At 37.8% G+C, this 210016-nt stretch overlaps 7 protein-coding genes and 1 long non-coding RNA gene across 20 annotated transcripts; 4 read left to right on the top strand and 4 right to left on the bottom strand.

Annotated features, from left to right (window-relative positions):
* The first annotated feature begins 16467 nt into the window (after positions 1–16467).
* Positions 16468–53597, top strand: LOC110829429 (uncharacterized). Its single transcript, XM_022063131.2, has 2 exons — positions 16468–19055; positions 50957–53597. Exon 1 carries the CDS (start codon positions 16990–16992, stop codon positions 19036–19038), a length of 2049 nt encoding a protein of 682 aa, XP_021918823.1. The 5' UTR covers positions 16468–16989; the 3' UTR covers positions 19039–19055; positions 50957–53597.
* Positions 47291–107792, bottom strand: LOC110829430 (co-chaperone protein HGH1 homolog). 4 transcript variants are annotated; one of them, XM_087356624.1, is made up of 8 exons: positions 107612–107783; positions 107136–107329; positions 105713–105987; positions 105072–105193; positions 104713–104903; positions 103946–104079; positions 86984–87044; positions 47291–47431 (listed from the first exon to the last, which is right to left on the bottom strand). In XM_087356624.1, the coding sequence occupies exons 1-7, from the start codon at positions 107742–107744 to the stop codon at positions 87026–87028; spliced, it is 1068 nt and encodes a 355-aa protein (XP_087212750.1). In that variant the 5' UTR covers positions 107745–107783; the 3' UTR covers positions 47291–47431; positions 86984–87025. The 4 variants fall into 4 exon arrangements, with proteins under 4 accessions (XP_087212750.1, XP_021918826.1, XP_021918824.1 ...); XM_022063134.2 differs by lacking the exons at positions 47291–47431; positions 86984–87044 and adding an exon at positions 102004–102665 and having other exon boundaries at positions 107693–107792; XM_022063132.2 differs by lacking the exons at positions 47291–47431; positions 86984–87044 and adding an exon at positions 102004–102665 and having other exon boundaries at positions 107612–107776.
* LOC110829427 (uncharacterized) lies at positions 62883–101687 on the top strand. Of its 2 annotated transcripts, none has more exons than XM_022063127.2 (2): positions 62883–65082; positions 93579–101687. In XM_022063127.2, the coding sequence occupies exon 2, from the start codon at positions 93653–93655 to the stop codon at positions 97349–97351; it is 3699 nt and encodes a 1232-aa protein (XP_021918819.1). In that variant the 5' UTR covers positions 62883–65082; positions 93579–93652; the 3' UTR covers positions 97352–101687. The 2 variants fall into 2 exon arrangements, with proteins under 2 accessions (XP_021918819.1, XP_021918820.1); XM_022063128.2 differs by lacking the exon at positions 62883–65082 and adding an exon at positions 91883–92077.
* Positions 107793–108620: 828 nt separating the features above from the next.
* pasha (microprocessor complex subunit partner of drosha) lies at positions 108621–127332 on the bottom strand. Of its 3 annotated transcripts, none has more exons than XM_022063150.2 (13): positions 127174–127332; positions 124958–125379; positions 124112–124216; positions 122719–122861; positions 122129–122255; positions 121475–121613; positions 120771–120886; positions 119662–119805; positions 119020–119225; positions 118360–118460; positions 117345–117501; positions 116634–116828; positions 108621–115630 (listed from the first exon to the last, which is right to left on the bottom strand). In XM_022063150.2, the coding sequence occupies exons 2-13, from the start codon at positions 125355–125357 to the stop codon at positions 115538–115540; spliced, it is 1926 nt and encodes a 641-aa protein (XP_021918842.1). In that variant the 5' UTR covers positions 125358–125379; positions 127174–127332; the 3' UTR covers positions 108621–115537. The 3 variants fall into 3 exon arrangements, with proteins under 3 accessions (XP_021918842.1, XP_021918841.1, XP_021918843.1); XM_022063149.2 differs by having other exon boundaries at positions 127199–127332; XM_022063151.2 differs by lacking the exon at positions 127174–127332 and adding an exon at positions 126531–127122.
* Positions 127333–128479: 1147 nt separating this feature from the next.
* Positions 128480–145656, bottom strand: Rilpl (Rab interacting lysosomal protein like). Of its 4 annotated transcripts, XM_022063142.2 has the most exons (9): positions 145265–145656; positions 144902–145037; positions 143235–143362; positions 142169–142372; positions 140620–140792; positions 139518–139706; positions 138008–138106; positions 136174–136239; positions 128480–133976 (listed from the first exon to the last, which is right to left on the bottom strand). In XM_022063142.2, exons 1-8 carry the CDS (start codon positions 145562–145564, stop codon positions 136176–136178), a joined length of 1293 nt encoding a protein of 430 aa, XP_021918834.1. In that variant the 5' UTR covers positions 145565–145656; the 3' UTR covers positions 128480–133976; positions 136174–136175. The 4 variants fall into 4 exon arrangements, with proteins under 4 accessions (XP_021918834.1, XP_021918833.1, XP_021918836.1 ...); XM_022063141.2 differs by lacking the exon at positions 136174–136239; XM_022063144.2 differs by lacking the exon at positions 139518–139706.
* A 523-nt stretch (positions 145657–146179) lies between these two features.
* Positions 146180–147874, top strand: ATPsyngamma (ATP synthase, gamma subunit). Its single transcript, XM_022063145.2, has 2 exons — positions 146180–146276; positions 146394–147874. Exon 2 carries the CDS (start codon positions 146459–146461, stop codon positions 147332–147334), a length of 876 nt encoding a protein of 291 aa, XP_021918837.1. The 5' UTR covers positions 146180–146276; positions 146394–146458; the 3' UTR covers positions 147335–147874.
* Positions 147875–150064: 2190 nt separating this feature from the next.
* Positions 150065–204793, bottom strand: Rph (Rabphilin). Of its 4 annotated transcripts, none has more exons than XM_022063137.2 (17): positions 204246–204792; positions 174677–174826; positions 173878–174027; positions 166287–166416; positions 164781–164900; positions 164221–164428; positions 163081–163207; positions 158736–158887; positions 157692–157926; positions 157433–157596; positions 156424–156503; positions 156265–156339; positions 155465–155588; positions 154910–155019; positions 154403–154569; positions 153205–153380; positions 150065–152373 (listed from the first exon to the last, which is right to left on the bottom strand). In XM_022063137.2, the coding sequence occupies exons 2-17, from the start codon at positions 174748–174750 to the stop codon at positions 152249–152251; spliced, it is 2217 nt and encodes a 738-aa protein (XP_021918829.1). In that variant the 5' UTR covers positions 174751–174826; positions 204246–204792; the 3' UTR covers positions 150065–152248. The 4 variants fall into 4 exon arrangements, with proteins under 4 accessions (XP_021918829.1, XP_021918828.1, XP_021918831.1 ...); XM_022063136.2 differs by having other exon boundaries at positions 156424–156506; positions 204246–204791; XM_022063139.2 differs by lacking the exons at positions 173878–174027; positions 174677–174826; positions 204246–204792 and adding an exon at positions 168901–168989 and having other exon boundaries at positions 156424–156506.
* LOC147872465 (uncharacterized) lies at positions 172251–178027 on the top strand. The gene is made up of 2 exons (XR_015537298.1): positions 172251–172521; positions 177350–178027. It is a non-coding gene; the product is annotated as an uncharacterized LOC147872465 (long non-coding RNA).
* Positions 204794–210016: the final 5223 nt, after the last annotated feature.

Below are 210016 nucleotides of genomic sequence, written 5' to 3'. Positions count from 1 at the left end.
TGAGCAAAGCCAACACCGAGTTTTTGGGTAGATCGCTGCAGCCCTCAGAAACGGGGAGGGTAAACCGGGCATGAACCCCAGATCCTTGAAAATAAATGTGTCCGAAATTTGAGTTATTTTACATTCCCTCGTGCACAAGTTTAAAAAAGAATTCTCAGTGCTGGTGATTCCGGATTTTCTTTAACTTGCACATAAAACAAAAGCAGTGATTATTTTGTCATAAATAAACGTGTTTACACGTGTTAGCACACCACGCATGTCAAAGTGCCTATATCATATTAAACTGATAGACGTCCCACATCCTCCAAAGTAAGTCAATTGGTACATAAATAACCATGTATTTCTAACGCAACTGAAGTAGAGTTCTATAAGCCTGAAGAAAAGGCCAACAAGTTTCCAGAAGCCACGTTACCCGGTCCTTATTCCAAGAATGTAACGTCATCAAACATCTAACGCAGAGATCACTGTGGAATGTTCGTCATCTGATGCCAGCGCTATTATAAAAAAAAAGAGCACGCAACGCATATAACCCATTGTCTGATTAATGGCTCATTACAGGTTCAAGGTCTATTGCAATTTTACATTCAAAAAAGTGTACATCCGGTTACAAGACTATCTCTCACGATTTTTCAGCTCCTCCCAGCATCCGAAAGAGGTTGGAACTGCACTAAACAAATTATGGAATGATCAATACAGATTCCTATAAACTAGTTGGAGCATGTATCTCTATTGTCCGCAATTATCATACATGGAAACACCCATTATGATATGGAAAAAAGTTACCACCTAAATTAAACATGAAATAAAATTGTACATTTAGGAAAAACAGCAATATGCGAATACATTTGCTAAAGTAAATTAGTAGCATTTTTAATAAATTTCCATACAGCCAGTCTCTTAGTTTATTTAATAACTTTTCAAATTCGTTAAATAGCACGGAACAAGACGACGTGAATACTTCGTCTGTCTTAGTACAATCTTCCCATCCCTCTTCTGCATTCTACATCTCAATTGTAGACCTGGGTAGCGAGCTACTTTAATATCTAAACACTAACGGGTTTCGAAAATAAAATCTTTAAAAATGAAAAATTTGTGGGTAAAGGAGAGGCCGTCGACATTTTAAGTCAGGAGGAGGTGAGGGCCCAGAAAGTTACGAGGTACTGGAATAAAGATATGAAGCGTCGATGAGTTTAAACAATTAAACCTCAATTTTACAACGGATAACGTTGTATCTGAAGATAGATATAATTCTGATACGCACCAATCTTAAATTTTATGGTCACATAAAAGATGTAAGTATAGCTCCAAGATATATGTAAGGCTGAAATAGAAACGTCTGTCCATTCTTCTTCCATATCTATTGGACGATCTCATTATAAGGTGTGACTGAAGGAGAATGGTCCACTGGAATCAGCCCAAGTCCCTTGCGGAAAATACAGCATCCGCTTTGTAATGTTTCCTTTCTAATTTAAGAGTCATTAACATCGTAAAATTCTACGATGATGAAAGAAGATATCGTCTCTTGCCACGTTAACTTCAGCGTTCATATTTCGTAGTACGAAAAACTCGTACACCCATTTCATTAGTTCGCCTCTAAGAAGCACTGATCAACATTAATTCCACAAACTCGTTAACAGACCGATTAAATCTGTGTTGTAAATCTGACGGGATATTAAATTCATTCTCTGAAAGAGTGCGTATTTTGTGTTAATTAATTACAGTCTAACGACTTAAATATCTCGATTAATTCCGTTTAGTAATTATGGCATACACCTTTTGTTAAAGTAACGCTAAGACAATCCTAGTTGCTTATAATCCTTAAGGGATGACAAGCCTTAAATGATGATTATGATAACGAGTCGTAAGTTCCTTAGGTTACAATGTCTTCGAGTTTGTGAAAGCACTAGCCTAAACATGGACACAATATCCAAGGTGACAAAATTCTACCGCTTCTGTTTCCCCCCAAAGCATCCATTAGTCCAGCACGACAGAGTAATCAGTTGCTATTAACCTTGCACAACCTGCTCCAGATATTTCTACACTGTAAGCGAAAGGCTAAATATGTAATTTGTCGAAAATTAATCGAGTAGTCAGACAATGGCTACTACTACCTTCTATCCTATTCAGAGACGTATCAGTTCTTAAGTCCAAACGAAATCCCGAGCTACAGGAGAACAGGTTATAGTCTCTGTATTTAAAACGAAATAAGTTGTTGAAATATGTCGGTGTCTAAACAAGTGTAAGGTATGCTAGTCAACACAGATCCATGTAAAAGAAAATCAATTACTCACTTCACCGGAGAGACCCTGGTTCGCTCCGACATGGCACATTTCGGATTTCCAGTGGACGAAATGTAAATGGAACAGGCTCCTCTCCGAGTCCTTCGGCTTTCGCCCGTTGACATCACTTCGCCGACGCGCCGTATCCACTCACGTATCATCTGCGGGATAAAAAAAATGACTCCGTTAGCGGCCACAGTTCCATAGTGACAAACCATCACCACATCGTAACAATTAAAAGTATGTTTCTCAGTCCTTCTGCATATTTAGACGATCCAATCAACCACATTAAGCAGATCATACTCTTCACCCCAGCATCACCACTTCATCTCAGGTGATTATCTTGCCCTCAGTACAGAATAAAGTTTTATCTCACAGAGCGCCATTAGTCACATACATTTATACAAGCCCAATCTGTCAGCCTAAAAGTGTTTTAAGAAAATGTCAACTAAATCTCGAAACGAAAGTAGACCATGCATTAGAATGAAAAATAAACCACGACAAATAAAAACAACGCACAAACTGAACGCTTGTACCAAAGCGCGGGATAACACTAACAGATCCATCGAAAATTAATGTATCTGACGCAGTAACTATATTAAAATAAATTAACATACACTTTTATATCAAGAGATTGAATCTACAGTTATTCAGTTCCCTTATACTGGACGCGACTTATTTTCTACAGGCACTAATTAATTTCTAGCCTGTCTTAATTGCTTTAGTGCAATACGAAGATGAACCTCAACAATAGCTTTAAGCAAAGCTGAACGAGTTTAATTAAGAAACTAATAGGTAAAAAAGAGAGTTTTTACGAGCGACCGTATTAATTCCCATAGAATATCCAAAATGCAGTAGCATTTTATTTCATCCGTCAGACGCTATTCTTGTACGGTGCTACAAATTTGTTGAAATCATCTGAAATTTTAAACATTTTATTCAATTCGAAAATTTTCGGAAATTTTTAACTTAAGTATACAGACAATTTGGAAAAAGTTTCATTTTTTTTAATTTTCAAAACTTTTGAAAGTTTGAAAATTTTTTGGGTTTCTAACTTTTTCGAAAGTTAATTTTTCATAATTTTAGCCAATTTTATAAACTGTTAAAAAATTTCAAAATTGTTAAAATTCTGGACCCGACCCAACGTAACCTGACCTAATCTAACCCAACTCACCATAGCCTAACCCAGCCTAAACTAAACACGTAATTTGAAAACATCACGAAACATCTGTAATGTTTTATCTGCCCATCCATTCACACACCCATTAAACACATTCATCACATCCACACGTCCATTTATAGGTCAGATTTCAGATTCTGATGGCGGCGGGTATGTAGATGACTGTCTTTTGGGTCATCGTGCCTTGAAAACGTCGACGTCATGTAACACTGCCAACTGATACAGTGTGTGTAAACGAAGATAAACAAAGGAGTTGTGTCACTGCTGTGCTCAGCCCTATACCACCCACGTGTAACCTGCGCGCAGGCGGAAACATATAACAGTACAATGCACTTCTTTGCCAGCGAGCACTCCCGGTTCAAAAGAAAAAATGAAAAGTGACAGGAGCAATCTATCCGCGTCCAGTCTCCTGTCTCGTACTGTATTTCTGTCACTGTATTTTCACAAATATGGTACAACTGGGCGTTTACAAACACTCTTCACGATGATTTTTTATTTTTATTTTTAGCTGTTGGTTGGTTAATTTGTAGATCGAATGTCTAACTGTTTGGAGAGGCTGGTGAATTTCGACAGAGGCAGAAGTCAGAAGTACGGTAGGAAAAACTGGGTTATGTATTCAGTAAACAATACAACGGAAAACTACAAATCAAAACTGCGGACTCACTTTACCAAACTGGACAACAGCAGATTCCCAAGACCTGAAGAGGTTACAGACACAAAGAAGCAGCTGCAAAGATTAGTTATGAGTTAGGAACAGGCTTAAGCCTAATCTATGAAGGGCGAAACGCCACGGGGACCCATAAGCGACAGAAAAAGAAATTTTGTTTCTTTATAAGAATCAAAATTCCTGTTATTGTGTATTGCGTCAACTGTAGTTTGCAGGTGGTAATATTTTCACAGCCGCGAGAATCTCAGATCTCATAAGTGTACATTCTTGTTAGTATTCAATGAGACTTTCGGTTTAGATTTTGCTGCTACTCCGCAATTTAATGTTCCAGACCCGGAATAGGATCAGACAGCGATATTAGGATCTAAACACTTATTAGTATTCCACAGAGAATTTCTGCTATTCCTTACCAACGAATCACAAAGATGAGATTTTTGATAGCTTTATACTGGTCGTGTTACAAGAATGTATCCCACTGAGCAAGAGATAAAGAAGAGTGATATTAACAGAAAGAAATGAAGCAACACTTTTTTTCGTACTTGAGGCCAAGCAATTGCAATTTTGACTACGGACTTTATGTACGCCTAGCGACATGTTTCTCACAAGCACAGGATAGTTTATAGAGTTTACTACTTCGGTTTAGCGAAAATTTTATTCAAAAAGAATAAATTAAACTTCTCGTTCTTTTTTGGTAAAATAACTAAAACAGCGAACTAAAATTGGTTTCTTCCCCCCTTCATTACGCTACCTGCTGCAATGGCGGCGAATTCTTTGATGATGACAGAGAAAATGGAAAGAAAGTGTAGTGGGTATTTTATGACAACAGTCTCATTTGTCTCACTGGTTCAATCAGAGCCTGCCCGAAGATCGCTGTCTTCTGGGTTATTGCGCCGTGAAGTCTACTAGATTTTCACTAACGTTTCAGAGGTCATGCTGTCTCCGTCATCAGGGCGATGAATGGTGGAAATCTACCAGAAGACAGCCATCTTCAGATTTTCCGCCGTGAAAACCTCAAATCCTACAGAGCCTGCCTGTTCCCCGCACTGACTGGTTCTCGAACTCGCGTGCGGTGGGACTAAACGCTAACAAGGAGAAGGAGGGCACTGGGGAACGACGTGCCGGGTACATTTGCGATATGAAGTAGGGCCCATGTTTACGATGGGCTTATGCCAGACATGAAAGGGGAGGACGCAGTGTCTCGGCCTTCGTGACCGAAGTGGACACTACGTTTCTCCGAAACCTCACCACACAGCGAAAGACACTGCAACATCTGAGAATACCACCGCCCCACATCCACGTCGCCGTGAAACCTTGAAGCCCTAAAACCGATTTCTGTCATTACTGGGAGGTGGGACGAGCAATTATCACGGGACGCAGTGACGCTACGTGGCTTGGAGTCCCGGGAGGAAGTCCCTGTCGTAATGACCTATGATCCTGCTGTTGCTTCCCCTCCAAGATACCACGTGTGCTACAAAGAGATGGCATTGGCAGACCGACAATCGCCTGTTGCGCAAGTCCAGGATTATCAAGCACTCCAGCTACAAAAAATGGCCTCTCCCAACGACTCACGGGTATTTCTGTCGCTATGCAGACGTAAACATTAAGTACCTAGGCTCTGGGAACGACACTGCAGACAGGCCACAGTGAGGAATATTGTTTTCTGTCATGCGCAGGGCCCATGCGACATATTTTACAGCCGACGCCATGTCCAGGTTCTTTCTCCCTTCAGCCATTTGCCACAAACGTCATTCTAGCTTCTTCCTATCACAGCTCGTCTCGTCTCACACCTTCTGGGAAGAGCCGAATATTTTGTGTTCTTGTTTTAGAAGAGCTGGGATTTATTCGTCCAAGGATTCTGTTTAGTTTTGGCTACATGCCCAGCTCCGCCCCTCACAATGTGTGTGAAATACACGCCATTAAAAGCAGGCGAATTATGAACAAAGCAGTCGGGGCATATACCACGACTGGTGTATCTGTGTAGGCCTGTTTACACAGAATTAAGTGACGTTTACTTAACCTCTCTCTTAACTCACACCTGCAGAAACAATTGAAGTATGTGTCTGCGACTGTCTCACGCGTTGTACTATACTGGCCTAGGTGTTGGGAGGAACTACAAACCTGTGTGGCACAGCCAATGCAACGGGACGTTGTATTTTGTGGAATTAACGTGGGTTAGCACTGTAAATCGTCATTTGCTGAATAATCGGCATTTCCACACGTCGTCACAACCTTGAATACCATCACCGACATCTTCACCGTCATGAGAACTTCAAATCTGAGGAAATTTATTGACCACCTGGTTTTCAAAAGTTTTTTAAGGCGGATGCTGCACCATGAGACTGGTTAGTTTGTGTAAAATTAACAAGTTACCGGTATCCCCTTTTAGGTATTCGTAACGAAGTTTTGCAAAAGACGCTAAGAATAAGTAAACCGAACTCGTAATTTTCATCCACTTAACAACTCTTCAGTTGTGCCCACACAACTTTTTCTCGCTAGATTTTCCAACCCACAGACACTTGGGAAAAAAGGCCTAAGCATAAAATCGATTGTCCGCCGCTGTTATAGCTGGAGGTGTGCAAGAATTGTAAAAGCCGTGCAATTTTCATGTTACAATGCAACGTAAAAGGGCGTCGTAACACACACACACTTTACTCTGCCTACGGAGCGAAAGACTTAATGATGCGATTACACTGGGAAAAGAAAACGAAAGAAAGAGGACGGATAAGGTGGTAGATGGCCTCGTTTGTTACGAAACAATTACTGAATACAAGTAACCTTAAACCTTAGCAACCAACTTCATACTGGATTCAATTCACGAAGGCACAGTTTTCGGTATCAAGAACTATGGAAAGAAGCATTCGTTCTCTGGATTTAGTAATTTAAAATCGACACAATGGAAATTAACATTTCTAACAGCCTAATCACATATTATGGCTTCTTATAAATAAGTCTATGGTGTCTATAAGGCTAGAATATAGACTGCATGGACCAAGGAAAATGGACGTACCAGAAGGCTGGAGGGAACTCAGCACTTTATCGATGTCTTTTGGATGAACAAATGAAAGGATGAATGGATGCACGAATGAGAGAGACAAAAATTGGCACAACATTTAAGTAGGTAAATCTCAGGAGAAAACATCATTTTGAAAATGCAGGTGTGAATTTGAGGAGCATATTAAAACGTATCTTAAAGAAATACTGTGTGACGGCACAGATTGGAGGAATATAATTCAGGATAAGGTACAGTGGCGAGATCTCGTGCACACGTTAAAGAGATGTCACAGTTCCTGCCCCAAATGTGTGAAATGTGCGGCCCACATTGGAAGACACGAAACTTTTACCACAGGAAAGTTACACCAAAATCCATCGAGCAGACACCGGCAAACAGGAACTGCCTCCACATTAAGCTCGTATTTTGTGATCAAATGACACACATAAACTTGTAGAATAAGTTAGCGCCCTTTATCATTACACCACCGTACAATTGCTACAAATCCCTCTCAAAGAAATCCCACATTTAATTCTAGATGCGTGGCATCTGCTCTGATCCAGCCCCAAGCGGTCGTCTGTCCTCATATTTTTTTTTTAGTTGGCTTCTATCTACTTTTTGTTAGTAATTTCTTTCGCGGATATTGAGGGCTGATTCCAGGAAGGACCCCATTGACTTTTTTGTTCCGCTGTGGAATGTTGTTCGGGTGGAGGGTTGGAACGCGTCTACCTGTCCGCCGCACACCCTCGTCTATATAATTACCGGTTGTGTGCTTACACCCAGTTTCTGCCGTTATAGTGTACAGAACCCAACGAAATTAAGGTCACTCTTGCGTCTCTGCTCACTGAAGAAGCCGAAGTTCGAACAAATAGCAGCCCTTGTTTCATTTCTTGAAGGAGAAATCCATATTAAAATAAATCTTACAGGAATAATACCGCTTCGGCCATTTTAATTCTGTGATATATTAATGCGACATCACGGAATGTGACTTGTTACATTGACTACCATACATCTCGTCAAACTACAGAGGTTTTAAAAAAAGTTGTGCCCTGACACGACTTCTGAAGGTTACTGAACTTCAATAATAGTGACGTTTATCAACAGCATAACTAATAATTATGTGGTAACAACACGAGAGCTGCAGACTCGCCATACCACTGTTTGGGGGTGCAACTCAGCTGTAAACTCCGAATTGCAAACGGAATGAAGTAACAATTTAAACGTCACAGGAGACTGGAATCTGAGGTTTCTAGCGCCTGGTCTTCTGGGCTGTCTTGCAGGTAGCACCAACATTCAACCTTCAGGTGGAGTGATAAGTTACTCATGGAGTCACAACCCTGAAAACCACAAATCCTCGTGCCACAAGGAAAGTACTTGTTTGGTATGTTAACGATATTTCATTTTTCACAACCTGTCGGAATTACGAAGACCAGTGAGAATAAGACTAGTGAGCAGGAACAGAAGAAGGACGGAAGGAAGGCAGAGAAGGAGGCGACAAACAAAATAGGAGAAGGAAGAAAACGGGAAGTATGGACGAGATATAGCAGAAACATAACAAGTGTGGTGACGAAACACTGGAATTACGTCCAAGACAAATGAGAAGGGGACGGAAAGACAGGACGAGGAAATGTAAGACGAAGAAGGTAGAGGAGAATTTATAAAAAATGACAGAGCTGGAGTACGAAGAAAGATGTCAACGAATGAAGAGGAAGAAGACACGAGGATGAGGATAAGGAGGAAAGGCAGAAGCAGGAGGACAATGGTAAGACTCAGAAGGAACAGCAGATGAATCAGGAGGGGAAAGGGAAGAAAGGGTGATGAATACGACAAGAATAGAAATGTCAAAGAACTTAATTTGTGAAGTTTATTCCGTTCGGTAGTTAGACTACTTAGATTGAACTACAAAGTTTAGCCTGTACAGGCCAATAAGGCTGCAAGATGATTATGAATAGTGACTGGCGCAACATGCTACACTACACGGTGTCACATCCCAGACGACTACAGCAGATAAATGGGTGGATGGATTGGTTGGTGGCAGGGTAGGAGAGTGGATAGACAAAGCAGAAGATAAATAATGCTCATACTTTCACCAGTTAGAATTGATTAGCTATAGTGTGTTATAAGCTATCAGCCAACTTCTGCATGGCTGCGCCACCTTGCAGAGTGGCCACAACTTACAAGCAACCTGCTGGTGGTAAAACGCTTTCTACAGTTCTCTGCCATCTGCTAACGTACGAAAGAGACTTCTCGTTACCAACCGTCTACAGTTTCCCGCCATCTCTTGAGAAATTTAAGAAACTATCTGGATGAACCGTTATGAATTATTTACGCTTCAGACAATACATTCCCCTAAAACCCACAACATTTCGGGCAATCAAAAGAGACTGGGAGATGAAATCAGGAATGGGGATTATTTTATTTCAATCTGTTGGCAAAAGTGACAATTTCAAAATCTATCTACCTCGATAATTAATTTTATTAAAATTAAACTATTCAAAGATCAAGTTGTTCATGGCGTAATTTTTGTCCTGTGTTGGCGACGGTCTACTAAAAATGGCGTGAAACAAGAATTTTCTTGCAAGTCTTGTATTCCAGATTTGGTCCACTTCATGCGAGCATTCACAAAGGCATTCACTATCAGATACAAATATTCAATATTCCTTTCCGTGTTTCATTTGTAACCATCAGCACAAAACAGTAAGGCAGGTCTACGATAGGCGACGGCTCTCAGAACTTCAGTTAAGCCGAACGATAGATAAACACGAGAGGATAATATTAAAATGAATTCTGGAAAGAAAACTGTGACCGTGAGTCGGATTCATTTGGCACTGTATAGGGCCAAGCTGTAAGCTGCCGTGGACACAATAAGAAACGTTTCAGTATTATAGAAATCTTAGTATTTCTTGACCACTTGAGCAACTATCATCTTTTGAAGGATTCTACTCCATGAAGTTAGACATTGGGCCTGTAAAAGTGTATGAGAACGTGCTGCTAGTTGTTTGACCTTCCGCTCGCAAATATTTACGAATAACGTCAGAGCGAACGTTCAGCTGATGTCATATGATGCGCGTTTTGTTTCCATTAATAAAGTAAAGTAAAGTAAAGTTTGTCCCGCTATGCGCCATGTGGGCGTTTGGGGGGAGTGGAGGTATAGCTCCTCTCTTCCCTGACCTCGGCACTAGATGGGGTGAGTGGTCAGCATCACGCCCCGGCCGGCTTTACCCCCGGGAAAGGACCCCGGTACCCATTGTAGAGGAGGCTGGGTGGGCCCCAGAGGCTAGAGGAAAAATCCTCTACCCCCGTCGGGGATCGAACCCCGGTCGTCCAGCCCGTAGTTAGTCACTATACTGACTGAGCTATCCCGGCTCCTGTTTCCATTAATAACGACCTTTAAGTTGCAGCGACTGTAAACTTAATATAGTACTTAGTACATGATCACTCTGCGTCTAGCGACACTCGTGTCTCTGCTGGTTGATGCAAAAAAAAAAAAAATCATGTCTGTAAAGCATTCAACACCTGGAGGACAGTTAAAGTACTACTTTATTAAAAATCGAAGATCAATAGGTAATGTCCTGGGCCTACTGAAGATTCGGCTAACTCGTGCCGCGAATCCAGTAAGGGAACGCCGTTCTGTCCGCATCTCCCACGACAGCAAATTTTGAGTTACAAATAGCAAAGGAGACAGGAAGTCTTTCCTGTTCTATTTTTACTAATGCTAGGCGTATCAGATTTTATGGAATTCCGTCACCTCGCTTAAAACTTATTAATGAAGGGTCAGACATAGTGAATACTCGCCGATATGGTCACTTCCCTATTAATCTAGTAAAGCAGACTAAACATCAGATCACACTGCTTCAGCTTTCCAACCAGAGCTGAGAAGACAGACAACAGGAAAGGAGGCCGGAAGAAATCACTTTTTGTCTTCTTGTTCACTTCCTGGGAAAATTGATGATAGACGAATCACCATGCAGACACGACTAGAGACAAACAAGTCTGTTAATGACCCCTTTACCTCCTTTCGGCTGGTAATAGAAACTACAAATATCATAGTCAGCCCATACGAGACAAGAATCAGTGCAATAGCGACACATGACACGTGTCAAAGTAAACTAGAATGGTTTTATTTAATTTCATTTCGACCTCTCAGCAGACAGAGAGAACAAAGAACATATTAATACTCTCCGACAGTTTATTTAGCCCCTTCGATGTTCTCTCAGCAGCTTCTTGGCTTATAACAGCGTAGAACGGAAACACAATTGTGAATGATCAATTTCAAAGGATGTGAATGAAAACTGATCGTGTTCTACATTCAGAAACGATCTTTGTGTGTGAGCGGAGGGACTAGAAAAGACAACGAAAAATCCTGTCAGGTTAGCCGGCCTCCCCGAGAATCAAACCAAGGACTTAAACCACCAAGAAGCAGAAATGTTAACCTTTAAACTCCAACGTTGCACTGCACAGAAACAAGCAAAGAAGGAATGAAATGAGCTGAAAAAATGCCAATGCTACTAAAAGCAGATATTTCATAACCGAGTAACTGCAAGGAGCAGAAGCATTCTTGAGAGGGTAACAGTCGCTCAGCTGGTAAAGGAAATACTTGCGTTCTAGACAGCCCAAATGTTCATTACCGTGTGCATAAGAGCCTGCCGGTTCCTGTCCTAAGCCACACTGAGTCCAAATTGTCAAACTTTTCTTTTTTCTTGAAGACATTGTCGGGGATCTCCGAAACATTTCGTAACATGCTAGGCTTCAAGATGAAGTGCTGCCAGTCTCCATCACAACCCCTAAGTTAAAGGACCGCACCTTTTCGGCCATCCGCGACAACCCATTCAGTACATCCGCTTCACATCCGGATGCCGTCTCACGCATTTCTCGGCCACGCCAGGCCACAGTAAACCTGCTAGCTCACAGTAAATGCAAGGACTAATTTATTTCAATCATTTCTCGTCACATTCAAAGCTTCATTATACTTGATACAGCATCATTAAAATCTAAGGAGGCACATAAAATCGCTGTGTTCCTCCAGGGACAGGATATGATATCCCAGATGTGGGTTTGCTACTGAGCGATTTTTACAGTTCCTGCATTTCTCAAACCGCTGAAGACTGACGCATAGGAATGTGTTACTTGATTCCTTATTGGTCTCACGCGCAGCAGACTGTACCGTGACCTACAGGCCATATTCTTAGAACCCGTTGACAAGCACAAGAGTATGCAAATGAAAAGGCGCGGAATACACCAGCTGTTGGCTGCACAAGTAGAAAGCAGTTGGGCAATTTGTAGAGATTCAATAATGGAGTAAATAGCCTGAACGGTAAACATCTACCATACTACACTGCGCAACAATCCAGAAGACAGAAATCTTCAGCATGAATAGAGTCTCTTGCCTAAGACTTTACGTATTTCAGACAGCACTTTTAAAAATTAGCCGGTAAAATGTTGCTGCACAATAATACCATAAACGGAAAAAGGCATCTCTCACATTCAAGCAATAACACGTATTGAGTACTGAAGATAAGATTTGGATTGCAAGGCAGTTGGAAGGAACCGAAAACTAAAGCACTACACATTTTGTACTCCTAAAGATATATTATTGGTGCATTCAAAGCAAGGGGGTTGGGCGATCGTGCAGCATGCATGAAATAGGTGATAGATAAATGCGTACAAAATAATGGCTGGGAAACCTGAAGGTAAGGTGGAATCGTTGTGCTCCTCCGATACGTCAGCATACAACCTCCATCTTAACCTTGAAGATGGAGGCGATTATGTTTCTCCGAAACTAACTTCGAAATACACGGCGCAACAACCCACGAGACCACCATTTGCATCCATTTCGCAGAAAAAACCCTAAACTACCCTGCCGGGAATCGAAACCAGTCGTCTAGCCCGCAGCTTAATAAACTGAGCTGCCTCGGCTCTTAGCAATAGGACACGCTACGTGCCCTATGATAATGTAGAATTCAATGCATGGACAGAAATCTCGCTTACGTTTGTTTTATAAGGCTTCTAATCACCATCTTACGTAAAGTAGACCTATTAGCTGGTCGCTTGTTCCGGCTTATCCATTTCTTACACGTTTGTCCCGGATTTCTCCGCCAATTTCGGCAACAGTTCAGGGTTTCCCCCTGCAAATATCCCCATCTTACACATTTTGTAGTTCTACGCTTTTAATGATACTGTTATTATCTCTCAACTGTTCAGTTGAAACACGCAGAAATCCAAATATATGCATGCAGCTATAGATTCGTTTTTACTTAATAAATGCGCTTATCTACAGAGTTATTAATTATAAGTCAAACAAAAAAGCTTCCTGTTGAGAAAAGTCATTAAAACTAATTTTGCCTTTGTGTGGGCGGACACAGCCTTCAAGTATTCACATGGCCAAGATGCACATCACTTACGTAAGTCAAAACTGTGACGTCACTCCACCGTGTCTATCAGTGCTTATATCACTTTGAAGGTCTTTCACAAATCCCATAGTAACTCGGGTCTATTGGTTCTAACTGCATCGGACTGCATAAAACTTCTACTGTGACCTCAACGTTCGAAAATATCTGGCATTAGTAAGCCTAATCTCTACTAGAGCCCACTGCAATCAACGAGACACTACTGTCATAAAAGCAGTAATTTCCTTAAGAATACCTACTACGTACCGTATGCTTCAAACCTGGTTAGAACAGGAATACGTCATGTTAATTACAAATATTCATTTTAAATATTTCGGTTTCTTTCAGCTAACACTACATGTGTTGGCCTTGTTAAATTTTCGTGTTCAGTTCCCACCATACAAGACTGACTTGTAAAATATGTTTTTACAATGAAAACACGTCTTCTATTAGTACCTCTATATCTTACTCCATTTTCATTTTAACGTTTGTTACTGAATTAAAATCCTTATGTAACTTCATTCTTCTCAAAGAAATATTTGCGGTCACATTTTCCTGCCCCTTTGATACACGAAGACTATCAAAATGATATTTAAATTTTCATTTCCTAATCAGAGAAAATACAACGCGCCTCCATTACAAAGATCATTTGGTTAATGCTGTTTAGAAAAATTATCGTTTTTATTATTGGAGTCCCAAAAACATGAATACGCTCCGTGAGTAAAATGCAGAGTTACTGAATGTAGAACTAGTAGGTGGTACATACAGTCACAGCTGTCCTTTAAACGGTTAAGGCAACTTAACCTTTACTATTATTTCTTAACTTCTGTGTCAATATCTTAGGTGTCATGATTATTTCTTCATCGATCCTTCATACACACACACACACAAATATGCCGTCGACATTCGACGAGACCACAAACCTCGTGACACAGTGTGGGGCATAGAACCGCGACGGGAGCCATTATGGCTGTATTTACCGCTCCTTATGTCAGGAAATGGCAGCGACAGGCTTCTTCAATTTGCAGAGCTAATTCTGAGCATTGTCCGCATTCCAGTGGTTCCACGATCAAAGCAACAGAACTTTCTACGCCACCAAATCGACGTCCGGCATCTGTAGTGGTGCCGCTCCCACAGTGAGACCGCCGTCCGCCTTGCAGCGGGATCTTGGTGGCCTACGGGATGACGTGTTCGCTGACAACAAGAGCAGGCAGGCGTGCGGCAGCCTGGACTGGGACTCGCGTTTTCCAGGCCTTTCTGTGCGACTCTTTCGTACTACACTACAATACGTCCAACATGAAGGGTAGGGAAACTGACCAAGGCTGTTCAATTTTCAGATCTGTACCTTCACTTACAGCCCTTAGTCGCTGAATTTATGGAGTCTGTTATCAATAAGCGTCATGATCCACTGTGTGAGAGGAATGTTACGGGATGTGTCTGCGTAGTAGTAGTAGCAGTAGTAGTAGCAGTTTATTAAAATGAAATAAATAAACCGCAAGTTCGTTGCACAGTTTACTTCATATTACATTCTGCAAAGAGTACGAAGGTCGCGTGGTCAAAGGACAGCCTCCTTTCCGTTCCGCGCACATGAGCACATCAACCGCATTAAAACATAGCGACGACCTTACATGAAACTTAAAATCCTTCAGCTCCACTTCCTAAAAATATGACGAAATAAAACGAGAAAACGAAGAAAGGAGAGAATCAAGGACACAAAATAAAACAAGATGAAGACGAGATAAAGAAAAACCGAGAACACAAAGGGTAAATGTATAAACAGTAAGATAACATACAGAAGGGCATACAGAACGAAGAAGAAACTAGGACAGATAGAGGATTATAACTACGTCTACACAAACCAAGGAAAAATAACTATAAAGCAACTGACTGCTGATAGATAAAGCTGTCTATGATCATGGATTTTAATTAACCTATCAGCACGCCAAAAACGCAGAAGGTTTTGCCATTAACCCTTTGAAAAACAAGCTCGTCTAAATATAATTTAATAATTCAGTATAAGTAACCACCTGAAGGGGGTTAAGAAATTCACGAAAACCTCAAGTTTTGGTGCTTGTTGCCTGGAAGAATTTGAGATTATTCAGTAAAATAACGCAAATTGTAATAACGCGAGTAGGCATATAACTGTTAACGATGAGATAGACAGAATGTGGAAGGAATACGTCGTAGCCTATTTTAATTAACTGCCTGGTCGTACAGGGGGAAAACACTAAGGATTTCAGTCAGCGTTCGTCTTCGGCCCGAGATTCGAGCTCCGGGCTCCCTGAATACGAAATACGAGCATTAAACCACGTCAAATCATTTGGTTTTGTTCATGAATGAAATATATGTATTAACTGACTGCATTAGTCATTCTTAGAAAACTGAAATGCAAATTAACGAAACGACGACAGCTCTACAACTTTATTTCTTCGCAACTTGACACCTCAACTACTGACATACCCAAACACATGGTCGGTCATTGCCTTCGACTTGAAGTCTTATTTATATTAGGTGTACAAAGATTATTTTGCACAGCATCAAGACTTCATGTATCACCGCTATTTATTGGTTGAAGTATGAGAAAGGGCGTTTACCATTGGTCCACATAAATTGTCCTCCACCTTAGCCACGGGTTAGCGGAAGATGGAACCTTTTCAGCATTCAGCTCACATTCAGATACGTGGATAACTCTGTACAGTTCACACCATCCAAATGAGGAACATATTTTTAAATATTTTGTTTTCGTCACTCAGTAAATTCTCGTAAAATTACGCAAACTGCATTACATTTTTCTGTTTCGTGTCAAGTCGGCTGTCAGATGTAGATGGCCTTTTGTTATTTTCCAGTGGCTATAGTTGTGGTATTTGTGGCTGGTGTTGATGTTTCCAAAGTGCATATTGTACTCTCAGAGCACGGCGCATGCGTCGTTCAGGTAACAGGTGGAAATGGAGGGGAATGATCATGGGCATGTACACCGCAGGTCAGTCTGCGAGTGAATGGCAGTGAGTGAGGTGTGATTCACGTCTTTGTAAGAACTAAATTCTAATTAAAATGTGTTCCTTGTTCATTCTGTATTACTGACGTGGATGAAAGTGATATAGAAATAACTGGTGTTTATTATAATTGATGTTCGTTTTAAAACTCGAAAACGTTCAATAACGTGTGAATGGTTATGAAGTGATTGTTAACAGAATAACGGTACTAGATATGGAATTCGAATTGAAACAAAACTAGCATTTCGTAGAAACGAAATTACAGTTCAGTTAATTCTTATATTTTACAGTAATTATAAAAATAAAAACCTGGGAGAGCGTGTGTGTGAATATATGAGAAAGTAAAATGCGCGTGAAAGTGTGACGGTGACAAAAAAAATACATTTAATAAATACAAAGTTAAAACATAAATAGTAGGAAAATCAGACTATTGTCCTGCAGCTAGCGACGGAGAGATTAAATATATATATGTGCATATAGTCAGAGAGTATAAAAATGGCGTCTCCCCGAGGGGAACCCGATTCTACGCCGATCTGCCGGTGCCGTGTCTTGTATCTTGGTTCTGCCGTGCCCCACGTGACCAAAGATGGCCTCCAAGGTATTCAAGAACCTCTCCGTGAACTGTACCCCGAGCAAGGAGCCCTCGGCGCTAGAGGAATCGACTCCTGGCTTAGTGTATGGAGTAACGGCTTACTGCTTGAGAATGTCGACGAGAATCACAAGAAAGTAACACGATTCTTTCCAATAGACAGTCTGCACTACTGCGCAGCCGTCAGGTATGTCTTGGTGCCTGAGAAAACAACGTCGGGTACCTCCCAGCCCGCAACCCCAAGATTCCTTCCACTGGATTCGCCCTTCGCTCGAAGCCCCAACCCAAGCCACCCACCATTATTTGCAGCTATCTTGCGCCGGACAACGGGTATCAAGGTTTTGGAATGTCACGCCTTTATCTGCAAACGGGAAATGGCTGCAAACGCGCTCGTGAGATGCTGTTTCCATGCTTATGCTGATTCATCATATGCCCGTCATATTGATGGGGGCAGCACCAGTGTTTATGGCACCCTTAGGAGCCACAATGCAGAGTCACAGCCAATAATGGCTACGAGCAGTATTGAAAAAGTAGAGGGTTGGCGTCGGATGTCGCCGTCGGGAGGAGCTGCTACAAGCGGAAGCACCTTGACGCTAAACAGTCAAATTCAGCCAGGGCCATCAACACAGAACCAAAATGGAACCCTCACATCAAACGCGACGACGACGATGTCAGCTGGAGACGACATATCGATATACAACGGAGACGAAAACCACAAGGTGTGGGCCGGGTCGAGCACTGGCCCAGTGGCGGACCGGGAAGAAATTTATGGTAACTACAGTGGCAGCACCATGAGAAGTGCCCGTTCAGGCCGACCGAGGCAGATGGTCACCCCTGTGACATCTCCACCTCCACCCCCGCCTACAAAAGAAGACGGTAAAAGCAAGAAAGCAAATAAAGAACGCGCAAGAAGGAAGAAAATGATGGGCGGAAGTAGAGAGGAGTTGTACCCTTTAATGAATGGCTCTTTGGTTAGAGGCGCTGCTGCACATCCCATAGTCAATGGAGGAGGTATGAGGTCTTCCAGTTCTTTAAGCGGCACACTAATTAAAGGAGGCACAATGCCATATCAGCATCACTACTCAAACGGCTCCATGCTGAGACCATCGTCAGCTCAGCCCATTCCGATGAACGGTTACCACCCGCATCCGGGTCCGATTCTGGTAGTCCAACACCCAACTACCACTCTGCCACACCCTCGACACATGAAGAAGTCGGCCTCCACTTTCTCACATCGTCCAGTCAAGCCCGGCATCATAATCCCTGGACGATCCATAATCCAAGCACCTCTTTTACCTGCAGGGCCTCACCAAGGGCCTGTAATGCCAATCATGGCAGCGATTCCTCCAGCGGCCGGCAAGAAATCGAAACACCACCATCACCCTCCAGTTGCTATAGAGGAGCCCATCTACATGCCGTCCGCACGACCGCTAAGCCCAATCGCGTCATTCCAACCCGCGCATTTCCCCCACGAGGCGTATCTCATGCAACAGTACGCTAACACAACTATGGATACGAAACAGAAGAAGAAATCGGGCAAGCGTGATGGTAAATCGAGCAGTAAAAAGGTCGGGCCTCTTGTGAATGGTGACAGCGATGATTCTTCACCCCCGCCGCCAATAATAGTGGTTGAAGAATCGCCCTTCAACACCGGAATATACAGGAAAAAAGGGCACCTTAACGAAAGGGCGTTCTCATATTCGATTCGTCAAGAACACAGATCGAGATCATATGGATCACTGGCGAATCTGAAGTTTGCAACACCGATACCGAACGGTGGAGGACCACCGGAGACTGTCAACAAAGTAGATCTGAAGAAGGAACGTGAAATTATGCAGATGATGCACGATTTGGAGTTATCTGGGGACGAGGTGGAGCGGTCAGAAGTGCCTGCGGCTGTATATGAAAGCAGGAGAGCTGCAGCAATGGCGTCAACACCTGGACCCCGTCGGTAGACGGCGCCACGGATCAGGTATGTCACTCACTTAAAATGGCCGACCAACAGAGTTCCGCGTCGATGGTTCTTCGGTTATTTAACCCGTTGCTATACTCTGACAGCTGTAGGTCGCCCGCTTGTTCGTGTGGTGCCAACTACCTCGAAGGGCTACAAAATGCCACAGGATGAACGTAGACGTGCAACTTGCTTATACGGGTGTTTCGAGACGCTTATGCTTAAGCATCATGATCAGTCTGCTACAGGTTAAAACTGCTGTTTTATTTCAAATTTCAAAAGAAATTTCTGTTGTGTTTGCCGGCATAAATACCTTTCACTAGAGAGAGTACCTGACTACAATATTTCCAGGATCTCGTAATTTTTAACCGTGTAACTAGCTTATGGCCTCGAACGGTTGCATCATTCCACGCCTGCAGATGCTCCGGGCCTCGGATTTAATTCCTAGCATGGACAAGGATGTTTCTTTTCGCCACGACGTCTAACCCGACTCTGAGACTATGTTTCATGCTCCTGTTATTTCAGTACGTTGTTTCAACTGCGGAGGTTCATCGTTTAATAAGATAAAATGAGATGAAAGTATGAATGGCGAAATGTACGGATTTTGAAAGAGACACTCGTCACCCGTTTCAAATTAGTAGTTCGGGATTCACGTGGACAGTTTGAGGAAAATCATGAAAAATAAGAGGTCTTGAGAAGACATGCCCCCGGCCGCCCCCTATCCCAAATGAGATGAACGCAGTCAAAACTCCCGAGCTCTGTTTACCAAATATCTATTTTAATATGAAAATCTCCATCTACGCTTAGGTATTCTGAATTATTTCTTCCCTTCAGGCTTCCAGACTATTTTTTGTTAAGCGTGATTGGCGGACGTTCGAACCGAGTACTTCTTGAATACCCGTCTAGATTCTTGTAGGTACGTCGGTCGCGCGGCTCCTTTGTTGGGAAATATCATGTCGGCTCACTGTTACAAGCGACGGTCTTGGGTACGAACACTGAAAATCCAGAGCTGCAGTCTGAAATTCTACCGCAACTTAGTTGCGCTCTGCTTGACTTTTACAATGTCCACAAAAGTGACGAAAGTCAATGGTACTTATTTAATTTTTGATCTTACGGTTTCAATTCTGGTTACCTAGGTGATTATCTGCTAAATAAACTGTGCACAGTCAATTTACACACTTTCTCATATCCGTTACACGCGTAAAAAAGCTGAAGTTTCGTTTCACACTAATTACTGGCAATTTTGGAGGCAGAGTACCTCAGTTAATTGAAGCGCTTACAGCATTCGACTGTACATACTGAGGAAAATCACAAAAGAATTACAGTAAGGATAACCGGTAATCTGGGTAGGTTCGAACTGAGAACCTTCCGAAAACAAGTGAAAAGTGTTACTAGCATGCCCACATGATCGATGTGTTTAATGTCACGTATTCCCACTGTATTATCCTATCATCTAACAAAGTTGGAACTGTATGGTCTCACGATGATAATGTTACTGGCCACGCAAGATCAAATAAAAAGCTAAATACAGATTTTGGGCAGCCTCCATGTTGCTGTTTTACAGTCTACAAATTAATTATTTTAAAAAGTTGTATTATCAGGATATGCATGAAATTGCGCTAACGTCACTCCTAGAGGGGAATTCGCTTGACCGCCATATTGGTTAACTGTAGGAAATTAAAAGTACAGAGTACAAGAATGACATTATTTTTATTCAAGGTTTCATGGAAATTTCTGAATGCATTCTCGGGGGACGAACACAGAACCATGGCAATGCCATAGGTCTGTTGTTACTTTTAAAGTATAAAAAGTGGATTACAACTGTAAAAATAAACACAACCCTCCAGACACCCAGTTCATATTAATTTGTATGCTATTGCAGTGAAGTACTTATTTCCAGCCAGTCTTCGTTGCAATGCATTCAGTCGTCGTCAAAACCTTGTGTTGTATTGTCCATTTTGAACAGCGTATTCCCTCTTAACTCATACCTCTGAATGTTTGTTCATTGCCAAACTAGAACTCACCCTGTTTGCAGCCAATTGTCGTGCAAGTATCAACGATCCACTTTAATGTAACACATTTCTGACTCTAACAAATTTTTCTCCAACGTGATAATTGCGTTCCTTACACCTGCAGTACAAAATACGCGTTTACAAAAGAAGAAGCCTGTCAGAAAGTCCTTCCTCACGGATACGAGTCAGAAAAAGCTAACGGCATTTTGCTACGTCTGATTCTATTCTGTTTGAATGAGACACTCAGGTCATCATTAGCATAGCACAAATTCAATTAACTTAAAGTTTAAAACAAATAAAATGAATACATATAATACACGGTAGTGTGTCATATTTAATTGTGGATTGTTTGTTAGATAAATACTTTGTCTTAAAGCAAGTACGCCATAAACGAGTCAAAGAGACGTTAAATAAGCAGGGTCACTCAATGTTAGAAGCACAAAATTTTAGGAGGTCATAGGTAGCCCCGAAGGCTGTAAAATATCTTCAGACAGACACACATCTTGCTATGAAAGGAGCAGCTGTGCCAATAATCATGTCTGTGTGCCCTCAATTCACTACGTCACACATAGAAAACACACAATAACCAGTACAACGGGAAGCCCATTCAAACGTGAGTAGGAATCATCATTAGGAACCACTGCACTTGTACGGCTTGAATTCCAATCCATCGTATGCGATACGCACATCATGATTCCAGCAGCGCAACACATTTTGAAAGACAAAAAAAAAAAAACTAACGCTAAATTAGAACACAAGATTATTGCGCATGAACTGTCGTTACCACCGCCACAAGCAACTGAAAAATCAGAGAGAGAGAGAGAACTGCCGTACCTTAATTATTGTCATACCAGAGATCGAAAGCTGAATTACGTAACACTACATTCGTATTGGTATCAAGCGTTCCAGATGTTCTCAGACTGGCGGCACATGAATTTCTCTAGAGGGATCCACAAACTGCAGTGACTTAGTGATGGGAAAACTGGTCTCATTTTATCTGACGACGAACATGGAGCCTGGGTCCCAAACATTACCACCTGTTCTGTCCTGAACAGAAGATCATGTTTGTAAAAATACGTCACCGAACCACTCGGCTCAAATGTGACCCAACCAACAGATGAGATTTCGGCCATTTTATCCCGAGTGTCTCAGTTTAACCTGCTGTTCCGGGTGGGTGCGATACTTGGTCTCTCTCGCTGAAGAAAGGTGTTTTAGGGCATGGCGCCGAGCAGACCATTTCGGCCAAAGACAGAGGGCAGAGGGAGTAAAAAAAGATGCTGGAGAAAACTCTATGCTATAATGAAGAGCTCTGATCTTTATGTTGACTTCAGAGCATACAGTTCTCTGTCGGCTCCAGCTAGCTGCAGCTCCCCGTATCATATATTACGCAAGGTTTTGGCTTTTTTATTTTCTATCATCCATCCTTTGCAAATGTTCAGGCTGTACTTTCCGTCACAAAATATCAGGATATCAAATCAAGACGGATGAGATAAGAAATATCATTTTAGTCGAAAAACCTGAAGGGTAGAAATCACTTGTTAGACCTAGGCGTAAATGGGACTATGATACTAAAATGTAAAATACCGACTGGATCATGTCTTAGGATAGGACCAACGTACGGCTCTTGTAAACACGACAGTGAACATTGGGATCCATAAAATGAGGGCAAATGTTTAATTATTTGAACGACTATAAGCTTCTGAAAGACTCTGCAGCATGGAATTAGTATTAATTGCAGAGGTTGTGTATTATGAGAAGTAATGATGATTTAGCCCTAAGTACGATGAATTGGGAGAAGCTGCTGGCCTGTATAAAGAAGTAGCACTTTGGTAAATCTGAGAAAAACATAAATATACAAACATGAAAGCATCCTGGGCACAGGTTTAAATCCGGTCAACCTAGAAAGCAAGTCAACGCCTCAACATTAAACTAATCTGCCAGGCGCCATGTACAGAACAAACAGAGGAGTTTGTTGAAGTGCTAAGTGGAGGATTATGGAAGCACGTTTATTTTTCGTAAGTTTATACACACTATCACATGTTTACGTTAAGAGAAAATTCCAACATCGTCAGGCAGCAGAAGGGAAAAATAAATAAATAAAAATGTTTCAGAATTCACCTGAGTTACACAAAATGAATGAGAAAGGTTAGAAAATTTGTTTTTAAGTTACATTTGCAATTTTGGTAATGAGAAGTAACTAAACGACCAATCAACTAGGAATGTGTGTCACATTTCCACGCAGTAGGGATCGTCATTTATAGGCCTAATCGTGACATTAATCATTTATTTACAAATATTTTCTCACATCGCAGTCAATAGTACGAATCCCAATACTTCATGTTCTCTGCAGTAGGCTAGTAGATTGTACGAGAAAAACAAAACAAATACGACACCAAAGTTTATTAGAAATATTATCAAAAACATCACATTCTCTCTGCAATATGAACATTATAAGTGGACAAGTTTTCATTAGGGAAACTGAGCTTTGTTCAACTGATATTACGAATAGTCTACCTGTTTCATTACCCACGTCAGACTAGTGCCTACAGACTTATAAGGTTCTTGAGGTGAAAATGCTTAATTCGTTCAAACAGCAAAAAATTAGTTTGGTTTTAGAATAATTTTGTCAGTATGTTCTGTTATTCACTGATATAACGTTACTGCATATGATGTCTTGAGGTTTTCATGGCAATGCATATTCACTGCAGAGTTTTTTGGATCTTAGACCGACATTAAAGGTCGAGGCAGTACGTCCTCCAAAATACTGAAACTCTTCTATCCTGCCTTACGTACACTGTAGTTGAAAGTGACCGCTGATAGTCTGCAGTCTCCAAGTGCAAGGTATTTCACATAAACGTTACATACTGATTGTATTGTGGTATTGTTCTATGCATCTGTTTCACGTGCAACGAGATCTTCAAGAAAAAAATTACATTTGCATTTCACGACGTAGAACATATACGTAAACTCATTAGTATTTATTTTCTTTTTCCTTTTAAATCAGATGACTTGCAAAATTATAACTTCTGAAGCATAAATAAACAAGAAACACATTCCGCAATTGAAAATAAGTCGTTTTTGCAATCAGAGCAGAGCGGTATTCTGCAGATGTTAGTCTCTGACCATGAGGGCTGTCATCCCAAAATACAATGATCGTAAGGAAAACTCATTTCAATGGCCGATCAAGGCAATGTGAAAGGGTCCAGTGATCCCTTTGCTGCGATTACAGATACAGACAAACCGTTAATAACTTTGAGGCCTCAGGCAGTTATCAACTCCAATCAATTTAGGCAGCGTTAAGCAACCAGGTGGTAGTCGGCAGATACTTGCTACGTCTGTCTGTGCAATGTCGAACACTTAGAAAGCGTTTGGTTGTGGTAACTAACGAGATGATGTTCGTGTCCGACCACCATGCCGAAAAATTTACAATTAACGAGTCTGCGCGAATATTTATAAGTAATTTATTTAGATAGTTAAAATGTTTCAGCAACATATGGAGCCATTATCAGGTCTTCTTAAAATTATATTGTTAACTGATTATAATATTGGCATTTATGACTGTGAGCGTCCAAGTTCCGGGTCAGAGGCGAAGCCCCGAATAAGAACTGAGGTCGTGTGTGATAACGTGCTGTCACAGCATAAAGTCATCTCCGAAAAAAAGGGGGTAGTGTCTTAAAAAAAGTTACGATCGTTTCCTTACACAGCCTTTATAGTTCACCCACCACAAACAACCTATTCTAAACTATGTGAACTCAGCAGTTGAGGACGAGTGGGCCAAAATAAACCCAGAAACAGTATGATGACCTGCCGGCTGATTTGGCCTCTTGCACACCTCGCCTGCCTTGCGGCCCTTGGTGATTCAGAGCAGACTGTAGGCTCTAGTGATGATTTCGCTGCTGACTGTACACATAACTTGAAACGCAGAAGGTAATTTTATCTTAACGAAAGCACAGGATACACGGATGAATTCCGACTCATCAACTAATGGCGATTTCTTGTACATTCTTTCGACCACCTACAACAACCTTGTTCGAAAATTCCAGGTCACTGGGATAAAACATGTTATAGATAAACGATATGGTGTTTAAACAGAGAGGTTTTCGCTGTCTGACTAGGACACTTTTCGGGGAATTTCCTAACGACGTCTCTACCAATTATTATTATATCTGCACATATTTCTTCCCACACTTCAGTAAGTTCGGTAAAGCCGGTGATATACGTAGTTAAAATTTGCGTTAAACAGTTAAGTCAATAAAATTACATTTGGCTTAAGGCCTTCTTCGCAAGCACCAAATATATAACGTCTGATACATAACAGAATAATGAATTGGAAAGGACGAGGAAGGGATCAAACATGGCATATTCTAAGACACTGCCCCAAAATTTATGTAGTAACTAGGGAAAAACACAACAATTACAGTCAGGGTACCAGAGCTTTGCGAGCAGTTCTGAATACGCAGTGAGGATCCTAACCACTCACTTCCGACGCGTGCTGCTATGCAATTGGTTGGTTGTCTGTGCCTCTAGTTTGTAACAAAGATACACTTACAGCGATAGCCTCTATACTGTGGCACAAAATTTTATCTACCATCGGCTCCCGATGATGATAAATGTGGAGAAACCCATAATTGATAGGCAGGGAAAAACCAACGCACTCTGAGAAGAACTGGTTTCTATGTCGCTTTGTCCACAACAAATTCCTGTCGGAGTGTCGTGGGATTGAGCCCCGAAATCGTGCGAGGAGCTGACGACTGGCCGCCCAAAGGCACGGGCAAAGAGTTTTACTTGAAACAAATCAAATTAAAACATCCGAACACGCAGTGGAGCTTGCCAGTGCGAACAAAAAGTGCATCTGAAGACTGCAGTGCCAGGTTTACGTAACTCTCGACAGGCCGTGACTGTCCCTGATGGAATGAAATCACCGTCGGCGATGCCGATGACGAAGTACTAGAAGCACTGCCCGAGAACAATCACAGTCTCCAGAGCGGAAGTGTAAGCCTACAGAAAACGTGTAGCCTGAGGCGGGCGCATGGGTTACACTTTGTCCTTTCATCACGACTGTCCATTGTGTAGCCTGAACGGCGCACAACGGATTTTAAGTACATACTGAGCGACGGTGTGACTGGATTGAACTGGCTCAGGATAAGGTCCAGTGGCGGATTGTTGAGAACACAATAATAAATCTCAACGGTCTACAAAATGCGGACTGTACGTCTTTCAAGAACTGTGCTCCACAGAGTTAACTGGCGAGTTACATGACTGGTTGATTATTTGTAATCTTAACGTCGCACAAATGCAGAAAATTCTAGGCACCATATCGACCGGTCACCCAGGACATATACATCCCTGATCATACACATGTTTATTCTTTGCACAGTGTTTTGGTCTCACTGTCACAGATCGGAATTTTGCACTAATGAAGAACTTTACATATCCTGATTACTTGACACTACGTAATTATCTTAATTTTAATCACAGTCCATAGAAAATTGTGGGATGTAAAATTTAGAATCAGTCACTATAAAGCGGAAGACACGGCGTTCTACCGATAAATATGGACTATCCAATAACACACACACGAATTACCCTACTGCAATTAAAAACGTTTTCGTAAGTTCCTTTAAAACGTGACGCCTTGATTTACGTAATTATTCACCTTGAGGCATGTCTACTGAATGTCAAAAGTAATTTACGCTTATTATTCTTGTCAGCAGTCTTTAAAAACGTCAGTTAAATTAAACATCTGAACGAAACTAACCCTAAGATCTTAAGATTCATTCGTGTATGTAATTAGTATATTAGCAACTAAGACTGTGTTTCAAATGATAATATGCCTATAATTGATTTTAAATGTTCCTAGCACTCACATGACTCTGCTCACAACATATTTCCTAAACGTCTCTGCCAGCGCACAATAAAGCAGATTCAAAATTATGAAGTTATTATACATTACACCTTAATCGGAAAGTTTAACAAATTACAGTACTAGTGTACGTAACATTATTCCTTACACATACGAGATCGACAGGAACAGAAATAACAACGGATGTTTGGTGATTAAATTTCGTACAAGTCTGAATGCATGAAACAATCTTGTAAGTAACGCGCTTAAAACAGGTTTCTTAAGGGGACTAACCACGAAGTTATTTTTCGGCGGTAGACTTTGTGATTGAAAAGTCTTTTTGTTATGGTCGCTTGAAAGTAAAACAGTATGGCACACATTGTAATAACATAATTCTGTGATAGTCTCCATGATTTATTTCGTTGCATTAACTGTGAAACAAATCATACGAAGACAATTTCACGTACACGTTGCTAAGACTCCCTTGTCCATGGAGTAGGTTAGTGAAACAGCGTTTGCTGAACATTTTTTTCTTATTTTCGGGAAACTCACAGGCAGGTGGGATGACCAGAGACTAATCGAGAATCTAAGTGTTAGAGACTAACAGGAGGATTTCTACGACATCGAGTCAGGCCAATACAATACATACAGAAATTTACAAATAAGGAATTCGAACTCGCAACCCCAATGTCCGAAGGGCCCCAAGAACTTGAGTGCCTCAAACGGCGTGGCCAAAGTCATAGTTATTTTTAGCACTGATGTAGCTTACATAGAGTCTAGCAATCTGTACCACAAAGAATTTAAGCAGTTACGACTTTTCACACGTAAAAAAGCCAGTATTTATTGTACCTTTTGCAGCTTTGTAGTTTTTCTTCAGACTGGAAATATATAAAAAGAATGTTGTTGGACTGTTTCTAAACAGAAGACGTCCTGAAATTCTCGTTTTAAGACCATGATGTCATTTAGTGCATAAACCTAACATTCCAGATTTTGAAGGTCAAGAAACAAAGCTAGTTGGAATGCTGACGATTCTACCTGCTGCCTCCTAACTGAAATAAAGTGCCCAGGAACTACAGCACAAATTCCATCGAATTGCTGTGGCTTATAAGCAATCTTCTAAAGAATCTGGGAAACCTCAACACGTTCACATACCACCATAGCCTACATGGAGTTCACTCTACGGGTTTCTATAGTGTGTCCCAAAACTCATGCAGCCAGAGGTAAACGCAACATTTCATCATTGCAAAGATCAACTGGTTAACGCTGTTTACGGAGAGAATCATACGTAATATAAATACTCTGTGGACACAGAGCTAATGGTTACAGCTGGCGGTACATATACTAGTTACCATTGGCCTTTGAAGGGTTAAAGAACACTTAAGTGAAAGTACTGGCTGCTTTGTAACGAGAGAACCATGTACTTTGCGACAAAGAAGCCGCATTAACACTGCAGGGAACCCAGCAAGCTGCTTACGCCGACAAAGCAGAAAACAATGCATGACCAACCCCATCTTGTCTTGTCTCTCGTAAGAAAAGTGTCTGAGTGCTTTGCTTTGAACATGTTCGAAGCAAGGCAATTTGTAGCAAATGAAGCTGAAACTAACTTCCTGAGAATTACATTTTAGAAAATCATCCATTTTATATGAAACTTGCTGTTGCTTGGAAGTAAAACTTGGGTTTTAACAGCGACAGCGACACAGTCCGCTGAAATGAACTTTGTAAGAAGTGAGAACACGTGACTGAATCAGAATGTTAGACGAGAACGAACTCTGACAATGGACGGCAGATATTCATTTCCTCAGAGCGGCCGCAAGATACAGACTGAAGGCTTATAGAACGCAATGGTGATACTGAAGAACTGGGAGTAACATATCGATACGGCATTTGGAAAAGAGAAAGGATGTCTGAGAACGGAATCCGAAAGTTTTTTCCCCCCAATATATTCCAAGGCAGGCGATGTCAGGGAAGCCAGACAGAAAAAAATGTAATCTGAATAACCGAAGCAGCCGAACAGATTAACCCTTGCTGTTGATGAGACGAAATTAGTACACACAGAAGGAACACGACAGAGCAACTATTTCGGCGGCACAACGAACACTGCTGCAGCAGCACCCTTAAGCTAATCGCTAATGCCACAACCCGCCATCCCTTCCTGACACCTATCTCCCTAAGAGCCAATTTATAACTGCCCTCCCATATCCTAGGTTTTCTAAGTGGACGCTTTACAAGAGATCTCGCCACGAAAATTATATCTGCATTACTTGTCTCTTGGCCTATGTGTAACAAATTAAATCATAAACTGAGTAAGGGTGAAGACTTCATCACGTGAACCACACGAACCAGCAAGCTCAGAAAGAGAAATCCTTAACACACTTTTATTTCATCTACGGCAGAATTAACCGGACATCCTCTTTATTGCTGTATGAAAACATAATTATGGCAACAACTCTCTTGTTTTACTGCCCGGCTGACCAAAAACACACGAGGTGGGCGTCTCGCCATTGTACAATAAGAACAACGCGCGAAAAGGGACTACGTACGTATTCCAGAATGTTAGTTGAAAGATGCTGTGTGCTGAAGACGTGTTTCTTGACAATGACCAGTCATTAGAAAAAAGACTGTCAATTAGTTTTATACCGACATGCATTTTAATACGTCCATAACAGATACACATTTTTTGTGTGTTTAACAAGTTAATATAATATGCTCACTACTGTGAAAGAACACACTGTGACAAGCTGAATGCTCTCCATGCTTCCCACAAGTATTGTATTATGAGAGTAAGTCAGTCGGTGTCAAACGTGCGAGGTAGGAGAAGAAACGGGCTTTCCCCTGGGAGTGGGGGGAATTTGAGAGGAAATATACTAAGAGGCAAAATAGGAAATATTAAAAATACACGAATTTTCACATCAGCAAGCTGGAGAGACTGCACATTTCTCTTGCGCTGCCCATCCTCAACTTAACCAATAAAGTCTCTACTTTGAAGGTGAACCCACTCCCTGCCAGCATTAATTCCCTGCGCAACGGCTACAGTTGATGTATGAGTTAATTTGCGTTACGGTGTGATCCTGAAATCGCAATGAAGCACACATAGTGTTACCCATGAAAATTACTTTTTCCAAAATTCAAAAATCGTCTAGTAAAACTCAGTTTTTCAGTGTCACTTCTTTCATTTCTTATAGTAATATTAAATTGTTTATTTCTGAAAATCAAGCATTTTCTCCCCCCCCCCCATTTTTTCAATTTCTTTCCCGTTTCGCCCTTTCTTCAATGGTTTCAAAATTTCGGGAATTTGACACCGTTAGTCAATGTAAACTGTCTGTAGGTCACTTTTCTGAACGAAGACTATCCGTAAATAAGCCAGACGCATTGCCATAGAGACCGACAGCTCGTTTAGTTCCCTGAATAAACAGGAAGACGTAAGACAATATATTTTGAAATTGTCGGGACCTAAGAAGAGAACAATTTTTATTCATTGGTCTAATTGATTGGATCTCGTCATTATAGACTTCTGGCATCGAGGAATCTAGTATTTCCTATAAGTTCTCAGTTACCACAGCGACCTGGCGCCTAGTACCGGAGTACTTTATGCTTTGCATAACCCCCGAATCGACGAACATTTCACGGCTTCAGATTAAAACCTTCAGTTACCATAGTTACCACATTGATATGATCAGGACTTAGCCAGTTTTACCGTGAAGCACGGGACCTCCGCCACTCGGGGTATCCGACCCATCGTTCCGTAGATCCTCTCATGTCGTCACGCTGTCTATCCAATCAGAACTCAGAGAACCGTGCATTCATATGAAATATGTGATTTTCTCTTGGCGCACACAGCCGAGCTCTTTCAAGTTCATTTATACGAGGCTCCTCCAACTACAAATTCCTTTAATTTACATAATAACACTCACGAAACATGATCCTTGGGCTCCATTTCGATGTTAGGAAGCTGATGTTTTTTATATGCATATTGTTTTAAAAACTTCACATCTTATTTCTCTAAGATACATTTCAATATTTTCTTTTCATCTATCAGAGTGGCGTAGTATTTTACAAAGAAACTAAATTCAGACTGAAACTATCAAATAAAGAACAGGCAACCGATCGGATACTTCGAAGATCTATAAGAGTAGAAAGTAGTCACTATTAAGGAAAGCAGACACAAAGCTTGTATTCAGTCTTCCAAATAACATTCTCTTGCCATCTTTTTTTACCTTTTTTTTCCATCGTCTATGGTCAAGCTTGACCGTCGTAACCCCTTTTCGGGGTACTTGCCATCTAAGAATACGTAATAAAAATAACAATGACATCCATATCTAACTCAACGAAGCGTACCATTTCTTCACGAAACAGACGAAAAGCGGGGTGCAATGCACTGCACAGTGGCCGGATGGCAAACACAAGTGGGAAAACACTCACCCAGGCACATTTTGATGTATGGAATAATTTAAATAACTGAAATAACTACGCTGGAAAATAACCCTTTCGCGCTATTAAAGTAGAGATGTCCTGATGATGAAGGCAACATGGGCCTCCAAAACGTCGGTAAACTTCTACCAGATTACTGAGAGCAAAAACCCAGAAGACAAGTCATCTTCATGATAAACCTTGTTTTCTAGTAACAAAATGAGTCAACGATTACAAAATATCAGACGGTTAACAGATAAAAATGGTCGTGGGTTAGTAGCCCTGTTTATTACAGACACGAGGAACGACAACGAATGTCACATGTAAAGTTTCATGGTCATACCGAATCACCACGACTCAGGACAATCACGTAATCACATGGGCACGACGTGGAGGAATGGCAAGGAGGTACATTGTCAGCGTAAACCGGGTGCTTGGCGACGGCACAATTACCACGATTAATAAGGCCTCTGTTTCTGTGATCTGAATGAAGGCAAAGCCTTTTGTCACAGATCCACCCTGTCACTATAATCTTTGTACTAATACGACCTTCCCACATCGGAAGTTCTTTACTCTTTACGCATACTTCTGGAGGTCTTGGGCTCGATTCTCCGGACAGAAATCTTTTCGCAGCTTCCTACATCCCTTGGTCAAATGGCAGGACAGTAATTCATATCGTCTACGACCACTTCCTTCCACACCCTTCACAATTCAAATAGGCCTACCAAATGTCGAGAAGTCGGTTATCCTGATATTTATAATCTTCCCCGTTCGTACTACACGCCCTGCCATATCATCATCATTGATTAATCATCCTAATGATTAACATTAACCCCTCACTTTTAATTTCTCTCCAGACTCCTGTTACTTCATTCCTCAGGCCCAGATACCCTCAGCACATTGCATTCCCTCAATATGAGAGAAGCTCCACTTACGCACTTCAAATTTATTACTGTTCAATATAATAAATACGATGTACAGATCCTACACATGCGTGCCCGAATTTATAACGTGTTGGGCAAGGCCGTGGTCTAGGCAACACGGAGTTTTCCTCCGGGGGTTTCCCCGGTTTCTCCGTGGCATCCCAACAATTACTCCATTCACACACAGAAGAAGGCAATGGCAAACCACTTCTGGATCATCTGCCAAGAACGTATATGAACAGGTCCCAGTCCGAGAAAAGGATGGAAGGATCCTGTTCATATGGACCTGTCGTCAGACAGAACACTAAATAATAATAAGATGAGGTGGTCTAGCGGTTAGAACGCTGGCCTTGTAATCCTGGGGTCTGGGGTTCGATTCCCGGCGGTGCCCGAATTTATAACTTGTGTTGGGCAAGGCCGTGGTCTAGGCAACACGGAGTTTTCCTCCGGGGGTTTCCCCGGTTTCTCCGTGGCATCCCAACAATTACTCCATCACTCACAGAAGAAGGCAATGGCAAACCAATTCTGGATCATCTGCCAAGAACGTATATGAACAGGTCCCAGTCCGAGAAAAGGATGGAAGGATCCTGTTCATATGGACCTGTCGTCAGACAGAAAACTAACTAAATAATAAATAAAATATACATTAGCTATCTCACGCCACTGCTACTCTATTTGTTGACTGTAGTTAATGGGGAGTTCATTTTTACCCATGGAATGGTTTAGAAGGACGGCGTCCCTTACTAAAATCGATAAGTTTACGCAAATTACATAAATTTTTATTGCAAACAATCAGTGTTCCATAACACCATTCTGCCACGACAAACTACTGAGGAAAATGTTAAAACCAATTAAGTCTTAGCGGAAATAAAGTAATGAGCAAACCTTCAACCCTGCCAAAAATAAATTCTAATTAGGCAACGTACCTTTTCAATGATCTTGAGTATTATCTGACTGTAGATGAGATCCAGTTTTACAGTTCTAACAATTACAGCAGAAAAGCAAGGGCGTGATCTAGTCTAGATCAGAATGTGGGAGCTTGGTGGCAGAACTGTGGTAAGGTCAACGCACGCAAAATTGCTCTAATGTGGGAGGTTTTCAGTGTTGTCACTCAGGCATCTCCTACAGCGCGCCTGGATTAAACACGGCAAAAAAGAGGTCAGTCAGTACACCGATCCGTATATACTGCATAATGCTCATTCAGCTGTGTAATGAATTGGATCGAAGCTTATAATCGATAAGTGCATTAGCAAGAGTTTCGAAGGAATCCTAGTGGAATGTTTCAAGGCACTCTTCAGCCATTTCTTTGAAGAAATCCTGGAAATGCACTAATAACCTCTTCATTAAGAACATCGATTAATCCGACCGGAATTTGAACCGAGTTCGACTCCCAGCAGAACTCTCTTCGCCATCAGTTCAGGTGGGGCTCCAAGATTTACCCAGCCTCGTGATACAGCTTGTTCCGGGGGCAAAGTGGCCGAAACTTAAACGTGATCATTCACCTCCGTCTAATACCGAGGTTAACAATGCGGGCAGTCTTTGGTACGTCTTCATGGCTTCTTATTATTCTTAACAATACTGAACACGTTTGGTGAGCACCCTGTGAAAAATATTAAGTCAGCACGCACGCAGCCAACGAACGGGAAGTGAAGCACGACTTTTGAAACAAGAATGCCGATGGTTTCAAACAAGACGCAAAAGAACCGATGCTGTTATCTCAAAGCTTCCAGCTAGCCCCAGTTAAGTTCACAGCAGCAATTTCTCTTCCATCTCCGTTTGTCTGTCTCACTTAGTAAAGGGAAAGAAAATAAAGAAGGCTTCACAGAATCCCACCCAACTGTTATGAGAGTCTCAGTGTTCCAACTCCACTTTCACCCGGCATTTTTAGGGCCTAATCTCATGCACATTTTAAAAGTATTAACCACTCTTAGACATAGTGCACTATTGTTCCAAACGCAACAAGGCTTGATTCTCCGGTATGAATATTCTGAAATCTTTCGGCCATTCTGTTAAGCAATAAGCTGGTTAAGATATGGAGATCCAGAAGCAACCGGTAATCAAATGCGTATCAATAGTAAAGAGGTAAGCCTCCATGACTTGTGTTAACAATAGTAAAACATGTAATTTAATAACTGTATAACGAAAAGCTTCATGAATTGATTTCTCAGTCTAACATTATTGGGATGATTAAACCAAGAAAATGAGATGGGTGGAACATGCAAAAGAATGACGGAAATAAGAAACACGTAAAGGGAACGAAAATCACTACGGACTAGTGCGTAGACGAGTGGACAACGTCTTCACATTCAAGATGCACTATTTTTCACTCATTGCTCAATTATTGTCACAATTATTATTTACTGTATTTGGACGAAATGTAAAAAAACTGTCATTTTAAAAATGCAAAAATTGAGCGTAAAAAAACGTTTCGTCTCTGGTACTTAACTAAGCACGGCAAGGTGCAGATGTGTGGTGGAGTAAAGGTACAGCTCCACGCATTATAAACCTCTGGTCTAGAAAGAGGTGAGTGGTCAGCTTCAGGCCCCGGTCGCTTTAGCCCCGAGTACTAACAAGATTTAACGGGGAAAAAGGCTTATAACTCCATTCGTAGCTCATGGAGGTGAAGTAAGGGAAGGAAATCAAAATAGTTCTTTCCGGGAATTTTGTATGAGCGAGGGTTGGAAGGGAATAGCTCTAAACAGTGCCCCCCCCCCAAACTGCCTTGTCCCGTTGAAGTCACCGTTCAATAAGTATGTGTTTCCCGCGTTTTAAGTTTTATGTCCACAGAAATCTAATTTGTGGATAGGTACTTTCCTTCATTGCACTTACATTTACTTCAGTCCTGAAATTCTTTCCAATATACCAAGTTACGCCCTTCAGATACAATCCTTAAAAGTGCGAATCTATTGAATGTTTTTATCAAAATTCTAGTTCTTTTCGGATTACGGAAGTGTCGTAGTTAACGAGATTCCCGTACAAGATCGCAGTCACGTTCGTGGCATTACGGGGGAAACCCCGCCCTAGAGAAAATTGTTGAAGAAAGGCCAATTCCGTTGCTAGCAACTGTTAGTCATTGTTGTAACAACGCTAAGGGGGGAATCGTGACTTTGTGACGTCATCTGCATACATTGGTGAAATAAGCTGGAAATGTAGTCCTAGTAAATGCATTGACGTGGTATTTTATGGAATTCAAGATTAGCTCACCTCTTGAGCTACAAACACCCAGCGTTGTTTGAGAAGCTCTTTACTTTGTGATTTATAATCTGTCTCCATTTATTACCATCCCATTACATACCGGTTATGACATATTTCGTATTATACAGGTATTAATGGGAAAGAAAAGGTCCGCTGAAATTCAGTGGGGAATGATTCCTCCTATTTCTTCATTCCTCACCAACATTCTTTCTATCGCACAAGCAGCTGCTTTAGCAGCACGTACATGTACTTCTAAAAGCTGCCTAATGACATTACCACGGACCTACCTAAATGCAGAAAGGGAGAGAGCTTCGCGCCTAGCAACAAGGAAGGGCCAGATGTATTATGACTACCTTGGTGATGCAAGAGGAAACAAAACAAATGACTCATACGATAATATTGAAACTACTGACAGGTGTAGGCAGTAATTGTGTGGAATTACTGGGCTTATGAACCAGTCGTAGTTAAAAATGATAATTCTACATGAGGCAATGAAACGTCTTGGCCAGGTGATTCTATTAAATGCTCAAGGAAAATACATGCCGTTGCTATAAAGCTATAAGTAAATTTGTTAATTTTAAAACAATAACTAGAAAAATTCAGAATTAATTGTAACTAAGATAGCAAAAGTTCTTTTGAAAAACACGTGTTCTTCATGGACCGAAGTTTGAGAACACATGCCCCTGATACCTAACAAATAGCCATGTCCTAAACAGTTAACGTAGGGTATATATCGACTACGACACCGCCAACCTTCAAGCAAAACACTATTGTGGCAAACAAATGTACACACATGCAGTAAACTTGAGTGGGAGAGGTCGACCACTCACTGCCCAGTCGTCCTTGTTAATGTATAAACAGAACGCCTTATGACTTACGATGAGGAATGCGACCAACTTTAACCACGACACTACTTTATTTACAAACTACAAAGCAACATCGCGATTACTGTATATGGTATAGTAATTACGGTATCACTCGCTCTGTATCCAAGTCTGTTGCTGAAAATGTCATCCTGTGGGACACTTTTTATCTGCGACGAAGAAGTTTTTAATTGTTTGATTGGCAGAGGTGGAAAAACTTTCCGTAGTTCATAAATATGACTACATATACAACACACGGAATTATTTCGCGTCAAAGCTCTTGATCCCACTTGTTAAAACCCGCGTGTGCTACTATACAATGACGCGAGGAAGAGTTTGAACGATCAGTATCTTCTACTCCAATTCAGCTCTTCCCATCACACAGCTCTCAATTTTACGGCTGTATCGCTATTAGGGAGCATTTTCCATCTCGTGTTCACTAAATTCGGTATGGGCTCACGCCTTTCACAAGAACTCTGGAAGTTAACGGAGAAGTTTGCAATTTCAAGTTTGTCTATTTAGCAGTAGACCTCCGTTGAATCATCGGTCTCACGAACCTTCGTATATTGGCAGGCAATAATCATAAGTTGTGACAGAATGATCGGCTCGTGTCGCCGTTTGCAAAGTCCCCATGTCGGAAGACACTTTGCATGGGACGAGGTCATCACGGCACCGTTATCTCTCAGCTGGCGCTTATCCAACAGTCTGCAACCCGAGGGCGCGAGGCAGTATGGCCCGAAACACAGCAATTCTGCTGCAGCTACTGTGTCCGGATGTAAGCAATATTCACGTATCTGATCTCTCCGTACACATGAACTGGCCACTGTTTGATCTTCAAACCCTAGTAACGATATTCCACTAAAAACTTCCCTCGATCTCTTAGTTTTCATTTCTGTTCCACTTCTAAGTATACAATAATGTTCTCAATCCAACAGGAATGTAACCTCCGAAATGGACTAAAATTAAATTTTTCCGCCGAATAATAAACAAGACCTACCAGTTCTGCCCATAATGTGTAACAAGACTGGAAAAGTGAAGAACTTTATTGTAAAATCGGTACACAGCAACTGAAGAATCGGGACATGCCGAGGGTACTTGGCCAACAGACATTTCTTTGACAGCCGGTAACTATGAAACAGCGCAATTCATTTGTTAGCTATCATCATCACTATGGAAACTTGCTCCTTACTCACGACTTGTTATTTACTGAAGGATTGGTGTGATGTAGTCATTTGCTTCAGCAGGGGTCATAAAGGGTCCGCGAGTTGAGTATATTACAATTTTTCATCATATTATTTATCCCAAAATGCAGTAAAAGACATGACGAGGAAAAACTATACTTTCTATCTAAATTTTAGCTGATCTGTATTCTATTTGGTCACAATGCATGAGATAATTTTGAAGAAGTGGTCAGAGATTGAAAAAAACTGTTACAGCCGAAAAGAAATTCTTGCGAGAGACGCTGTGACATTGTGATTACAACTAAAATGAGTATTCGGAAATTCGGGGTTCGATCACCGAGACAAACCACCGTGAGGTATAGTTAAAAACTTCCGCAACGATTCATAAATGGCAACCGGACGGATCGTAACAAAGTAACACTTTAATTCATGTGTTGTTATTCGTCACTGGCCTCATTTCGAGATTTACGGTCATACGTACCGCAGACTCTAGTGAATTATTATTTCAATACCGGCATTTCGACCCCGTCTCGTCCCATTCCGTCCCTGGCATTCCGACGAGCTGTTATTCTGCTGTTTGTGTTTGTAAGGCTTCTATTTGAAAGTTTGAACACCTGCATTACTAAGTATTTACTCGAGAAATTTTCGCCTGTTCCTTCCTATACTGTAGCGTTAGACGTAGAGGGGAGGACATGAAGGGAAACAGCGTTCGCAAGTCGTCCCACCCAATCGTCATTTAAGAGGCTATGGTAATAGAAACCGAGGGTTCAACTGAGCTATTACCAAAGCCCTGAACCAATTCTATTCAAACCGCTGAACCTTCACGAGCTATTTGCGAAAATATCAGTCTTTGTGCTATCCACCCATCTCACCGTTGTCATGGTGTTTGCCTCATCCGATCCACAATGTCAGCCAGCCTCCTTAGTCTCGGCATCCTACTGGATGACTTGTACAAATCACCGGTTTCCTGCAATGGGATACCCTGAAGTGACAACTCATTTCATTCCTCTTATCACTCTGTTTTCGAACATTTGGAATTACGTTTCGCGCCACAATTAAGAGGCCACGTTCCACAAAACAACCGGAAATAATCACTATTTATACAGGTCGCCTGATTCGAGTTTGGACATTTGTCCTATTATGGAAAGTCACGATCGAACGGTTAGCCTGCATGGAGACCGGATATCATGACTGAAATTCATCGTGCCTCTCCTCAGCCCCTATAGGCAAATGCCTTAAATTACACCACGACCGCTTCCTTCCACGTGCTTTCCAATGCATTATTCATCAGTCATCCTATCGTCGGACACTGTACAGTGCCCGTTGCTGACAGTCGTGTGGTAAAGGGGGTATTAGTTGCTTCTAATATCAAAAGCAGGACGTAAGTGTACCACTGTGCAACATTTTCACGAATTAAAGGAGAAAAACAGCTTCCTGCCATACAAAAATCTGATCTGCTGGAAACGTGCACGTAGGGCGGATGGTGGAGACAAATACATATACAATTTTAGTTGGAAAATCTGAAGGGAAGAGACCACTCGAAAGACCTACGTTGATCGGGACCTTTTAAACACGGCAATGAACCTTCAGGTTATGTGAAAGTCGGGAAATTTCTTTACTAGCTTCTCAAGAATAATTATACTCTAAATAGTTAGTTTAATGAATTAATTACACGCGAAAATAAAAATCCAATGTAAAAGTAGCATGGCATACAAGATACTGTTCGCAATAACAAAAAACCTGTGTTGAAGTTACAAATTTGAGGTTCATGGGAATGAAAAAGCCGGATGCTTAATCGTTAACGATATAAAGTATTAATGTGTTGGTTAATTATCAAGCAAGTTTTTCAGGCTCCGTGAATTCTCGGAAGCAATCATAAATGAGACATTTCGCAGCAAACATTACAGTGTGTGCCGGTCTAGGTGTGGTTCCAAGCCGATTGTCCCACAAACTGGAACTGCTAACCGGATCTCCCTCGCTCGACTCTGACTCACACACTGACCACCAGATGGACGGGCATCACACACAACACAGATTCGATCCAGGGACCCAAGCTGTTTAACCTTTATCTCAAACACAAACAAGTAGCTCCCTTGTTCAGAAACATCACCGTTCTTATTCCTCTGGACAACGCGTATCTGTTCCTGACTGGTTCTAATTTATCAGCCGATGGTTAACGGAGATAGGAGTTGAAGGAGACTGGATTTTGTTGAGCCAGGACAGGGTCCGGTGGAGGATATTGGTGCATTTGGTGACGAACCTTCGGGTTCTGTAAGCGATCTAGTTAGTTAGTTTTTAACGGAGATTAAAAGTTCCTTATTACTTCAACCAAGTTCTGATTTAAATTGACATGAAACAGTAAATCACTTTATATCTACCCATTCTACCGCACTGTTTAGTGGTGCAGCCCATCTAGAAGAAGTTAATAAAGTTAAAGAAGAGTTGTCCAGTTCTTAGTAACAATGCCACGAAGAAGACAAGCGGGTAGAATTCACATAATCTTAACTGAATCGAACTACGAACCTGGACTGGCATATCAGGAAATTGTTTTATTCCCGAAATTAAAGTATTTATTTGAAGAACCAGTTCGTATTTTGTTTGTTTTAATATCATTTTATACTTTTGTAAGCGGAAGACCAGCTAAGCAGTGTAACGTCACAGCACAGAAAATTTGTATTTGTTGGCGCCGCAATCCGGTTTCTTAAGTGAAGACATGGTCAGTTCGTAGCAAGCCCCTTTCTGATAAAACTCTTCTGGTCTTTAAACCGTTGTTAAAAAGTGATATTTAAGGTTCTAAAAGCCGCATTGACGACCACAAATGCTTGTTCTTCCGGGATGTTGTTCATGACCACTCACATTCCTAAGACACTTTGAAAATACTGCACTCACGAAAGGGAGAGAGAGTTCTAGGGCCAGAACTCCAGCCAAGAAATGTCTCCAGCAACGGGACATATCAGACAGAAGTTACCTGCAGGGGTGTACAATGCAGACTCATTTTCACAGCAGATAATACTATACAAGCAATGGGGCCCATTTCCTTAAATGTGACGCCGTATGAACTTATAGATTTAGGCAGTATGTTCCTTCAAAACGTTGGCACCAAAAATTGACAGATCAGAGAAGTTTACTGTTGGGATTTACATTACAGTTTGTTAGCGAATTTAATTTTAATTCTAATCTCCCTAAAACCTCTATTTGTATGAAATTAAAGTAGATTTTCTTCAAAAAAATATGGGCTGGTCATATAAACATTTTAGAGCCTCAAGTTCCCTCGGCTACAAATGTGAATGTGCGGTCTCTGTTTAACAAATGAAGTCAGGAAGCGGTGATGTTAACTAGGGCACGTAGTCTCAACATCTCAACTTGGGAACGAACGAGTCAGCTAACCTAACTGTTCACCGTAGGCACAGGAACGCGTGGCACCTTACCGTGCCTACTCGCAGGGCACTGTCTTGGTCTACTTCACTTATCTCAATGTCTCACATACTACGGCCCTGTGATCGGCCTCCGATACAATCTTACAGTCGCTCAGCAGGTTAAGAAATTTCTCAGCTTGTGTGAAACCCCAAATGTTCACTACAGTATTCACAACAGTCGGCCACTGAACTCATCCAAGCCCCATGATCTGCATTTTTCGTTATTGTTAAGAGATTAAAGCAAGGGCTGTGACAGTCTAATTTATGTTAGAAATCTCGGACACTAACTAAAATCTTGTAGTCCGCCATATGACAGACAGACATTCAAGTAGTTAGGCAACTTTGCATCAGACAATTACACCGGTTATTCAAGTGACCTTGGTTACCCCCAGAAATGTGAAGAAAGGAGAGACGTTCTATTCAGCAGAAGCTGTGGCTCTATTGTTAAAGGCAGAACGTACCCCCCATTTCCGGCTGGGGGGGGGGGCGACAGCCTGAAAGCACGGGGAGGGAATTCAGGAGGATAAAGAGAATTCTGGTCCAAGAGAATACACGTAAACCTCTTTTTTACTGTCCATACAGTAATCTGTAGTCAGAATAAGAGCTAAGCGCACTGACAAATACAGGTAAAGAATCTTATTTGGGCGGAAAGCCCTTAAAGCAAGAAATCCGTCAGTGATCGTCTAACAACAGATGAAATACTAGGAGGCTGGATAAAATGAACACAGTAAAGAACCTTCTGGTTTCGTAAAGTGTTGGGAAATTCTTGAGTTCGGTTCACTTCTCTTACGGATTATCAAACCATAAATTATAAATCATTCTTAACGGTGTAAATATACACAGGCGAGTGGTGAGACAGACGCTTCGGCCGACTTTATCCCCGATATTCATTGTACAGGGGGGCTGGCAGGATCCCAGAACCGGTACGGAAGTGGTGACGTAGAGAAAAATCATGACCCTGCCAAGTGTAGAACTCCGGATGCCGAGTTCGTATCCAGTCGCTGTACTGACAGAGCGATTTGGGCTTTAATAAAAAAGATGCAGAACAGTAGTATAGTTCCTTGCGTTAGAATAGTACAATCTGCAGCCAACAAACAGTGTGATGAGGGCAGAAGACAATGCTTTAAGGACGATTCTCGTATGGCAATCAGGCTTTTCGTCATTACGAGAAAACTCGAAACCATTATACAGCAAATGTTTGTGAACGTTCTGGTTTAAAGTTGATTGTGGACTCACGTTTGTTCCGTTTGCATCCCGTGCTATTATGACAACTCGTGGCAACCCGAACGGAAAGCCTCGATGTGTTAATTACCAAACATTTCACGACTTGTCAACATGAAGGTCACTTAGTTGATCTAAAACAGGTGTCAGCGACAAAAACTCAGTACACACTCTTGCTGCAAAGCGTTCTGCTTGATGTACAAACAGAAAGGAGAAATGGGCACTGAGACCAAAATGCCACATCACTGTTCCGAACCGTAGAAGTTGGTATTCTGAACTTAAGAGGTGGATAACCGTTCGTATACTTTGCTAATTTGGGGACGAGTTCGAAGATGTAATAAGAAAATTGGTTTGAATTTATTACATCTAAATACTTCCTTTTGAATTTTCAGGATAATATACTATCTTTTCTGGCAACATACAAGTAACAAGATAAATTCTTAGTGATATGGAACATAAGTAATGTCTCACTTATAAATTATTTCATTTCGCTGCTTTAAGCTACAGAAGTCTAATAAGGTGGGAGAAGATAATTAACAGTGAGTGGGTATGTACTTGGAAGTAATAAATAGTTTATGTTTTATTGTATTGTGCTACCACAAAGAGAAAAACCACGAGGAACTCAAGATATATCGTAAAGTAGGCGAGGTTCTAAGTACCCCCAGTGCATAAGAGACAATCGTTACCTTATCCAGCTAGCTCCAAGATTCATGTGTACAGAACAGTACACATTCTAATGTACTAAGAATACGTCCTTCTTAAATGAATTTTCAGAACTCACACTGAGATAAATCACAAGCATGCTTCTAGCTCTTTACGAGTGTCTTACAACAGAAGTAACTCGCCACTGCGAAGCCTCACACGAAGAGGCCCTTCAAGGGTGATGAAAGTGCGGGAAGAATGTTATTAAAAAATCCATAATTGTACAGTTTAAATAGCATCATATGATGTGCGAGATGTTCATGATCGAAAGTCGGACGAGATTTGAAATGAAGTTGCCATGGACCCTTTGAAAACAGACCTGCTAATAAATTCAGTAACTGGGGAACATGAATTGGACAACAAAGCGGCCAGTAAAGTAATTATAGAAATTAAGAATGAAGCATACCCTACAAAGCATGATGATGTTCCCTGGTGTCGCCGATAAAACAGAGTGCTTTTCTACCATCGTCGATCAAGGATTGTTTTCCCCGGCGCCCCAACTAAGGCAGTATGTCTTCCTGGCGCCGTGCACAAAGCACCGTGTTATCCTGCACCCCCCAATAATAAAACGCCATTTCCTAGTGTCCTCAATAGCACAGCGTCTTTCTCAGCGCCCTTTTCTGGCATCCCCGATACTGCATGTGTTTCCTTCGCGGTGTCTACACTGCGATGTTCTGTGGTTCGTAAGACGTTCTGTGCATTCCTACGCGTTCTGTCTCCGTTTCTCTCCACTCCTCTTAACGCAAAGGTCACTCGACTGGACCGGTTCCTTGCAGTTCAGCACGCAGGGGATACGTAGCAATTTTTGTTTGCTGACAATTTCACGGTTAGAACATACCGCCATTTTAATTTTACTGTACAGACCAACCAGTAGGTCAAATATCCTCTTCGCAGCTAAAACAGGGCTATCAGTCACAGCTCAGAGAAAGATGTAGGAACATCTGCAATAAAGTTTCAAAATTTCTTACTTTCGTTATATGAAAGCTAAACTTTTGTTTTAATGTTATGTCATCATCATCATCGTCGTCGTCAGGGATTAGGCATTAATGCCTGTTCCGGCTTCAGATTGTTTATTTAACAACGCTGTCAGCAACAAAAAACCATATATCGTAGAATGACAGAATTTGCATCGAGTTGTTCACACAACGATCACACTCCGAATTTAGGAAAGACTGTCGCAGAACCCTGAGAGCAACAGTTGCTTAAGTGGGACACACATTCAAATGTTTGATACTTCTCGGCTTTCTAAACCAATTACAGCGTCATTACAACTATGTATTGCTATAAAAAGTTGCGCAATAGAGCAACTGGATGAAAAATGACATTTACTTTTATTTTATTCTCGTACTGATGACAAGAAAGTTATCAGAGACCATCCACTGGCTGTTTATCATTTACTTAAATGACTGCTTTAATAATTTGCTATGAAGCAATAACAAACTATTTGTATGGCAAAAAATCTCATTGTCATTCGTGAACATTCGATCACTATAAATTACATAATCCGTTATAACTGCATAGGCGTGTCTACTGCATAAAAGTGCAGGAAACAAACATATCTCGAGTTTGCAGTTTTCGCCACAACTTTGGTGGCAATTAGTGCATTTGAGTACATTCGTCTGTTTCAAGACGTTAAATGTGTATTTTGCCATCGCAACACGGCACACTCTCAAATCACCGAAAGCCGACAAAGGACCTCGTTAGGTTGAAAGAAGGGCTAAACCCGTAGCCGTAGAAAAAGTGCATGTTACGAAATGCTACATAAAATCTCACACTTGGACGGAATCGCCTCTATTAAAAACATGATAATGAGCCCCATCGACTTCCATAAAAGTCAATAAATTTCTTGACAATCTGATCGACTGGGATGTGGCTCTTGTGATTCCGTAAATGTGGACGGTTTCGCGAGCCCGTACTCAAGCAACGCGAACAACCGGGGGGGGCATGGCTTTGGCACTTAAACTGGAAACAACATATGGGTAGAATGCAAGAGGGCAGGGCAGAAATTAAGTTTCATATCCGTAGCTACACTGTTCATCGCCATCAGACCGCAAGCAAAGCGTGACAGCCAACGAATGGCTTCATAGACAAGCCCGCTATACAGAACTGTAGAAGAAGTTGCCGACGCAAGTGGCGTTACTACATTCAAAATTATGCAGGCACCCAAATTCGTTGTTAGCCTTTATTTACTTGTCATTTCATAATTATCTGAAGCCTGTTTGTATAAAGAACTTTGAGTTAAATGTTAGATGTAATTTTAATAGCAGTGCTCAGACACCAGGCGACTTTTCACTCTGTAGGCCCAGGTTTATTTCCAGGGCTGGCTTCAGGAATTAATTATTAACTTATTTCCTAACGTTTTGTCAACCGCATAGGTTTTACAGAAGGGAATAAGAAGTTGATAATAAATTATAGTTTAGCAAGGATATGTAAGGAACCGGCAGTTGTCCACATCTGTCTGCAGGAACAGAGGCTTTCCATGAATAACCTCGGACAGTGTCCGTGTGCAGATTTGAATAAAATGTCTCAGTATGAAACAGCTAAAACTAAAGCTCCATTCATTTTCAATCTTGACATTACATGGAAGTCCGATGCTATATAGTCTGAGCTACAGAGAGACCGCCGTTAAATAAACTATAAATAAATAGACGTGATTAATCAGCTTCACACTCCGGCCACTTTACCCCTTAAAAGAGCTCCGGTAACCATCCAGTAGGAGATTCGGTGCTTCCAAGAGGCAGTATGGAACTGGCGGTGAAGAATAATCATTTCTACCAGGAACAGTTCCCCGATCATGCACCCTGTAGCCAGCATGCAATGAATAAGCTGTTTTGGTTCGCAAATAAAAGACAACGACTTTAAAAAAAAATTATCTGTGACTAATTGCGTATGTTTTCGATGAGATCGAAATTAAAAATAATTTTCGATGGCGTACAAGAAAATTTGGATGACGTAAGAAGTGACTTTTGCAACCTTCGACCTAGGCACCTTTGGAAAGAATCCAAGATCTGTTTGAAGATTCTCTCTCACAGGTGGCTACGTCTTGAACTTTGGTCCCGACCACTCCCCAGCTCAGGACTGTTGGAATGTCAAGGTCCACAGATAAGCAAGGCGCAGTTGTACGTGGCAGAGAGTGTTATTGCTACGAATAAGGATGAGCAGAAATTGGTTCCAGATAGGCTACAGGCATGTCTTGAGACGCACAGCTCAAAATTTAAGTATGTGGGAACAATACTAAGGAATATGAATCGGATTCGTTATGAAATTAAGAGAAGATTAAATCACGGAAATTGTTATCATGTATTTCGTAAATTATCGCGTCGTATACTTCCTAAAAGAAGATCAGGAATTCAAAACAATAATTTTACCGTTTGTTTAAAGTGACTTGAATGCAGACCCCTTCTTTGAGAGAAGAACATAAACATCAAGTATTTGAAAATAAAGTTCTTACGAAAACACAAATATTTGGACCTAAGTAAGAGATAGGACAGCGATAAGATGATATGGTGGCAAGAAATGCATACAGAATTTTTATGAGGAAACCTGCTGGATAACTCCCGCTTCGAAGACCAAGAAGGATAATATTAAGATGGATAAGAGGGAACGAGTTGTGTGGTTGGCAGGCATATGGAAATGACCCAGGATCTGTTCAATGCCAGGCTTTATAAGCAAAGTCGAATCTTTCGGGTTCTCCTATCACAGATAGCTAGTCTAAGACGTGTCTGAGATGGCAACTCGGTTAATTATGTTTTTAAATGTGACCCACCGAATACCAGTCAACAGTTAATCTGCTTGATTTCTAACTCTTTCTTCCAATGTTTTATAAGACAGTGAATACCCTACGTATGACTTCCTCCAAGTCTATTTCAGACCTACATAATAACGATTCATACTTTGATATTTAACCGTTAAGTACACAGGTTAGACAAACAAACTTGGTATATAAATTCTGATATTAAAAAGCGTGTAATATCCAAATTGTTCTTTTGGTCTTTAGCAATAGTCTAAATCATAAAATAACAAAACTACAACTTTTCGAAAGCTGTATCTGCTTCGGTCTTCAGGTAAGAAACGAGGGAAAGAGGACAAAACCCTTATCGTCTGGGGCCCCTGGTTGAGCTAGCAGGCCCGAAAAGTCGCAGCTTTAGACGACGGACAAAGTAGAAAATAAAAACAATTGTACATATAAAACGCGCTATCGTCAAAAACCTTAAGTCTTCGATTAAACGGCTTCTGTAGTATGTAGGATCTGTGTTTCGATTTGAACTGAGCATGTTCAGAGTACGATGTAAATGGCCGTAACGGGAGCATATGGGCAGGCATACAAACAGGGTCGCCATCATGTTTCCAGTTACCACCACTGGCAATGACAACTTGCGGTACAAACATACTTTGAAAAGCGCACGTTTGTAGGTAAATGACCAGCTCATAAATCCGCCACATTAGAACGGCGTTAAAAATATTTTAAGGAAAAATCACTAAGTTCTTACTTACATTGTATGTAGTAACAGAGGAAACACTGGAGACAGTTGCATGACTGTCCTAGCGAAGGTGTGATTGTCGTGGAGGCAGATACGGGCTTTGTATGGAGGAATGTGAAGTTGGCAGTGAAAGTTGGCAAGTGCTCATAGAGCTCTGAAACAAAAGAACGTCAGACCAACATAATAGTATAATTTCACTCTCAGCAGCGTATCCTAGCAACCGAAGAAAGGCAAACATTCCCTATCTAATTAACAATTCAAGGAATATCCTTCCTGGCATCTAAAAAGAATTAACAACAGTTACATTTTAACAGTACATTTCAGGTTGTCATTTTCCCTTAAACACATCATCAACTACCAGACTTTCAGATTACTATTTCTATTCAAATGCATAATATGCGAGGCAAACGTGATAACAACTATAGAATTTATACGAGTTTCTTGATGGGCACATTAGTCTTACAGGCGTTACTTATAGGCAAGTCTAGTACGGACTTCCACGAGTTGAAGATACAATGGAAGAGAATTCCAACCACTTCAAAGCTGTCAAAAATTTAAAGGTATCTTAGCAACAACACAGATTGATATATATACACATATATGAATTATAATTTCGGGGGACTTATTTGCTATTTTGCATATACCATTAATTTTTGTGTATATTTATCGCAACTACAAATCTGCTGTTGAGATTACCCACACAACAATGTACGAAGTCAGAAAGACGTTTATACAAGACGAGCCATTTCCGATAAAATCGGTAAATTTGTTATGAGTTTCGCGTAAAATTAGTTTTAGGGCAGATACCATGAAAATTAAATTCGTTTCACGGTGTTGTTGTTTCCGTGCATCCGAGATGTAACACGCGAACAGATGAATGCTAACTCATCTGTAAATGCTACAATCCAGTCACGCATTCCCCCCATGCTCCACACAACTGTTGAGATCTACTTAGTTCTACAATAACAATGATGTCCCTCTCATGGTCTATATTACAGGTTATATGGGCAGTCTCAAACTTTAAAAAAAATGAAGTGTGGAGCACCCACAGACCGCGAAAAATATTGAAATAAATCTACGAGCACGACAATAAAGCATCTCGCACTGTAAGAAGAATAAAGATTTGTAATCTCTCACTTTCTGCTGTTATCATTTGTCCCACTCTAAGCCGACTTCATCACAACGGCTGGATCATTTCCACGACCTCATCTCCTCATGCATTAGCATTAAAATAAGCTACATATTACACAATGACGTGCCCTTCACGTCGCGCACTAATTGACAAACAAGACCTTTTTTTCTGAAGCCTAGTATTAACGTGCTCCAATTAGAACAAATCTGTTCATGCAATACGCAGAAAATAATTAATTCCATATTAAGATACCAGGAATTATGTTTCCTGTGCAGCGTTAAGTTCCTCTTACGAAACATGTTAAACTGCATTAACTATCGCGGCGTTTATTATCCCGATCCAAATCTCGACCCAGAAACAAGCTCCCCTGACTGAGGTTCTTCGTGATTTTCCTTGTTCCTTCCACATCTCTTCTAATTCATTACACATTAATCACTTGACGCTACACGTGCCTGAACAAGTGGCAGGTCGTTAAACCATAAATGAGTAAAATACAATAATAAACTCAACTTCAAAAGCAGTATAAGTTTACATACGAAACTATGTTAAAATCAGGACAATACAAAGAACATTCCAATGAAATTAATAAGGTTAATAATGTAACGATGTCCCTGTGCCTAATCACCTCGCCATGATGACGTGTTGGGGAGCGAGTGTTACGCTCTATGCATTCTTATCATCAGCATTAGAAGGAGGTGGGTGGTGAGCTTCACGCTCTGGCCGGGTTACCCCCGGTACCCACTGGATAGGACACTGGGTGGATACATCAGCCTGTCTCAGCGATGTACCAAAAAGAAAAAAAGTGCCTGCCGGTAATCGAACTATAGATGTTCAGGTAGCAACTTTACTGATTGACTAACAATAACGATATAATGATCCGGGAGCAACGCTCCATCTTGTACACGCTAGTGACGAGAAGCATCTTCAGGCTGTCAATTAATGGAAGTAATTGCCAAACACGAATGCCGTTCAACGACTCGAGGTTGTTGACATACGCTGTCTCGGAAGACATGACCCGAATGAAGAAGGGCCACTCGTCCGGTCGACTGACGTGCTGATTGTAGATAGGTGTTACCAGCGGTTGATTGCTCCTGGACTTTCGTAACAGAGGGTTTTCCGAAGAGGCTGATGGTGTCATAGCTTTCCTTCCTTCTTCATTTTATTTTCTGACTGCAGAGTTCTCATAACCGTCTTTCACGCGTCACAGTGAATAAAAATTATGTCCTGGGTAACATTTGCTTGATTTCAGGATTGATTACTGTGCCACTTAAAGACCTGTCATTAACAACAGACGTTGTACATGCCCAGTGAGAGTGAAATATGCTAACGAATGGTAAATAATTAATGATATTGTAAAGGGAAACATGGTCCATTTGGAAGTGTCGTCCTTGATTTAGCCGTAAGAGACTAAAGAATACACGAAAATGTCAGTCCGGACAGGTGATCATCTGAATCTGTTTAAACGCTTCGTCGGCAATTCGATTTGTGTGCACTGAGAAAGTGCAAGAAAAACCTTCAGCACAACAGACACCAACTGCACCTTTAAAATGTGAGACAAATCAACATCGACAAAGCAAAGTCTAGCTACAAGCCACGAAGAACACCAAGAACGCCTCTGGACAATATTATCACCCTAAACCTCAAAGTGTGCAGCAGAAATTCTAACCATTACTGCATGATGCTAGCAGCTTCAGACCCGAAATCGACACAATCCGTTTTAACCTTGTTCTCTTTTGACAGAGTGGTGTGAACACAAATTATTCTCAAGAGATGATTAGAATAATTAATAAAAATATCGTATCAACAGTCTGAGCGTTTGTATTATAATTGTTCTACACCCAACGGATATAAGTGTATATCAGGCAACACCTTATTACACCGGAAATTTATCATAAAATAACGCGGTGCGTGTAATATAAATAAACATTGCAGAAGATGCAGAATGATCAATTGAATAAAAATTTACTTGGATATTATCCATCGTCTAGTAAATATAAAACGTAAAACGACGTCCCACGGATGGATGGTGTGGTAATGCCTTTTTATTCCGGGACTTTCACTTTTTTACTTTGTCCGGAGATAGGGATTAGCTCTATCTAGTGGGCCCAACTGTGTAGGAACCTGAAGACGGAGATAGAGTCCCATCTCCGAAACGTCGTTTTACGTTTTATATTTACTAGACGATGGATAATATCCAAGTAAATTTTTATTCAATTGACTCTTCACCATCGTCAAGAAGTTTTAGACTTAATGCAGAATGATGTTGAGAAAGGTGCGAGTCGCGAACGGAGAGCAGACAGTGTAGTAAGTCAAAATCTCTATACAATTGCCTTGCAATTGGTGATCTGAAGTATACAAAAAAATTCGTAAATCATTTTATTTATCATTTTTATTATATCGAACAAATTATGTCCCCCACGAAACAGTACGAGTCTCCACAGTTAGTGTAATCCCACAACAGCTGTGGAGACGCCCACACAATTGGGCTGTTGACCCCTACTTGTACTGACAACAATTGTAACCCGGCTGTTTGGTGTCTGTTTCCAGGTTGGCTGTGCGTCTGTGGTCGGTTGGCTGAGTCATTCAAGAGAACTATAACTTAAGCTCTGAAAGAAGAATAACGGTGACCTGCAGTCGGTAGGTTGGCAACCCGTCATCCTCCACTGAACAAGCTAGGGGACAGACAATCCGTTGGAGGACACAGACTTCAACAAAACTCGAGCGGAAGAAAACATCAGAAGCTGGGTGGGACACGCCGCCACATCGAGACTGCGACGAGGGAATAAGAATCAAATTCAAAAGCCGTTTATAATAACTTCGGTTCATGAGGCTCCAGATTCAAAATTGCTATACTCATGTGTTAGACGGACATATCCTTGGTTCATTTATTAGCGCTGTTTCAACAGACCTAAAAGAGGTGTAAGGATTATCATAAATCTGAAAGGAAATGGCAGTGGCCATTTTTTCTTGGACATAATGAGAAAATGCACGAACACTCTTGATTACGAAAGTCTGTTTTCCGGTTATGATTCGAACAAGGTACGTCCTACATAAAATACGCGAAACAACTAGCGACGTTACTTTGGATAGATGACACTGGAGACATTTCTCTCCCGTAGAACCCGTAACTACCGATTAGATAAAAGTGTAATCATGAAAACTGAATGAACTATTAAAACAGTGTTAAACTCAAATTTTAAACCAGCCCTGCACTTTTAAAAAAAGTTTTATTAAATGTGTTTAAAAATGGGAATAACAAAAATTTAATAAACAAATCCGACGTCAGTCTTTCTCTAAAAGGCTTGTATAAGTGTTCGTACAATTTTAATGGCCGCAGAATTTTACTTTCGATAATCCAGACTTGTCGGCGTCATAGGCAACGATTCTAAAACAGACATTTCAACAAGTGTGGTGCACAGACAGATGTGGAATTTCATAGTCGAAGTATTGTTGAATCCTTCGGTATTACGTCTCTGCAGCCCTTGGGTTCATGCAGGCGGCTAAAGAACACTTTTTATGTAAATAAGTTAATTCAGTCTACCAACGAGAGATTCGAGTTTTCTGGTTTGCACATAAAGACTCTTGTGTCAGTATGTAAACATCTGAATTAATGCAAATTTTGTTAAAGGCATATTTAACATTTTTAGTGTAAAGATATAATGAAGTTACAGATAATATACTATTAATAAAAAAGTCGTAGTAGTTATACTTCGTTTGAAACAACCATGGAGTCGACTTTAACACATGCAGGCCAGTTAGCAACAAATTGCTTGCCCCTATTGGCAGCAAATCATGGGGGCTCCTGCTACCGTGTTGATGTCATGTGCAACATGCAGTCAGGAAATCGTTAAATTTAACTGAAGTGAATTTAAGTAAATAAATGTCACTGGGATAGTCACTGGTGGTTAAATATGAAAAATCCTCGCAAATCCTTTGTTATAACTGTTGGCTCATTATAAACTATGTTTTCCTCCTGTGCTTGTATTCACTCCACAGACAACACGAACGAAGTACAGCTATGTGCGTATCTAACAATGTAACTATGGTACTACAATAACCACAATTATTGCTAAATGTCATTATTTAAACAGTGTACATTTTAAGGCATAACATGAAGACTGCTGTGCTGATTATCTTTAAAGTTTTGTGCTTATAGTAAGTATAGAATGTTACAGCAGAAACTCTTCTGGTGTGTAATCATTCTGTTAAGACTACGTAATCACGATGTAATTTTAGCTGCATTACAAACATGTAGGTTATCACTATCTCAGTGCTAAGGCTCTTCACTACATAAAAATGTAATATGTATTTTGGATATTGCTCAAGTATATGACATCGTTCATAACAACATGGAGTTGTATATTTGGATGTTGATGAAGTTATTAATAGATTATTAACTTTCGTGTGGTTTAGTTCTGCCCTAAACTCAACTTATTAGTTGCAATACAGAATAAAAACATATAACCAATGAAGTGCCATTTGTCAAATAAAATTCAGAGTTTGTATAATAGGGCAGATCACAAGTCAGAGAATTAGTTAATAAATGTACATAAGTATATTATTTTTGTAAAGAATTTAGTTTTACATATAATTAATTTTTAAAATACTCTGTGCTACTTAATATGCATTTAACGACTATTTACAGCAATAATTTCCATTCATGAGAAACGATTTTAAATCAATGCTATACGTGAAATAGTCAAAGCATTTGTTATATCCGAAGAAAGCAGTATAATACTGAGTAATTATATGTTTCAGAGATATAATAAATGTATTCACTTATTAAATATCACAATTTTGAACTAGTGCAGTTACTTATAGTTAAACCACAAATTTTTATAGTATTTTAAACTTAACTCGGGTATAAGCAGATGAAGTCAACGGATGGTGTATCGAGACTTTACTGCACAAATTACGACATACTGTCACGAAAAGAAAATAGGAAATTACTTTAAATATGTAACAATCAGTACTAATCATAAAATTCTGTAATTAATATAATATACAATATGCGACTGCATTTTACTGTTATGACTCATGTTCATTATGTTAAATAATTAGCAGCTATTATAAAAAAAGATAGCAGCATGTTTGGGGAAATATGTATTTTTGTGTTATGTGCATTTTACAGAGAAGAGAACGAATGGACATGTGTAAATATGCTAAATAAATATCGATTATCATTAAATTTCTTTGTGTTGACTCTTTAAAGCAAGAAGCTGGTCTAGATTATAATTTATTAAAACATTCTGTTTCTGCTTCAAGTAAAACACTGCATGTTTCCCTCATAAATATGAAATGGTTAACACAGTTCAAGGGAGCAATCGCTAGGTTTTGTGAGGCACACTCTGTTATAAAGAGTCGAAGACCTATCACACTTTCTTACGCGTTTCCAGGGCAGCAGCTACCACAATCAGAGTATTCCTATATTACGAGAGACAACCGAAGTGCGGGCAGCTGGACATCGATGTCGTTACCATGACCACGAAGACAATTGAAAAGCAGCCTCAAGAATGGAATCGAGGTAGGGCACAACGTCTGCTTGTTATTCCGCAGACAGTAGAAGGAAAAACTGGACAACTTATGAGGAAATACCTGGGCACGTTATCAATTTACAATCTACAGTGGCAAACCAACAACAAGCTTCCCTAGAAGAAACACACAACAGATATAACATGAGAGTATCAGATTCGGCATCACGGGCTTAAATGACACCTAACATTGCAATAAGAACTGATGTGTGACGGCGTGATCAGCCTAACTGATCGGCGAACGTGAAATGGACTCAAATAGGCCGAGTAAAAGCAAAATTTAAAAATCGTACAGACAAACTCAAGTACTGAGTGTCACTGAAGAAGCTCATCAACCGCGACATTTTAGATTCGTCATTACAACCTTTGTCTTCCATTTATTGAACACGACAGCCGGAATAATTCAGTCGGCTACGGGCTGGACGTCCGCGGTTCAGTTCCCGACAGACGTAACTGTATCTTCAACTTCTGTTCACAAACCTTATAGTTTTAAAAATCCCTTCTTTTCACACAGGATTCAGACAAGCGTTCATCGTTACTCTTACTTCGACAGACAGGAGATATTGAAAATCCGCACGAAGATGAGATAGTCCATTATGGGGCACAGCCAAGACATCATGTGGCTTCGATTGGCCTTGGTATTTCATGCAGAGACATTTGAAACGGTAGTCGAATGTTCCATAAACTCGCCGAATAATAATTCTATGACGTTGGCGCTCTTGGGGTCAAGTTTTAATCCCATTGTAGTGTAAGACTAATTACGGAAAGATGCACTCAAGTGCCGAACACATGTTTACACTAGGAAATTTCCTGAGATTTAAAAAAACCGTAGTCACCTGAGAGTGTTGTTTGAATCTAGAGGCCCTGTGGTATGCCAATGACATAGAGTGGAAGGAGATGTCCAGGTTAGGCCAGGCAGACAGGTAGGGACCCCTAAGGGCGTACAAAATAACAAGATTCCAACACTGGTTCACCTTCGAGTCTACATCACTCTGCCCACCACCGGATTCCAACAACGCCAGGACGCCGTGGGGTTCGGCTAAGGAACGCGTTGGGCCTCAGACAGGCCTCACACACACACACACACCGCAGTGCGCTCAAACCAAACATAAATACCCCGTACACTTGACAACGGAGATATCATGTGTCATTTGAACATGTGACACCGAATCTGATATTGCCATGTTAGACCTATTGTGTGTTTGATCTGGGGACAGTTGTTGGTTTGCGAACGAAAATATACCAATTCCTTCAAACATACCTCACGACTTCAACTTCATTGATCGCAAAGAAAATAGCACTGCTGTAAAGGTAATAGTTTATTCTAGTTTCGTTAAATACATACCACAACGAAACATATTTCAAATAAAAGTTGCAATGCTTAATAAGTACTGTGTTATGTACACATTTTGTATACAATAAGGCCTTCTGAGAAAATCTGTAACGTTCGATTTGTACATCGTGTAGAGTGGTTACAGTGGAGTATGTGAGAGCGTCTGGTGATATCTCACACCGCCTTTCACCGTTCAGTAGTTTCAGGAAATAAGTAAGGGGACACAAACACGATCTCCCCAAAATGAGTTCATTTTATATTCTTCGAGCAAACTATTTACAATAAGCAGCCAACTAAGTAATGAGACTGCTAACGATCAGATACTAAAACATGTAACTACACCAAATAAGGCGATTATGTGAGAAAAACTTGTATTCGGGTAACCCCAAATTCGATTCTCTGCCTGGACCGAATATATTGTTGCTTCCCTCTGTCCGCCCGGGTAAATAAATCAATCCACTTTGAAAATACGCAACGACTACTTCCATCCACATCCTTCTAAATTCATTACTCAAAATAATCGTTCCATTTTTCGTACGTGATATAGAGTAGTTGAACGAACCAAGGAACAGCTAACCAACTATGTAGGACTGCGTTGCTTACTTAACGAACTAACCAAGCAATTGCACACGTGACTACTTTCTACAGTGCCACTTCATCCAACAAGAATCTCACTTCGAGTCATCTGGGAATGAACCCAGGTCACAACGGACAGAAGCCATCTTCTTGCCACCTGATGTACGGATTGGCCGACTAACTGAGTAAGTTATGAAGTTGTGGGTAGATTCTCACAAAACAAATACGGTTTCATTACTTAAGGTAGACCTACATATTCTTACTTGGTATCTTAATAAAACTTTATCATTCACGTATTGATGAGTTGGTTCAATCGTTTCAAATGCTCAAATTATCTAGCTTTGCATGAAATGAGAAAATTATCATACATGATAGGTAGCAAAGAACTTGAGGTATCCTGCTATTAGCCTCTACAAAATGTGGCAACAAAATAAACGTAATATACGACAACCAAAATCCCGATCGAGATTCGAACCGAACATCTCCCACTACCGCCACATTAACCTACTCAGTACCAAGATATCCCCATGAATAATGAGACATGTCGTACTGAACCCCAGCCTACGCGTTAGTTACGAGATTTCTGAGCGATATTTCACGTTCTCACGGCGGTCACTATGAAGACGACAGCCTTCTGGGATGTTGCGTCGTTCAGGTGGAGGAAGTACACAATTCTGAAACGTCGGACAACTGCACAGTGTAATACCCCGGAAGGCTGTCATCTTTACACATGATTTTTGAACGAGCTCTACGAGATGACGCAACAATACCGGCAGCCATGAGCTGTAGCAATGACAATGCAAACCTATCCTACTTGAAACGATGAACAGTAGATGGCACTCAATTACGTATGTTCAGGGTATAGTGACTTCTCAGTTATATCCATAGACAGCGCAGTTAATACAATTCCTACGTTAGAACGAAATTAATTCTAGACCCCGTTCACAGATGGCGCAAAAGCATAGATTTTCCTATTATTCTGATACTGAATTTTTATTTTATCTATAGGTAGCGTTATAATGTTTACCCGAGACCATCATAAATATATTTGCGGTTTCCCCCCAAATTTTATCAAAAAACCTTCAATTTCTGCCACTGCAATTGCTGCCACAGGGCAACTGCAAGGAAACATCATACAGACACTACGTGAAACGAGAATTCAGGTTCTCAAGACTGCGAGGATGAAGATGACCGTCTTCTCAGACATCCACCGTGCAGTCTGGAAGAAGCTTACCGACGTTTCAGAGGTGCTTACTGCCTCTATCATGTCACTCATCGCTCTGATGACAGAGAAAGGAAGCATATCCGAAACGTCGGTAAACGTCCACGGCAATTGTGCACAAGGGCAAGCTACACAGACAGGGGAAACTGTCTCCATCTACCTTTTAAAAGTCTGCATGTTAAGAATCCATGCCAGTTCATGGCCGCCATCAGATACAATTCAGTCAACCTTTTCAGCTATGACGTTGCGGTAAGCCACTTCAATCCAAGATGAACGTGCACAAGAGAATCTGTATGATCTCACCCTAAACCAGTTCAGTCCAGGTTCACATTCACAACCCTGTTAAGACAACATCCCAATTAAATTTCAACCAAGCTACGTCTTTACAACCTATTTTTCTCCGTCCATAACCTTAGACATTATAATCCAGAACGCTTTGATAGTTAAAATTAAATGCGATATTCTAAGACCGTTAATTCGAACACACACAAGCGACGGAACACATACTGTGAACAGCTGTTTGGGTGCACTCCTTAAACCAATTTGCGCACCGCTCAGTGATATCGAAGTGAAAAGTGGATTACAGTGGCATCAATTAGAAGACGTACTGTCGCGTTAACTCTATTGTTCTTGTTGAATGTAAAATACTGCAATGTTTATGGAGTAAAAATACACACGAAGAAAGCATTCTTCTCTGTGAAGGAATGTGTATTGAAATTCTAGAGCCGTTTGAGATGCAAGCCTTGGTCTTGCGAACGAGCTTAGACCGCTAATATAATCATTCATGATTTTTCTCTGTGGTTCGACGTTGTTCTGTGTATATGTACAGATCATGCGGTGCTTTGATCTCCGTGCAATGAGCAATGTTTGACTGGATCTATAAAGAGTCTCCTTATTTATAGATCCCTAGTGCATTCCCATCCCCAGGTTCGCAATTATCTTAACAGAATTTACTTTCTGTACCATCAGGAATATTTCATACGGTGTGTGGAAGAAATTGTATAAAATATAAGTACTTATAAGCAACATACATGACAAGAATTGAAAATTACAAATTTGAAGATGCCCTTCGATTTGAGGAACTTTTCAAGCGTCATTACTAAGCCGTCAGATGCTGTAGTACCACGCTATTTGCATGTTTCGCTTCAAACTCAACAGTAACACACTTTCCTTTATGTTTTCTCCCCCCGGAATTTTCCTGCAGGGACTGAGGAAAATCACGAAAGCCTCAGTCAGAAAAGCCTTCTCCAGGCCAAGACTTAAAAAACCGGGACCTCCCGAACACAAAGCAGGACACGTTCGCTCCATCTTCTGTTTTAATATCCTGTAAATGTACGGGCTGTGTCTCAGAAACGAGGCACATTGTTTCGCTGTAGCAGGCCTACAGATGGAACCGAAAGGTGACCAGTACGAGCAGTCACGAGAACCGGTTGTTTGCTTTTGGAACGCTGACATGCAGACAGAACTGTTCCTCCTGCAAGACGCTGCCTACCAGACCCCTTGCTGTTACGACGTCCAGCTGACGGCTCTGCTGATCCTCTGTATTACGGTACATTCGTCTCACAGAGGATCGCGAACCACGGACAACACATCATTTAATGATTATAGATGGTAGTCTTCTCACGTGGTCTCTGAAGATGGAACCCGTACATTTCTCCGAAACGTATGTATGCAGCCAAAATACCACACGGCACAACAACACATCTCCTTACGATCAATCACCATGCCATGAAGGTATGTAGTGAGCGTGGAGGTTAGCTCCGCGAATTCTTAACACTGACCCGAAATGGGCTGTAGATGAAGACAGTATGTTTCTCCGAATCGTTAGTTATCTACATATACGTCAGATTCCGTGCACATCGCATTCCTGTGTGAACTTGGCATGTTAGTAAAAATCCTGAGGTTATACATTAAATGCCACCTGCCGCTTTCAAACCACCATTAAAAGTTCCGGCCATGTGCCGGGTCAAAGATAAAACTAAGAAATTACGTACGAAATTTTAGTAACGATACAACACGTCAGGCTCCTAGCACAGAATCTTGAAACGGCATTCACAGACCCACGGAAATAAAGCAGAACCCAGATTTAGAAGCAGATATTCTGTGTTCTCTTCATTTTCCTTTACTTGCCTGTTTTTGTCAACAAAACTTCAATTATGAATTGCGGTAATACTGTTCTGACAGAAAAATGGCCAGGCAGCCGAAAACTAAACATTCACCAGGCAGTCTATTATAGTATGACGGTAAGACAGAATTTTACCTACAAGAAACAAGCTTTAATTTCCTCTGTTACATGCCCCTGAATATTTCAAGCATTAATAAGCGCCATTAGACATGAATCTCATCGTTGTAACCTCGTGCTCCTCATTTAAGAGTAACATCCATAATAGATGGTTCAACATGTTTCTGTTTGTTTACAAGAATGCATTCATTGATCGTATCAGCAACTTTCTCACATTACACATTCAGTAATTCTCAAGATCTCTCTTTGTAGTCTTCTCTGTTACGATCATTGTATCTCTTTCACAAAAGCCTAACTTGAAAACTCAATTCCACGATGAACACTTCGCCTTCATCAGCCCACATTTTCTCCTTTGCCGAACACCGCATCGCGAAGAAGCCGAGAAACGTGGTGGAGGGAGCCGGAAAAATTTCCCTCAGAACTCATCACGGAGGAGCGTCGTTGGGCCCCAGGGCCAAACTGAACAACTAGCGAACAAACAAATCGTTCATCCAACCGCGAACTAAGCTTCGATGGCTGTGTTATATGGGCTCATGCAAGTACTGCTGTCCTTGTGTCTTATCATATAGGCCTAAAGAAGAGTACAGGGGGGACAGAATTATCCTAGGAGTTCACACATTATAGACATCGGTTTTAGACAGAAGTGGGGAGTGGAAGCAACTAAGAAGGTTCGATAACTACCTTAAGTTTCCATTTACATACAAGTTTATTATAATAATTTTATTATGTGGCCATATGTTCGGACACTGTTAATGTCTCACCTTCAGGCCTTGACATTTGTTAACTTCAGTTGCTAATATATTCTATAACGTTCCAATAAAAAATTTATAGGTCTATAAAAATAAATTTGCAACAGCTGTAAACAACAGAATCATAGTTTGAACTTTAAATTTTAATGTTTTTGTAACATTTAGATTGATTGTTAACTTTAACACAAATACAAATTATATAATTAGTCAATACAAATAGACTAATAAGAATTGCAGATACTAAAAATGTAACAAATGGATACATTTGAAATCAGAATCTATGTGAGACTATGTAGAAACAAAATGGTCCCTTAGCGACTGAAGGGAAAAAATGTGGAAGCCAGACGATGATACATTATGAGTCGAAACATGTAGCCGTGTAATACAAGAAGTGTAGTTAGTATATCAGTAGACGAATACTAAGCTAGTTATTAATGTAAAGCAAAAAATTAGAAAAATCGATTAAAAGTTATTAAATACGTGTTTTTTTTCGAATTTTTAATCGCACCTGAAAGCCATTTTCCTTGAGTGACTTTCTGAAATTTGAGTGTATCCTTAGTCAGGACATGTCACAGGATCCAAGTGAGTTTGCTGATTTGGGTCCGGGCTCAAACCCCTGAACCTCAGTCAGTGTGTGGAACAATTATAGCAGCCCTGCAGTATTACTCAAGCTCTTATTACCAGCTGAGTGAAATACTGCCGGACTGGACTTTAAGCCAGGCAGCAGTGCGATATTTATACACGGTGAGGAGGTTCACTATCTATTGGCTACTGATACCCAGCACTGACCCAGTGGTACGTCCCCTCGACGCTTCCGGCAAGACAGACTTCTAGGTAGTGACGCCGCGTAGGTAGGTGGGTACCATAGTTGCGGAGGACCACAAATTAATGCCTGCACCTTCACGGCGTCCGTCCACGGCCGTACAAAGTCAAGCTCGAAGTTGCTCAAGAAATGCGACGCGGTTTGAACCCAGGCTTTTAAAGTCGCGAGGCCCAAACGTACCGGGAAATATTCAATACTCGACAAATGCCACTTTTGATAGCAACGTCTTTTAGAACCAGCTGACTTATTTCTCAAGGAAAACTTCCTGGATGGTGGGGAGAAACATGCAATTATGCTGATTACAGAACCTGTTTACGTAACTGACAACTTTTCGAGTGAGAAATATAGGTGACATGACACGAGTACATGGAAAAGCCAAAGCTTTAACTTGTGAAAGCAAAATTATTCAACCACGCTAAACGCTGCGTTGTTACAAAAATAAGCTGGCCAGTAAGTAGACTACTTTTATTTAAATTAAATTACGACTGGATAAGTTGTCTATGGCAGGCATTTCAAACTTGGGCTGGTTTATTTTTCAGTACGTGGCAGAAATAGTTCATGAACACAACGTAACCGAATTCTACTAAATGTGCCACCTTACAGCTGAACATTGTGCATTGTCGTCTGCGCATGCACGAAAATACTGATGAAAATACATAAGTCTTCCCTAGGGACGTCGATTTGGTCTTCTGGGACGTGATACAGAATGGATTTGAAAATTGATACAATCGTTTCGGAGAAACATAATATCGTCATCTTTAGGGATGGTTTAGTTAGTTATAACTTCAAACAATAAAACCAAATTGATAAAATTCTGCAGCAGCATTTTAAATTTCTCCAGAATTGCTGGTTTTTGGAACCAGCGGTGTTTGTAGCAACATTCTCTAGTTCATTTCCACTTTAACAAATGCACGATTAACAATACTTCAGACAGTTCTCCAGAACTCAGCACCGAAAGGATATTAATGACAGATGGATGCCACGTGATTTGACTACTGGCCGGACAGGACATCTAAAAACCATTACCGCAACAAAACAAGACCGCTATATTCACTTTTCGAGCATATGCGTGTATGTTTGAACTGAGTAGTGGCATTTTCTGTACTGCTGTTCTAGCAGTGCTCCTCTGAAGCATGAAGACGACCACTACCAGGCAGCAAACTCTCCCTTTTTCCGACCATGAGGCAACAACCCGTCAAAGCATTTTTTCAATTGTCCAATTATGCAAGGAGATACCACTTCACAGAAACTGGATGTGGTGTCTGAAAGATTGTTCGGAACGCACTAATCTATCTCACCACGTCCTTTCAAAACTGATTCTCAGTTCAGCTTGAGTTCAATAAGCTTGTCTGCCCGAGTCATAAGATTTAAATCTGGAAGTAGCCAATGAGACAAGGCTCGCTTTCGTTCTTCCCTCCTTCATGCACCCCTGGTCACCGTCACATTGCCCCCGCACGCACCAGACAATGAACATCTAATTTCATATCTCTTACGTACAAACACAATTACTAAAACATAACAAATTTCACCAAGTTTCTATGACTTTATATACACAGCACAAATAACAGAACTGCTCCTCTACAACATTTTATTTCATTTTTCTAGGGACCCTACTATTCTGGGTGAGCGATATACGACGTTCCGACGCCTGGCGTTGTCTCAAACTTCACATAAACGGAGCCTAGACAGTGTAGCCCGTTAAAGAAATCTATTCCTTGTCACTATACACTGAAACATATCATGGGTCTGTACTGGAATTGTAAAGCAATAACACAGAATACAACTATCACGTAGCAGTAAACTTGTTAAAAAGTCGGAATAGTACAATCATAATTCTTACTAAGCTACGGGTCGGACGATCCGATTCGATTACCGGCAGGTGTAAAAAGGTTTCTTTTCGTCGCCAAGTCCAAACCGACTCTGGTCCCAGAAATGGGCAGAGAGGACTGTTTCCCCCAGGGGAGTAAAGCGACTGGGGCCTAGTGTCGATGTTAAGAATGTGTGGAGCTATACCTCCATTCCACTTTTTTACTGGGCGTACTTTACTCTACTCAGCAGCTACATGGTACAGACGTTAAGGCTGCTGCTCACACTACTTGCTACTCTCTCTCACGAGGAATGAAGACAGCGAGCAGAGAGGGACGTCAGTCGGCAAGCAGCTGCTGTGGACAGCAGAGCGCCATCCTCTACAACTACCGCGGCACCACAACGCCATTCGTAAGGTCATGGGCAGGGAAAACACCCACAGAAGCAAGAAATATAAAAATCGCGAAACATTTCTATATAAACAACGTTGCACGTGCAGTGAATAAGGCAGCGTAGAAATAGAAATGTTATTTTCGTCGTGGAAAATATTTGTTTATTGTGTTTTAATACGATTTATTAAGAAATTATAAAATGTTGATCGAACAAATACTGAGTTGTGTCACACAGGAATGGAAACAAGAGTAATAAACCAATTCATGAATAAAAATTACAGTTTTTATTAGGAGCAAACGTAATATATTAGTTTTCCTTAACTGCATATTAATATTCTCAGATAAGAACAGTGACAGTTACCTAAGAAATAAATGACATGAAATGTTTCAGAAAAGATAAACAGTTAAATTAAAAAGTGTTGAACGTACTGCGAAAATGACCTAAGTAAGTAGCTGCTTGAGGATACTGTTTGCAAAGATCGCACAAACATTATCTAAATTTACGAGTGTAAACGACCTGAGTGACAATGTGAGGTGTGTTGCGTAATGTGGACTACAATTGTCGTAGTAAAGCAACACAAATAATCTGAATGTGCTCCCGATCTGACACGTAGACGGATTTGGTGACAACGTTTTTGCAAGAGGGGTAACGTACGTATCAAGTGGTGATGATTAGTGTTGGTGAACGAGAGTGATACATCAACCCACATCTCTCAACAACCGAATCAACGAGGATATCTTCGCCGCAACGCGAAAAGTTTCTTTTCACTCCGAATACAGTTCCTTGATAGAAGCGCGCCTCTGTCCGGAATGGCACTGCGAACTGCCTCAGTTCAATATAGACCAGAGTTTAGCAACGTATTCCGTTTCTCATACTCGTTCCATTTACTATTCTAGACCCATATTTTTAATTTGAGGACAACCACTCATTTGTGCCAACTTCAATTTCTTTCATTTTATTTCGTGAACTTCATTTCCATACTACAATTTTGAAGTCTGTAAAATACTATTTTTCTGCGTCCATTTAATTTCGTACAGTGACATAATTCGAAAGAACAAGCATGAAATATTTTGACCTATAACCACCTCATTCTTCTATAACTACACCATAAAGAAAGAACCGCGTATGTTTAATCAAAAGCACATAAACATTTTAATCTTCAATATAATACGCGATATTTTATCTTAACTGTAGCGTTTATAACACTATATTACTTCTTCTTCATTCACATCTCAGCATAAACTACGAAATTGTCACGTATCTTCTACATATACGAGGTAATACCACATCATCCAAATATTTAATTTCCAATATTTAAATTTTCTGAATATTTTAATACTTTCAGTTTATTGATACTTCTCAAATTTCAGCTCACTGATGTAGAATGTACTATTAAATAATGACATGTTTAATTACTACGTCTATAAATTCGCTAAATTGCTAAGGCACCACAAGCATACAAGTAAAAGCCATAAACGTTTACTGTACCCTTAAACCTGCCAGTAACTACTAATCATTTTCACATCCTTAAATACTACAAAATCAAACTTAGTTCCTCTAACCGAAACAAATTATCCACTGTGAGCTAATACATTCCGAGCAGGCATATAAAAATATAATCAAGGATACCAAAGCACTTAATTGATCGTGTCTGGCAGGATAACAATTCATGGAACTAACTTATTATTTAGACAGTTTACAAAACAAATAAGGCACGACAAAACAATTACTGTGTTTTACGACGAATAGATTTATACAGTGGTTCGTTCTCTGTACTTTAATTAGTGACATTTAGAACAATTTATTACTGGTCGCTAAGCATTAGACAAAACTCCTGCATTTATTACTGAAGAATCTTCAAGAACATTTGTACGATGTGAGTGACTTGTGCAGTGTTATTTGCGTTACTCGTAGTAGCTGAAGTGCCATCTTCGAATGGACAAAACTGGAGGAAAAAGCTGAAGGCAGAATAAGAAATGGACAGAGGATTATTAAAGGGTAAGTTTTTTTGAAACGAATGAGATATTGTTATATCACAATATATAATTCCTTCCGCGTTTTCGTCTTACCGCAGTTAATGCTTTTGAGCATGTGTACGAATAATTACAGACACACAATGTATGACGAAAACAAGACATGACTAGAAATGTTCAACGGGATGATTTTCAGAATAAGGCTTTTAAAACGAAAGCTTTCTGGACAGGGACGAGGGAAGAGTGTGCGTACAGACCTTTCATTTGTACTCAGATGTCATCGTCCACATCCACCCACGTTAATATTTCACAAACCAAAATGTCACTCCATAAACAGCAAGACAGAGGCACATTATGCCAAGAGTATAACAATGTTTTCTTTATTCATTTGACGACAGAGAGTTCTGAGGTAACATCTCTTTTATTCAGAGTTTCAGAGAACATTTTAAAACCCATATTTTAAGAAACTACAGAGGACTGAGACACAGATAATTATTTCTGCGAAGTGACGAGTTACTATTTTACATGAATTATTATTCTAGATCAAACATCAAAGAATATGCCAATTCAATTTGAATAAAATTTCATATAAAATATCTCCGGATCTGATTCTGAATGACAGTGCGTCCTAAATGAGAACATTTCTCAGGTTCAGTTCTCTGTGGAATATTTACGGAAATTCACAGCAACAGAATAATACTACTTTTTAAATGAAAAGTAACATGCTAATACAGCATTAGTTAACCAAAAAGTGTGCTAGTATTTTATAAAATATCATAATGCAGAAAGCACCCGCAATGTTTGCTGTAAGATCAAAGTATTAAAATAAGATACGCTCAATGAAAATCAAAACTGCAAATTTTTTGTACTCTGTATTCTGTAATCTTGTTTCAACGAAGTTTCTGCGAAAACAGATTACCACACAATTTGAGCATTCGAACAATATTTCAGCAGAAGTGAATGTAGCATTATAATTTACTTTGTTGGCATTCTGATAGCCTAAGTTATCCTGTATAATATATAATATTAGAACTGGAATTTTGGGTTTTAGGATCACATCACTAGTTAGAGCCGTTAACTGCTACTTACAGTGTGTAGACAATCACAAATAGGGTGCAACCGTTTGTATCATTACCAGATACGAAGGAAAAAGTTAGAAGTTATGGTCCGATGAAATACGTCGGAGGTTTAAGAATGCGAGACTCTGGAACCGTTAGCTGATTGCTCAATACATATACACTACGTAGCATCTTCATGGCTGAAGGCGATTCGTTCAGGCCTACACAAGATAGAAATGTGTCGTTATATAAATCTATAGGCCTAAAGCCCAACGCTTCCACTTTTTCATGGCACAATTTATTTAGTTGTATTTATTTATGCTTATCCTCACTCTTACTATTGACAGGGAGATGAAAAATGAGTACAAAACTTTGATTGAAATTCTTGAACGAAAGAGATCACTTTGAAGACCTAAGCCCAGACGAAAGGCGCAGTAGGGCGTAGACTGGGTTATTCTGTTTCAGGATAGGTTTGAGAGAGAGCGTTAGAAATAAACTACGACTTATGAAAAGGTTTTAGTGGAAAATACAAATAAAATAAGGTTTAAAGGAACGCACTGAAGATAGGGAACGACTTTCGAAGAGGTTTGAAGGAACGCATAGCGCCCCAAGGGAATATAAACCGATACGCTGTATTAAAATAGGACAAGCTACTTGGGCGTGTGACAATCAAACACCCAACAAAGAAACGTTAGTCTGAATGCCAGAATAGACAAGAAAAAATGGAGGTTCCGTTAAATGCGTATTGTTCATTCGAATGAACGTGCTTATACCCTACATTCCAGTGAGGCCTTGTCTTAATGGCACCTGTTTGTACAATGCGAGCTGTCTGCTTATGACTGATGCATGTGCATAACGAACTGCGAAGTAATCAAATTAAAAAAATTTCAATTTGTAGACATTCAGTCCTAACCAAATTAATAAATCGTGTCTAGTCGTAACCTAGGAACAATACGCAGTCACCATGACGGTTTAAACCGTAGGCTATCAACATGTAACCCACCGAAATCTTTTGTTCGGAAAACGTACTTTTTAAATATTGTATAATTTTTATAATAAAATTGAGTTACCGATTAAACTGAATATTTTAAATCTTAAATAAATGACTAATAGAAGGAAAATATTAAAAATTGTTAAAGGAAATTATTGAGTATTAAGTTACGTGAACCTGTTTGTGATAGTAAGTAGCATGTTTTAATAGGTTTCAGTCAAGTGTCCTCACTTATAGGCCGGTGGCCTGGGAGCCAATACAAAATGGCAAATGTCGCCCCAGGTCTCAGTAGATTGAGAACCGTGGTTAAGTGGCATATTGCCTGGCTGTTATTTGCTGTAGTTTTTTGTATTTTGAATCTCCTGTGAATCTGGTATGGAACAGATGTATAAACTGCTACCAAACATATCCCTTTTCAAAATTTGCTCTCTTCTTTTATGGTATCTAAAAATATACAGAATAAAACACGCACACTACAATTTTACCTGTTGTTTTGTATGGGTGTAAAAGTGGAAGGAACATAGACTAAGAATGTTTGAGAACAACGTGTTAAGGAAAATATTTGGATGGGAGAGGACATGACAGGAGACAGAGAATATTACTAAATGGCAAGCTTCATAGACATGTCGAGGACAATACAGGCGGGGCATTTATAAGGCACGGCGAAGACGAGACATTCGTAAAAAATGTTAGCTAGAAAACCTGAACGGAAAAGACCACTTAGGATTCCGAGCGCAAAGACGAAGGATAATATTAAAACTAACAGAAATGACATAAAGGGCTGAGCACGTGGACTCAATTTCACTGGTTGGGGACGGGGTACAGGCGGCTTGCAGGCACTTTTAAAACGCTTTTGGGTACAACATGGAAATAAGGAGTAACAACGGTTCAATGACTTGAGAAACTGTTTCTCACTTTGTCTCTGCTTATCTGCGTAATAAAACATGTATGGCACTATACTGGCTGCAAGTAACGGGACAGAAGAGATCATGACAGCGACTTGATGCTGTGGCGTTTGAATACAAGCAGACCTACATCGTACGGTGTGTAATTGCCATCTTAAATTTTCCTAACTTAACTAGATAATCTCACCAATACTGAGAAATCTAGGCCCACGTATCCCGACACACGTTATAATAACCCAAAGCTGCACTTCGGGCCGACTAAAGTAAAAACGTGGCTGTCTTCTGTACACAGACAGAACATTTTATATGCTGAACATTTCTAGCATTATTTCATCTGTAAATTTCTAAGGCAAATTATAATTTGTACTACACTGTTCACACAGTGCAACTGGATGACCTGACCTCTAAAAAGAACACAGTAATTTCTTGTAATTCATACATCACACATCACTGGATTCGGTGTGATTTATCACGTTCGTAGCACTGAAGGGTTTAAAATTTTCAAACCCTAAACGACCAATTATCCGGGATAGGACAATGAAGAAGGAAGATGAGGAACAACACGAAACAAAACAGGAAGAAGGAGAATAATAGAATAAGATGATGAGCAAGAAGGAAGATAATGATATAATGATGCAAAGAAAGAAAGGAAAGGGTGAAATAAGATTATCTAGAAGGACAGAAGTAAGACACGAAAACCGTATTGTTGGGTCCCATGTTAATGTGCTGATCCGAAATCAGTCACTCCACAAAACTGTCCTGCTTAAAATGACTTGCCTTTGAAAGGGCCATATATTTGTAAGCATCGTATATTCTTGTTTGATCTTCCTCTTGAAAATATGCTAATGTATGTCACAAGATACTTTGGCTTACAGGTTATTGACAACTAAGCCGTAAACGAGTTGGTCCAATCTGGCAAATTTCCAGACAGCATTTTGCAAAAGTACTCCTTTCAGCTTGCATTACAATTCGACGAAATATATGTTCTGAGAAGTTACCAGATGAAATCAGCCTCTTAATAAAGTAAATACCGGTTAAAATACGATAAAATTCTTAACTGTAATTCAAGCATCCACAAATTTATTGTCTTAGTATGAAACCCTGTTAAATGGAAGGCTGAAACTTTTTTCTTCAGCAGTTAACGTTAGAGCAATAAATTCCCAGCTTTTTAGGGAACCAGAACCTGATTCACTATGTCCACGGAAGCCCACGAATGAGCCAGATTAAACCAGACCACCGCTCACATCCCACTTCTTCAAAATCAGTTTTAAAATTGTCCCTGTGGTCTGCATCTAGGCGCCCCAAGTGGTCTAGTTCCCGCAGTTTTTTCAACTACAATTTTGTAAGCCCCAAACATTTCTCATTTCTGCGTAACAAATATTCGACTCATTTCTGTCCCTTGATATGACTATCCTAATTATATACAACGAAGAACACAAATTATGAAGCTCCTATCCCTGAAATTTTCTCCATTCTTGTCACTCATGTCTCTCTGGTACATTCTGTTGTGTAACATCCTCGTCCTATGTTCTTTCACCCAACATCGTGGCACAAAGGTCAGTCAGCACCTTTGTTTTGTATTCGGGGGCTATCTTGTCGGGTCTGTGGCTTTCCTAACACAGATAATCGAGATATTACTCAGTCTTTTCTGCAAAATTCTGGACTGGTCCTGTAAGAGTCCACTGTGGCTTCATTCCTATTTCATTATTTATAATAATTTCTCAGTCGGTACTAATTAACCAAAGCAGTTGAAACTCAGTCGTTAAATAAAAGCAAAAACTAACCAAAAACAAAAAGCATGTGGTGTGGAGATTTGAAACAGTTTCTGTATTGTAACTATATTAAGTTGTGGGTGACGTATGGAGAGACTCGGTTAATTCGTGGGTGGCCAAAACAATGGGTCTGTTGACCGCAATGCATGACGACAGAACTGTAATGTGGTCAGTAAAAACACGAAAGTAGCATCCACCAGTTGGCAATGCTTAACAGTTACAGCACAACAAACATTTCACTTGCCTAGATTAATAGAACATGAAATTAAACAACAAGTAAGTACCTCCCAAATCTCGTAGATCATGCAATATTTAAAGGTCCATGAGATCTACTAATTAGTTTGGCTTCTACATTCAAAATTGATAGTATTTGTTGCTCAGACTGTTTAATGGCGATGATGTGATAAATGAATGATGAATTGGAAAGGAAGTAGAAGAAAGCTGCCATGGACTACATTAAGGAAACATCCCAACATATGCGCACAGGGGCTGAGGAAAACCATGAAAACCCTCATTAATGATAGTCGTTCTCCAAGTCGAGATTGTACCAGATACCTCCCATTTAGAAAGCAATTTTATGCAGTCTCCTGTCATTTGATCACTTCACCCTGTTCCCAGACACCATCAATATATCTCCTTCCGTTGATGTAACAGCCCAAGTTTCACACTTACACAAAACAAGACGTAAAATTACAGTTTACGTGTATTTCAACTGTTACCTTTCCAGACGACACACGAGAAGACAAAAAAAATTGTACTGCATAGTAAAAAAACCCAGAATTTAATTGGCAGGTAATTTCTTGGCTCAAATACAATACTGATTGTATCTGAGCCTGTAAATCCGATATGAACGTGCTATAAAACGAAACTGAAACATCGAATATTTGCTATGCTTTCCAATTTCTTCTAGGTTTCCTGCCGTGAGATCGATTAAGCAATCAGTTCAATATCCGTACAATAAAATGCAGCTTAATGGCAAATTCTGATGTTAAATGTTTAGTGGCATGAATAAAAACGAAAGCGGTTTCGCGAAACTGCATAAATTACTTTCGGATAATATAATTCTACTGCAGCCACAAGAAGACCGTCATTACAAAGGAGGTTATAATTATTCTTTAACCTAACCGAGTGGGAGTCAGGACGTCCATTCACACGTTAGCACTTAAACACGTATTTAAACAATAAAGGATCCTGCGTTACAATTTTATACGTTCTTATGACTTAGTTCACAAAATGAATACTTAATGAAAAGTCATCCCTGCCTGTCTCCGTGTTTGATCTCTGAAATTATTTAAATAAATTAAATTATCGGTTTAATCTAAAACGGCCAAATACAGTTTCATCGTACATCATACAAAAAACAGCAGTCACATTACATCACATTTTAACTCGTTATAAACTACAAGTGTTGCCTGAAATAGTTTTCAATATTCTGTATTGGTTATTTCACCAAAAGAGCAAACTAATACATTCCTCTATCGTTTAATAGCTTTATCGGAAGGGTTCCATATTGTCATACGTTACTACGAGGTTTCGATGCTACATACACAGACTAGGTTAAGATGACTAAACCAAAAGGAAATCAGATCATGTCCACATTTTTCTTCCATTATTTTTCCTTCAACTTCCTGTTGAAATGTGTGAACGTATAAATTATTTTCAAATAATGACCGTGAAGTAAAAGTCGTGAGAAATTTTAACCTGTTTGATTAAAGGCTCGTAACATGCACTTCCACAAAATTGCATCGCTACTGCATTCATAGTAACAGTAACAAGGACTGCAAATGGCGTTTGATGTAATTAAAACAGATGAGTTCCTTTTAATGAAACAGTGTAGCAGACAAGGCAAGAATTAAAGCCTCTTTAATTAGCATTCCCGAGAAATCCAAGACTACAACCTCTAAAGAGATATTTATCTCATTAAAATAATGAACACATACCTAGGCATTGTGTTATAAAAAACAGAAAGGCATCTTTGCGAAAGAAGCAGATGTAACATATATTTTAATAAAAACAAGTAAACATACAGAGTGTGAAAATAACACAAGTTCAGAAACATGGACTACTTCGCTCTGATAAATTCATTTATATGCATGGATCCAACCTTTCACTTTCGGAAATGAATTACTGAACAAATTAACTAAGTGTGTGGTTTCAGAACCCAAACCATCAGCACTGCTAATACCAAGGTCCGCCACTGCACACTATCCTAAGACAGTTCCATCCACCTGTAATTTCACATCCTATCTCCTTACGACCCGCCTTATCGTTTTCCTTCCATCTCGTTCACGGTCTTTCAAGTACATGACGCCTATAAGGTTTCATCACCAAAATTTTGTACAGATTTATTACTTCCCCTTCTTACGCATACGCCCAGTACATCGTAGCTCCATATAATTCACTGTAACAACAATACTGTCACCACATCTAATGTGTGTACAAATCACGAAATTCTTTATTATGTAATGTTGCCCAGCCTGCCCACTGGCCAACTTCATCTTCGCAGGACAGAACACTTTTTCTGAACAATTTTCGTTCAAGTGCTTAAAATTCCTTACAGTAACAAACGTATTATACATCGTCATAATTTTAATTATATACGACGTTACGGAAAAGTTACATTACTGCATAAACGTTGTGTCTGACAGTCAATAATAAGTGGCAATAATTTTTGTCTACACGAACAATTATTTACCCTTTCTCTTTCCGAGTACATCTTATTATCATCAGGTATCATGACGAGGACTATAATTGTACGCTACAGAACGACATAGGATTATATAATCGGATTTGTGCGTATAATTGCATTTAAGAAAATTAACATTTCAAGAAAGTGTGTCTAATTAAAATCAAATCCTTAAACTTGATGAAGCGTGCGAACTCAATCAGTAAAGTGACTGGCCACAAGCTGAAAGGCCGGGGTTCGTTCCCGGCAGTGGCGTTACGACTTTCCGCTACGCAGACATGTCTGTATTAGCTACTGTCGAAATAAGGTATCATAATAATACCAATACACTGCCGTCGTTAAATTTTACAACAGCATGAACTAAACTTGTTCTTAATTTTAACATTAATATTTTGAAATGTTATTACCGCTCAAAGTACGAGAATTTTGCCTTGTACTGTATTACTGTGATGTCAGACAATGTTTACGTACGTCGCCAAACACCACGATGCACTTCAAACCTTTTATTTACTGCAGAAGTAAACGAAAAACGCTTGAAAGCATTCTGCAGACAACAGAAAAAAGTGCGTTCTTGTAATCAGACGCCAGAGTCACATCCAACTCTGAAGAATTCCTCTGCGTATCAACTGACGCGACGCACAGTCGATTCTGACAATATTTATCACGTAACAGCGTTCATGTTTCTTCATCCACAGAAGTGGGAGTTCGTCCAGCAGTCTAACAACAACTGAGCTTTCTTGAGCCTTGGATTCTTAATCAATTCAGGAATAGATTTCCTGCTGTTATGAAATCCGAAGTTTCACAATCACAAGAACGGAAGTCCGCCATTTTATTCTATCGTGAGTAACCCCGATCTATTTCATTTGCTCACATCTTATTTGTATAGTAGCCGTTTCATTTATTATGGTCTTATTTACTACTAAATTACCTTTTATTTCTTCCTATAAGGAGTTCCAACCAAAATTACGCGCGCATTTCCCCACGTTTGCTATATTATCACGCCCTGCTTCATAATTCAATCTTTCTAAGGAGACGAGTAGCAAGGAAAACACTATATAGAACTTTGGTACATAGGTCTACAGCATGACAACAAAGTAGATGAGAACAAAATAAAATGGTTAGAACACCTACAGCGAATGCAAGAAGATCGTCTACCAAGGAAAATGATAAAGTATAGATCAAAGGGATGGAAGAGTATACGGAGATGGAAGATGAGACTGGAGTCGCCACAGGCTAGTCCCACTGCTTGAAGAAGATCATTTAACAGCCTGAGAATTGTATTATACCGTCTTCTGTATTCAGATTCTCGGAAAAGTCTACGTCGCTTATGTCAATGTATGCACTATTATCTTTCATGTGGTTACTTCTCCGTTACATCGAGTGTTAATAACTGTATTGATGACCAACGGTGCTTACTTTGTAATTTTTGACTAATAAGCTTGCAAATAACAAAAGTTACTCGCAACAAGCCACGGAATATCAGCTTGTTGCAAAGTAAAGTTCGTTGACTACAAAATATGTGACCAGCTGTACAATGCGCCTGACGTCATGAGGGACTGAGGAGGTAACATTTCATAATCTAATTCAGGCTTTAGTGGCCATGAAACGTGATGTATTATGTGTCGATTATGTTGGTTTTTTTTACCGAAGTAACGGTTTCGGGACCCTTTCACGAATTACATCATTGATCGGTGTTTAAAAGACACGAACCAATCTCACATCATACAAAACCAATTTAAAAACAAACGTCAGTGAATGGCAACGAATTAAACATTTCTACACTGCATGTGACTTTGAATAAAGATGTGACATATTTTCTTGTAGGATTTTAGGTTATCATTGCGGTATGAAGATGGATGTCTTCCGGGTTGCAGCGCCGTATAATCTGGCACAAGTTTGCTAACGTTCCAGAGGTCCTTGCTGCCTCCATCATCAGGGAGATGAGTGAGACAGCAAGGACCTGTGAGACGTTGGCAGACATGTACGAGACTACATTACGTTACAGCCCAAAAGACAACCGCCTTCATATTTACGCGGTAAGTGACCACAGGCCTACAGGAAAGTCTGTAGAACTTCAGAGCCACATTGAGTTACGACGTCACGTCTCTTCGAACACACTCCAGTTCATCACTACATATCCAGTGCAGTTGATAAAGTGTCATTAAGGAGTTTTAATAGCTGATTTCATTACTGTGGTATTTAGTTAATAGATTATAATTGCATTTTTATAACCATCGTGATTGATATGCAAATTAAGAAACACTCTATGTTAGCTAGAGTCAGTCTAATCGCGGAAAAAATAAAATGAAACTCAACCAAGATTTCAAGATGAAGAGTTTAGTGGACTAGGAAGGTCTCCTACGAGTGCTAACAGTAAGTGCAAACAAGACAGAAGCGAGCAGAATACACACAAGGGTGCAACAGTGTCCTTCCCCGAACAGAATAACTGCATGTCATTCAGTGTCGCTTGATTTTCAAAAAGCGTTAAGTGAAAAGCTGCTGGAAAAACGACACTAACCGCAACAAATTACAATTGACCGTAAACACCCGCTTTCGTGTTACCAGTGCAGTCAACAGCCAAACCTGTGCCACAGGACAGAAACACTCCAGCATCTCTCACAAGCCGAAACTCGTCTCAGTATTAAGAATTCAGTCCATACCGCAAAGAAAACAAAACAAAGTCTATTTAGTTAAAGCGCTTTGGGGAAATAGTAGCTGTTTATTCTGTATCATATGAAGCCTCTCTCTCTCTCTCTCTCTTCTTTTTTTCTTTTTTTTTTGTGTGTTCTGTCTGAGGACAGGTCCATATGAACAGGATCCTTGCATCCTTTTCTCGGACTGGGACCTGTTCATATACGTTCTTGGCAGATGATCCAGAAGTGGTTTGCCATTGCCTTCTTCTGTGTGTGAATGGAGTAATTGTTGGGATGCCACGGAGAAACCGGGGAAAGCCCCCGGAGGAAAACTCCGTGTTGCCTAGACCACGGCCTTGCCCAACACAAGTTATAAATTCGGGCACCGCCGGGAATTGAACCCGAGACCCCAGGATTACAAGGCCAGCGTTCTAACCGCTAGACCACCGTCGCGGCTTATATGAAGCCTATAAATACAAAATACAGAGTTGCTGACTATTTCCATCTACTTCTGCTTCAAAAACACGGAATTAATCGTAAAGACTGCACACACATTTTGGTTTCCTATGACCCTCCGAATAAAAGTACATACGAGCTACTGGTCACAACGGTATATTCGGAGCAGTTATTAATCCGAAACGGTACTACCAACGCCACTTACTTGAGCCAATTTCGACACATGCAAGCTGTCTGAGTTTACAGCAGAAATTAGTGCGCTATGTTTTAATCGTCCTGTATAGGAAGTTCCATCAAACAGGTTTGAACTTAAAGAACTTGTCTTGTAAAAGTCAATGACAAATGACTATAGCTATTGCTCTAGCATACTAAACGTTCGGTTTACACCAAAGCAACAATTCTAGTTACAGTAGCAACCCCACAGGGTCATGCGAAAATGTGTTAATTTAATTAATGAGCTTCGTGGTTCAAATTTAAGCCTAGATAATCCGGAAATACTTTCTAATGTACAGCAGTAGAATATATTTTAAAAGAGAAAACAAGAGGATCTGGTGGCCTCAAGGTCAGACATTCTGTACAGGTATTCCAGGACATCCAGTGCGGCTACACACGAACACATACTAAGGAGTTCAGAATTTAGAAATCCACGTTCTCATATTTAAATTTCTTAAAGTAGCATACCTACATTTTCGATCCTCTGAAATAAGGCATGAATTGTTGCAATTTTTGCACAACGCATACAGCTTCAACTGTTAATAATGACAATTTTGCGTGACCTTCGTAAGTTGTACTGCTTACAATGGTTACAGTGCCTTCAGACACTAACTAACTCTCTCCCTGGTAATAGGACCAGCAGGTCCAACACCGACGACACCAAAACCCGCCATCGGCCACGATCCTGAGCCAACACCATCACTTTACCATACTCACAGGCCACCTTCCTAAGATCTATCTTAATATTATCCTCGCATCTCCGTCTTGGTCTGCCCAGTGGTCGTTTTCCAGAAGACACTGACTAGATCCTCATTATATAGATCTATAAAAATAATTAGTATTCGTCACGCGAGAGAAAGAAGCACCATAACGGCTTGCGCTACTTAAAAAATTCCAACATTTGAGAACGAAAACAATTTTAAATAACTTTTTCTTCTTTACGTGTTAACGTATTTTGCCAAATAACAGAGCTCTTCTACGACCATGCACTTATGGGACCCCTACATATAATATAAAAGACTCTAAAACAGAATTAAATAAATAGGACACAAAATATTCCAGACATCCTTGTTCTTTACCGAACGCGCTTGTACTTATTTTTCACTTATCTCCTTAAATAAAACATTAAGCTCGTGTATTAAAGCTTGTCTCATTTCATCCATCATAATAATTGAAGCGTGACCACTTTAAATACGATAACAGCCTCAGTGTTGATGGTCTACGTTCTGATTTATTTTTCATTGTTTCAGAATCATTAGACACTTGTCTCTGACATTGTTTTATTTTACCTTCATAAAAATTGATACACTTAACAGCAATCATCTTTACTATTCGACGATGTAATGAATATAATGTAAAAATAAGTAGACGGCTCATCTTACGGAGTAATGCTATAAACTGTCAGACTGAAAAAGTGGCAGAAAAACTTGTCTGATAAGACGAAAAGCGAGAAAATAAGATGAACAGCCTAATTATATACTGGAGTCAATGTTATCCTCACAGACTACATGAACGTAAATTCCGCAACAGAGCTAAGCCCTGATTGATTCTAATGGCCGTGCAATAAGATAAGTAATGAACTTAATCGCTCCGACAATTAATAAGACACGCTCGAATCTTGCATGTGCGCCCCTAACACTGTGTGTTGTCCTGTGGTGACCTAGCGTCACGTCGCTTCTACAAAATGTCCTAACACACAGATTTTAAACCCGCAGCCCGCGTATAGTATGTTTGTACTGTACAATACCGTACAATGGAAAAATAAGTTCTGCTTAAATTAATTGAAGTATTCGCATAATCTTAAGTTAATTCTTCAAATTACAAACAAATTTTGTTGAAAACAATTACTGAGTAATGCAAGCATATTAACCTGTTTCAGACTGTATCACTTCTAACAAATTGTCATTTGTAAGCCGGCGGTCCGAGAATCCCTCTCTCAGTGGCGAATCCTGGACCATAGTCAGGTAGTACGGAAATGCAATATCACTAAATACGCCCAAGAATCACACAACAATCCCAAGGCATTTTAATGTTAATACAACTTAACAATAACATCGTCAGATAACAATAATAATCCGCTGTTACCTTATAGGTCTATATAAAGATATCGATTTTATATTCCTCAGCTTTTAGTGGTCTAGCGGCGCACTATTAGTCAGAGCGGAGAATTAGCCTCTGCCGAATCTAACGGATTCATTTAATACGGACATCTGCAGTGACTCCGTACCTAATAAGAATGGGAAGCTGTAATACATCTTCCAGATGCGTGCTTTGTCGTTTTACATAGCTGTCCTATTGAGCGTCATGCTTATTTGTAGCAGACAAAGTCTGTTACTGTCGATACAAACGTGCTGATCCGAAACTAATCATATTATACAAATAGCATAATACAGTTACAGAACTACAATTAGTCGACACAAGCAGTTTCAAATAAAATTTGGGATTTTACACCATGTGGAATTTGGTTGAATAAATAATAAGGTTCGACTTCATGTCCATGTACAATAAATTGTTATATCTGGCCAATTGGAAACCGAATTAAATTAGATTTATTTGATAATAAACACCTCCCCGTCGAAGTCATAAACCCTAAATCCTGTCAGAACTAACTGTTAGGAATAGAACTTGACGGGACTACTTCGCTACTTATCTGAAAGCGTCATGCCGTAATTTCTGCCCCAAAACTGCGTCATATTTGTGGACATGATTTCTGCATTTTTCAGCAAGTTTCCTTCGTTTCGCAAGTGCGGTCGGACGCAGTCACTCGCGTGCCGAGCGCGTTGTCTAGAAATTTCCCGGGGTTTTTAATGGATCACCCGATATCATCAGAAGTAAATCACCTATTTTTGGGTCCGATCCAGCTGTTCAAACAACCCCCCCCATCACCACCGTCATTCAACAGTTTGTGCGGTTACACAAGAAAGAAACCTGTCAGAAACTTCTATTACACAGGTTTTATCATTCATACTTCCAATCATACAAATTCATTTCCCTTGTTTAATTAGCAATTCGAAGTACGTTTCGCAATAAAAATATTAAGGCCATTTCTTGATTGCGGTTTAAGTGGCCAGCGAAATAAGCGTCCCGGGAACTTGTCCATCCACAGGTACGCCCCTGAATGAAATTAAAGCGAAAACTGGCCAAGTCAAAAGTGAAACATGGCTCTAGTTTAAGAAGTGGTAGCAGCAGCACCTTTCCTAGCCTACATTTGTACAGCAATAAAACGTAGGAGTCCTAATGGAAAGCGGACAAATGTGTATGTAAGCTAAACGTAACGTCACATGCTACGTGTAATCAGCCAGACACGAGCGCGTGTGATATATGAGGCCACTGAAACCCGGTCTACTTTGTGCGATGCACAAGAAAGACCGCAGACCGGGAACTGGTCAGACCGCGTCTTCCTGTTTATTTTCATACTTCGGTATTTTACACTCGGGGTCATTTACTATCGGAGATAACAAGCCATTTTGCAGGAAAACTAACACTTAAACTTGATCTTTTGTAAAACCTATAGTACTTATGGAGTTTTCACAGCGATAAAAACATGGGTTTTAGTCTTGTGGGTTGTGACGCAGTACACTGGATGGTGTCGCTTTGTTCTCCAGCTACCGTAAAATCCTCCTAAACGCTAGCAACAACCTACAAACATTGACTCTCCTCTACTACTCGTCTGAAAAGGCTCCTCTGCTTCCTACCTACTGGCACAAAACAACAATTCTGTACTCCGCTCTGCTTTCTGGCTTCGTAATAGTAGCACAGAAATTGTAAGTTGTAGCCGGGTTTCACGCATTCCAAAAATTAACATAGAGCTAGTGAGTCCCACTTCTTCCGCGACAGGAAAGCGATCACTGGGCCGCGGAACGTCCTGTGCGATGCAAAGGCTCCGCCAACGCAAGTAGTTCAGAGATCGATTGTTCGTACACGTGAAATGGCATTAGTGTGGCCGAATTAGAGGAATATTAAGATCAATAAGAGATTCGTCCGTATCTATAAACATTCGTAACTCGAGCACTAGTGTAGGCCTACCCAATAAACTAGGCGTCACAGGCGACTTTTATGTTCAATATCGCAGTTCTTCGTCTATAAATTCATGAACCAAAGGTTTCGAAGTTATGCTGTCTCAAACATCGTTAAATGGTCTGAAAACAAGCAATGGGAGAAAAAAATGCTACAAAGCAAATAAATGTAAGTACTTTACATGAATTTCTAACATTTGACGCTGGACGAGAATTATGAGAGGCGGGAAAATACACGAAACAAGGCATTACGCATAAACAAAATAACAGTTATTTCAAATTCTACTTAAGACACGTTCTTCGGATGCGAAAGGACGGCTTGCCATACGAAATAAAATTGAGAGATCTGAGATGACCCCGTGTGAGATGTAGTTGGCGTAGTTTGTCACTAGACTTGCCTTGCAAAGGAAAAGCAGCAACAAAAATCTGTGCTACTCTGAATACGAACCAGTCTGGTATGAAATGAAATGAAATTCGCGTGTAGATGTACGAGACCTTTCCAGTGTCAAACGATATTGACCTATCATCCGAAAATGTGCATGACCTTGCAAATATGAGATGTACAAAAGATATATTTATTAAGAGGTCTCGTTCCTTATTAATTCACTACATGACGGTCTGGAGTAAGGTACATAGGTAAGATCTATGGAGATAGTACGCATTATTTATTACACATGAACATATGAGAAGTAGAATGTCAGATATATGATCTTGATTTCAAAAACCGGAACAGTAAAACGTTCTACAATTCCTGTAAAAACTCGGATTTTTTAAACCAGAAATTCTAGGCTAGACTTGTGTACTTGTTCTTCCTTCTTGTGACGACGGACTAGGACTCAGCCTGTTCCTACCTTACTGCCATCTTCTGAATGGTCGTCCTATCGTGTCTTATACTATTCTGGCGTGTACCGAAAAGCAGGAATAAACTATCTGTTCTTATCTAGACCCTGAAAGTGGATTAACCGTTTTACATTGGTCTACTATTTAACCTTCTGTCTATATACTTAGTTCTTCATTTTAATTAGCTCATACTCCTATTTCATAACGAAATGCTGGTTAACGGCGACATCTTGTCGGAGCGTCAGTGTGTCCGCCTGTCTATTAACATTTTAACCCGCGAACGGACTTTTGTGACACGAAATGAATACCATAATAGCATGGACACTGTAATTAAGTTATAACTAACTAACAATTTAAAATTAATATGTATAAATATTAATATTAACATCAAACTGTGTGCTCATAAGAACGTTACAGTACTGCTTCAGTCTTCGTAGTGGTGAGCTACTTCAAATGATTCAGTTCAATTGCATCGGCTCATTTTAACTGCGTTATATCAACTACGTTTAATACTCCTCCAGTTAATAACATATGAAAGGTCACAAAGAACCGAGAAAGCTTTTTTACAGTAAAGGTGGAAGGTAGCGACGTTAATCCCGGTAGGGACGTCGGGCCATTCCTTTCTGTCACCAGGACTAGAACGGTTCTAGGGTCAACTAGTCGCAGTGGATGACGGTAATTCATGCCACTTTGAATGTATTTATTCTACAGGAGCTCTTACTTCCTTCAGCAGGAAACTGTGTCCTTGCTCTGAGATGTTAGGAATTAAACGGCAGATTCCACTTGCAGACGAACATATCTCTGGGTGGTGGTGACGTCTACGTTTTACAGTGAATACAGTTATTTGATGGGAGTGACAGAACAAGTTTCGAGCTTCTCTTGCTTTCTTAAATGCGCGAAGGAATCTTTTACATGTCATCAAATGCCACGAGGCGGTTCTCGACTGTTTTAAAGCCATCGTAACTACGATTCTTTCTGTAAACAAACTTCGTTGTAACTGCAACGTATGGGTGGTGTAAATACACAGCCTGGTAAATAAAAATGAAGCAATTTTAGGCACTGTCACGTGCATACATTCTTATTCTGATCCATATTATTCAATCACGATGTATCAACCGCAGATTTTATTTGTTGTATAATTAGATGTCAACATTGTACAATGCAATGGAAAAAAAATCTTGTTAAGTCTTCTTATTTGTCCAGCAACAAGACGCGCTTAATTGCAATTCATACAGCGTTAATTAAGACGAGAATTTCACGGTGCCCACACATGGTAGATGCCACAACAGTCGGTTTGTAAATGCGCTCTAAAAAGTACGGGCATAAATAACATAGCAAGTTGCCATGAAAAAGAAACTAACAACACGCAGTCAATCGCCAAGACACGGATTTACCAGTTTCTGTTTCTTGACTCTGACTCAACGGAAAGAAATAAAGGAAGAAAAGAAAGGAAGGAAGAAAAAATAAAATTACGTGAAGCCCAAACAGAGGCCAAGATTCGATCAGTCGGTAGAGTGCATGACTAGAAGCTGGGTGACTGAGATCGACTCCCAACAGAAGCACGGCTCTGTAATGCCCCTCCCAGTCGGTCGAAATATGAAAATCAACACCCACATAAATTTAGTGCTGAATGTTACAGTGTGTGTAACTTTACTCCCTCGCCACATATACACCCTCATGGCATGATGCTTAGCCACAGGACAGTGATGATCTTCATCAGCGGTGAAGCTGACAATAAATGAAGTAAAATATCATCACAGACCCATTCACCGACTCTTCTGTTACCAACCAAAGCCGACTTAACAATCATTTACATTTCACAGACAAGTTCAATACTGACTCAAGACTGTTAAGAGTTTCTGCTTTTGTGGGTCAGTGTTGTTGCCTTGTATCCATGGCAACGTGTCAGATACTTCCGTGACCCACATTCACACGTAATTGGTCCACTTTCTACAAAATTCATTGCATTATACCAACAGTAAAAAAGAGTGTCACTTCACTTTCCAGCGATTTGTGTTAGCTGTACTACACGTAAAGCATGAGACATTAATCTCATTCAGTTTACTGGCTCATTTAGTAACGTTGTACTAACTAGTCAGTCGATTAAAATCTTTAATTGGTCCACAAAGAATGGAGACTCTGAGGAGGATGAGATTGGCGGAACATGAAGAAAATCCAAAAGGATTAGGATCGAATTCAATTACGGCTTTTTTGAGCACGATAATAAACCTTCGGGCTGAATAAAAGCGGAGAATTTCTTGATTAGCTGAGTATTACCTTTCTAAAAAGATCCTGAACCACGGAGTTATGGCCTGTAGCGTATCGCAGATTAAATTATCAAACGTCGCTCTTGAATGGTCTGCACCCCTACTTTGTATTCCGTATATCGTTAATAATTAATCAACATTTGTTACAAAAAATTATTGAAAAAATGCGGAAACATGTTTCACATGTGATATTTTTAATAAACTGTTACGACGTTTCAATAAATTGTCGTAATTAATAAACCGGCGGCCCGCAAGTCGATAAAAATCTTATTGTAGCCTCAGGTCATGCAAAGTAGAGAGCCCCTGCCGTACAGGAACAAACGCGAAGAACGTCTGTGTTCTTATTAAAGGTAGCACACTGAGTATTATTTAACTTGAAATTTCGTTAGAGTAGGCTAACGGTATTTTTTCAGTAATGCTCTGTCGTATATGTGCAAGAACATGATAACACCTTAATCTAAACTTCAAAACATCCTCTGCTTTCAAACAGTGAAAAATATTGCTACATCATAAAACGCCACACTGTTCTTATGAACCCAACACAGTGAGAATGACTTCACAAGAAAATGAGTTCCGACTTGGCTTGTAACGGTACATACACTAACAGACAGAAATGAAACAAAGACAAACAAGGAAAATATTCATTGGAAAAGAAATACATGTCTTTCAAAGTCACACCTCCCTTATTTACTGAATATAAAAGGGGCTATATTTTCACCATATTAGAGCACACGTTCAAATTTTACGAGAAATTAAGAGTCCGCCCGCGGGTTTTGGTGTTATAGTCCGATGTGTATGTACAGTGCGTCAGAGAACGTCCCGACGACACGCACATGAGTCACGGGTTCAAGATGGCACTACGGAGTAAGCGTTAAGATAAAACAAATCATGAATGTTTTAATGTTTGTAAGAGAATGTTTCTAGGCCGCTTGATTTCGATATCTGGAGACATCCCACGGATTCCGCAGTTATCTCTAGACCAAGACATTCGAAAATCGTCTTCATAAAATCGAAGTAAGGCCTGATGACGATTTATTGCAGAAAGTTATACATAATTTCTGGAAAGAGTTACGCCAGTGTTTACACCGAGACGGGTGACATACAGAGTGCGACATCACAACCCAGAAAACATCTTCATCGCCGTTGAGAACTTGGGAGCTAAGACAATTTAATATTGGTTTAATTTACACTACGTTCAAATCGAGATTTTACCAAACTAATATAGTATGACTCTTTGCACTTATCTGTATGGTAATTAACATCACAGAAATATACTTGTATCTGCAAAAAATGAGCTTGAAGAACATCGGGATAGGAAAAACTGAAAGAAACGCCTTTACTGAATACGTCTACTAGACTGGCTCAGAGCCTTCCTAGAGGGCTTAACCCCAATATTTATACAGCCGAACAAGAAATTCCATTTTGGTCAATACAGAGACGGCCTACAAACTATACTTTCGTGATTCTCTCCAGAACCCGCAAAATTTCGTTACTGAATGGATGATACGGAGTCTTCCATAAGGATGAAGAAGACCAGAGCTTGAAACACAGCACTACCGTCGCTATACTGCCCTGGCACATAACACAAATAATATAAACACAATCTGATTAAACAGTAAATCGCATGTCTTCGTCCAGTACTAATAAATCTAGCGCAACGAGTTATTCACTTTCTCAGTGAAAAATGTGGTACCGTCCAGTCGCAACATCCGGCAAAGCGCCTCATCATGCAAATAACTGTACTCTGAAAGCAGTTCCAACTTTCATTTAGTTTAATTTATTACGTCCGAAGTTTTCCAAGACATTTTCGATTTTATAGAACTGAAACCTCAGGATCATTATGAATTATGATCGAAGCTTTCACGGCGATTAAGTATAATGAATTCTTCTCGGGCTACCAGCCGTGTCAGTTGGTTGAAAGGTGAAAACAAAAACTTTTCGAGAACAGTGTTCGACGTCGTTCTCAGGGTACTGAAGTGGTTGGAGAAACCAACCAACCAAAAAGCTAACTAAGGGCGGAGTCCTGCGCAAGTGCAAGACATCATCCCTTGCTAGGTTACACATTTCATACGTAAGAAACGCATTACTGGAAATGGTAATCAGCACAATTAACAGAGTGCGAAAGCCATAATCGAAGACTGTGTATCATGAAGTAAATAGTTCGTCAGCTGGTTAACAGTTATTCAGTTAATTACTCAGTCAGTTATTTAGATAGCCTTTTAGTTAGTTAGCTCGTCAGTCAGTTAGCCTGTCACCTCATCAGTTTGTAAGACAGCGAAGTATTTCGTTACTCAGACAGGCAGCGACTTCATTAGCCTTACAGCTGGCTAATATGTGCGCTAGACAATTAACTACTTGGTCGGCCAGTAAGTCAGGATGACATGCATATAGCAATTTCGGCTTCCAAAATCTAGCAGGATCATTAATATACCAAAGCCGTACCACGTGCTTTATGTTCTTAAGTAGGTCTTAATGTCACGCTACCCTTCTTCATGGGAAGCAAAGAGAACACATCTCCTAGAGACACCGGTCACTAGTTAATTCGGCTGCGGTCACGCGTGGTACAGAAGGTGAAATCTGTATAACGATGACAACGCAGACAAATTTATTGCACACACTAACTTCGATAAAAAGAAAGTCTGCTCTTAGGTCTATCTTGTTCGCAGTTACACATGAGTCAGGTGTGAGCTGGACAAGTCTTCAACGAAATGCTGTAAGAGCCATTTCTTTAAAAAAGTGGTCAAGTTCATGCACTTGGAAACAACAGTAACACGTTGTTAAATTTTGATCTGTTGCGTATTCCTTGCACTAGATGCATTATGGGGAAAGTAGCGACTGTTTATCTGCATATCTTTATTACAAAATTACAAAAAGGTCTTCAAAGAACTCCGGCATTGGTCTACAGGACTACTAAGAAATTGTTTAGCGAACTTAATTTTGATTCTCATCAGCCCAAAATAATTTATATTTTACATAAACCCCAAATGGAAAGTTAGCGATGTTTCCAAAAATTGCAACGTGACACAAAACGTACAGATCTCACTACGGTCTATGACGTCTTGTCCAGGACACTGAAATCTATTAACTAGAACGGCGGACATAACCTAACCTATATAATAATAAAGTATAAAGCCTAATCTCAGTTTCTGATATTTGTTTCATATACTTTTAGTCATATCCGAAGCATAAAAGCAGCAAAATGGTATAACAGGGTCGAGATTACTGCTCTATTGTCTCTTCCCCTCTGGCGTTGGCCTTGCAGTTCTCAGAATTAATTACAACGCTATACATGTATCAATTCAACGCGCAGTGCCCTAGCCGCTTGCTGTTAAAGATCCATTGTAAGTTCAGGAGAAGATTGCATGCGGTCTGCATCTAAATTGGGCAGCTAAGAATCTAATTACCCCTCGAAGGCTGGGTTGTTCGCACTAACATAATCAATACCCAAATTAATAAATGAGAACATTAAACAGCATTCCTGAGGAAAAACCAGGAAGCAGCCTCCTTGAATGACCAAGAAAGTGTAGACGGATAACATTAAGATGAAGATGAGAAGTAAATGGAAGTAATTCAGGAACATGTTAAATTGAAGGGTTTGGTATTGGCGATGTTAAAACTTCAGGTCTGTTACCAGAGAGTTAGTTAGGTTACATATGGAGGGTACTGTTGGTCCACCCAAACTTGGCCGCCTGCAGCCGTGGCCACATTTTGCATGTCATCCACCACATGGCAACTGTTTAGCGAGACTGCCGCTATGAAGAAATGCGAACGTTAACATAACAGCCACTGTCTGAAATTTCACGACACGGATCTGATTCGCCTGTGCCAGGGTAAAGATGCAATAGGAAAGAACACGTATGTATTATTACATTATCTGTATCCGAGTAAAACTATCACTTCAGTCGTAAGTTCGTGTGTAAATTGTGTATAATAATATTTCTTGTTGGAAACATAAATAAACATGGATTTATGAGAACATTCAGATTTTTTTCGTTCTTAAATTGTTATCCATTTGCCCTGGCACCACAGATATGTTTAGGCCTACAGTTTGCTACCAAAGTTAGCTAACTTAACTACGTAGATACTTACTGGTGTTGTTAATCTGGATACGGTAGCTGGTCAGCCTAGCTGTTAGTCATCGCAGCAGTCACTATAAGGAAGAGAAGACAACCGTTAAGACACATGATCGGCTGGAGGGTACATTACCCTCACAAACCCAGTCAAGGAGTACATAATGCCACATTAGCTAAAAACCTGGGTACCAAGCCCTATATAATTAAGCAAGCCATATGTCACTGCATCCTTAAAAGCATAAATGTGTATACTTCATCATGAAAGGGTTTAGTTTTAGCACAGCTAATCTAATTCAATATGTTTTATTAATATATGTCAGAGACTCCCAGTTTGAGTACAAACAACAATGAAATTAAACTGTTCTCCGATAAAGAAATTTCGTATGCCGTTTGATTTGCTATAATGTACATCGGGAAGTGTCACATCGTTGTGGTTATATAACAGAGTAACTCTTTACCGACCACATTATTCTAAGCAGAACTCTTCCGATTATCAACCAGTATCTGGGGTGCAGTCATTGTGGCCTTGGTCTTCAAGAATCAACCATTAAAAAAGTGTAATTATTTTGGTTATGATACTGCGTGTGGTGGAAGTCGCTTGTTTTTTTAATATTTTCAAACACGTAATAATTCCAGTCTATTAGGACCAGTGACTTTTGGCCAGACATTTTGTAAAATGCATGATTAAGTGTTCTGAACAACTTATACTGACAAATTTTATAATTGTATATACACAGTGTTGTAATGAACAAGTGATATTGAACATGCGTACTTCTGGAAGTAAACCCTCGTTAATTGAGTTACCGTTACAAGAATGTGGCTTTATTGACACCGAATGGTGTAAAGAACGGCTCCCAATTAAAATACTCGACTTTGGGACTAGGCAATGTTAACGGACAGGGATACAGATACAAGTTTATGGACCCGAACAATTCCATAGCTCCGTTAGATCTACGACTATTTCCAAAACTGTTCCTCAATGTTTAACTGGGCCGGTACCAGTGGCAGGACAGGTAACAAACTCCCTGTGTAATACAATGACTCTCGGACAGTAACTATGGTATATAGACGTCCTCGAAAAGTAGAATTTACTTAGCTCGTCAATTCTGCTTTTACGTAACTCGAAGGTTCGTCACCGTGTTCACAAACGTGTGCCATGGAATTATCCTGAGCCAACTGAATCTGGACCATACCTTTACACACTATTTTTACGATTAATTTTAATATTATACTGGCGAATATGAAGAATTCTAAAAGGTTTTTCGTGATTTGTATCAGTACCTCCAGGTAAATACTGCAACAGTTGCATAAAATAAGACACGATAGATTGCTCCCATGTCCTCTACAACATGTCATCCACAATCATCCAATCGTAGTGTTGCTAAATAAATAATTACAAAATTATTCAACCAATCAATATCACCCGTCTACACCTAGGTCTCTTTTAAGTCACCTCTCACCTCGAGATATTTTCAGATAAAAACTCGAACAGTACCAATGTCACCCACCGGACAACCTGAACTAGGCAAATTCGGTTCATATCTTCCACACTAATTCTTTAAAATTTATGTTAATTTCAACCGATCGCATCCTCACTGCTGCAAATGGCATTTTCCGCAAGATAATTCTCCACGACAACTCTGCCTGCTTCCCTTATATGAGTTACATTCATTGCACATCGTAACCACCACCACTTGACTAATTCTTGCTGCTGTTATAGCGGTTCCATCCTGAATTATACCCAAACTAGGCAGTCAATTCTGAATTCACATGTCGTTACTTCCAAATCCGTTACTCAAGAGAAAGAACATGAAGTTTTCATGTTTAATAACATCCAATTTCACTGGCAATTTAATAAGAATGAATGTCCGTTATGTGGCATGATCGAAACAGAGATCCCATCATCACAGTGATGAACCATTGCCTTATTATTCATCATTATCAAAACATAATTATTTTAAGCGTTGCCAGTGTGAGACATAAGATGGTAAAAGCAATCTGAGTGCAGTACGATGTCATTACGTAAATTAAATTAATGATCTAACAGGACGGTCAATACTCTCCTGGGAATTACACGTCCAAAACACGACTGTCTGATGAGGGTTACGGAGCGATTCGCATTCGTAAGGTCGTAAGACAGAAACCGAGACGTGGCAAATACAGCTCGCGTCATCATCACACTCAGGCGAATGTTCGTAGGCTGATTCCTTCCCCAGATTTAAATACCATAATTCAAAATAGTTCGTCAATCAAATTAAAAAATATAACGCACTGTCTATACGTCACTTTAAGTTTGAGAGAAAAATGACTTAATAGTATGTTTAAACCGCATGGAAACCCTTTCCTAATTTAAAACTTCAAGACTTACTTCCTCACTCGTATTTGTAAGTATCTTCCTTAGAATCCTCCATCTATGTTGTTCTAGCAGCAGAATCATCGTGAGAACCTAATACTCACTCAACTTGTCTGTATTTTATGGAACTATAAGGTTTATTATCGTGTTCACAAAAGCCCGCCTTTGGTCCCTGTCATGAATCAAGTCCACAAACCTTGTGTTTGATCTATCTTAATAATACCTTTCCATCAACGTCATGATCCCCCAAGTTTTGTACGTACTTCTCACTTCTTACAAGCGTCATACATACATACCACACCCATCTCATCTTCCTGCATTTGATTAAATAAAGAGCAAGCATACAAATTATGGTGCTCCTCATTACGCAATTATCTCCAGCCTCTTGTTACTTCCTATCACTTAAGTGTAAACACTCTGAAAAACACTCAGATCTGAAAATCCACAATCTGTTCTTCCTTAACATGAGAGGCCACTTCACACCCCCATAAGGAAACATATTTCTTTCCCTTAGGATCGTTAAATATTCAATGAACACACATTATATAGGGTTTCATCTCACTACAAGTTTCCTGCTTGCTTTCAGAACTCGGCTTCATTCGAACCTGGTGCCCTTACACGAAACGCACACTCGAGTGTGTTCTGGGCAGAAAGATCAAGGGTATCGTCTACACGTGTATGCGCGCATGTGTTCATACTTCTACTGAGTATGTCTGTCGATACAAAGAAGTCAAACTGAAGAATTTCTTGACGAAGATTGTTCAACGTTGTATCGTTAAAATTTTATAACTTTGTCAGCTAACCTTCTTAATAAAATTTAAGGTACTGAACGTTCAGCAAACATTTACTATTTCGGAAGCTATTCAAACAACACGCTGACTTAGAACAGGTAGATAGTACATTTGTACGCCAATTTACAATGTAACAGTCAACCTCAGAACTGAGAAAACTGTACACGTATTAACAAATGGATCATTAAGCACACGCAAGCCGATGTATTTATGCTGTTAGGCATCATTCAGTGATAAACTGAAGAACAAGTTTGGGTGTGTTTTTAAAAATCACATAGAACCACAAAGCAGCCTTTGGCTACATAAACTAAAAAAAAAGGATGCTTTTATGTTGTGTACCGTTGGTTATTTAATTATATTTTACCGATCCCAAAGGAACAGTTTATTACTATATCTTAAAATTGACTATAAAAGACGGATTAAGTATGCGGAAATTGGCATGCCAAAAACGTCACACCACACACCAACTGTAGTTGGTTATATCAGTGTTTCGCAACGCGAATCTAAGTTCACTGTGACGGCGACATTTTTAATTCAGTTTCGTTGCTATACATTTAACTATAACTCAGAAAGTGTTGACAACAGCACACTGATATTTTTGTTCATTCCTGTTTTGTCATCTTAGTGGCATGTGCTTCTGTGTCTTTGCCAAACTGTTGCCAGCTCAAAACTTTGTTCGTATCTGGTACGAAACTTATCCTTTTTCAGAACAGCCACGGGGCGTACAATCTTGATAACTTATTACCTGCCACTCGCGTAATTGATTTTCTAAAATGTTGCTGATCTACTAATTTTGCTCTTGAACTATAATGTTGGCCACACAAATAAATTTAAAAGTATAACGAAGTAGTCCTATAAAAAATAAATTATGCACGCATAGATACTACATACCACACACAATTTCACCAAAATATGATTTACTATGCTGTATATTTTATAGTGCCGCCATGAGGCTTAGGCTATAAGATAATCAGTTATTTAATTATGTTGTACCAATTGTAGATGAACATTTTCAGGTGCGATCCTAAAACTCACGTTCAGAAACCAATAGGCCTAAATTCACAGAACTTAATTTTCACAATGTTGGATTCCTGATAAGAATGTACGAGCAGCACTAGATCAAGTTAAAGTGAGCCCTCAAAATTGAAGACACAAGAATCACACAGGACACACAACCAAAGGTGTTTAAATTTTTAGAAAACAAGGAGATGGGTACGACGTTGGGCATCGTTGGTTACATAACGACGTTGCGTCAACAGCAAAATGCATCTGCAGACGCGGAGGGCTGAAGCCATAACTGCAATGTCGTGTTTTAAGAAACTATTAGAGCATTCGTCTGAAGAGCGCAAAACCTGTCCAGACAAACGACTTCAGAGACAATAAACAAATTTGAGAAGCCAAAAATAAAACATAGTACTGCACAATACAGTCTCGATATCATCATATTCTTTATGTTTTGAGGCTCATAATCAAATAATAATTCTGCAAACGTAGCTTAATACTTAGACCGAAAATTGTGGACAATCGTCTGCTTTTCAAAAAATCCAAAGATTCAAAAAAAACAATTCTGCCTTCTGGTTTGTATGAACATGAAACATGATCTCATGCTGTGAGTGAAGAACAAATAACACGAGTCTGAAAACAAGAGTTCTCTGGGAAAATATCTGGAAAACAAATAACTCAGATAAATTAGAATGTTACTGAACGATGAACTTCTTTATTGATACAGGTCGCATAGTATTATGAAGAGCCCACAGGAAACTGGGGCTGTGTGCAAAACTTTGTTGGGGAAATGTTCTGGAAGACAGCCACGCTGAAGACGGAGATGGCATAAGTGGATAATTTGTGGTTATGAGAAGCGGGTGGTTGGTTAGTTAATTTAGTGGCTTCTTCAGTAGCAGGCTGTGTTAGCAGTGTTGAACCTGCGAGTTATGCTGCCATAGTCATGGTCACGCCAACAAAACAGGTATCTGTGCTATTAATTTTTGCTGATTAAAGACAAATGCCAAGATTCTCGTGATCGGTATCGCTACTACATGTCTCGAAGAAAACACGTATCTTTAAATATTTATGCAACCTATAGACGATATGTTGCTGCTTCCAGCAGCTAATGGGTTCAGACAGGAAGATGTATACCTGGGAGAACCAGTACTGTACACACTAGAGGTAAAAGCACCCTACAAGTTGCATGAAGAAAGCACGTGGGTACAGTTAACAAAGAATTCTTATTTGTTGTGGTAATGCGTAATGTCAATACAGGAGGTTAGGAGGTCGGTATTTAACGCCTGAGTTATTTTTGAGTAATTTTACAGTTGAGAACCTAATGTCGGTGTGCTCTCAAACAGGGGCATTACTGTTCTGTTTACTGAAAAGAACGGAGGTTACCGAGTCCCAGTCACGTACCAGTACCGGGCTACGATACCGAAATGTCACGAATGGACAGGCAGCTAGGGAGGAAGCAAGACCGATTCTCGGTCCGGAGAAACCTTGTCATGAAAGGTTTCCCGTAGATTTACCCAGTCTTTGACAGTATAATAAAATAAGCCACGACCGCTTTCTTCTGCAGCCTTCCCAGTTCATAATCCGCAAGAATATTCCCATTCGACGAAACAGTTTATACAGTTGAAAAAAGTAGTTAAATTAAAGCAATTAAACCAATTATTCAATTATTTTGAGTGGTTATTGGTTTATTTAACGACGCGTTTTCAGCTGCCTAGTGTATGGATCATCAAATGGAATGATTACTGAATTATGGATTGCTAAGAATGGCAGTGGCGGTCACGGCATTCGCCTTCAGGAGAAAAACTACGAAAGTCTTCAGTGAGTAGCCCACAGCAGAGTCCACTACAAAATCTTGACGGGGGAGATAACATCCAGAATTTGTGGCCAATTAAGTTCCCTTTTCATTACGTATCCCCATGTTTAATCATACGTGTTTCACTAACCCTGGTTTAACCAACATGCATGCCTACTTTGTGTCATTAGGACCACCCTCGGTGAAACAGAAGGCGAAATTACACAATAGACTAGCTTTGGCCAATCAGGCCTACAACTTGAAGGGTTAAATACACGTCCGTCGTATTTATCTCGATACACTTTAACTGTCACTACTGCGATGGGGTGAGACTAAACGTCTGTATGATGCATCTCAGCTCGGAAAAAAAGATGACTTGATTAATGGCTTTCCTCAGTTCTCCATGCCAACGCTATGAAAGTGCCTTTTTAAAAACAGGCCACATTCTCTTCTAAATCATTTCCGGTTCATAACTCGTACGTACATATTCTAATTCCATTGTACAGAGCAGAAAAAGCGTCTTAATAAAAGTTAATATCCCACCGCACTTTTCTAACAGCTGACCTACACTGCTTAAAGAGCTGTCTCAACTAAAATTGCTAAGTGCTCAAGTACCCTATATTCACCTTCCGTAGCAAATAAAGCTCACGCATAGCTGTATTTCTCTTTTCAGAAACCTGTGAAGGCCGAACTAAGATGGAGAAAACACCTTCGGTCAAGAACTAGTGACGTCACATCTTGACAACCATGGTGAAGTGCAACGAAGGAGGAGCTCCTGTGCTTCAAGGAGCGGCCAGCGAAAAACTAACTTCAGAGGACATTATAATACCTCAGTCTATCAGAAAAAACAGTCACAGTTGTCTAAGTGGCCGTGGTAGTAGCAATGCAAGTTCTTACGGATTCCGTCTTCAAGAACAGCCCCACGGTGAGACGGCTAGCCTCGGCGAGAAACTAGAGAGAGAGACCGCGACGTCCATCAGCGCTTACTCGACATACAAACAGCGTATAGACTCTATGTTCGATGAAACGAGATCGCAAATGTCATGTTACGGCGGGACCTGTGGCAGCAAAGGGCTAGAGAAGATACGGCCTGTGGCGGCGTCTGCTGATGACGAAGACGGAAGACGGAGAATCCAGAACACGGTCCAGGCTAGGATAGAGAAGATGTTCGCCGAAATGGCTAGAACCGCTGCAGGGGAAATAGGATCCAGAAAACCGTCTAGCGATGCCTCGCCATCCCCAGTACAACAGTCGCCCTCCATCAACCGTTTCGCTGTTGATTACCTGGGGTCGGTCCCTCTACCCGACAAAGTGACTTCGCTGCAAGGCCTCCAAGAACCTTTAAAAGACTTATACTTTGCTTATCGCCGTGCTATGGAAACGCATCAGGATCGTTTGGGTAGTGACGTGTACATGAAAGGTACGTTAGAAATTAATACAAATGGTCTAAAAGTGCATCATAAAGGCCAGGACAAAGGTGAACTCGAGCAATTAAATCCATTTCCTACAATTGCTGTATGGGCAGCTGTGAAATTCGTGTGCCGGGTCACTCGATCCCGTAATGGCGGTGTCAGGGGCATGGAGTATGCATTCTTACCTCTAATTGCAGATCCTGATGCTATTGACAAAGGGGCATTATTTAAACCGTTAAATCAACTAGAAGAAAAAACTATCGTCTCAACAACACAACGAGGTGGAACTGCGACACCATATAACCATCATTCGCCCATGTTCGCGGTGGTTATGAGAAAAATGGGAGTTTCTAAGCAGCTGGAGTGTCACGGGTTTGTATGCGCGTGCTCTGAAGACGCCATTGTTATAGCAGCTAATTTATATCAGGCGTTGATGAATAATATGCTGAATAGTAGCAGCAGCAATGAAAACAAAAGATCTAAGGTGCAACAAATCAAACGGACAAATCAAAATGGAGTCGATTACTTCAGCTTAGGAGGCGATGGTAGTATAGCAGATGTCAGCAAAAGCCACTCAGATGTTGCCAGTGTCCAGAGTAGCTCCAGCAAAACGCATTTTGTCGCTGTTTTAGCAGATGATGTGAAAGGAGAAGGAAAAGATAAAAAAGGCCCAACAGTGGCAAAAATTCCACCTCCCGTTCCTGTAAGACCTCCAAGGAGAAATAAGAAATCCTCAGCATCATCTGCAAGTGAAGACGGCGAAGATTTTGTAATACAAAAGAAATCTACTGAAAAGGTTACCACTCCTGAATCAACAAATGTGAACTGTTCATATGTAAGGAATAACAACATTCCTCGAAGAAGCATGGACCCGTCGACCCCAAAAACCACATTAGAAACTTCAAATACGACGGCTTCTGTAACCAATGGCGTCAGAAGAACTGTTTCAGATCGTCAAAATTATACCAGTGTACAGTTATCCACTGACAAACCAGAAGGCGGCGATATATTGACCAAGGTAGCAATACCACGTAGTCGAAGTTTCTTAAATGCTGGGGGGCCTCTGACTAGGTACAACAGAAGGCAAGGCAGTGGAGTACCTTATGCAAATAACGCTGGGGGCTCTGGAAGTAGTCCTTTGGGCTTCAATGAACTTTTTACGGAATTCAGGCTTCAGGAAGGACTAAACAGTATGGATGACATCCTAGATGTAATCATAGATTCCGAAGGAATGTCCTTTAATGACCTGAAACCAATCTACAAAGAGTTTCTTATGAAATTAGCAGTAACTCTTACAAAAGATGAATTGTATCAGAGAAGTAAGAGTATTATGCGACGGCAGAAGAAGAAACTAGGGCGTAGAAATAGCTGTTACAAGAGGAAGAAGACTTTTGTGACCAGTGGCGGTGGTTTTAAGAGAGTCTTCAGACGATCGGTGAACAAACTTAGGCCGGCTAAATCTCGTTTCAACAATTTCGAGTTCACTTCAGTCCTATTCCCATCAGATTCCGTCAGAAGTATAAACAAGGTTAATAAGAAAATCACGTCTTTGGGAACTTCGTCTACGTCAACTTCGTCATGTTCTACTAGAACTTTCAAGCTACACAGACAACCAAGCTTCAACAAAATCTATCCATCAAATGGTGGCTTTCGACTACAAAGAAAACCGAGCAGCAGTCGTCGGCGGTCCACGTCACAACGTGATATAAACAAAAACAGTAGAAGTCTAATGCAGAGGCCTCATCCAATGACGAGCACGTCTGAGGACTCAGACTTCTTCAGCATGGTGAGATGTGGCAAGAGTGTGGCAAACTGTGCTGCAACAACTATTAATTCCAGCAGAAGAGGTCCTAATAGGTCATCCAGCGGTTATTTTTCGTGCAGTGAATGTAGCTACGACAGCGAATCCTGTACGTGTATTTCGGCTGATAAATGTTACTGTTCCCTAGCGGATGCAAAGAAACACTCACAGCCCATTTCAAAGGATCTCTCAACGTCGTCATGCGGCTGCGAAACAGACAGCTGCATTGAAAGTGATAAATGTTACTGTGCATTCAGTTACCACAATCACAAAAGAGGCCATCACCATCTACAACACAAGAAGTGCATCGGGCCAATTCTAGGTTCGCATTCCACTACCCACAAACCTAACCATCCTGGAATTCCTAGAAACGAATCTGTAATTGAACAGCTAAAACAGAAAGGGTTTGTAGCTTCAGAATCCAGTCTCTCGAGAGCAGCATCACCAACAACAGCTTGGAAAAGAAATGAAAAACATGTAACATGCTCTAAGAAGAAAGATATCAACACTATTAAATCGTCTAAAAGCTTAGAATTTCTTCAGATTGACAATCCGCCTTCATTTCGCCCACACTATTCTTCAGTCTGGGGTTCCAGAAGAGCTAATCATGGAACAAGCAGAAGAATGGATGTTTATGACCTACTACCAAGAAAACAATCTTACCAACCTAACCACACAGGCACAAGCTGTAGAAAACAGACGAGAAGTTACAGCTCTGATAACCTTGCTCTTGATTATGACCTCTTCACAACTAGCTCAAAATCAGAAGATGAAGAATCAAGCCCACAGAGGCCACAACAGAAAGTTCTGGTTGTTTCTGCAAGGGATCCTAGGGGACGGGTCATCTATATGGGAGCTTCATGTCGCAGTGACAACAGACTGCAATCCCAAAGCAAATTTATGCAGCCACCTTCCTTATCCAGTTTGCCCCCATATGCCAATGGAAAGAGGCAGCAAAAATCTAAAAGCGACGTTGGTTCAACATCAGCAGCATGTGAAGCGCTATCTGTCAAAAAGTCTGCTGAGATTGCAGCATTGTTTTCAGATGTAAAGCTAACTCAGACAACTGACATTGTTGCCAGGAATGCAACTAACGTGGATTCTACAAGCAACACCGGAGAAGTGTTCTATAACACTCTGGAACCTCCAGACTACTTCCTAACATCAAAAACGAGAAATAGTAGAAACTCCATAGGCACTGGTCTGGAGAATTCACTTGGGTATCTGCCATGACACATGCCAAAAGATAAGCAACAATAAATGAAGAGAATTCTAACACAGGCCTATTTGTTACAAAATCTCCAATGAAGTTATCCGTAACACAAATCATAAAGCAATGACACACTTTCATTACAACAGAACAAACTTCATGAAACAGAATAAACAATCTGCCACTAAGATTATCAGCGCAATTTCACGAAAGCATCCAACATTAATTATTTGTAAAACTGAAAGGCTTTCACTCAGTCCTTCAGTAAATTTGAATGTACGTATATTACAAACTGGTTACTACTATATATTTATTTTCAGTTTGAAGTTTGCATAATTTCCTACTTCAATTCAAATATTTATTCAATATCAATGCTTTAAGTCAAAGGAAAAATCTCAAATAATTTATGTGTGTCATTTAAATTTAACTATAACACATTAGCTACAAATAAGTGTGCAAAATATAAGGCATATTGAATGGTTTCAGGTGTGCTCAAAAATAAGTAGGATAGTATCCTGCCAAAGTTCACAGTAATTCTACCACCACCGTAAAATGCGTTTCTGATTCTATTAGATTGTTAGGTATAAAATAATTCAATGATGTTTTTGGTAAAACTAATTTAAGTCTATTGCAGGAATTGGGATATTTATTTTCAAAATTAGTTTCCCCCAAATTTGATCCCTTAACAGCGAACATTATGCTTAAAGGTTTTTCCTGCCACAAACTAAAAATTCACTTTACACTATACTTTAACCCGTATTACAGATAACAATTTTGCCTTGAAAAGGTAAGATATGTGACAGCACGTGATAAATGAACAGAAAAAACAAGTCTTGTAGCATATCTGCACTCTTAAAACATTTCTTACTTCAGCAAGTCAACTTTCTAATAACACGGACAGCGTTACTTTCTCAGCTAATACAAAATTCACGTGTATGCCTAATGGTACAATCACAGAGCATATTACATAACTTGAGAAAAATAATTAATTAACAAATACCATCAACAGTTTCATAACAGATGCATTAAGAATATATTCTGAAAAAGTAAAACAAAGTTAACGAGTAAATGCATATCACGAATTCCACTTGACATACGAGTCTTAGGAAATAACAACTAAAGAAAACTTTTGCAGGAGCTGAGTTGTGCTGCCAATTTCTACTCCATATTTCATTCACCATGTTCCACATACAGAGCGTAACTATGTCTTAATTAAGATAAAACAGGAAATATGAGCAGTAAAACACGAATACCTAGTGACAGGAGAGACCCAGTTATTAAGTGTAACAGCCCTGTTAAGTTTTTAAACTATTATGTTGCGCTTCCTGAGTTGAGGTAATTGTTTTAATGCACTAGTGAACAAATACGCTTCCTTCCTTATGAAACTAAACATCCGAGTAAATGAAACTCTCAACTCACTGTTGTTGCACATTCTGGAGAGATGGCTGGAAGAATGATCCCCTGCTTTGCTTTTCATTACAAGTGCCTCACAGATTTTATAGCATTAGTCTACAATACGTAGTCCAAGTTACTTACAGTAGTGTTAAGTGAATCAAACATAAAGAAGAAAGGTGTACTCCATACACAAATTTTCAAATGTGTCCCTTACTATCTTGCACATTTCAGTGCTACTGATATTCATTTATAACAAATAAAAGTTGGTAACAGCAAAGGTAATCACACAACGAACAGCCAGAAATTATTTTTCTTTGAATTCCGTTAAGTATTCACAATAGAGAATTATTTTTCTTTGAATTCCGTTAAGTATTCACAATAGAGAATTTTTTTTCAGATGGAAGTTACAGATCTTCATAAGATCATTTTATTATGTACTTTTTGTATGACAGGTCATTTCTGGGGAACCTGATAAAGTCTGATTTTAACTTAATGCAATGTATCAGTTATATCAAAACAATATGAACAGAACCGCTAACACAGTACGGAGTAATTTTACGCACTTCATACAAAGAAAACAAAACGATAAATGGAACTGTTCTGCATGTTAAAAGCCCGTCAGTTGATATGATGGTCCTATTTGCCAGTCCAAAGATACACGAGCTATGAACGACATCAATACAAGTAATTCCTTTTAACAGTTTACTGTACACTTGGCCCTTGACTCTGTAAGAACCAAAAATAAAATTAATTCTTTCACGTAGCCATGTCCGTGTCCTATCCCAACAGAACAACAATATGCCAATAAGAAAAAACAACAAAATAACTGGCCACCCATTCCACTACATTTTTCTCATCGAAAATGTTCAGTGTTTTGAACCGAGTTTTGGAAAGTTACATGAGGTTTTCATAATGAAAAATTATAAAGAAACTTCAGACACACAGCTATATTTCATCTGCTGAAACCTTTATGTTGCGTGTGTAAAAAATGCCAAAGGAGGTTGAAAATAACATTACATCTTGAATACACTGTATTAACTTTGACTCTTTCACTGTGGAGTTTGCAATAATGCAATACTTTTCCTAGAAGTGCAGAAAATTTGACTCTCCTGAAAGCTTTCACAAGATACAGCTTTGTTTTATAAGCTGTACCAACTTGTACGTAGTGTTACCATGTTCTTGAAAGGGTAATGATACAGACTTACCTCTGTACCCTATAAGCCCATCTGTCCTCTTAGAGTAAAAATATATGCTTCTGTTTTGACAAGGCTGGAGATTAATATGATTAATTTGCAGGCTAGATTTCTTTTCCTAAAAGGAAAAGACATAGACTAGTGTATTTTGCAAATAAAATTATACTTTTAGATATATCGCACAAAATCAGAAATGCTATTTTCTGGGAATGTAATTATGTTCGCATAACTTTAGAACTAAATGCAACAAGAGTGAAGATATTAAATTCTTACAGAATCTTTGAGCATTCCATACCCCATAATATAATTAATGAAAACCTCAATCAAAATGCACAAAACATAAAATACCACTGTCACTGTGTTCTAAATTTTGTCCATTATATTTCTAGATTTTCCAAATATATGTTGAAAAAACAAACAATTTTATGGCTATTAACTCTCTTCTTATTTCATGTAAATGATTCAAATATTTACTATAATTATCATCATATATTAGGCTGTTTAGTCCATTCAAACTCCAAATGTAATAAACTGGATTTATATGAAGAATTTTTAGAACGAAACTCATATTAAAATGCGTATATTAGTTCAGCTTTGCCTTTTTGGAGCTTCAGTTTATTTTCAGTTTCTACGTTCTCCTACATTTTGTAATGAACTGAAACAGTTTGTTATACAGGTCTACAAAAAATTCAGATCTACCGAAGTCCTGAGTGAAACAATTTCATTTTTACGCATAATTAACGAAGAGATGCAATGTTCTATGAAAAAGGCACATCCCTTTTAACTGAGACCTATTATATCACTGCAAAATTAGCTGAAAATAGCTACTGTCCTATATAACCACACATTTGTACTGACAGATAACAACTGACATACAAAACAGTTATACCAACAATGTGTAAACTTATGAACTGGCACAATGCGTCAACACAGAAATGAAAACTGCCAATACTGCACCACATTCTAAATAAACTAGTTTACCACTCTGCTAAGAATGTCCAGATTCTTTGTCTAAGACAGCGTAGTAATACTAGCTGCATTCTGTTTTCTGTATACTGCAACCATATGAAATTGCATGCCCTTGCACAAATCATGTTGGTGTAACTGTGAGACTCCACCCAAAGCAAGGTGATCATGTTTCATGATAACCAATCCTGAACTTCAACCTAATAAATTAATCATAATTTTGTCTAAAATCCTAAAGACATTACAATACCACAGTCAATTAAAAAAGACTTCTAATGCTTATTTTATAATTGAGTTCATAAGTTGGAAAATCCTGTATTTATAATCATCTGTGCTGTGAACAGGATGACACTTCACTGCTCAGGTTTTACTGTGTTCTATTAATAAGTTTGTGTTATGCAATGGAGAAGTTTCTATCAATTTTAAGATAATTTTATTTATTAAATACTTAGATTTAATATATAGTTCACAATTATTTTACAAGCAAGAAAAAACTGCCTATTACCAATGTGCAGAGCCCATAATCCAAAAATGACTGAATAATATAAATAGATATGTTGTTCGGCACAGAGAGACGGGGCTGCAATGACAAGAAATCTGTAGGTACTGTGTGGATTATTATTCCTCATACGTGGGATGCGTATCTCATAAAGTAAAGGTTAATTACTGTTCTATGTAATTAATGTTTGTAGTAATTTTATGCACATACTGAATTTCTTCATATTTAAATGTTGTATGTATTATAATAAATTGTTCAGAATTGTTCTAAACAGTTTGGAAAATAATTAAATGGTGAAAAAATTTATATATAGTAATGCTATGTTTTTCATCCTATGTTTTTCTGAATTCCTCCCCCAATATTGTCAGGGTGATTAAGTCGAGAAGAATGAGATGGGCAGGGAATGTAGCGCGCATGGATGGGACAAGAGTTGTGCACCAGGTATCGGTTGGGAAGCCTGAGGGAAAGAGACCGCTGGGGAGACCTAGACGTAGATGGGAGGATAATGCCAGGTGGAATCTATGGGAGATGAGAGTTGAAGGAGACTGAACCTTCGGGTTCGGTAATCCATCTAGTTAGTTGATTAGTTAGCATGTTAAGTATAAATATTATGCGCAATAAATACATCAATAATTCTCATGTATTTCATTCACACCACAAACATTTAAACACCAAGTGTATGACAGGGAGAAATAGAACTGACTGGAGTATAACAGAGGTTTCATCTAATTACATGCCAACTGAAGTCCAATACAGCAGCATGTAGATTTCAATGGCTGGTTAAATCTATTCAAATTTACTCCAACTTTACATAAGAAATATATCCTAACCCAACATTTTTGGTCACAAACTCTTTTGCCAAAATACATATTATGGATCATACAAATTTATCCAAACAATTATATTTCACACTCATAACATATATTCAATTCAGATCACATCTGAACTTCCTCTGCCCAGTAAGTATATCTGTGAAGTGACCATTATGAGTGAACACAATTGTCGGGAAAGCAAAGACTGGCAAATATCTGATTCTCCCACTACACACAGCAAAGTGGTCAGTTCCATGCTCCAGCCACTATATCAGGAAAAGTGGTAATGATACCCTCCAGACAGAGGGCTGGGTGGGGTCAGTGAAGAAACAAACAATGTCCTGTTTGGTATATAATATTAAAAAAAAATCAGTCCTTGATAAAATCTTCATCCATTTTTTGGAACTTCTGATGTAGCTCAAGAGGAACATCAATGTCATGAATGTTGTCTTCACCAATTTCATCCTCAGTTCTACATAGCAACACAAGAACAAAAACAACTGCCAATATGATGGCACAAAACCCCTATCAACAAACTAACCTACACTCGACATTCAACACAGAAAAACAGTGCTCAAAGGAAACACATTCAGAAAATATGACACCATACCATAATATGAGCATCACAAAGCTGAAGAAAGGCAAGCAAAGACAAGCAACACCACTTCAAATGGAAAAAAACATTCAATGTGTATAAGAATAAAAAGTATTGGGTCACCGTTATCAACCTGTCTACTTCCGACATGATAAGGTTAGAATAAGCAAAGAAGAAATTTGCAGTTAATTTGTATGGGTGTGAAAGGCCATCTGTTATTGTAAAGGAAGAATTACAAGTGCCTGACAACAAAATGCTCAAGAAAATACCTGGACTTGTATATAATGATCAAATTAGGATGTTACACCAGAAGGAACTTCATGACTTACACCAGTCACCTAGCATTGTTAACATAGACTGTGCAAGAAAAGCAAGTGGAAAAAATTGTATTCAGTATATTTTAGCAACAATTATTCTCTGCCATTGCCTTGCAGCCATGCAAATGCAACAGACAAGGAATTGTTGTGTGAAAGAAATGCAATGTATGTAAAATGAAATAAGAATAACAAACTTGTCTACGATTGGCATGTTTCATTTCATTTAAAAGTTGCCTGCACGGTGTTTAATAAAAAACATGTTACAGAATATAATGAAATTTACAACCTTGAAGAGTTTAAATTAAAAAAATCTTTTGTTACCAACCAACTCCAAATAGGACAACCTACTTTTTTAGAGAATACATATTACTTTCAAATAAAAGTACAAAAATATATATGTTGTGCACCTCAAAAGCAATGCATTCAGCACTGAAGAAGGCTATAGATATAAACAATACCAACTCTTTCAGAAAATTAATGTATATTCTTTCACTCACAACAAATCCTTTGTCTTATTAACAATAAGCATATTCCAAAACTCCACATTTTTATCATACAAGATCATCATCAGGCTCTATAGATATTATGCCTAAAGCAGAATTTAACTTGAACTGGATACATTACATAGCTCAGTTGTTTTAGATACATTACATTTGTAATGTACCTAAAACAACTGAGCTATGGAGATTAACATATTGTTAAATGAAATAAAATAGAAATGTTTTGAATTAAGTTAATAATGGCTTTAAATCAAGTTTGTATTATATAATAAGAACTACCTTGAAACCATTTAAATTATATAGAGTACAATAATGAAAAATAATGAACTTCACTGCTTACCTGATAAGGATGTCTACAACATTCTCACAGGCAAGCAACACTGTTCGATCCTTCTCCCACTTGTGGAACTCACGAAGGATCAAGTATGTATTTCGTTCACGCATTAGTTCCCTTGAACTCCGTTTTGCACATAACTACAACAATAACATGTGTAACAAATAAGTTAATCCATACAACAAATCTTCAATAATTTTGGTGTTTGAAATTCAGTGAAAACAAATTCCTTCTGCTGTTTCTAAACGGCTCCAACTATTAGTGAATCAAAGAAAACAAATTGTAAATTCAAATGAAAAACTTACTATAAAAAGTTGTTAGTAAAGCAAAAATAAAATTGTTATTCACACAAGTAAACTACAACCTGCTTCCACTGCCATCTTATAGAACAAAGATAATTACAACGCACTATAATGCAAGAGAACAGAAACAAAAAAGTCAACTTCATATAGGCAAACTGTTGAACACAGTCAAGTCTTAATGTTTACCTCACAACAGACCCATCACAAAACTGAGAAAAGCAAATTAAACTAAACTAACTTTGACCAAAATACTGCCAAATTTTGGTTTTCACATAAAATATGAAAGCTACTATGCACAATATGAAAATTAGTTGTTTTAACTGCAGTAGTTGATACACAATGCAAGAGTTAACTATCACAACTATGGTGAAACATGAAGCAATCAAAAGAAAATGATGATCACTGTACAAATCACTGTAGAGATAAGCACAAATATATAAATCAATTTTATTATATCAAGATTCTACACACCTGAATTAAAGCTTCCAACAGCATTTTCCTTATGTCAGGATCTGTTTCCCGCAGTTTACTTTCTGGTAGATACTGTAATTCTGGAGGTAATTTGTCCATTTCAGTATCTTCAAACTCTTCAGGCCCAGCCAAAGGTAGCAGCAGACAAGGTAAAATGTCCACTTTTGGACTTAGCAACCAATCATGATTCTCTGAGAAAATAAAAACAAACCTAATCTTGCTAATTTCTTAGATACAAATTCATAATGCAATATGGAAAATTCAAGGCTTCATCATGCAAACAGAAGTTGTATATAACAAGTTTATATTTTCATTCAAGAGTCATAATTCAAGGATAAAAAAATATAAATTAAACTTACCAATGTCAAAGCAACAGTTTCTTAAAGTGCCCACAATACCGCCTCTTCGAACATGAGAGGATTCATACTCAGTGAAGGGTAAAAGTCTCTGAATGATGCATCTCTCGTGATCCATCAAGAACCTATAAACCAACAAAATATTTCAATCACATTTTTTAAAACTGGTTAGTTCATTCATCAGTCTTTCATTCAGAACTTATTTTCATAGGCACAATGATTATATATATATATATATATATATATATATATATATATATATATATATATGATTAGTTTAGAAGTCAGCCCACAATTGCCTATTTAATCTATAATAAAGCTGGAATATAGTAAATGTGAAATAAATAATAACAAAGTAGCATAAACATATAACATAAACCAAAATATTGGTAGTATTATATCACTAGTTTTCCAGTAATATGACTTAAAATATTGATATGAAAAAAATTTCACTTTAGGTGCCTGAATGAGGTCTCTGAACCAAAGTTTCAGAATCATTCCCATAACCCAATAACCCAAGGCCCTAAGTCTTAATTCTATGTTATGGCCACAGAAACTGGCAAATACTTCCTGAAACAAAGCAAGCATAAACATTAAATTCAAAGGTTTTCCTTCCTATAAACTAAACAGAAAACACAACTCACCTTCTGAAAGTTATAGACTGACTAAGGTTGGAAAACATTGGTCCAAGATAGTGAAGATTGGCTCCTCTTCTGTTGTATCCTTGTGTTGTAAACACAGATACAACCTGATCCAAAGTAAACCCACATTTTTCTATCAGCAAAATCACATGTTCAATGTTTCCTGAAGGTCGAGTCAAGTTTGAAAGTATCATGCATGCATGATCAGCAAGGCATGAATCAGGATCCATGATCATCTTGATCATCACCACAACAATATTATTATCTGAATCTGCATCCTAGAAATATAAATAATGTACTTACATTTATGATTAACATTATGGGCTCTGTAAAATTTAAAGTGTTCATTTCAAATTCAATATGATGACTTTTGAGGCTGGAGTCAATATTCTAATTAGAGAGGTATATCCTTTAGACCCAGGGACTTTTATGATACCAGGAACCTAAAGGGAGACCATGATTATAATTGCCAATAAAACATCACTCTTAAACAGAACTTCCATCTGAAAGATACGTCACTGCAGGAAGCCAGCAGTTTTGACATACCACCTTGGAAAGCTGACAGTATCAGGTAAATTTAGGGATGCTGAGAAGATAATTGTTCCATAGGAAGGTTTCATTTGGGAATGACCAAGTGTCTGGAAGTGTCAGGCAGAAGCTTAAAGCCAGGAAAAGCCAAAACAATAATCAGCTCACAGCAACCAGGGTATGTGGCAATAGGCAAGTCTAGGTAGACCCTTACCAGGGTGCCTAAAAGGCCCAGGTCTGAAGGTAATACCCAGATTAAAGTGGTTAACCCTCACCACAGACCCAGGGACTCCATGTAACCTGGGGCCTATAGGGAGACCTTGATTATGGCCACTAACAAAAGACCTCTTAAATGCAGACCTTCCATTTAAAAGTTGATTCCTCCCAGCAAAGAGCTAGCAGCTCTGACATACCACCTCAGAGAACTGGTGGAGACAGCCAACCTAGGAATATTGAGAAGACAACTGTTGCTTGTTTGCCATGGGACAAAATGGAACATAGGAATTTGAAAATGTGGCAGGAGAAATGCAAAGAAGCCCTTCAACATACAGCTCCATCTGAAAGTTGATTCTTCTCAGCACTGAGCCAGTAGTTCTGCTATACCCCATCCAGGAGCTGACATTATCAACCAACCCAGGAAAGCTGAGGAGACAACTACTAGATCCTAACACGTATGATACTGCACTTCATGGGAGATACAAAGCTGCTAGCAGATTAAGCAAACAGGGTGCATAAATGATCAAGAAATAGCTGCACTGTAAGGGTCAGTCATGGGGCCCAGCACATTTACATACATACGTACTGTGATAACATGGACAGAATTATCTTTGTAACAGTAATAAATTTCTTATTTATAAAACCAGAATCTACCTTCTTTGGCATCATGCTATACTCTCACCTGTGCTGTACCTTTACTGTCATGGCTAAAAAGCAAAGACCTTGAACCCAGTTCTTCAGCAGAAATATTGACAATAGCCAAACATGCTTCTTTGGCAATACTTTCAGACTTGTCTTGGGCGAGAAAAATCAACGCTGACAACAGGCATGGACGACGTAACAGCATACATCTCCCATCCTCTGTTCCCGTTAAACCTAAAACACAAAAATGATAAATTCCTCATTCATTAAATGGGCTCCAAAGCACACGTGCTACACAAGTTCGCCCTTACCCAGTACACATCCTAAAGCAACAGCTTTTAAATCAAGTCTTGCGTCAACTCTGAGGAAGCTCTGAATTTCGTCTATTGAATCCATTGTAGTGAAAAAATATATTTATAACTACACGACAAAATGTATTTCAGAAACAACGAACACAGCATTCCGCCAACATTTGGAAAATCACCCACGCTGACAGCATCGTAGTATAAAATATACCTAAATCCAGTGGGCGGTTGTGACACATTAATACCATGAGAAGTACCAAAGATAAGCCATTACATTCTAAATAATAAATACACTTAATCCAATCGGTAATGTCTGATGGAACGTCTTCCCAAAATTCTAACATTTGATATTCTCGTTCATTAGCTTATTAACTGCAGGGTTTAGTAGTTAATAAATGTTATTGGTAACCATATCATGGATACTGTTCTACCATCTATTTGTCGGGGTCTGATAACAACGCCAGCTATGAATTCAGTAACGATACTTCAACCGGTAATAAAGCAATCTACTATTAATTTCCACAATTTATTCCGTCTTCCACATTCAACACCATAATTAATAGTTTTGATAAACAACAGTTAAGCTTAATAAATCTTCTGGGTAAACATATGTATGTATATTAACTACATAGGATTTCGGGATCTCATGGCGGTGAATACAAAGATAGCTGTCTTGTGGGTTGTAACTCAATGTAATCAACTTGCTGTCTCCATCATCAGGGTGATGATGGAGGCAGCAAGTAACTCTAAAACGATGATAAACTTCTACCTTACTACATGGTGCTACAACCCAGAAGACAATAATGGTAAAAGTTGGCTCCTCAGAAATACTTGCCATTCCTTTGAAAGTCACCTACATGTAAATATTTCAACAAAATCAGTGCTAAACCCTCTTAATCAAATGAAATGGATTAGTGTAAAGTAAATCATAAATAAATATTCATAGGCAGTTCCAAGATCATGCAATACACATCAGACACTTGAATAATCACTAATATAAAAATGTTAAATTGCTTTTATTTCCTAGAAAGGCCCAAAAGATCCAAATTTTCAAGACAACTAAGTATAATGTTTGGCCAAACAAAACCATAACAGAACAAGTTTAATCCACATAATGAAACTCCATTCAAGGCATTATATTTATCGATCACAACAGCTTAGATTTCTTATATACAATATAAGGAATTATATGTAAAGGAGATAATGGTGCAAGTAATGTGTCTTCTTCAATATGCTTTATTCTGTTGTTCCATATTGTACAAATGGGGAATACTTGCTGAAGTAATCCTATTTTTATTAATCAATGTTACACTGCACTAGTAACATTTAATTTCACACTTGTTAAAACTGTCATTTACTAACACAGCAAGTTCCTAAATTCTATAAAAAACTTTCAGATTTATTCTCTTACATATCACAACCTAACACTTAAAACAACAGGCAGAAATAAATTATTTTTAAGGATAAAATAATTTATCCCTAACATGTTAGCCATAATCATAATCTCTTCTAATGTTATTTTAGAACACATCAGCTTTTTTAACACTCAGAACAGTAAGAAATATTTCCTCCCATTTTATGAATATTTAATAGCTGACACCAATGAGAAAAAGTGCTGGTACTCTGATCTAAAAAAGGGGGATAATACAGAAACAAGACATACTGCAATGTAGCAAGCCAGAATAGTATAAACTGTGTTATAAATATCAGACCTCAAGAGACAAATGAAGAAATATTTATCAAAAGACAGCTCATCTTTATGGTAAAAGCAATGGATTATGATGATAACTAACTAGATGGCTTACTGAACCCAAAGGTTCATAACCGAATTAACCAAAGCCCTCCACCAGACCCTGTCCTGGGCCAACAAAATCCAGTCTCCCATAGATCCCGCCTGACATTATCCTCCCATCTACGTCTAGGTCTCCCCAGTGGTCTCTTCCCCACCAATACCCAGTGCACACCTCTTGTCCCATCCATGCACGCTACATGCCATTATTTTAACATCCAGACCCAGTGCCATAACAAATCAATGTAACATTCCTCTCTTGCATATTTTATCATCATGCTAGCCACATGAAGATCTCATCTAGGATATTCACCTTAAAATTATAGTTTCATTCAAGTAGATTAAAATGAAACATTGTAACAAGATTTCATCAGTTTTAATAACAACCCATACATTAAATTCTGACACCAAATATTTCTTTGAAATTTTTTTTCTAATCAATGATCTTTTTCAGCCTACTCTTCACCGATATAGTAACTCTTTATATAGCTGCCAAAGCTAGACCAAGTTAAATACATTTATTCCCAGGTGTGAAATTATTTCTCTATAATGCTTATTTGTACAGTATCCAATTTCAATCGACACTTGGCAAGTGTTTTGGGTGGTAGTGAGACATACAGCAGAGATTTTGTCAGTTTTCAATCCCTCAAGGCTTTTTATCAATTTCTGATGTCTGTCATATACAAACAAGTTAAGACTACATTTCAAAGTAAGTTCAATTTTGTTTCTCATGTTGTTTGTTTTTTAATAAAATTATCTAAGATTTCAAAAGCATTCAAATTGTACTGTTTGTACAATACTTACAGCCCCAATAATGGCTTTATTCCTGGTGGCATATAACAGGATACCATAATGGCATATTTTTCACAAAACAAAGGATAATAGCAAGTTAAAAATTACTACAAATGAGGTAACAAAGGAGGTTTTTCAAAGTTGCTGTTTTAATATTGTAGGCATGTACTTCCTATTAAAAACTTAATATCTGCCTCCCTCCCCCACCATCCCCAACATTTTATCACATCCAAGTACCAGCACATTTCTTACTATGGGAGAAAAATCACTGATTTTAAAGAATACTTCAGAACAATTCAGTTATTAAATCTTGTTTGTACATGACTTCAATGCTTAGTTTTAATGCTGTTGTTGTTGTAGGAGAAGTAATTAAGAGAGCAAAGCAAGGGTTTCCTGCATGGAGTATTGAAACTTAATTTCATTCAATGGTCAAACAAAACAAAACCCATTACAAGTACCTACTTTCATTACACACTCTCTTGCAGAATTAGTGTCATGGCTTGAAGACTGGTTCTCTGATTACAGATTTTATCATCTTTCCAACCAACAGCTTTCAAGAAATTTCACTATCTTTTCTTTTTCTCCTAACAGACTGGATTTATTGGATTTCTTACACTTACCATGTACATGTTACAGCACTCACTGGTAAACAACTTAGTTAAGAAACAAATATATACAATACACAAATGAAAGCCTGAAAAATACCATTCCTTACAAAATAAATAAGACCCATTGTGTATTATGACTCATTATACAAAGCACACAAGAAAAATTACAACATTTGAATTCCAAGTTCCATACTTTGCAATATATTACAAAATCCCACACAAGGAGGTGGAACATATGACACAGCTGAAATGCCTTACTATTGTGACATTATTTCAGCAAAAAGTACAAGTTATAATATTTGACTCTACCTTCTAAATCAGCATTTATTTTATAATTATACTGTTCACTGTTATGTAATTATGGAAGTTCATAATTCAGGATAATTCAATTAATTTATTGAAGTGCTTGGCAACAGCCAAAAAGGCAAATAACAGCCAAGCACTAACAACAATACAATGTACAATATTAATTTATTTCAAAATAATTAATAAGTAAATGAGCTCAATATTATGGATAAGTAAAATAATAATTAAATTAAAATCAGTTCAATTTTGGACAAACAACATACAAAATAAAATTTTATACTAAATAAACAATAAAAAACAATGATTATTGTTTAAAAAGCTGACTGACATCAGTAAGCAAAACATGATCTTTGTTAAAGATGTCGATGCTCCTACAGACTGCATTGGCAGCAGAAACACATCTGGCAGAGGGACTAGCCTAGAAATTACATTGTACAGTAAAGGTAGAGTAGTCTCTGATAGACCTAGTGGGTATGCAAAGACTAACTGTATCAAAAACAGATGAGCAACTAATTTTTCCTTTACAAATATTAACGAGGAAAAGTGCATCCAAAAGCCTCCTCCTTAAATGCAACGATAAAAAATTTAATCTTACTAATATATCATCATAATTATAGGCACAAACGCCATTAAAAAATCTAGTGTAACATAGAGCTACAAATTTCCTTTGAATCCTTTCCAGTTTTAAAGGAGTCAGTATTAGTAATAGAGTTTGAAACAACGGATGCAAACTCAACTTTAGAACGGACTAAGTTTTGTGAGAATATATAGTTGATATTCTGGTGAAAATAAAGCTTACAGTCCAATAGAACACCAAGATCTTTAACACAATGGGAATGTGCCACCAGGTAAATACTGTTTGTCTTTCGGGTGAATGATACAACAGTCGTTTTACTTAAATTAAGTTGCATCCCATTCATAAGACACCAATTTTGCACTGAATGGATGTCGTGCCGTAACATTTTGCAGTCATCAACATCGCTAATACTACAAAATATCGTGAAGTCATCAGCAAATAAAAGGCACTCTGAATTATGTATGGAGTCGCAAATATCATTAATAAATATATTAAAAAGTAAGGGGCCTAGGTTGGAACCCTGAGGCACTCCACACTTAACACGATAAGGAAACGAAAGAGTTCCAGATACACGAACAAAGGATTGTCTGTCAGAAAGATAACTATGGAACCAATCAACATAACATAGTCCAAAGTTTCTAAGTTTACCAAGAAGAATATTGTGAGGAACTAAGTCAAAGCTTTAGTAAGATCAAAGTGTACTGAATCTATTTGTCCTTGAGTACTAACTGAAGGTAGAACAGAATTAAGCAGAGACATTCCAAACTATCTTTGGTGCTTGAAGATTGTGTTAATTTCAATGGCACATTATGTACTCATCACTAAATATACTATAAATATAAACTTCTTGTCTTTTTGTTCAAAACATGTTATTAAAATTGTTCTTTTCTCATGTCTACTGTTACATGTAGCTGCAAGTGAAGCCTCAAACTCACACCTTTCCTTCACAAACTATGTTTTCTGTTAATTAATAATTAACGAAGGTTATAAAAACCATTGAAATGAAAATGATCAGTGTTACAGTAAGTACTTACATTCTCCATATACAGAACTTACTGTAATGCAGGTAGCCCTCAATTTACGCCACGGCTGCATTCCTGGACGAACCGGCATAAATTGAAAAACCTTTTATAATGTAAATCAATGGGAAGTCAATGACATGCGTTCCCAGCACCCAAACATTGCCGTGTAATATAATGGCATTACATTTAAAGCTCTGAAATAACATAAACAAAATAAAGGGAATTTAAAAAAAAAATTATACAATTACAATCAGCAATTCATTGATCCCTGCGATTCTTTCATGTGACTGATGTGTACGGTCATCTCTGCTGTTATGAGATAGTTGCATTCATGTAAGACGTCAACCTATAGAAAATCGCGTAGTAAAAATAACCCTGGTACCTCCGCAGAGATTAAATTAGTCCTTTGAAAGTTTAAAGCGCCAGGAATGTAATTGCATAAGAGCAAACTCGCATATGCAAAAGTTTGCATTTCACAAACAGCTTTTACCGATTCATTGATCTCATTGGAACAATTTCACGTTAATGAAACATATGTAATTGCAGAGATGACTGTATTTATAATTTTTATTCAAAATCAGCGATGTAAGAATTACGATTTAGTATAAGAATCAGTATGAGATACATTGTAAAACATCATAAATAATAGTAAAATATATTTTTTCCACTTTTTGACTTGCTTGTTTAAAAATTGGCGTTATTCTGAATCGGTGCAAATCGAGGGTTACCTGTATATTCATTCCTAATGACTCTCATTTGTTATAAAGATATACATTTTAAAAATAAAACTCTGTCGATACATAAAATATAAAACAAACAGGATATCAAGTAAGAACTTAAACATGATGTCTGCCAAAACTGTTTAATGTCCATTTTTTCTCATTCTATAGATGTCTGTACTTTACTTAACATCTGAAGCAAACATAATTTTTAAAAATACATAAATGAGCTGGAAGGTCAAATAAATCCAATCCACATTTAAACTAATTTATACACAAAAGAACAATAAATAAATAAACATAAAATATGTGGCACTGGGTAAAAACACTGTACCATTAAATAATGAAATATGACCATGATACACAAAATAATCACCACCTCAATAACCTTCCAGAACTATAAAAGAAATGCTGGAATGTTAAAACAAATTCTTAACATACCAGATATAGAAACAGGAAGTTTTAATTTCATGGACTTCATTTGGAGAGCACAATTAAACTCTCTAATTTTATTAGTTGACATGATACGCACTAACTATCTTATACTTACCTCACTCAACAACTTGGGAATTCCAATCTTATACACTTGGAGAACTCTTAAGATAACAATGAACAAACTGGACAGCAAAGAAGGAAAAGGCCAATTATTTGAGCATACAAAAAAACATGTCAACAGTTTTCTTTGTATCATCAGTATGTACTGACCTTACTATAATGATAAGCACATATTCCTTCATTACCCAATTTTCAATTAAACGTGGCAAACAAAGGAGACTTATCCAAATGGTATAAGTTAAAATCCTAAGTATCTGGATGTATATTTTTTTGTGCCCATAGATTTCACTTCTACTGAAGCTTAAACTGTGGAAATGTGAATAATATAACATCCCACATCAAATTGTAGGTGCCTTCTGCAAGCTATCATTCTAAACCTATCACTTCGAGAAGCAGAAGTGTTCTCACTTTAAGATTTATAATTGTTTATCGTGATGGAAGGGGAAAGGTAGAATGGTAATTAAAGCATAATTGGAGAAAGCATCTGCTATAAATACACTATTAACTTGCTCATGTGTTAATATAATGCTATGGAAACAAGTCACCAAGTTAAGTTCATGTTAAAATGGTATGGACTAATGTAGCACATGAGTTGTCAGTATCAACAAAATGATTGCATCTTTTGTTGAGGCATCATAAGTAAATACATAGTCCAACAATAATTATATTTGTATACAGATGTAAAAAATAAAAATCTTTCTCACAAAAAGTCAGATCAAATTTAATTACTGCCAATCCTCAGAGTCACGTTTTAACTGGGTCATAGTAACTATAATTGCTAGCTCTATGTAGGCATATGTTCTGTCTGCCTAGAGCACAAAAATGTTCAGAAGATTATTACTTGGACAACTACAGGAAAACAACCACCATACACCCTTTCCACTCCAGCCAGATATAAGCAAGAAAGACATATTCACTGGAACCTGTTAAATGATAAATCTGAGTAAGAATCTCTGCCATAAGAAAGATATGCCATTCGAACTGTAAACATATGCAGAATGATGCTTGGTAAAAATTCATGGCTTTAAGCTTACATGCTAATAAATGACAATAAAGGAAATGAGACAGGTCATTTCTATTAATAGTGCCACCATGGTTTTCTTTAGATATATACAGACATGCTCTGCTTAATCAAGATTCCAAATTAAATATATTTGTATTAGCAATAGCATGTAAACAAGTAATAATTCAGCTGTTGAATTCCCAAGTTTCTGATTAAATCAGTAGTTATAAAAGTAAAATAGTTAATTTTATTAAGCTGTCATAGTAATTCAAATTACTGCTGCCAAAAAAGAAACTGAGAATAAGAAAATTGACAGTGGAACCACGGTTCCGGAGAATTAGACGTAAATACGTCTATACGGAAAGGAAGTTTATATATTGGCTTTATTCTAAATATTTCCTTTATACATGCTTTACAATTGAGTAAAGTTTGATTAAGACTTTGCTTATTTAACTTGAATTAGTTATGATTAAGATGGGTCTGTGGTAGGTGAATGTAATGTAATGAAATGTAATGTAATGTAAGGTAAGGTAATGTAATGTAATGAAATGTTTTATAGGTAACAACAATGCCGAGTAAACAGATGACGTTTCCTAGGTAACAATACTGCCGAGTAAACACAAAGTTTCCTAGGTAACCAGGTTACACTTTTTCATTTCCCTTTTTTATTCCCCTTTTTTGCCGAATGATCCTTCAATATAGACGTATTTACTTCAAAATTTTCTGACATACTAGATTAATGCAAAGCACAGTCCTGGTCGTGGCATCACAGATCCACATTGTTGAGGTCAGCTCCAGATGAAGACGGCAGTGCAACATCATCAGGTGGAATAAACTTGCCAATGGGTTGAATGGCTGCCTGGAATTAAACAGAATATTTCATATACATAAAATGGCTCATTAGATACACAGTAATTAACTCAATTCCAAACATTGGACTAGTATGATCACAGAATTATTTTTGTGAGACTTGGGCTTCTCAGGGCAGTGAAGATGTCAATGATGGACTTGTAGGCAGTGTCCAATATTTTGAAGAAAAATAATGCCTGCATCTTCAGCACTTCATTCCTGAAGATGGAAGCAACATTCCTCTAAAAATATTTTTAGACACTGTCCATTATCTGGGTAAGAAGGGTATAATGGTGGTTTTATAGTTGTGAAGCAACATGGCTTACTTTGTATAGCTGGCCCAAAATCTGTTTACAAAAAGGAAAAAAGGGAAGCTCAGAGATTGTGTTACCTTAAATACCCTGTTCAGCTGTAATAATAAAAGATTTATGCTACTCTCAACACTGATATTATGGTGTGTGGAAGCTTCAGGTGGAGAGGAGATTGGAAATCCAACTAGGTGGGGAACAGCTGAAGAGTGTACATAATGCAATGAAATCATCACAAAACAAAATGTCTCAGTGATCCAGTCTGAAAGTAACATACAATGTAATTAACACTGCACAATAAAGGTTACACAGCACTGTGACTTAAATCCCACAGACCTTATTTGGGGTATATTAAAACAAAAGACTAGTCAAAAGAAAACATAATTTATGTATTTACTTTTGGTTTACTTAACAAGTCAGAAGCTCAGACAAAAAGGCTGTATGAGGAATTGAAATTGTTCCTCAAATGTAAGAAGCAAGAAATACACATATAATTTTGGCAGGGTTGCTTGGAAAACCAAAACCTAATTATATCAAAAAGAGAACTTCATGCAGTCTAACAAATTCAACAGCATTCTGCCTCAGGAAACTGAAGAAATTTACAGCTTCAGAAATAGCATAATTATGTTCACCATGTGAACTGAATGGACTTGCAAAATGGAAATCTTTCTTACATCACAACAGCATGTAAAGTTCAGACCTTACCTTTATCTCCTTAAGCTTCCTCATCTCAGATTTGAGTTTATCCAGGATAGCAAAGTTGGGTGAGTTGATAGAAGCTTTGCTCTGTAACAATGTGATTTCCTGCTCCTCCTGTTTCTTCTCTTTTATACTCTTCACAGATCGGTTACCATACAAACGTAACAGTGATCCCCAGCTTGTGATATGAGGGTGCAGCGCCTATCAATATAACTAAATCTTAAGGTGTGTCTGTATCATCAAATAATGTCACATGTTGGAAGGAAACCTTTCATATGAAATATTAGACAGTATAAATAATACATAAACACTGTTACCATCATTGTCACTGATGTGTAACTAAGTGAGGTGCCTGGTTCAAATTTCCAAGACCTTCTTCTCTTGGTTCTTCAGTCATGTTCTCAAATTTCCTGTTACTGACTTTAATTTTAGTCTTAATTACGCTGTCATCTTGGGCAACCCACTGCTTTCCAATCATTTCATACGAGTGTCTAGTAATTTATTGACTTTAATTTTAATGCTAGACTGGTCAAAAAATTACTAGCAGAGTTTAACACTACCTCAACTGCTCTGTGTACTTTTTTGTTTATTGTTTATTTAACAACACTGTCAGTTACTCAGACTATATAATTTCAATGGTAACAGATGCATACAAGATTAAAATCAGGCAGCCACTTAAAGAGCTACAAAACCAATCAAATCTACCAAATGACATACCTGTAGAATGGACTGTGATGCTCTTTGTTTCCCATCACGCTTATTTTTGCATATCACTTTGGCCCTATGTCTTCCAACCGTCATAGTAAATTCATTCTTCTGGTGACGGAGGGTGTTGACCTCATATTTTATGTGCATCTCGCCAAGACCAAAGTTCCTGAAATAACATACACTTATTTTAAATACATTTACATGATGATGGAAAGAATATTACTCTCAATGCAGTAGAACATGTAACAAGAGTAACAGATGTCACTAAGAACGTAGCAATTTTTTCCCACAATTGTTTTTAATAGAAAGTTGTATTTATCATATGACTTTTTCTATTTTTTATTTACATATTTATTTATTTTGTTTAAAAACAACACTGTCAGCACCGAATAAACAATAAATTGAAAAAAATATGGAAGGAAGTGGTCATGGCCTAATTTATGGTACTAACCCAACATTTGCCTGAAGAAACTAAGAAAAGCCATGAAGACCTTAGTCAGAATAGCTGATATCCAGTATGACAGACATATTCTATACAGATTATAGTAATGTACTTACTATCTCCAAACACAGTTAATTTATTTCACCATTACAATGTCAAGATCAATCAGACTGTTGGTAAAAGTTGCATTTTGTAATTTTCGTCTGCTGCGTGCAACTGCCATTTGGAAGCAGCAGAAGAGGACAACTACACCATCTGAGGCAAGTAACAGATTTTTCATACCTGAATATTATATAGCAATCACAACAGCTGTTTAAGAAAGTCACAAAAAGGACAATGATCAGGAAAAGTTTAATAATGTACTTACCCTGGTATAAGAAGCCTTATTATCTGGAAGTCCAATTTGGTATGGGTCTTCTAAGCATCCCAGATACCAATACAATACATGCATTCATTCCATATACTTGGACAATCCAAATATTAATATAATATTAACTAAACCTACATTTATCATCTGAACAAGTTTTCACAGCTGATATTACATTAATCTACAAAGCAGATTACACGTAACTCAACTGTTACCTTTGTAAACATGTCAGAAGAATGGCATATGGTGACGGTTCTGTAGTTTTTGCACATAATTCTGCTACTCGAGGGTCTTCAATCTTAATCTCATCAAAAAACTGTAAACACAAATGTTAACAGCAACATAAAAATTATAACACAACACTATTAATGAAGGGTGAGGTAACCATATAATTAAAGTCCAGTTTCAATTTATATCACAGATATTTAATAAATGCATAAATTATGTAAATAGATTTAATAAAACAGAACAGAAAAGATCCACAGAACCACAAAATAAGCAGGGTCAGAAAAATATAATCCTATAAGAAACTATTAAAAGATATTTTCATATGATTTCTATAGAAATAAATTTCTGAATAAATGACTTCATCATCCTTGTATCAGTATTTCTAACCTAAATCATATTAATAAATCACTAAAATCTATTCAAAAGACTTGTATTTATCATATATCAAATGCATTTTTATTTCATATATAATGTGTATGACTTTCATTTATTTCTCTTTTCATCATTCTTGACTGAAGGACGAACATAGTAAAATGTGTACTCCGAATCGGAGCAATATAATACAGTATAACCAAAACTTGTACATAAGTTAATTCGCTGTAACAGTGACCGCCTGCTGATTAAAACAGGTGTGTCATCTTACTCACTGAGAGGTCTGTGTCCTGGCTCTTGCTGGTTCCACGAGCCCCTACTCGCTTGTCTTCTTGTATCTTCTCCCTCATTTCAGGAATTAGAATTTCAAGCGTCGCCCTTGCTGCCTCAGACTTTGCCTGCTTTTTACTGGTCCCATATCCAACTCCATACTGCATAGAGTTAATCGTTACTGTTGCAGCATATGGAGTAGCAGCATTTTCTACAAGTAACGAAGAATATTTTAAATAAAAATGTACAATACAGTGAATTACAAATGTTCTTTGAAATTATGGTCACAAACAAAAATGGAGAGAACATTGATTATAACAGGATACATTAAAATATAGATAAAAGAGTATAAAGAGACATAGGATGTCACAAAGAAAATAATGGATTGATTAGTGAAGCCCCTACATTAATACTAGCTATACAAAAGTACAGAAGATGACATACAGTTCAGTATCAATGCTATCTGTGGAATGATTTGGCAAGATAATGGCTGATGTTTGAGGCATCTAGTCACATCAGATCCCTGATGATGAGGATGCAGATGGTTCCCAAAACAATTGTTTCTTTTGATCATCTGATGTGACTTATGGACTGAGAGGATTTTATTGAGTATAAAGGAACATCTTTAAATAAAATCCACAAATTACCTAACTCCTTGAACTCATATGAAGGCTGTTTCTTGAGCGCATGTTGAACATATTCATGGAGAATGCAGACATAGCTCTTGCCATTTGGGTTCATTATCCATTCCTTTTTTGGCCCCCGCACATTAGGATGTCCTTTCCCACTGTCTGAAAAATTATAAAAATTTAACAGATGTAATAATATAGTCTGAATACATTCCAAATATATGTAGGAAGGTAAAGAATACAAAGTATGGAAAGACACAGATACAAGAACACCTGTGCAAAGACAGAAAATGATGGAAATGGTTTTGTCATAAGATGACCCATCTTGATGAATACATTAATGATTGATCATAATAATAATAGAAATATCATATGGGAATCGGGATATATCATGTACATATAAAAACCATTTGCTACTGAAACCAGATCACTGATAATAGAACATTTTACCGTTTGTTGTAGACTTATTCTAAAGTCTCAGTACTGGCCATATCAAATACAAGCTTCAACATCCTTCTATAATATTTAAATTTTCTTTTCTACATTAAAAAGTTCATTATCATATACAGTCTCTTAATAAACCAGTCTGTTAAAAGATTTCTTTCATCAATATTTCTTGCCTGCTTACAGTCTGTAAATAAACACAGAAGCCAATAAAATGTAGATAAAGAAGGCTAAAAGGGAGAGAAAGAGCAAAGCATATTATGGTATCTCTCTACCAAAGGAGAGAACAATTAATACAAACTGCATTACAAAAATACTTCTGCAGACTCAGAAGTACTCTGGTGGATGCCTATGACTTCCCAGTAGCTGTAAGCAAGAGCTTGGAAACTGATAGAAACAAAAGAATTTGCATGAAGCATACTGTGGACAGATTTTGTGAAGTGGCAAATACAGTTAAGTTGTATTTCTGGAGCCTCACCTCCAGTTACAGCCTTACCAACCTGGCCTCTGAAGACACAATGAAGAAAACTGAGTGCTACAAATTATATAAGTTTATTAAATTCTTGTGGGCTAAAGCTGACTATTTAGACAACTAAAAATCTTTTCAAGAACACAAATAAAATAAATATGTTAATATCAATGTGATTTATTTTCATTCTAAAGTTATGGCGAAATTGCTATACCTTGACTTTGAACAGGTAGAGGGAATTTTATTAGTTTGGTTCCTTCTGGCAGTGTTGGTCTCTGCAGTCTTTGGTGTTTTCTGTGCTTGGTAAAACATCTTCTGTCAGACCAAGACCTGAAATGCATGCAGAATTTCCATGCTACACATTTTAACTCTGTAATAACAGACAGTTCATTCCATTGCATTTATTTTTTAACCCTTGTACTGCCAAGGATATTTAAGTTAATGGGCAAAAAATTTCCATAAGTATCAAAATCAATTACACCAACTTTCCATATTCAATATGTCTGTCATTTTCAAATACCCACCAGTAGTAAAGACTACACCATTGGTGGCAGGAAAGAAAATTCCCATCCAAAACAAAATCAACTCAGCACTTTACCTATAGTGTACTTATGGGCCATGAACAATTCTCAAAATAAACATCTATTATTTCCTTAAACATCATTAACAAATTAATCTTAATAATAGAGACACGATGTATTTTCTCTGAGATAAGAAAATAATTTCTAAATATTATTTAAATGAACTTCAGCTTCAAAGGGTTAACTTATGGCAATCATTTGTCTATCATGATGTTTAACATATTGGTTTTCTATGGTCATCAGCTACTGACGAGACTATCCCATGTTCATGCAGGCCAGTGTGAGAGTTAAATCAACATAAAACAGCCCTCCTACCACAAATGTATTAATGACTTACTTGAACCTGAGGACCTTTATAGTTTTAAACTGGAACAGTTTCTGGCAGTACTCCCGCACTTGGATAGCATTTAGCGACTGTGTTGCTTTGTTCTCCTGTATGGTCTCAATGCAGGCACTTGGCAGTGAATTCCTGTCACCTGCACAAATCAATATAATCCTTAACATCTAATAACTGGTACATGTTATTATAAATACTGAAATAAGATGTTCACATCTGAGAACAACTTCCAAAGTTGTATGTTTGGAACAAAAACCACAAAAATGTATTGTATCCCAATGTTATATAATATCAAAACTTTGCAAATAAAATACAAATATAATGTACACAACTTTTCTGAAACATGTCAAATGGAACTCATAAAAATGTTCACATTCCTTGAATTGCCTTCCTTGGTTTACACTGTGTACTGGATAACATCAAGTAAAATTCTGACTACCAATACATCAGTTTCAGCACTGCCAGTAGAAATCCTCAAACATAACATGCATACCGACTTTCAAAGTAAAAAATTAAGAAGAAATATGCATAGAGTACTCAAATAAATACTTAAATAATATTTCTATAGTCTGAAGTAATTATGATGTAATTATACAATTTTCTCTAAAAGTGAAGTTGTATACATCAGTGAAAGGAATACCGCTCTGTACTTACCGTTCATAATGTTGGTAGCTGCAGGATCAGAATTGGCAGTAGGCATCTGCTGTTTGTTTACCGCTTCAGTCTCCAGTGCTCGCTGATACTGCAGGCATGGTATTGCGCTAAGTGGTACTTCATGTTTCTATTGGAAGAACAATCCACTGTTCAATAATACTAATAAAGTGGAGCATAGACCCACCTTAATGTCAATACATAAATAAATACATACATACTCCTATACTTTTACAAAGTATGTCAACTAGTCAAAGAAATTCACTTATACATTGCAGAACCAAGCATACATAATATACATAACAATTTTAACTTCTAAGAAAAGGAAACATTTTCAACATTATGAAGTAAAAATTTGGAATATAATAATCATTACAACTGCAGTATACACAAACAATAATCCAAATGTTTATATATATGATGACATTAGTTTCAAGGAGGTAAATCTTAACTATACTTTTCTGGCTTAAGAGCCCTACATCATCAGTGGAAAATTATATTTAAATGTCCTAATTTAAACATAAGGTGAGAGTCTATTATATTGTTCTGCTTGAATTGAATATTTTAAAGCATTACACAGCAAGCTCACTTACCCTGGCACTACCAGGCCCAAGGAAATATGGCTGAGAAAGAGTACAGACTCGTGACTGTTTGTGAAGGTAGATTGGCATTCCACTGTTGTGTGTAACCTGAACCCAACCTTCTGGTAGCACATCAAAGTGATTGTGTCCTATTTCTGTCAAAATATACATGAAGGAAAGTTTCTAAATTAATTTTTAGCAAATGCTTTAGAATCTAAAAATAATAAGAAAATAATTTTTAAGACACTTTTATATGTTGATGCTCATATCCAAGGGAAGAAGAGAGTTATCTGTCCACAGCTGACAAATATAGTTAATGGAATAACTAAAGGTTTTAACAAGGCATGTCCAAGGAACAGCAACAAGTTAACAGCCAAGTTATCATTTGAAAGATTAATTCATTTTTAAATAAAAACAAATCATGATAGATTTTTGAAAATGACTGAATGAGTATCAGGGTAAGACAAAATCCTAAATCATGTAATCAGAAAAAGAAATTGTTTTACAAAATTCTATTTTAGATGACATGAAAATAAAACAATTACATGGTACACACGGCCCAAAGAATGGCAAACATCAACTTTGATACAGTAGGGCACCGCTTATACGGCAGGTTAGGGACCAGACCCCAGCCGTAAAGCGAAAATCGCCGAAAAGCGGATCTTTGCCTTATTTCACTTGCAAATGCATATCAAAGCCTAATAAGATGTTACACTATCATATAGTAAGTGCACAATAGCGCTAGGCCTAAGAAAACGATATGAAATTAAAATGAATATCAGTAATACACACATTGTCCTCAGCTTATAGTGATTGGTGAATATAAATTTGAAAATTGATATGCTTATAGTAGGAAGGATGAAGGAGATGGCACATCTTCATCATCTGACTCTTCAACGAATCTTATTCGTTTTGGTGATGGTTCGGATGCCATAGACATGCCTTGTTCACGAAGTTTAATCATCTCTAACGTGGCATTTAAAGTAAGAGGCTTATGACTCCTCTTTTTATCGCTACTACCCTTAGACGCCATTGTAATTACACTGTAGTAACACAAAAATATTATATAAATATACAGTTTGTAATAACTGAAAAATTGCCAGAAATACAGAGAGACAAGGAGCGCACAAAAGCTGTAAACAGACTGAATCAGTGACGAGAGAATGGCGCCGGACACACTTCTCTGACTCAGCTGTTGAGCGCCGTATTAGCGGATCGCCATAAAGCGGAGCGCCGAAAAGCAGGGCCCTACTGTATGTTATACTAGATTATTACTATAATATGTGTTACAGCTGACAAAACAAAATGCTACATTGCAGTATATCAGGCAGGGAGATGTATGACCCCATTCCTGATTCCAATATCAAATGCACAAAGTTAAATTACAACAAAGTAAACATAATACCTTCCAATACAATCTTCTCCTTTTCTTCATAACGTGAGCTGGCATCATCACCATCTTTTTGACCAAAACTTTTTCTCCTTCTGCCCTTAAATTCCTCTGGCAAACCTAAAACAATACCATACAAAGAAACGAAATAAAAAAAAGAAAAAGTCTGTCACTATAGTGACAATCAATCATCTGAAGATCGGAATACAGGCAACTCTCAAAATATCGTTTATATCAATATATCTCACACAATGGGCAATGTTCAACACAGAATTTGTATACTGAATCAACCACTGTCACAAACCTTTAGAGAAATGTCAAGGGGCAGACTGGAGAAAATATTAATCTGGGGTTCAATAAAATATAGCTCAAGATAGGATCCAATGTGACACAATAATGATAAGCCTTCTAATTTTTGGACATATAAATAAGTATAATCTGCTCAGGGAAGAATCCTTATCACAAAATCAATTATTTGGTTCTAAAACCATGTTTTATTAACTTGAATAATATGAGAAAAGGGAAGTTAAATGCCCATCCTATGGGGCTGCTGGTTCGACTTTAAAAGCAAGCTTAGTGGATTATAAGAATGCTTAAGCAACACATGGCAAGCTGTACTACACATTAAGCCACAACTAAGTACCAAGAAATAGACTGTAAGCAGTAACTAGTGCCCTTTCATCAATTTCTGATGGTATCATAATATGGTAGGCTGCCATTCAAATATTTGCAGATTTTTGGTATATGCTTTCTGGAAGAATAAAAATGAAATGGGCTCATGAAAAATAAGCAGATTATACTATTATTGCAATAAAATTGTGAACTTGTTGACTGAATCACATGACTTAATGTTCTTCATACCTTCCTCCAACATAGCCTCAATTTCTTCATCTGGAACATCTGAGTCGAAACTTCCTTCTGACTGATTTTCTGAATCTTGATCATAATCTTCTTCATCAAGAACATCAAACTCTCTCAGTGCTTGGCTTTCATCTATGTCCACTGCAACATCTTCCTCCACCTCCCCTGTTTCTTCTGTTTCACTGTTTACTTCACATTCCATTTCCTGCTTCACTCTTGAAACTGATGAATCACAAGAGTTTGTTGCTTTGGCAGGTGAAACTGAAGCACCACTTGGAGAATTACAGTTAGTATTTGAAGACACGGTGCTTACTGACATATCTCTGGGTACATATGGGCACTTACGAGTCTCCTCAACACCTTCCCCTTCATCAGATGCTTTACGTTTTTGTTGAACCATCCTAAAGGAAGACTTTTCCTGTCTGTTGACAACAGATTCAGAAAATTTAATAAACTGCAGTTTTTAAATTTACTGTAGTTATAATCCAAGATCAGCTTTTTAAGTAAGCAAATGCAAATTACACTGCAAGGATAATTCTGCTTACTCGTATATATCAGAAACCTTTTCAGACCCAAGAGATTATTAGCATGTATATTTTTTGGCATCATTTCCTACACAATAAAAAATATGGAAACAACATAAAAACATAGCATTTGTGTTAACATCACAGTTGGGTGGTTAGTATTCCTGCTTCATATTTTGGGAGGTCCTGGATTCAAATCCTGGCCTGGAGATTGGATATCCTGACAGGTTCACATGCAGTTCTTCAGTTCCTCCAGGCAAATGCCTGGGTATTTTTAATTAAACTAAAACCACATTATTTCCAATTCATTATTCACTATTCATCCTATTACTTGATATGATACAGTATAAACCGAGCTAATGAAAGCATAATTAAATAAACCAAAAACAAAAATATAGGCTGTGGAACCTACACATCTATGCATTTGGGGTGTGAAATAGTAATTTACTCAAATTACCATTATCAGGATCTGATCAGAAATGTTGATAAGGCGTGCAGATGATCACAGCAGAAATTGGAAAAACACAAAGCACCGACTGGAAGCAGCCCTCAAGATTAAATAACTGAGCAGTATACACATATATGGCCAACTGCCTTTGGCACAAACAACATTCTTAATTCATTCAAGGCGTATGTGTTTTGGGTGAAATTTAGAAACCTCATGGAATAACAAATCTCGAATTCATGTGTAATGTCTCAGCATTTATTCTTGGTTTATCCATACTTCCTGCAACTCAGGATATTAGGCCCCATAGTTTATGTAATGTTACTGCCTGGATATCTATTTCACCAAAATAACACCTATATGCAGGGAGAACTCACAGTAAATATAACTGGTAGTAAAGAAAATTACATGAATGCATTTGGTGGAATTTTAACCTGCAACTGAGACTATAGTACCAAACTTTAATAACAAATTATGAAGGTCAGGAGGTATACCCAATTCCAATATTTGATATCTATTGTAACAAAAGTGTTTATATAAAGTGGACCTCACCAGATGTAACAAAAGCACTAAAATCCAATAACAAGAAAACAACACAACTTACTGGTGCTGTGAAGTAGTTTGTGTGAATCAAGTTGATAGCAAGCACACAGTAGAATATACATTTTTCACAAGACATTGTTTAGGAAAATGTACCTTCATGAAAACTATAGTATGTTTAATGCTGTCTTTTGTGGTTACACAATATAATGGATGTCTGCAAACTACTTGCTTCCATCCCGTTCCTTACCACAACACAAACCAACCACATCCTTGGTGAATGAGAGGTTGCCTTCACAGGGGGCCAGATCCCCCACTCCCACCAATGTCACCAAAGTCCAACCTGTTTATTTAAATCTGATTGGACATTTGCATTGGCAGCAGCAGGGATAACCAACCATAAACCACAACTATGAAGTTGGGTGGTGGTCGTAGAGGAATTTAATAAAAAGATGAATCAAATTGCAATGTCAAGAGTTCTTATAAAGAGAGAGAGAGCACATTCAAGACACACCAACCCCCTCCTTAATAGAACTTCTGCATTACATATTGCATCATGGCACAGATTTCGATGATGATCCCTTCCAACTCTCACATTACAGCGATAAGGTTGTGTACACAACATTTGTGTACCTAAGGCTCTTGTACATATATCGTTATGAACTGTTTACGTAATGAACATTACACATACAATAAATATAACATACCTTATTGTAGAATTGGTCTACTCACGTGTACATAAGCATGCATAATATTGATTAGAATTACTAAAAAATTCGATATTATTATCAACAATCAGCATTTGCGTCCCATAGCTACACCTGCATCCCACAACACCTTTCGCAGGATGGCCAATTTCTAAGACTAACTCTATAACGATTAAAGTTCCCTTTTAATACCCTCTGCGTCAATAAATTACCCGAAATTAAGTATTGACAAATCAAATCAAATTAAGTGATAATAGTTTATAACTGTTGATGCTTTCAGGACTTCACAGCTTGCATTTTTATTAGTAATTAGTTTTGCTGTTTCACCACGAAAAATATTATTCATGTATACACTTTGTCCACAGTCTTCCTTAATTTTGACCATTTTCAACCAAAGCTGACTACAATGCAGTAGCTAAGTACTTATTACGTCACCGAATCTGAGGCTTATTTACAGTTATTAGTCCTAACGTAAATCATCCTAGCCTATTCATATCCTAAGCTGTTTCTCAATTTGAGTTTTAGTTGGACTACTAGCCTAAACTAATCTTACTCGCGACTGGCCACCATACTGTGAAGATATGCTTCATTGTCTCACTGTTACACAATTTAAGAGTCTACCATTGGTCCCTATGTTGGGCCACTTTAATTCAGTCCACACTCTAGTGTTTCAAGATAAATTTTAATATCATTAACAACTTACGTCCACGTAGTTCAAGTAGTCTCTATCGATCAAGTGTTTGGGCCAAAATTTGTACATATTTCACAGATCTCCAATGTATACTACATGCCCCACCCATCTCATCATCACTGATTAGTCCATTCTAATAATACTGGGTGAACAGAACAAGTTATGAAATCCATTATGCAGATTTCTCCAGCCTTCTGCATGATATTACTACTACTGGGAATGATCCATTCTTCAAGTACCTGAGCACTGCGGGTCCCAACTTTTCTTTGACTTGATCTAAAGACAATTTGGTAGGACTCCTTGGCCGAGGGATCAGCCCGTCGCAAGGCCTCTACCTGTACACAGGACAGCACAACATAGAAAAACGCGGACATGGCTTGAGTGGGATTCAAACCCACGGTCCCAGTGACCAAGCAGCACAAGGCCCACGCCTCAGACTGCGCAGCCACTGCGGACCCCATGATCTTACTACAGAGTAAAAAACTCATCTTGTACAACTCCTGGCCTTTGGAATCCCTTCACAAATCTTAAGCTTGTAAAAAAGCCATGTAAAATTGTTGGTAAATAGCTTCAAGCAGTACTGTGCTGTATTGTTACTGGAATTTTCATCACACATTATTCTAGATAATATATATTTATTTGATCATAAAAACAACTTGTACATACTAAATACACCAGATATTAAGCAAAATAAATGCAACAAATAAAATAATAAAACTGTACATGACACTGTAAACAACACACACAGACCCTACACAATTTTATTCAGTTTCATTGCAACCTATACACATATTAACTGCAAAAATCTGTGTAAATAAGATGTGACTTTGGCACAGTTTTTTACACACACATATATATAGATATATATATATATCAGAACAAGGAAGCACAGTCTTGGTCAACCATAAAATTTTATATTCCACTATGAGAAAAGCACAAACATATCCTGCATCTACATTATTATTTGTGCATTTATAGAAAAGTATATGCATTAGCCATTTTCTAATTAACCAATATGCTAATGTGTTATATACAAGTGTACATATTTCACATTTTAATGCAGCAAGCATCTACATCTGACTAGTAAACTTGATTTAAAAGATGCTTCAACAGGTTCTTTCTGACAATATTTTAATCATCATTCAGAATAAAAAAAATCTGCACAGAGAACTAAAAACACTTGTAAATAAAAGTATCCTCTGAATAACAAAGCACAAAACAAATGTGTATATACCTACACACAAACTGCAGTATTGACAGAACACAGCAGTTTCAGCAATTACCTACAAAATTCTTAGGCACATGTCACTGAAGTTATGCTGTAGAATATAATTACCATACAATATTACATATGTACAATGATCATTATAATACATAATACAGTCATACATACTACATCATGACTTTTGGTAATCAAAATTCAATTATTTTAAAAAACTGTAATTCTCTTCAACATTCTTCAGCTGGTCCATCGTTCTGTTTTTATTACACGTTACACTGAGAGTCATCACAGATATTATAGAAGCCTTGGAGAGCACATCAGACTATTTCAGTTTAAATTTTGATTTTAAAGCCTTCATAGTCACATTATTAGTGTCTACGGAGATGTTAAAATAGGCATACATACTGACATTAAATATGTTCAATTTGGTTCAGCAATTCTATCATGTGATGTGAAAAGATATCATGCACTTGTTGGTACAGTTACATATATATGAAACTGGGAAATTTAAGAAAAATGAAGTGAGATGCTATCCAATCAGGAGCAAGTACGTGGTTGTGGAGAAATGGTGACAGGTTTATGGGTCACATGGGAAGGAAAAGAGGTACTGAAAGATGTTTTGGTTTACCATGAGATTGGAAAAGAGGTGACAGAGAAATTTTAGCACCCACATGGGTAAAGAAGGGGAAACAGACAAAGTCTGTGACCGCATGGTTAGGGAGAGGTGATGGAAAAAAGTTTTTGCTGATCACATGATTAGGACAGAATATAATGGAAGACTTTTCTTCTTTGACAACAATGAAGATCAGAATGAAGGGGGAAGTTGAAGAAGATGGAAGGTAATGGCAGAAAGTGGAAGAGGGGAGTTGTTCAAAAGGAAATTAGTGGAATGGGAAAAGAGGAAATGTTAGCTAAAATGTGGTTATGAAATTAGGTGATGAAAGCTTTTGGCTGCCATGCTCAGGAGATGGAGAAACAATTTTGGTGACCCACCATTGAACTTCAACATGCAGACAGAAATTGTAAGTGCAAAAGCCTACCACAGCGTAACATGGACAAATATAGACCCATCTTGGACCTTGTGGTATGACAGCCTTAAAATTACCTAATTAAAAGGACCTGTATCTTTGCAACAACAAAAAAATGGTGCTGACTGATACAAGCATTCTGAAGATACTCAATGGCAAATTTAGCAGTACTTCCTTTCCTCACTGAATCTGACACTTGTACCAACTATCTATATCTGTGTACAAAGCTTGAATGTTTACACACTTCTTATGCAAGAGAATATACTTGCCAAACCAGCACACTATGATATAATAAGTTGAATATTTGAAAGGAAAAAAAAAATTCTGACACTCTTTTCTTTATATGCAGATATGAGTAAATGTTTCTTATGAGAACTCTTCAATCAGATCCTTTGTATACTAACCACATAGTAAGATTAGAGTTCAAATTATGATACAAATTGACACAAACTTACTGTAGTGTTGCAGATTGTGATAAAGAAACCTAAACTTCTTGTCAACTTCAAAACAGTAACAATTATATTAATACAAAAATTAAAATATAGTTTACATCAGTACATAAAATAATGATAATAAGTAAAATACACAAAGGATTTGAGGTTTTCACAGCGGTGAGTCTGAAGATTGCTGTCTTCTAGGTTGTTGCGCCCTGTAGTCTGGTAGATTTAACCTCTGAAATGGTGGTGGAAATCTACCAGACTACAAGGCGCAACAACCCAGAAGACAGTAAACTTCAATATACAGAAAGTCCTACATATATCACCAGAAATGTTGAAAGCACTATAAACATTCTAGGGATAACTAATATATAATAATTATATTTGGTAAAAATAGACAAAAACATGGATAAACATGTTCCAAATTTTTAAATCAATACTTCTGTATTAATTTAAATAAAGCAACACTTTTTGCCCTTTTTTCTGTAGACTCATCTCTGGCTCTACAACCCAGTGCGGGTCATGGCCGCCTCTTCTGGAGGTTATTTGACCTATTTAGCCATTTGTTATGGCTCCTTGGACAAGTGATCAGCCTGCCACTAGGCCTCTACCTGTATACAGGACAGCACAACACAGAAAGATGCAGACAAACATACATGCCTTGAGTGGTATTTGAACCCATGAGCCCAGTGTCCAAGTGCACAAGGCCCATGCCCCAGGCCACACGGCCACTGTAACTGGATTTATCTGTAGGCTATATGCTAAAAACAACAGGTAAAATTCATACAAAACAGCAATACAAGAACAAGGATTAACCTGAATATAAGATCCCTCATGCAATAAAACTGGATTATCTGGCATGTATTTGTTATGACTCTATGAATGATGCTAATCACCACAGGGTTTACAGTTTAGAACCACAACCTCTCCCCTTCCTCAGTGCAGATCTTCCAAAGCAATTAAAGGATTTTGACGATACCTGCTATAGAGCCTATATTAAAAGTTGTTCGTCAATTTTATTTCGGTATGTATTACCCACTGCTTCACACGAAACTAAAATCAATTTCCATAATTCCTCAAAAATGGTAATCATATAAAATAGTTATAACGCAAAACATAAAAACCTTATTAAGGTTCCCAAATTTTATTTTACAATATTTTCCAATATGGTGTGTACCTAACAGAATATGCAAAAACCATCATGCTGTGTAATTTAGATCCTTACTGCTGATTAGTTCTCTGAACAGATTTGTTTCTACAACAAATGAATATGAAGGCAAAAAGAATTACAAAACAGCATAGATTACATTTAAAGACTCTGTAAACTCAAAACTAAGGGACTACCTTCCAACTCTTTTCTGTAAGACATTAGACAAAATATCTATCACAACTTCTAGATTCTGTAAGATTATGCCATAAAATATCTATTCATTTTAAAACTGAAACGTAGACAGTTTCCTGCCTTACAATATGAAACTTTCTACACATATATTTTTACTGTATGCTAGTTGGATTAAAATTAAACCCATCTGGCCCTAGGAATCAATAAACAACATTTAATTGTTTAAATAAATGTTTATAACAGCACAAAACAATAATTTAAACAGACATCTTAGTCATATGTCCACATAAACATTGCTTTCTTCAGTGCAGGTGCACATACATACACACACACACACAGGCCTTATATATATAAAACACACTGTATTATCCAAGAGTCAATTTATCATTTTGCAATGAGATACTGGTAGCTCAGTACTGATAACAAAAACATCTGTTTTCAGTTTAAAAACGTGTGATTAGGTTTTTTCAGAACTCACTCCACAGCTATACCACATTCTGACAACCACTCAAAATACAGTTTCAAATATAAAACATTTCATACAAATAGTAATACCTAAATTCACATAATAGCACAAAGGTAAAAATCATATTGCCAGGATGTATACTGTCTGTGCATCTTAAACTTTTGTGATATATTCATGTTTGCAATTAGAATTTCATTTTTATTGCAGGGTGATTGTAATGCAGACATAAAATATTAAATAGAATAAATTTTTCAATGCTGGATGATCTATAGCAGGCATGGGGGGGGGGGGGGACAAAACAAACAGTTTTGCACATTCTAAGTATGGGCTTACAACAAAAGACTCACTTCTGAAGGGGATTTGAATGCACAACTTCCTCTTCTATTAAAGTTGGAACAGCATCAACTTCAATGAATCATACTGAGACATACTAGTTAACATTGTATGAAGATGATCTGCTTTAAACATTATTTTCAAATTGTTACATTAGAAATGTATTTCACTGTATGTGAAATAAAAAGAAGTATTTAAAACAGGCAGGAAAAATCTGCATATAGTCTCAGATATAAATCATACATTTCCTGATATTTATAGTTCTTGTACATCTACTTACCCTGTATGAACACATACAAGTGTTAAAAGTTAATGGTTACCTGAAGGAAAGTGATGTTACAGAAAGATACAATGCATATTGTGCTAATTTTGACAACTATCCAACTAGAAAACTCATAATTACAAACAAATGTCCAGTTTACTACTCTATGAAAGTAACCTGGACACAGTGTAATTAATTCTTCCACAAACATCAATCATGCGGAGAGAATTCCACTGTACAAATACAGAGTGTACCAATTTGTATATTAAAGTAACAAAAATACTACATTATGAAATATCAACAAATAAGATCTTAAATTAAACCTTAATTTTTCTTAAATCTCACACTTACCTTCCTAGAACAGCAAAAAGTAAAATTTATATTTATGCACAAAATGAGACACACTGCAAAGATAACAGCTCCCACAACTTTAACTCTCTTGCTATGAAGCTTGCAATAATATGAGGCCCACTAGCAGAAGTTTCCAAGGTACTTTGTGGCCATGTTGATCTCATATTTATGCAGAAATATTTTCTTTTTCTTGACAACTGAAGTTTTATCTATGTTAAAATAATTTTTACCATAACACATAGTGAAATATAGGTTTGTCAAGTTGTACCAACTTCCAGATAATGTCGTGTTGGTAAGTGGTAGCCATGACTTCTTTCAGATGTATAAAGATCATAGAGGATGATATTAATACTTTTACTGGAAAACCTCATCTGTGTTATTTTTAGTGAGGTGCAAATTTTATAATGTATCTGCCAGCAAATGTGCCAGCAGTTCAAGATTGCCAGCAAAGTCAATGACACAGGTTGCAGCAATGGAAGTTGCCAGGGTGACAGTAACCAGACTGCCATCACTGCTGCTGCCATTAGCACCAGGAGGAAGTGAAGCGTCATTAGACAGGCATGTCAGGATTAGCGCTGCTAGATAATGCCATCTTGGACAAAGACGAAAGACTTCGTTTTGGGCTGCTCCCGAGAAACGTAACATTACTCTCACTAAACAACTTGCGAAAACTGCAGGCAAAGACAAGATAAAATAAATTAAATGTCAGGGTACATTGTTATGCTTTCTCTTATGAGTCTAAACCAAACAGTACTCAACCTGAACAGCAGATAAGCATTTATCAAAATATAGTTTTTAATTAGGTCCCATGAATAAGAAACTCTCCTGCCTAACTTCACCTTGTTTTCAGTAACACCTCACACTATGGGTCTTTTGTTGATAAGTATTAATGTTAGGGAGACAGAAAATAACAAACTGGTGCAAAGTATTACTGAATAGGTTAGTGACGTAGTAATGCTCTATTGGCTTGCATTTGGGAGGTACCTGTTTCAAATCAAGGCTGGGTTTCTGTATCCTGACAGAAGGTTTTCTTCACTCACTCCAGGCAAATGCTAGGGTAATTAGTACTTTCAAACAGATTATTGGTTCTTCCCAAATGTTTCCCAATTCACTATTCACGGCCATTATCTCTTGAGTCCACATAATCTATGCACTGAGAAAGGGTTATTAAAGAAACTACAAAACACACTAAATGAATAAACTGTGTTGTGGTTTTACCAGTTACTTTGAATAAAGAATGTGATGACATACAAACATGATCAATTTAGTGACAACCAATTCATAATTCAAGGATATCTTAATATCAATACTACAATTAGCTACACAGCAAATGGGGACAAATTAATAAAAGAAAAAACAATCTGTCACAATCATATGCCATACATTAGAAGGTGCATTCACATTTCTACTTACATTAATCATATCACACAGTCTATAATTTATGGATTATGAACACAATGCTGCTTAGCACACTTCTCATGCACCTGAAGGCAGTGTTCCCATGTAATAGTACATCAAAACTAATTCAGTAATATGCTGCATGTAGGTTTTAACAAAATATAAGGCAATCAACTAAGGAGAAAAACATCAAGGAGAAGAGTGTAGGAAAGTCGTGGCAATGACTTTAGTTATGTTTGTTTTCACATGTCTGAACCCTTTTCCTCTGACTGGCAGGAGAAGACTCCAGTTCTAAGTGAGAACACCAAATGTAATGACCAAGTGGTTTACACTTCTGCTTTAGCTGTAAGAGGTCTCTGATTCAAGTTATGGCTTGGGTACCAGCTACTCATGATTTCCCTAAGACCCTCCAGGCAGAAGCAGTGATAACATCTTAAATTAAGCAATGAATGCTTGCTTCCACAGCCTTTCTAATTCATTATTTACTGATCATTATCATCCAATGCAATGTAGTCCGAGGCAATGACAGTGTTGTTAAATAAACAATAAATAAATCCACAGTAATTAGGAAAGCTCATACAACAGTCATCTATTTACTCCAGATGATAAGGCAGTACTGAGAACAATGGCTAACAGAGTCTAACATTGGCTCCAAATCCTAGGGTCAATGCATTCCTCACATACAGAACATTTTTACTTTGTTAGAAAAGGGGTATGACGATGGACTGTGGAAACATCTAAATTTAATTTGGCCAGTCTTCAGTCCAAAACACAGGCAGCCAGAAATGGTGTACAATCAAAAAACATTTCTATTTTACATGGGTACCCATACTGTGTTATCAAAATTTTTATAATCAAGATCAGAAATACCAAATTAACACCTCTCCAATTATCTACAGGTATATTTGACTGATGAGAATACAGATTCTTCAAATTCAACATGGGAATCATACAAAGATTATGACAGGCATGACTAATGAAGAAATGGCAGAAGAAAAGAGGTGAAATGGGAGATAGATGAAAACTTCTATACTAAAATTTTTGAAGCAAGAATGAAGCACAGTTTAACAAGCCAACACGGAACATTAACAGATATTAGAAACGCAGTAATATTCTCTCAAAACAAAATTCACTACCCATAATTTTCCTACACATGCATTATTCATACTACAACAAAATCTTCCAAAATCTTGGATCCTAACACATTATTATTATTACTATTGCTGTTGTTGGCCTTTATTTAGCTAAATTAATTGAGAATACACTGCAGTTCATTACCACTGTACATGTAAGGCACATGTTAAATAGAGAAGCATCTTTGAGGAATAAAACAGTTCTCATCATAACATGACATGCTCAACATGAAAATTAATACCAAAACATAACCTATACCAATAAAACAACACCAAACATAACTAAAGCTAATTTTAAAACATGAAAATGCCAACAAAACATATAATATCTTCTAACCTTTATACAACATTCGTCTCTGTACGAGTAAGTAAGTTTTGAGAAAATGTAGTAAGGATAGTGAATCTGTGGACAAAGAAACAGAAATAAAGGTTTGCCCAGCCAAAAACCAATAAGATAGAGGAAGTACATAGAGCAGTGGCATTAATACAGTGGCCATTCAATATGAACTAATTCTCACGTTTTAATCAGTTTATGAAGCCTGATAATTATAATTAATTCAGGTTCATTAATAATATCAGCATCTTGTCATAAGGATGCTCAGTATGAATTTAAGATATATCTATCTGAGGTTTAAGGTTCTCATGGCAATAACAATGTTACTATGGTCTTCTGGGTAAAGACACCACTTGGTCTGGAACACATTTACCAATGTTCTAGTGGAACACTGATAACCACGTACAAGACCAAACATCACAACCCAGAAAATCATGATCAATATGGAAATACCCAACACAAGTAACTTGAGACCATTCATTGTGCTATCCCCATTACATCAAAAATGTGCTCTTTGTCAGACTAGTTAGTGTAATGTAAATAAATGGGGTGGGCATCAAACCAACCCTTGCACTACAACTATTAGGCGATCTTTTATGCTTCCCCATTCTTCTAACCTGCCAGCAGTCCTGTGCCTACAACAAAGCACACTATCCTATTTAGCAAGATATCATGAAAATTGCCTGGTTTCAGGAAATGCCTGCCCAAATGGAAAAATACTGAAAAGCTTTATTTTAAAGAGCTGTTTTATTCTAGTCTAAGTGTGCAACTACATTTTAAATTGTAATGTGTTCCTACACATTTAACAACAGTTTAGTAACAGTGGTAATGGCAGTGAGACCTTTTTTCAGCCTTGCTTTATCATTTTATTAGTGTGTGCAGCTACTTCTTTGTTAAATTGTTGGTATCTTAATATTCTGTTATATTTTTCTACACTCCTTACATAATGTGTTACTTCAGAATACCCTTTTTATCCTCTAATATCTTATGTGTTTCTCATTCATCACTCTATACTCATTCCTAACATGTTTCTCCAATATGCAGAAGCCTGTAAGTCCACATCGCATCACAAGCCAGAAGACCAACATCGACATCTTCACTATGAAAACTTCAAATCAAAGGACCACTGTAAATGTGAAAACTACCACCAAACCAAATAGAAATAAACATCTACAATAACCAGAGAGTTGTGAGAAGAGAGAAGCAAGACAGGTTCTTTCAAATTCCCATTACCACCATTTGTATCAAATATTATTACATCTACTGCCTAATACCTCAGTATCTGCATATTACAGGTCAACAAAGCAACATTTTCATGCTAACAACATGTCACTTCTAAAACATGAATCATTAGACTGCAGCACTTGGCATCAAAAATTATGTAAACATAAAAATAAGTTAAACTGCACAACTAATTTTATTAAGATTACAGGACTGAAAAAAACACTATATTTACCAGTATGTGTAGAGTAAAGCAATTCTTCATTATACTGTCTAAAAGTTACAAATTACCAGCATGGAAAATTTGTGTACAGGTAAATGTGTTTCTGTAATTTGCAGCAGCTTAAACCTTACTGTGGAGGATTTAACCAAACACAAATGCATTCAGTGTAAAGAAAAGATTACTTTAATTGACACTGCCTTTCAATTATAATTTGTTGAACTGAATACACATTTTAGCATGGTATAATGTTTAAGGTGGGAAAGTTATTTATTATGTACGCAAACAAAGCATTTACATGACAAAACATTTCTACGTTTCCGTCCATTTTTAAATTACATGCATTTGTTCAGTAACAGGTGTATACATGAAGAACAGGGGCAGTTCAGTACTCACAACTTGCGAATCCCAGATTCTGATTTCTTCCAAGGGGCATCATCAGGCTCGAAGGGCAGAGGTCCCTGTACTGGTGGATCATCCTCCTCGCTGTTTGGCCTGTAAACATAGCATTGAGCGCAGCAAAATAAATAGAGTGCTAAATTTAACTACTAAGCAACTCAAAGAAAAGGCGGATTTCATACTTTCTCACTTTAGTACAAACTAAATTTTAAACTTTATTTCATGTGTTATTAAGAACAGCTTTCACATTCTGTTAATAACTGCTGCAGCTTACTCTTTACCTATATTTTTAACAAAATAATAAAACATCAGTAACGACAAACAACATAAGCTGCAATACAAAATATCCAATTCTGTAATAATTACCCAGTGTTTAATATTGTAAATTTCCACCAGAAGAGAGAAATATATTATAATTTATTTTTGTCACAAAAGTAAAATACTCTTGTAACCAACAGACTATACAATTACTTCATCAGAGAATTCTTGCCACTGATATATCACAATAAGAACTTTTCTGGAACATTATGGAAATATTTATGTAAAATGGGCATGTATAGCGCGTATCATTGTTTCTGCAGCTCATAAAGCCTGGATCTGCTGTATTTCACTTAGTGCTCACTGATAAATCATCCATAAACACATATGGATCTCACCCTTCCTGTTTCTTTTAAATTTAAGCATCTGTGAAGAATTTTTAATAACTGTGTCACAACTGGAAGGCTGATGAAGATTTACAAAGTTGGAAAAAGAATTTATCTTCTGGCGGCTACTCTTTAAAGAGCAACAGAAAATTGTACATTGCCTAACAAAAAATATAGTTGAGTTACTACATTAATGAATCACTCTGACAAGGCAGTATCAGTTATGATCTGTCTATACAACAATGTTGCCTATAATTACTATTACATATATAATGCCAGGGGCAAATAGAGTAATAATTTATCAAAATTACATCTAAAATTGCAATGAAGAGTGGTTCTTTCATATTAGCCCAAATACAAGGCAAGAGTTTTATAGTAATAAGAATTTTAAATTTCCACCTATAATTTTGATTTAGGCTATTGTATTGATGTCATTATATTTACTACATGTACCATCACAAAATAAGTAAACAGAATTTTAATAATTTTACAAGTACTTGCCACTTAAGGAATGATGAAAATATCAAACATATTTAACACGTCAGATGCAAGATTAGACAAAATTAAATCACATGAATGTAAAGAGATTTTTAACATCATAAACTGTAACATATGAAACTGGTTTCATCCACCTAACACCTTTAATTCCTTTTCAAATTACATAACATGGTGTTCTGTATTTAAACATCCAATATTCAAAATGATGATAATGATAATTAAGTTCATGCTTTTCTCACCCACTCTGGAACAACAGGTGTTATCACACTGACAAGTACCACACTGGCATATATAAGTTGAATCACACTGTGCCTACAAATATACAGCACAAACTAATGAGACCATTCATCAAGCAACATGCTTACAAATTATGTAGTGCAGAACCAGATTTTCTCCACCTCGGCGAGGCCACGGTGGTGTCAGCACTGGTAGGGGGAGGTCTGCCAGGGGAGGGAGCAAAGGGGGAGGGGAACACCACAGCCATTGCAGCAGCAGGGCGAGCACCGAAGTTTCTCTGAGCATGCGACCACCTTGACAGCGGCACAGTGTGAAGCCTATTGAAGGATTATACAGGTTGACAAGCATAACACCACACTGACACTTTAACTTCCATCACTTGCTGAAGTCACTAGTTACATGCAATTAAAGCAACAGATAGATTAAAATGAAACCAGATCATGGGCAATTCATATATAATCAACACAAATGTTTTCAAAGCAACAGATTTTCTATTTGGGCAAGGGACCCTATCATAAAATTCCTGAAGAATGTATCAAAGGTAACTTTTACCATCAAGAAAGCTACTTGCCGGCAGTAATACGAATCATATACGCGCCTCAATAAGCCATCACTCAAACCAGTTCTTCGTCATACTTCCATACACCTCAATTACCTTCACATACCATTCCTCCCTCTCCATATCTGATATTTGTAAGGGCAAAAGAATAAAATTCAGAAAAAAATTCCTTCTGCAAGTGTTGTAACTGGGCATACATAAGACAGGCATTAACCTGAAGTATCTAATACCTTATTAAACTAAATATAAGATGATAACCCCAGTCCCCTTTCCAAAATTCAAATTCATAGGGAGGGATTTACACTTCTACTTACCGTTTAACCAGCTGCCATGCTTTGTGTGCTGATGCTGAATACAAGCACACATCTTAGAAAAGAAAATATTGCAGAAAGGTTTCAGATCTTTAAATTCCAATCTATGAATTTACTGAGTACAGTGGGTCATGCACTTCTCTGTCTCTGTTTTCATTTCTTAAAATAAATTATACATATTAAATTTGAAAAGTAGAGAAACTACCAGACACCAACAAATTGTGTACAAATAAAAATACTTGGTCACTGACAGACAACATCTTACAACATGCTAGATTATTTAATTTTGTTACCAAATGCTTTATGCTTCCATTTAATGTGCAACATATATAAATCTCAGCCACATGCTTTTTGACTTACGATTCACTGGACTTTGGCCGATACATCTCTAGTTCATCTTCCAAATCACTAACTCGTGCCTTGAGTTCATTTCTCTCATGGAGAATCTCCTTCAGTTCTGCAGTGGTGAACCTGGGACGGTTTGGGTCATCCAGATCATACACAGCTTTGTTAGTCAAATCAGGAACCTCTGACTGTATAGAAGAAGAAAAAATGTGTACTTAATTTTCATCATAAACCTGTTTCAATATATCAGTCACATACAAAAAAAGTTTAATTTCAAATTAAAATAGTGTTTTCAGTGAGAAACAAATTAATGTCATGTTCTTTATTTGTTAAGAACAGCAGTCTATACAAATTATGTTCAACCTAATGCCTACCAAGCACCAAAAATTTATCAATACACCAGATGCATTCTTAATAGTTACTTCTATTTATGAAAAAATTCTTAGTTAAGTGATGCCAGAGATAACAGACTAGTATTCACTGACTTTCAATCTATGATGTTTTAAATCTGAAATACAATGCATATTATTGATATATCCCAAAAACACACACCTCATATGAATGCACTCGAGAAATGTACCTAACTCAAAAATGTTAAAGCTGCACTTTTTTAAACATATTTTTATTTCAATCTAGTGAATATTTATTGAAATATATAAAAATGTGCTTAGGATTTCACTGCCCAAGATAATAAAAAGTACTAGTAGTCAACTTAATAAGTATTCTGTATACCAAATTAATTGAGAGTAGCATTAATATGTTCACTATTGCAAAACCTAAAATTAGTCCACTGGTATATTATTTTCATACTTATTATTAATTATTAAGGCACAAAGCACAATTTACCAATGTTTCCACAGAACAAGCTGTAATGGTATCAGTTTATAGGCAAATTACAGAATCAGACACAACTGCAATAATATTTGATACAGCATGAAATTCAGGATAATAATATACTGCTGTGTGACAGAATAAAAACCATCTGTTTAAGGGTCCATGAGAATGGGGCAGTGGCACAATAAAAATGAACAGAGGGTGGATCAAGTTTTAGTAAAAGCATCCTGTACAAACTCTCAGTAAAATCAAAATTAATTCAGAAGCTGAAACAATGGAACAGCAGAACACTTTCCTTCCAACCCATTTTCTTTGATATTTCACTGAAAAATGACAAAATATTTTAGTGTAGCAGACTTCAAGGAAGAATTGCAATGGTCTTTTTTGTGCAGAAAGAACACAATTTCAGAAGATATTTTATAACGAAATACTAAATGTTCGTTTACTTTTAGGGTATCTTTGCACCATCACTAAATGTGCAATAATAATTTAACATAGCCAACACCATTCTCAAGGACTTGGTGATCTAATATTGTTCGAGGATTTAAGGTGGGCCAATAGCCTCTTAAATGCAGGGTAAAAAAAGATGGTTAACTTAAAATAGAGTAAAAGGTCCATTCCAAAATTGAATGCCAGCCACATGAAAGCAACCCTTTCTGAAATTAACATGTTGGCTATTGTTGCAGAATATAATAATGAACACTTAGAAGCTGATATTATGTTTACATACATGTGACTTTGCAAGATCCTCATTCTCCTTCTGTGCAAGTCCAAGCCTTTGCCTCAGGCCTACCAACTCCCTCTGCTGGTCCTGCAACTGTGCCAAAAAATCAGCTCGTTCATCTATCAGACCACGAACTTGAGCCTGACTCCCACGATGTTTCCTTCGGAGCTCCTTACCAATCATTGTTAGCCTCTCCACTTGTGTTAAAAGCTGGGAAGGAGAAATAATTATAGAAAATAACATTTCTTTTAAAAATAACCCTTTGAATTATTATAAATTAAACACAATATTCTGGGCAGAAAACCAATTTAACCAAACTAAAACCTACTCCATGGAGCAGAGTCAATTTTGTGAAGGTAACAGTTGCTCAGAGAAGAAAAAATTAACAGATGATTAATAATAATAATAATAATAATAATAATTGTAAGCAGTGCTTGACCTTGTAGTACACCAAATTTTCAAATGTGTTCACTGTGATTTTGTCACAAGTACTTCCATCTGGACCCTCCATAGCCAATGAATTCATTCTATAATGCTTCAATATCCATTTTAATATTATCACTCATTTACACTCATGTTTCCCAAGCAGTCTCTTCCCTTTGAGCTTCCGGATTTTGTTCTCCAACACTCTCAGATATAAATGACTGCAAATTTCAGCTTTCCAGCTCAAATAATCAACAAACCTCAGGCAAACATATGAATATTTTTCAACTATGATCACCAGCAGTATTGTCACTATGAATAACAACTACTTCAAGGATGAAGCCACTAGAAATTCCAGTCTCAAAATTAATAACCAATCTATTTTGCAGTTATCCCTCTCCTTCCCATTGGCTGATGAGAATAGGTATTCTAGACATGAGACATTTGTATCAGATAATATTTCACTTTATTCCAGTATTCTTTTATGCACATATTCAACTCATGTGCCTGCAGTTCCTCCCCGATATTTGAGTTTGTAGTCTTTTAATATGGAAGGACTTCATTTCCCCACAATCTTCTCATTTTCAAGAATTTTACGATACTTACATTCAGTGTTCATACTATAACAAGACAATAATATTTTACTCACATTATCTGCTTCTGCAGACTTAGCACTCAATTCTCTATCTCTTGTACGGATTTGATCTCGTTGCTGGTCAATTAAATTTCTTAACCTCTGCAACACTGCAACTTCTACGTCTGGACTGGTTGCTTGAGCTAAAACAGAAGCAGATAAACTATACTCAGAACACAAAGACAAAATAGATAAAATACAAATGAATATCTCATAGTGCAAAGTTTGTGCTCACATATGAGGTTCTGTACCATGAATTATATTTAACCAAGATTAGTTAAAGATACATTCACAACAAAACTGAAAAATGCACCTATTAGCTTTGCTATATTTGTCTGTCTGGTATATGTAACTCAAGAACAAAATAAATGTATTTGTGAAATTTTATAGTGTGGAGTTGAACAAAAATATTTATACACATTCCATTTTTGGTTAAAATCAGAGAAAATTAATTTTCATGAAGACCTACACAAGTTAATGCTGATGAGACTTTCAGGAATCCCCAGACACCCCACCCATTCAACAATGTGGGGCAATTTGCAGTGACAATGTCACCACCCAACCAGACACCCCAGCAAAAGCCACTCACCCAAACTAGTGACATCAATGCTTCATTCACCAACATCAAAGATCATGTTTTGATAGAACAAACAGCCTTTCATAACTACTTACACCACTAAGAAAGCATTCACAAATTGAAAATGTAGATGCGGTAACAGAAGAAACACATCAGAATTGTTACATCCATTTGGTTATGTCATACAGAATTATTTTCTCAGGAACCTCAATAGACAGTATTTTATATTCAAAAGAAAATCATAAGAATAATGGCATGCACTAAAAATAGAGCCATATGTAGGGAATTATTTAAGAAATTTAACATTCTTTCACTAACTTGCAAATTCTTGCTTTCATGGGAGGAGGAGTACAGGCACAGGAGACAGTAATGATCTATTCAGTGGAACATTTTCTGGGAAAACCGAAACAAATCATAAAAAAATACAGGTCAGAATACCCTGACTAACACTAGAACCAAGTACCTCCAAAATATAAATAAGTTTTGGTATGATACCCACGTGCAACACACATTAAGCCAATGGAAGTATATATGGAGATTTATCCTTGAACAAGTTAAAAAAAATTCTTTTGTAAAAAACACCTGTGTGTTAAGTTGTTGGTAAGACACACAGAAAAGTTCAAATCCTTCAACATTTATTGACTATGTGTAACAGCTTACCCACAGTCTAGCTGGCCATGCATTGCACTAGTATGCCACTAAACCATTAATCTTGTAGACTGGCAGCCATAGCACAGGGGTTTAAATCCCCTATTCCCATATTATAAAGGCTAATATACCATAACTATTGCACAGACAAGCTGCCTAACACTAGATTTCAGCCAGTCCCATAGGTCAAACTGTCCTAACATCATGAGAGACTGCTTGCACAAACTGACCACATAGGATGTTCAATTCTTTTCAGATTGATGACATAAAACTTGATGTAGCAATGCAGAACTAAAATACCAACTGAAAAATATGAAATAATAAAAGACTGCAGCTCATGTGGTGGTAGCAGATCAACATTTTACAAAGAATATTTCATAAGTATACAAAAAGCTGAACACAATAAAATTCCAAATGGCACATAACCAAATTCTGTGTTTCTAATTGAAACTATCACCTGCTTCACTGGGGAGGTGATCCTGTCTATCAGCAAGTGAGGAAGACAGCTTACGATTTTCCTCTTGAAGCCGTGTTACCATTGCAACTAAGTCATGAGATTCTTGTCGCCAGTGTTCTTCTATCTGTTCCAGTTCCTTGAAGAGAAATGTTCTTTCATAAACAATCATTCCTAAGAAAATTTACAACTATGTTATTTGAGAATCATGCACATGTACTATCAAGTACGAGGTGCATGACATTTGCTTTGTTCATCAATCTTGAAAGGCCAGTCAATGACCTTTTCTGGATATTAGCTCGGAAGTACTACCAGTTATACTGGGTAAATTGCACTCAACAGACATTTGACGTAAGATGTCTTTACCTTTTCGAAACGTTGTCTGTCTTCAGCTTTCTCCACTTTATCATTTTCCAATTGAGCAATCCTTGCTTTCAGTTCTTGAACCGTTGTGTTTTCACGCTCATTTTTGGTTGCTAAACCTTCTAAATGCTCAAGTGCATTAATAACTTTAGGCATTAAACTAGTGACAGCTTCCGTACCGTGAGCATCAATTATTTTCTCGAACTCTTTGCCAATTTCTGAAGCAATGTCATATACATCGACAACAGATACCTCCTGTTCGTATTCTTCCATGTCTCGTGTAATTTCTAGCTGGAACGGCATGAAGGTCTTGTTTTTTGTGCCACTTAGTAGTTAAAAGCTTTCACTTACTCATCCACCTCCGACATGACTATTCTGTGTGGGGATACCAACGACTTAATATTAAATTATTTATTTGGACCACATGGTCTAAACCAACAGCATAAATTTATAATATTCATAATGAAATTTTTAAAATCTAACAATTTATATAATATTTGTAATTATCCTCATATATCTAGATATTCTACCAAAAGAGTATATTTCCCTTGTTTTATAGTATTGGTTGCCCTTCCTACCTACCAATGCTACCAATAAGTAACAATATGAATAATTAATTTTCTTATGATTTCTATTTGTAGTAGTGTATTTTATAGCTGCTCTGAACCTTTAAATACAAACGTAATAATTATATATGAAATCTAATAATTTAGTTAAAGTTTTATGATACTTAGCATCAGATTTAATATTGGGATGTTGGTGCTTGTAATATTACCATGTGTGTATGAAAATAATCTCATTCATAACGAAACATGATAGTTTTTAACTTTAATGAATAAATGAAAGTGTTTATATGTCACGTGTAATTATAGAATTTTGTTAACAATAACAGGTTGAAATTGGTGTATTTTTTTAATACTATATGTTTTATTGCAGAATATTGTCATACTACGCTTAGGGCCATCTTTCTTTTGCTTCCGTCTGCTGTTCAGAGTGTCTTGTGGATTATTATTAGGTGAGGTTTAGGACTGTTAATTTATTTTACAAGAAGTTATCGGCTTGTTAAAGAGGACATTTTGAAAGCATTGCACTGTTGTAAACAACACAATATGTAATATTTTGTTTTTTTCAGTGGAAAGTTGCAAGTAGCACACCAGACGGCCTTTCCCTGCAAGTGTACAGGAGGGGACCGTCAAAATGATTCTGGCAAAACTCGGCACTTTTGTGCCCCTTAATGGGCAACAGCAAGTAAGGGGAATGGCAACCCTAAAAGCTATATCAATTCGTTTGAAGTCTGTAAAGAATATTCAGAAGATTACCCAATCCATGAAGATGGTGTCTGCAGCTAAGTACACCAGGGCAGAAAGAGACTTACGGCAGACGAGACCTTACGGTGAAGGTGCAAAAGTCTTCTATGAGAAGGCTGAAGTTGCACCTATAGGTGATGTCCCCCAGAAATTGATTGTTGCCATTACCTCAGATAGGGGTCTCTGTGGGGCAGTCCATACTCAGGTGTCCCGTACTATTAGACAGGAATTGGCAGAAGATCCTGACAACATTAAGATTGTCTGTGTTGGAGACAAGTCTCGTGCCATTTTACAACGTTTATATGCCAAGAATATTATTTTTGTTGCCAATGAGGTTGGTCGCAAGCCTCCAACTTTTCTTGATGCAGCCAAACTTGCAAATACTATTTTGACCAGTGGATATGACTTCAGCTCTGGAAAAATTGTCTACAACAAATTCAAATCTGTGGTGTCATATTCCACTGCTGATCTACCACTTTTCAGCTTGAAGGCTGTTGAAGCTGCTCCTAAGTTGAATGTTTATGACTCACTGGATTCAGAAGTTCTTCAGAGCTACATGGAATTTTCTCTGGCATCACTTCTGTTCTATGCATTCAAGGAAGGTGCTTGCAGTGAACAGTCATCTCGCATGACAGCCATGGATAATGCAAGCAAGAATGCTGCTGAGATGATTGATAAACTTACACTAACCTTCAATCGCACTCGACAAGCTGTAATCACCCGTGAGTTGATTGAAATCATCTCAGGTGCTGCAGCTTTGGAATAAGATTCATCTACTGTGTAATTAGTTTTCACACTGGACTGAGGCAGTAGACATTAGCTTATGGCTGGTCAACAGCACTGGTCAGTATAGTTCCCATGTAATTAATTTGTTTCTGAACTTGAACTGCTGTAATGAAGATTACTTTTGGAGTCACTGGTTATCAAGTTATTCCTATGCCATGTAAAATTCTGCAAATAATTTTGAGACAGTATTTCCATATATCATGATTGTATCATATTCTTTATTTGATGAGGCAAATCTATTTTCTGTATTTTTCAGTTCCTTGTGTATCTAAAATGGATACATTCATGTAGCCCCATACAACATCATATATTGTCCAGTGTATCCATTTTAGTCACACAGTTATTGATGTATATGAGGAAGTCAATTTTCAGCCTTAATTTTTTATTTGTGATTTGTATTCTATAATGTGTAATCTTATACAATAATAAATCAAATATTTGTAATTCAGGTTATCATACTGTCCTATATGGATTCTTCAGCTGTTATCTGCTCAGAAAGAATAAATCTTTCAAAAAACTTTTTAAATTGTACTGAATTTTTTTTTAGTAATCTGTTGAAATGCAGGAATGCATGTATGTGAAGAGGTTACAAGGGAAGAGAGTAATGGTGATGAAGTGAAGTGGTTCACAACCACAAGTGTGAACTGGATGAGGACTGAGAAATATTTTTACATTTGAAGACCTCAAGTTTATAATTAAAATTGTGCTTGTAGTTTTATATCTGAAGGGATCGGTAAAAAATATTTTAATCATAAGGTCCTCAAGTATGTATATACAAATGTCACAGCCAAATGGTTTTCCTCAGTCTCCCCAGGAAAATGCCAGGATATAGTACTACTTTAAATTAGGTCATGACCACTTCCTCCCATATTTTTTCCAGTTCATTATTCATTTATCATCCTGTCATTCAACACTGTGTAGTCTGATAAGGTCCTTAAGTATACCACAAGTAAGTATTTAGCACAGTTTATCACAATTTTAGCTGTGTCAAAATTGCATCTCCCTCAGCTTCCAAGAAGAAAGGTGTAAGTTAAGTTAATCTTCTAGTGACTTTGATAGTTTCCGATTTTGGAGGAATATTGCCATCCATATAACATTACTAGCCAGGAGTTGTTCATATTTTGCTCTCTTGCATACAGCTGGATTATTTCTGTTAACTACAATTCTGTCAAACGAAATTGTTCTTATCTGCCTCAGAGGTTTTGTGTACAATATTTTAAGGCATTATTTTGGGTTGTCATCCTCTTTACTTGCCTTCAGTTAAAGTGATATGGTATACAAATTCTACATGCATACCGTAACAAAATTTAACTCTGTATGCCAACAAAGTGAATGACATAATTCTTTTGTACAGATCTGTATCTATCTTCTGTTTTGCCAAGTGTTCCATGATGTTAAATTGCATGAGCAACTGTCAAAGTCTATGAATAATGCACCATTGTTATTTAAGAAATTACTTGTTTTAAGCAGACCTATTGGGGGGGGGGGGGGTGAAGGTCATGTGCCAGAGTGCAGATTCTTCACTCTTAGATAAATTTCCATCCTTACAAAAATGTACGTATCATTGGATTGTCAGTACATAAGGTGGCTTAAGTAGCAGTTGTAGGAATGATAATGTAAGGTGTAACATTGGACTCTTCAACTTTGATCATGCAGGATAGGGAATATTGACCCAACATGGCAGGGCTGCTAATAAAAGTTAATGAGTTGCTATGCACTTGGCAGGACAAAGAAACTTGAAAATAATTCAAGATTCCCAGCACCATAATTTTATTAAGATATAGTTGCTTCATAGGTTCTGGGACTGGAAATGTAACTCAGTTTGGCAGCTGTAAGAAGCTTGTAGATGTTATAACCTCAAATGTACCTTTGAAGTTGTATCCCTTCAGCCAGGAAACTAGTGAAAACTTCATGGTGGGTGGGCAAGCAGCACAGTATCATGCTTGGTGAGTTTCAGAAGCAGTAGCTGATGTACTGGGGCACATCCTCTTTGGTCACTGTATATCTTCATATTCAAATCTTTTGTCAAGACCAATCTTACACCTTATTTATGTTTCCTTCTGCCATCTTCCAGGGAATTGATTGATGACCATTACTCACATTTAACTCTACATTTGATGATTACTTAAAATTATAAGAAAGTCAAATCTGTTTTTATCTGAAATGTTTTTTCTTCTATCTTGAAATCACTTAACCAAAGAAAAACACATTTTGTAAGTGCTGGTGGCATTTCTTTCACAGTTAGTGTCATGGAAAATGTAGTAGTGTATATACTCAATTGCCAACATTTTCATGACCCACTTTGGGATTTGGCTGACATCATTCATGCTCTGCCACTGATACAGTAGTATATTAACTGCAACATCAGTGAAGCCAGTATTATTATAATGCATACATATTTGCTTCCCAGAGTTGATTTTTGGGCACTTCCAGATGTATTTAGTGTCTGAAACTTTATATATATATATATATATATAAAAAATACAGTGAAGTTGTGCCCAGAAAGATAACAACTTTAGGAAAAATAATATGGGTTTGACTCTTGAAGCAGCTTTTGGTTGATTTGCTACACTACACATCTGTAAGGAAAATGACAAAAATTTACTTTCACTTTCCTGTTCTAGAGAAAGCAAGGGATTTGTTGAATTTACACAGTGGACTGGGGGCTTAGAAATATGTAAAAAAATACCTAAACAGAATTCAGAGAAGATAATGGAAAAGAAAAATATTTATTATCACCACACTGTTCAGGAAAAATAAGGAAACTAGTTAATTTGTAACATTGCTCCACAACAGCATTTTACGTATAATACATGGTATCAACTGTGCAGCCATTTGGCTCAAATAGCAATAAAAATGAACTATCAAACATTTATTTCAGCTGAAAAAAGTTCTTACCATAATTGATTGTCTTAAAAATGAAATAACACTTTAAATATTTCAGCTGGTTATAGTTACATCTGCACTCATACAAATTATTGATAAAAATATAGTAGAATGAGGAAGGATACTTCCTGTTTTCATAGATGTTGAAGCTTAGTGTTACAGCATATTACACAGCATTCATCTTGAGGCCATTAACAGTGAAAAAGACACTTCCTGACAAGAAATAACTGCTCAAAGACAAAAAAAAAAAATATTTATATAAACATAGTAGCATGTGTGACAAAACTGGAGATAAGAAGTATCATAAAAATATTATAGAATAGCATAATTTTACAGCTTTCAGCCAGGCCATGACAACACGTCACAGTTCTGTATCAGTTGCAATACTGCGCCTTGTTCTTATTGTATTTAAAACACAGAAATTTTGGTTTCTCTTTTAACAGACTGTACCATCAGTAATATCTTCAGAACAGTTAGATCCTGAGCTATGTCTAAGTCAAGGTGCTGCTGCTATGCATTTTGAGTGGTAGGGCACTTCCTTTAAAGGTAGTATTATATGGATTATGCTATGAGAATTCTAGCCCACCACAATTCTCTGTCTGACATGGTCTGTGCTATAGGCTGTTCAAGATATGTATGCACGGTAGTTTGAATAGTCCTGAGATATGCAAGTTTCTTCTTATTTTGCTTTTACACATGATACTCACATCTATACAACATCAAAGAAAGTGTCACTAATACATCCAGAAAGATGGCTGTGTTGTGGGTGTTCTTGATAAGAGGAATTAAGATAAATCAAATCAGCACAAAAAGTATTAATATTTAAATAAATGCCACTTGCCCATTATTTAAGGAAATTAATCATATACATTGTAGCAACTTGCAGTTGTTGACTGCAGAACTTAAGACACTAGAAGAGGAAAGGAGATCAAGTAAAAAAACTAAACTAAACAAATTACTACTTTCTTTCTGAACATAAACTTCTGGATACTTCCTGCATTAATTTTTTTTCAATAAGCCTTGTGAATATAGTGTTCTGTGGAGTTCACTATACCTTGCAAGTTCATAATACAATAGTTAAGATTAAAGCCCAGTAATTCTTTACAAATGAATTTTCCCAATTATTGTTTAATCTCTTCACTTTCTCTAATATATAGAATTCCAAATATACGTGCTCAACTTCATCACTGTAGGATCTGTTTTATACATGACTTCTGAGTCATTGTTAACTCTTTCAGTGTTATAATCTGACTGAGCAGTTATTTGCGCTGCCATGGTGAAAATAAAGTGATCACTTATCAATATTATGTAGTGCACTCACATACAAGATGGCAGCAATGGAAGAAGCAACCCCTCCTGGTTATAATTGTGCACAAGTTGGTATATGCACACCGAGTTGTTACTAGAAGCTATACCATAGCTCAGGTGGTTAAATGCCAGTTTCACATTGTGGAGGCTTAGGTTTAATTCTGGGGCAGTCAATGTGACATTTGTCACAGACTAACACTGAGACAATTTTTAATTTTAGTGCTTCAATTTTGCCTGCCAATCATCATTCCACCAATGTACATCCTTTTCTCTCTACACCTAAAAAGTCTGTAAAGGTCCAACCAGCCAGCCAGCATGCCATCAGAACTGCTAGCTATGGCCTTGTCTCTGACCTGACAATTCTGTGAACTGAGAGTGAAGAAGTTAACATAGCTATTGTTTCTAGAATTGATATCATATAGACAGCATGGATAAAATGCAGCACCTCAGAACATACACAGTTTAACATTGAAAGGGTTAACTTTATAAACAGGCTACATTATACAAATACCAAGAAAGTGCAGAAACTGAAAGTTGTATTTTAAATTGTTACATCTTTACAAATGCATAACACAGAGTTTGAAACCATTTGACAAAGTAAAAGAACTTTGCTGAATCCATCCAGTATTCTATTTTATTTGTATTCAGGCGCTTGTGTTTAGAATTCCAGTTGTAACAACTTATGTTTCTGGGTTGAGGACTAGTCAGAGAGCATATCTTCTCCAAGGTTGTGCCAACCTTCATGCTTGTGATCTGGGAATTTTATCATATCCACCCAGTGCTTTAGACGCTCTCCTTTTGAGTGCCATCCAAGTTGCAAGCCACCTAAATATCAAGAATAATGTTACTGCAAGTAAGGGAAATGGGCTTGGTACATGAAAGTATGGTAGGTTAATTGGTATATAACTGACTAAACTGCACTTGCTATTTGTTATTGTAAACTTAAAGCGTTGAAAAGTCTTCTTGAAGTTGGAGTACAGGTCAGTTTTGAGACGGTACCAACACTATAGACACTACTGTACAGAATCATAAATTATTTTTGTTACAATTTTTTACATATTTACAATGCTGAAATTTTTTAAAAATAAAAGTTGCAGATCATCAAGAGGCCAATATTTTATGCCATGTTTCAATGTTTATGTGTGATGAGCATTTCTTGAGAAAATTTATAAAATCTAATTTGAATCTGAAGGATCATATAACACCAGTACCAAACAAAAATTAAATTTGCTTGATAACTGTTAGTGTAGACCCCTCATTACCTATTCTAGTAAAAATCTGTTGAGATGAAACATATGCTATTGTGTATGAGAAAAGAAAATGAGCACAAGTGAGGTGAAACATGAGAACAGACAAGTATGATCTCTCCAGTAATGTTTATTTTATGCTTGTGCAAGAAACACATAAAAACTAAACAACTTTACTTATGAAGTAGGTAGTGACATTTCCTCCGTTACAGATGTAAGAGTTATCTTGCCATAACTAAAGTCACCAGAAAACCAGAACCTTGTTTGTAGAAATGAAGTGCACTACATGAAGTAATTTAGGTGCTAATACAAAGTGGTTTCCTGTTGTACATCCTACCATTACACCTTATTCTACTGTGTAACATAAAAATTAGATGTTATCACAAAGATACAACTGTCAGAAACTCACCAAGATAATCATTGCTCTTCCCATAATCCTTGTCCCAGACAGTAATCTCAAGAGCTTGTTTTGGAAGTTCAGTCATCTTTGTATCAAAAACAAATTCTTCATTGAACACTGGATTAAGATTCTTCCACTTGACTGAAGTCTTGTACTTACGATGGAAAGGGTCTGGCTTCAAGCGCCTGAAAGAAATGTACAGGATTAAATATAATAATGACTCTTTCCTCTAAATACTAAATCATATAATGTCAAGGAGAATTGTAATAAAAACATAATGAGAAATTCTGGCATTCACATGCATGACAGATACAGAAAGGGCAATATGCTCTTTTGGAACTAAGGTTCAGCATACAAATGAGATCATTTATATACAGCCTACAAAGCTATACAGAGAAATAGCTGCAACTTTTAAAAGAAATGTATGCAATAATAAAAAAATTGTTATGCTCTTAAAGAACAATGTAGGAAATTTTCATTAATCGATCACAACAAATTATATGGTCCTGAAATAGATTCACAAGCATCTGGATGATATTGTCATAACATTATGTGTATCCCAAGTAAAAGTGCTGTGTGCTAATTACTCTCTCTATATAATCACAAGTAGCTTTAAACCTGCACTTACTTTCTGAAAATTTTGACGTGTGTAATTAATATAATAAATTAAATGAAAGAAAACATTCTATATTATTCTTAAACATAAATTCTTTCTTACATTTCATTTAATATTAACAGTTTAATAATAATCAATAACTATGAGTTAATACCATACTGAGGTTCTACATATGTTCTCACAAATTGTTCAGGTTGGTTACACAGTAGAATATTCAAATAAAAAAGTTATTTTTATTCATTTTCATATTGGCCCACTGCCCAAACACTGAAGTTAATACCCAGAAAATATTATTTATACATTATTTGGTACAGAAAATATGTTCTGTTTATTAGCCCTGGTCGAATGGGTATGATTAAGTCTGCTAGTCTACAGCAGCCAAGAAATTAACTACCTTTACTGACTGAATTAAGAAAAAAAAGGTAATTTTACATTGTCAGTGTTAAATTTGTTAACATGGACTCCAAAGTGTGGCATTTCCTACACTCCATACATAAAAGCTCAGAAAATGTGGCCTGTTTCCCTTTTGTAAAGAATAAATCATTAACCAGTAATCAATAAATGTAAGTAAATCAGGAACAAAAAACATACAGTTTGACAAAAGGATCAGAAAAGCCATTGTTGTCCATTGGCTGAAGGTTAATGCATCGCACGATGCCCACCACAAGAGCTCGCCGACGTGTTGAGTAACATAATGTCACGAGGATCTGTCCATGTGCCCATGTATCATTTCCCCATACCTCATCTTCCTCCTCCACCTGACAATAAATCATATGGCCATAGTTACACATAAAGGACAAAAATCACCTTCTGAAGTTTTAGATTTATTTCTATGTAGACAAATAAAGAAATACTGGGGTACTTTGCAGAAAATTATGCACCAGTAATAGTCAAGAGAATGGCACTGGCCACCCTATTGTTAGTCATTTCATTCCATTAATGACCATGAACCATGTTAAAAAATAATTTTATACACATAAAATAGTGAAAATATGAACACTGAATAATATTTAATGATTTCTGCCATTCATTTAAGCAACCAATGTTTAGTTTATTATTACCAGTATTTATAATGCTGTCTAAAAGCAGAAATGTTACCGGGTAATGCTTTTCCAGGTAGATATTCATATGTTTAGGTTCCTGTGGTTTGAGATGTATCAGAGGAATACGAGCTTCGCCTATAAAGTCATGGCCATATTTATCATCATCTGAAACAAATATATTTCACTATATAAATCATAATGCACTTTTAAATTTATTTATGGTTTAATAAGTGATGCATAGCTCATATCTTTGTGTAAAATGCTAGAATGCTTAGACAATAATGTATTGGAAAGAAAATGGAATGTGGCCTAGTTTAAAGGTACCATCTCCATGAGTGGAGGGACTGAGGAAATCACAAAGAATCTCAGTCAAATTAGCCAGTCACCAAGCTGAGATTTTAACCTGAAATCTCCCAAATATGAAGCAGGAGTGTTAAGTACTCAATTCCATTGTTTTTAAATATACTTGTGTACTTTCCCATAGTTAACTGATTCTAAGACAAAGAAGGTAAAAAGAAATAATAATCTTATGTGTATTTTATATTTTTATGATTCTGATATTATAGACATAATGTTAATTTCTGAAAAGGAAAATAACTATAAAACTTACCAAGAATAAGAATATGTAACAGCTTTCTCCCGACATCCCCATCTGTCACTCCATAGAATGTCAATGTCTCATTGAATTCTGGATTCCGCGTTTTGTGAACAGTCTTGGTGCGCAGTCTATTTGACTGTAAGAACAACAAAGAAGTAGGTAGTTAGTGCTGTTGAGTCAACTCTAAATAAATTAACAATAGAGAAATTGCACTTTAAATACAGTGCCCACAAACACAGACTTAACAAATATAAGGACATTAATTACTTATTGTGATATCACCACACCTATGTGTTAACAGCACAGACTATGTTTTTAAAGTTTGTCTGTACTACAGTAATACACATAAAACTGGAGAAGAGAAAATTAGTACTACTTTAACATAATTTCATGTTTTTGTTACTTATAAAATAATAATTCATTAAATAATCACTTATTCAAGAGAATTAAATCACATTCATAGCTGAAATTAAGTAATTTCATCTTAATTAGCCAAATAATATTCAGAAGGAGAAAAATTATAAGATATGTTTATTAAAGGGGGAGTATGAACATGTGTTATGCATGCATGGCAATAACTGGATGTGAATGACTAACCACTGGAAAGGCTAAGAATATATGAGACTTTGAGACTATAGAGAAACGAAGTAAGAAATGGTATAAAAACAGGGCAGAGAATCTGCAGATATGGATACAAGAGGAACACTTGAGAAGACTATATATACTGAAGTAGGTTTTGTAACAAGGCAACCAAAAATAGTGGAAAATACATTGGATAATGATCATGATGTTACAAAAATACATTCTCTTACCTTGCCTCCTGTGGGCAATATATTCAGTCTGCAGAATGGATCAGAAAGGCCATTGATGTCCATGGGTCTTAAACCCTAAACACAAAGTAGAGACAGTATGTATACAATTATAAATCTGAATTTACAAGCTAAATATAATTCGTTTAATGCAGCTCCTACCTTGGCACGATGTAGTGAGCAGGTCAAGGCAGATGTCACAGGATTGTATAAGAGTGTCAGTTCTAGCATTCCTAGGTTCACTGCTGTGACAAAACAAGCACGTGTAAATGTATGTTCTACTTGCTATCTGTAAAATATTTTAAAATGTTAAAATTCTGCCAAGAAAAAGAATTTAAAGAATTAAGTATTTATAAGTTTCCTGACTGAACATTAATTTATATTACAAATATTCCACCTATTATTGATAACTCTGTAGTATCATTGTATGTTCTGATGGGTCTCTACTTATTGTATACATTTGAACATTACTAACCATTAACATATGACTGTAGACTACTGGAAGGTGATTTTAATGTTGAGAGCAAAGATTATGAAATTGTACCAGCTTGTATACCAAATTTATGAAAAATACTTTAAGAGATTATTTTTGATTGTAAAAATTTAATTACATTATATCATCAACTGAAAGGTAAAGCTGTGAACTGGGGAAAAAAGAGAGAGTAAAAGGCATTTTGTTCTCAAGTAAAAATAGTTGTTCTATGTTCTTCTTAATTGGTTCTATGTTGTACTTACTTCTGGTTAAACAGGCTAAAAAATGTAAGTTCTGTTTTATAAAATTTGGTCCAATACAACCAAGCTTATTATGCTCATAATGTTTAGCAAACTACATACATTTTTTTAAGTATTTGTAAGAGAATCAAGAAAGTATGTAACAGTGAGTTTGTGGAGAAGATAGATTTCTAAGAAAGGTCATTATTATACACTGAGTTAAAATAATTTAACCAAGTATTCTAATATTGGAACTTTCCTTCAATTTAAGAAGTTATGTGAGAATTTATCATTAATGATTAATGCAGGTTAGAGTGTCAGACAACATTTCAAGTAACCATAACATTCCTCTTTTATATTAACATTTATAAACATAACAAACCAATGAAGTGGTAAAATAAATACATTTTAAGAGGAGCAGCCACCTGCATGTTAAATATATTCTTACAGAACTACTAACCGTTTTCCATAACTGATGCATCAGCACTGTCCTCAACCACATCTGCCCCACCACAACTGCTGCTAGCTGTTCGGTGGCCGCTTGCTGAACTACCCGAAAGTGATGCTCTATCTTCTGACCAGTACCACTCACGTGATATATTTGATCCTTGTGAGTCCCGGCGCCTAACAAAGACATACAAAAGATGCATAATCCCAATACAAATGAGACATTGAGCCTTATACATGAACAAATACAGGAAGCAGTGACAAGTTCTTACATGTGTAAGTAAGGCGAGGCTGCCACATTGTGGCTGTGTAGTGACAGGTTGTTCTCCATGTCAGTTCCAGCATTTTGCCGGTGGTCGCAGGACTGATCCAGATGTGGTTGACTAGCATCCATTCGGCTGCAGGTTGAATCAGGCAAGTTGCAACCTGCTTGTCTGCTGAAGTTCACTGAAGATGCCAGACTCTCACGACTCCTGCTGTAGTCTCTCATGTTTCCAAAGTGGTGACCTGTTTAATACTTAAAGTGGGTAGAACTGTCCCTGTGCTTAAGCACCATAAAATGGTGGCTTGACAGAGCACAGAAATAAAGTTCCACATATTCTGATTCTTGGAAATAATTGTAGGCAACAGGTCAGTTTCATAATCCAGCCTGCTGACACCCAAGGTCACTTGTGTCAAAGAGATATTATGAATATATATACCTTGTTAGGAATGAAACCCTATCCACAGTCTATCACTTAGAGACTTACAGGGTAATTCATAGTTTCAGACATATGTATCAGTTGCACTCTACCCCATTGTGTTAAAATGTCAATCAAGGCCAGCATATATTAAACATATGAAATGTTCAAAATGATTCCATTCTATATGCTATGTTCTTGCCAGGTACTGAATATTATTTATTAATTTTAAACTCTGTCATCCTTACATCACAGTTTACATGCAATCCAGCAAGCTGTGTATCGCACTAGCATAATGCTAAACCATTAACCCAGAGTTAAAGATTGGCCAACAGCCCAGCAGTATGGAGATTTAAACTCCTTACTCCCATACAGTAAAGGTTAAAGTTTTAATATGTATATTATAAAAAATAATACAGATATGTTTATTTTAATAAAAGGAAATTAATCAAAGACTCATTATTATTACTAATGGTTACAGTGAACAACGAACATTTTACCTGCTCATTACTATATACATATCTATGATTACTTGCAACTTTGGTTAAATTCAAGTCAAAAAGAATTTATCACCAAACTAAAGAATGTTTCCTTTCATCAGTATGTACTGCAAGTCCTGGAATGCTGGTAACTTACCTAATTTGTCACTGTCACTGTAAGAATGAAGATCGCCTGTTATTTCTCCATCACTTGTGAGTGACAGTGACTCTGAGCGCTGGGAAAGAAGTGATCCAGACATTGGCCCAAGAGTTGGGTCAAATGTTACACAACTCCCTTGTCTTCTCAGACTGAAATTAAAATAATTCAGACAATAAATAGCATGACCTCCAAGAATCTACTGTTACTGTTTTTTTCTCTCTCCTCTTCAGTTACATTTTGCATTATGGAGCTCTGACATCAGAACTCTAGATAAATGGTTATGCAGTTGAACTGCTATTAATATAGAATTATAGCACGTCTAGGACAGTTAGCGTTCAGTTGGAATATTTTAGAAGGTGAAAGAACCACTGCCATTAAAAAAACGTTTTAAGACACATTTCATTATAGACACATTTTATATGCGTATATTCACGAAGTCTACTTAATTATTTGATGGTAATTTTTCCCAAAGCATGAAGAAAATACATATGACATTGAATATTCAAGGCTTCAGTAGCCACAACTTTCAGTTTCAGGTAAAGTAAGTGTTATATTTGAACTGAAATTGAATTAAATACATTTTAATAATAATACCAAACATGAAATTTGATCAAAATCTGTTTCTACACAGCAGTTATCACACACAGATAAACAAACAGTGGACATGCTGGAGAATAATGATGCTTATGTGAAATGCACCTGATAACTGAAACAATTTAAAATTTGCAAAAGAGTCAAAAGGAACTTCATTCTGGAAGTCTATTTGAAAGGATATCCTAATCAGTTGATGAATGTTATAAATCACTGAGATATTATTTATCACTGATCTACATTTTTAAGTATTATTTATTTTTAGAAGGAGATATTAAAATGATTGGCAATGATTATGTAGTTCATTCACAGTAAAACCCACAGACAAATTAAAAAAGATCCAAACTTAGTTTTCTCAGTATTCATGATATTAGATATATGTATTGTTTCAGAATCAAGAGACAGTTTCAGTTCTTTAAGAATGTGAGTTCATCCCATACATTTATATCTGGCTTGATTATGAACTGGACATACAATTAAAGTACAGTCACATATCTCTGAAATCTGTAACTAAATAAAACAATGATGTATTTTTAAAGTCCATACACTTTGTGAACAGATATAAGGAATGACACAGAATTTAAAAACAGAAGATAACAGCATTAAATTAAAGAGATCAAAAAGATGTGATATGAACACTTGAATGTTAACCAAGAAATAATCACAATTATTTTGTCAATACATGATATTATAAAGACATTTAATGTGGTGACTGAGGTAGTGGTTTACCTCATACCCTTATATATATAAATGGTATGATGATAGAGACATGAGTGACTTATCTTTATCTCTATCTAAACATTTTACATACTATATTTAAAAATTACCATTTCATGAACTTATATTACTCCATCACCACCACCATATATGAATTATTTTGAAAGATTATGATGAGATAGTACAGATGTCCATAAATTAGTGGATGGTTTTAAAAACATAATGAAAAACTTATGTATGAACTTCTGCAACTACATGTGGAAAAAACTTTAATGATATGTGACTGTTTTGTGGCACATAAGTTTATTTGTATGTATTATAAATAAATAATTACATCACTTCAAGTTTTCTGTTAATTTATGGACAGTGACTATTGAACTGCAACACCAATATTGGAGACAACCTTAAGCAACATTGACAACCATGCAAGTGTCTTTCAGCCTCACAATTCCTCTCACAGTAAACCAGAACATTGTTTACATTAGAAGTATGTTATACTATAATTAATATCCAAGACCAGTGGCGTGCGACGAAACTTGAATCATATCAAAACAAGAACTTTATTATGAAGTTAATACAACTGGAAATGAAAGATGCAATAAAAATCATACCTTTAAAAAACTGGCATGTTTTAAATTTATTGACAGAATACACCAACTTAAGTTTTAGCTCTGTAGGGGTTGCAATGATATATTAGGGTTTCAAAAACTTTGTACATCACTGTATGCTTATTATTTGAAAGTTAATGTTTATTTCTAGCATAATTTAACCATGCCAATACATTGTACAAATACAGTGTTTATCGAATTATTTAGAATATTTAAAAAAAATTGTATTTATGTTTATATAAATGGAGTGTTGATGGTTGTCTTCTGGGCTGTGATGTCATTTAGTCTTTTTACTGATTAACCACCTACAAGGCCATATGACACTGCAATACAGGAGACCACCATAAACATCTTTGCTGTTTTGGAAACCTCAGATCTCAAATATATATAGGTTTGAATCTATGAACAGTCAAACATGATATCTCATAATAAAGTTAAAACATAATTTATGTAGAATGGAAAAATGTATTATATGTTGGTTTATATAAAGAGTTTGCATAAATAATATAAATGGTACATCATTATATGAACCACTTTTCTAATACTTTCAAATATTCTATGACAACTTTCATACCACTCTCTTCATATTCTCATAGAAATTAAAATTTTATTCTGTTTGCCTTGTGTGAATAATACACAAAATGGATTGAGCACACTGATACTGATTCTGAAATGACCTACTAGACAATTACTGTACCCCTCTTTGAACAGATATACATTATTTATTCTAACAAAATTATAATAAAGGCAGTGCCAGCACGTCCACAAGTGCAGTATAGCAGGAAGAACAACCAAAGGCTAATAGAACAACCAGCTGTTTAAGTGAAAAATGTCATTCTTGAGATCAACACATTTATTAAACAAAGAATTAATATTATAGTATTTAGCACCCCAGAACAATTTTAATATATGGTCTGTGGTCTACTGAAATATCTTTAAGGGAAGAAGAACATATGAAGAACTACACCAAAAGTATAAATTGTGCGAATCAATACTGACATTTCTCGCAAGAGGTGTGTCCATAGAACAGCAATTTTCTGCCCCCAAATGCATCCATACTTACACGAGAACTAGTCAAGGACAGCAGAGACTTGCACAACTATCCATCATCTCCATCAAGAAGAAAATGCTGAAGTACCTAAAGAGTGAAAGTATTTTTTATGACCCCACTATTAATTAATGTTCCACGAAAAGGGATGAACAGAGCTGAATTTAATTATAATGTTAGCTTTTGATGCTGCATACCCCAAGATATTTCAGACATAATGCACCGCACGCCACTGTAAAAAATAAGGAAGTAAGTTCATACACTAAAGCTTTAGCATGATTAAGCACTTGTTTATTTGGTTTATAGACTTTGTCATTTATTGTTTTAAGATATTAATCAGTATAAGAATTAAATTAGTTTTATTAAGCTCACTGTATGTATGAAATTTGCATATTTAAAATTTAATTTCATATTTAAAGACTTTAGTTTATTGTACAATTTAATTTGAAACATAAACCTGGGAAGGTAATTATGAAAGAGTAAGATAAGGTAAGCCACTTGCCAAAATAGGGGCTCAGAGAAGCACACACTGCCTGAGTGTTTAAAATTTGTCTTTCAACTGAATATTCTATAACAATTTCTTGTTGAACACTGTCACTGTGCAAAAGATATGTTTCTTTCAATTTACATTGTTGTATCTTGAAAATTTCACTCACTGTTACAACGTAGGATTAGCTCATACATTTTGCTAGACTATCAGTGCTGTAAGGTTGTTAGCATACAAGATTAGTACTCAGAGTATTCTGTGTTAAATTATGACACCTGCCACCAAGACCAAATGGGAGGACAAGAAAGTTATACTTGTCAGCAAGCAATTTAGGTAACTTCTAGAGCAAGAACACTTTAACTACACCTTGGACAGAATTATGGGTAAAGCTACTTAAATTTCAGGAGCCATATTGAAATATTAAAAAGAAGGTATACATATTGGATATGAAGACTGGAGTTCTCCAATGCAGGGTTGAAGAACAGCATAGACAATTCAGAACATTTTGAGTGTATCACTCAGACAGTTAATTGCTCACATAGTTAAATTACAGGAAATGAGACATATTCTTTCAGGTTCACGACAGCAGACATAAGATGAGCACATATAACCGCAGTCTGCTGACTGGCAAGCATTTACTTCAAATGCAACTAATGTAGTTGAACTGCACAACAAAACTCTTATTGTGGTAAGTGCTCTGTTCCACCATCTTAAAGTATATTTAATTCATTATACTATTTTAAGCAGATTCGTATTGTTATTTTCAATGTGGTGTATGCAGATATAGTAACACTTAACATGTGAACATAAAATTATTTAATTAACTGTTAGGAATAGAAGACCTCTTGACATAATCAGAAAGTACCTCAATATTGTCATATTCTGCCTCACCTATGATGGCTGCCTCCAGCTTCTGTGTCATCCATATGCCGCCCCCTTGCCTGACGAGCTCTTCTGTTGATTTCATCTTCAGAACTGCTCTCTTCCTCATATTCACCACTGCCTTTTCCACAAACCACTGTAAAAAGGGAATATCAATGACCTCTCTACAAGATTTCAGGCATTCCTGGGAATTCAATGATAATGTGGATATTGTGTCTGGGTGATGGCTCTGTACTGAACCCTGAAACACTGGCAATACAGCTTACATTTATGTGGTATCATCACCCAAAAGCAAGACCTACATCAGTATATTTACTCCCATTAAAATGGATTATTGCATCATTTCAGCTTTATTAAATTAAGTACAAGTTGTTTTTTGATTAGAGAATTATAAATGTTTTATGGCAGATCACAATAAAATAATATATACAGTTCAAATAATAAATACGGTAAATCTGGAGGAAAAAAAAACACAATCTTATAGACTGGATTGGATGAAAGGTAATTCCATTAAAATAAATCAAAATGTTGGATGAAAAATTAAGATGTTAATTTACATAGGAAACTCTGATGTCTGAAGATTTTAAAGGAAGTACTTTAAGCAATGAAAGATTATGATTTCAGCCAAATAATTTAAACTTCGATCTGTCCTCGTTATGGCTAATGGACTTAACTGTTTCATACCCACATTTTCATTACAAGGCTGGCAGAGGTGCTGAAGGATGTGAAGATGATTACAAGTTGGTGATTAGTGGGTAAGAAGTGTCATATTTTGAGATCATGTCCTAGTTTTTAACAAAATAATTGAGGAGCGCCACTCATAGTGGATTGTGTGTATTTACACAATATGAATAAAATATAACAAATTCTACTCAGGCTACCAGCCATGTAAGGTGGCTTAATGAAGAAAATACCAACGTTTCGAGAACCATCTTCTTCCTTGTCCTCAGGGTACTGTGTACTGGTGTCTTTTTCATTAAGCCACCTTACATGGTTGGTAGCCCAAGAATTTATTATATTTAGTCACCATGAAAGCTACAGATCATACATGAATAAAATATGTCAGTAATTTTTATTACAGCCCTTCTTCATTTTAAAACAAATCATAATTAAACCAAATAAAATAAATGTAAGGACAGAATATTTTACATTTTGATCCAGCAGGTGTGCTTTTAAGTGTAGGTGTTGTACTGTTGGTAGATGATGAAGTGATGTTGGCCGACTGGAGGTACTCATGCCCACCACTGCCCCGTGACCAGCTGTTTTTCTCAAGACCTGGACGTTGAATTTTCCGACCACCATACCTTCCAGAATCAGGGTTGCTCTTTTTCTCAGGTAGGACATACTTTGGCAAACCCTGTACACAGCATAAAGCAGGAGAGTGTGCTATTACAACTCTACACAATGTAGGTAAAATGACTGATTTCTGGGTTTATATACACTACATATTAATGTGCCAAAGAATTCAAATCGTTACTTAAACTGAACTTATCTATCTTATCTAAATATAGTGGTATTTCTTGCACTACAAGTATAATGGTTATACTTACAGAACTTTGTAGCGTAGTTCCTTTATGTAGACACAAGGCAGTACATAAAGATGACAGACAAACCCTTTACTTCAGAGTACCACATGACAATCCAGAGTAAAAGAAGAAAAGAAAAATGAGAGAAATAGCAGCAACCAATTAGTTACAACACAGCATTACCTTAAAAAACCAGGCCCCAGACTTCTTCCACATCTCACGGGTCTCAGAGCATATCTTGCAAAGGGAGATGGGCTCTTTCTGGGCTGACATTGTTTCAATCCCACACTTCTGACACACGGCCTGCAGCAAAGATTGCACTACTACAATTCAGTTCTGAAATTATTATACAGGAGTCAAATTGTATTTTGTTTAAAGGCATATTATATCTTTCCATGCAACATTTGGAAAGAAGTAAATGGTAGAAAGGTGTACAACAATAGAGCATACATATTTTTTAAACATCCATTGTTATTTTACACATCTCATTACAAATTTTGTTCATTTGATGCAAATATAAATCTGATCCTATAACGTTAATCATAATAAAGTAAGCTACACAGAGTTTAAATATCTGCCATACTGTAAAATGCCTCAAAGATCATTTATAGATTTTAATTGGATCTATATTTTTCATTATGTACCAAATGCTCAATATGATTAGAAATTTTGGAGATAGTCAGTCGAGTTTGAAAACACTTTTATATACAGTCAGATTTATGTTGGACTAATATGAAGCAAACTTAAATTCATCAAATGGTATGCAGTCACTTTGTGCTGTGTGCACACTATCAGAAAATTTCAAATTGGAAGTGAGACAAAATTCAACAGAATATAAGATCAAATATGCCTTCATATCCAATGAATTTGATCTTTTCTATTTTTTCAGTAATAGCAATAATTTTGTAGTTTAAATGCGTCATGTTTGTGCTTAATTCAGTAATATATCTATTTATTTCCGTCAGTACACAAACTTAGTTGTTAAAATTGGTGTTATTAAATCTAAATAATACAAAACAAGACGAACAACAAAAAGAAACAACCTACAAAAATGAAAACTACAAAACAAACAAATCAATGATAGTTGCATTAATAAATATACATTAGTTTTAAAGACGAAAATAGCCTGAAGATGATGCAGTTGCATTGAAACATGTTGTGAAATAAAATAATGAGCGCTAAAATTGTAACATCGTAATAGCGATGATAAGCGCCAAATTTTAAAGTTTTAGCTTTAATAACACCAATTTTAACAACTAAGTTTGTGTACTGACGGAAATAAATAAATATATTACTTAGCAATAATTTTGTTTCTTAATGAAATCAATCAGTAATGAAATTTCAGATTCAATGCATGCAGGAAATGCCATGACCAGCTGAATAACTATCAGCTTTCCAAGAAAGGCCCCAACATCATATACATCATATTGTAATAAGTTCCATCATCAAATTGAATAGACACATTTTGGCTCAGCTTTAGTAGCTTAATCAGTGTGATGGCAGGATTTATTGCAGTATTGTATACAGTCAGATTTCATAAAAAATGTTGCACTCAGTTATTATTTGTAACACAACTAAGGTAATGCATATGGAAACCTCCAGAAAGTTGAGATTCTCTAAGTGTTAAACATCATGGAAATGTTAGAATTTAAAACCAGCACCGTGTAGTTAAGCAGCAGATTCATGTACCTTCTTGCAATCATGGCAAATGAGGCTGGCTGATCCTAAAACACCGAAACTGTCTCCGCAGAGGATGCACTGGTTTGTTCCGTTCCCCATTGCAGCTCTCTTCATATTCTCCAACCGCTCAACCAAGCGACTTCAAAACAAAGATTAATTAATGACACTCCGCAGCCTCAAAGACAGATGTGGGTATTCCAGAAAACATGTTCATCACATGACTTTTTCCACATCCTATCGTCATCTGACTGTCTTATGGATCCATGGAATATAAATAAATTATTATTAATATTATTATTATGAAGCTAAACTATTTTACACTGTATGTAAACCAATAAAAGCCAGCTTACTGACTCCAAGTTCACTGAATTGCAGACCTGTTAAATTATTAGCTTTTTATGGCTGAAAATGGCTTACAATCAGTACAGCATATATTTGACCAGAATTCGAATCGGATATCTCCCAATGGTGAGAGTTTTTACAGTTGTGGTAGCCCACCAGGTCCGAGTTACCATTTATCCCTTCATCTGCTAGCAGCAGCATCGTTATATAAAGACTTGTACATGTATGTACAGTAGTGCAAGACATGAAACAAGATATGACGAGAGACAGAACCAGAACCAGCATTGCGTCCAGCGTCAGTTACAAAGCCAGTAGGCGGTAGGTTGTCTGCAACAGGTGGCGCTACCCTTAAAATCGATAAAAACTGATTGTATCACACGACGTTACAGACCAATTGATAGTACCACACAATAAAACACCCAATTCTTATTAACGAATCAACTTACTAACCAGCCAACTACGATGATTTCCAAGATGCCACAATAACAAACTTGTTCTATCGCTAATTTCTCTTTCAATATACCATTTCCTTTATTTTATATCCTCTATTAGTTTTCCTTTTCTTAATTTCTCTCTCTTTTTCTGTCCCTTTGTTTGTTTTTTTCGATGGTGCATCATGATAAAGTTCGGAGTCCATGACAGCAAGATAATTCTGAAAAGTTGTCTGCTACTCTAGGAAGAACGTGGGCCACGGAGTTGCTTAAGTAATGTAAATGCATTCGGGCTGCCGGCAGTAGATCTGAAATTTCTAACGGATGTTCTCTGCCACTGTAAATAAATCTACTTAACGACAGTAAACCCACTGGCAAGGGCCAAGGGCCCTCAATTCTTGCTCTGCTGCTCGTTTCTCGTGTTGGCCTGGTGACTCCTTTCGTCCTTACTTAACTTGTTATCGGTTTGCTAGTTTGGAACTATTAATAAATTTAAATTACGTGATATTCCAAAACTCGGCGCTTCTCAGCCATCTACTGTAGGCACATCTTTGTACTACAAAGGGCGTAGCAATGATGACAGAAGACAAGATATAACAGCAAAGGAAGCACTTGATTACGAGCGGATCGTTGGACACATTTCCACCTTCAAGTATAGTTTTTACACAAAATCGTCAGGAAATAAGATGTCTTCACACATCTGTATCCACCTCAGCATCGACATTAAAAATACTGTACATTCGTGGATTTGATAACAGCAGAAGTATTGCTTCCCTTGCAGAATAGAGGAATGTCGCTAATGTTTGTTTGATTCTTGGTGTATTTGACAACTAGTTATCAGCTACATAGGTTATATGGAAATTGTTAGCTTTCAGGATGAATATAAACGTTGAGATGAGAGACGAATGTGAAAGTTCGTCCACACGCTTATACAGTTTCACAGTAATAATGCCTTTAGGGACTGATTAAAACCACGATAACTTGAGTCAGGATGACAAATTCGAACCGAGGACATCCCACATATGGAGAACTAGTCGCTTCACTGCAAGATTCAGGAAGTGTATTAAGACAGGTCAGGAAAATTGAGGCAATTGAACACTGCTCACGTAAAATCACGTTTTTGGATATTTTGAAATATAAAGAAAAATGCAAATATGAATTCTGCGTAATAACGCAAAATATTGCTTTGGCTGTGACGCCTCGCCACTGTCAGCAGTTTAAGGGTTAATCAACCATTGGAGCTTGAAACGAGGCCTCGCCTCACGAACACGAAGACGATTCTTATGTAACGGCGGACGGACGTTTTCTGCCTGACTGCACAATTCACCACTGGCAGAGAACGCCACTGAAGAACCTTGGCTCACAGCTGCTGCTTTAATGTCACACTTTATAATGCAAGCGAGGTATGAACAGAGGCCTAGTAATTCAGCCTTCTGGTAAGATGAAGGAATAATCTAGGGCTGTCAATATTACAGCGGAGTCTGTGGGCAACTGGACTACTCCAAAATTAAATGTTTGGACAGGCTTAATGTGTTATTAAACCTTTTTCATTTTAAAGAACAGACAACGCTAAAATTTATCAGGATGTGGCAGAATTTCGTCTATATAAATTGAAACTGAAAACGGGAAACAATTTAGTTTTAAAGCAGATGGCGATTCTCCATATTTCGGAGTAAAATTAAAGACGTCATATATGCCACATTTTTAGATCACTGGATTGGAAGAGATGATTAAATGTTGTGTCTTCCCAGTAACTATAATGTAGTTTCATTACACTTCCTGTTATGGAGGTGAAAATACAGCAAGAAGAAGTTGTACTCCATGAAAATAACTGGCGTAAGATTACTTACAGGAAAGAAGCACTGTAACCAGTTCAAACGTACTCAACCGAATATAAATAGAAACTGAATATAGCTTTGACGTTTGTCGAGCGGCAGGCGGAGTCTACACTAAAGTTGATTAAAATGATCTGAAGATACTGAAAGTTGTTTTTACATTAAAACATATTTTCCTGGTGGATGTAGTCACAATATAGTAATACGGTGTCTATTCTGGTTTCTCCCTCAGCCACACGGGTTAACAATCCTTTTTGACTCTTAACCCCGTTTTAAGTTACCGCCGTACTGAACAAACTTGTTTACAAATATTTCAAAGACAAGCCATTATTCCAGGTTTCCTATCTTGGCAGTGGTTTGGAATTTGCTAAATTTGTCTGTCCAAGATGCAGAACCTTACGTACACGCTATGTATTTTGCCACAACATTATTTTATCTAGCAAATGAGCACTTGTGGCTGCTAAGTGAGATTTTTCTAATGAGCCTTATGTTGACGGCCAATTTTACAAAAATAATTATCAATTACTTGTTATTAAGAAAAGCTATATAAGAAATGTGCTTAGTTGTCAATAACAATTTATTAGAAAAGCTAACACAATAAAATTAATATTAAATACTTTATAACAATGACTGAATCATTATGGAATTAATAGACTTGACACTAGATAAGTAATGTTAATTTGTTTAATGACGTTGTTAACAGGTCAGACTATATAGCATCACATGACAGGCTTAATAGTTGATTCATTGGAAAGAATATGGATGGAAGCGGTTGTGGCCTAATTTAAAGCACTATCACAGCATTCATATAGAGGGACTGAGGAAAATCAAGAGAAAATTAGTCAAACCCCGGGCCAAGATGTGTACCAGTAACATCCCGAATACGAAAGAGTGCTAACCACTCGACCGTTACATTGAGAAAAGTAATAATAAACGAAAAATAAAGATAGACGGTGTAGAGCTTCGAACCGTCGACCTCTCAAAATCGTGTCATATGTTTGGTTTGGTTGCATGTATGTGACAGGACCACTACAATAGGTAATTTTGTTACGAGCAGCGGGGGGTGAAAATAACATGGATAAGAGACGGAATCCTCCCCCTGTGACGTAAATGTAATGGTCATAGCGAGTCGTGGCGCAGGGGTTCTGCTGGGACGCTCGCAGTTGACAGGCGAGCGAAGAAAAGAAATTGTAGTGACGTGTAAAAGATGTCTATGGGAATTCGTAAATGATGAGACACTAATTGCGCTCATCGGGTTAATAACAATAACTTCTGGGAGAAATTTATGAAGATTACTTTACTTCAGCTGCTTCAGGCTGTGACAGGCTAGGAGCAGCGAAGAAACTAACAATTGCACACAGTTCAGTTGCCACACTTCTGTGCGTAATTGTTACTAAGACACTGCAACTAGGCTAAAGTTATCAAACATAACTTCAACAACTTCCACAGCCACCATGTTTGTAATTGTTAACGTGTAAAAAATTCGCCATGCAGAATTTGTAGATGAAATTATAATCTGCCTTCTTACTAAATTTCATATTCCTAGTTCCAGTGGTTCATTAGCTATCGCAAATTTGTGCAGTCGCCATTTTCTTCCTTTTCATTCTACAGACTACAGAAAAATACCTTGAGAACTGAATATTTTTGGTAAATGTGTTACCACACAATGTTTCTGGACCATATATTAAATGTTGGTAGTGCTGAAGAGACTTATAAAATATGCTAAAGTTAGAAGATGGCTGCCTCCTGGGTTGTTTCGCCGTGTAGTCTGGTAGAAGTTTACCTACGTTTCAGAAGATCGTTTTCCAGAATGATTCCGTACAAATTCTGCATGTACCCCTTGCCTCCAACCCCCTAAGCGTGCTGCATGTCTGGCCCATCGGAGCTCACTGTACTAGGAGAGCTCCTCGTTATGCAGTGTTCTAAATTCCCCAATTATTTAATCCTTCCTAGGTCCAAATATTTTCCTCAGCAGCCTGTTTTCAAACATTGTAATCTACATTCTTCCTTCAAGGTAGGAGACCATATTTCAAAACCGTAGACAACAGGCAAAATTATCATTTTTTTGTATATCCTGATCTTCAGTGTTTTGGATAGTAAACGAGAATTGGATGAAAACGTGTGTTCCCCGAATGAATTTTACTCTTAATTTCATCATGGACCTCATTTCTATTTGTTATTGCTAATCAAATAAAATTAAAATACCAATTCAATTTAATTAAAATATTTAAATTAAATGCCTAAAATTATTACAAATCTCTTTCAGAGATATTTTCCATCTCCGTCGGAATCTCTATCACCACGGGAACTGGAAATAAATTAAACAAATAGCACACAGCTTCAGTTAAGTTTTCCATTTTTTCATCTGTGCTAAAGTGATGTCGTTCCTAAATGGGCCAGAAATGAGACTGAGTATCTGACACTGAAACGTAATGTTATGTAACACATAACGAAAACGACTTCAGTTTATGGGTTTCAACGTGTATTATCTTGAACCGCGAGTATTAACATAACATCTAAACCAGTGAATATAAATGAAATATTCTAGACAAAAATAAAAGACATTTCTAGAATGAATTCAGAAACCAAGCTTGAAGAAACGGTTAGATGTTGGACCATTAAAATAATAACATAAAACCACTTAGATTAGACATGTAAATGCAGTGGAAGATAGAATAACATCCATAACAGAACCTGGGACGAGGGTATTCAGAATAAACAGAAGGAAAATAAATAACATGAAGTGATACCTTAAAGTGAACCAAAATGAGTAACTAAATAAACGTTCTCACACTATTAGCTTGATGGAAAATATTCCGGGCATTTGTATGACAATCAGTTAAGTATTTATCAAAGAAAATTACAAAAATAAAGTAGTGACGTATTTTGCATTATGCTTAGGCCTCTATAAATAGCGGTGACCCAATAAAGATAAAATTAATTATACCTATAATTAAATATAACATTATATTTTAATTCGATAGGCCTAATGTTTGTTATAAAGTATATGTATCCTTGAAACATATGAATTCTAATTTTAATAACCTATGCATAACGAAATGAACTGCACACAAACAGCGGAAGACAAGTATAAAAATATACAGCGGCAGATTTATAATTAACAGCACCAAGCGGTTTTGCAGCAACAAGTACGGCTGACTTCACTTCCTATTAACAAGTACCTTTGATATATATTTGCCATCAGGCAGCGAAAATGTTCATCAGTGGATTATAAGACTTCCTCTGAGCCCCACATTGAAAGAAACTGAGGGCGAGATTAGTAGATACAAGTACGCGGGGCCTGAATATTGGTTCGTTGGGTGGAGTTCTGATGGCTGATGACACGAGGGAAATCAGATCTTAAATATACCTATCTAGTTTTACTGACGTGGGCAACAAACTTACGTCTATAGGCAAACAAACTGGTTTCATATCTTTATGTGCGATTATTACACCTTGACTCATGATACGTACGCTCAGGCCAGGAGGAAAACAGTTCGACGAAAGCTGTTGCGTAGTAACTTACATGCCTGATTACGTACACCATAAACGACGCTGCAGGGAGCGATTCTTGGGTTATGCAACGACGCTGTCTGAACTGCAGCGCCGAAAGAAATGGGAAACTGATCAGGAATGGTGAGTATGCAAGACGTGGAAGCAGGTTAGTCACCCCTATAATGATCTGGAGAGAATGAGGAAAATCGAGAACAACTCATTTACACGCGTAGTTTTTATGACGATATCTAGTACTGTGAAAGGTAAATTAAATTTGTGAAGGAACTGGAAAATGGCGTGCTCTACAATATGACCAAGACGCTGTAGACCGATGACAGAAGATTGTCTCTTGTACCAGTAATGCATGTACGACCAAATGAAGAGGAGTCTGGGTGAAAGACGTCACAGCAGTAACAAGTATTGGACTTGATACGTCTTCTTCTATCAGTTCACAAATGAAACCAACGTAACGTAACATAAAATACGTAAATTTGTTTCTGCACGTGTTTATTGTGCGTTCTTTGCGTAAAGAGCGTAAAAGTGGGTTATCATCTGTCACATCTTCGACGTCTCTTAAAGGACTTCGACCACATTTTACAGGCCAATTGGGTACCTAAACTAAAGCTTGTTAGGAAAATTATATTTTGGTACGTACTGCTTTAACATCCACCACAGTTAACATGAAACTTAAATCCAGATTTATCAGTGCCATAACAAGTCTCACAGTGCAAGAAAATGCATCTATTAATAAATTAACATCAATATCAACAAATTTTACGAGGTGAAAGGAAAGTCTGCTCTCACACTGCTGTTTAAAGATGTTTTTTCAACAGCGGGATTATGAATTATGCATCTGGAAATATGTAGCTAGCTTCTGACCGCGGAGACCCCGGTTTTAACCTCGGGTCAATACAAGCGTTTTTCGTGGTTGACGATGTGGCCGTGGAACAGGGTTTCCCCCCTGGTTCTTCTGTCCTCCCCATTAATCATCATTGTATCACTAGTCTGTACTAATCTATCACCGCCCCACGAGATGTGCGACAGCCCGGACCAAGAAGCACATTGTCACACCCTCGGTTCTAAGTTAGGGATTTCATCTCCGACTTGGCACTTAGCTGGTCTCGGAGAAAAGGAAGTTTAATTTAATTGGCATAGGTCGTATATAATTAACAAAAATTGCGGGGAAATTTTATGCAATTTCGTTATAGAAATATATTGCAGCACACACACCCAGGTTATCATACAGTGACCGAAAAATGGCTCAATCTGGTTTCATTTGGTTAGTTCTGATATTGAAATACAGTTAACAGAAGCAATCAGCGACTAATAATTAATTATTTTCAGGTATAAATAATGAATATGACTTATAGTTATCAAATTTCGTAGCAAAACGTTGAATAATTGTTTCCCATTTATGTCATATGAATATTGGTTTTCTACAAGAGGAAATATACAGGTGTTATCATGTGGTAACAGCATTAAAGAATCAATATCTACCCGACTCGCTCCTGCTCTGTCATTTCCAGCATCTCGGCCCTCTTGATGACATCCTTGATGACGGCTTGTTCAGACTCATTCAGTGTTGAGTCCTGTCGTCCTCCGAACGATTGGAGTTGCCGAGTCTTCACAGACCAGCCAGTCCTCAGCCTATACAGAAACATAACCACTTTCTAAACACACACTGAACTAGAAGCATTGAAGCGTTAACCAATTCATAGCCAAATTACATTTTCACGAGATAAAATTTGTGTCGTAATCGATTCTATAAATGTTAGCTTCTGAATAAGGACTGTGCTGCATCCATCTAGTTAATTAGTAGAACCGATAAGAGTAGTTGTTTTAATTTTTAATACATTTTACACAAACTTCAGTTTGTTTTCAAATGCGCCTATTTTCACAGTATGGTTGTTTACAGAAAATAAACATTACAAATAGGCCATTAGTTTCATTATTGTAAGTGAATATTTTATCTTTCTCTTTTTTATATGTAGCAGCATGAAAGGATGTTATATTATGCATATAAATATGTAGTCGTAATGTCTGAAGGAAAGAGACATCTTGGAGGACCTGAGCGTAGAAGATAGAACATCATTAAAATGTATCTTAAAGAAGCAGTGTGTGAGGTGTGGATCGAATTAACGTGGGTTAAAATAGGGTAGAGTATCGGTCACTTTTTCAACACGGCAATGAACTATCGGGTATGAGGCGAGGGAATGTCTAGATAAGCTGAGCTACTATCAGCTTCTGAAGGAGGATCTTGTTCCATGGAGTAGGTCCAGTTCTCGACATAACTTACTTTGCTCTCAGCGCTAGTTGCCGATCGCTGGGGCAGACCCAACGATCTTTAGAGACGTTACCGAAGTCCACCATGTTGACAGCCTGCAGTCAGGCGAAAAGAATTCACCCATCCACAGGTGGTGAATGTGTTCTTATCGCATTCCGCGGCCTAGAAGTAAGTAAATGTTAGTTAACAATCATTACTGCACACAACAAATTCAGCAGGAAGGTATTCAGACATTACATTTCCTAATGAGTTAAGAAAAGAAGAAGAAAAAGGTGTCTTGGACCTCAGTTCTTTTGAGGCACCCTGGCAGATGCCTTTGTTCCCATGGAACAAAAGAGGAAATTATCTCGTGGAGAAAAGTGACAGCTTGTCTGTGAAGTCACTCTGGCAAGCTACTGATACGCCAAGCAAGCCTTTTGTTTCATTATTATACGTCACGCAACGCTCAGTAAAGAGTATGTGCTTTGTAGAACAAACCAAATTTAGTATACTCACAAAACGTTTCTTCAATTTAATGTATATTTCCTACATCGAAAACTTACGGAACCATGCGGCATCAAACTTGTGTGGGCAACGCATTATGCGCGTATGCGTATATGCAAGTTACCACAGATGTTCTTGCTTTTCATCATTATGGGGACAATCAAACTACATAAACAGAGGACTTTTAGCTTCTGACTTTTCTCTCATCCCATATAAAATCTCCACTTTCCACCACATTCACTTTATCCCTGAAGAAGGAAAGAGTAAATTTCTCCGAAATGTTTGTGTACCTATAAATCTACACGGCATTGCAACCCAGAAGAACAACATTGTCATTCGAGACTGGTTCAGCAGTTTGAGTAGAAAGAAATAAACCCATTTGCGCCTTCATTTTATTAACTTCTTACAGCGAAAGCATAAAAAGAAGTTTTATAAATTTCTGGATAACTGTTTCTTATCTTAATTCAGCAAGCGCAAATGCTGTAAAGAATTAAATAGAGGCTTGTCGCCAGTGGACTTCGATCAAATTGTTATGTCGCCTTACAAAGTTTCAATTAGACTACACGCCTCACAACGGAGTCGGAGAAGTTGCCGCAATCATAAGGCGATCTGATGAAGATAGCTCGTTTCTATCTAGCATTTCCTCTGTCTTCATAAAACATCTTTCGCCCCGCTCCCCATATCCCAACACCGGTATTAAAAACTCCCGAAATGTTGTTATTTCTAACCATTCTTAACTCATAGCTCAGTTATATATCCATATATCCATACGTAATTACGCACACGTAGGATTATAAGGCTTACATGCACATACATCAAAGTATCATTCGACGCAATTCTGTAGATGAGTCACAGAGCAGTGGCGTCATTTTTCTTATTCAGATTGCCCCGAGTTCGATATTGGCTTGGAGGGCCTAACTATCTTAAGCTTCTTGAGTTTTCTGAAGTCTGGTAGAATTCTAGGTTAATACCTTAAACTATGCCCAATGCCTTTTCTCCTTCGGTTCTCTCACATGTGTCCTGTGACGTCATTAAGCTACTTCAATCGGTAAAGCATCGTAAAATAACCTGCAAAGCACTGTATTGAAAAGAGACACGTGATCGTTGATGATGGTCGGACTTCTGAGCTTTATGGGCTTTGGAACAGCTAGTTGCAGTACCTATCTGAAGAAGCTTAAATGTCACAGACGGAGAGTGTACGCAGTTTTACAAGCATTCTCCACATAAAACACAAACACAGACGTATGACATTTATAACAAAAGAGCCTCAGTTTATAAAAAGGCATAAACTATCATTTGCGGAACGTTCTCTAACTCGTATTTCAAATATTTTGTGGATGTATTAATGTTTCGTTATATAAATACTATGTATTGAATTACTCCTCCAAATACACTGTCAGTTAGCACTAAACGAAGTAGATCAAATTCACATTATTGACTTCTTATTATCGTCTTTCATATCGAGTTGTACTGAACTATCCGGGGCGTAGAAACCGCGACAGATAGTTTGTTCCCACAGAAATGAGTCGTTTTATACGTAATTTTATACAAGGGATGCAAGTCGATACAGAATGCCATATCATATTGGTGACGTTTATATCGAATCGTTTTATTGGTTTGGGAGTTGTTAATTTTTAAGTCATTGCACTTATATATAAATTACAATGGCATGTTGGATTTATTAAAATTGTTACATAATAACATTTATTCTTAAACATTACGTAGGTTCATAGCTTTAATTTCCATTAAGAAATTCTCACTTCCAAAAAAACAAACAAATAACTCGTCTTTCAAACCCGTTCTGCAGTGGTCGGAATTCCATTTTCCATTGTTTCCTAATAATAAATAACAATAGAAAGTTTATGTCATCAAGTTACAGTGCAATATCTCGTACATTTCTCCGAAATTAGCTATCTACCGTACTTCATTGGTATCCATACATCAAATTAAACTAAACTGGCATTCTTAGTTATGCAATGCACGGAACGCCCTTCTGTTAGTGCATTAAAACTCTTCAATAACTTCAGCAGTAATTTCTATTCCATGAAAACTGATAGTAGTTGGATTTCCATTCAGTCGCGTTAATGATGACAGAGGTCGGGGTGCCCTGATCGACAGCATCCAGGAGCTTCCCAGCGCCGTGGTGCGGTGATTACACTGACGAATCCTAATTCATGCTTTCTATGTGTTTGTGTTCTGAAGCTAACACGTGAGCCATTAATCACTATTCCACCGCCATCACGAGGGTTAGAGAATCCAAAGCGGGCGAAGCTCCTTACAGCAGGTCGTGGAAATGCTGTGCACACTCGGATCAAAGTGAACACGAATCCAGGTGCAAGAAGAGTGCAAATATGTGCAGAAGGAAAGGAAGGCAGGCAGGAGGTGTGAAGGAATGGACGAACAAAAAGATGAAATCAGAACGAGCTACAAAAACTGCAAATAAACTATAAGTTACGCGTCTCGCACGGATATTTCAAATTCCATCGCGCATATGAAAACGTAGCTTGTCAAGAATCAAAAATGGCTGCACACTTCAGCGAATAGAATTGCTACTTTTGCTTTATTTTCAGTCATTTTCGGTAATTTAATTTAATGTGAATATTTATGAGCAAAACACACGTAATTAAGTAATTATTACGGGCGACAGGATTTTGTTGACCCAGGACATGGAACGGCCATCTAGATAGTTAGTTAGATAATGTTTATATCGATGTCATACATTTGACTGCAGCCATTTCAGTATTTATTAAAACAATGTTTAAATGTGATATTTTATTTTTGAATATTCGTTGGGCTTTTATCTGATTTGGTGAAATTTATGTGAAGAACACATATATAACTTGCCCAGAGAAATATAATAAAGAGAATAGTTTCAGTGAATTTCCCTTGCTTCAGACTTGTGACTTTAGTAAACTGGCATTTTGACTGTCAATGCATACAACGAGTTACAATGTAAGCTCTATTTGAAATCGCCACTCTTTTATGTTAGTTTCGTTTCACATCCCACGCTCAATAGGCCCGTCGTACATCAATATACATACATGATGGATGGCTATGAAAAAGTAATGGACTGAATGAACTTTTATTTAAAAAATATGCTACGGTACAGTCTGTTCAAGAGTTAAAAAAAGGGAAAACTTTCGCATTTTATTCGGGCTCCGTGTAAAGTCGGAGTTTACTGGACCCTCAAGGACCAACAAAGTATTGGCTCGACCGGTTTCAATTGTAGACCTCAAACAGGCTGCTACATTTCTTAAAGGAGCATTAAGTAGGCTCGAAATTCAGCATTCGGGCGTACAGAGGTGGACGACATTTCGTATTCATGAAGGCTACATAGAGTACAAGGCACTTACACTTTTACTATCGTAAAACATTTCCCTTGATCTCGCTGGGAAAGCTTTAGTTCGGAGTCAACAAATTACTTCGTACCAGTAACTCTGCGTACACGATTTGCTCGCGCACATCTGTGCTTCCAGTCGGACGCACAAACACACACGTTACAAGCGGAGGTACAGCACGAGGAATGGAGAACTGAATGTGTGTGCCATTAGGCGTCCTTAGACCTCTCGAAATTGTTCCTTAGCAATGAATTTATCGAGCAGCAGTGCCAGGTCAAGGACAAGTTTCTAGATGAGAGGAAAATTACTAGCGCGAAGTGAACCGTGTCTTCTCACAAATTTACGCATTTAAAGTACGAATTTCCGTTTCAGTTGTAGCATATTATTGCAATGGCTTAAAGTTTTGCTCTAATGAACTACAGTTAGCTTAGCAGCAACTCGTCTGCCTTATCACGAATGCCCAGTTAAACGTTCGGTTGGGTAAGAGGTTAACATGAGTGAGGGGTTCCATGATTTTCCTCAGCCATTAAATAGGCCAGGACAACTTTCTCTCGCAGTCTTCCCAGTTCATTTTTGCAACTACTATTTCCCTCTCTTCATTGAAAAGGTTGAACAGAAAGACAATTCAGGGTACTCATTAATGCAACATATGTATCAATTATGCATACATGTAATACGCATATATGAAATAATTCTTTTAGCCTGTGCTTCGAACACCGTACTATGATTTATTGATACGATTTTCAGAGTTCGGATTAGACAGTAATGAGAATGTGCTGCCATAAATGTGAATATTATATTGAACTTTGCCCATCGTCTCAGGATATTCTGAAACATGACGTTTCGGGAAATGAATATGTTTACGTCATCAGGTGACACGGAAGTAAAGCTCCTGTTCCGTTGGCCACATTAGAACGAGCTTGCCTTGATGCCCGGGTTTGTCGAGGCGTTAGTTTTAAGCGCAGTATTCTTCGCTTCTAGTCGCCGTAGGAACACGCGCGTGTCTGAGTGATAGCTTTACGGAAACAGCTAACTGAATTATTGACACTCCGGTAGCAGAGACTCGAAAGTTCAGCGGCGCTAATTCCATGGGCAGGATCCTGAGCCAGTTCCATCCATCTCCCATCCCACTACGTAAGTTCGTGAGGTTACTGCGATTCTCCGGTTCTTTACTATATATTTTCCGACCAGAAATCCATATGGAAGGAATGCAGATAAGCTCAAAAAGGAAAGTAAGATAATGCGGGCAGAACGTAATATAAAAAAAGGAAGGACGAAAATAAAAGAGTGTATGGAACAAAGAGACACGTGAGGCGAGTATCTTGAGTAAAATGGGACCCATTTCTCATCACTTCTTTGGGTAGCATTGCTACTGATCCACATGCATCCTGTGGTCTTTCTCCTTCCCAAAACTCTACTGTCACACCACACACTTTTTCTCCTCTACTCAGGTACCACTGGTCATTAATATCACAGAGAGAACAATCACAAAACTTAATCTATTCTAGCCTCACCAAGTCTCCGTAGGAAGGAAAAAAGACCTCGAGTTTTCTTTACTACGGATGCAGCAACCTGAATTTCCAGCAAGGGAATTCTAAAGCGCTACAAAGGATTAAAAATAGTATCACAACGCCATCTTCTTTTGTGATAACTGGTTTCAACACTCCTCTCTCTCAAAGGAACACAGGATACAACGGCTAGTTAAGAATTAAGTCAAGTGTATAACGCGCTGTTGATGTTTTTTACAACAGACAAATCTACTCTTGACAGCCAACAAGCAGGGGCAAAGATAAAAAAGTAGGAAACTTTCATCAGAGTTTGGTGTTAACAGTTTAGGAAGCTAAAACACAAGATTACGAAGAACGGGGAAATCGTAGTATAATATTAAAATGGACCTTCCCACCTAATACCAATGAAAAAGAAACTATGAAGAAACATACAAGTTGCACCATGTATCAGCTAAACAATAACAGTGCATATATAGAAGTTGTGCGTGTAAGTTGGGCAGATAAAAACAAGAAAGTGCATGTTAAGTCAATATTTCGATGGCTCTATAAACGTCAATAGTAATGGACGTATGACGAGGCAGAAGGATTAATTCATCTAATTTATTTTAGCGTGCTACATCAACAGCCAATTAACCAATTACAGACACAGGACAAAAAGCATATAAAACAAAACAGAACAAATGAATACAGCCAAAACAACAATTAAAACCATAATACAAATTAAATAATTATGCTACACAAAATAAAGCTAATTTATTCGTAAGATAGATTGTCTTATTTTTAATTAATATGTGATTGCGGGTACTAATTTAACATTACGAGTCACGTAGCATCTAAGTTTAACTGTACCTTCTATCTGTATAATGAATCGAACATCCCACAGTTTCTGTACCGAGCCTAATGGAAACCGTGGCTACAAAAACACCCAAACAAATCTTACGTAAGCTACGCTGGAAACAACGATTTCGTGAATTGAAGTTTAAAGCCTTTCTGCTTACGTAGATTCCATCGGACGGGCTTGCGAGAAAACGACATCTAGTCTATCCCCGTCCGTGTAGGAGTGATTTAGAATAAGAGAATGTGTGACCCTAGGGACAGCAATTTACATCAGTTCAAGAAAGATGCAAGTCGCAAACTACTGTGTTCTTAATCAGGATATTTACATACGTCGTTTGTCTGTTATTGTGGTTCATGCCTCGATGTACATTCTTTGATTGTGGTGGCCTCTGCCACCCCGGCTATAGCAAATACAGGAATCAGAATGTTCTGTGGACTTATAATTTTTCCCTGACGATTCGCTAATGACGAATATTGAACAATATCCAAATGACGGAGATCTGGATTCTTTACATACATAATATTCATAGATTGGTAGAGGTGAGTAAATGTTAAATATTCGTACTGAATGCAGCTGATATCGAATCTGAGGTATCGCAGTGAGTGGTTAGCACTCCTGCTTCCTACTCGGGAGTTCCCGGGATAAAATATCGGCCAGAAGACCGTCCATCCTGACTGTGGGTTTTCATGCTTCACCTCAGTCGTGCCAATTTAAGGGTTGGTACTTTCAGTTAGACCACAATAGCTAATTTCCATATCCTTTACAATTCATCATTCATTAAACGCCCTATTATTCGACGCCATGGGTCTAAATATAGTTTGAGTTACTGACAGTGTCGTTACGTAAACCACAAATATCCGACAAACAGAAGGAAGGCCGCAGACTATCACCCCATTGTGAGTCTAACATTGTGTAAATCTCTAAAGACCTTCACAGTAGTTCATTATCGTTACCTCTCTCTAATATATGAAGAGTAGACAGTTGTCTTTTTTGAACGTTTGGTAGGACACCATCGAGCGGGGATAGGCTCATCTCAAGACGTGTACGTACACAGACAGACGAACAAGAGAACCGCGGATAAACGTCGACAACTTAAAATTTCTTGGTTTGTTGCTATCCGTGAAAATAGTTAGTGGCTGCACTTGATAATTCCTCCAACCACATTGTATTTTATGTACGATCATAAAAATAAAAGTTGTTGATTTTACTGCATGTTAGGAGAATGAAGAGAATGCTGAACATATAATATTCCACAGCTCATATTTGAAGCGTTTCCTGTAAAATTCTTTAAAGTACATTTAACTTTTTAAAACGTAATCTTGTGTGTTACCTTTTTCTCCCTCCCAGATTCTCCTAGTTTGACTTTTTTTAAGTACCTTGCGGCTAGCATACCTCGTACCAAACCACTTAATCCATTTTGTTTATAAATTATGATATTAGAAGCCTGATGAAACTTGTTTAATGAATTTGTATTAATATCGGTTCTCCATAAACCCTATTCGCATGAAAACGTTATCCGTTCTTACAAATTTTCTATAAGAAAAGCTCGTACAAAAGTAGGAAAAATGGCATCAAATAGATACATGAATAAATTCCGATGGTGTTTAGAGAAAGGCATACACCGATGGGAAACTTAGGATAACACACAAAGAGGAGCGAAGTGACTTATAGACTATTTAGTTCTTTTACAGGAGACAAAGCAGGGAGGTTATGATGGATTCAAAACGAAGCTTGGGTTTGGGGAAAAGATTTGTACAGAATTCTGATGGGGAGACTATTACATCTAAAGAATATCAAGTAGATGCTAGGATATGAATCTTAAGTAAACAGAAACAGATGCGCTCAGGCACTAGCAATTTTCAATTTGTGTACTGGTTTAAATACGCACTGGAGGGTACATAAAGAATATATCAGATCGAGTCGCGCCACTTTTGCACTACGTTTGGCTCTTCGAAACCTGATCCGATGCCCGGAACCTCGGTCCGTTTACACTTGCAGCCCGGACTTAAGCACCTGACCAAACTCCTTTATTACCTTCCACCAGCGAACGTTTGAGCTGTATTGAGCGACTGATAAGCAACCGGCAGTTGCAAAATTGATCACATAAAACTTAATTCGGCAAGAACTCTGGTTCTCAAGGAGACGAGTACGAAGAGGACTGACTATCTTCCGGGATGTTGCTCCATGTGGTCTGGAAGAAATTGACGAACGTTTTAGAGGAGCTTGCTGCCTCCATCATAGTTCTGCTTTATCAGAATAAAACCCTAAAAAAGATAAGTTGTAATCCCTTCTTTAGAACACCTCGTGTCTACTTTTCTCGACTCCATTATTTTTTTATTTGCAGTTCTATTGAAATCTTGACAAACAAGTGTCCGGGTACTGGTATTGTAAAATGCCAATTCAAATTAGCGTAAGTCAAGTTTCAAAACAGAAGGACTGGTGCATTTTTCTGTATGTTTTTCGAAGGTTTTTAGTAGTATTTACTGTATTTTACTAAGAGTCAATTGATCTGTTCATAAAATAATTTTAGTAAAACACGTAATTTTGTGTGTAAATTTATACATATAAGTTGCAATAAAATTTCAAATTCCATGAGAGTGAGTGAAATATTCCATCGTGTCAGTTAAGCAAACAAGGTGGTAGACGTTCAGCATGTAATTGCATATCTTGTTTAATTTCCATCTGGATAACCTTGTGTAAATTCTTTCTTACTCGACAACTGTGTTCAACAAAAAATGTTCAAGTCTATGGTTTTAATCCCTCTAACGCTGTCAGTAAGTGGTGATTACGGTGATGCAGTGTGGTTCAATTCCCGGTAGTAACAGGGACATTCTGTGCCGCAATCACCAGATTCTGGGACCCATACAACTTCCTATCCTATCCAATTATTACCTCGGAGAAAAAGCTACCACAGTGTTAAAGCAAACCACTCACCTCCATATAAAATATATTAATTTTAAACTCCACGCCCTCCACAAGCCTTCGTGGCCTGGTGCTTAGGTACAGAGACAGCACCACATTTGTCTTTGATATTAACACCACGCAGCAAACGCTGTGACTTCAGTATCGGAAACACGTGCCGTGTGCAAAAAATATAATAAAATAGAGAGAGAAATCGATCTAAACAATACAAATGTTATAATTTTTTTTTTACAGTCTGAGCTGTCCTAGGAAAATATAACTAGATACAAGTCGGAAGAAAGAGGTGACCATGTAATTAGCCTGTCTTTGGTAACAACACGACAAGAACAAACTCGCAGGTCGTAGTTTGGTTACCAGCTTTGAAAATACGTGTAGTCCACTTGAGTGTAACCTTCACTTTTTTTCATGTTTGTACTAAAATTTCGATATGAGACGTAGAAATTTTAGGGAGAATACTGAATGTTAGCATTCCGATCCCCCGTGCTGTTTCAACAGTATGAAATCAAGCAGACACAACCCGTTGTCTATCCGAAGATAATGTCGTTTAATCACTTAACTTATGTACATATAAAGCCATGCACACCAGGACAGCAAAAGCTTTTACGTGTTTTGTATTCACCATTTTTAAGCTTTTAATATCTCAGTAACAATGAAGGCTGGCAGAGAGGAAGATGTCAACAATGGTGGGTAGTTTAAACAGCGGGAGTCTTTGCAGGACACGAAATTCCGTTTACTTCATCTGTTTCAATTGTTTACTGTTTCGTTCTTTTTTGTTACAGCCTTGTTTTATGATCTCTTTCCTTTTTCATTCCTTCTCGTTTTACCATCACTTCACAACCTCCTGTCACCATCAACACCTACTGTTGAGATGCTTCTCTTCGCTTCTAACACTACTACCAACCGCTGCGCGGAGCAAATATTAAAATTTCACTTAGGGTTTTTGTTGGCTTCTGTTTTATAAGCAAGCAAGTAGCTTGTAATAAATAACCTGTGCACTGTCCAGATGGAAGGAAGAGTTTGAATTCTTGTGAGCGAAGCTGGTCAGAGTGATGATTATGACAGTGATGCTACTGATGATGCATTGGAAAACATATCAGGATTATTGTCTGCAGAATCCTTTAAGAACACTGTGTAGGCTGTTCCATTAATTCATATTTTTCTCTGAATTAAACAAATTTGTCCTAACGTCGTAGCATTTGTTACCATAGGAAGGATCCGAGTTGTAATCTCTGTCCGGAAATCTTCATCATTGATGGCTCTACCCAAATTTATCATTACATGCGATATGAATTTTTTAATTACAAGGAAACATCAACTATACAAAACAGTTAATGTAGTGGTCGGAAATAGAATTTCATTGGCTTCGGGAGTTTTACAAATAGTGTGAACAGTTCTCTAAAGTTACAGATAGAAGAGAGCTAGAATCAATGGAATATGAACATATGTAGGATCTATGGCTCTGCACGCTTTATTATCTGTAACTATCAGTGAAAGTCAGTGATAACACTGTGATATCTATCATATTATTCTGTTAACAGCAATGGATATCGCGTTTCTGTTTAGTGTCGTATCTCTGTAATCTTTTTACTCTAAAACAAGATCAATGTTGTACGAGGACTGTAATTCTATGATGTTGGTTTTATTAAACCGATTCACCATTTTATCCGATAAAGAGTTATTTGTTAGTGGTTGGGCCTACTGAAACTTTGGACGCCAATATAAAAATTGGATGGATCAAAAGATAGCAGTTCCTTCTTTTATATTTCCCTATGTTTATGTCACACTTTAAACCTCAGCTGTTATATGTAGATTACATTTAAGTACCCCGTTTCTCGTATAAAGTAAGGGATAGCTTTCAAGTCTCGCTATTGCCTTGGTAACTCAATGGAATGTTGTCGTTTCTATGGTGGGATCTTCCCTCATTCTTACTGGTCTCTTCTTGTCTCTTATTCGAAATAAATTGCAATAGCTCTTGTGGGAATCACTAAGACTGAAAATGTAATGCATCGACAGCCCATACATACACTTACAAAAAAGGCAGTCTGTTTAATGGTACCTGGTAACAAAAATCATACAGCTTCTTGGAAGAATTGAACTCAGGGCAAAAATGACGTACAGGAAAAATTTGTCCTTGTATAATTTCACCAATTTTCAACTCTGTTTAAGTCTCTTAACTCCAAATGTTTTCCACGCCACATTATTAGGTTACTGATACCTTGAACATTCCTTCCACTTATTTAATACTTGGGCCTGATGCTACCTCGATTAACTACTTTGCGTACGGAGAGACCAAAACGCACTCAAATATTGTCAGATAGCCACCTCAGTTTTAAATAACTGAATTAACGTTTTCCTGTTAGCTTCTGCACTCTTTCAAAACCAATTCCGAAGAGCTACCTCTTACATGTTCTGAAACATAGTCGATTTTGTTGACTGTAGAAACTTCATTCACTCTAAACTCAATACGCTTAATGCTGTCGGCGTAATGAACTGGGCTTGTAATGGAGGATTTTGTATGAAATGAAATTCCCAGATGTAACAGGCCGCTGTAATTACTATTGCAGTTAAGATAAGGTGTTCAGAATGCTACAGACATATTAGACAATTTCGGAAAACAACATGAGGATAATATTAAAATGATATCATCATCAACAACATCATTGACTCTACAGCCCTGTGTGGGCCCTGGACTTCTTCAAAAGCTTCTTCCATTCTTCCTCATTCGCAGACAATCTGTTTGCCAGTCGCCCGTGAATAAGTCCATCCGGAAGTTGCTTCATCTCATTTCGTAACAAGTTGCTTATACAGAATGGCCCAGCTATACTCCCAGGCACCAGATAGCTCGGGTACCTTGAGGGTGCCAGTCCCCATACCCACTAATGTGGGTCCCTGAGGGGATTAAAATTATATTAACCTTGCATATTCCAACTTTAATGATAGGGATTGAATTACGTCACACCATAATTTGTTCCAGTTTTGAGATCTGGTGTTTGTGGGCCCTATTGTAAGAGAGTCAGGGCATCAGTTATAACCTGAGCTATTCTGGAAACAACAACTCCTGACTGCATTGTGAAAGAAACAGATTTGACTAAGGAAACATGAGTGAATACTTGAATAATGCCGTAAGTAACACAACGTAAACGCTCACATCTCATTGTTAATCGTCATGATATGCCAGTGTAAAGCAACAAAATATAATCAATCAACTTGTTCTTTTCAGAACATGCTTACTGAGGGTAACCGGCTGACAGGCATTCAATTTAGCCACCATTTCCTCAAAAAAATAAAAAAAGAGATCAGAGTTACTTCTATAGCAGACGCCCACCTCTGTAATGATTTACAATCATTACACTGACACAATGCAGAATGCAGACAAATTATCTGACGTCCACGACGTGTCGCAATAGCAACAATGCAACCTATCATCATAAATCATCAGAATGAATGACCTGAAGCCCGTGCGAGCGCTTACATCAGCGGGCGAAAGGCCGCTCTGACGCCGGGTTAGAAGTAGCTCCGACGAAATGAAATGAAAGCAAGAAAGGAAGACAGTTCTACAGACAGCATTATGAAAACAAAATAAAATCGCGGCCCGCGAAGCTGTCATGCGTCCCTGCTCAATATCTAAACATACTACTTAATGTGGTCCTCTATTGGAAAGTGTGGAAACGTACAGAGTTTTTAGAATCATAATAATTAATAATTCTTGTCTTGTATGTACATGTATATATCATATCATTTTGTGTTCCTTGGAGATGATCTCATTCATTATTGCCGAGTTTAAATTATTATTTTAATATTTGGCGTCCATTGTCGTTTCATCATTTATTCAACGTTCAACTTACTGTCATCAATTATAACTTCTCACATGACATCATTCTTTATATGTTTCGGCTGTAGTTAGAAGTCTTCAGGGGATCTCGCATTAACATTACACAATATTTTATAGTAAAAAATATTTGATGAGCCATTTTTTATATTAAGGTTCATATTTTGTTCAGACTTTGGTAGAAATTAAACGAGACGTTATCTTTGCAGAGTTAACAAAACGTTAGGAAGAGTCCTATACGGACTCTAAGGTAAGTTGAGTGACTCAGGCAACAAAGTCTGTAGTTAGTAAGTCAAATAAAACTAGCAACACCTCAGACACAGTTTCCCAGGTCGTGAGTCCACGGTTTGCATGTTGTCAGAGAAGGAAAATTCCTTGTTTTTCGCAGAGGATACAATCCAAGGACGGCAACGTACATCAAAACAACGTAAATAGAAAATCGCCCATTCCCCTTCTGTACTTATCGATCAGAACTAAGTTGTGTCGGACATGAACGACCCTGCACACAGTTAACTCTCTATCTTCCCCGTTAAGTCCCTGAGCCCAGGGTCGTAATGAAACCTTGCGAATTTCATTCTGCGTAAAAGTGTTTCTAACGACTGATACACACATCCTACTGTCACCTGAGTAACTAATCGATCCATGGAACGTAATAAACATGTATGATGTATGTACAAGTTATGAAATGTGCGCGTGACGTAACAATTCTGACGCGTTCGCTCTGATGTTACCTTTCCTTTTTCGGTTTATGAATTCTCTATTGAAAAGAAGCAAGGCGGACAAACAAGGACATTCGATATAAATTTTGAACAAAATCAGTCTAATGGTACTCTAGAGTTATGAGATGAAAGCATACAAATCTCATTTCTTATTTATCTCGATAACCGAAAGGCATGTGGAAAAGTGATCTGACATTAAAATGTTTTACTTTTCAACGTAACTTTTGTTAAAATACATTTTAGCTACGACAAATATTTTAACAAGTTGCGCTCGAGATGCGCGCAGAAATGCGTTATTATTGTCCAGTCTTAATCAAAACGGGAATATTTCGACAAATTTTAGTGCAATTCTCCAGTACAAAAACTGCATGATAATTTCTTCTGCGGTTATGAAGTTGTTTCACCCAGGAAACAGTCGCGTTTTTTCTACTTCGAAAGTGAGTAACTAAGAGCTGACTATTTAAAACAAAGTGAGTAATTGTATTAACACATTTAATAAGCTAGTAATTATGATAGACGTGGCTCTGACGTGCTCCTGGCAGCCAGAACTCCTGAATTAAATTTAACTTCCTGCTTTAAGGAAAGAACAACGCGTCTAAATTACGAAGATCAATTAGTTAAAAAAGAAGCAAGATTACTTAAAATGTTCCGGTTTAATCGAAAAAGAAATAATTCGACAATTTTTCGTTAAACTCCTCAATATAAAATTTAATAAAAATCTGTTCAGCCGTTTCTCATCTATAGAGTCGGGCGTGCGAACGGAAGGGCGGTCTATTTCAATAAGCGCTCCGCAGAGTTGCGAAAGCGCCTATTGAAATATTTTATGTACAATATGTAGGTATGTTTATGACCTATATCCACATAAAAATCACTAACGTCTCATTAGCTACAATCATCTTCTGCCAAGCTCTTTTACATTTATTCTACAAAACGAAATGCTGCTTTAACAAATCTGCATTTTTAAGAATTTTTGCAATGAAAATTTTTAGAAACACTAGGCAACACGCTAACAGAGGCGCTGTCACTTCAGAAATATACACGGCCTCCATTTTAGTATTTTAAAGAAATTAAAACGTGGATGTCTGTAGACGCTTCTTTTTTAAGCCAGGGTCCATGAAAACCCGTCTATCGATTTGAAAACCACAGGGATAAGGACATAATGGGACCCATGAAAGTATTTCTTTATAAATTACGAAAGTGAACTAAAAATCACTGTTACTCTGGAAAAGCAAAGAAAGAGGTTTGTGTGCTAGTACCTTCAAATGCCTCCCTCATCTACCGAGCGGCAGTTTACACAGGAAACAAAAATAAGGAGGACTGTAAACATCAGAACGCTGATAGAAGTAAAAGTTGTTGTTCCCTGTAGAATGGAGCCACTCCACTTTAATATTATTTCTAGGGTTTTACGTTCAGGCTGTGTTCGTAACAGAAACAAAAGAAATCCCTCTCCAAGATTTCTTCGCTCTTAGGCAACTTACGATAACAAGAAGAGCTGAACAGTTTGAGACAACATCCAAGTTTATCAGCAGCAAAGCGGTCTTCATCTTTTTGTAACATTAAATTTTTAACGAAAGTCAATTTATTGACAAGTTCTGATCGGTCTTAAGAAGGGTGTTCAATTAAAATTAAAGTGCTGTTTTAAGATAACTTAGGGCACTTCACGATGTGCCAGTATGTTATTTAATTAATGAAAGATTATGTATTAACTAAAGAGGTTCCTTAGCACTGAATGAGACGAGAGGATATTACACAAGTTTAACAGGAAAGTAAAAATAGCCCAGCAGCACAATCCTTAAAGGCTGAAACATTGGCGTGGACGGACTACACGAGGAAGGGCACAGACGTGCGTGGACGGAACAGCTGGTGCTCCGACAGAGAACGCAGACGAACACTTCACAAAAACAAACCGAGCTAACTTTCCCGAGTGGGCCGATTCTGTATCGAATCTACGAGCCGGTTATGCAGACCCTTCCCGTCGATGCAGTAAAAACGCGGACTGAATTCGGAAGACGCTTGCTACCAGTTCGAGATGTTTTGTCTTCCCGTCACCTATCTGAAAACGGAAATATTAAAACATAAGTTAAATTTAGTTTTGTATGGGTGTCCAACTTAGACTTTCATGTTAAGGGAAGAACACAGATTAAGAGTGTTTCAGAACAAGGTGTTTCGTAGAATATCTGGTCCTAAACTAACGAAGTAACGGGTGGTTAGAAAAAACTGCATAATAAATAGTTCCATTACTTGTACCAGATATTACTGAAATAATCAAATGAACGAGGATGACATGAGAGGGAAATGTAGTACCCTGGGAACAAATGAGGAATTCTAACAACAACTTTGTTAGAGAGATTGAAATATTCGACCCTGAAGATGGATATAGTATGTTCTTCCGAAACGATGGTGCCTGTATACAGGTCCATTCGGCGTTACTACCCAGAACACCAACATCAGGCTCTAGTCGTCAATTCATACTGCTTATCACTTAACAAGTAGTCAACCTATTTATTATCCAGTTAATAGGTAAAATTACTTTTTACCCATCCAGTTTACCCTCGCCCCTATTTCGTCGGACGCCTTCTTTTATTTATCTCGGGCGTGGAAAGTTGAAGGAGACACTGAGAAAATACTGGCATAAGTACAGTCTCGGACAGCGGTCCCTCACGAGCTATGCACACCCGCTAGAAAATTCCTTCCCGGTTAATGTAGGTGTGGGCATATGCACGTGTTTTCGTGTGCGCGTAAACTGTTCACTTCAAGAGGTTCAGGGGCCTATCATTTAGTGGGTGGAGTAAAGTGTTGCATTAAGCACAAAAGTGGTCTAAGCCCTTTTTTCTTTACACGTATACCGTAAAATAAACACATAATTAAAATGTATTACGACCTCCTGTCTGTCCAACTGCTTGTTTCATCTCTAGAACAGACATACGGACTTCAGTAAAATTTGGTGTCAAGTCGAAACCAAAGTCTGAGGGAGTTGCATCTGGTACATAAATGCATAGTGTAACTCCTACTTTAAATTATTCCCAAACTGAATTCCATCAGTTTTATTAATAAGGCGTCGTCACACTAAATGCCATATTTGACATTAATATTTACAACTACTCGTCTTCCTATAATTTATTCCAATTGGTTACACTAACAGGCAAACATCTGGATTTCTTATTTATTATAGGACACACAGTCAGGAACAAGGTTGTATGGACGGTAAACAATTTCCTTTCCGTTTCCGCTTTAGACAATATCCGCATAAAAGACAATTTTCTATTGGTTCCGACTAAGACGGACCTCTACTTAATCCACGGTTTACTGTAAAATACTTTCTTCCTATTTTCAGAAGCATACAACAGGACAGATTGCTACTACAAGCTTCAGTTTTCAGGCTCCTGCTAAGAAAACTAGACAACTACGAGATTCAATCTTCAGTCTACAGTGTATGAAAACATATGACAACCAAGTTTCAATTTTTAGTCTGAACAAAGAGAACCACTACTATTTTACATTCTCATTCTCAAGTTAAAATAAGAAAAATAAACTACTATAATTTCCAATCTTCAAGTTGAAGTCTAATAAAACAGATGCCTACAAATTTCAGTTTTCACGCCGAAGCCATTAATCGCAGTGCTCGTCACTACGTAACTCCTCTGCTTCTTTCCAACAACCAACAGAAACGCATTATTCATGCAACACGCAAGGTAAGCTTCGTTTTCCAATCCAGTGACCAGGTTAAGTAGGCAGTATACCGTAGCAGGAAACCATATATGCTACTTATCCTTGCAGATGAGAAGGCCTCGGCCAAATCGGGTCGATATCAGGCAAGAACAAAAAATGTCGCTCTCGTGTTGGACTATAGCAGTAGTTTCCACACAAAGGTTCGGAAGCCGCTGGAACTGATTCCCAAGTTCGCTATAGCGTCAAAAGAGACACGAGGATTAAAAAGAATGGTGAATAGCTAAGGGTTAAGAAAACAGAGGTCGTGGAGGCTATCTTAGCATTCACGTTCATTGTCCGAGGACAATCACACAAGAGAAATCAGAATAGCCGGTAATGCTGTCGAGATTCAAACCAGATATCTTCCGAGCACAAGTCTGTAGCAATGTCGATACGCCAGTCAGCTCGCTGATTGATTCGTAGTTCATTTAACAACACTGCCTCAGCACACAAGAATTTATACAGCGTCGTATTCATTTATAAAGTAAACACGATCTGGTAAGTACTGAAGGATCTGCAAGGAGGTGGTAATAACTATTTCAAAAGTATTGTCCAAATATTTACCTGAAACAAACCACATGAAAGCTCTCATCAGAATTTGGCCGAGATTGGAAACATATCTCCGGAATATTAGCCTAAATCGCTTCAGTTAACTACTGCATGCAGTGTAGGGTAAATTACTGTGATATAATTTAGTTTAAGTAAGAAAAGCTTAACTGAAGTTCGGTTCGGTTCGCTGAATATAGAAGCAACGAATAGACAACCAGCACAGTTAAATAGAGTTTAAACATGTCTATTAGTCAGTCAAAAACCAACCAACCAGCCATACAGTTAACACGAATACAGATCTCAGTTCACATATACTTGGGAAGCACTTCGCTTAGCACATCACGTGTAGTTTGATAGCAGGCGTGAACCAACCTGTTTGCAATATAGCCGTCACATCGGTCGCATCACGTCAAAGCTAACGTATCCGAAGTGGAGACTGGCGAGCAGAGTTGGTTATTTACTTAAGTAACTGGTCGTGTTCAGTGAAAATGTAAGAATGTATCATAAATGTAGTCTAAAAACGTGGGAAGATATGAATTCCAAAAACAACAAACACCAAAACGTTATTAGATGGGCATTTAAATACTACGGTACACAAAATGGCTGCTGCTGGTTGTAATTCCAAACTCACCTCAAAATCTTTCCCACACACACAGTGTACTGTTGGGTCTGTTTTATGTCACACTACGACTTTACTATGTTTAAAAGAATTTTACGACCTCTGTAATCTTCATGAATACTGGGAAGAGTATTGGATTATAGATGACCGATGCAAATCGTATTACTCCCTTCCGAAACTGATGAGTTTTGGTGTCCTAACAGTTGACGCGCTTATTAGACGCTATCGTCAGAAACAGCAAACTACAAATTTATATGCAATTTTAAGTGATTTTTAACACAAACTGAGTGTAAATATAGGCCTTAGCACCCAACAATTTAAGTAGCATTATCAGAACGTTATATTCCTTTAAATGTTACTACGTGTAGTGTATAGTAAGCGTCGAAGAGAGAAATAACGAGAATATTCCAGTCATCGTTTATTTTTTCGCCATGCAAATATAACATTCAAGTCATTTGCACTCATAAGTTAACTGTGAACTCAGCAGAACACCAGAGAAATGTAAAATGAAATGCTGCTGTGTTTCTGCGGTTCTCAAAGCCCGCATTGTATTATAAGTTGAATCTTTGTCTCAAACTGCGGGAAGTACACATCAGTTGCACTGGTAAACAACTTCACTTTCAGTGAAAACGGCTTGTTTGCTAGTTTGAACCACGACAAAGTCACTGTTAACTTCTTGCGAAAGATGGTTAAACCCGTGGAAAACACGTTTATATGCGAGTACAGAAACCAATTTTGTAGGCTGTTATATTAGAAATGACAAATAATTTAATAAAAATTAAACTGTTTGTCTGTACATATCACTAATTATATTAAACATACAATATGACTGGGCGAAAGTCGAAATAAATTACTTAGGCCAAGAGGGCAACAAATGTAGATGATCTCTATAAAAAGTTGTGATAAATTTGCGGCATTAATTTGAAAAATGAAATGTAATTCTGTGAAGATATTTTGAGCGGGGAAAAAAATTTACGATATACCGGCCAATTCTATTAGACGGTTTACTGTTTGTATTCTAGATCGGAGTTGCTAGGATACTACACTCCGGAAACGACTCTCATATGACCTGTCAAGCACTGTACCAGCTTTATACAACTTGCAAACACACGACACGAAGATTACCGACTGACATTTCCAATCGGACTTGCTTCAGTAACATCAGATTTTATCGCTGGGTCACATCTTCTACACGAAATAAGAGATCAACTGGCGAGTTAACTCAGTGCGCAGTGCATCAAACAGCTCGTCTTGGATGCCGTCATCAAGACGGGCTACTTCAGCGCTTCCTTACTACCTCAAAGACTAGCACAGCGTTGTTACTAAACACGTGTATTTGGAAAGACTTCGCAATACTGTAAATGCTCAAACTGACACTTTTATTTAATTATCAGACCGCTAACCTACAATATTATATGACACATACTATTCTATAATATTTATATATGATATATTTCTTACGTGCATGTGCTTTCATGCTTTCAAACTCATGAAATTTACGTTCGTCTCTCAGAATAAGAGACATTTCACATCCGTATAGCAAGGGTTGGTATGTATCTTGAACTCCACATATTTTATAATATAGGCGTGTTGGTATCAGTTTTCGAAGTGAATAATAATAAGTCATTTTCTGAATGTACCTCTTCCCAAGTTCATCATCAAACGAAATTGTCGTATTTTCGCTATCGTTGCCCTCGCACACGAAGACATAAACTATGTAGTTGATAAGGCGTATTTAAACAACCCAAAATAAATGATTAAATTATAATAAATTCTGGTGGTGTAATAGACCTGCAGAATGAACAATCAATAGCTTCACACAGGCTATTTCAAATTCAATGTGACTGAATATAATAAATTATATGCCACTATACCATAACAAGGTACACTATGTTACGAAGACTAAACATATGAATGTGACTCAGTGCATATACCTCGACCATGTTTAATGTCTTCCGATACGCGAAGTAATCCGTTAGATATGAAATCTGCTATGAATCAAGCAATCCGTTTCTCTAGTTTAATTATCATCGTCAAGAGTCATTCGACGTTATATAATCTCCACAGCTGATAAAGTGTTGTTAAATAACCTACATATCAGTCATAACGACTAGTCGCACGAAATATCCTCACGGGAAGAGTACAAGCGCCGTGTTCAGGCGGCAACTTCTCCGACGTGCCTGATGTGCAAGTAGACGTTAAGATTTTGTGCAGGCGTTACGCTCTTACAAAGAAACAGTCATTTGTTTGAAAGTAGAGAACGTCTTTGTATTTAGAATAGATAACGGTTTTGTCTACTATTCAGTTGGTGGCTCAGGCAAATACGGTCTAATAAGATCACTTAAATTGTCGGTTTCAATTCACTGAGTGCATGGATGTCTGTAAACATTTCCCCTGTTGCCCGATGAAACTGAGACGTGATGCAATAGCCTGATATTCCATCCACGGAGTCAAACCGCTTGTCTGAATACAGATTAAAAATCTTTACGCTAGAAGTAGCTAGCGATTTAATCCAGCCATAAACCAAAAAGAAGAGAAATGCAACAAATAAAGTACAGAAGAAGAAACAATTGAACAAAAGAAGAATGGTGACGTCTATGCATCTAAAAATTCTTCAAGAGATTACAGGAAACATTAGCTTTGGGACGCTGAATTAACTGCTCTTTCGTGCTGCCTACCGGGAATTTTCATGCCAGACGACGCTGAATTAACTGCTTGTGTTCAAGGTATTCATCCTGGCTGTAGGATGAGTGCGACTGAAGTGAAAAGCAGAAGTCTGGGAACAGACCTGTGTAATAGAGCGCCGTTTATGGCTGTCGTCATGCGCTCCCAGCGGCTTAAAACGTTCCCAATAATGACACCGAACGGCAAAATAATCTATGCTGCTGACATTAGGCAGCAATTAAAAGAACTGCTTGGGTAATGAAAAAGGTGAAATAACAGGGTTGATAAGGTAATAAAAGAAAAAGAATAGAAGGATACAGACGAAAGAAAAGAGATATATAAAGGAAGAAAGAGGATAAGGAATTTTAACATATATTTCTTTCTAAGACGAAGGAGTCTTGTGGTTGTAACAAGCTCCCCGTCCCTCTGAAAAATAACCTTTAAATCAACTGAAGGGATTCGGACGAAACCTAAACTCTGTATCAGCATGCCGGCCTTGATAACGTCTGAGGTGGGACAGATAGTAATACAACTCAATATATAGTTTTAAGTTTCGTGCGATAAAACATGTTAAAATGAAAGAAATTTGCATCGAAACAATTACTTTAGAACTTGAAATCACAACATGGTGACCGCGCGAAATGTATTATTTATGTGAATCATTGTTTTGACCAAAATACATGACGCAACATCCCAGAAGACAGCCATCTTCATAGTAGAAGCCGTGAGAGTCTGAAATCTCACCTACTGTATTCATCACCTATTGTGTTACAGATGCAGAATTATTAATGGAAGTAAACACCGTACTTCTGCTTCTGCAATCGAGTTCGTACAAAGTTGGTGTATTTTTAGTGGGAGGCTAGATATCAATGTTAAATTTCAAAGTTTGAAACTGGCGACAACACAAATAAGCTTATCAACGCGAAATATAATTATTCTCTGTTATGGAAACCATGAAGTGGAATCAACCACAAGGCATTGAGAAATTTCTCGAAGTACAGTCGTGGCTAAGTATTAGTTCAATCTCATAATAAACTACTTGATTAATATGTTAAAAATAAATCATTTTTTTCGTTTTCAAAATGAATTTAAGACAAATTTTAAAGAAAGAACAACGTTCATATCACAGGACACGCGGGCTGCGCTGTCTATATGACGAAGTCCGTGTATGTGGCCGAATTTCTTAAATGGCACAGAATTAACCGTTAGAGGCGTCTTGCTGAGAAACAACTGACATCCGAGATTTTGGGTTCGAGTCCAGGTGCTTTACTGCTTAATCTGAACTTCACTCATGCACTGGAAAAAGATTAAGTTGTCTTTGCTTTCTAAGCGTCACGTCATAAGGTTTACATTGGATAAAAGCGCAAGTTATATAGACGTGTCACCAGGTGGTGCTGACTGGTTTTTTTGACGCCCTGATTTCCTTATCTGCTGTAATCACCAGATAGGAAGCTGAGACTGGGACGGGGGCTTACAGTTGAGTGTGGTTGTGGTAGCAAAGAGGAACAATTCCTCCTGTTGCGAGGAATCGAGCCTCGGCTATTCCGTTTAACAACATTTATTAAATCCCTTTCATATTGCGCAGAGTGCCAATTGCAATTAGTTGGTTTTCCGCGTTTTATAACTTACAAGACGTAGTACTTACATAAATGCCCAATTTCGATAAATAAACCTCACTTTACAGCATTCTGTATGTATGTGCGTGATTTTTTCTGCAAATCAAAGATTCGGAATAATGATTATGCACTGTTACTTTAAAGCCAATGCCTGTCTTATACGTGCGATCTCTCTAAATTGTTACAAAATTTATAAACCTTTCTTTACTTGAAACCGTTCACTGATCGTGAAATAAACATTCTCTGTCCCTTAAATCATAAAATACATACTATGCTTTCGCGATTCAGTTTATAAACGAAACTCTACAGATAAAGCATCGAGATGTGCTCCATAACAGACACGCGATGTTTCAAAAACAGAAGTGCAATCAAAAACTGAATAAATGTCGCTTTTTGTTGGAACTGTGTAGACTTTCTATTTTCAGCGATTCAAACCAAAAACCATTATACATGAAGCACAAAAGTTTTTCCATTCGCATTTCTTTTAAAACAGCCAGAATTTGTAGAACTCAGAGATTTTCTTCTTAGGTAAAGCCTCCAAACGAATTCCTTCCTCAGTCTGTCTGGTCGAATGCCGTTCCAGAACTTCAAAGCAGACTACGACTGCCTTCTTACAAATCCTTTCGTACTCGCCATTCTAACCTCTTCGTTTCTTTCTAGGCATCTACAATTGAAAGAGCTTCGTTAAATAATATACAATCAACAAATCTACGGCCGAATCGATATATTTGAGTCAAACGTGTCGTTACTTTCCATGTTTGTTCTCTCTTTTTATTTCATTCTGTAATCTTCTCTTTCACTTTGCGTCCTTCTATTTAAAAACATGCGCATTTCATTTCAGTACTCTTTGCCATCCTTATTTAGACATGACAGTATTTTCGGCACTTAAGTCAATAGTGGCATACGTCTCTTACGATCAATGCTTGCATTGTATAGGACACAGCAGTCAGTCAGACAGCGTGCGCTTTAGATAAAATTCGATTAGCAGCTGGATGTTCTAAAGCAATACCACGTGTTGCATCCGACATTGTCTAGACCCAGCTGAATGACAGTCATCATGGGAACACAGCGCCTGTGTCATTTATTGGTTGTCATAATAACATTTTCTGCGCTAGCCTTACAACAATTGAAGTATTCAAATCCATTATCTTATTATTCTATGCTTTAATGTGCCGCACAACGAGAGTTATTTAAATGTAATGTAGATTTCTCCGTTCAGTGTCATAATAAATGCGGCTATTTATATTCAAATGTGTCCTGTCGTGAGGAGTCTTTGCTTACTTCGCCGTTGTATATAGTAATTGAAATCAAAATTATAAATGCTATTGATCTATATAAGAAACTTTCATATAATATCGATTTTATAAATGTGAAATTTTAGGACAAATTATTCCGTGTACTGTGGGACAAAGATAACTACTGCAATTCAAATGGTAGTTTCAAAGTATTTCTTCATGAACAAGAAGTAAGTGTTTAGTTGGATAATACATCGATGTGGGGTAACTTTAAGAACTGGTATAGGAAGACGACATACTTAATTCCAAAATGTTCTGCGAAAACAAATATAAAATTATTAATATTATCCCGGAAACTCTAAGTTATACTATATGGAAATTGATAAGGATGTTTGAGCCCGGAATTTTGTTTGTTGTAAGACTCAGAAAACCTTTAGTGACTTTATTTCTGGTGCAGATGCTTTAAAAGCAATGGCAAAAATTCTCAACACAGATCGATTCCAATCCCAGCCTCTTTCGAAAAAACATGTCGAAGCTTCGGGGTTCACATGGTTACAATCACAACCAGGTGTGGTAATTAAGATAAGGGTAAACGTGAGGCTATCCTGTGACTATCACCACACCACAGATATGCATATTTGATACAGAGGAAGAGCTACATTCTTAACATTAGCAGTAGAATCGAGTATTCAGCTTCATACTGTGACTGCCTTGCACTCGGATAAATAGACATATTCATTGGCGATGCTGTGTTCGGCCCGGAAGAGTTTTGGAGATGCTGGTATAAAAAACGCCTCTGCAAAGTATCTAAACTCTTCCGTTCAGTCAGCAGACCATTTTACAAAGCTGAATCATGATGGCTCTCCTGAAAAATGTTAATTCGATTAAATTCAATTCATGCATTTAAGTGCTTGTCAATAACAGTGACTGTGGCGTGCAAACACTAAAGTAAAGTAAAGTTTGTCCCACTATACGCTATGTAGGCGTTTGGGGTGAGAGGAGGTATAGCTCCTCCCTTTTTTGACCTCGGCTCTAGATGGGGGTGAGTGATCAGCATCACGCCCCGGCCGGCTTTACCCCCGGTAAAGGACCCCGGTACCCATTGCAGAGGAGGCTGGGTGGACCCCAGAACCGGTCTGGACGCAGAGTCTAGAGGAAAAATCCTCTGCCCCCGTCGGGGATCGAACCCCAGCCGTCCAGCCCGTAGCTAGTCACTATACTGACTGAGCTATCCCGGCTCACGTGCAAACACTAATAAATATAAACGAGACGCATAAAACAGTAACAAATCAAGACAAAAATAAACAAACTAATAGTAAATGGAAATACGTTCCGGTATTGAGAAAATATCCTCCAACAAGACACAGACTTTGCTAAATATGTCAAAAAAATCTACATTTGTCATTTGCGGCAATGGCGTACTAGTTGAAGGACTGTCTTAAACACACTGCTCACTCTACAGGTAGATTATCTTATTTGTTTTGCTTGTAGGAACACAAATACTAAATTTGTCCATAATGAAATATGTCTTGTCCTTAAAACATCAACAGGAATAAAGCATATCGTTGTCTGGAATAGAGTTCCAAAATTTAAACAATCCAAAATGAAATCACAATTGTGTAATCTAATTAAAAAATGCATGATGAGACAGATTAGCAATTTTTCTTTAAGGCTTACACATTTCCTGTTCTTTTAGAGAGAGTAAATGTGAGGTTATTCCACACAAAAGAGGCATTCTCGAACTTCGATCTAATTAATGTACTGTTACAAAGCAATTGAGGTATCTACAAAAAATAAATTATATGTAATATAGCAATAAGTCCTATCATCCTTAATGCCTGAAGATGACAATTACGTTAACAATAACAACAACACAACATTCACCGGAACACAAGCTGAAAGTTCCAACTTCCTCACAACTGTTGTGTTCACAGACAATGACGGAGACAAAGAGTAACAGAAACTGAAACACGCCCTTGTCAACAAAATTACGTAGTTTTTCATGATGTTAAGCTAATCTAATATTTATGCACGTGTCGGATTTTCTGCCATTAGTAATACCAAGCTGGCGGTTGTGTGCGCTTCTGAGGTGGGAGAGATTCAATTTTTTGTCTGTAGATTTCCTGCTATTTGAGATATATCATGAACCACTAGACCTAGACATGCAAAATATTGTAGACAGACCATGAACAGGCCTACAGTACGAAATATGAATTAAACACTTTTATTAGAAGGTGCAAACATGGCGACGGTGCGAAACGTTGAAGTATGATCTGACAAGTGATAAGCTGAACTAGTTGAGAATATACACAGAATGGGACACTAAATTATTTTACAACTGCTCATAATCTGTATTTTCTAACGGCGTGTCCATGCAGAATTGAGCGCATGAGTCACAAGTGCTTCCTACAATCTCTTGTTAAATTAACTTTACTTCCAACATAGATCACATTTGTTTTATAGAACGTTAAGAAATCTGTAAACTATATATCATCAATTTTATATTCCGAATTTAATTTTATGATGCGACGAGAATCTTACATTTCTGAGATCTGTGCCAAAGTCAAGTCTTCCTTAATAAACGTTAAAACAGAACGATGGCAGAAGGCATGAACTCTATTTAAACAGGCAGAAGAGAAGATTCATTCGGCGCGGCCTCATTTTCCTCTACCAGCGTTCTAGTACAAAATCCCTTCTAACCAATATTACGGCTCACAAAAGAAGCTCCACAACAGACTCTTTTGTGTTGACATGAAATTAAAAACGCCTATAGTCGACATCAGAGAGCCTTCTGCTTTGCTAGACCAATGTTAGGGCCTGAAGTAAGATCAGGAACCTCGGACCATTAGCTAATAGTTCTGACTCTGATCTCCATCTCCGTGTGGCTAACAATTTGTGAACTCGTCAATGTTATGTTCATCAGACGGTAGTTATGACATAGTTTTATCACAAAACGATATGAATGACGACATTACTGGCCTTGTGTTTAATCCCTCTGGTGGTAATAGGATTATGGTCAAACGCTTTCATGGCCGCACTGCTTTTCAGCCCGTGTCTGAATAACCTTGATGCGAGTCATAAGCTTCTTTGCACATGGCTTTTTCGCTGCCATGTTCGACTATGGTCGAAAATGTGATCCTGTTTGTGTGCGTGTACGAGTTATAGTGGAATACAACGTTAAAATCCGAACCCCCTGAATTACGCTATATTATTTTTACGTCTACTAACAAGTTCGACTTCAAAGTTAATTCTAAGGCGTTCCATATTTCAACATTTCAACACCAGGCGATGAATACAGCTAATATTTCTGGAAAAGGACATTCACGCGAATGAGACCGGTACAGGTGTGAAGCCAGATCTTTGATGCAGACGGAAGCGTTAATTTAGGCTGGAGAAAATTACATAATGAGGAGCTTCATAATGTGTACTCTTCACGAAATATTATTAAGACGATCGATTCGTGGGTTACATAAAAACCATAGGCCCACAGTAACCCAGACGTTACACAGTGTGGACGGAGACGTGCTGATTACACGCACTACACTAGATAGGAAGAGGGCAGAACACCCGCTGTTTCAAGGTGTTAACCACGGATTAACACATGCAAGGACGAAAATAATAACAGCTATAGACCAAGCGAGTTAGCGGCATGGTCGAGCCCATAACTGTATACGAATCAGACTAATCCCTTCTAGCCCATCTATAGCAACTTTGTCAATCGGAAATTCTGTCAGACGACTTCTGTTTCATGTCACGTCTCTTCGCCATGATTCCTTTGACGAAAGCTTTTGACATGCATAAAAACTTTTTCAATAAAACTGAGTGATTTTATATATATATATACACATACAAACACACACACACACACACACATTTTCGCTCATTTTAGACATCACTGTTGCCCTTTAAAATTTTCTTCGTGAAAAATTTGGTGTAAAGTATTGCGATAATTTCTGGCAAAGCCGAGTGGCCGTAATGCTCATTGTAATGTCTGAGCAGTACAGAAGACTGTATTAATAAAACAGCTATTAAGCTTGTACCCTCATAATTATATGCAGCTACGAAGGTACATTAACAACAAAAAGTTATAATTTTCTTTAGAAATTGTTGCAAATTTCAAGCGAAAAGTGTAAATATACTAATCTCTTCCACATTTGCTAAGTCAGTACTAGGAGATTTACACATTCTTCTAGTTTAACTTCATAAATTATATGATGTTTTTCCTAGTCACAATGATAATTCTATCACTCCATAACCCCTTCTCTATCAGCCACAGTAAGGTGATATAGTGATGTAGGGGTAACACACTAAAGTTGTATTGGGAATGTACCGGGTTCGAATCTCGGCCGTTATCCTGCTAGCCTTTCTGGGGTTTTAGGAGGTTTCTCCAAGTGACTACCTTTACATGTGTCACAATCTTCCCTTCACAATTCATCATCATCTTTCCGTCTCATTTGACTAAAGAATAGTGACATTTCGATTCTGAACTGTATCAGAAGAACAAAATATGAGAACCGTCAACTACATTACTCTTCGCTGAATTTGAAGCGTCCTCGCTTTTCACCAGAACTTTTCACAGCAGCAATCAGCACAAAGAGTTACACACGCGATCTGAAGCATAATTAGGCCTCGACTGAAGGCAGGTGTGAATACGCGTTCGCAACGACCTATCGATTTTAATAGAAGAAAATCGAGTACAAAAAATACAAAACGCAACTGAAGTACGATGCAATCACTTACAAACTGTGGATGGGAACGGGTCAAATATATTACGAAATATAACAAATGAATAAAATTCGATGGTTCAATAGTTTTTACAGATAAAAACACACATATGTAAAATATGTATAAAAGTTGAAGTATTCCCTAACAAAGTGAATAACACTTGTAGGTAAAATGAAACAGACGAGCTTACACAAAAATCTGACGTGATTTTAATTAAATGCGCATGTAACATCTGCAGCTGTTAATATCACTGGAATTCAGACAACTTCCTAACCTATTTAATTAAACTCAAATATTGTATGACTTTTTATTTATTTATTTTTCTTTCCTTTTTCTTTCTCAGCTATGATAAAAATCTGTAATAGGAACGCCACGTGACTCAAGCGGAAGTATATAAAATTGTTAAAAATTGTTTACATGTTTCAAAAAGTAACATTAAATAACACACGAATTACCATGATCCGTCCAAAGAGTAAATGTTAAGTAAGATAACAGAAAATTTTCCCTAAATTTCAGGAGGACACGAGTCCATTAACAGACTATGAAACAGTTCAAAATAGTCGTAAATCATTTTAGAAACGTTCTTAATATTTATATTCACTACGTAAGATAATTTTGCTTTTTCGAATCATATGGTTGGTTTGAATTTTTGCACGGAACCCTCTGAAATATAAGATCTAAATTTGAGCTGAAGGTAAATGAGTATTAAGAATATCACAAGCATTTGAATTAGAAAATATAAGCAAGATCTCAGTGTTTTTGTTATTGTTTTAAAGCGGTATTCACTGTTCCTGTTCGTAAAGAAATTAGCACTGTGGGTATACTTACCTTGCAATATGTTTATTTTTGAAAGTCATGGAGTACCACGCGACGATGCAGGAAGTAAATAGTCAGTCCATCAGTTCACCAAATAAACTCTTCACATAGTAATTAAAATTAATGTCAACTACCAAGTCTTAGAATACATAAATACAGTTTCAAAAACAAACAACAATAATCACAAGTTACATTACCACAACACTGAAACAGAACTGTTTTTCGTTAAGCACCGAGTGTTGTCATGCTTTTAGGTATTACAGCCTGTTGCACGGAATGTGTTCGCGTTTCAACTGTCTCCTATCGCTTGCTGTTACTCGCTTCAACTGACTTTGCGCGTGCGAGATGGTTCAGGGTTTGTAGGTTCGTGGGGTGCGGGCGTTCACTGATGACGACGGTAACATCAATGAAACAGTCTGTCTTTGTCGGCCTGTTGCTCTGCCTAGACCTTCGCTGGTTGGTTCGTTGGGGCCCTGCCAGTCGTCTGATCCAGCTAGCATGCAACCACAGTCGATAAAGAGTTCCGGTGTCCACGACTAGCTTTCTAAAATCGCTGATATGCGAATGTTGGCTGAAACAGTACTGTGGAGAATCACTTGGGTCTGTCTAGATTCCCACTTATTGAACTTTATGGTTTTCTGCCAAGAATGGGCGCCGACTACGTGGGTGCCCTTGGGTTCAGGCACACTCTGGACGGTTTCAGGGGGTTCTGAACAGCTCCTGAACTTTCCTTTCCTTCAGTTCAATTTCTAAACATTTCCTCATAATTATTTCTAATCGATGTACCTCGGTACACATTTGAGCCTAAAAAATTGTATTGAATGTTTATGGAAAAGCTTATCGCCTTTGCATGTTTGCTTAGTGTAGCCAGCTGAGTTGGGAACGGTCAGCTTTGTTTTGACTAAGGAAATTCTTGGAATTCAAAAGCGAGTGAACACACTGTAGTTCCATTTCTTGTGTTTTTTATGGTAACTTTGTCTTCGTCTGCGTTTCGGATCATTTCAGATTGGCAGCAAGTCCGATAGCAAATGGTCATTATTGATCTTCCCACATTTGTAATTAGCTCTCGAATTATGTCACACACGTACAATCCTGTTGTAAATCAAGAGGCCTGCTGATTTAGCCATGGCCTACATTACTGAAGACCACTCCAGTTTAATCCTTCGTGATTAAGCCACATCGTTTATTCACAGCATATGGCATCAGGGCGGCCGGTGGTGGTTTCCGGTATAGGTTTGCCCCCAATAGATAACACCAGCTCATTTCCTCTCGCTAGGTGGCTGCCTGTGACAGCAACTACATAGGTTCAGGAAACAGGTGACAGAAATTCGTTTATCGCGCGTGTTACTTTATGTGACAGAGTTTCTGGGACGCTGTTCTGGGCAACCTGTTGGAACGTTTCATTCGCCTTAACTAAGTCTTAAGCGGCCTTTGTTTTCGACATTGAGATTCGGAAACCTCTGTTATCTTCCTTTTTAATACGAGGGACTGGAACCAGGAGCAGAAATATCGTTCCTTGTCGATGGAAGTGATTGTTTATTCGAGACATTCGCCATTTTCCTCCTTATCAGGAAGCCGGTCCATTCATCCACGACACAAGAACTCGCCGTTTTGTACCTGCAAGAGAGACAATAACATCGATTGATATAAATAGTGGAACATAAGTTTTAACACTTTCACTCAATTTCTGGCTAAGTAAATTCAGATTTACAGTCGATGTTAAGACAAACAGAGGTGATGAGCACAAAACGGTGAGTAGAATTCAATATTGTCCTGAAGGTTAAGATCCTGTAATGTATCGAAATCTTAGCACAAATTGCATAAACTAAACTACCTTTACTCCGCGACCAGCCAAGTGCCAGGTCAGAAATGAAACCTCTAAATTAGAACCGAGAGTATGGCAATATGATGCTTGGTCAGGACTATCTCACATCTCGTTTGCGGTGATTAACAGGGGAAAACAGAAGAACTAGGAGAGAATTATGTTCCGGTGTCATCTACTCCATTCACCACGATTCACACTAGAAGTTACCCGGGGTTGAAACCAGGTCTTCGCGGTGCTTAAGTGAACACGCCTAGGGGAGATTGGGCTGAACGTATTGAGAGCAGATGAATTGTGTGTGGCTCGCTGTAGGATTAGCAACGAAACAAAGCTCCTTGTACCACCACGCCAGACTGACGTCACCTATTGATCGAGAAACAACAACAAAGCATCCATTGTGCCAATACACCAGAAACTTCAGTACAGGAGCAAAGCGATTCGTTTGCGAAACAATTCCATGCTTGCCATCCGGCTGTCATTTTATTCGTGTCTAACTCACTGTGTGTTCAAAATGTTGATAGTTTCTCTAGAAAAAGAAAATGCGCGCAAAACTACGAAAGGAAATATTGCAATTCATTTCATAATTTTAAAAACAGTAATGAAACGGATTTCATACTATCCGTGTCCAATGTTCGGTTCCAAATGCGCATGCCCTTCGTAAAATAAGCACAAAGCCCGAAAGTAGTTAAATCAGTGTAACAGGGTCATTTTTCAGAAGCTGAGATCTCTCAACTGGTTTGCCCTTTATAAAGCCCAAAGTACCATAGCCGTATACACTACAGCCAGATAGCGAACCAAATCCTGATCCAGCAAAACCCGGTGCGCGTCATCACAACGCATTTCCTTAAGATCTATTCTAATACTATCCTCCCATCTGCGCCTAGATTTCCCAATTAGCCTTTTCCCTTCAAATTCTCTGACACACATTTTATACGCATTTACACACATCTCTACCATGCGTGCTACATTCCTGTGACAGGTACGATTTACACAACAGCCCCTCGACTTGTGGGTGTGTGCCTCCACGACCTCCTGGTATAAAATTTCCCCAAACCAATGCCATCAGGCTATGCACGTAGCTCTTCTGATCACCAGCCGTCGACCTCCGCAATATCATCTCGTCTGCACAGACTTCCAAGCGCCTTGCAGAGACTCAGTAGCCACTCGCCCGACCATCCCAAGGTCTGGAGGCTCTGATTCAACTGCCACACTTTCAGAAGGCGGGGAGGTCTCGTGCTCCGCTGGGTACCTTGCGACGGGCCGGTCCTTCTCGTCTGATCGAGCACTCGGCTGACTCATCCTAGTGGAAAGACGAACGTGCCAGTACTCTGGTGAAGCCTTTCGTGCAGGTGTGGTTTTCCTCCTGCAGCGGCTTGGAAGTCGTCGTCGTCACACGTGTCTAACACGCGTCCACCTGCTGCGTGTTAGCTGGCACCTGTCTGCATCACCTGCCGTGTCCTATAGTTGCGCCACGCGTCATGCCCACGCTATGGAGAAGCCCACTGAAGACGTGGCTTGGAGACGACTGCCACAGCACATCTACTGCTTTGCCTTTTTAAAAGAAAAAGGGCTTGCCGTGTCAAGTGGACGAACGCGGATTTTTATGTTTTAACTTTTTACTTTTCTCTGAGACGACACTTTATTGGCTGTACAGTCCCTTGTACTCGAATTTATGTACATGAACTTTGCCAGACCCTTTTACAGCCTGGAAAATTAAGTTTTAGCGGGACATCAGTACGTTCTAGATTCACAGCATCGCAACAGCTCTGGCACACCTCTGCACAGCCTTGCGTGTGGTCTTTGTAATATTCTTACCATTATTTTTTTTTATTTTTAGTAGGCTGTCGTGATGTGTGCATATTTGCATGCAGGTAAAGCATATCAGTTTTGTAACATTATCGGATTTGATTTTCCTTCAATAGTCTAAGTGGGCGAGAATATCCATAGAAGCTGGCGCGCCTCGAAGCCCACAAACAAAATGGGAGATAATTACACTAATGTGATTTCGATCTTTTATGTGGTTGAGAAATAAAACCTGCCCGAGGATGGTAAATTTGTTCGGGGTATCAAAGGACAGCCGCCCCTGCAATACAAAAGGAAACGTCTGTAGACACAAACGGCACATCGACTGTTATTTCCCACGAAGTACATTTGCAAAACGAAGTTGTTAGAAAGGGTGTATAGGGATATAGACCTGGTTATTTACATTTAGCAAGACGCTTGTGGCCGTTGTACGTGCAAAGGTACTACCTTAAGCATGTATTTATATAAGATTTCTTTACACAATGTTTTCTCCACCTGTTACTTAGATAAAAAAAGTATAATTTAAATTTGTTACAGCTTTCATATATTTTTAGTCTTTTACTGAGATAATAAAGTTATTTCAAATCCTAACAGACTCTTCATAAACTGCACAAACACATATTTAATTTTTAGTGGAAACTTAAATAACTCTTCGCGTATTTAGCTAACAACACATTTAATAAGAAGTAATTTGTTTTGTTGTTGCTAGCACAACTTTAATTTTCTGATAATAATTAATATACTGACGCACAATAAAACTATAAAATGTTAATAATAAAACCTCAGAAAGAAGTTCGGTGATCCTTCTAGTAACGTAAAAACTTCGTGTATTTTCAAATTGAATTGCTTGTAAAGGGTACATTTTGTTACTAGAGATAAAACAAAATAAAAGGCAATACATGTTATTTTAATTAACTCTCGGCAGTTGTTTTTCTACAGGCATTTGAATTCAAAGCAATTTTCCAACGCAGTTGTCAGGACTCCAGGCGTAGTGGTTTGCCTTGATTGACTAGCAATGCGAGGCCTGCTTTGCGCGCTAACCGCCTTTCAGTATCACTCAACTGACCTAAAACACAACATTTGGAAGAAACTTTATGAAATCAAGAACGTGGTGCTTCATATCATCTACATGTATTACGCATCACCGGCCACTGTAAGGACTCAGGTTATCCAGAATATGTGCAAGCTCAAGGTTCATTGCCGTGTTCACAAAAGTCCGTTACTGGACCTTATTCTGAGCTGCTTAGAGTTCACATCCTCAAATTATCTGCGTATTTTAGCATTGTTTTTCCATTTAGATTTAGGTACCCCAAGTATATTATGTAAGTATACAAGAAATCAAACCCTGTTCATAATACTAGGTAAATGGAAACTACATGTTCTCCTTGTGTGAGCCCAGTAATTTTTGTAACTTTCACTTCATGTTTGTAATGATAACGCAAGACTGAAAGCTTAAAAACAGTTTGAAAGTTATAATGATCCAGCTGTTGCAAATACGACACGCAAAGTTAAAAATCTCAGAAATAACAGTAAGACTACGAAATAACGAACCTCCTTTCATGTTCCACAACATTAAACTGTGGGAAGGACTAATGGCGTTACAATTTACCCAGAGAAGCTAGCAGAGATTTTGGAGTAGTTGCCCAATTGTAATTGGTTTAGTGACTCCCTTCTGTGTATTAAAGACGCTGAAGGTTCGCGAAATTTACTCTCTTCTAGTGATTAACATATGAAAAATGTTTCTCATACAGAATTCACGGTGAGGAGTTCTTAGTCTCCGTCGAACCCAGAAGCTTGACGGCCACTCTTTGTCAGCTGTCCGCGAGTACTTGAGCAAAATATTTCGTATCTGGAGGCCGTCTTCTCCATCCGCAACCTGAGGAGGTACTAAACCGTAGGGACAAGAGATTTGCCGTAAGTTTGGCAATTAATTCAAACGTTGCTATTCACCAATCACACGTCACACAAACCCCCACGCGGGGGCGCGCGAACATTGTATTACAATATGAGGAAATTAGTCTGAGAGGTTCGACTTTATACTGAATTATAAATAATGGCTGAAGTAAACTACTTTGGTCAACCAATTTCTCATCCCACGTCGTGTATTTTGCTAAAACATTGCTTGTGAAATATAAACTTCAGCTTCTTATCTTCAATA

Source organism: Zootermopsis nevadensis, unplaced genomic scaffold, assembly GCF_977971745.1.
Source record: "Zootermopsis nevadensis isolate Lab colony 2312 unplaced genomic scaffold, Znev_1.0 Znev_ptg000027l, whole genome shotgun sequence".
Classification (NCBI taxonomy): domain Eukaryota; kingdom Metazoa; phylum Arthropoda; class Insecta; order Blattodea; family Termopsidae; genus Zootermopsis; species Zootermopsis nevadensis.
Note: the sequence above shows the minus strand (reverse complement) of the source record. Positions and strands in the feature narration are given on the sequence as shown.

Coding starts and splice junctions, on each gene's coding strand:
- pasha (XM_022063149.2), bottom strand. Junction 124,217..124,957: donor TGAGGCTATGTTGGAGGAAG/GTATGAAGAACA, acceptor GTATTGTTTTAG/GTTTGCCAGAGGAATTTAAG. Junction 117,502..118,359: donor CTTCTGACATGTTTACAAAG/GTAACAGTTGAG, acceptor ATGTTATTTCAG/GAACTTTGGTCTTGGCGAGA.
- LOC110829429 (XM_022063131.2), top strand. CDS start 16,990: ATGGCGTCTCCCCGAGGGGAACCCGATTCTACGCCGATCTGCCGGTGC.
- Rph (XM_022063136.2), bottom strand. CDS start 174,750: ATGGTGGACTTCGGTAACGTCTCTAAAGATCGTTGGGTCTGCCCCAGC. Junction 158,888..163,080: donor GCTGGAGGCAGCCATCATAG/GTGAGGCAGAAT, acceptor TTTTAATTTCAG/TCTGAGAAGACAAGGGAGTT. Junction 154,570..154,909: donor ACCTGGAAAAGCATTACCCG/GTAACATTTCTG, acceptor ATTTATTGTCAG/GTGGAGGAGGAAGATGAGGT.
- Rilpl (XM_022063141.2), bottom strand. CDS start 145,564: ATGCCGTTCCAGCTAGAAATTACACGAGACATGGAAGAATACGAACAG. Junction 143,363..144,901: donor TCACCTCCCCAGTGAAGCAG/GTGATAGTTTCA, acceptor CTTCTGTTTTAG/CTCAAGCAACCAGTCCAGAC. Junction 142,373..143,234: donor AGTCTGCAGAAGCAGATAAT/GTGAGTAAAATA, acceptor TCTCCTTCCCAG/CTTTTAACACAAGTGGAGAG.
- LOC110829430 (XM_022063132.2), bottom strand. CDS start 107,744: ATGTTAGAATTTTGGGAAGACGTTCCATCAGACATTACCGATTGGATT. Junction 105,194..105,712: donor CAGTCTATAACTTTCAGAAG/GTGAGTTGTGTT, acceptor GTTGGTTTATAG/GTTCTTGATGGATCACGAGA. Junction 104,904..105,071: donor AAACTGTTGCTTTGACATTG/GTAAGTTTAATT, acceptor TTATTTTCTCAG/AGAATCATGATTGGTTGCTA.
- ATPsyngamma (XM_022063145.2), top strand. CDS start 146,459: ATGATTCTGGCAAAACTCGGCACTTTTGTGCCCCTTAATGGGCAACAG.
- LOC110829427 (XM_022063127.2), top strand. CDS start 93,653: ATGGTGAAGTGCAACGAAGGAGGAGCTCCTGTGCTTCAAGGAGCGGCC.